This window comes from Bubalus kerabau, chromosome 2, assembly GCF_029407905.1.
Source record: "Bubalus kerabau isolate K-KA32 ecotype Philippines breed swamp buffalo chromosome 2, PCC_UOA_SB_1v2, whole genome shotgun sequence".
Lineage (NCBI taxonomy): Eukaryota > Metazoa > Chordata > Mammalia > Artiodactyla > Bovidae > Bubalus > Bubalus kerabau.
The window spans coordinates 128,069,608-128,314,695 of NC_073625.1; the positions used below are offsets into that span (position 1 = coordinate 128,069,608).

The window sequence follows — 245,088 nt, forward strand, 5'->3', positions numbered from 1 at the left end:
ACGGACCTTTGTTGGCAAAGTAATGCCTATGCTTTTGAATATGCTATCTAGGTTGGTCATAACTTTCCTTCCAAGGAGTAAGCGTCTTTTAATTTCACGGCTGCAGTCACCATCTGTAGTGATTTTGGAGCCCAGAAAAATAAAGTCTGACACTGTTTCCACTGTTTCCCCATCTATTTCCCATGAAGTGATGGGACCGGATGCCATGATCTTCGTTTTCTGAATGTTGAGCTTTAAGCCAACTTTTTCACTCTCCACTTTCACTTTCATCAAGAGGCTTTTGAGTTCCTCTTCACTTTCTGCCATAAGGGTAGTGTCATCTGCATATCTGAGGTTATTGATATTTCTCCCGGCAATCTTGATTCCAGCTTGTGTTTCTTCCAGTCCAGCGTTTCTCATGATGTACTCTGCATATAAGTTAAATAAACAGGGTGACAATATACAGCCTTGATGTACTCCTTTTCCTATTTGGAACCAGTCTGTTGTTCCATGTCCAGTTTAACTGTTGCTTCCTGACCTCCATACAGATTTTTCAAGAGGCAGGTCAGGTGGTCTGGTATTCCCATCTCTTTCAGAATTTCCCACAGTTTATTGTGATCCACACAGTCAAAGGCTTTGGCATAGTCAATAAACCAGAAATAGATGCTTTTCTGGAACTCTCTTGCTTTTTCCATGATCCAACGGATGTTGGCAATTTGATCTCTGGTTCCTCTGCCTTTTCTAAAATCAGCTTGAACATCAGGAAGTTCACGGTTCACATATTGCTGAAGCCTGGCTTGGAGAATTTTGAGCATGACTTTACTAGCGTGTGAGATGAGTGCAATTGTGCGGTAGTTTGAGCATTCTTTGGCATTGCCTTTCTTTGGGATTGGAATGAAAACTGACCTTTTCCAGTCCTGTGGCCACTGCTGAGTTTTCCAAATTTTCTGACATATTGAGTGCAGCACTTTTACAGCATCATCTTTCAGGATTTGGAATAGCTCCACTGGAATTCCATCACCTCCACCAGCTTTGTTCGTAGTGATGCTTTCTAAGGCCCACTTGACTTCACATTCCAGGATGTCTGGCTCTAGGTCAGTGATCACACCATCGTGATTATCTGGGTTGTGAAGATCTTTTTTGTACAGTTCTTTTGTGTATTCTTGCCACCTCTTCTTAATATCTTCTGCCTCTGTTAGGTCCATACCATTTCTGTCCTTTATCGAGCTCATCTTTGCATGAAATGTTCCTTTGGTATCTCTGATTTTCTTGAAGAGATCCCTAGTCTTTCCCATTCTGTTGTTTTCCTGTATTTCTTTGCATTGATCGCTGAAGAAGGCTTTCTTATCTCTTCTTGCTATTCTTTGGAACTCTGCATTCAGATGTTTATATCTTTCCTTTTCTCCTTTGCTTTTAGCTTCTCTTATTTTCACAGCTAATATCTCAAAATAACCATCTTGTCGGGGTCTAGATTAAAGGTTCTTTTACAGATCCGAGACGTGGGGAGGTGAGGAAACAAAGTAAAAACACCGTCAGTTGTATCTGACTGTTTGCAATCCCACGGACAGTAGCCTTCTCTGTCCATAAAATTCTCCTGGCAAAAATACTAGAGTGGATTGCTATACCGCTGTACCCTCCTCCACGGCATCTTCCTGACCCAGGAATGGAACCCAGGTCTCCTGCATTGCAGGCAGATATTTTAGTATCTGAGCCATAAGGGAAGCCCTAAGCCTCTGTCAGGGGGTATATTAATTTCTTCCTTCCTGCCATCTACAGTTGGACAGGCTTCTAAACAAAGGCACTTTAACAGTCCAGTAGAGGGGCAGGGTTCTCTAAGGCAGACAATCAGGTATAATTATAATAACAAAATCACTCAGGATGGGGAACACATGTACACCATGGCTGATTCATGTCAATGTAAGACAAAAACCACTACAATATAAAGTAATTAACCTCCAATTAAAATTAATTAATTAAAAAAAAAAAACAAAATCAACAAAAGCAAGTCGAAGAAACAGTTTCAACATGGAGTCAGAATTGGTTTTTGCCTGTAACATTATTATATAATAGTAATATATTAACATATAAATAGTTGAAGAAGAAAAAAAATCTAGCTTTCCACTGTTTTGAAGACAAAATTCCAATATCCTAAGCATGATAAAAAGTTCTTCACAACCTGTCTTCAAATTCCCTCATCGTTTCCTATCTCCAAATTACTTTATTGTTACTTTATATACACCAAACATTCAATCCACACTTCTTTATGCCTCCAAGTTCATTCCCTCTGCCTGGAATACCTTGGCTCCTCCTTCTTCACCTTTGAACTACTACCTAGTCTTTGAAATTCAGCTCAGAGGACACTTCCTGCGTGAGGCTTAGTAGTAGCAGTGGCGGAGCTGCTGGTGGTAGTAATGTGTCTCCTTGAGGGAAGGAGCCATCTCCTATTTTTCCCTGATTATTATTTTTTAAAGTTTGTGTATTTTTGGTTGTGCTGGGTCTTCGTGGCTGTGCATGGGCTAGTCTCTAGTTGTGTTCATGCTTCTCATTGCGATAATTTCTCTTGTTGCTTCACAGGGGTTCTAGAGCATGGACTCAGTAGTTGAGACACTGGGGCTTAGTTGCCCCTAGTTGTATGTGGAATCTTTCCAGACCAGGGATTGACCCTGTGTCCCCTGCTTTGGCAGGGGGATTCTTAACCACTGGACCACCAGAGAAGTCCCTTTGTAATATTATTATTTTTTTTTTAATGGAAGCTCCAGAAATGTTCAACAAATGAAGGAATGAAGAAATGAAAAAATACAGGGATTTGGAGAAAGTTACCGTGATCTCTGAGGCTTCCCAGGTGGCTTAGTGGTTAAAGAATCCACCTGCCAAAGTGGGAAATGCAAGAGACACGGATTTCATCCCTGAGTCAGGAAGATCCCCTGGAGCAGGGCACGGCAACCTACTCCAGTATTCTTGCATGGAAAATCCCAAGGACAGAGGAGCCTGGTGGGCTACAGTCCATGGGACTAGTGTAGAGTCAAAAGAGTTGGACATGACTGAAGCAACCCAGCACACACGCATGCCTGAAACATGATCTCCTTATAGAATGAAAGTGAAAGTGAAAGTTGCTCAGTCGTGTCCGACTCTTTTCAACCCATGGAATTCTCCAGGCCAGAATACTGGAGTGGGTAGCCTATCCCTTCTCCAGGGGATCTTCCCAACCCAGGAATCAAACTGGGGTCTCCTGAATTATAGGCAGATTCTTTACCAACTGAGCTATCGGGGAAGCCCTTATAAAATGAATATGAATCAAAGAAATAGATATATCTTGCCAAACCTGGACCTGAAGTGAGAAATAGCCGGGCCACTGATGCAGATGAAAAGACAAAAGGGCATTACAGTGAGTCATACACCAACTTGGAGCCCTAGAGCAGGGCGGGAGGGGACATAGGTCAACTTTCCAAATGCTGAAGCCAATGAGAGTCATAAAACCACCTCCCTTCAGTCCCATTACATTTCCATACCTGTTTTTCCTGTCCAGAAGCTTGCTTGCCTCTTTCTACTCTGCTCTCTGTAGCAGGTGATTTCTAGATTAAAAAAATAGCCAGTACATAATACTAAACTGAAAATAAGGAAAATTCTGATGTTCTTGAGTTGTCATTTATCAGTGTCATAGTATTGAGAAAATTAACCATTATTCATTTTTATGATGAATAGCTGATGAGAAATGAAGCAATGGTTTTTCTTAGAATACCTTAAACTAAATAGTACCATTCAAATGGTTAGGAGTTGGCAGATCATTTGGAATTTTTAAAACCCTTTTATTTGGAAATAATTATCTGTTCATAAGAAGCTGCAAAATAGTACAGGGATGTCCCTTGTATACTTTCCAGTTCCCCATAATCATAGCATCTTACATATCATGTCATCAAAACCAGAAAATTGCTTTTGGTACAGTACATAGACCTCACTTAGATTATTTTTTTTTGGCCGCATAGTACAGCATGTGGGATCTTAATTTCCTGACCAAGGATCCAACCCTTGCTCCCAGCAAGGCCAGAGCCCTAACCACTGGGCCACCAGGGAAGTCCCAGATTTTACCATTTTTATATGCATTCATTTGTGCCTGTGCGTGTGTTGGGGGCGAGTGGTTCTAAGCAATCTTATCACAAGTGTAGATTCCTATAATCACTACCACAATCAAGAAAAGGAAGTAATCCACCTCTCAAAGATATTCTCTGTTCTGCCTTTCCTCATTCCTCTCCCCATCCTTTGGAAATGTTTTCTTTGGTTTTTTTTTTTTTTTGCTTATATTTGATGTTTCTCACTAACCCCTACAAAAGGGGTTAGTGCTATTGATTCTTGTGCTATTTTGAATGCTGGAAGTAGGAGCACACAGCTAGGAAGTGAGGGGAACTTCTGTGCCCCTAGCAGGAAAATCATTAATAGTAACACAAAGAGGCCTCCCAAGAGACAAACTTATTCCTATAACTGGCTAGTTTCCAGGAAAATGTACATTGGCTCCGACTATAAACACTTGGCATGGTACCAAAACTGATAGGAATTCAACAAATATTTATCAGGCAAGTTCACTAAGTCAAAAGGGGCAATGCATTCCATAAAACATTCCTAACAGAATGTGAAACAATTCCCCATTTGTTCTGGGAAGCAGTTGTTTTCAGGTTAGTAAAGCTGATTGCAAATGGAAAGAAACAACAACAAAAAGTTATCACCACTTATTTGGTTTTCCTATTTATGATTTTTAGTTTATATCTTCAGGCAGAAGACAAAAGCAGACTTAAGTGATGGCTAAAATTATTCACCTGAAACATCACTGCTAAAATGTCCTCTTCATTCCTGCAGTCCCACAGAGCTTCTCCACATGGTCCTTCTCAGTACTGTGCAGCTCAACTTTTGAGGGGAGGGAAAGGTGCAGAGGATAAGTAATAACAACAGTTACCAAGTGGTGAGTGCACTTACCTTGGTAGGAGCCATGGTGTTAAGAATTTTGTTTACACTATCTCATTTAATCCATAAAACAACTTGGTGAGATGTGCAGTTTTATCATCTTCATTCTACAGTTGAGAAAATGAAGAGTTAGAGAACTTAAATGCTTTGGTTAAGGCTAGTCAATTAGTGAATAGAAGACATGGGACTTGAACCCAGATCAGTAGACCACTGGTAGGGAATCTTGGCATTCATTAGGTCTGAGATGTGATGCAGAAAAACCTGTGACACACAATCCCCAGTGATTCTGATGTTCTGATTCCTTGGAGAGCATTGCTAGAATTTACTTCCTGCAAGGAATGGGGTGCAGACATGGAGAACTGATACACTTACATGACCGATGCTGTCACTTCATAAACAATGTTAAATGACTAGTGGATTTTGCCTATGCTTTGGATGTAAATGTATTCTTAAGTAGTTTCTGCATTTGTTCATCTAGTTTTCAGCTTTTTGGACCACCATCACAAGCCAGAGAAACTGTTGCAAACTCTTCCACCAGAGAAGAATTAAATTACCCTGTGGCTATGGAGCACAAATTTAGTTACTCCCTATTTTGAGGTACATGGATTCTTGCCTAGTTCTCTATTTAAAGCTTTTTCATCTATTTTTTTCTTGAAGAAGGAGAGAAAGGAAGAGGAGAAGAACAGAAAAGAGGGGAGAGAAGGGGGAGAGGAAAAGGAAGAGAGGAGGAGAGGTGGAGGAGAGGGACAAGAGGGAGGAGAAAGAAGAACTAAGAGAGAGATAGGAACTCTGAATGGCAAAAAAATAAAAATTAAGCTATATAGAAACATTTTAAGGTTTCTTTTAATCTGAAGCATATTTTTACAAATATAGGTACATGATTGGACTTATTAATAAAATGTTCTTAATAAAATCTAGGGCTTCCCTGGTGGTTAAGGGGTAAAAAGTTCTACTGCAATGCAGGGTTTTATCCCTGTGTCTGGAAGATCCCCTGGAGAAGGAAATGACAACCCACTCCAGTATTCTTGCCTGGGAAATCCCATGGACAGAGGAACCTGGCAGGCTACAGTCCATGGGGTCCCCGAAGAATTGGGCACAACTTGGAGACTAAACAACAGCAACAACAATAAAATCTAAAGACTGTCCTCTGAGAAATGAGTGTGTAAATAAACATAAAAGGTAATTTGGTATACACAGGCCAACAGAAGACTCACCAGATTTCTTTCATTCACAGAAACAAAAGGGAAAAATATCTCAGGTCACACCTGATTTCAACACACCAAGCCAAACGACTAATAAACCACCCACAAGGAATGAAACTATTTTGAACTCGTCATTCTGCAAATACGTATTATAATCTCTAGATCTGCATAAAATTGTGCAAGCAGAAATACACCTGACCTTTTATTGAAAGGAGGAGTCACATACCCTGAAAGGGTTGGGACCTGCCTGCAGTCCCTGGGGAACTTCCTGTTGTCACCGCACATCGTCGGGGTTAGTTATCTAAGCTCTGAGTGTAGAGGCTAAGACTCTGGGAAGAAAATCCTTCGTACAAATGTGACACACATGGGCTCCACTTTCCATATGCTGAGATTATACTTCCTCCTCAGTTTGATGTGCTTGGTGAGATCAGGTAAGTCATTTATTGAATAGTTTTCTTAATTATTTTTAAAAAATTTACTACTACTGTCTTTTTATCATCCTAGTTCCTTCACTAGACTTTCCAAGTGTCATACAGTTATTTTTTTTTCAGGAAAGAAGATATGGATTAACCTTCTTCTATTTCTGAAAAGACTTTCTTTTTCCTCAGTAGTAAAAGAAACTATTATTCCTTTCAATTAGCCTGTTCTGATGTACAAAAAGGAAATATGCTGAAAAATCTAGAGTAGTGTTGCTTTTTTTCATAGTTAATTTTTCTGTGCTTTTCTACTATGAATTAAGATCATTTATTTCCTGGGGATTTAAAATTTTTACGTTAATATCCATTACAGACAGTGTAGGTTTTTATAGCTTTCATGCATCAAATGTTTATTTAAATTATTTTCATTTAAAAAAAACCCATGATTTTATATGTGTAAAGCCTCTTGGAATGGTGTCTGGTATATTGATAACTTAAAATTATTGTACTTACAGGCATACATATATACAAAATTATTAATCATAATGAATAAATAAAAATTAACAGAGTAATGTTTGCAACAAAGTAACAAAAATTAAATGAAAAAATTAAAAAAAAAAAAGCTCAACACTTCTCAGCTTTTTAGAAGTCCAGTACTTTTTCACATAGTTTAAGTAATGAAGATTGGTATAATTTTTCTGAAGGGAAGTATGTTATACATTAGAACCCATAACGTTTGTTCATGTCCTTTGAACTAGTAAAACCATTGCTGAGAATTTGTTCTAAAGGAATATCTTGTAAAAGAAAAAAAAAAAGAATCTTTTATACAAAGATGATTCTATGTCATCTGTAATCTCAAAACTAGAAACAACAGAAATGTTTCTACATACAGGAATGGATAAAGTACAATGTAACAACTTTTTAAAATATGTAACCTTCAAAAAAAAAAGAAAAAAAATATATGTTACCTTCAAAATAATTCTGAGACTATGCAGAAATGTGCAAGCATGTTTATAATACAACATGTCATATTATAAAAGAAGTCAAAAAAGCAGAACTCAAATTTGTAGGTAAACTAAGATTACAACTTAGTTGTAAAATCATGCCAAAATCCTGTGTATATGCCTGTAAATAGTTTCAATGGGAAATGGAAAAATTATTTGTTAGTATTTCAGGCTTATAATAAATTTTTCTTAATTTGTGCTTTTGAAGTTGATTTAATAGTAAGTTAAAATTAAAATATTGATAATATTTGGAGAGGGAGGTGGGAGGTGGGGCTCAAGATAGGAGACTGGCTGGTTCATGTCAATGTATGGCAAAAACCACTACAATATTGTAAAGTAATTAGCCTCCAATTAAAATAAATGAATTAAATTATTGTAAAGAGACATTAAAATAAATTAATTAAAATCTATTAATTAAATTTTAAATGAATTGATTAAAATAAATAAATTAATTTTTAAAAAACAAAAAATAAAATATTGATAATATTTTAAATTGAGAGGTCACCATTTTAGAGTTTGTGTTTATTATCACAATTTTTTTTTTAAGTAAAATAGATTTAGAGATAGCTTAAGGGGAGTGGGAACTAACCTTAACACAAGAACCTGATGGTATTTTGTGGGTACTTTCTTCAAGTCTCCCATTATATATTTCAGTTACAAAGTTGGAACTTAATTTTTTGTGACCTGCCTTTTTAAAAATATCTTTTTTAATTTTTAAAACCAAGTATAGTTGATTTACAATGAATCTACCTGCCATGCAAGAGACACAGGAGACTCGGATTCAGTCCCTGGGTTGGGAAGATCCCCTGGAGGAGGAAATGGCTACCCACTCCAGTCTTCCTGCCTGGAAAATTCCATGGACAGAGGAGCCTGGAGGGCTACAGTCCATGGGTTCGAAAATAGTCGAGCAGGACTAAGCAACTAATCATGAGTAAGATAAGTTATTATAAGATAGTGAGTATAGGTCCCTGTGCTATACAGAAGATCTCTGCGTATCAGTTAACCTCAAATTCCCAATGTATCCCTCCCCTATCTGGTAACCATTGACCTGCCTTTTTGCGTGCTAAGTCGCTTCAGTCATGTCTGCCTCTGTGCAACCCTATGGACTGTAGCCTGCCAGCCTCCTCTGTCCATGTGATTCTCCAGGCAAGAGTACTGGAGTGGGTTGTCATGCCCTCCTCCAGAGGATTTTACCAACCTAGGGTCCGAATCCATGTCTCTTACTTCTCCTGCATTGGCAGGCGGGTTCTTTACCACTAACGCCATGTGGAAAGGTTTTCCTTAACATTATCTCATCAGTAAAGTCTTGCTTTAAGTCATTCCACAAGACCCACTGCTACCTAATGGAACCCAAGCAGATCAAGATACATCACGATAAACATCCATAGCTAGAAGGAAAATAATTATTGCTGTAAGCTAAATCCAGTCTTCTTAGTATCTGCAAAACCGTGATCTGAGAACTTTCATGAGGGAGGATATTAAATAATAAGCAGAAATTATCAATCACAGATACATTTACCTATTGTTTTTCCCTTCCTTGGCTTGCAGTCCAAAAATGAGCAAGTGATTAAGATGTGATTCTGAAATCCCAAGAATACAAGTCTTTTACTTTCAGAGATTTTTATTTTGTTACTCTAACCTTCATGAAATCATGATGGGAATTTTGGCCGTACTCTTACCAGAGTACGGAGCAATGGCTGGCAGACTCTACCAGAATCATTTTTGGAATTTGTTGAAAATGCAGACTATCTCCAGAGATCCAGACTCAGTGGGTCTGGAGTGAGGTCCTGGAATCTGCATATTAAACAAATTCACATTGCTTTTCAGCTTGCAGGTGGTTCAAGGAACAGAGGCTGATAAATGTTATAAATTTTTAAATTTTTTTTACAATTTTATCCTGGACTATAGTTGATGTACAATGTTGTGTTCATAAGTAATTTTTAAAGTTACTTGCTATCAAAATTTTGACCTATAGTAACTTGTGCAAAACTAGGTAGATATTTTCCTAAAGAATACCTTTGTGCCAAATCAGAGAAAGAATTATCTCCTCAAATATTGGAAACTCCCTTCAGAATGATTTATAACTCCGTGTGTGTGTGTGTGTGTGTGTGTGTGTGTGTGTCCGTGTGCGTGCGCGTGCATGCACGCCACTGTGTGACTCACCTGTGTCCAGGAGAAACAAAGGTGACTACGGGGTGGAGCATGAAGGTGCATATCTTTTGCGCATGATTAAGAGATAAGAGTAAGGAAATTTGGCATCTCGTTTGTTTTCTGGGTTATATCCTAAAGAAATTCAAGCTGGTCGTTAAAAGCAGAGACATCCTTCCAATGAAGAAGGCATTCAGCCCATTTTTTTCTTGCCTGCCTCTGCCAGTATAAAAGAGAAACAAAGATATTCCATCAATTTTGGCCCTGGCCAACTGTGAACCCATCTCAGTCTGGCTCAGGATGGATTTTTAATGCCAAATTCAGTGTTGTTCTCTGCATAAAAAATATAAACTGAGTTACTTTTCAGATTAAAAAGAAAAAATCAGTAGAATTTCATTGTAGGGACATGTCACCTTCCCCTTCCACTTCTCTCTTCAAAGTAGGAGTCCAACTCATTTTCTAATTTCTCCGAGTCAAAATTTCTGGACTAAAGAGATGTTTATTTCTGAGACTTTTGGAAGTTCCTGCAGAACAATGTTTTTAAGCAAGCTTAAGAGTGTGCTCAGGTGTGGGTTTCTGGAAAGCTCCTGGTTCCATCAGTCAACATGTGGTGGGCTGTGTGTCCTGGACACTGACTTGGCATCCACTGCCCAGAAGGCAAAATATTCAACAGTGTATTCCTTCATCTATGTCTGAATCTCAGGATTTTTAGGCAGCATCGAGTCAATATACCCTGTCTGTGGACCTCTGTTCTAAAGAAGTTATTCATACACATTTGCGTCATGTTTAGAGGTGGGGGAAATGAGAGCTGGAGCCCGCCTTGGAACCCAAAACTTGACAGGAAAGAAGTGTGAGTCGGAGCCCTCCCTGCTTTACTTCCTGACTCGATATGGTGCATCAGGGTGAAATTAGGTGGAATTTCACTGCTGTCACGGGGGTTTGGAGGTTAGTGAACTGAACTTCACCAATCATGGGTCTGAGAGAAATTGACACTTTGACTTTTGATAAGCTGACTCGGCCATATTGAGAGGTTTAATAGGAACCTGTCTTTGCTCGTCGACTCTCATAGAATCTCAGAGCCTTCTGTCCTCTTGCCCCACTCACAATTGCTTCATCAGTGGGGTATTTCCGCCTACAGTTCCATCATCTCCCTTCACAGACACCTCTTTGGATGTGAATGAGGAGTTTCCTCTTTCTGTAGGAGTTTTCCCCAATCAGACACGTGGGAGATGAAATCGGTTCTTCCAAAGGCAGGTAGAAGCCAAAAGCCAGAACTGAGCATGACCCCAAGATAGCATGGGCATTTAGCATCAAGGCAGTGTATCTTGCGAATACAGAGCCAAAGGATCCCTTGGAAGTTTATATCAGAAAGGAAGCGAGGTTGTCAGTGATCAGTCTGAAGGAATCACACTTTTCTATCCAACTGAGACTCACTCGAAATAAGCCAATCTAGGGAAATAGATTTCTCCCTGTTTTTTTTGGTTGTAGCCTAAAGAAATATAGCTGGTGCATAAAAACAAAATGTATCTTTCCAACCAAGAGGACATTTTATGTAACTAACTCAACTTTCTGTGGTAAAACAAAATAATAGTTATATTTAGTCCCTAAGGCTGAGAATAAGAGTAATTTGTTGTGCACAGAAACAGCTAGCTACAATCACTCCCCAACTGCCAACAGACTGACCAAAGTCAGGGCTTTATTTAGCCTGCAGTGGTAGAAAATGGAGGTCTGTCAACCTCCGTTTCCAAGGTGAAAGAAAGCAAACTGAAAAATGAAGAGCCTGATTTGATTGTGACTGAAAAATGAAACTTCTGCCCAGTCACCTCCAAAAGACTTTTAATCTTTTTTTCACTTTTATTTTTTTAATAATTTTGTCTATTTACTTTATTTTTGCATGTACTGGGTCTTCGTTGATGCTCGGGTTTTTTTCCCTCTAGTTGCAGCAAGTGGCATCTACTCTCTGCAGCATGTGAACTTCTCACTGCAGTAGCTTCTCTTGTGGAGCACGAGGCTCCAGGAAGCATGGGCTTCAGTAGTGGCAGTTCCCAGGCTCTAGAGCACAGGCTCAGGAGTTGTGCACAGGCTTAGTTGTTCTGAGGTATATGGGATCTTTCCGGACCAGGATCCTGTGTCTCCTGCATTGGCAGGCAGATTCTTCACCACTGAGCCACCAGGGAAGCCCCACCCTGTTTTTTTTTATTCTTTCCCTGAAAGTGTGAAATTATAGGAGCAATTTTTAAAAAATCAGTTTTATTAAGATATAATTCACATACCATACAATCCACCCATTTAAAGTGTTTTTTAATATATTCACAGATATATGCAATTGTCACCAGTCAATTTTAGAGCTCTTTCATGACCTCAAAAGGGAACTGAATACCCTTTACTGTACCCCATCTCTCCATCTCCTCCCATCCCCAAGCTCTAAGCAACCACTAATCTACTTTCTGTCTGTATAGATTTCCCTATTTTGGACATTTCGTATGAATAGAATCATATAATATGTGGTCTTTTGTGACTGACATCTTTTACATGTTATAGCATTTTCAAGACTCATCTGTGTTGTAGCATGTGGAACCATGTTTGTTACCTAAAAGGTATTTATTAGCCAAAAAAACCTGCTTGATAAAAAGGTGAAAAAACACCTACCTAATCAACATTCTAATTACAAGAGTAAAGTATGGTTATTTTCAGGTCTTTAAAAAAGATATGTTTCTTAATTTATTTTCCTGGCTGTGTCGGATCAGGTGGTAAGTTGCAGCACACAGGCTCTCTAGCTGTGGCACTCTGGCTTAGTAGTTGAGGCTCATGGGCTTAGCTGCTCTGAGGCATATGGGATCTTAATTCCTTGCAACTGCCCCTTCATTGCAAGGTGGATTCTTAACCACTGGACCATCAGGGAAGACCCTGTTTTCAGATATTTTAACTAAAAGAAATGTAAATTTCTTGGTATATTAATTTTTTTAGATTAGGGTTGTCTTTGGTGAGTAAGAAAGTCCTGGAGAACTTGTTTGCTCTTGTCCTTTCAAATCAGTTAGTTTGAAGATCTTAGAATTTCATTTCCTAAAGGAATGCTAGAGTGGGCTAAATGGCTAAGGAATAAGGGACCAACTTTATTTTAATACGAGCAAGTTGATGATCCAAATAGATTATTTGTTTTACCTTGTCAGGGAGAAGAACCTCACTTGTATACAGGCTAATAAAGCTTCTCTTTTCCAAATCCTTGGTTGAATTAAGGAAACTAAAATGATGGAAGGAAGGAATTTATTTAGCACTTGTTTTATGTCAAATCTCATACTAAGTGATTTACTTATTTAGTCTTCATAATCCTATGAGGTCAATACTATTAACCCAATTTATCAATATCATTAACAATTACTAGTTTTGGGGACTTCTCTTGTGGTAAAAAGTGGCAGAAAGTAAAGAGGAACTAAAGAGCCTCTTGATGAAGGTAAAAGAGAGTGGGAAAAGCTGACTTAAAACTCAACATTCAAACAACTAAAATCAGGTCATCCAGTCCTATCATTTCATAGCAAATATGAAAATGTGGAAACAATGTCAGATTTCATTTTCTAGGGCTCCAAAATCAATGCAGATGATGACTGCAGCCATGAAGTTAAAAGACACTTGCTCCTTGGAAGAATAGCTATGTCAAATCTAGACAGTGTTTTAAAAAGCAGAGACATCACTTTGCTGACAAAGGTCTGTATAGTCAATGCTATGGTTTTTTCTGTAGTCATGTATGGATGTAAGAGTTGGACCATAAAGAAGGCTGAGAGCAGAAGAACTGACACTTTCAAACTGTGGTGCTGGAGAAGACTTTTGACAGTCCCTTGGACAGCAAGGAGATCAAACCAGTCCATCTTAAAGGAGATCAACCCTGAATATTCATTGGCAGGACTGATGCTGAAGCTCCAATACTCTGGCCACCTGATGCAAAGAGCTGACTCATTGGAAGAGACCCTGATGCTGGGGAAAACTGAGGGCAAGAGGAGAAGTGGGCAACAGAGGATGAGATGGTTGGATGGCATCACTGACTCAAAGGACATAAATTTGAGATATGTTAAAACTCAGGGAGTTAGCAATGGACAGAGAAGCCTGGCATGCTGCAGTTCATGCGGTCGCAAAGAGTCAGACAAGATTTAGTGGCTGGAGAACAGCAATAACATCTGGTGGTCCAATGATTAAGACTCCGCACTCCCAATGTAGGGGGCCCGGGTTCAATCCCTGGTCAGGGAACTAGATCCCACATGCCACAACTAAGACCCTGCACAGCCAAATAAATAAACAGAAAAATAAATACAATAGTTACTAGTTTTTTGGCATCTACAATGTATCATGTAACACTTTAGATACTTCACAGGCATTTTCTCTCATTCTCTCATCAGACCTGACAGCCAGGCTGGGATTAGAGTGTGGCAAGTAAGGCACTCACCAAGTGCAACGTTTGGAAGGGACACCAAAATAGTAATCAAGATAAGTCAACTTATGACTTTTTTTTTTAGTGCAGTAAAATATTTTATTTTTGTAATATTTTAATGCAACACAAGTGATACTTTAATATCTAAATATTTCACTCTGTGATACTTTAAATATTTTACTATCATTTAATATTTAATGCAAATTTGGAAAACTCAGCAGTGGCCACAGGACTGGAAAAGGTCAGTTTTCATTCCAATCCCAAAGAAAGGCAATGCCAAAGAATGCTCAAACTACCGCACAATTGCACTCATCTCACACGCTAGTAAAGTCATGCTCAAAATTCTCCAAGCCAGGCTTCAGCAATATGTGAAGCGCGAACTTCCTGATGTTCAGGCTGGTTTTAGAAAAGGCAGAGGAACCAGAGATCAAATTGCCAACATCCGCTGGATCATGGAAAAAGCAAGAGAGTTCCAGAAAAACATCTATTTCTGGTTTATTGACTATGCCAAAGCCTTTGACTGTGTGGATCACAATAAACTGTGGGAAATCTGAGATGGGAATACCAGACCACCTGACCTGCCTCTTGAGAAATTTGTATGCAGGTCAGGAAGCAACAGTTAGAACTGGACATGGAACAACAGACTGGTTCCAAATAGGAAAAGGAGTATGTCAAGGCTGTATATTGTCACCCTGTTTATTTAACTTATATGCAGAGTACATCATGAGAAACGCTGGACTGGAAGAAACACAAACTGGAATCAAGATTGCTGGGAGAAATATCAATAACCTCAGATATGCAGATGACACCACCCTTATGGCAGAAAGTGAAGAGGAACTCAAAAGCCTCTTGATGAAAGTGAAAGTGGAGAGTGAAAAAGTTGGCTTAAAGCTCAACATTCAGAAAACGAAGATCATGGCATCCGGTCCCATCACTTCATGGGAAATAGATGGGGAAACAGTGGAAACAGTGTCAGACTTTATTTTTCTGGGCTCCAAAATCACTACAGATGGTGACTGCAGCCGTGAAATTAAAAGACGCTTACTCCTTGGAAGGAAAGTTATGACCAACCTAGATAGCATATTCAAAAGCAGAGACATTACTTTACCAACAAAGGTCTGTCTAGTCAAGGCTATGGTTTTTCCTGTGGTCATGTATGGATGTGAGAGTTGGACTGTGAAGAAAGCTGAGAACCGAAGAATTGATGCTTTTGAACTGTGGTGTTGGAGAAGACTCTTGAGAGTCCCTTGGACTGCAAGGAGATCCAACCAGTCCATTCTGAAGGAGATCAGCCCTGGGATTTCTTTGGAAGGAATGATGCTAAAGCTGAAACTCCAGTACTTTGGCCACCTCATGCGAAGAGTTGACTCATTGGAAAAGACTCTGATGCTGGGAGGGATTGGGGGCAGGAGGAGAAGGGGACAACAGAGGACGAGATGGCTGGATGGCATCACTGACTCGATGGACGTGAGTCTGAGTGAACTCCGGGAGTTGGTGATGGACAGGGAGGCCTGGTGTGCTGCGATTCATGGGGTCACAAAGAGTTGGACATGACTGAGTGACTGATCTGATCTAATCTGATCTGATCATGCATAGATGATATTTTAATGCAATATTTTTAAAAGATCAAAATCAACACAAATCTATGATGAAAAGAATGTCAAACATTTTACTAAGATATATTACTGATCATTTTACTTGTCGGTGTTATTGTACAACAGAAAAAATCATTTCTAATTGTCCTGCATTTCTGGCTCCGTGACAACTTACTTCCTTGCTATGTGGTTTATATTATAAGAGGTGACCACAGTGTATGAACAGATTAAATAATGAAGGGCTATTCTTCACTTGGTTCAAAATATGGGAGGATATTTTGATAAATAAATGTATACTTGTATAAATATGTATGGATTTCCCAGGTGTACTAGTGGTAAATAACCTGCCTGCCAATGCAAAAGACATAAGAGATGCAGGTTGAATCCATGGGTTGGCAAGATCCCCGGGAGAAGAGCTTGGCAATCCACTCCAGTATTCTTGCCTGGAGAATCCCCATGGACAGAGGAGCCTGGTGGGCTACAGTCCATGGGGTCGCAAAGAGTCAGACAGGACTGAAGTAACTTAGCACACACATGTAAAAGCGTACATTTACATGGTGTGTTTTTCTTTTGCCTTGGGCTCACTATGACTCTGCAAAGCACTGCCTGACAGATTGGCATTATTACGATCATTTTACACGTGCAAAACTGAGGCCTGGAGAGGTTAGGTAATTAATTAAGAGAAATCACATAACTCATAGGCAATAGCGTTGAACTTCAAACCTAGGTCTGTCTCCAAAACCTAGGCTCTTTCCAAAATTGTGTTGTGTTTTTGTGTTAAGACCTTAGACCAGAGTTGGCAAGGGCTTGCCTGGTGGTGCAGTGGTCAAGAATTTACCTGCCAGTGCAGGTGATGCAAGAGACAGGTTTGATTCCTGGGTCAAGAAGATCCTCTGTAGTAGGAAATGGCAATCAATCCAGTATTCTTGCCTGGAAAATTTGGTTAAGATATTAGACCAAAGCTGGCAAACTTCTGTAGAGAGCCAGATAGTAAATATTTTCAGCTCTGTGGAACAGTGGTCACTGTTAAAGCACTCAGTTTTGATTATACCAAGAAAACAACTAAAGACAATATGCTAATGATCATGGCTGGATTTGGCCATGTATTTGGCCCATGTATTTGGTCATGTATTAGATTATAATAAAGTATCTCAGGCACATATAATTTATCTCTGAAGATAGCTAGCTTTTCCTGACATCCTATTTGAATATGTTTCTTTTAATTTAACAGAAGGAAGACAGTAAATGATAATCAGGCCTGCAGTACACAAGGGTCTGAATTCATCAATGGATGGGAGACGTCACCCATCCAGCTGTAATTTTCCGATTGTAAACAGGAAATGGCATTTCAAAGGGATTGAATTTCAAAGTAGTCTGAAGAGTAAAGGCAAAGTTTCTCCCCTTTTAAATAAACTCTAATAGAAGAGGTTAAGCTTTAGAAACCAGTTTAACATGTTCTGCTGAGCTGTTAATACTACCTCTGAGCAAACTTGACTTTGTAACAAAACAACGAAATAACGAGGTTTGCTTTCTGAAGGCGTGTGTGTGTGTGTGTGTGTGTGTGTGTGTGTGTGTGAGTTGCTCAGTTGTAGTGAATAGCCCTTCCCTTCTCCAGGAGATCTTCCTAACCCAGGGATCAAACCCAGGTCTCTCATATTACAGGCAGATTCTTTACAGTCTGAGCCACCAGAGAAGCCCAAAGTAAAATGTAAAGAACTATATGAGGGTGAAGCAATGTAACAAATTTGCTATTCACATGTATCTACTCCTTACATGCTCTCCAAAGTGCCTGAGAATTTCAGGCCCAACAACAAGACAAGTTCTTGAGCTTGGTGCTGGGTACACACTACTAGACTAAAAACAACGCAGTGCCTGCCCTAGAGAAGCTTAAACTAATTTGTAACATAGTCCAAAATAAGATAAATGTAATATATTCTTTTAAAAATGGTGTTAATTCTGAGAGGAAAAGGATTAATAACTTAAGCAATTTTAAACAAAGAACTTTGGGGTGGAGTGCACGACCTATTGTTGTTTGCATATGATTTCCCAGGCTGTGTCTCCTGCAGATGTATTTCTAATAATTTCAGTCACAATGCATTTCATGCTTCATTTACTTTATAAACATTATGTCATACACTATATAGTATTTATATTAATCACTCTGAATGGCTGACTAATGTGTTAATAGATTGATATCCGTCTATCCAGGAAATATTTGAAGCAGGCCCTGTTCTTGGCACTGGGAATGTAAGAATGGACAAATGGTCAAATAGATTAGTTATCTTGGAACTTCTGTGCTAGTGGGGGAAGTTATTTCAGAAAAGGAAAAAATGTTTCAGGTTTGTGGTATGAAGAAACAGGTAAAATTTAAGGGAAAAAATGGAGTGGAATTCAACACAAGAAGGAAGTAGAATATCTATAAATCCTGGGGGAAAGCATATAAAGTCAGAGCATCATTTAGGCCAAGGAATTCACTTACAGAAGAGAATAATAACAGTGAATATGTTATCCACTAGCTACCCCACACTTATCCAACTTAAAAAAAAAAAAGAAAGTCAAGTTTAATTGTAACTAATAAAACTGCATCCAGGACCCTCTCGGAACAATCAAACAAAAGAAACAGGATAAAATTGTCCTATTGAAAAAATAAACAGTTTCTACCAGCTCCAGAGCCTGTGAGGGTTAGATCAAGGGCAGTTCCTCATTCCTAAGGCTGGTTCTGTCCCCCATGCAAGTTTCTTATCCCTTGAGCCCAGCTGGGGATGGGTGAAGGGCCATCCAGGAGCCCGTCTTGAAAGCAAGAGCGAGTCATTCAGGAGAAGGCCAGGCAAAGGACTCACTGTGAGCAATGATCTTGTACTTGCTAGAACTAAAACTACATAACCAGGGAAATACAGTTCTAGAAGATAAATTTTATATAAACTTCACCTTCCTTATTCATGGCAGTTCCTGTTCTGTAAAGGCGCTCAGGCACTGAGGTAGCAGTTACTAGACCATTGCTCGGAGGGGAAATAAAGGGTTAGGTTCTGGGGAGCCTCTGGTTACAGCACTTTTTTTGACTGATCAATCAATACATAATCTGATTTTACATGTGTTTCTGTTTAAAGACACTGTATTTAATATATATCATTGACTTGCTAACATTGAACTCATGGCCAGCACTATAACTCATAGCTGAACAAAGCTTATGTAACACATTTTCTCTGTAAGGTAACATCACAGCCTTTATGAGTTTAGAAACTCCAGCCAGCAGTTGAGGACTATGTTTGGGGGATTTTAAACAGAGAAATCACAAAGTAAAGGCACAAGAAGCAAAAAATGTGGCAGTCAGAGGCTAGGAAAAGGACATTTGTTGCAAGAGCTGAAACAAGAAGGTAGAGCGTTGGTGTGTTTGACCACTGCTGAGAGTGTCGCGTGGAGCAACTCAGATTTTTCGTTTTGCCACTCGGCACGGGTCTGTGCATGATTAATTTCAGGGGTTACAAATACATTTGGGTTTTATTTTAGGTCTTTAGATAGAGTGTTTACTACTGTGCTTTATCACTTGCAAATATTCTGCATTCCTATTTTATATGCATTAAATATTATGTAATTTTTTAATTTATTAAAAATAAAATTTCTGCCCTAAAGGGCTCCCAATCTGCTGCTGAGGTGTGGGTGGCAATCACACTCCTCTTTCCTCTGGGTTTTAACTAACTGAGAAACTGACCCGTGGCTAAAAGTGTCAGCTTTATTGTTGGCATAGCTGGATTTTGAAAAAGTGGAAGCCAAATCATTTTCTCCTTCTAATGCAAAACAGAGGTCCCCTGCTGACCTTTCCTCAAGTGGCAGGGTCTACCTGTCACCACGGAGGAGGATAGAGGAGAGAAACCATGGAAGGGAAAGGGAAAGAGGGGGCCCTCCTTCCTAGGGAGTGGAGTGGGCATCCCTGGGATGAGGCACACCCAAACCACTGAGATGCAGAGCAGGGGTGAGAAATGTTTGATTTGGGGGATTACAAATAAATTTTGAGTAGGTGAATTCACACGTATGAAATGCATGAGTAAAGAGGACTGACTGTATTTTGACAGAGGGAACCCAAAGTGTATGTTTGTGCGAGTGCATTTGTGTTTGTGTTCTTAAAAAAGGGTTAAGGAGGATATCCAATACAGGAGGCAATACGTGAGCAGTAGCTTTCTCATCTTTCTTGGTAGATTAGGAGGAGCTAGAATAGATAACACTAAATAGAACAGAAACTCTCTCTGAGTCATATACCAGTACATAGAGGCTCAAATATTTATTTTTAAACGGAAAAAGTAATCGCCAGAAGAGCTAGAAGTAATTTTATAACTAATAAAAATCAGGAGGTAGACACTGGATCAGAGAGGAGAAGTACTGAGTATCTAATGCCCTCATCATTCATATCAGAAAGTCATTAGACACTGTCTCCAGTTACTCAAGCAAGGACTGGAGCGCAATAAGGAAAGACAACTGTTCTGACAAAGATCAGCAGCCGGATTCATGGCAGAATTTAAAAATATGCTCCACAACAGTCTGAAATACAGTTTCCAGATGCCCCAAACTTCTTGCCAGGGGTTCACAGTAGAGCATAATTAAATCTGAATAAATATACCTACGTCTGGAGCACTTCTGCATGTAGTCCGCTGACCTACAATCCACACACTGACATCCCGTAAAATAGAAACAAAAGGATTTCATATAAAGTTATAGAGCTCAATTTTTTCTTGCCAGAAAAATTAAAGCGGGCTATAAACTTCCCAGCATGAGAACGAAAATACAATGGAAAAAAAAGCAAAAGAGCGACAGACAAAATCCACATAGCAAAAGCAATGGCCTTTTCCAGAGCGCAATGCCATTAAAACACAACTAAGACATTTAAAAATACTTGAAGTCACAGTGGTTCTATCAAGTGAAAAATAAATATTTATGTGTTCTGCCCTTCTTGCCTTTCAGTAACTGTCAACTTTAAGGGCTTCTAGAAAGGACTCAGCAGGCCAAAAAGATCACCCATCCTGTAGACATTAAAGTTGGCAGTTGCTGCTGAAAAACAGCTTTGACCCCAAACTTCAGGACGCATCTCTGAGCCTTGCAAGTACTCAGATACGTGGTTTTATGACACTTTGACCTAGTATTGCTCATTTGGCTCAAAATGAACAAACACAGTAATTAAGCAATCTCCTTCTTTGGAAAGGGCACTCTATCTTCCCCAATATGACCTTATTCATAATTAATATCCACCACATAACTCTCTTGGGCAGGTAGGTAGAGAGCGAAAGATGGCATAACTTCCCCAGGCCAGCTGGTGAGTCAGTCACACAACCAGGAGCAAAACCCAGTTTTACTGATGGCTACATCCCACAGGCTCAGCCCTACTTCGGCACTCTTCAATAAAATGATTAACTGGACAATTGTTTACTGTTGGGCTTGTTCTACAAGCAGCAGATAAGTTTCAGTCCAGGTTCTCCTGGGACAAGCAATCTACAGGAAGGGAAGAATAAAAGGGGCCAACTGATGGAGAAAATGTTTACATAGATGAATAAGTCCTGGGTGTATAATACACAGCATGGTAGTTAAAAATACTGTATTGTATATTTGAAATTTACTGAGAGTTGATTTTAAATGTTCTCTTCTCACACACACACACGGTAACTAGGTGAGGTGATGAGTGTGTTAACTAACCTTATTGTGGTAATCATTTCTTAGTATATATAATATAAAGTGATGTCATACACCTTAAACTTACTCAATGTTATTTGTCAGTTATGTCTCAATAAAGCTGAGAAAAAAAAAGAAAAAGATAGTATTTACATTGTGAGGAGGCCTCACTGCACAATCTACTAGACAGTATAAAGTAAAAGAAGGATGTGTGATTTGGGGGCTCAACTTTTTAAAATTATTCATTTATTTATTTATGTCTCCACTGGGTCTTTGTGGCTTTGCAAGAGCTTTCCTTAGTTGCTACAAGTGGGCATTACTCTTTTCGGGGGTGCACAGGCTTTTCACTGTGGTGGCTTCTCTTGCTGCAGAGCACAGTCTCTAGGAGCATGGGCTCAGTAGTTGGTCCACAGCATGTGAAATCTTCCCAGACCAGGGATCAAACCTGCGTCCAGGTGGATTCTTATCCACTTCACCACCAGGGAAGTCCCTGAGGCTCAATTTTTAACCATGTCTTTTCTAGGGTAAGAGATTTCAAAACCTCCTTAATTTTTTGTGTGTGTGGCCGTGCTGCGTACATGGGTGGCATGCGAGCGGCCTATTACTCATTACCGTCCTTAATTATTTTGCCCTCAAATTATCCCAGATCTGGTCAGTGGAAGCCCCTTCCAGTTGGTTCCTGTGTCCCTGTGACATGTTTTTAAACACTATCTCAATTTCTGCCATTATGAGATGCTCTAGACTCTTCTTTTTTTAAAAAAATTATTTCTTTCTTTATGGCTGTGCTGGGTCTTCATTGTTGCATGGACTTTTCTTTAGTTGCTGTGAGAGGGGGCTACTCTGTAGTTGGGATGCTTGGGCTTCTCATGCCAGTGGCTTCTACATTGTGAAGCACAGGTTCTAGGGTGCATTGGTTTCAGTGGTTTCAGGCTCTAGAGCATGGGTTCAATAGTTGTGATGCCCAGGCTTAGCTGCATGTGGGATCTTCCCAGACCAGTGATCAAACCCGTGTCTCCTGCATTGGCAGGCGGACTCTTTACCACTTAGCCACCAGGGAAGCTCTCTAAACTCTAAGCTCTCAGCTGTCTTAAGCTGTTCTCTTTACATCCCCAGCCTTTCTTTGAAGGCCATTCTTCGAGTCCAGTCAGCAGGGGGAATGCTTAAAGATGATGCTTGAGCAAAGAAGGAAAGGCCTGAGAAAGGCCACCATGGTTAACAGTTTCAGATGCGTTTGAAAGGTGTAGAGCCAGGCACACCATGTTCTCCACCACCACTGCAGTTGGGAGCTGTGGACAAGGAAAGATGCTTTGACCCCGTAGATTCAGTTACTAAGTCCTCTACTATGCGCTGGGCACTGTGATGGATATATGAGATTAATCATAAGCCACCATTTCAAGGAGACTGTGGTCTAATGGGATAGACATCCATATAAAGAAATATCCATAGTACATCCCTGGAAATGTCTTCATTGTGCTGTCAATGTGGCACAGAGAGGAGCTGGGGAGTTCTGGGTTGAAGGACAGACGGTAACTAAGGCTGGGAGAGTTGGAGAAGGCTTCACTAAGGTAACTTTGGGGTTATACCTTAAAAGAGGGTAGGATTTCAAAAGATGATTTTCTGAGTGAAAAAGAAGACACCACTTATGAACTCTAAATCAGATATGATGTTTAAACTTCATTCAACTAGATCCAGCCTCTTGCTAGGTACTGTAAGACACATGGAAAATACTCCAGTGAGTGTAAGACAGAACTCTTGTTTAATGTCTATCTAAGGAAAGGACTGTCATGATACCATCTAATTTTTATTTTCAGACACAGATGAAACATGTCCTTCATTTACCAAACTGAGTTTTCACAGTGCAGTGGTTGGAACAGGACTAAATGTGAAGCTGATGCTCTACACAAGGAGAAACCCAACCTGCGCACAAGCCATCAACTCCACAGTTTTGGGGAACTTGAACGTGACTAAGAAAACCACCTTTGTGGTCCATGGATTCAGGCCGACAGGCTCTCCTCCAGCCTGGTTAGAGGACTTAGTAGAGGGTTTGCTCTCTGTAGAAGACGTGAATGTGGTTATTGTTGATTGGAATCGAGGCGCTACAACTGTCATGTACAACCATGCTTCTAGTAAGACCAGAAAAGTGGCAACAGTCTTGAAGGAATTTATCGACCTAATGTTGGTAAGGAGGAATTCTCTTAGATGGTTCAGAGCCAAATTGAAATTGGCTCATTATCTGGATATTTAAAGCCAAGAGATATCTACAGTGATCAGGAGGGCTATTTTTGCAGTGCTTTGCAAATGTTATTTGAATAAGCCCCCAGGAGGTGAAGGGAAGGCCCATAGGTATGGTTGTGTGGGTTGTACACTGAACAGGGAATCCATCTAAGAGAGCACCATTGTCTCTGTAGACACTGTAGATTTATATATCTATTATAAAAAATTTCTAGTGAATGACAGCAAAGTGTCCTGGAGAAGGGACATCTTTTTCTAACTCATATAAAGTTACCTAACGGGTAGGAGAGGTTTCCTGGCTTCAATGCTCAGTTTCCTCAACTTCCATAGCTCTTCCTTTTCTTAGACCTGCCAAAAGTTTAGAGATCAGATTATCCAAAACCAAAACTGATATACCCAATCTGATAAAAAGTGATTTGACATCGGGACTATTTCAGAGAGCCACACCTGGTGGCCACTGTGGCCAGGGGTGACATAAATTTTACATGAGCTCCTCAGCTAAGCCACCGCCCTTGGGAAAGGGAATGTTAAAATGATTCATGACCAGCTATCCCAGGACTAGGACAATATGCCCTGCCCCTGTCTTCCTTCTTCCCGCTCTATGGTAGTTCATTAACCAAGCCAGCATGAAGATAAAGGAGTTCATTAAAATATTTGGTTGCCCTTCTCCTCAGTGGGGAAGGCTTTAAGATGTCTCAGCTTGGTTCCTAGCAGAAGCACGAATGGAGACACCATGGCATAAAAATTAAGGCAGGTTTGTATTTGGACAGACCAGTTTGAATTCTGTCCTACTCCCTTCCAGCAGCTGTTTGACCTTGGGAAAATGACTTCAGCCCAGTCAGTTAGTTTCCTCATCTGTATTATCAAAAGAATAGCATCTAGTTTGTGGGGGTGTTGTGACATTTTAATAAGATAATGGATATAAGGCGCTTAGAAATGTTTCTCCAAAGTCAACAGTTAGGAAATTTCTCCAGGTATTGTCAACTCCTTGACCCCTCACAATTTTTAACAATGGACCTTTTGAAATTCCAGGCAGAAGGAGCTTCTCTGGATGACATTTACATGATTGGAGTAAGTCTAGGAGCCCACATAGCTGGGTTTGTTGGAAAGATGTACAATGGCCAGCTGGGGAGAATTACAGGTAAGAATTACAGGTAAGGCTTCCTGTGAATGGGCTCAGGATAGCCAGCCTGTGGACTGTTTCCTGGGGGAGCATGATACAGGCAATCCAAGTCCTTGGGTTCCAAGTCAGCTCTTCTAATTACTTAACCGCTCAGAGCAAATGTCCTCTTGTGCAAAGGGAAGACCATAGTAATAACTGACTTCAGCAGTATTAAATTTATTATTTAATAAAATATGTGCAAACACTTTATAAATTGTGTATGCTATAGAAAAGTTTGGTGGTGACTTTATTTCTCTATGGCTACAGAAACAGCTATGTCCCATGTTGGGGATTTTGCCCCAAGCAGATGGCCTTCCTTTCATTTAATCCGAGATTGTTTGACCTACATATCTAATATAGCCCCAGGAATAGCTGGAGCCTTAGGGTAGGAAAATGAGATGGGAATTATGTTGTCTGGAGCTTACTCTGTGACTATCAGCTTTCAGACCAAGAAGAATAAAAACCCTCAGAAACACAGCAGGTGAAACTCCAAAGAAAGATCCCTTTGCTGGGTTCATTTGCCTGGTGCTCAGTAACTTTCTACAGTGACAGATGAAGGGCTGGGGGAGGCTTTCTCTTTCAGAGAGGCATGGCTTCTGGCCATCCGTATCTTTTCCAGAATTGATCCTTACCCTGAGATAGCCATTCCAAATCTAGGCAGTCTGGAAGGCAGAAGTGAATGGAAGGAGGGAGGGGAGAGGTAAATGATTCAAATCAGCTACAATTGAGAGGTAACCCTTTTAGAGCCACAGGACTGAATGTGGTACTTAACCTTGCATGTGGCCCTGGGCTAGTCTTCTGGCCCCACACCCCTGCCCCTTCTGTCTGTCTCTGTCTCTCATATACACATATACTCCACATTGGCTGGTGTCTTCTAACACTGGTACTTGAGGTCATATTTTTTCCTGGGCTATTTTTTTTTTCTGACTTTCACCTCAAATGCCAAGGTTGCCCTCATCTTATTCACCTGCTTTCCTAGGGAAGCAAAACATTTTTTCAGGTTTTAAAAAAGTATTTATTTATTTGGCTGTGCTGGGCCTTAGTTGCAGCACAGGGAATCTTGGATCTTTGTTGCAGCATTCAGGATCTTTAGCTGCAACATGCAAACTCTTAGCTGTGGCAATGTGGAATGGAACCTGGGATCCCTGCATTGGAAGCGCGGAATCTTAGTCACTGGACCATCAGGGAAGTCCCTCTTTTTCAATTTTTAAAATTATTACTATAATGTTTTAGAAAGCAACATGTGTTTACTTTTTAAAAATTCATTTTCCCTTATGGGTACAAAGGACAAATAGCTCAAATATGCTTGTTTTCTTTATCTGTTGGGAGCTTCTCCTCTGGGAGCTGGGACTTTTCCCAGTGGTGTGTTTAGAAGCTGATCAGCCCTCCACACAAACACACACACACACAAATAAATTTATAGCATTTACTGATTCCATCATGTAAATACTCCCACTGTGGCTGATTTTAAGCTACTGACCTGACGTCACCGATCACAAAGTTTGGGAAGAGATAAGCTAAATGGGCTGTCCAGTGCTAGTGTTGGGGGCTCTAGCCCATCATTGTCTTATTCTATCTACCCCCTAATTTTGCTCAGCCACCCAGCCAGCCTGTTCCCACAACTGCTTTGGATGGGAATACAATGTAATCTGGCCTCTGACCATGGAAATTTCCCAAGCCAGCCTCCCTTCCCTGGGCCCTCATGGCCCTGCTTTGTGACCTGGACTCAGCCCACAGTCTGCAGCTCAATTTTCTGTCTCCTCTGACTGCCCCATGTTCTCCAGTTCCTCATCCTCACTGAGCTCCAACATCAAATTCACCTCTTCCCAAGCGCTTGTCTCAGAGGTAAAGCGTTTCCCTTCCCCACTCACCTCCGACTGCCCTTCTTGAGTGGGATGACTGGATTGTGGGGCGGGAAAGACATAATTCACTCCCAACTCCTAAGAACTGGGCAGTTCTGCTTGTTAACTATCTAGGCCAGACTGTCTGCTTCCTCTCTTTCATTTCCCCTTTGTCTTCTGTTCTTGCTTTTCCTTTTCCTCTCCAGGCACATCTCCTGGTATTACTTTTCATTAATTTCTTCAAATGAAGATGAATGGATTTAAAAACATTTCAAGTACCTACATCACTTGATAATACATTAAATTTGATTCTTATAAAAATCATCTTGGAGTGTTGGATACAGTACCGACGTGCTGAATCAGGATCTCTGGTCTTGGGATCCAAAAGTCTCTACTTTTATTTATTTTTTAAAAACTAACTTAAGCCTAGCTTTCTTATCTTTTTAAAAATAATTAATATAATATATTTATCTGGCTGCACTGGGTCTTTGTTGTGGCATGTGGGATCTAGTTCCCTGACCAAGGATAGAACCAGGGCCCCCTGCACTGGGAATGTGAAGTCTTAGCCACTGGACCACCAGGAAGTCCCAGGAGTCTATGCTTTTCACCAGAAGATTCAGGTGGTCTGAATACCACACATTAAAAAATGACCACAGATCTGTGTTGTTCAATATAGTAGCCATGAGCTGCATGTACCATTGAGTACCTGAGATGTAGCTAACACAAACTGAGATGTGCTGTAAGTACAAAGCACACACTGGATTTTGAAGAAAAATATATTAAAATATTTTGAAAAATATATTAAAATATATGAAATGTCTTATTAAAAATGAAAGATATATTAGAATATATTAAAATATGGAAAAAGTGATGAAAAATATATTAAAGTTTATTGAAATTTGAAATTTATGAAAAAATATATTAAAAACAAAGCTTAAATATATTAAAAAATTTGGATTTTTTTATATTCATTACATGTTGAAATGAAATTTTACTGCTATATTGGGTTAAATAAACTGGGTTAAATAAAATGCATTATTAAAATCAGTTTTCTTTGTTTTTTACTTTTTAAAAGCGGTTGCTAGAAAATTTTAAACTATATATGTGGCTCACATTATATTTCTATTAGATAGCACTTCATGGTGACCTTTGAAATGGGAGTGAGGGAGGCCCCTAAAGCCACCTGTAAAACACTGGACGTTTGTCCTGGGAAGAGGTCAGAGGTCCAGGGCTTTCATCAGATTCTCAAGCTGGTTAATTTTGTAATCAAAGCCAGGGATCACTAGTTAGACACTCTGCTGGTGACCACAGAGCAACAAGAAAGCGCTCCATTTTTGTTGGTTTTGTTTCTGTTCTATAAAAATCTCAGTATTCTGGATTCGGATCTAGGAATGCCTTGGTAAGCCTTCTGAAGTAGCAATTAATTCTACCTCTGTTTTGCAGATAAGGAAACTGAGGTTCAGAGAAGTGAAGTAACCTGCCTAAAATCACACAGCTGGTTAATGCTAGGTTTGGGGCTCATGTCACCTCTATCCGACTCCAGTGATCTCTGCTCACACAAAGTATGCAGCTTTTTAAGGATAGTTTGTGATTTCTGGCTGACAGTGTAAGCTGATCATTTGCTATGACTTTTCTCTAAGGAGAGCATATGTTTACTGTGGCAGTCCTCATTTGTGTCTTCAGTCCTGGCATAATTATTGATAGCAGCTTTATCACTTTTCAAATTGCCCTGGTTTGGACTTTATACAGTAAGCCAGTCTTTCAGCCATGGATCTGGAGGCAGCTATAAACTGAGGCTCTTACTGTTCATTTTCTCAGATAGTAAGCGCTGCCGTTTTATGTGAGGAGGGGGAGGCTTCCGCAGCAAGGTGTTTCTGAGGTTCTGAGTTTCTCATGCTTGATAGAGTCCACATGGGGTCTCACTGGTAAGATGGCTTATTATGTCGACCAAGCAAACAAAGAATAAATCACAGTGATCCTTGAGACTGACCAAATTGCCCAAATGGCATTCTGTTATCTCACTGGCACCTATCTTCTCAAAGCTGTGGAATCTTCTCAGATTCCAGACCTCCAGCTACATGACCATCCCCTCAGAATTTTTCATTGGTGGGGTGTAAGAAGGACTCTGTCAGAAAGGGAGGATGCTGGTCCTCCTTAAGAGCCAGTCACCCTCTTTTTCCTCTAATAAATTTCCCTTTTCTTGCCTGACTGCCTGGGTCGCTCTCTTTTTCTCTGTACTCGCCTTAAAATGCTGTGCTGATATCCTGTGGACTTGGGTACCTGGTTATTGATCCACCCCCTCCCACATCAGTTTCAGTTGGGAGCAGACAGAAGAGGAAGAAAAATTGGGGGAGAAAAAGACAGGGAGATAAGAAAAGGAGGCAGATAATGATATACCTCAAGGAATCTAGGGTGTTAGCTGAGGAGAAATGGAGAAACTGGGGCTAGAACCAGGACTGCTGAGGCAAGGATGCTATCTCTTGAGTTTTATAGCACTGGGGATAGGAGATGTCATTTAAAATGACCTTCATAGATAAAAACTTGGGGACATCCCTTGAAACCTTTTCCACTCCAGGTAAGTTTCCAGTTAGTAGGACTGGAATGCAAATCTAGGAAGTCAGGAAACACCTGGAGTTGGAGTAACAGGCAAATTTCATCTTGGAGTACAGAATGAAGCAGGGCAAAGGCTAATAGAGTTCTGCCAAGAGAACATACTGGTCATAGCAAACACCCTCTTCCAACAACACAGGAGAAGACTCTACACATGGACATCACCAGATGGTCAACACCGAAATCATATTGATTATATTCTTTGCAGCCAAAGATGGAGAAGCTCTATACAGTCAGCAAAAACAAGTCACAGTCTGAGCTGACTGTGGCTCAGATCATGAACTCCTTATTGCCAAATTCAGACTTAAATTGAAGAAAGTAGGGAAAACCACTAGACCGTTCAGGTATGACCTAAATCAAATCCCTTATGATTATACAGTGGAAGTGAGAAATAGATTTCAGGGGCTAGATCTGATAGACAGAGTGCCTGATGAACTATGGATGGAGCTTAGTGACACTGTACAGGAGACAGGGATCAAGACCATCCCCATGGAAAAGAAATGCAAAAAAGCAAAATGGCTGTCTGAGGAGGTCTTACAAATAGCTGTGAAAAAAGAAGCAAAAAGCAAAGGAGAAAAGGAAAGATATACTCATTTGAATGCAGAGTTCCAAAGAATAGCAAGGAGAGATAAGAAAGCCTTCCTCCGCAATCAATGAGAAGAAATAGAGGAAAACAACAGAATGGGAAAGACTAGGGATCTCTTCAAGAAAATTAGAGATACCAAGGGAACATTTCATGCAAAGCTGGGCTCGATAAAGGACAGAAATGGTATGGACCTAACAGAAGCAGAAGATATTAAGAAAGGTGGCAAGAAAACACAGGATAACTGTACAAAAAAGACCTTCACGACCCAGATAATCATGATGGTGTGATCACTCACACTCACCTAGAGCCGGACATCCTGGAATGTGAAGTCAGGTGGGCCTTAGGAAGCATCACTACGAACAAAGCTGGTGGAGGTGATGGAATTCCAGTTGAGCTATTTCAAATTCTAAAAGATGATGCTGTGAAAGTGCTGCACTCAATATGTCAGCAAATTTGGAAAACTCAGCAGTGGCCACAGGACTGGAAAAGGTCAGTTTTCATTCCAATCCCAAAGAAAGGTAATGCCAAAGAATGCTCAAACTACTGCACAATTGCACTCATCTCACACGCTAGTAAAGTAATGCTCAAAATTCTCCAAGCCAGGCTTCAGCAATATGTGAACCGTAAATTTCCAGATGTTCGAACTGGTTTCAGAAAAGGCAGAGGAACCAGAGATCAAATTGCCAACATCCGCTGGATCATCGAAAAAGCAAGAGAGTTCCAGAAAAACATCTATTTCTGCTTTATTGACTATGCCAAAGCCTTTGACTGTGTGGATCACAATAAACTGTGGAAAATCCTGAAAGAGATGGGAATACCAGACCACCTGACCTGCCTCTTGAGAAACCTATGTGCAGGTCAGGAAGCAACAGTTAGAACTGGACATGGAACAACAGACTGGTTCCAAATAGGAAAATGAGTACATCAAGGCTGTATATTGTCACCCTGCTTACTTAACTTTTATGCAGAGTACATCATGAGAAACGCTGGGCTGGAGGAAGCACAAGCTGGAATCAAGGTTGCCAGGAGAAATACCAATAACCTCAGATATGCAGATGACACCACCCTTATGGCAGAAAGTGAAGAAGAACTAAAGAGTCTCTTAACGAAAGTGAAAGTGGAGAGTGAAAAAGTTGGCTTAAAGCTCAACATTCAGAAAACTAAGATCATGGCACCTGGTCTCATCACTTCATGGCAAATAGATGGGGAAACAGTGGAAACAGTGGCTTAATTTATTTTGGGGGGCTCCAAAATCACTGCAGATGGTGATTGCAGCCATGAAATTAAAAGACACTTACTCCTTGGAAGGAAAGTTATGACCAACCTAGACAGCATATTCAGAGAAGAGTACTCCAGTACTCTTGCCTGGAAAATCCCATGGACAGAGGAGCCTGGTGGGCTGTAGTCCATGGGGTCGCTATGAGTCGGACACGACTGAGCAACTTCACTTTCACTTCTCATTTTCATGTATTGGAGAAGGAAATGGCAACCCAGTTCAGTGTTCTTGCCTGGAGAATCCAGGGATGGGGGAGCCTGGTGGGCTGCCGTCTATGGGGTCCCACAGAGTCGGACACGACTGAAGCGACTTTGCAGCAGCAGCAGCAGACACCATATTGAAGAGCAGACATTACTTTGTGAACAAAGGTTCATCTAGTCAAGACTATGGTTTTTCCAGTAGTCATGTATGGATGTGAGAGTTGGACTATAAAGAAAGCTGAGCACAGAAGAATTGATGCTTTTGAACTGTGGTGTTGGAAAAGACTCTGAGAGTCCATTGGACTGCAAGGAGATCCAACCAGTCCATCCTAAAGGAGATCAGTCCTGGGTGTTCATTGGAGGGACTGATGTTGAAGCTGAAGCTCCAATACTTTGGCCATCTGATGCGGAGAGCTGACTCATTGGAAAAGACCCTGATGCTGGCAAAGATTGGGAGCAGGAGAAGAAGGGGACGACAGAGGATGAGATAGTTGCATGGCATCACCGACACAATGGACATGGGTTTGGGTGGACTCCGGGAGTTGGTGATGGACAGGCAGGCCTGGTGTGCTGTGGTTCATGGGGTCGCAAAGAGTCAGACACGACTGAGCGACTGAACTGAACTTGGGATCTTCTGGTGTTTAGTGTGTGGTTACATCATCATAGGAGCTACTCTCTTGTTTTGGCAGCTGTTTCATAATGATGGTGAGGAACATCCCACTGACATTGTCCAAGAGCAAGAAATCAGTTCAGGCATTTATGGGGTGGGTTAATTGTACCAGAACTGACACACACAACTTTATTTCCCTCCTCCATACCTGGTCTAATGCCTGGCCTGACCAATGAGTCTCACACTTTCCCACTCAGTTTGCCAAACCCAATTAAAGGAAATAAAAAGCTCAGCAGAGAGAGCTGGTTGCATTTGTGAGACTGTGGCTCAGGTTAAGACACTTGAACCTCAGTTCATTCACATGTAAAATAGGAATGACAATAGCTACCTTGCCTCCCTCCCAGGCTTCTGATGTAAGCTGGTAAATGTGAATAAAAATGGAAACAATAAAGGAGTTTTTTTAATAACAAGAAAGAGAAGCGAAGTTCTAGGTTATTTAAAATGGGATAAACGTAAGTACTGTGTTTACTTTTTATATGCACTCTTGGATGCTTTTTTTCCTGAGGAACCAGTCTATCCCTGTCACTGGTCCCCGTTTGTCTGTGCACTCCCTACTGTGGGGGCCCACACAGGTGCACCTCCAGGGAATTCCTTGGCAGGCCAGTGGTTAAGACGCCAAGCTCTCACTGCCAAGGATTTGGGGTTGGGGAACTAAGATTCCACAGGCAAAAAGAAAAAGGTACACTTCCGGAGGGAGTCTGGCTGCATTCTCAAGGGGGTGCTGCGAGGGTAACCACCTCCACTGTGGGAAAAGGCTATGGGGCTGTGGAAAGGAGCCCGACACAGCAGGATGGGAATGTGCGTGCCTGGCCACCGAGGGTGCCCTGCAGCCTATGAACCATCCTCACCGGGAGGGATCAAAAGCCCGCTGCAGGTGACTCATGGCGTGGGGCTGCCAAGCCAACTCTGTTTTCCTTGCAGGTCTGGACCCTGCGGGCCCTTTATTCAACGGGAGACCTCCAGAGGACAGATTAGATCCCAGAGATGCACAATTCGTTGACGTCATCCATTCTGACACAGACGGTAACATTCCTGTCCTTGTGGGTCAGTGACCATCCCCACCCCCACAAACTCCCAAAGAGCCTCTCCCTGTGGGGATGCTGCTTGCAGAGGTGGATCAGGTTCCTCCAGATTCCTTCTTTACCTAAGGGGCAGACTTCCAAATCCACAGGAAGATTGAAGGGAAGTGGTTTTATGCAGGCATCTAGGACCTCCTGAAAGAGTGGGGGTGCCCTTCTCATCATCTCTTATTTGTAAAGTGATCGTCTTGACCCATCAGTGAGAGGCTGGTTTGCACACCATGGACAAATGTTTCCATAAGTGCAACTCAGTTTGGATCATGATTTTCTGTGTTTTTGTTTGTTCTTTCTCATTATTTCCTTAAGTTGAAAGATTAAGTTAAGCATTGTGTGTCTCCACACAGAATATTTCCTAAAAAAAATATATATATATATATTTTTTTTGGCTGCTCCGGGTCTTAGTTGTGGCATGTGGGATTATTTCCTAAAAAAAAATTATGTATATATCTGGGTGCTCCGGGTTTGGTTGTGGCATGTGGGATCTAGTTCTCTGACCAGGGAGTGAACCTGGGCCCCCTGCACTGGAAGTGCAGTCTTAGCCATTGAACCACCAGGGAAGTCCCCACACAGAGCATTTGTGAACTGTCTATACCTCTCCAGCTCTCTGTAGATCTTCTGGCTATTTCTGTCTTTCACGGTGTTGATTTCATTTCTGATACTGGGTACATAACGTGGCGGTTGGGCTGATGTTAAAGATGGGTCTTTATATTCAGATGTCTGGGAGGAGAGCTGGAGTAGGCACTTAGGGAGAGCTGAGGGGACAGAATGACAGAGTGTTCATTCAGTAGTACATCCCCTTTGTGATACAACCACCTGAAAAACCCTTGACTGGCTATCATGGGCACTCTGGGGTGGTACTGTGTGCCTTAGAATAAATGTCTCTGTGAAATAGCTTGTTTTACTATGTAGTGTGTGAAGTGTTATCCATTTGGATGCAGTACCTCAATGACATTTCAATTCTGGAGGGTGCAGAGTAATTTATTTTTTGTTCTTGGAAAGAAAGTAAAAGAGGAAAAAGTATGTTTTGCAGTCAGGCAGAGGTGGACTCAAACCCCAGGTTTTGTTCTTTCTGGTGATGTCATGTTTGTTCCGTAAGCCTCTGAGCCCCAGAATCTTCATCTGTAACTTACTTCAAATGAACTTACCAATGGTTACTCTTCAGACATTGCAAATATTAGAATAAAATGGTATAAAACCCTTAGTATCACACCCACGGATACATGTAGTGTCTCAATACATAATAGTGGGCTTCCCAGGTGGCGCTAGTGGTAAAGAACGCCTGGCAATGCAGGAGACATAAGAGATGAGGGTTGGATCCCTGGGTTGGGAAAGTCTCCTGGAGGAGGGCATGGCAACCCACTCGTCTTCCCCGGAGAATGCCCATGGACAGAGGAGCCAGGCGGGCTCTAGTCCATAGGGTTGCAAAGAGTTAGACATGACTGAGCATGCAAGATTATTTATTGCAATGATACATTATACATGTGTGTATACATACATATATACATTCATATATATAATCTTTTAATCAAGGATTTTTTGATTACTTTGGAGATACAAGGTTAAACAGAATAAGCAATTATTAAATCTATCTATAATTTTCTAGGTCTCCATTTTCTAGAAGAGTTTCCAACCTTTTAAGCACCCTAGATCCCCCAATTGTAAGGGTTTCTCCTACCAAGTGAAGGTTTCCTGTTTCTTATTCATTAAACACTTACACAAAAGCAATTAGAGGCTTAGGAAGCACCCAGCAATAAGAGTGTTCCAGCCAAATATAAACATGAGACTTATCATTTTATCAGCGAGGCAGTGAATGAGGGCCAAAACTCTCATTTTCAGAAATATCAGACATAAATTCTATTGCCAGCTTCCTACTCTCTTACTGGAAATCCCTGCTTTCTAGCTATATGGTTGCTGTGCTGCGGTTAGTCACTCAGTTGTGTCTGACTCTGTGATCCCCTGGACTGTAGCCAGCCAGGCTCCTTTGTCCATGGGGATTCTCCAGGCAAGAATACTGGAGTGGGTTAACTATCTGGCTAACTTTGGACAAAATATTTAAATGCGTATAATGACAACAATAGCAGCAATGACAAGAATAAGACAATCCCTGCCTATATCATTACAGGCAAATAAGCTCTGAGATGGGAAGAGTTCAAAGCAGTATGAAAGCACAGTATATTCTCTTTTAGCACTGGGCTACGAGAAACCATTAGGAAACATAGACTTCTACCCAAATGGAGGATTGGATCAACCTGGTTGCCCCCAAACAATATTTGGAGGTAAGTACAGATCTTTATATTGTGCAAAACAGTGGTTTTTAAAGGGTGTATTTTAAAAATCTGATTATCATTCTATGTGGGTTTTTTTTTTTTTAATATTTATTTATTTATTTGGCTGCTTCAGGTCTTGCTTCATGTGGGATCTTTCTTCGTGGCACTTGGACTTTCTTTTCTTGCTGCGAAGCTCGGCTGTCTACTGAGGCACTCCAGTTCTGGAGCACGCAGGCTCAGTACTTGCAGCACACAGGCCCGGCTGCCCCATGGCATGTGGGAATATTAGTTTCCCCACCAGGGATCGAACCCTCATCCCCTGCATTGCAAGGTGGATTCTTAACTACTGGACAGACCACCAGGGAAACCCCAATGTGAAATTGTTTTTTTTTTTTAAGATTTATGTATTTATTTTTTGGCTGTGGTAGGTCTTCACTGCTGCACTCAGGCTTTCTCTAGTTGCAGTGCATGGGACTTCTCATTGCAGTGGCTTCTCTTGTTGCAGAGCCCTCGGGCTTCAGTAGTTGCCATGTGTAGGTTCAGTAGCTGCGGCTCATGGGCTCTAGAGCTCAGGCTCAGTAGTTGTGGAGCAAGGCTTAGTTGTTCTGTTGCATGTGGAATCTTCCTGGACCAGGAATTGGACCCGTGTCCCTTGGATTGCAAGGTGGATGCTCAACCACTGGACCACCAGGGAAGCCCTGTGGAATTGTTATTAATTGAAAACAAATTTTCTGAGATGTTAGAGGTGGTCCAACTATGAATTTTAAATAAAACATTGCTACTTAAATATACTACTTTAAAAAAGCATAACCATATGATTAAAAACTATTATGAATTATTTCTCTCTCTTGAAAAGGTATGTTTTTGACTTAGACAGTCCATATTTGACAATCTCTCCTAGAGGAATAATGGAAAATGCAGTAAAAAATTGGAGTGCAAAGATGTTCAACACAGAATTATTTATAATAGTTTTTAGAAATAATCTAAATCTCCAACATAGGAAAATTATTAAATAGCATGGCGCACCCTAAGCAAAGGGATATAATTCTTAAAAAACATGTTAGTTTAATGAAAATATTTCCAATATGAAATATTTACAAAGTGAAAAAGAGACAAAATTAAACAGCATAATCTTAGTTTGTTTTTTAAGTGTATATTTGGACATGTGTAAGTATAGAAAAAAAAGACTAAACATTAAATGCTCCAAATAATTATTAGTGATTTCTGGATATTGGATTTCTAGGTGATTTTTAGGTCATAATTTCCTATTATGTTATATTTTCTGAATGAACATATGTTAGTTTTACAATGAGAAAAAACTCACAAAATAGGTAGTTAGAGGACAACATTAAAGTGTGATGAGGGTACAGAATTTAAAAAAAAACTCTAAGTGCTCTGAATCTGTATTGCACAATTGTTAGATAAAACTAAACAATCATGGAAATAATTCTAGAAAAAAAATGATCTTGGTACCAAAATAATAGCTGTATATGGTCCCATGGAAATGCTGTAGCATTTGAAAATGATCCAGATGAAATGGCGTAAGTAGGGCAACCATATTGTACTATAAATAGTGTCTGTTCAATTGTACCATAAATGGTATGTGTTCAAATCCTGTCCCGTGTGCTGTAGTGTAACAACATCCATGAACAGCCAAAGATAATGTGCTTTGCTTCTAAAGGACATCCTCCATGGTGCTATTAACTTCATTGTTTCTGCAAGTGGAGGTTCCAGGAATGATAATTAAATGTTGATTTGTCAGATTTTACTCCAGCCAGCTTGGCTGCATGCTTCTCTCTTTTGCCCAGTTTATTTCTTTTTGTCCTTCACTAATTCCTTCTATGGACATATGTGGACTCTGGAGGAAGAAGAAACATTGATCTGACTCCAGCACCCGTGCCTCTTCAACTACTGGCTCATAATTACAACTCTTCTCTTGATGTGGTTCACTGTCTGTTATTTAAAAATTCTTCTCTGAGTACTCATCTTTGGGACCCAGTTCCCACTTCTACATGACTTCACCATCTGACCTATCGACCTGCTGACAAACCTCTCCGTGCTCTAGTCCTTCCTCAGCTCCAAGTCTTCTGTGCTTCATCACCCTCCTCTCAGCATCGCACCACATGGCACCCACCAAGCATTAACCTGCATTTGTCTGTCACCTCTTCTTGCCCATTTATGGCTTTCCGTGCCACATCCTATTGTTCAGCTCCTCTCACTTCACCTTTCACCTTTGTAGCAGAACTGGAGCCCCTGCCACTTATCTGCTGTCATGAGTGCCCTGTGCACCCCCAGGCCCTTAGGTCTCTGCCATGTGAGCCCCTGTCTTTGCTTGGGCACATTCTAGAGAAGTCATGGATTCTTCTTGATCGGATACAAGGCCCAGGCAAACTCGCTCACTTCTCCATGGCCCTCAAGACCCTCAGAAATGCCAGAAAAGCCTCGTGCTTATCTCCTGCTGACTCCCTTATGATCATTCCTTGTGCTTCTATTCCAGATACCTCCCAAGCTGTAAACCCTCACCTCTCAGAGCTGAGCTAGGTTTGACTTTTGTACCTTGATCAAGGTCCCACCTGTAGGAGCCTTTTTATCTATCTTAACCTTGGATCACAAAGTTGGTCTTTACATCCGTTTCTCCATCCAACCCTGGGGGGAAGCACCCTCCATGCTTTTTCACAGCTACCTCCTCTCTTTGCCCTCCTTGGGGTCTTTCTCTACCAGTTTCTCCGCAATGCCTTCTTTCTCTGATATCTTTACTGGTTTAAATGTGCTTCTTTCTGCTAAAAACCTCCAAGGGATCTCTGACTACCCTGACATTTCAGGGACAAAGGAAGGACAAAGTCAAATCCTTGAGCATCTCTGAGTCTCAGTGTCCTGCCAGGTAAAATGGGTATAATCATGCCTCTCTTGTCACTTACTGTTTGTCAGCATAAACCTTGATCTATTGGGTTTTGTAAGGATTAAACTGAATTAAGTACACTGGAGCTATTAGCACAGTGCCTGGTGTGTAAGAGACATAATCAATTATGTGGATGAACAATATGCAAGGGACTTCCCTCGTGGTCCAGTGTCTGGGACTCTGCACTCTCAATGTTGGGGGCCGGGATTCAATCCCTGGTTGGGGAGCTGGATCCCACATGCCCCAACTAAAGATCCCATGTGCCACAGCTAAGACTTGGTGCAGCCAAATAAATTTTACAAAGAACAAAAAATAATATGCGATGCACTGTTTACTACTAAATGCTACAACTATTCTTTGATTATTCCTTATACAACCAAGGGATGCAGTACTTCAAGTGTGACCACCAGAGGTCCGTGTACCTGTACCTGTCTTCCTTGAAAAAGAACTGCGCCATCACCGCGTATCCCTGTGACTCCTACCGGGATTATAGGAACGGCAAGTGTGTCAACTGTGGCGTATCACAGATGGAGCCCTGTCCCATTCTGGGTAAGTCCAGCCAGCAGTTTCCCACTCTGATTAACAAAGAGCTAATTTCTGGTAGAATCTCAGCACCATTTTAACCGTCTAAAAACGGGCCTGAATATCCTGTGTTCCATCTAACGATGGGCCTGAATATCCTGTGTCTTAATTTCCTTAGCTTTTTCTAGCCAATAGTTCTGTGAAGTACTCTGGAGTCTCCTGATACTAAAGAATGTTAGAAAAGCAATCTATGTAGGATTTCATCCAGAACGGAGTGCCACCTCCCTGGATGCTTTATTCTAGCAAGAAAAAGGAGGTTCCACAAGAGTTTCACCTTAGGCAGTCTACTCCCATGGGGTTAGGAACACCCTTCTCCAGGCATACAACCTCTCTGTTAGGGGAGGGTCTTACAGGGTGACCCCTTCTAACAAGTCATATCCGTTAATGTTCCCACATCACACTCCGGTGTTCTCTGTATGTACACAAACACAGGGTGAGCTGGAGTAATAACCATGGAGGCTATTTGGATATTTGCTAAGCGTTAGTGGAAATATCGGAGAAGGCAATGGCACCCCACTCCAGTACTCTTGCCTGGAAAATCCCATGAACGGAGGAGCCTGGTAGGCTGCAGTCCATGGGGTCGCTAAGAGTCAGACATGACTGAGCGACTTCACTTTCACTTTTCACTTTCATGCATTGGAGAAGGAAATGGCAACCCACTCCAGTGTTCTTGCCTGGAGAATCCCAGGGACGGGGGAGCCTGGTGGGCTGCCGTCTCTGGGGTCGCACAGAGTCGGACACAACTGAAGTGACTTAGCAGCAGCAGCAGCAGCAGTGGAAATATTCCAGGTGGTGATGACTTCGCAACTAAATGGTCGTGACAATTTTCTAATTGTCCCCAAAGGAAAAACTCAAGTTAACATCAGGTTAGGCTATAGACAAGGGGTTCTCAACCTTGACTGTATATTTGAATATGGAACTTTTAAAAAATACTGATTCCTGGGTCCCAGAATGCGGAGGCCACTCCCTAAGCAGTGGGAAAAGGGGAGAGAGAGGCCCCAGTGCCAGCCCTTAGCCTCATTCCTGCTGGCACAGTCACAAACAAGGATGTTCTCTTGCCTCTCGACATAGTCACATGGCCATTCCAAGTTCTGTGCAGTTTAGGGGCCCAATTATAGTTATTCAAGAAAGCACGCTGTTTTGCAAAAGTGATGCTGCTCTAGGTATAAATCTGAATCTGTTTTAAATAATCTAGAAAATGAAGGTATTACTGAAAAATACCAGTGCTGTTTTTAGTCTAGGACTTCCCTGGTGGCTCAGTCGGTAAAGAATCTGCCTGCAAAGTGGGAGACCTGGGCTCGATCCCTGGGTTGGGAAGATTTCCTGGAGAAGGGCATGGCAACCCACTCCAGTATTCTTGCCTGGAGAATTCCATGGAGAGAGGAGCCTGGTGGACTATAGTCCCTGGGGTCACAAAGAGTCGGACATGACTGAGAGACTAAGCACAGCACATTTTTAGTTTTCAGTGTGTGTCACTCCCCACACCCCTGCTCCTGAGAACCAGGGCTGGGTGATGTGATGTCAGTAGAAAGAGGGGAAAAGTCACTGGAAGGTCCTTTTACAAGCCCCAGCTCTTAGGGCTAGGGTTGTGAAAAAAGTAAGGGGGCTGCTGGGGAGGGGCATGCCCTGCAGGTCCTCACCATGGGGGTGGGTACGAGGGTGATTGTCTCAGCGTTGGTGGTGGCAGTCAAACCCGCTGTTCAGTCTCCCCAACTGCTTTTATGTTCATAGAACACATGTTGACATTACATTCTTCTGACTTGTTTTATAGGCTATTATGCTGATAACTGGAAAGACTATTTAAGGGAGGGGGATCCTCCTATGATTAAAGCATTCTTTGACACAGCTGAGGAGAAACCCTTCTGCAGTGAGTGGTGAATGTGCTTGTTTGCTGTTGCCCGACTCTTTTATTTTTGGAATGTCTGAATCTCAGCTTCCTGGTTACTTCTTGGCACATGAAGGCCATGGTGAAGCATGGACTTTGGAGCTGGAAGGACCTAGGTTGAATCTTGACTCTACCACACAACAGCTGTATGACAAAGACATTTAACCTCTCTGAGGCTCAAAGTTCTGCTTGGTAAAATGGGGACAATCATGCCTACCTTCTGGGTTGAAAGAATTAAAATCTCAACAAGCCATAGTGGTTAGCTCCACTGGATGGCCATTCTAATTACTAAGATCTTCCAGAAAATTTGCTTGAGACATGAGGTTATGACTAGGAAAAGTCAGCTGTCAGCCACATCTATAGGCCAATTCCAGCTCCAAAGTAGCCACAGTGACCTTCTAAAGACATTGAGAGGTTGGGTATTCAAGATGGAAGCTAAATAGGCCAGCAGATGATTAGATGCCCTAGGAAGCAAGTAGGAATTTCCCTGGGTAGATGTACATCTTACAATCTTATCTCCCTTTTCACTTTCCCTGGGAGTCTCCCTTATAAAGCGGGTTGCACATCACTAGGTTTCCCTCCTCTTTTGGAGCATGTGTAGCAGCTCAGGGTTTGGTATCTGCCTGATCCAAATGGGACAAGTTCCTGAGTAATAACAGGCCATGAAACAGCAACTCCATGGCTGACGTTATTCCCTTGTAGGACTGTCATCTCCCTGAGCCTCTTTGCCCTTCTCTGAAAGTCTGACCCAGAGATAGTAAATTTGACTATCATGGTGGGATCCCCATCTTTCCAGATCATTCTCGACCTTGGGGTAGGTAGGAAGAAAGAGTAGGTAGGAAGAAAAGTTCTCTGGACATATTATGTGCCCTCGTTCATTCAGTAGGAATTAATGGGTATCAATTGGAGACGGAAATGGCAACCCACTCCAGTATTCTTGCCTGAAGAATCCCATGGACAGCTGTCAGGCTACAGTCCATGGGGTCACACAGGGTTGGACACAACTGAAGCGACTTAGCAAGCAAGCAAGCAATGGGTATCAATAGGTATTTCTGCTGGGATTACAAAGGAATCATTATCCCTTCCCAGTTATTGTTGTAGCATTAAAATATTTTAGCTTTTTTTTTTTTTAACCCCATAAGACATCACACAGGCAATATTTGCATGGATATACACATTCATTTACCACTTTTTTGATTATCATTTTTCTTGTATTTTGTAAATACAGTAAAGTGTGCTGACTAATGAGGGGAGAATACCAGAGCATGATAAGAACTCTGAGAGAGACCTGACTTAGTCTGAGCATCAGTGAAGGCCTCCTCGAGGAAGTGCATTAAGTCAAAACCTGAAGGATAAATTGGCAAAGGGGAAAAAGCCCAGACACAGGAGAGAGCGTGGCAGTGCAGGTGGCATTATGGCATGACTGGGCAGAGATGACGGAGGCTGGGTAGGCTGGTGGACATGACCCAGACTGCTAAGGCCTTGTTAGCTGGTGAGGGTCTCCACATGGCCTATTTAGTTTATTCTGAAGCTGGCAGAAATTGTGGTGAATCATTCATACTTGGCAGTAGGCCATGAGACTTCAGTCAGTAACGTGGGAACACTGATCCGAGAGTGGTGCCTGAACATGGCAACTGGATACCATTGAGTTCTGCCATCACTCAGGCCATCTTTACCAAAGAGAATAGAGAGAAATATTGGAAAATTCTGCCCTGAATCTTTGCAGAAAAACTAGAGAGGAAGGGAAAAAGAGACCTAGTTATTATGTAGGTCAGGTTTTCAGGAACTGAACATTCAGGAAAGCATTTGGGAATATTTCTCTCACACCATGCTTTCTCCCTGTTTTGAAGTATATCATTACTTTGTGGATATTATAACCTGGAATAAGAATGTAAGAAGAGGATCCATTACAATCAAGTTGAAAGACAAAGCTGGAAACACGACAGAATCCAAAATCAATCAGTAAGTTGGGCTAGGATTATTTGCAATTTGCTACTTTCTTTTTTGTTCAGGGAAGTTAAATTCCAAATATAGCAACTTTTAATCATAGAACTGTACGTGGCTTTGTCCTGTGAAAGATATAAAGGGAATATGTTGCTTTGTGGCTCTTGATCTTTCAGACTTTTTAAAAATGGAACTGGTGCAGAAATTTTCTTTCTTTCTCCCTCCCTTCCCTCCTTTCCTCCCTCTCCTCCTTCCTTCCCTTTTTTTCCCCTCCAAATTCTTTCCCCATTTAGTTTGTTATATAATATTGAGCAGAGTTCTCTGTGCTATACAGTAGGTCCTTGTTGGTTATCCATTTTATTTTCTAAATAACTTTATTTATTTATTGTCCGTGCTGGGTCTTCACTGCTCTGCGCAGGTGAGTAGGAGCTACTCTCTAGCTGCGGTGTGCAAGCTTCTCATTGCGGTGGCTTCTCTTGTTGTGGAGCACAGGTGCTAGGCATGTTGGCTTAGAGCTTAGTTGCCCCACAGCACGTGAAATTTTCCCCGACCAGGGATTGAACCCGTGTCCCTTGCATTGGCAGGTGGATTCTTATCCATTGTACCACCAGGGAATTCCTGGTTATCCATTTTAAATATAGCAGTGTGTACATGTCAATCCCAAACTCCCTAACTATCCCTTCCTCTCATTCCTCTCCACTGGTGACCATCAGTTTGTTCTTTAAGTCTGTGAATCTGTTTTGTAAATAACTTCGTTTGTATCATTTCTTTTTTATCATACCAGATTTCTCTTTCTCTGTCTGACTTACTTTACTCAGTATGACAGTCTCTAGGTTTGCTTAAACATTTAATTACAAATGTCATCCCTGCTCACTGTAAACGATTTAAAGCAGTAAGGAAATATGTGACATACAAGTCCAAACCCCTGCCACATCCCAACCATCCCATGCCCAAAGGTACCCATTCACACACATACATTTCTATTCTTTTCTGAGCTCATAATATACATATATACACAAACATATATATGTATGTCTCTGACACTCAGAAAATGTATTTTGCAATAGAAAATTGGAAAAATCCTAAAAGTCCAATGATGGGGAAATTGTTAAATATTTCCATATAATAAAACATTATTCAAGTATTGAAGTTATTTATGAAACATTAAATGAAACGCTTATAATGCACTAAGTGGAAAAAATAAAGTTATATTTTATAAAATCATATACAGTATACAACTAGCACAACAATGTCAAAATAATGAAAAAGAAGCAAGTCAAAATAAGTTAGATTGCCCCTTGGGTGGAAGCGATATGAGTTCTTTCTAAAGCTTCTCTTTCCTTTTCAGTTTTCTGTGCTGTTGTACATATATAGTTTTAAAAGAACTAATAATTTTTTCTTCTATTACTTCTATAAACAAGAAAAAAGGGGGGAAATCTCCAAACCTTTTAATTTAAGCAAAAGCATTTGAGACTCATTTCATTCATTTACTCAGGAGATGTTTCCTGGGTCCTTTTATCTTCTGGACGCTTGTCTTGTCTCTTGGCCTCATTCATAGAGGACCATGTAGAAGGTCATCTGAAACTGGCGATCATCTTATGGGCTGGCTCACTGCGCAGATAAATAGGGAAGGTGTGGGGGTTCTGTTTGGCCATACCATGTGGCTTATGGGGGTCTTAGTTTCTTAACCAGGGATTGAATTCGAACCCTCAGCAGTGAAAGTGCAGAATCCTAACCACTGGACCTCCAGGGAATTCCCTGTAAATGACTTTTTCAAATGCATCCTTGGAACATAATAATAACAGCCTTTGTTTATTGAATCAAGCACATTACAGACAGTGGTTAATGTAGCTCTCACTAAAACCCTGTGAGATGGTATTACTATCCCTATTTTTATATATGAGGAAACTGAGGCTCAGGGAGGGCAAGGGATGTGGCCAATTTCACACTCTTTTCAGCATCAAGATCCCCCAGTCCATGTTTTCAGGGAGGGAACTGCTAGGGGCCCAATCTTGAGAAACCAGTCTCAGATACTTTATAGGCTTCAATGAGAAAGGTGGGCAGAGCCCTCATCTGGAGAGTCTAAGAAACAGCAGGGAGACTGCAGTTCTATGAGGAGCAAAATTTGGTTACATATTTGCTTTACATGTCTTGGAAATTTGAATTTTATATAGTAAATTTCTCCCAAGTAGGAATGCCTATGGAGAAGGAAATGGCAACCCACTCCAGTACTCTTGCCTGGAAAGTCCCATGGACGGAGGAGCCTGGTAGGCTGCAGTCCATGGGGTCACTAGGAGTCGGATGCGACTGAGCGACTTTACTTTCACTTTTCACTTTCATGCATTGGAGAAGGAAATGGCAACCCACTCCAGTGTTCTTACCTGGAGAATCCCAGGGACGGGGGAGCCTGGTGGGCTGCCGTCTCTGGGGTCGCACAGAGTCGGACACGACTGAAGCGACTTAGCAGCAGCAGCAGCAGCAGGAATTCCTAAATTTGGAGGCTCCTTTCTCTCTTTTATGAAGGCTTGTTTCTTGATTAAGATAGAGAGCTTAATATCTTTTTAAAGGCATGTTCAGTCATTTCTATTTTAGTTAGTTTGTGAAAAAGTCACCACCGATCAGAGAATATATGGGAAAAAAGTAAATAATTGTTCTATTTTGTGGTAAGATTATGGCTACTTTTCTTTCTTTTGCCAGGTAAACTTTAACATTTTAGTATTCAGTATCTTTACAATTTAAGAAAAGGAAAATAATATTAGGGTATGTACCTTGAGTTTTGGGGGCTTTCTGGGTAGCTCAAATGGTAAAGAATCTACCTGCAATGCAGGAGACATGGGTTCAGTCCGTGGGTTAGGGAGATAACTTGGAGAAGAGCATGGCAAACCCACTTCAGTATTCTTGCCTGGACAGTTCCATGGACAGAGGAGCCCGGTGGCCTCCAGTCCATGGGGTCATAGAGTCAGACATGACTGAGCGACTAACACACACACACACACACACCGCTTGAGTTTATTCAGTCTTACCAGACAGTGGGGACATATGAAGTCACATTCAAGGATATTACTTGCCTGTTGATTCTACCTCTACACATGATTCAAATGTATTTCTTATTTTTTTAACCTTAAAAAATTCAGATATAATTCACATACCATAAAATTCACCTTTTTAAAGTTTGTAATTCACAGGGTTTTAGTATATTTACAAAACATGAAACCATCAATACCATCTAATTTCAGAGCATTTTTGTCATTTTAAAAAGAAACCCCATACTTGTCAGTAGTAATTCCTCATTCCTTCCTCCTGGCCATCTTCTGCCAACCACTAATCTGCTCTCTGTTTTTATAGATTTTTCTATTCTAGGCATGTCATATGAATGGAATCATACAATATGCGGTTTTTGTTTCGCTTTACGTGGTATTTTTAAGATTCATCTATGTTGAGGCATTCATCAGTACTTCATTCCTTTTTATGGCTGAATAATATTCTGTTTTATGGATATTCCATATTTTATTTTGATCCACTGACCTCTGGCTCAGCAAGCTTCCACTGCACAGTCTGCTCACTCATACCACATTTTATTTACCCATTCACCAGTTGAAGGATATTTGGGTTCTTTCTGCTTTTGGCTGTTATCAATAATGCTGCTATGAACATGTATGTACAGGTTTTTGTGTGGACATAGGTTTTCATTTTTCTTGGGTATATACCTAGGAGTGGACTCTCTTGTTCATACAGAACTTTGTGTTTAACTTTTCAAGGAACTTCTACCAAACTGTTTTCAAAAAAGGATGCACCATGTTACGCTCCCTCCAGCAATATATGAGAGTTCCATTTCCTCCACATCCTTGCCAAGATTCTAATCGTCAGTCTTTTAAGACTTTTCTTTTAAATTATAATTAAGAAACCCATAAAATTTACCATCTTAATCATGTTTAAGTGTACAGTTTCTTATTAAACGTGTTTACATTGTTGTGAAACAGATCTCCAGAACTTTCACCTTGAAAAACTGAAACTATATATCCATTAAATAAAAATTTCCATTTCCGATAGCAATCACCATTGTACTATTTTTATGAATTTGATTGCTTTGGATACATTATGGGATTCCTGGTGGCTCAGTGGTAAAGAAGCCACCTGCCAGTGCAGGATATGCAGGTTTGATCCCTGCATCAGGAAGATTCCCTGGAGGAGGGCATGGCAACCCACTCCAATGTTCTTGCCTGAAGAATCCCATGCACAGAGGAGCCTGGTGGGCTACAGTCTATGGGGTCACCAAGAGTCAGACATGACTGAAGCGACTTAGCACGCAGCACATGAGTTGAATCATACAGTATTTGTCCTTTCGTGATTGGCTTTTTTCACCTAGCATTATGTCCTCAAGTTTTGTCCATGTTACAGCTTGTGACCAGAATTTCCTTTCTTTTTAAGACTGAATAATATTCCAATGGGCTTCCCTGATAGCTCAGTTGGTAAAGAATCTGCCTGAAGTGCAGGAGACCCCGGTTCGATTCCTGGGTCAGGAAGATCCACTGGAGAAGGGATTTGCTATCCAGTCCAGTATTCTTGGGCTTCCCTTGTGGCTCAACTGGTAAAGAATCCGCCTGCAGTGAAGGAGACCTGGGTTTGATTCCTGGGTTGGGAAGGTCCCCTGCAGAAGGGAAAGACCACCCACTCCAGTATTCTGGCCTGGAGAATTCCATGGAGTGACTTTCACTTTCACTGTCAATATTTCATTGTATATATACATAACATTTGGAGAATGTTATGGCAACCCACTCCAGTATTCTTGCCTGGAAAATCCCATGGACAGAGGGGCCTGGTAGGCTACACGCCATGGGGTTGCGAAGAGTCAACCATGACTTCACTTTCACTTTACAGTTTCATGCATTGGAGCAGGAAATGGCAACCCACTCCAGTGTTCTTGCCTGGAGAATCCCAGGGACAGAGGAGCCTGGTGGGTTGCCGTTTATGGGGTTGCAAAGAGTCAGACACAACTGAAGCGACTTAGCAGCAGCAGCATACATCACATTTTGTTTATCCATTCATCCATGTCTGTCTTTTGTTACAGCCATTCTCATGGGCATTACATGATATCACATTGTGGTTTTGATTTGCAACTTCCTATTGACTTCCCTGGTGGCTCAGTTGGTAAAGCGTCTGTCTACAATGCGGGAGACCTGGGTTCGATCCCTGGGTCGGGAAGATCCCCTGGAGAAGGAAACGGCAATCCACTCCAGGACTATTGCCTGGAAAATCCCATGGACAGAGGAACCTGGTAGGCTACAGTCCATGGGGTCGCAAAGAGTTGGACACGACTGAGCAACTTCACTTCACTCACTTAATGATTTAATAATGTTGAGTATCTTTCATGTGCTTGTGGGCCATTTGCATAGCTTTTTGGAGAAATGTCTGTTCAGATCCCTTACCCATTTTTCCTTTTGTTAGTCAGTTGTGTCTGACTCTTCGCAGCCCCGTGGACTGTAGCCCTCCAGGCTCCTCTGTCCTTAGAATTCTGCTTGCAAGAATACTGGAGTGGGCAATCATGAAAAGGAATGTATTTGAGTCAGTTCTAATGAGGTGGATGAACCTAGAGCCTATTATACAGAGTGAAGTAAGTCAGAAAGAGAAAGATAAATATCGTATTCTAACGCATATATGCGGAATCTAGAAAAGTACTGAAGAATTTATTTACAGGGCAGCAATGGAGAAACAGACATAGAGAATACACTTATGGACATGGGGAGAGGGGAGGAGAGGGTGAGATGTATGGAGAGAGTAACATGGAAACTTACATTACCATATGTAAAATAGATAGCTAACGGGAATTTGTTGTATGTCTCAGGAAACTCAAACAGGGGCTCTGTATCAACCTGGAGGGGTGGGATGGGGAGGCAGATGGGAGGGAGGTTGAAAAGGGAGGGAATATATGTATACCTATGGCTGATTCATGTTGAGGTTTGACAGAAAACAACAAAATTCTGTAAAGCAGTTATCCTTCAATTAAAAAATAAATAAATTAAAAAAAAAAAAAAAAAAAGAATACTGGAGTGAGTATCCATTCCCTTCTCCAGGGGATCTTCCCAATCCAGGGATCAAACCCGGGTCTCCTGCATTGCGGGCAGATTCTTTACTGTCTGAGCCACCATAGAAGCCCATTTTTCCTTTTAAACATACTTTATTTTTTAGAGCAATTTTAAGTACACAGCAAAACTGAGCAGAAAATACAGTGATTTCCCGTATTCTTTTTGCCCCCACATAGGGGCAGCCTCCCTCAGAACCAAAGTCTGGCACCAGCATAGTGCATTTGTCACAACTGAAGAATCTACGCTGATACCTTATTCTTACCCAAAGTCCATAGTTCACATTAGAGTTCATCGTTGGTGTTGTACATTCTATGAGTTTTGTCAATTGTACGATGACATATGTCTGTCATTGTAGGATCACAGAATAGTTTCACTGCCCTAAAAATCTGTGCTCTGCCTACTCATCCCTCCTTTCCCCAGCCACTGGCAACCACTGACTTTTTTTTTTTTTTTTTACTGTTTCCATAGTTTTGCATTTTTCAGAATGTCAAATAATTAGAATCATACAGTAGGTAACCTTTTCAGATTAGCTTCTTTCACTTAGTAATAAGCATTTAGAGTTCCTCCTTTTTTTTTTTTTTTTTTTTGTATTACTTGACAGCTCATTTTCTTTTACCTTCATTTCCTTTTCTATTGTCTGATGTATCATGGGCTTCCCTGGTGGCTCAGTGGTAGAGAATTTGCCTGCAATGCAGGAGATTTGGTTTCTATCCCTGGGTTGCAAAGAATCCCCTGGAGAAGGGAATGGCAACCCACTCCAGTATTCTTTCCTAGGAAATCCCATGGCCAGAGGAGCCTGGCAGGCTATAGTCCATGGATGGCAAAGTGTCGTACATGACTTAGCAACTAAACAACAGCACCAATGACAAGCTGGTTTATCACATTTTATTTATCCATTCACCTACAAAAGACATCTTGGCAGCTTTTTAAAAATTAATTAATTTAAAAAAAGTTTTGGCCGCACTGAGAGGTTTGCAGGATCCCAGTTCCCTAGCCAGGGATTGAACCTGCGCCCTCAGCAATGAAAGCACACACAGCCCCAACCACTAGAACCCGGGGAATTCCATCTTGGCAGGTTTTTTTCCTCCAGGAAAGTCCCCGTCTTGGTAGTTTTGGATAAAGGTGTTAAAGATATTTGGGTGCAAAATTTTGTGTGCCTTACCCATTTTAAACTAGGCTAATTAGCTGTTTATTTTTGAGTTGCAAAGTTCTGTATATATTCTGGCTACAAGGCTTTTATAGTTTTATGTCTCACATTTAGGTCTCTGATCCCTTTGGAGTTTTTTTTTTTTCCGGAATATTTATTTTTGTGGCCACTCCCAATCTTAGCTGTGGCATGGTGGGACTTTCATTGTGGCATGCAGGATCTTTAGTTGTGGCATTTGAACTCTCAGTTGCGGCACATGGGATCTAGTTCCCTGACCAGAAATCAAACCCTGGTTCCCTGCATTAGGAGTGAGGAATCTTAGCCACCCGGCCACCAGGGAAGTTCTGTCATGTCTCTTTTTAAAATTCCTTTGTTAAGAAATTTTGCTTCTGCAGCTTTTCTTGGTTGTTATTCAGTCAGGTGAATATAAGTCTTCAATGCGTGGTGTTCCCTAAAGCACTGGAAAACAGACTTTTCCTCAAGGCAATTTTCAGTTTGAAATAGCAAAATACTCTTAGGCTGCAGCATAAGGGTGATATTCTGGCTCTTCTTGAGAACATTATGGGAAGTCAGGCTGCTCTGGCCACTTTCGCCGCTTCCCTAGAACAGGAGCATTCAGTGGCGGACTTCCTTTGGCTCTCTTTCCTTTTATGGGACATTGTTTTGGGGGTCTGTGCCTAAATGTTTTCCCATATCCCTTGGCAGTTTGAAATTCCACAGTGAAACCTTTGACTGACAGTCACCCGCAAGTGCTTCCTTACCGGTCGCTTGAGTGCAGTACTGCTTGCATCACATTTTCTTCATGTAAGCACATATTTGTGTGCTCTTTGACAATTCTGAGAAATCTTGGTAGGTTTTAACATTCTGATCTTTTGTATTTTTTCCTGTTTCTTTTGGCAGTCAGCATTTTGGATCCATCAGGGTCTGGTGCAGAGGGGACGGGCAGGTGGGCTGCCTGCCCCCTGTCTGCAGAGCAGAGGATGCCCGGGTTCTGCCCGGTGCACACGGTTCCCCTGGGATGATCGCTTCGGTGGTCCCAAACCCTCGCGTTCACTTCACTTCTACCGGCCTCCTCCCACGGGGCCTCCTCACTCGCACCCAGGCCAGGTGGAGGAGCCTCCTGCCTTCAGCTGCCGCACAGATGCCGCGTGGATCAGGCGGCTGTGCCACCCCGCCGCCAGTACCTAGGGCACCCGCGCATCTTCCCGCCTGCATCCTTCTGCCTGCAGCTAGCGGTCATAAAGCCCGAAACCCGTGGCTTTCCCCGTTCCCTTTCAAATGCCTTTATCATTATTGTAATTATTTTACTATGTGCGGGAATTCTTTGAGGATCTGAGTAGAAGTAGATTGCTATAGAAGGGATTTGTGTTTGCGTCAGTCTAGTTCCTGGAGATAGCATCAATCTGGGACGGCTTTACTTTTTAAACCTGAGGTTTCTCGGACCAAGTACTTCGAAGTGAAACTGCTGACCCATGTAAGCAATCTGTATCTTAGCTTCTCATAGTGTCAAGATTTGAGGGGGGAAATTTTCTGTCCCCTGAGGCGGTAGAAGGTTATTTATTTCAAATTCATGTTTAGTTCACTCTTGGCCCCCAGACACCTCCTATTCAACTCCTGACCTTGAGGAGCCATAGGCTTTGTTTCATGTCCTACTGCCCTGCAAGGCCATGAATATTGAAGCGCGAGCTTACCAAGTTCCAAAAAAGACCAACCTAGGGTGACTTCAGTATTCCCCTTATCTATTTGGATTTTTTTTTTTTTCTCATACAAAGTGCCATACAAAGGCAATTTTAATTTGCTAAGACAAAAGAAAAACAAGAAACAGAACAACCTTTTTCTTACTGCTACATCTACCATCTTAAAAAAATGATACCGAGAATTTACATAACCTATTTCCAGGTGTTACTTAAACAAAAGAATACGTGTAAGTATTTTTGAGTAAGAAAAACCAGTCGCAAACAAATAAAATTAGAACCCAGAATCCTAATTTTGGCTATGAATTTTAAATTATGTTTTAACTCTCTGACCTGAAAATGTTATCTTTACTGAAACGTCACTGTATAATAGAAGCAGACAGAAATCCACTGAGCCTTTGCAGAAACATTTAGACTTTACTCCTGATGCAAATTACCTGCAAAAAACTAACTGCTTATAAAGGATGTTTGAAGCTACATCAATGATTTAAAAATAAGCACACAACCAATGTAAAAGCAAAGAATATTCCTTTTTCAGGAGAAAGGTCTTACGTGAAGCTATCTTCTTGAAACATGTTTGATGTCAATTCTGGGTGAACCAGGATGGCCGCTTTCTCTCTCGCTCAATGATCCTCTTGCCTTGCTCGTGCTCGGAGGGCGTCTCCCCCGAGTACAGCACCACAGTCTCCACAGTAGGAGCCTTGAAAGGGCCCCCCTCTTGCTTCCCTATCTGTCTTCTGATTTCTGCTGTTTCCTTGCACACCTTCTCATAGCAATAGCCACAGAGGACATGTTTCTGTTTCAGGTGACCACATTCAGGACAAAAGTCTATATTGTTCTTAACTTTAATAAGCTTATGAGGCTTTCTTCTCCTACACTGGTTCACTTCAATGCTGCACCTGTTTTTAGGAGCTGCCATCCAAAATATACTATCCAAAAGGCTGGACGTCTCCGTACTTCCACTGGTATCATTTGTTGGTTCTGAAAATATAGCTGGACCTTGGACCGCTAACTCTGGTCCCCAGGGAGGACTGGGAAAACCTGGTCGGCTCTGCAGAAGTTTCTGCTGCAGCTGCTTCCAACAGTTCCGGAGAAGTCCTCGGGCTATGGGCAACGGCGGAACAAACAGCACCAGCATGATAGGCGCCATGTTCCTCGACCGAAAGCCCTCTATTTGGATTTCTGCTTTCATGTATTTTGAGGGTTTCTCAGTATTCTTTCCTTTCTTCTTAGTTCAATGCAATTTAAAAGGCTTTTAACTTTTGTTGTTGTTGTTTGTAATTGTATTTCCTCTTATGAGTTATTTACAGGGTATTTAGTGCACCATACTGCCAGAACCCATAGTTCACTGGCTCTTACTCTATTTATTCTTGTAGGAACCCAGCCTTGGTTAGTGCCTCCCTGTGTATCTCTAGACCTCGCTCTTGGTGGAAGAGGGCATCTTACCTGCGCTCACAGACAACCCTGATCAGATCCAGGCCTCCTTTTTCCTGTCCGCCTCCCTAGCACCCCCACTGGATTCTGCCATCTGCAGGTGGCATCACCTCCTCCTGGAGTCCCTACCTTTTTCTGGTTCTACAGCTGCCCTTGGAGAAGTGGGAAGGATCCCTTTTTCCATTGCTAGACTCTGATCAAGGAGGACTAGAGTTGAACTGTTTATAACCCTTTTTGGTTAAACCACTCCTTTCCTATTGTTTTTTTTTTTTTTCCTCTTTATTGTGAAAAATTAAAGTTTACAGAAAAGTTGCAGTAGTACTATGAGCTTTTTCTTTTTCTGAACCATTCTATAGTTGTCACCAACATGCAGGCTCATCAACCCAAAGTACCGTAGTGTGTGTGTTCTACAAATAAGGACCCTCTCCTACATAACCACAATTGACCATCAGAATAAGAGAATTTCATTGATCCATTGCTACCATCGGATGCTGATCCTGTTTGGAACCAACAGACTGGTTCCAAATAGGAAAAGGAGTACATCAAAGCTGTGTATTGTCACCCTGCTTATTTCACTTATATGCAGAGTACATCATGAGAAATTCTGGGCTGGATGAAGCACAAGCTGGAATCAAGACTGCCAGGAGAAATATCAATAACCCCAGATATGCAGATGTTACCACCCTTATGGCAGAAAGTGAAGAAGAACTAAAGAGCCTCTTGACCAAAGTCAAAGAAGAGAGTGAAAAAGTTGGCTTAAAGCTCAACATTCAGAAAACTAAGATCATGGCATCTGGTCCCATCACTTCATGGCAAATAGGTGGGGAAACAGTGGAAACAGTGTCAGACTTTATTTTTGGAGGCTCCAAAATCACTGCAGATGGTGAGTGCAGCCATGAAATGAAAAGACGCTTACTCCTTGGAAGGAAAGTTATGACCAACCCGCTGCTGCTGCTAAGTCACTTCAGTCGTGTCCAACTCTGTGTGAACCCATAGACAGCAGCCCACCAGGCTCCCCTGTCCCTGGGATTCTCCAGACAAGAACACTGGAGTGGGTTGCCATTTCCTTCTCCAATGCATGAAAGTGAAAAGTGAAAGTGAAGTCGCTCAGTCATGTCTGACTCTCAGCGACCCCATGGACTGCAGCCTACCAGGCTCCTCCATCCATGGGATTTTCCAGGCAAGAGTACTGGAGTGGGGTGCCATTGCCTTCTCCATATGACCAACCTAGACAGCATATTAAAAAGCAGAGACATTACTTTGCCAATAAAGGTGCATCTAGTCAAGGCTATGGTTTTTCTAGTAGTCATGTATGGATGTGAGAAGCTGACTGCTGAAGAATTGATGCTTTTGAACTGTGATGTTGGAGTAGACTCTTGAGAGTCCATTGGACTGCAAGGAGATCCAACCAGTCCATCCTAAAGGAAATCAGTCCTGAATGTTCATTGGAAGGACTGATGTTGAATCTGAAACTCCAACACTTTGGCCACCTGATGTGAAGAGCTGACTCAATTGAAAAGACCCTGATGCTGGGAAAGATTGAGGTGGGAGGAGAAGGGGATGACAGAGGATGAGATGGTTAGATGGCATCACCGACTCAATGGACATGAGTTTGAGTAAACTCCAGGAGTTGGTGATGGACAGGGAGGCTTGGCGTGCTGCAGTCCATGGGGTCCCAAAGAGTTGGATACGACTGAGTGACTGAACTGAACTGATCCTGAGACCCCATTTCTAGTTTTACTAATTTTCCTAATAAACATCCTTTTGTAGCAAAGGGATTCAGTTCAGGATCCCTGGCTGCATTTGGTAGTCCTATTTCTTTAGTTTTCACTTTGGAACAGTTCTTCTGCCTTTCCTCAACTCTTTTGACCTTGACACTTTTGAGAATTACAGGTCGATTATTTTTAGCATGTCTTCAGTTTGGGTTTCCCTGATGTTTCCTCATGATTAGATTCAGGGCATGCATCTTTGACAAGGACACCTCAAAGGTGGTCATGTCTGTCTCAGTGAATCCTGTTAGGAGGCTCACAATTTTGGTTTGTTTCATTAACATGAATCAATTGATTAAGGTGATTTCTGCCAAGTTTCTCCACTGTATTTTGTGGCTGGGTACTTTGAGACTATGTAAATTGTCCATTACTCCTCAAACTTTTACCCACTAGATTTAATGTTCTGTGGTTGAATTTTTACTCTTATGGCTGCCATATGGTGATTTTTCTAAGTCAATGTTTAGGAAAGGCATTTTCTTCTCACTTATTTATTCATTTCTTGGTTTATATCAATATGGATTCATGGATTTTTATTGTATTAGTGGAGACTTATCCTCAGTTGGGGCTTTCCAGGTGGCTCAGTGGTAAAGAAAGGAGATAAGGATCCAATCCCTGGGTCAGAAAGATCCCCTGGAGAAAGAAATGGCAACCCACTCCAGTATTCTTGCCTGGAGAATCCCATGGACAGAGGAGCCTAGTGGGTTACAGTCCATGGGGTCCCAAAGAATCGGACATGACTTAGTGACTAAACAGCAGTAGGAGCAAAACTGAAACTCTATACCCATTAAATAACATCTATTTATCCCTTCCTCTATTCTCTGGCAACCACCATTCTACTTTCTGTTTCCATGACTTTGACTACTTTAGACACATCATATAAGTGGACTCAACAGTATTTATTTTTTTGTGACTGGTTTATTTCATTTAGCATAATGTCCTCAAGGCTCATTCATGTTGTAGCATGTGAGAGGATTTCTTTTCTTTCTAAAACTGAATTAATATTCCATTGTATGTACAAATCACATTTTAAAAATCTGGTCATCCATTGATGGCCATTTGAGTTGCTTTCACCTTTTACCTATTATAACAATGCTGCTATGAACATGGGTGTGCAAATATCTGTTTGAGACCTTGCTTTCAAGTCTTTTCAGTATACACCTAGAGGTAGAATTGTTGGATCATGTGGTAGTTCTACTTTAAATTTTTTGAGGAGCCTTCATACTGTTTGTCATAGTGGCTGTACTATTTTACATTCCCACCAATACATACAAGGGTTCCAGTTTTTCCATACTTGCATCAACACTTACTGTGGTTTTTGTTTTTTTCTTACAGTAGCCATCCTAGTGGGTTTGAAGTGATTCCATATTCTTTTGAACATCTCTATCATTCTTCGAGTATTTCTTACTTTTCGGCATACACATCATTCTAGGATCACTTTGTGCTTTCCCTGCCCGAGCCCTGAAATCAACCATTTCTCTAGGGAGCCTTAGTTTCTTTTTTGTGGAGATGGTGTTTGGAAACCAAAATCTGGGCAACCTTTTAGATTAGCTCTATGTGTAGCACTTCAGCTTTCCACAAGACTGACAGTGAGGCTGGGGCAACAAGCACCTCCTCACCCCCATCTCCACCTCCAAACTAAGGATTCATTTCTGGAGCAATCATTTCTCCATAGCCTACTCTCCAGCTCCCCAGGGGGGCAGTACCCAGCTAAAACTCCATTGGACACACCTTAGGCTCAATTTGGGATTCCAGTTGTAGGAAACATCTCCACACACTTAGAAAAAATTGTTGGAACCTGTGATGTAGCTATTTTAATTTGAGGTTTTCCTTGAGAGGTAGAACTGAAAAAATATATGCTTAAGCACAACTTCTAAATTAGTATCTAGTTTGGCTAAAAACTATACCTATGCATCTAACAATGCAGTTCAGTGGAGAAACCATAATTTTGAATTCATCCAGAACCTAGTTTTTCTTCCTGCACTGCTATAGATAAGCCCTGTGACCTGGGAGAGCTTAAGCTCTGCGAGCATCTGTTTCCTTGTCTGTAAAATAAAGACAGTAATACCTTGCAGAATTTTTCAGGGGACTGGAGATATGTATCAAGAGAGAAGGAGGCTGTCTGGCCTATAGCAGGTAGGCAGCACACACCTTTCCAGTGTCATAGCATTTCATCAGTCCTGGGGTCAGCAGCTTCACTTCTGCTGATCCTTTGGAAAGTCACCTAGTGCAGGCTATGGGGTCAAATGGCTACCCGCTAATGAGTGATCTGTAGGCTTCAAATGGTTTTCTTTCATTGGTAATTTAGATTCACTTAAAAATATATTCTTTCTTCCTTCCAGTGAACCTGCAACATTTCAGAAATACCACCAAGTGAGCCTGCTTGCAAGATTCAATCAAGATCTGGATAAAGTGGAAGCTATTTCCTTGGTGTTCTCTACAGGATCTGTAATCGGCCCGAGGTACAAGCTCAGGATTCTCCGAATGAAGTTAAGGTCACTTGGCCATCCAGAGAGGTAAACTGAGGCAGGGTCTGACAGGCTCTTGTTTTCTAAAGATGTTATTGACTCCTGTCCAACTTGCTTAGTCTGATGTTTCAGCAGGATTTCAGTAATCACAATGAAAGAAGTGAGGGGTTTTCCACAACTAGATTTGATTAAATAAATTTCCTAGGGACTTCCCTAGTGGTCCATGGCTGAGGTCCACTCTTGCAATGGGGATCTGGGGGGGCCAGGTTTGATCCCTGGCCCCACATGGGGCCACATGCTGCAATGAAGACCCAGAGCAGCCAAATAAATAAAAATAAATTGAAAATAAATATTAAAAGATAAGTTGCCCAGTAATCCAAGAAAAATTTACTGGGATGCACCTAAAGATAAATGGGCCAATAATCCAAAGAAATAATGTTGTTATATGTTTAAACAATTCTTCCCTAGCACTCCACCCATGTTTTTTGCAAGCTGATACTCTGTTGTAGAAAAGAAAGCCTCATATAATTTGGCAAACTGATAAAACACAGCCCAGCATTAAAAAAGGTACAGAAAATTTGAAATATTTTATTGCATTGATACAAGATAGAAGTACATATTAATATTAAATTTGATAACTGCACTGAGGAGGTCTTTGTTCTTAGGAAAAACATGCTGAAGTGTTAATGGGTAAACAACCCATTCTCACTTGGTTCAGAAAAAATAAACAGTGTGTATTTGTATGTACAGAGAGAGAGGCAAAGACAAAGGGGGAGAAAGAACAAAGCTGTGATGGTATGTATGCTTTGTGAGTAATGGCACACTTACATATAGTCCTTGCAGTCAACCTGTGGAGGAAGAGACAGAAAATGATGTGAGCAGTTATTGCTTTACATTTATAAATTCCTTTTTCCTGAATGTTTAGGATACTTTAAAACATTTAATAATACAAGTCCCACCCCCTCCTACTCCCCAAGGATAGTCATTATATCTTAAAACTGGAACTTTAAAAAAAAAAGATTTTTATTTATGTATTTTTGGCTATGCTGGGTCTTCATTGCTGCACATGGGCTTTCTCCGGTTGTGATGCTTAGGCTTCTCACTGTGGTGGCTTCTTTTGCTGTGGAGCATGGGCTTTAGGCCCATGGGCTTAATTGCTTACACAGCATGTGAGATCTTCCTGGACCAGCCATTGAACCTGTGTCCCCTGCATTGGCAGGTCAATTCTTAACCACTGGACCACCAGGGAACCTCAAACTGGGACCTTTTAATACTTCTTTCCTGGTTATTAAAGGAATACATATTCATTTTATAAATCTGAAAAGTACAAAAAGTGTTAAGAAGAATATCATAGATAATGTCATTATTCAGAGGCAACCACTGTTAAAATTTTTGCTTAATTTTTTAAATCTTCTATTTTTAAAAATCTAGTTGAAATTATGTGGTAAATAAAATTTAACACCATGATTTCTTATTTTTAATTAATTTTTATTGACATATAGTTGCTTTACAAAGTTGTGTTAGTTTACTTACTGTTGTTGCTATGACTTTGCTTATTTACTGCAAGCATTTTCCTAGAACATTAAAAATAATTGCTAAGTAATTTTATATCTGAGAGAGATTGTACAATTTGTTCTACTAGAATAGGGTATTTTTATCATTGCATTGACAGGGATATTTCATTTTGTTTTTACAGGCCCCAGTTGTGTCGGTATGATCTTGTACTGATGGAAAATGTTGAAACAGTCTTCCAACCTATTCTTTGCCCAAAGCTGCAAATGTAATTGTTGTCAGGACACCTGAGTACCAGTAACATCAAGAATGCTACAACTGCAGGCTTTTTAAAGCTTCACTTCATCTTTTCCTCAAGGCACAAAAAGTATGGAATAACCAGGGTTGGGTTTTTTTTTTTCCCTTTTACAGTAATGTCCTATGGATGTCACACTGCAAAATGTCAAACAACCTTGGATTATGAAACAGTCCTGGGAAGGGAGTCTCTAAGTAGGGCAAATCAGAAATAGCTAGGTTCCCCACGGCCCAGCACCGTGTTAGGCTGTGTCCTGGGGCCTCCTTTGTTCCGACCTGTCGATTCTGCTGCTTGTCACTCGGGAAGTTCTGCCCATCACAGTGGCCATCCAAGCATCTTAAGGGAAGGACTGTCTGGAGGCCTCACTTTGGACTTGACTCCATGCTCCCCATGCCAGATCCTTCCAGGTTTTGCACAAAGAAGGGAATGGAAACAGACCTACCTCACAGGGCTCTCGTGTAGGCTTGGGAGGCAAGACTGTGAAGGGTTCTTTGAAATCCCCTGGGTGCCACTTCTGTCAGTGGCTTGATACATGTGAATATGCTTTTATTTATTTTGATATGGCTTATCTAATGTGCAACAAGAGAGCTTCTCCTTATCAACACCAGCTTCTCTCTTAGGCTATTTGCTTTAGGAAGGCAGAAAACCATACCCCTGGCTTCCTGCCTTGTTTAAAGTGGATTAGTGCAGGAGGAGGTAGGGACAGACCAAGAGGGCAGCTGCTTGGACTAGACAGTAAGTGGATGAGGGAAGAAGAGCAGATGAAACAGAGGGGAAGCCCTGCTCAAAGGGACATGGAATAGGGCAGGAGGCAGGAGAGGACGTGGAGCTTGTTTTTCACTTAAGGTGAAGAATCATCACTTTACATGCAACCCTCATTTTAAGCAATACTTAAGAAAGGTTTTTGTTTTTCTTTTTTATCAATGTAATCTGTAATTATTGAAGGAAATTTAGAAATGCACAAATGCAAAATAAAAATATGCTATCCATAGTCCCAGGGCTTCCCTGGTGGCTCAGTGGTAAAAAAAGAATCTGCCTGTCAATGCAGGAGACGTGGGTTCAATCCCTGGGTCAGGAAGATCCTCTGGAGAAGGAAATGGCAACCCACTCCAGTATTCTTGCCCGGGAAATCCCATGGACAGAGGAGCCTGGCAGGCTACAGTCCATGGGGTCTCAAAAGAGTTGGACACGACTTAGCCACTAAACAACAACAATCATCCATCCATTGTCCCACCTGTTAGAGGTAATCTGTGTTACTCTTTTGGAGTGATGATAAACCACCTATTTGTTAACATGTGAATTCAAAGCACTAACTTATTTGCTCTTGGAGCATCTGAAGCTTCCAGTCTGAGGAATTCTCAGGTTTCTCTAGGAAGAGGCATGATATATGAATCTGGAATGACAACGGCCAAGTCAAGAGGTCCCCCAAGGGCCAAGGTCAGAGGGGTCAGAACCACAAGAGGGTGATCCTTGAGCAGATGCCCAGGATGGAGACAGGGCCAAAGGGTGGACAGCATCCCTGGCCCAGCTGTGGCCACTGCAGGAAGGTTCCTGAAAGTCACAGGTCCACTAGCCTCCTCCCCATCCAAGTGACTGCTCTTCTACTGCTTTCTGTGAGAATAGTCTTAAATGGAATCTCTGTTTCATAAACGATGGAACTCTGTAAATATACTGTGTGGCACGTCTTATCTTTATTTATACATACACAGCAAATCCAGAGTCTGTTCCACTGAAGTGTGGATGCTTGCAGCGAATGTCTGAACTCTGGAAGGAGGAAAGTTCAGCGATGCTCCTGCCCACCTGGACGTTTTATCAGCCTCCCATGTTTCCAGCAGAGGTGGACTTAGAGATCTGGGTGCTCATAGGCTCTGATTTCTTTTTAGAGTTCAACTGGTCCTGTATTCTGATTAGCATAGTTACTTTTTTGTCCTCTTTGCCTTCCTTGGTAAGCGGGGGATCAAAACAGTGGAAAAATGCCAGGAACAGCATTTCCATCGATTTATAAGCTCCTCAGGCCAGTGGGTTTCTTTGAGTTTCTTCTCCTGGCATCTCCTAGCATGGTACCCACCTCACTGTGGGGTGGGAGGATGCATGAGCAAATAAATAAATGAAAGAAGTTTGGTCCCTGGAGTGGAGGTGGATTTCAGTGAGTTTCATGTGATAGTGATCAGGTGAAATGAAGGCAGTGACAGGCGTGACCACTCTCAGAATCTTTCTTCCCAAGCCCCTGGAACTCTGTCTCCAGTTATCCTTGCCTCTCTTCCTTCTCTTTGTCAGTGTATTCATCTGAATCCCCAGCAAAGATGCAGTTAAACTATAGCCTACCCTGTCCCCTCTTCTATTCACCTGTATCTCCTCCTACTTAGCATCCTGACCTTCACTGGATGGTTATTTCCTCAGGGGAGTGTCCCCGGCCCTCATTTTTCCATAGAGTGTGCTGGACCCCCCCCTTCCATAGCCATTTTTATATATTTTTTTAAACACGTATGTGTATGATTATTTGATTAATGTCTGTCTTCTCCACTAAACTGATCTGCCAGGCACAGGCTGTGTGCCTAGTGTGATGCCTACAATGTAGTCTGCGCTCAGGAAATATTAAATGAACACTGTCCATTATTTTGTAAGCCCTATGGAGTCATGCTCAGTTGTGAGGAAGGACCAGCCCTCCACCCCCAGCTACAGCCCATTTCCCTGGGGGCGCCCACCCTTCTCTGTCTTGGACCTCTCTCCCAGGCACCTTTCTTACTCTTATCTCTTTTGTCTCTGTTGGTCCACTGCCCACTTCACGGGCTTCCTGGGCGAGCGAGTTTGGCTCTTGTTTTCACTCCTCATCACAACTTTCAGGTGGTCCCCATACCATCCTGCAGCAAGCTCACCTATCCTGAAGACAAGGAGATTTTGCCCTCGCCCACTCCCCTGTTTCTGCACCTCAGCTAAAGCCCTCCAGGATCCTCAGGCACTTCTGGGGGACTCTGAGCCAGGCTTGGTCTTCCACGGCTCTCTTCTACCACCCACTCTGCCACCAACGTTGTATGTGCTTCTGGCGCTGCTGGTATTCAGCCATATTGTAATCTATTTCCATGTTGGCATCTCTTCCAAGGCTGTGAGCACCACGGGAGCAGTTGCTGCTTATTTGTCTTTGCTACCCTGGCACCCACCACAATGCCAGGCACAAAGCAGGAGCCCAACCGATGTCTGTTGAGCAGAATGGAGTGGATTTGTCCTCAGGGACTTGAGGGAGCCACCTCCATTCTGGCTTTGACATCAAGATGCTGCTGCTGCTGCTGCTGCTAAGTCACTTCAGTCGTGTCCGACTCTGTGCGACCCCATAGATGGCAGCCCACCAGGCTCCCCCATCCCTGGGATTCTCCAGGCAAGAACACTGGAGTGGGCTGCCATTTCCTTCTCCAATGCATGAAAGTGAAAAGTGGAAGTGAAGTCGCTCAGTCGAGTCTGACTCTTAGCGACCCCATGGACTGCAGCCCACCAGGCTCCTCCATCCATGGGATTTTCCAGGCAAGAGTACTGGAGTGGGGTGCCATCGCCTTCTCCGAGAGATCAAGATATTTATTTCCAAAACTTCCCACCCTCAGACCCCTATCCTGTGTTCTCATTCCTGACCTGGGATGCCAGCAGCAGAAATCCACTCATATTAGCCTGGATTTTATTAGACAGAGGACTTGTGGAACCTGAGAGAGAGCTGAACCATCAGACATCAGGAAGAGCAGGGATGGTGGCCACCCTGGAGCCTTCAGCAACAAGAGTCCATGGGACTTTATTAACCCTGTGCTCTGCCGTGTGTCTCTCTGCATCAGCTCCACCCACTCCACAGGGCAGCTGTGGGTCACTGGGGTCCTTGGGATCATTGGGACCACTCACTAGGTGGTCCAATTCCAAAGTCCAGGGAGAGGATTTGGCCCTTGGGTCTTCCTCTTGGGGCAGGTGTCAATCCTGTTCTTGGAGCAGGAATGGGGACGCAAAGCCATGTGGTCTGCTCAGAGCTAAGCCAGAAGAGGAGGGTGAGCCCTAAGACAAAGAGCCACAGGGAGTGATGGGCTAATTCATTCTCACTGGAGCTTCTTGGCTTTTCTTCCTTCCCACCCCTGAACCATTACCCCGACCTGCTTCCCAGTCCAACATGTGTCCCTGGTGGTGGGTTGCTGCTCTGCTTTACAGGCTGCCTGGCATGTGCTGTAAATGAGTGGCCTCAGTGGAAGCTGTGCAGGCTGCAGCTGGCTCTGCAGGTGCTTGGCTGGGGGCCAGAAGGGAAACCATGATCATTTTGGAGGTGGGCTGGTAGTGGGGAACACAGTCCAGGGTTTCTTCCCCAAAGCAGACGGGTTGACCAGGAGAAATCAGGAAAGGAGGCAAGGGGGGATAGGTCAGGGGCAGCAAGCAGGGGCTTGGGCAGTGAGCCTATAGGAAATTAGGTTTGTGTCTTCCAAATGAGCTGTCAAAAGTCCCTTTCCACCTGGTGGTGGCTGAGTCCCACAGTCCTTCAGGTCTCCCTGCTGGGTTTTTCCATGGACTCTGACACAGCACTGGTTCCTTTCTAACAGTCTTTCTGGGGCCCTTAGTACACTCTTCCCCACCACCCTCTCTCTCATGCAACATCCCTGAATGAGCTATCTTGTTCTCTTTCACTGCTTCTACTATTTCCTTAGCAGGCTTCTAATCTCAGTCTTTTCTGCAAAAGGCAATATAGGGTAAGCGGGTAGACTCTGTTGTCTGCTGGGATGTGACCTCCGTCTACTGAATTCTCTTTGCCTAAGTTTTCCTTCTCTGGACTGTAAAGTGGAGGCTTTTAAGAGCCCCTGCCTCATGATATGATAAATAAATACATTCATGTGTGTAAAAGGTTTCCTGTGGGGTCAGCTGTGCCTAGACTCAATGAATGTCAGCCGCTATTACTTTCCCTCTTATGGTCTCCCTAAGAGACCTCCCCCTGTCCCGTTTCAACAGTCTCCTCTAGACAGAAAGTATGAATGTTTAGCCCAAGCTCTGGATTTTCACCTGTGCATTGAGAGGTGGTGCCAGTGCCAGGCGGAGCAAGGAGCATGGGCTTGGAAGGGACCAATGTTTAAGATGCAGTCCTGCTCGACACTCACAGCTCTGGACTTCATCAACCCTTAAAGTGACTCCATGTGAACACCTGCTCAGCCATCATCCATAAAAGGGATGATGATACTTGCTTTTCTGGAAGCTTGGCCACATCATTTCCTCTGTAGCAATGTCATGCTCTGTAACTCTCCATACTCTCCCCCAACCAAAGGCAAAGCGAAGCCCTTGAGAACAGGAGCTTTTCTTCCTGTTCTCTGCTGTGCACATTACTGGCACAGGCTCAGTGTCATTATTCATTCAGTTTCTCTCCTCCTATATGCCTTTGACTTCTCAAAATCAACATGGTCCAAACCAAACAACCAGTAGTTTCCTCCCTAGGCTTGTCCATTGATTTAACCAACTATTATTAAGTGTGTAATGTTGAGCACTCTGGACTTTGAATCCAGTGATCTGAGTTCAAATCTTGGTAGGACCTTCTTTAGTTTGGGCTTCCCTGGTGGCTCAGACGGTAAAGACCATGCCTGCAGTGCAGAAGACCTGGGTTTGATTCCTGGGTAGAGAAGATTCCCTGGAGAAGGAACTGGCAACCCACTCCAGTATTCTTGCCTGGAAAATCCCATTGACAGTGGAGCCTGGCAGGCTACTGTCCATGGGGTCACAGAGAGTCAGACATGACTGAGCGACTTCACTTTCTTTCTTTCTATTAAGTGCCAATGAAAAGCCAGGCACAGGGTTAAGGGCTGGGACAGACACAGGATGGTGAGACTTTGTCTCATTTACAGAAGTGTTCACTGTCTCCTGGAGAGATGGGTGATGACACTGGAGCACAGTATATACAACCACAGGAATAAAGACACTTCACAGGCGGCCCTAAGCACAGAGAAGGATCAGCCTTTTAGACTGCAGGAGCTGGAGAAGGCTTCTCAGAAGAGGTGACAATTGCCCTGTGTATTGATGAAAGAGTAGGAGTTTCAGGCAGAAAAGTTTGCCAGGGAAGAGTGTTGTCATAGGCACAAACTAACACCATGTGTGTTCAGCTGGAATGTGAAGGGAGGAAAAGAATGGAAGGCTGAGAACAGTCCCACACATGTTTTAAAATGGAAAACTTTGCATATACATAGAAATAGGGAAAATGGTAAAATCCACCTCCCTGCACTCATCACCCAGCTTCAGTAATTATCAACTCAATGGCCAATACTGTTTTGTTTATATCCTTACTAGCCATTATTTTCAGATTCAGGTCAAGAAGGTGAAGTTTAAAATCTGTATTGTCTTCAACAACTTCGGCAAGATAAAGATGCTAATAAAGCCTTTTTCTGAAAGAAGTGGAGTTAAAAAGTCATTGTTTCTCCCTTCTTCCCATTATTCTGATGCAAATCCCAGACATTGAGTCATTTCATTTCCTTCATGCAAATCCCAGAATTTTGAAAATATAAAATACATCTTTTTTCTTCTTCTTACAAATGAATCATAATATAGTCTAACACTGCAACTTGTTTGATTTTTATCCTACCCATCTCTCTGGCTACTGTACTGTATCTGGATACACAGAGCTGCTTCCCTTTTTCAATAAGCTGCTTAGGATTTGTTCCATTTGTGAATATACCATAATTAACCTCCATAGTCCCCAAATGATGGGCATTTGGGTTGTTCCCAATATCCTCATATCAAAACAAAGCCGACAGAATACCCTTGAACATAACATCTTTGTCTGCCTAAGGGCCTATCTATGGGTTAAATTGCCAGACGTGGGCTTGTTAGGACCTTGTACACTTTGAATTCTGACAGGTGCTCTTTATGTAGCCCAAGAGGAGCTTTGAATATGACAAGGATGTTTCTGTTGTCCAGGCTTGTGACATTTTGGAGTCCTCTCTGTCATTCTCCATTTAATTAGCCATGTCCTACCAACTCAACTCTTCCCAGTCTGTCCATCTTCCTCCCCACTACTGTGGTCCTGGCTCAGGCCTGCATCCTTTCTCATCAGCTACCAACTCAGAATGCAGTCTAATCATCTGCCAGGGAAAACATCCTAAAGTGGGAACTAAATCATTCTCTTGCTTAAACACCTCTGTTGGTGTCTCCTCATGTACAATATTAAAAAAAAAAAAAAAATCCAACTACTTAGCTGCTCTTCCATGCTTTCCAGTTTGTTTCCACCTTGTTTCCACCTTCTCATTTCTCACCCCTTTAGGCTTCACAGAAACTAGATGCTGGCCCCTTACTGGGGTTCTCAGTTCACCTTCTCTTTCGTGTCTCTGTTGTGGAAATCTTGCTCATCCTTTACGGTAAACTCAAACCCCACCTCTTCCATGAATCCAAGCAGTACCGAACCACTAGTTTTGGACCTAGGGTGACTTGGATTCTAATTGTGGCTCTCTTGGGGGATGTCATCTAATCTGAGACTCGGATTTTTCATCTGTTAAATGAAGACAAAAAACCAATCTTGCAGAACTGTTGTGAGGATTAGGGATAATGGGCACATAGTAGGAGTTCAATAAAATGAAATTTCGCTTTGATTATCCCACCGCACTGGACTGGAGCCTCTGGTTCAGCTGGTGGTCAACAAGTCTTATTTTGACCACTAGACTGCAAGCTTGCTGTGGTCAGGGTTCCTGATTCACCCAGGACGTACTAACGCCTGGCAGGGACCCAGCAAATAAGTGGAGAAAGAGACAAACTATAAAAAATATATACAGACGGAACGAGGACAAAAGCAAGAGTAGAAGGAAAGAAGGTTTCTGCCGGATTCTAGACCCAGGGGCCCGCGGAGCCCTGGCTGGGGGTGGGGCCTGGTAATGAAGGCGGGGCCTGGAGCAGACCCCGCCCTTGTCCGTCTGCTAACTCGCTCCCCTGGCGCAGCCGGCAGGCAGCGAGGTTCCTGGCGCTACTTCCAGAACGCTCCGTGGCCCCGCGAGTGCGAGTGCGGGGGCCGCGATGCACTCCCTACTCGGCCTCCTCCTGGTCTTCGCCGGCAGCACCTTCGCCCTGTACTTGCTGTCCACGCGACTGCCTCGCGCGTCGACACTGGTCTCAGCCGAGGAGTCTGGAGACAGGTGCGTGGCGGCGGTGACTGGGTCCTAGGTTCGGGTCAAAGAAAGGGAGCCAGGTCCGAGGATGAGGTCTGGGAACCGGAGATTCGGGTTCCCGGATCGGCGGCGTCGGAGGCCGGGATTTGGGGTTCAGTCCTGGGACTGGAGATCGGGCCGCGTCTACACGGTCTTGGGCAGGCCGGTTGAACTGGAACGGGCTCTGGCCCTGGCTGGGATCTGCATGCTGCAGGCTGCGCGGGAGTGCTGTTTGGTGCCTTCTGGTTTTTTTTTTTTTAGTTGCGGAGGGAAACGCGGCGCCTTACTTTGGGCTGATCCTGCTGGAGCACCTCTGCTCCCCCCATTGGATCGCCATTGAGCGATGTTCCCGTCGCCTTCCCAGGCCTAGGCCTGACCCCTATTTGCATCCCACCCGATGTGGACCCGCAGCCGGTTCGTAAAGACTGCTTTCAGCCTCCCTCCTTCATCTTCCCCAATTCACTTCTGGTCAGATCTGCCCTTGGGACTTGAAGGCATATCGGGCTTGAGGAAAACGTTGATGGACAACTTTAAATTATTCACTAGTTATCGACGATCTCTTCTTGGTTGTCTCAGCTTTTCCTTTTACTTACCCACAGTGTTAGGCAGGAGGTGGTACAAATACCTGGAGAAGGCAATGGCACCCCACTCCAGTACTCTTGCCTGGAGAATCCCATGGGCGGAGGAGCCTGGTGGGCTGCAGTCCATGGGGTCGCTAGGAGTCAGACACGACTGAGCGACTTCATTTTCACTTTTCACTTTCATGCATTGGAGAAGGAAATGGCAACCCACTCCAGTGTTCTTGCCTGGAGAATCCTAGGGACGGGGGAGCCTGGTGGGCTGCCGTCTATGGGGTTGCACAGAGTCGGACACGACTGAAGTGACTTAGCAGCAGCAGCAGCAGCAGGTACAAATACCTACTGGGCCGGTTTGTCGGGCAACTATTTGTAAAGATAATGAAGATGTATGTTACTTATGTTTGAATATTAGGACAGCTGTTTTCAGTGACTGTTGTTTTGCTCTAGCTGGGAAGGCTGTGCTGTGGATGTCAGAGTAAGAGAAACATTCTAATGAGAACCAGGAGGGTTTGCATGTAATTGATCATCGATGGATTCCGGAGTTGTTCAGATGGCAGAGGCAAGGTAGCTTTTGTACAGGGTAACCCTTGTACAGGGATCAGAGTACACTGAGGACCATATAGAGAGCAGGATGAAAAGCAGGCTGGTTGAAAGGGTTGGTTTCAAGCCTGACATATTATCAAGAAGATTATGTTTATGGTGTGGGACAAATACACTTTCCTAGGGAACCTTTAATTGGCTTCTTTGTGATTGATAAAGCAGTTGTTTTACCTAGTAACTTAGAAGTGTGAAGTTTGAATTGTCCTTGGCCTAAAGCTTAGGGGGGAGGGTTTACCCCTGGAAAGGAAGGCAATTCAGGGCGTTCAGTACTTGCCTAGAAATTAATCCATTTGCCTCTTAGGAATAGTTCATAAGGACCACAACTTCTTTATCTATTCATCTGTCAATGGACTTCTAGGCTGCTTCCATGTCCTACCAAATGTAGGTAGTGCTGCAATGAACATTGAGGGTACATGTGTCTTTTTCAGTTATGGTTTCCTCAGGGTATATGCGTAGTAGTGAGATTGCTGGGTCATATGGTAGTTTTATTTCTAGCTTTTTAAGGAATCTCCGTACTGTTCTCTATAGTGGCTGTATCAATTTACATTCGGACCAACAGTGCCAGAGGGTTTCTTTTTCTCCACATTCTCTCCAGCATTTATTGTTTGTAGATAAAGAAGCTGTGGATTCTGTAATAATACAGAATATTCTGTAATAATTACAGCTGTGGAAGCTGTAATATACAATGGAATATTACTCAGCCATAAAAAGGAACACAATTGAGTCAGTTCTAGTGAGGTGGGTGAACTGGGAGCCTGTTATACTGAATGAAGGAAGTCAGAAAGAGTAAAACAACTATCATGTATTAATGCATATATATGGAATCTAGGAAAATGGTACAGATGAACCTATTTGCTGAGCAGGAATAGAGACGCAGACATATAGAACAGATTTGTGGACACAGCGAGGGAAGGAGAGGGTAGACAAATTGAGAGAGTAGCAGTGAAACATATACATTACTAGAAGGCCTGGCGTGCTGCGATTCATGGGGTCACAAAGAGTCGGACACGACTGAGCAACTGATCTGATCTGATCTGATATGTAAAATAGATTGCTAATGGGAAGTTGTTGTATAACACAGGGAGTTCAACCCTGTACTCTGTGACAACCTAGACAGGTGGGATAGGGTGGGGAGTGGGAGGGAAGTTCAAGTGGGGGGGGGCATATGTATACTTATAGCTGATTCATGTTGTTGTATGGCAGAAACCAACATAATATTGTAAAGCAATTAGCCTCCAGTTAAAAATTTTAAAAAAGACTAGTCCATAAAATCTGAGAGCTAAGAGGGAACTTAGTGATTATCCACCATTAATCTCTCCTTTTTCCAATAAGGAAACTAAGGCTCAAGGACTAGCCTGAGATCATACCATTGGATAGTAGCAGAGTTCAGATGCTACGCCAGGTCCTTTGCTTCCAAACTGAGGCTCTTCTTGCCTCTGCTGTGTTATGAATATCAGGTCATCCATCATCCTAGCCTCCCACATCTCTGCTGGTTCCCAGCAGACCAGATGATGGGCACATTTAAAAATCCGTTTTGGAAAGAAGACACAGCAAGTGACTTTATTAGGTATGAGGCTGTTTTCAACTCGTGTTTCCATCTGATTTTCCAAATCTCCAGGTCACTATGGTTTCCTTCGGACCTGGCTGAGCTGCGGGAACTCTCCGAGGTCCTTCGAGAATACCGAAAGGAACACCAGGTCTACGTGTTCCTGCTCTTCTGCAGTGCCTACCTGTACAAACAGAGCTTTGCCATCCCTGGGTCCAGCTTCCTGGTCAGTATCCTGCCCTCCTCCTGTGCCTGCCTCCCAGGAAGCCACGTTCTTCTTTGCAGAGGGGCCATTAGGCTGCAGAGCCTACAGTCCAGAGGACAGGCCAAAGTGGCTATTGTTTGTTGACAGCTTTCCCTGCGTCAGGCACTGTCCTAGTGGCTCTACCCGCTCGACCTTATTTAGTTCTCCCAAGAGCCAGTAACGGGCATTTTACAGACAAGGAAGTGAATGGTGAGGAGTTAAGTAACTGTCCCTGATGATGAGGCGAGGACGGGGTAGGGCTGGGGTCTGAACCCTCGCCCCACCCCCCACCCCCAGCTCCAGAGCCTGCCTTTCCTCTCAAGTTTGCTGCTTTTGTTTCTAAGGATTTGACAGCTGTGGAGCACCGTCCTTGAGACCTCTCCCCTTCCACATGTTGGTTTTCTTTTAAAATCTGTTTTTTCCACTAGTCCGTGAGTTCCTTGAGGGCTGGGCCTGTTCCTTGTTCACAGCCTGTGTGTTTGCCTGGCACAGGGAAGTGCCTTTGTAAGTGTCTGATGAACAGATGCAGGTTGTTCTTGCTGCTGTTAGGCTGGAGAGGGTCGGGGAACCTCCCTGGTTTGGTGGGGATGAGTCACTCTGGTTTTCCAGGCGGCCCCCTGTCTCTCGGGAGCTGCAGTGTTAGATCCAGGCTTGCGCATGGGCTCTTGGATGCTTCTAACCAGCTTCCACCTCAGGTGATACAGGAGAATTTGTGCTGTCCTCCCAGCAGCATTGTAAGCTGGTTGGTATAAATGTATATGTATATTACAGCTTTGGGTAGGTTTAGATCCCAGCTGTGTAACAGTGAGCCAACCATTTAACCTTTCCAACCCTGCCTCCTCATCTGTAGAACAGAGACTCTCCTACATAACCCCCTGGGATTGTTACATGGGAGAATTAAATGACCTAGTGGGTGCAGAAGGGCTGACACAGTGATGGTGCGCCTGGCACACAGTGGCTTCAGCACTGAGCAGGCAGCCTTGAAAGCTTCCTTCTGTCCTGCTTCTCCCTCCTGCCCCAACATTCAGCTCAGGCCGGATCTGCCTCAGCAGTGTCTTTGTTAGCAACTGGAAGAAAAGCAAACATAGCCACGCCAAGAGAGATGGGAACATGTGTGGTGCCGGAGGTCAGAGGCCATCTGTCTCCTGGGGTTGCCCCCATATCTCTTTCTCTCTTGAGCTGATCCCTCTGCAGGGCAAAGAGCCAGCTGCTCTCTGGGGGTGCATCTTATCTCTTCTTCATGTGGCCTTGGGCACGATACTTAATCTCGCACTGGTAGAATAGGGTGAGGCTGGCATACCACACAGGGTCATGTTGGGGATTAAATTGGACGTGTTGTCAAGTCCTTAATACATTGGAGGTACTGAGGAGATCCCTGCCTTCTCGCTTCCAGGTCCTCCTTTTATTTTCTGTCTTGGATTCCATGTTTGGCAGGATGATGTCTACCAGCCAGACTGCATTTAGGAAGTATTGGTTCGCTTTTCCCTTTTGGTTCATCATAGGCTTTTTTGAGTGTCAGCTAGAAATCTGGTCAACACAAAACTGCCAGGGTTAGCATACCACAGAGATGTAATTCCTGCAGAAAGGAAAGAAACTAGACCTTCTGTAAAGCTCATGTGGTCTAACTAAGGGGAAATCCATGGTTTGTGTCCATTTAGAATAGCAAAAAATAACTTGTGAGCTTTCTTTCTGCCTCCCCAGAGCCTCAGGGTCTGCAGGACCTATCACAGCCCATGTGGAAGGCTGGGTGTTAGATGTAGATTTTCCCATTTAATTCTGTCTTGTCCTCTGAGGTTTTAATCCTCTTCCCAGTTTTAAGGGTGAGAAGACTGAAGCCAGGGTTGTAGTTCCCAGCTCTTTCATCACCTTTCATTCATCTCTTTACAATGGGAATAGGGTTTTTTGTCCAGGAAAATCACTGAAGGAGGAGGGAACCTAGGCCTCCCATGCTCCAAGACGAGACGGCTGGCAGTTGGCGGATGTCCTCATGCAGAGCGTTTGTTTCCTTTGCAGAACGTTTTAGCCGGCGCTTTGTTTGGGCCCTGGCTGGGGCTTCTGCTGTGCTGCGTGCTGACCTCAGTGGGTGCCACAGGCTGCTACCTGCTCTCCAGTGTTTTTGGAAAACAGCTGGTGGTCTCCTACTTTCCTGACAAAGTGGCCCTGCTGCAGAAGAAGGTAAGGCTAGAGGGTACCTCTGAGTGCTGGGTCCCTAGAAAGTCATGCATGGCCCTGAGGGGAGTGTGGTGCAGGGGTTTCCCACAGTCCCCCCCTGCCCTGCCGCAGGAGGCTCCAGAGGGTCTATTGATGTCTCCTAGAGATGAAGACCTGAGCTCAGCCTCCAGCTCCATCACTGCCAGCTCTGTGTCTTAAGGCAGGTTCCTGACTTCTGAGCCTCAGGCACCTCCATTCTGGGGGAGGTGGGGGCTCCACTAGGTCTTCGTTGTGGTCCCTGGGCTCTCTAGTTGTGGAACTCTTGCTTAGTTGTTCCTCAGCACGTGAGATCTTAGTTCACCAGCCAGGGATCAAACCTGCATCCCCTGCATTGGAAAGGAGATTCTTAACCATTGGACCACCAGGGAAGTCCCAGGCACTTCCATTTTAAAAATGAGGAAAACAGTCTCTGCCCTGGAATTTACAGAATATGAGAAGTATCTAGAACAGTGTCTGGCACCAACAGATTTTTCACCAGCTGGAGACTCTCCTGCTTCTTAACGGCCTTGTCTTCTCTGGCTTCAGGTGGAGGAGAACAGAAACGGCCTGTTTTTCTTCTTACTGTTTCTGAGACTTTTCCCTATGACGCCAAACTGGTTCTTGAACCTCTCGGCCCCAATTCTGAACATCCCCATCGTGCAGTTCTTCTTCTCTGTTCTTATCGGTAAGACGCGGCGTGTAAATCTGAGTCTCACAGTCGTCATGGGCACGTGCCTGCTTCTGTGAGCCAGGCTTACGGAGAGCATCATCCAGCCTTGTCTAATGAAACTGTTCCTGATAGCAGGTCTACTTGGGCTTGAACGTGAGAACCCATAAAAATACTTCTGGAAAAAATAGGGATTGTTCATTCTATACCTGTATTTAATGCCTACTGTGTGTTTGCACTGTAGCTAGGCCCTGGGATTGGAAGAGTAATCTGTGTAACACACGACTTGGCCCATAGTAAGGGCTCAGTGAAAGCAGAGTTCAGGTTTGTGGGTGGAAGAGAAGGTGGAGGCAGGAGAAGGTCAGAGCAAGGGCTTCCTGTTTGATTTTGGCCCCTATTTCCATTAAGATCTGCCTTAGGAAGAGCTAGTTCCTTCTTGCTGTTTGACAATTGTATGACCTTCAGCAAGCTCCTTACCCTCAATGAGCCACGTGGCCAAATGTGAGGCTAGGATGACAGCAGTGTTTCTCGAAGTATGAGCTTTGGACCACGTTCATCTGAATGGGAAAACGGCTAACATCCTGTGAAGTCAGTGACTACGGTTTTCTCCACACTGGAAGTAAACCACCCCACCCTCTTCAAGCCTAAGGCAAGGATCGTCTCTCTTAAACCTTCTTTAGAAATGGAGGGAAAGACTACTCAGGGCTCTGGGTCAAACATGACAGATCTGTGGTTGAGCAGTTGCTATAAATAGGGAATTCCTGAGAGAAGCTGAGATCTTAAATCGAAGCAGAATCAACCACAGCTAATTCTGTCAGACCGGCTCTTAGATGAGAGTGCCTCCGTATCTCTATTAGCAGCCTGTAATTAACCAGGTGCACGAGGCTTGGAAGGACTCCAGAAACCGGGGTTCTAGTTCCGCCTCTGACAGGTTGTATGACCTTGATGAGTCTCATCTTGAGGCATCATCCACTAGAGAAGAGGAGTGGATCATCAGGGGGCCCCAAACCAATCAGAGTCTTGGGAGTGGGAGTCGGGAGAGGCTGTTAGAATGCAGGTTCCTGGGCTCTACCCCCAGACCCAGGGGACCAGAGTCCCTGGGGCACAGCCCAAGGGTGTGTTTTTAACAGCTTCACGGGGGATTGTGATACAGTCAGCCTCTTGGGCCACCAGTCACTTTTGGGATCCAGTGGATTCGATGACCTCTTACAGACAGTACAGAGTATGAAACAGTACTACTACTTCTAAGAAACTTGTTTTTATCTTGGGCATAACTGCACAACTCATAATGCTGATGCTTCTCTTTGCTTGGGCTGCTGGGTACTCGGAACCAAATCTGGGGACACTCCTAGCAAATGAGTGAACTTTATGCATTTTTGCCTTAATTTTGTTTATTCTTCATTCATTTTGTTTTATTGTTTTGTTTCCCCCTATTTTAAAAAAAAAGTTTAAATCTTATTGTAGTGTGTGTGTGTGTGTGTGTGTATATATATGTGTATATATATATATAGCAAACCATCTCAAGTCCTTTTGTTTAATGAGGCAAATGTATGTGGGAAGCGAGGAAAGGAGAGGAAGGAATGGAAGAGAAGAAGGGAAAGAGGAAATACGTTTAGGGATCAGAATTGCGCAAAAGTCACATATGAAATTGGAGTCACTGTTGTGAATTACTGGTGACCTTTCTGAAGCACTACTGGTCTTCGTTTTCCTGTCCCAGAGTAACAGGATTTCCCTTTTCTTCCTCCAGGTTTGATCCCATATAATTTCATCTGTGTGCAGACGGGCTCCATCCTGTCCACCCTCACCTCTCTGGATGCTCTTTTCTCCTGGGAAACTGCCTTTAAACTGCTGGCCATTGCCCTGGTGGCCTTAGTTCCTGGAACCCTCATTAAAAAATTTAGTCAGAAAGACCTACGTTTGAAAGAAACAAGCAACACTCACTCTCTGAATAGTAGGAAGGTCACGTGATCTGGGTCTCTTGGGTGCTATCTCCCTGGACTCTCTTGCTTAAGTATGTAATGGATGTGGTCCTCTGAAGCCCCTCATTGTTTTTAAATTATTCTCAATAGGTGATGTGGACACTAGTCTTCTGTGTGCTCTGTCCTGTCACTAAGGACACTGTGCTCTGGAAGGTGAATCGTATCAGATTCTCAAACCAACTGAGATTTAGCAAGACACTCTGCAAAATGGATGGCCTCTCAGGAAATCCTGTATGTGTTTCATTGAATAACAAGGAACTCAGGGTAGTGTGTCAGACTTGCCTCTTGCCAAGCCCTGAGCTGTCTCGGGAGAGGATGCTGACGGCCCTTGTCTGGCGTGCCTCTTCCACGCAGGGATCAGCTGTCGTGACAGGTTTTATCCTTTTTAGGTCCCTTGTGGACATGATAAGTGTAGATTAATGACATGAACCTACATCGCTGACACACTTCCTGTTAGTCTCCTGAAGAGTGTTTCTTCAGTACATGTTTTTTTTTTTTTTTTTTTTTTGCTGATGACCTACCTCTTGCATTAATCAAGGGAAACAAGCTGACAAACTCCATACAATTTCCATGTACAGCTCAAAAGCACAGTGATTGCTGTGAAGCTCTTTGTGTTCAGACGCACTGATGTTACCACATATGTCACATCTCCTCTTGGTTGCATGTCCAGACAATTCAGCTGATTGCAATCAGGCTATTAAATATCAGCAGAGCTCACTCTATGTTATGAATATGTTCTGGAGAAGTGCTTACCTATCTGTGCAGAGCCCTCGACTCACCTGAACCAAATGACCATCAGTACCTTTTTTCTAGTCTGTCCTTTCTGTGTGAGAATGCCTCCTCTGTCTTGCTGGGAGAATGGACTCAGTACATGGTACCAGCTGGTATGCAGGTACCAGCCTGTATACCCTCCAAATGCTTTTTTTTCATTTCCTGAGAATAACTGAGGGATAATTCTGTTTTATCTTTCAATTCAGGGGAATTCAAGGAGAAAACTTGGCTTTGGATTACTTTGTTGTGTTGTGTTTTAACAAATCTGTAGCTGTCTGCTTTCTATAGCTGTAGTGTTGTGACTGGCACAGATCAATTCAGTTCCAAGGACAAAAGGACCTTGGCACCTAAAATGACCAGCTGTGGGATCCTGTGCCCCACAGGAGTAACTCATCATTTCTTATCAGAACTCTTGCCCTTGGGCACCATCTGCTGGCTTTTGATTTGACTCGGCCAAGAATCTTGCCAAGGCTTAATGCAGATCAGTTGTCCTACACGAATTCTTGGGAATACTTGTTCCCTATAAAGAATGAATTCCCAAGCAGTGTTTTTTGGACACAGTATAATCCAAAAAAATATAACAAGGACTTCATTTTTAAGCATGTGTTGCTTTAAAAGAAGCTTGAGAACAAGAATGGGCATGAGGAGGACACCAGCTGGACTTGGAAATCCATGGCTCTTTGTGAAGCTCTGTGGTAGAAGGGAGGGAAGACACTGGAAGCTCTCCGCACTGCTGGAAGCCTGTACCCTTTGCCCTTTACCTGGATCCTTGGGTTTGTCTCTCTCCTTCCTCCCCCTTGACTTCGCAACAATGTGCCTTAGCAGTTGTGACTTTACAGGCAAAGCAGTTTCCCAAATAAACGGATATATGTATTCTGTGTGCTGTGTGTGCATGTTGCTAACTTTGCCAGTGGGATTCGGGATTGGCTGAAATCAGACAGTCCAATGTGTTGTCTTAGCTTTCTACTCTTAGATTTCTCACCAGTCGTATGCATTGGAAGATTTTCATTTTTGCCTTTTCCCTCTTAATCACATTTGAGACTCGGGTTCTCATACCAGAGAAGTAGCTGCAAGGTGGGCAGCAGGAAAGCTGTGGGGAAGGAGCAGAGCGCCTGTCTTGGATGTGACAGAATAATCATGAAGAGACAATCACACAATGATGGTCGTCTCTTCTTTCTGTGGATGTGTCTGATGAAAACGCCACAGAAACCAGCTTTTCTCACCACCTATTTTTCTGGGCTGCAGGAAACCCAGTAATGTTAAGTTTTCCTTTCCCAGACGAATTCTAAAACTTGTGAAGGTAGCTCTCAGGACACAAGCAGTCTCTAAGGAAAAGACAGGACAGAAAACAGTGAAGTACACACTTTTTGTTTAATTCCATGCATTTGTTTGCTTTGATGGTCGCTCTTGTTCCCATCACTGTACAGTTGGTCGATACAAAGGGAGAGCCGGCATCAGAACCCGCACAAGGAGCAGGAGAACTAAGACCACAGAGGACGCAGATGAGGGAGTTCATTTTGAGACTTGACTACAAAAAAGGAAGTTAATCTGCTTCAAATTGAACTCACATTTTATTGCAATCAAGAATCCAAGTGGGTTGTCACACTCCAGAGTCTGAGAAGTGGGCACTCTGGAGGGAGCGAGCTCCTCAGGTGACACGGTCAATAAAGGGCACCTTCCTATTAGCCTGCACCTTTTGGTGGGGGTTCCCTCTGACCTGCAACCCCTGGAGGACCCCGTGTGCCTGGTCACCAGGCAACAGCCTATGGCCAGGAGCCAGCATTCCCCTGAGTGCTGTGAAGTGGCTCTGGAGAGCAGGCCTGGGACTTGGCTGGAAGTCTTACAGTACCTTTTCTGGTGGCTGAGATGGTAAAGAATTTGCCTGCAATGCAGGAGACTTGGGTTCAATCCCTGGGTCGGGAAGATCCCCTGGAGAAGGAAATGACAACCCCCTCCAGTATTCTTGCCTGGAGAATTTCACGGACAGTCCATGAGGTCACACAGAGTCGGGCATGACTGAATGACTGGTGTTAGCACTTCCCTTGCAGTGGCCTTGCTGTCTGCCAGGGGACCTGGCTCTGTGTGAAATTCCGCCAGTGTGCTCTGGTCACGTGACAGGGAAGCCGCCACCCCACTCCTTTTGTGTAACCCTATTTCTCAGAACAGTGAGCTCCCCTCTTCTGCCACCTGTCCCTGAGAAGTGTTCCAGTTTCTACAAAGGTCCTCCACTTGGCAGTCTAGTCCATTCCAGTTTGAACAGGTGCTGCAGTATTGGCTGTAACATGCAAACAGGCGGACTAGTGTGACTTCTTCTGTGCTAGTCTGTGTATGTTGGTAACACTGGTGGTGTGAGTATATTAGGCCATTTTTTCTATGAAATCAGCAATGAAGAAGATTCTTGCTGCCTAGAAAGGCACTAAATTCATACTGACAGTACAAGTCAAAAGTCTTAAAAAGGATGTCACATCATTTTGGTACCTCAGTCTCACAGAATCTAAGGAAGAAGCAAGCAACTGGGACTTCTTAATTAACCCTCTGTTTATAGAAGGTGGTAAGGAACAGGCTCATTTAACACAATGAAATGATGTAATGAAGAGACATTTTGGAATTCAATAGCAATCATACACCAAAGGGGCAGTGGGTGGAGGCATGGAGCCTTTTTCTTGCCTTTCATGCTGCCCCTTGGCCACAGGGTGGAACCTGGAAGCAGCATACTGGTACATCCCATCATTCTCCCATGTGGGCTAACTCAAGATCTCAAACCACCTTAGGAAATTATGAGCTTAAGGTTGGGACAGCAAATAGATCTCCCCTTGCACACCAATTCCAATCAAGTGGTAATTATTGCTCCAAGTGCTGTATTGTGAGAGGTTCGGAGGGTGTGTCCAGGCTCAGCAGGAAAGAATATGGTAATTAATAAATAACATAGTTTGGGATATCGAGCGTGAAGACAGTAGATGGTGGTATGTGGTGGTATTCTGGTTTCTGGCTTGGTAGAAAAATGAAACACAATAGAGCAAACTCTACTAGGAGTAGAGCAGGGCAGGAATTCCTTGGAATTTATAGAATTCAGTTGCAAGAAGTTCAAGTAGAAACATTTTAAGAAAAGGGGGTGGAGAGAGAGACATAAGGGCATGGAAGAAAAAGGTAAATCTTTTGATCAATAAGGATACATTCACATTGAAAAAAACATCAGTGCTCCACAGTGGGAGAGGGCTTTTAAAATTAGGTTGTACCAAGAAAACCCCAAACCATCAAGTCTATTATTACTTGGATAAGAGGCAAATTCAGTACAATGAGGCCCTGAAATGGAACTCCAGTGTACTAATTAAATACAACTAAAAATATCTTTAATTCTAGAAGGATAGATTTGTTGATACCAAAGTTTTTAAATATCTGAACTTCAAGTAGGTCATACCAAACCATCTTACAGCACAGCTAGCTCTTCACCTCCCTGGGAAGGTGCTCCCCACAATCTAGCAAACAGGTCTAAACTTTAGCAGTGGTAAAGTCTATGTTAACTTCAAAGGGGATGCAGGCTTTAGCAGTAGTAAGGTCTATTATAACTTCAAAGGGGATGCAGGCTTCTCAGTCCCTCTGCTAAGCAATTTTAAGAGGAATTGTTGTTCAGAGGACAGGAGCTAGAAATAGATGCGAATCAGAATCAAATGCTCATCTGCAACACAAATTAAAACTCATTATCTTCCAGTCAGTTAAAACCAGATGCTAAAGGAATGTGGAATTCATCCCAAGGGGATTAAACGTTTGATCGACAACGAAGCTTGAAATCATAGTCCTGGGAGTTTCCTTAAAGTGCTGTCGCCCAGTTGTCAGACTGAAGAATTAGCTCTTAAATTCCCTGAGCTCTTCATTCCACACTCTTCAGATGACTGTGGAGTTGTTCTCAAAGAAACACACACCAATTCAAAATTGTCTTGGTTACTTCAAAGCAGGCAGTGAAGGGTAGCCTGGGATAGAGAAGGCATTTCTCTAAAGACACTGTTCTTCTCTGAAGCCTCTAGTCACTTCTACTAAAGAAAATAAGCAAATGTTCAATGTTGAACTTTATTCAGCTCTTGACCATACAGTGAATGACTTGAAGATTCAACACTGTCTGTGGCCCTAAGATGCTCTTAACAGTCAATCCAGTTAGATATATGGCATTATCATGACAGACAGTCCAGATGGGAATTCAAAAGGTATCAAAATGATGAGGTATTGGAGTGGATTTTCCAGAAAGATCATCACTGAAAGGGATAAGACACGTTGACCTTCATGTTTCTCTTTGGCCACTATAGGTGGGCAAGGCCTGGATAAGCTAAAGGGTCAGTGTTTTATGTTGGATAGAAAGAGGATACAGAGTTATAGCCTCTCTGTTCTCAGAAGTAATGAGCCAGAGAGATTCATAGTACAGTGTGGTCTGAAGTCAGAGGATAAAACATGGGCTTTAAAAGGTGCTTTTCCAGCTCTGTGACTGACAGATTAGGCCTCAGGCTAGAACTTTCCTAATCATCACCACAGCTAGGCATTTTTTTTTTTTTTTTTGTCATGCCATCTATTTCCTCTTTTTAGTCTCCTAACTAGGAGGAAAAAAGGTTGGTTTTAAGGGATTTAGCAGGAAGGAGCTTACAAACCATGTTGCCAGTTCTTGAAACTATCCCACAGGCCCCAGGCAGGTTCCCTGTAGGCCTGTTTCTCTCAGGGCATTAAATAATTCTCTTGTGCTTCTAATGGATCGCATGATTTTATTTCTTAAGAAACTTGAGAAAGTGTACAGCTTTGGAACTTTGTCCACCACTCAGTCATCTGCCCACCTAGGAGCTTTTGTGATCAAGTCAAAATCACAGCGTTAACCACTGGGCCTCAGGGCAGTACCCGCATCCTCAGATGATTGTTGTTGTATACAGAAAATGAGGGAATACAGCTAAGACGAATACCAGGGAGCTCCCACATGGCAGTTCCATTTTCATTCCTTCATAAAAATCCATAATAACTCATGGTTAGCAATCAACACAATCACTGTGCTACACCATAAACCACACATTCTGATCGACAGAAAATGAGAAGGATAATAATTATTATAAAATAAAATAACAATGATAATAATGCCATAACTTAAGATCTTTCATGTAGTCCAGCTACAGAATTCATACAAAATGGAATAATTTAATGAAACAATACTGCTCTCTGTATAAGTTAAACATTTTCCTTCATCCTACCTAAGAGCTATAAATTATAGACACTAAATTTTAAATCAATGTCTCAACATAAAGTGTAAACAAATGGAGGGATCAAACAAGCAAAAGGAACTGCTCTAAATTCCCTCCTGCTTTTGCTTTTTGGCTGATGCAATCAGTGACACTTGGAGGAGGGCGATGCTTTCACCTCTATTGGAAATGGTTTAAAACCTGTGTGTATAAGTCTTGCCTGATGTCCAATCTGATGCAGCGTCGAAGAGTTTAAACCATCCTCTCTAGGTCTTGAGCCGAGAAAGGGTGTTTGGCAGTGACTAATCCTGGAGACAGAAACTAGGCCAACATCTGTTTTTATATCAAATTCTAGATTAAAATTTCCTTAAAGCTGAGGCACCATGAGATACCTTGGTTTGTTTCTCAGAGCCCATGATCCTGGAGACAGAAAGGACTCAGGCCTTGGACAATATAAAATCTTTCCAATCTCTGCTTAGCATCAGTTGTTCTTTCTAAGAATTTCCAAATCCAATTATTCAAATTTGCATGGAGCCAAATACATTTTACAAGTAGCATTTAACAGAAAAGCTATTATGGTGGGGGAGGGGCTGCCTTTTGCAAATTGCCTGTTTTGCCTTTTTTCTGACTGTGGCAGCCACTCACGAAAGCTTCTGGGGTTAGAATGAGTTAATACAAACATAGGGTATGGTCTGGGACTGGACATTGGGCAGACTCATACACCTCCTAGCTGCCTTCAAAGACTGTTCCATTTAAGTCAATAAAACTCTAGAAGACAAACAACCTGGTCCCAGGGAGCGGTGCTTCCCATCTTCTCCACGTAGTTAAACTGAGACATTCTGTGAATGTCCTTTCACAAATTGCACATTTGCTTTTCCAACACTGTTGTCTTATCCTCCTCTCTTCCTCAGGCTCTCCCTCCCCTGCCCCCTTTTTCCCTAAAAGACATAGTCAACAGGTGGGAAGGAAGTAGGATACAGGAAAATGGCACTCCAGTCTGAAAAATCAACACTCTGGTCAAGGTAACACACTCGCCAAGGTCATGACACTGGCAGCATTAAAAAGTGGAATATTTGTCAAGGACAAGGTTGGACTCTACCTGTGTCTCACTACCAAATGCTGCTTAAAACTTTAAAGATGACATCAGCTTCCACATACACAGTTTTGAATACATACCCTCAAAGACCCTGGATACAAGTAACTGGTCACCAAACTTTTCTAGGTCTTTGCATCACCCATCTGGACAAGCTGGCTGAATTTAGTGTGGTCTGTTCACAAGTTACCTGGAATTGCTTTTCTTCTGCTGCTCTTTGTTTTCTAAAATGCTCAGTATGTCTTGCTTTGGCTCTTCTTCAGTCACTTACAGCCAAAAGAACTGGTCCCCTGTTCAAGTAGCAATAATACCTCCTGGTCCCACAAACTCCCAAGGATGTTGCTCCTAAATTTCACTTTTTTCCTTTCCTCCTTTTGCTCTCTTTTTTTTTTTTTTGCAAGAAATTATTGTCTTTTTCTCTATCATATATAGTTCACTCTTTACAGTACAAAGTGTTAAAATGTCAAACAAAAATAAATATCAATGTTACAGTAGCTAGAATATTCAATAAAATAGATCCCTGCCATTCTTGATTGAAATGTTCAGTGAGACTTAATTTCATTTGGATATTTTTCTCCAGAGATTTGCGAAGTCTCATGTTCCTGTTATTGCAGCTCATTTCTAGGGGTAAGAAAGATGGGGCAGCTCTCCTCCCAGACACAAAAGCAGGAGGAGAGTGGGAAGAGTCGGGGGGTGGTGAATTTGAAATGCCAGTATAGTCATGAGATCTTCAGGGTGGGTGTTCTTTCATTACCAGGTAGCAGAGCTGTAGTGTTTATTGGTCCTGACCGTGGCATCAGAACACTCCCCATCTGAAGAGTCACAGTCCGATTCTTCAAACTGCATAGGATTCTGCAAAGTCAAGACAACATAAGACCTTAATTCCTTTCTCCAATTACTCAGTAAATGTATTTTGAACACCTCCCACGTGACAGGTCCTGTGCTGGGTTACTGGCTAACATACATGAGACAAGACCCTGTCCTTGTGGGGCTTATGGAGAAAGAAGACTTAGAAAGATGACGATGACAATGAAGAAGAAGACAGTGAAAACAGTGTCCCACAGTCCCACATATATTGTTCACTATGTTCCAGACACTGCTGTGAGTGCTTTAACATCTATTAATCCATTTCATCCTCTGTGAAATAGAGGCTGTTATCATGCCTGTATATGGGATATGGGAGCTGACCTACAAAGAGGTTAAGTGGCTCGCCCCCCATCACACAGTGAGTGAGTGGAAAGGCTAAGGTCGGCATCTGGGCAGTCAGACTCCAGGGTCTACGCTTCCAACCATGATGTGACCCATCCTCTGAGAAGGCAGTACTGTATGTTAACTGAAGTGGTACGTGTGCTCTGATAGCACGTAGGGGCTGGTGTGGACCTAGGGGAGGGAGGCGGATACCCTCAACTAGGTTGGGAGACAGGGTCAGAAGTGATGCTTGAGTTGAATCTCGGGGTGAAGGGTTCCTGAGCAGTTTTATGTTTGTGCTTCATTTGGGAGAACTACCCCATTTTGGGAAGCTCTATTATCTCTGTAGTAAGTCCCCTACATACGAATGAGTTCTGTTCTCAGAGCACATTTGTAAGTCCAATTTGTTCATTAAGTCCAACCAAGTTAGCTTAAGTACCCAACTAAAACAATCAGCTATACAGTACTGTACTGTAATAGGTTTATAATACTTTTCAAACAAATAATACATAAAAAACACACAAATAAACATTTTTAATCTTATAGTACAGTACCCTGCAAAATACAGTAATACCAGCTACATCACTGCTGTTTTTATGCTTGCTTCCAGACATCCTGGGCTTGACATATCAATACTGTACTACTGTACACTATATAGTGCTGTACAGTAAAATTACACAAAAGCACAACCACTAGGAGAAGGACACACACACATGACAGTGTACGCCAGACACAGGAGATAACTTAAGTGATGGACACGCAAACATGAAAGCTGGCAACTTAAAGGTCCATATATAGGAGACTTACTATACTTCTACTTCCTTCATAGAGGAAGTTATTCTATCCTATATGTGTGTGTGTTAGTCACTCAGTCGTGTCTGACTCTTTGCGACCCCATGGACTGTACCCGCCAGGCTCCTCTGTCCATGGGATTCTCCAGGCAAGAATACTGGAGTGGGTTGCCATGACCTTCTCCATAATTGTAAAGGCCCTAGGGACTTGAGCATGTTCTAACACAAAGACCTCCAGGAAAGGGGACAGTGATGAGAGGAGAAGAGAGGAGAAGACCTCACCTCATAGCCACGTTCCTCCGCACACAGCTTGCCCAGAGACATCTGTGTTTTCACGCGACGCACGGCACACTCCTTGTCAGAGAGCCCGTCCGAATGTGAGGATATCTCAATGGGGATCTCCGGCGTCTGGGACAGCAGGTCATCAAGCTTCTCTGCCAGGCGATCTTCGAGTTTATCTGCTAACTCATCAGGGCTGTTTGAGTGGTCACTGGTATTTCCTTCCTCGCCATCAGACACAGAGAAATTCTCAGAGCTAAAGGTGGAATATGACTGGCAGCTGCTGATACAGCGATGGGGCCTAGAACCACAAAGAACCAGAGGAACTTAGTCCTGGGAACGGCTGTTTTTCTTGTCTATTGGTCGCAGCCTTGGTGGGAGGTGATCTAGTTTTCTGCTTGCCCCGGAGGGAAAGCCAAATCCAGAAAGGAAGAAACTATTTAAAGCAACAGAGAGGGAAATCTGCGTTCCCCCTTTCATTTGGTTTTCTATGCTTATGTGGCTCCACACAACGCTCCAAAGCTGATGGCTACCGCTGGTCTTTGGCGGTGACTGCATTTCTCACTGGGTACAGGGGCCTCGGAAGGCTGAGTGCTGTTACCACCCTGTGGATCGACCCCTAACAGAAATGAGCTTGGAAGGAATGTTGACTCTGTAGCTGTGGGCACTGTCCAGCAGTAGGTGCTCATTCCAGGTAAAGTCGGGGTTTAGCTCTCATGAGACAAAGCTTCTGGGGAGCAGGGAGGGGATTTATAAACCTTCCTCATTTCTCTCCCATTGTTTACAAAGGAGCCTAGTAAATAAGAATGCTGTTAGCTTACACTGTCTTAAAATAACAAAACAAAGAATAAAAATGAAGACTGCCTCTCCCTCTGTTATTGCCTGACCTTCCTGTATTTCTTAGTACAAAGCGATTCCGATGGCCTGTGATCTGAGGTTGGCTAATGACCAGGCCAGGTGATGGGCTGGAGTGATAGCATCAAGAGTCCAGATGGAGGAAGCCCAGGTTGGAAAGGGAAATTAAGGTAGAACTCACACAGCTTCTCAAGTCTGGTAACCCAGAAGGGAGACAAGGGGAAAATGTTATAATAGAAAAAGCAAAACCATGAGGTTTAAAACAAAATTTGTATCATAGCAAGAAAGAAAGGTGGGGAGCCATCAGGTGGGCTGAGTTAATGGTGACCATAGGAACAAATGCTGGAAGTAATTGTGATGCCCATAAAATGGGGTCAGAGGATGAAAAGACAGTTATCCAGGGTCAGTCTCACTGCAGAGGAGAAAACATAGTGCCCAAAGAAACAAGGTGGCAACGGCAGTGGCAGAATAACCCAGGGGTGAGAACAGACTTCAATTTTGTGCATGGCATATGGGCCCAGAATACAATCTACCAAAGTACGGGGAGTCCCTTGGTCTCAGGAAATTCCTGGTTCTGGGCAGGTACACAAACCTTCTTGGGGTGTTCTTACAGTCTTCCTCTTCAGGAACAGAATGTCTATCAGCAGAAAAGGCCTCCTGGGAGGAAAACTCCTTTCAATACTTCTACATGAGAGCAGCTGTTAATTCTACGGGTAGGGTTGTGTGGTCCTTCTTTGGTCCTACAAGCAAAGTTCTTATTGCTGGCTAGGCAGGAAGCTGTTTCTAAGGATGGGCTGAAGGAGGATCAACTTATTTAACTATACTTAACCTGCTGCTGCTGCTGCTGCTAAGTCACTTCAGTCGTGTGTGACTCTGTGCGACCCCGTAGACGGCAGCCCACCAGGCTCCGCCATCCCTGGGATTCTCCAGGCAAGAGTACTGGAGTGGGGTGCCATTGCCTTCTCCAATGCATGAAAGTGAAAAGTGAAAGTGAAGTTGCTCAGTTGTGTCTGACTCTTGGCGACCCCATGGACTGCAGCCCCCCAGGCTCCTCCGTCCATGGGATTTTCCAGGCAAGAGTACTGGAGTGGGGTGCCATTGCCTTCTCCATACTTAACCTGGTAAGGTATAAAATCCAAGGCATGGGAAGTGCTATGGATTGAATTCTATCTTCTCCAAATTTATATGTTGAAGCCTTATCTACAGTGTGACTGAATTTGGAGATGGGGTCTTTAGGAGGTGTGTGTATGTGCTCAGTCACTTCATTAAGGTTAAATGAGGTCATATAGGTGGGGCCCTAATCTGATAGGACTGTGGCCTTATAAGAAGATGAAGATCTCTTATGCTCTTTCTCTCTCCCCTACCATGTGAGGGCATAGCAGGAAGGCTGCTGTCTGCAAGCCAGGAAGAGAGTTTTCACCAGGAATCTTCGACTTCCCGGCTCCAGAACTGGGAGAAATAAATTTCTTCTGTTTAAACCACCTAGTCTGTGGTATTTTGTTACAGCAGCCTGAGCAGACTAATACAAGGAGGTACACTAGAAACCAATAAAATTACCCATAAAACAGCACAGCCATCTCTCATAAACCGCCCACTATATTCTCCATTATAACCTTGAGTCGTATTTATTTTCCCCATCTTTCAGTTATTGTCTAGTGAATTTGGATAAACTAGGATCTGCAGTGCATAGCCAGCTACCAAAATGGCCAACAGGAAAGCATGAACACAGTGGGTTCAAACTCCCCTATAAGGGGCTGTTAGAAAGTGGCCTGTGATGGAACTGAAGGTGTGGCAAACTCAGGGTTCTCCCTGCTTATGCTGAAAGCAATCACATAGGTTTATTGGTTTTACCTCTGTCTTCGTGGAAATTCAACTTCACTATCTACTTCCCCTTCTTCCTCTTCAGAGGAGTCATCTCCACTCTGAGAAGAACAAGGAGAAAAAAGTCTTATTTCTCTTTCTTACATTCACACACACACACATGTGCACACACATATGTACACAGAGACCCTGTAAAAGATTTAATTATCATCAGAGGCACTGAGAGGTAGCTTGCTGAGTGTAATTTTGAAAAGCATACCTCCTCACTCATTCGTATAGCAACTTTCCCTGGGTGTCCATCTAGGCCTGCACAATGCTGGAGGACGCATAGAACTGGGTAAGGCTGGGTTATCTTTGCCCTCAGGGAGGTGAAGCCTCCGTGAGAACGTCCGCAGGTGAGTAATCAGGAGGGGAAACCAGAGACGAGGCCTTAGATTTGGGGGTGGTCTCTTGTAAACACCGTCACTAGTGGTTCTAGGCTCTGACACAGAGACTTCAACAAGAGGTGATCTTTCAGTTCTTCAAAGCCCAACAACTACTTCCCCTCTTTATGTACCAATCACTTTTTCTCTAGTATTACAGCTGTTATGCTTACATCATCTCTACTGCTAAGACACATCATTTAAGGTTAGATCCCATCTTGTTCTGTTGTATTCCTCCTCCACCATTAACACAACACTGCATACAATACAGATGCTTAACATACGACTGAGTCAGCACGTAGGCATGGGTAAGAGAGTTCTGGCTGGGACATCTGAGGCCCCGTCACTGCTTGGGCTCTGTGGTTGATCTGGAAGGGTGTGTAAGTGTCTCATCTGAGAACACAATCTTCCCTTGAGGGAAGATTCCATTTCCCTTCAAGGGCACAGGAACAGCCCCACTTAAGATCAACCATCATTAACCACAGCACCATGATGCACAGGATTACAACAATCCCTTGGGAGGTAAGTAAAGTGGGTCCAAATAACTGTACCAAAAACTGAGCATAATTTGTTACACAATTGCTTCTGTTGTTTATGTTTCGGGTTTTTGGCCACGAGGCATGCGGGATCATAACTCCCTGACCAGGGATAAAACCTGCACTGCCTGTGCTGGAAGGCTAAGTTTTAACCACTGGAATGTCAGGGAAGTTGGAAGGATAATTTATTTTTAAAGTCAGTTCTAATAATCTATCGCTTTTACCCATTTGTCTTCTGATATGCGTTCTGAATAGGAAAGACAGGGATGGAGCTATTCTGCCTGCGGAGACAAGCATGTCCCCCTAAAGCACTCCTGGGAGTGGATCTTGGTAGAGAGATGCTGAGCCACCCTGTGGAAGCGTAGTTCTAGGGAGGCCAAGCGTGTGAGGAGTGTGTTGCGTGGCCTGCAGACCCACAGATGCCTCAAAATGGCACAGGATAGTTCAAAGATACATGTTACTTGGGAGTGGACTGGGGAGTGGGCTGATGGGTTTCTTCTGGGGGTGATGAAAAGATTCTAAAATCAGTTGTGCTGATAGCTGCACAACTCTGAATAGAAAGAACTGAGTTGTACACTTTAAACGAGAGAACTGTATGGTAAGTGAATTATATCTCAATAAAGATGCGACCAAAATATCTGACCCCATAGGGGTCAGAGCCGCAGAGAATGAACTAGCCCAAATCCACTGCACTACCAGAAACACGATGTATCCCCGGGAATGCTCAGTAAATAGCAGCACTGTATGTGGAGGAGGAAGCACAGCTCTGAGACAGCGGCCCTCAGCTTCAGCTTCTTTCCTAGGAAATGTCTAGTTGACCAAAACATGCTCGTTTGCATTTCAGACACTTTCCTTTCTTCAGTGGAACTCCCGATGAATGAAGATGACGTGAAACGATGGTTAGAACTGAGTGGGTGTTTTCTGTGTGCTAAACACTTTTCATATATAGTGTTATTTTTAACTCATTAGCAAGATGAGCTCATATTTTTGGAATGTTGCTGTATGCCAGGTTCTATTCTAAATTCTTTACATATTAACTCATTTAATCTTCACATCAATCAGTGAGGCAGGGTCCACTATTAGCCCCATTTTATAGATTAGAAACCGATGCTCAGAAAGGTACTAAGTGGAAGAGCCTGGCTTTGAACTCAGGTCTGTCTGACTACCAAGCTTGTGCTCTTACATAAGGTAGGAGACTCAGCCGGACTTCCAGCTAATAAACCACAGGCAGCCAGTGGGTGAGGAGGAGAGGAATAGGTTTTGGTGACTGAGAACTGGCTGGGTCTTGATGGTTAATAATGAAGGTGATGTTTTTCTAAAATATACTGGGAAGAAAGTGAGTTCCATGGGGGATTAATAAGCGTTATTTTTAAAAGGCAGTATGTCAAATAAGTGAGGGAAAAGATGGCTTAAAGGAGGTTACTGCACGATTTCTCAAAGCCTGCTACTGCTACTGCTAAGTCACTTCAGTCGTGTCCGACTCGGTGCGACCCCATAGACGGCAGCCCACCAGGCTCCCCCATCCCTGGGATTCTCCAGGCAAGAACATTGCAAAGCCTAGGATTTGTTAAACATGTACTTAGGAATCTCTGAGAGGGAATGTTTCCAAAATCTGTTTTATAATGGGATCCTTCCTTCTTGCAACATCCTTAGGACTAGGCTAGGATAGTGGATTCCAACCTATTTTGATTACATAGCCCTAATATACAGCTATTTTTCTACTTATAAATTATATATACTTGAATCAGTGCCCTGATTCAGGAGTTGTACTCTTTAGTCTATCACCTAAGCAGTGTGGAAAGTATTAAAAGCAAAAATACTGCTATTTGTGCTTTTGTTATCTCATCCTTTTACAAAATGCATACTTTGTATATATATTCTATAATGCATAGCATATGATAGGCTTCGACATTCCTCAAAGGCAGTGACACAGTGCTGTTGTCATTACACCTTACCTTCTGAAGTGGCCTTGTTTTGCGAGGTAGCACTGGGGGAGTGATGTGATGAGAGGCGCCAAGGGATGATGCAGACCGACAACCGCTGAATTCATTTTCTTCCATTTTCTCAGAACCCTGGGCATTTTCCAAGAGGGGATTGTGTGCTGGTGGCTTGAAAAGGTTGGGGCTCCTCCCCACCGGCTTGGCCGAGGGGACGTCTAGGGACCCATGCTGTTCTGGCCTGCACTGGAGGCAGGGGTCATAGGGGTCAGCCTGACAACAGCCCCAGGGGCCAGCCTGGCCCTTGTCAGGCTCAGAACTTCTCCAACAATCTGCCGCCATGGCCGTGGAGATGAGGTCAGGGCTAGAGCCAGGCATCTGTCTTTGAGAGTGGTTGCTGAGTGGGCTCCGCAGGGCTGCTGCAGGACCAAAGTACCTCAGGTTGTTGGCGCAGGTGGCAATGTCCTGTCCGTGCATATTGAGTCTGGGATGGTGACTCTGCGACACGGCAGGTGGGGGTTGCTGGTATTGCTGCTGCAGAGGATTATGGTGCTGGGGAGATGGGTACTGGGGCTCAGCTTGGTGGAGGGAAGTGGGATGGGGCGAATCCTCCTGGGCTGGCTGGTTTTTCAAGATGGCCGCAAAGTCACCGTGGCTGCCTCGGCTGTTCCCCCGTCGGTGGCGTGGTTTGCTCCGATATCGGCTCTTGCTGCTGGAGGAGGACAGTTTGGGACTTCCGGATAAAGGGGATGCCGTGGGAGCCACTTCCACACTGGGGATACCTTCAGATCTCAACAGATCTGGCCTGCAAGGAAAGAACAGGTTTGGTTTTAAACATATGAAAACTCATTCAAGTTCGAGGAAAACTTGGTCTGGTGGTTGCCAGAGGTGGGGTGATGGGACTAGGGGGTGGGTGATATGGATGAAGGGGATCAAAAAGTATCAACTTCCAATTATGATACAAGTAAGTCATGGGATGTAACAGCATTGTAAATGGAGTTGACAATACTCTATTATGTATTTGAAAGTTGCTGAGAGAGTAAATGGGGCTTCCCAGGTGGTGCTAGTGGTAAAGAACCTGCCTGCCATGCAGGAGATGTGGGTTTGATTCCTGGGTAGGGAAAATGCCCTGGAGGAAGGCATGGCAACCCACTGCAGTATTCTTGCCTGAAGAATCCCATGGACAGAGGATCTACTGGCGGGCTACAGTCCACAGGGTCCCAAAGAGTTGGATACAACTGAAGCAATTTAGCATGCATGCATGCATGCACAGGAGAGTAAATCTTAAAAGTTCTCATCACAAGAAAAAAATTTGTAACTATGTATGGTGATGGATGTTAACTGAACTTATTGTGGTGATCATTTTGCAATATATACATATGTTGAATCATTATACCATACACCTGAAATTAATAACATGGTATATGTCAATTTCCATTATTTAACCCAAATTTCCAATTTGGGTTAAAAAACCCAAACCCAGAACAGCTGAAGAGAGGTAGGAAAGCAGAAGCCCCTGCCACCCCCAACAAGGCTCTGGCTCCTCATCCTCTCTCCCCTCACAGTGGTCTCAAAGACACCTCTATTCAGGCCCCAGGGGGTTCTAGACCTTGCAGGGAAACTGCAGGTGCAGTCCTGCCTTCATCCTATGTGATGAGGACCCCAAAACCCTGACCATATTGGCTTCTGGTCTCACAGCTGATTACTGGTAGAATCTAGATGAACAGTCTCTCCTAATTGCCAGTCTGGCTTGTTGGACAGTCGGAGTACAGCCTGAAGGTATGTACAGATCACCTGGGAGCTTGTTAAAATGACTGCATAGGTGTGGGATGGGACCTCAGAGCCTGCCTTTCTAACATGCTTTCAGATGATCTCAACTGAGGACCACATTTTGAAAAGCCAGGCCTCCCAGCAAATCGTAGGCATCAGGCAGCAGGAGATGGTTTTTTTCTTCTCTTCCAGGAGAATTTCAGTTAAAGACTTGTCTTAGTACAGAAGTTCCAGCTATCACCAGTATATGATGAGGTGGATAGGGTACTGTGGGGTTATCAGCATCTTCCTGTCTCAGATTCACAGCACTGTGGTCAGTTGGCCAACCTGTGCCACAGACAGCATCTGGGGAGGTCCTGGGGCTCTCTACTGAGGAGAGAGAGCCCTCCAAGGCCCAGTGAGGGCATCTATCAATATTTACGCAGTAACTGGCTATGGCAGGATCTAAAAGAGAACTTAGGTGAAAGTGTCCTAAGATAGGTGGAGGCTGCTCAAGCTGGCAGTGCCAAATCACAGAACAACACTGATACAGCACACCCAAGTTTACAAAGAGCTTCACAACACACAAAGTACCGCCTTCCTACTATTGCAATGCCCATTTTACAGATGAGAGCACTGAGGGATCAGAGAGGTTAGTTGGCTTGTGTCCATCACAAAGCTAGGAAATGGCAGAACTCACAGCTTGAAGCCAAGTCTTTGGACACCAAGGAACAGTTCTCCCCCATTCCAAGCTTCTCCACGTTATAAGGCATTTAAACTATCTTATTAGACTATACTCAATTGTGATGGGCTTGGTGGATCCATCATGGTTCATCTTTTTCTGTCCCTAACTAAACACAAACTGAGGCTAAAAGATAGTGGATGGTTTCTCCTCTCTGATCGCCTGAGGCCACTGGCCTGCTGACTTGATAATCACTGGACTGTCCAAATAATCTGAAACATAAATCCTCCAAAAGGCAATCAATAGAACTCTCTGCAGCTCTAGTACCCACTCTGAGTTGCCTTTCTAGACAAGTTCAGCTCATCGACTAAGCATCTGCTGGTGCTGTCAAACTTTCAAACACATTTCTCACAGCTGAAATAAAAGTAAACATGACCTCATACTGTGAAAAATGAAACAGTACTATTGTCTCCCAAAGTGCTTGGTGTTTTAGCTGTTGGCAGACTGCAGAGAGGAGTCAGCAGGTGAAAGCTGTGCCTAGTTCATATACCAAAAGAAGGGAGGTGGTGGGATTCCTGGAGGGGGTTGCCAGGTGCCAACTGAAAACAATTTCTCTAGAGCTTGACCAGAAGATGGTGAGGTGTGGTAAGTAAAAGCAAACCTGGGATTAGTCCATGTAGTTATCCCTCAGTGGTTTAGATTTACATTAGTCAGGCTGTGCTGGGATGGTCACTGTTCTGAAAGTCTTAAAATACATGCTTGGTTTGCATTTTCTCACTACCTTTAGTCTTACTGCATTTAAGGCACAGTCTTTCTTTTGCATTAATTTAGGATTGGGTCAGCACTCCATTCATTGGGAGGAATTCCTCTAGCAGAGAGTTTGATTTAAAAAAACTGACTGGAAGAGCATTCTAAACATTAAACTAGCAAGGAAAATGTGTTGTAATTAGGGGAAAGGGCATCTTTAAAAATTTTTTTAAACTTTTTTTTTTTTGAGCAACTGTGATTTCCTAGGTGATTTCACACGCCGTCTTATTTAAACCTCACAAAAGTTCCACACAGGAGTGGGGTGAGGGGAACCAGATGATTAGATATAGGTAATTATCAAAGTGCCTGCTTTTGTTTTGGCGGTGGATTTACAGCCACTTATTACATTATTAAAAAGAACTAAATGAATAAATAAAAGTGAGACATACATAGACCCATGATGCATATTATACAGAACTCAATTCTGTTCACTAGGGGGTCAAGAAAAGAAAAAGAAAGTACACCATTTTACCCATGGCATTGAGAGAGATCAACCGACATATTCCAAATCACACAGCTTCTAATAGGATTTGAATCCAGGCCTGTCCGGCCCCCACTTCATTTCTCTTCACTGTTTCATGCTAAGATAATAAATATTGATGCCTTAGACAGTGATAACTGTATTCCCGGAGTCCAGGACACACACTCTCCCACTTCCCTACTCTGTATCCAGAGGCAATACCGTGTGGCCACACTCACCATCATCTGATAATGTATTTTAGGGGCATATTTCCCCACTTATCTCAATAGTGTCAGTACAGATGCTCACCGCTTGGCCTGCATCCCAGGTCTGTGAGGCATGCCTTTCCTCTTCATGAGCTTCTCCATGGCATTGGGGTGGATTATTGGACGAACAGGATGTCGTTTGTAGGTCCCAGGACACTTCTTCTCCACGGCCTGCTCACGCCTGAAGAATGAAAGAAAAGGCCATGTGTCAGTCTTGCCTGGAGAATCCTACGGACAGAGAAGCCTGGCAGGCTACAGTCCATGGGGTCACAAGAGTTGGACGCGACTTGGTGACTAAACCACCAGTCACCCCAGAAAAGGTGGGCAGAATGTTTTCACAGGTTTACTCCACCCACAGAGTCTGGCCACACTTAACAGATATAGGCTATCTGAATAACAAGGCTGCTCTTCAGGTTAAAAAGGAAGAAAAAACAAAACTAAATTCAAACTAACCTGACTTCATTTTTTTTTTCTTCAGCTTGCAGATGGGACTCGGAGGCCAACCCTCCCTTCCCCTGACACGCCTCATGAGATACCAAGCAAAGGTTGAAGTCCTACTTATTTTCAGGAGCTGCTATTAGTCAGGACCCCAGAGTTTCTTGCCATTCTCAGGAAAACACTGAACCGCTTGCAGCAGTTGCTTTTCTTCCCTAGGGGGCGGTAAGCTCCCACTCATCCACACCAAGCTCCTCCTGAAATGAAGACCCCCTTCCCTGAGCCACTAGGCAGGTTGAAACTGCAAAGTGCACGGTCCCCTAGAACCAGCTCTGTGGCGAGTCCACTCAAATGTGAGCCCCACCGGGGCAGGGACCTGTGCCTGGAACATCTCCCAAGCAGTGTTGGGTGGATGAATAAAACAGCCACCAGTTTTGAGTAGCAGTAACCTGGACGAGTGTTACATCTTGGCCGACTGACAGACCCAAATCAATCAGGACAAACAGTGGTCCGGGTACGTACTTGATGAGCTCCTTTTCCCGCATCTCTAGCTGCAGCATGATGGCACTCAGTTCCATGTACAAATTATTAGCCCGCTCAAGTTTCCGCTCATAGTGCTCACGAATATCCAAAGCATGCCTATCAAAGAAAACACAGGAGCAGCGAAGCTGATGAATGTGGGGGAGAGCCAGGGTCAGCTCTAATGAAGTAAGAACAGGATGGTTTATCTCAAAAGCACTTGCCCAAGGGCCCTCTAAATTTAAGGCTCGCTTGTCTGATGTAGTGACTCAGACAAGGTGGAGTGGGAGATGAGAAGTCCAAGTTTTCCACTTAGTTGATTGTTAAGGGCCATATCCACTCATACAGAATAGCCAGGAGGTAAAATCTGAGTCCAATTTATGTATAATTTGTAGCCTTTGTCCGTACACTATTTGGCAATATCTTAATAAGAATATGCTACATGTTAAGGGAAATATGCAGTTAAAGCTAACATGATAATCCCTCATTTATACTTATCCATAGTATAGATCTTGTTTGGGCTCCAAAATCACTGAAGATGATGACTGCAGCCATGAAATTAAAAGATGCTTACTCCTTGGAAGGAAAGTTATGACCAACCTAGATAGCATATTCAAAAGCAGAGACATTACTTGGCCAATAAAGGTCCATCTAGTCAAGGCTATGGTTTTTCCAGTGGTCATGTAAGGATGTGAGAGTTGGACTGTGAAGAAAGCTGAGCACCAAAGAATTGATGCTTTTGAACTGTGGTGTTGGAGAAGACTCTTGAGAGTCCCTTGGACTGCAAGGAGATCCAACCAGGTCCATCCTAAAGGAGATCAGTCCTGGGTGTTCATTGGAAGGACTGATGCTGAAGCTGAAACTCCAATACTTTGGCCACCTCATGCGAAGAGTTGACTCATTGGAAAAGACCCTGATGCTGGGAGGGATTGGGGGCAGGAGGAGAAGGGGACGACAGAGGATGAGATGGCTGGATGGCATCACCGACTCGATGGACATAAGTTTGAGTGAACTCCAGGAGTTGGTGATGGACAGGGAGGCCTGGCGTGCTGCGATTCATGGGGTTGCAAAATGTCAGACACGACTGAGCAACTGAACTGAACTGAGTCTAGTGGTTATCTGTGTTCTACCCCTTAATAGATTATAAGCATCTCGGGGTCATGGACTACCTCTTATAAATTTCTGATCTTTCCTGTTACCTAGGGCAGCAACTGAATAAACAAATAGCATTGCTCCAGGGATCTTTGTTGCAAAGATACGATAAAGGAAGATAACAAAGGTGCAGGGAGACAGTAAGAAAGTGATACAAAGGAGGACTGACTTTCAGGGCAACTTTTAAAGAAAATAACAATAACCAGCAGAGGTGACAGGTGTGTAGAAGATGAAATGATTCACAGAAAGGGTTCCTATTAAACATCTGAAGACTTGGGAGTAAGAAGGGAAGTAGGAGAGGTCGGCTGACCTGAGCTCTTCTCTGCGCCTTCGAATAAGTTCTTCATCTAATCGGTGGATACAGGTTCCTTCACTCTTGATCTTCTCAAAGTGCTTTTTCACTTCTTCTCTCCATTCAGCCTAGGTGAGGACAAATTAGGTTTTGTTAACTCCAGGAGTTTTAATCCTTGATATAACCATAGGACCCTGTACAAGACTCCACCCCCACCCACCCCATATGATTATACTGAAGAGCCTTATAGAATAGATGTTTGATAGTAAAATATCTCACATTAATGTATCTGCACACCCTACCCAACTCTTCACCCCATTTTCTGTGTTTAGTCTAATACTCGATGCTGTCTTGGCCCCAAGAAACATTACAGCTGGCATGCTAGCCATCATCTCTGGAATAAAGCAGCTCAGTTTTAAATCAAGATTGTGGTGGAGAGGCCTGGCTAGAAAGAACAGCTCTGATAACCATATGGTACAAGCATGTGTCAGTCAGAATATGACCATTTTTACCCTGGACCAGAATTCCTCCTGGGCTTTGTTTACAAAAATATCTCGAGAAAATATTTAGTATAGAAGATCCAAGAGGCATGAACAACAGAAGAAAGGGATAAAAATATGGGAACTTATACAGGAATCTGTGGGCTTCTCAGGTGGTGCTAGTGGTAAAGAACCCGCCTGCTAATGTAGGAGATGTTAAGAGATGTGGGTTTGATCCCTGGGTTGGGAAAATCTCCTGGAGGAGGGCATTGCAACTCACTCCAGCATTCTTGCCTGGAGAATCCCACAGACAGAAGAGTCTGGAGGGCTACAGTCCATGGGGCTGCAAAGAATTGGACATGACTTAAGTGACTGAGCATGCATGCATGCATGCATATAGAAATTTGGGAGTGAGAAAGAAAAGAGGGAAGGAGGAGGAGGAGAAAGAGCATGGTCAAAGAATTTAGTTGTCTGGAAAAAAATTTAGGAGAGGGATGGGTATCTAATATGTGATTTAAGTTTTTCAAAACGTAAGCCTCTTCCAATTTCCTAAATCTTTAGTAAAGCCTCTGACATTCACCTTGACTTTGGATGAGTGTATTTATTTGGTTTTGCTTTTAAAAAAGAAAAATAAATAAAGACAGGTACTGAACTGCATCTTTGGGTCAATGACAGGACAAAGATAAAGGAACATCCAAAAGATGGCAGGGATGGGGGTCTAAAAAGCAGAGCCAAAGTGTCCATGTAATTATAAATCTCTCGAAGGTCACTAAAGTATTAAAGAGGACATTGGACTGTTCCATAAGGCATGGTGTTTCAGACTAATTTCATCTAAATTTTAGGAGGCAGGAAAATCTCTGCAGGAATATAGTCTATAGACCATTTCTAGAAAAACAGCTAAAGGAGAACCTTCCTCAAAGTATGTATGCACTACTATCCCAAAAAGCTAATGAGATAATCTAAAATAATTTCCAGTGAAGGCTAAATATGTAACTAAATGTTTCTAACTGTATTGTCTTCCACAGCTCTTCTATCCTTTTAAGATTCATAAAGATGATCTCTCTAGACCCTGGAAGAAGTTATAGTTAAGTAATTGTGAAATTAGAGAAGCTTTCTCCCCAGATTTGCTGTTTCTCATTTATTTCTATAGAAGAAATTATACTATAATTATTTAGAAAGTGTTCATTCTGCTTATCTGTTTATAATATGTTAGATCTTCATATATATATATACATGTTGACTGACCATTGGGAAGAGATTTCTGTCAGTTGATTTTCTGGCATCAAATCTGCCAAGCAATGTCATCAAAAAGCCAAGATCTAGAATGTGAAGCCCATTGTTTGGCAACAGCCTTTGACAATGGTGATGGCGGTGGTTTGGTTGCTAAGTTGTGGCGGCATCCAAGCAGTAAACACAGGTTTGGTTGAGCCCAGGTAATGCTGTTCTCTTAGCCACCAGATTAAAGTCACAAAGAGTAAGAGTATTTGAGTTTTAAGAGGCCAAAGACTGACAATCAAGGGTGCTGCTACTGCTGCTAAGTCGCTTCAGTCATGTCCGACTCTGTGCGACCCCATAGATGGCAGCCCACCAGGCTTCCCCATCCCTGGGATTCTCCAGGCAAGAACACTGGAGTGGGTTGCCACTTCCTTCTCCAGTGGTTGGACCTAAAACAGATAAGGGAGGGGGCCAAGGGTGGGTCTTAAAGCATCCTCTTTTGTGAAAATCATGTCAGTGGATCCTGACACTTAAACAGGCACCAAGAATATCTCCCTCTAGTGGTGAGGGATCCGATATCGCAGATCCAATTTTTCTAATTCTAGAGGAAATAAACCTCCTGACACCTGGCTCATGGAATGTGAAACTTAAAAGACAACCCTCTCAAGATTGAAACTTATTAAAGTAGATTTACTCAAAAGAAATTCCCTTTGTGGGAAAACACCATGTACTGATTAATAATAATGTGTTTTCCTCAAAGGTACTGTGTTACAGGTAGATGTTAATTTTGGAGTTCCATCCCATATACTTAGAATATTTATGTAATAGGAGTTCCAATTTGCACTTAATCTTCAATTTAGAGATGTCTGGGCATATCTAAGAAATGGAGGTGGGCAGGCTGAAGTCAGTTTGCACAGAGATTAAGGAGTCTCTGAGAGAAAACAAGAGGGAAGGAGGAGTCCTGGTGACTCTGACCTATAACAGTCATCAACATAGGAGTGGAGAGGCATTTCCTACTGTTCCACTAAAATACCAACAAAACCTTGGGCCATAACTAGCACTATTATGTGATCTGTAACAAAATGTAACTCAACAGGGAAAGGACCAGTTCATTGCATAAGCACAAGAATGTGCAAATTTGGAATCTGGAGAAGCCCACGGCTTTAGTTACTGCAAAAAATAGCAGCTCCTGGAGGGTGACGGCAGTTCCTTAAGGATAAGGCAGCATCCCACGGATGCCAGCTGGGGACTACAGTCTCTCAGCAGAAAACAGTACTAACCAATAAAGTAACACTCAGCAGATGCTAGCTGGAAGATTGCTGTTCTAGACAGAGTCAGAGGAAAGGACGTGTGTGTTAGTCGCTCATTCGTGTCTGACTCTTTGTGATCCCATGGACTGTAGCCCACCACGCATCTTTGTCGATGGGATTCTCCAGGCAAGAATACTGGAGTGGGTTTCCATTTCTTCCTCCAAAGAATCTTCCTGACCCAGGGGTCGAACCCAGGTCTCCTGCATAGCAAGCAGATTTTTTACAGTCTGAGCCACCAGGGAAGCCACAAGGAAAGGAGGGCAGACATTAATACGAGGCTATCTGAGATCCCTACTCTTTACTGGGGATTCCCCCAAATCACATGTAGAGTGGAGGGAGGGAGTAGGGAGTGTTTCACAAGGTATGTAAGTCCAGTAAGCAGGTAAGGGAAAAATACAGTGAAATCTGGGTTATTATTATAAATGGAATCCTCTTTATAGCACAGGTAAGGCCTGGGAAAGGCTGTAACATTTAGCACGTTTTCATCTTTTCAGATATTTAACCAGTTCACTGAAGCTCTTGCACCCATATCTTGCTCCTCCTCTCTCTCATAACAGAGGTGTCAAAATGAAGCTGAATTAATATATGGATGGATGAATAAGACAGATGATATCCATACAATAGAATACTATTCAGTCATAAGAGGAATGAATTTGTGACATGCTACATCATTAAAGTTCAACATTCAGAAAACTAAGATCATGGCATCTGGTCCCATCACTTCATGGCAAATAGATGGGGAAACAGTGTTAGACTTTATTTTCTGGGCTCCAAAATCACTGCAGATGGTGATTTCAGCCATGAAATTAAAAGATGCTTACTCCTTGGAAGGAAAATTATGACCAACCTAGATAGCATATTAAGAAGCAGAGATATTACTTTGCCAATAAAGGTCCATCTAGTCAAGGCTATGGTTTTTCCAGTGGTCATGTATGGATGTGAGAGTTGGACTGTGAAGAAAGCTGAGCACCGAAGAATTGATGCTTTTGAACTGTGGTGCTGGAGAAGACTCTTGAGAGTCCCTTGGACTGCAAGGAGATCCAACTAGTCCATCCTAAAGGAGACCAGTACTGGGTGTTCATTGGAAGGACTGATGCTGAAGCTGAAACTCCAATACTTTGGCCACCTCATGCGAAGAGTTGACTCATTGGAAAAGACCCTGATGCTGGGAGGGATTGGGGGCAGGAGGAGAAGGGGACGACAGAGGATGAGATGGCTGGATGGCATCACTGACTCAATGCACATGAGTTTGGGTGAACTCTGGGAGTTGGTGATGGACAGGGAGGCCTGGTGTGCTGTGATTCACGGGGTCGCAAAGAGTCGGACACGACTGAGCGACTGAACTGAACTGAACAACATAGATGAGCCTTGAAGACACGCTAAATGAAACAAACCAGACAAAGAAAGACAACTATTGTATGATTCTACTTCAGTGAAATATCTAGAGTAGGCAAATTCATAGAGATAGAAAGCAGAACAGAGATTTCTGTGGGGAGTAGAGAATGAGAAGTTAGTGCTTAATGAAATAATGAGAAATTTTGAAAATTGATAATGGTGATAGTTTTATAACACTGGAATGTGATTTCTGCCACTGAATTGTACATTTAAAAATTGTTAAAATAGCAAATTTTATAATATCTTTTACCATGATTTTTATAAAGTAAAGAAAAAAATAAGCTTAGCTATGAGAAATGAAGAAGCAGGATGTTGAGGGGCTATGCTGCTGCTGCTGCTAAGTCGCTTCAGTCGTGTCTGACTCTGTGCAACCCCATAGACGGCCTCCCACCAGGCTCCCCCGTCCCTGGGATTCTCCAGGCAAGAACACTGGAGTGGATTGCCATTTCCTTCTCCAGTGCATGAAAGTGAAAAGTGAAAGTGAAGTTGCTCAGTCGTGTCCGACTCTTAGCGACACTATGGACTGCAGCCCCCCAGGCTCCTCAGTCCATGGGATCTTCCAGGCAAGAGTATTGGAGTGGGGTGCCATTGCCTTCTCCGTTGAGGGGCTATAAGTAGTAGGAAATCTTAGATTCTGAGTCAGAAAGGTCTTAACTCTTGGTTAGTGCATAAGTCCTCCTTACTGCCTCCCCCAGTGAGCACCAGCCTGTTTCTAGGACCTACTTGCTCATGATTAAATTACTCTTAAGGCAAAACAGTCTATCCCTCTAATGAGCTATCTGTCTCTGCAACTCCCAGCCCCGGAGTTTCTGGGTGGTCACAGTGGCACTGGGTAGTCACGAAATTACACTTGCTCCTTGGAAGAAAAACTATGACAAACCTAGGCAGCATATTAAAAAGCAGAGACATCACTTTGGCAACAAAGGTCCATAAAGTCAAAGCTATGGTTTTTTCAGTAGTCATGTACGGATCTGAGAGTTGGATCATAAAGGAGGCTGAGTGCCAAAGAACTGATGCCTTCGAATTGTGGAGCTAGGAAGACTCTTGAGAGTCCCTTGGGTAGCAAGGAGATTAAACCACTCAAGCCTAAAGAAAATCAACCCTGAATATTCATTGGAAGGACTGATGCTGAAGCTCCAATACTCTGGCCACCTGATGTGAAGAGTCAACCTATTAGAAAAGACCCTGCTGGGAAAGAAGGCAAAGAAGAGGGTGGCAGAGGATGAAATGGTTAGATAGCATCGCTGGACATAAATTTGAGCAAACTCTGGGAGATAGTGAAGGACAGGGAAGCCTGGTGCGCTGCAGTCCATGGGGTCACAAAGAGTCGGGCACGACTTAGTGACTGAACAACGACCACAGTGGCACTCAAAATGGTGCAAAGACGAGGGCTGTAGAGGAGCTCAGAAGCAGGGCACAAGAGGCACCGAGCAGCTGGGACCTGGGGCCAGGCTAAAATGTTTTCTAAAGACTTTATCAAATGTAATTGAACACCAGGAGCAATAATTGTCTACTTGGAGAAATGGGTTATTGTCTGGGAATGAAGCAATAGCTTTGGCAGAATCTAATATTGTCCTGAAATTGGTTGCTTTGTTCATCTGTTCTATATATGCTGCTGCTTTATACAAGTGCTGTTGATGAGAAACAGATGAAGCATGTTCTCTCAGGAAGACATCAGCTGGGTTCTTGGCAGCACCTTTGACTGATAGTTTGGGGGGAAGGTACTGGTTGATGACTGATGCGGAGAGAATTCTGGCAGCAGGCAGGAGGCAAGGCCTCAGGTACAAGAGGGCTATCAATAAGCAAAACTATGTGCTAAAAAACTAGTTCTTGCCCATCGTGGGAGGATGATTTGTCAAAACACAATTAATAGGAGCTCCCTAGCTGCCATTCTTATCCATCTCAGGAGTTCATCAGAAAAAGCACCCAGAACATACAACCTCAAAGAAGGCTTAATCTTTATAGCTTTGTGGGAGATGAATAATAACATCTTGCAATCAAACAGCTCTCTACAGTTTCCAGTGCATGTTTATTATCTGATCCTCATCAAAACTCCACAAGGAAGGGAAAACATGGTTATCTTCACTGTTTAGATGAGTTAGCTGAGGTTTATGGAAGTTTAATGACTTATCCAAGGTCATAGGACAGGGATTTATGCTCAAAATCTGTTACTTTTCTCAGTACCTCCCTCATTAGTTCACAAATACTTTATTATCATTAGCCAGAGATGGTCTGAATTTCAGACCCAAGCAAATCAGCTTGTAAATAACTGAAAAATTCTAGGAACTAGCAAGGGTATTTTGGACTATTTAAGGAGAGGTAAAATTTTACACTGGGAGGAAAAGGTGGTAGAATTTATGAATATTAACACATGTCCTATGCACTGTTTTTCCTTTCCATTCCTTCTCCCCTTCCTCTCTTTTCAAATTCTTGTTCTAACAGAACCTTCTCTAAGTTCAATTTTAATGCTGCACAGATTAATAAAAGTGAGTTTATACAAGTAAGGATACCGACTGTAGGTACTACAGTGTTATACATACGTTGGGCACTCAGAGAGTGTGGCCCTGGCTTCAGAAGTGATATTCTGGGAGCACACAAGTAAAGTCTGTTTAGAATTTGATGTTTTCCCAGTATGTACAGTCATACTGTCAATGACTTGTGAGTTAGTACTCTCATGAAAATTGCTTTTCAAAATTATGGTACGTAGAGTTTTCTTGTAAAGGAAGCAAAGCTATGATTGATACTGTATCCTGAAGTCTGAAAAATTTTCTAGAGACTACTCATTATTATGGGCTTCCCTGGTGGCTCAGATGGTAAAGAATCATTCTGCCATGTGGGAGACCTGGGTTCAATCCCTGGGTTGGGAAGATACCCTGGAGAAGGGAACGGCTACCCACTCCAACATTCTTGCTTGGAGAATTCGATGGACAGAGGAGCCTGGTGGGCTACAGTCCACAGGGTCACAAAGAGTCAGACACAACTGAGCGACTAACATAACTCACACTCATTATTACTCTCTTTCATTTCACAAATGGCTTAAATCTTTTTCTTAATGTAAGGAAATATTTGAAAGATATCTAATCCAGTAACCAATACATACATGTATTTGTATAGGTAAGTAATGGTTTTAATAGTTCTAAGGGAATTTACCTGAATGAGCATCAAAGAACATAGGAAATGTCATGAAGTTATCCTCTCATTTTCTGTAAAATCAAATACTTTACTTACATAATAATTCCTCAGAAACACTAAAAAACTATAGGGACAAGCCAGACTATTCAAAGACATGGTGTGGGGAGAGCTGTGTTTGTGGTCACAGAGAATATGTTAGAACTTTGGGAAACAGAGGAAAAGTCTCTGATTTATTATTCCTTAGAAAATCTTGAGCCTTAAGTAAGATATTCCCAATATCTGATGGGTGGACTGTCTCTCTGCTTCTCAGACACCAGAGAAGCACATGCCCCAAGCCTCTGGTTAAGCCAGTTAATAAAGCATATTTGGGGCCTTTTTTAACCCCCAGTGATGATGCCCCTCCCAGTCCAGTTTGCTTTCAAAGCACACTTTCCTGGTAGGTAAATGCATCACCCAGTGGAGTTGGGGGCTATCAGGAGTAGACAGAGACACTAATTGGTAACAAAATGTCTTCCCTGAGAATGAATCTTTTGAAATGATACTGGAAGTCAATGTAGAGATGGAATTCATTTAGCAAAAATTCATTTTAGAAAGTGAGACAAAGCTATTTGAGAAAAAATTGGACAATACTATAAGCATAAAGCTATAATTTAAGACCATCACATTTATTTCAGAAGCCATAGTTTCCTCCTGTTTTCATCCTATTTTACTCCTATTGCCATAGCCTGGGTTCTGGGAGGGGTAAGTAAGGACCTCACATTTAAAGATCCCCCCACAACTCCCTATCCAAATGGATAGTGGTAGACCACTGGCCCTTATGCCATTTATAGTATTTTTATTTAATGGTCACACACTTATCACTAATACAACTATCAGGAGGTGAAGTCTGTTTCTCAATCTGGGTTAGCCTGTGACTTGCATTGGCCAATGAGACACTGGCAACTACAATGCACCCAGGCTAGAAAATCACCTGTGCACTGGGGCTTGCTCTCCTGCTGCATTTTTTACCTTGAGAAGACCATGTGAACAAGCCCAAGTTTGCCTGTTGAAGGATGAAGGGCCACGTGGAGGAAAACTGAGGTGCTTGAGCTAACAGCCAGCCAAGGCGGGACTAGTGACTGAGGCCATTTGGAACCAGCCAGCCTCCCAGCAGACCTGGCAACTGACTGTAGACACGTGAATGAGCCTAGGCAAGGCCAGGTGAGGGACCACCCAGCACAAATAACCAACCCACGGAACCATGAGCTCAACAACAGTGTACTGTGTTAAGCCATATGTTTTGTAGTAAAGGCTAACAGATACATTAAATTACATTTTATTTGGTGCTGCTGCTGCTACTGCTAAGTTGCTTCAGTCGTGTCCGACTCTGTGCGACCCCAGAGACAGCAGCCCACCAGGCTCCCCTGTCCCTGGGACTCTCCAGGCAAGAACACTGGAGCGGGTTGCCATTTCCTTCTCCAATGCATGAAAGTGAAAAGTGAAAGTGAAGTCGCTCAGTTGTGTCCGACTCTTAGCGACCCCATGGACTGCAGCCCACCAGGCTCCTCAGTCCATGGGATTCTCCAGGCAAGAGTACTGGAGTGGGGTGCCATTGCCTTCTCCGTATTTGGTGCTACTAGGTGAAAAGGTTAGAGAAAAGGTTCTCCTGGGCCTAATTCTGTCACAGGCTCTCTCTGGCCTTTAACTTTCCTCCACTTTACTTCAGCTTTTCTAACTTTAAGGAAAGCAATACTGTCATGAAGGTTAGCAATAATTTTAATTCAAATGTATGTACACTACAGTTTTCATATCTTCTTTTCCTCTTTCTTCTCCAACAATTTTACCAGAACCCACTATGAAGATGATATTTTACTACAAGGTATTTTCAAATAAGATAATTCATATATGTTAAGTGCTTAAAAAACCCTCCAAAACTCCAAAGTGTTAAAAAAAAAAAGCCAAAGTTGTACGTGTGGCGTTTATAATAATCATCATTATTGTTTCACAATGAGTCGAGTTATGTAATTGTTCTAAGAATCAGAATGCCCTCTTCTAGGAGCTGCTACTCCTCCTCATTGAGAGTTCCCTGTCTGTTTAGCAGGACCTGGAAGAGTTTCCAGACTTACCTGAGACTTGAAATAGGTTTCTTGTGGGGTGGCAAGTACATCTGCAGATGCAATGTCCAAATGCATGAGCGTCTGCCGAAAAGAAGGTCGGTTGCGAGGTTTACTCTGCCTAAAAGTTAAAAAAAAAAAAAAAATAGCTTGTGCATTTCAGAAGTTGTATCCAGGAGGATAAAGATTTTATTCTACTTTACCAAAAAAACACAAAAATCAAAAAACAACATTTCTGACTCCATGTGTGGCTATATCTCAGGTAGTTTTGATGTACTGAAGAACAAAAGGAAAATGCAATTATGAGATGCCTCTAATGATGAACTAGAAATCTCTAGAATCTGTTTGATAATATTGATCCCTGAGAACTGGCAAAGTGGTGATAGCTATCATTTACTAAGGCCTACTGCTTCAAGATATCAGACCAAATTATTTATCATTTTTAATTAATCATACTATCCCCATTTCACAAATGAGAAAACTGCTACTTAGATGACATGCCCCAAATTACACAGCTAGAAAAGGGCAGAACTAGTGAATCCAAAGTTCTCAAATTCCAAGGCTCCTAGACTTTACACAAAGTAAGGTTATTCATTCCAAATACACGTTAGAGACATCCCTGCTGTTTTAAATATGGTTTAGAGAAGTTTTAAATATGGTTTTGAGGAAGAAGGTAGAAGAGAATATTGGGAGAAACATATTTCTTACCATGTCTGCTTCATAAGGATTTTGAATCCATCAGGGCAAGTGGAAGGAACTGGAAGGTGTAGGCTATTGCTTCCAACCCCCCAAATAATGGCTGAAGAGTCTACATCTTTGTACGGAATCTCCCCTGTGAGCAGCTCCCAAAGCACCACTCCAAAAGACCTATAGTAGCCCCGGGAACAAGCACAGACGATATTTCAGAATGACTGATTTGTATTTTAGTCATTTAGTAATTTTCAATCAAACACATAAAACTCTAATATTTCTATAGAAAAAATAGAAACAGCCAGGAAAACTCTGAAGAAGAAAATTAATGAAGGGTAACAAATATTATCAGATATTAAAATATACTACAAAGCTTCAGAAATTAACAGTGGTGATGAATAATCAGCTAGGCTAATGGAAAGGAACAGAAATCTAGAAATAGACCAAATACATATAGGAATTGAATATATGATGGAAGTTACATCTTTAAACCAGTATGGAAAAATTGGTTATTCAATAAATACTGTTGGGACAACTGGGGAAAAAATTAAATCTATACTTTATCTTACACTAAGATAAATTCCAAATGCATCAAAGATTTAAATGTGAGAAATGAAATCCTAAAGATTCTCAAAGAACATATGGAAAAAAAAAATCTTATTAAGAGTAGTGAAAGCTTTTCTAATTAAGAAATCCAGAAGTCATAACAGGAGAGACTGACCAACTGCTTAAAAGAAAATCTTGACATGGAAAAACCCTCTAACATAAGCAAAACAACAAAAGTGAAAAGTATCTGTAATTCATATACACAGAAGGATAATTTCCTTAATATATAAAATATTCTTATAAGTTGATAAGAATAAAATATCAGAAAACTTAGTAAAGGATTAGTGTGTAAATAAGAAATTACAAATGGGTGTGTAAATATATGAAAAAAGTACAACCTTATTTATAAGAAGAGATATGCAAATTAAAACTGCACCTAAGACACCATTTTTTTTAACCTATATGGTTGGCAGAAGATCCCAAAGTGGAACACATTTTGTTGGTGAGCCTGAAAAAACTATTATACATTTCTGTTGGGAACATAAATTGATGTGATCCCTAATAAAGACACTTTGGTAATAATTACCCAAATTACAAATGAACTCACATTTCTACTTTATCTTATTTACTTAAAAATTATAGCCAGTTTTAATATAGGCTATTATTTTGGTTTAAATCTAAAAGTTACTAGTTGCCAATTTTAAGAATGGAAGAAAAGCAATTACAGGAAAATATACTGTTAATAGCAGAGATTTGGAACCTCAGAAGAAAAGAAAATAAAGATGAACACCTCTCCCTGCTCCCCCCAAAAAGTATAGTCTATCAGGACTGTTTAATAAAAGGGCAAATAGCCCTGTATACCTCAAAGCATATAACTGTATCACAGCAAAGTACATCACTAATACACCTGATGATGGTCTGAGAATAAGTAAACTTCGTTTACCATGTTTTATTCAAGAAGGAAAGAATTATGTAATATATTCCAGAAAGACTCTTATACTAAATGGCTATTTGAAGTAAACTTTTAGTTTTCCAGAAAGTTCAGCATATTCTCTTGATAGACCCCCAAAACTGATGATTTACTGAGTGGATACTCACCCCAGTTCCTCCTCTCCCAATCCTTCTTACCAAGTGTCATCACACTGGGTAGTACCTCGGGTTACATGAGACTGAAATCAACTAGAACTGAGTAATACTAAAGAGTATTTTGGGTGAGTAGAAGTGTTGAAATAGGAAGCACTAATAGGGTGAAAGTGGGATCAGGCTTTTTGGTTGGGACAGATGGCACCACTCACCATATATCGACTTTTTCAGAGACAGGTTCATTCCGTATCACTTCTGGTGCCATCCAGGCAACAGTGCCAGCGAAAGACATCTTGGTACTCTTATCACTGAGTTCCTTAGATGTACCAAAATCTGAAATTTTTACTGCATCTGTGTGAGTCACTAAAACACTTTAAAAGAAATAAAGAAAGCATTCAGATCATTAGTACTAATGAAAATCATGACTAACTGGCAACTGAAGATTTTGTTTGCTGACTCCTACGTTGCAGAACTCAGCTCTCTAGTTCCAGTACTACTGGGGCCTTAGGTACCCACCAGGAGCAGCATTATTTATACTTGTGAGCAGCACAGCATACTGGGCTTGCTACACCTGGTTTTATCCTGCCTCCACCACTTGCTAACTGTGTGACCTTTACCAATTACTTAATTCTTCTAAGCCAGTTTTCTCATCTGTAAGATGGAGACAATTCAGGTCACAGTATGTTATTCACAATTCAAACATCTCTGAAAATGGTTTATAAATATTTTCTCATCTGTATAAAACAAACTCAATTTACTTATCCCACTTTGTGCGACTATCAAAGGCTTTGCCATGGATTTATGAATGTGTATGATTATAGGGTGTTGCCCTAGACTTTGCTGGGGGTGTAATGTAATGCCCTATGCTACCTTCTGAAATCATCTGACTTCAGGAGTTTTGGATAAGGCATTATGAGTCTGTAATTAATGGTCTCATAAAATTTTCATTTGAATTAAATGAGAGAAGCTATGTAAAGCACCCATCTCAATAAACATTGATTCTCATCCTTGCCAGTCTCAGACAATCCAATGGGAAAATCACTTCTTTTAAAGCACTGTTTAATGGCCAATTAAAATCATGCATGGAACCATGACACACAGGATTCATTAATATAAAAGGCAAGTAAGTATGCTGGGACTCTGTTAATGTTGCTAAGGAAAAGCAGGAATAAATTTAAGCTCAGATTCTACATAAGTCATGTGTAGAATATTTTACTTGCTATAATTTGTTATTTATATAATTTGTTACATATTTTACTTGTTACAATAGTGATCTGGGATGTGACCTGGGGCAAGCTGCTTTTGCTAGCCTCAGAGTATAACCTAGTACCAGGCAAATCCAGAGTCCTAGCACCCTCACACACTGCCTGAATTCACTTGAAATAACCTGTTTAGAACATTAGAATGTTAAGGAGTTAGGGGTTCAGAGGCTTAATGATATAGAGAAATAATTTGAACAGTAAGTCTTTTTTTTGGGGGTGGGCAGCAATCCACACAGCTTGAACCTGGGCCACAGCAGTGAAAGTGCAGAGTCCTAACCACTGAAGAGCCAGAGAATTCCCTAAAATAATTCTTAAGGAGAACAAGCTGATTAAGAAAGAGGCCATTCAAAGAGGTCTTCGGCAAGGTATCTTGTGTGCTTTATATGTATGCAGTGGATGACAGAAACAGCAGATTGTGTTAAAAATGTGAACAGAAGGAATGAACACTATAATAAAATTTTTGTGTAAGGAAAGCAAAGATAAGGTTTTTAGTGAGCTAAGGACTGTAACAAACATTGTTGAGAATAACAGTGATAAATTAGAGCTGCTTTGCAGTTGATAATCAAGGACAGATTTGTATCTCCCATGGAAGAGGGGCAGGACTCACTGTGGATCCCTCATCTTATCAGGACGAGGAAGGATCTCAGTTCTGGGTTCAAGCACTACCTCCATGACTTTGGGCTCTGAGCTCTAGATTATCTTACATAAAATAAGAATAATGATACTTATTACATCTCTTCCACACATTTTTTTTTGCCAAAATTAAAGCAGATATGATTAAGTATTTTTAAATGTTGTAAATCATGAAAGCACTATGCAAAAATGTTTGGGGAAAAGATTCTTTTCTGCTTATCTAAACAAAAATGTGATGGAAAATAATGAAAATAATGTATAAAAATAGGAGCCACATTGAAATGTACTTAATTTCTTTCCTTTCTTCATGCACTTTGGGAAACTTGAATAAGCATTCCTCTTAAAGTGGGTTATTGGGAACCAAAGAATCATTCTGAAAACAAAGATTACTAGAAACAGCTCTGCTTCTCTTAAATAACAAATTTATGTTGTTTAATGGACACTGTGGAACTTTACTTGTTTATTTCTTTGCTTAGATTCTAGGAAGCTCAAAGCCAGATTCGTAGTCCACTTGTAGTGACTGTACAGAAACTTATGGCATACATTTTGTGGACAAGCTTTAGTTAATGTTTTCACTTTCTCTTTGCCTCTGGTTTATTTTTTAATCCATTTTTATTCTGTTGTATATATTTCTGAAACTCAGTTTTGGAAAATTGGTTTTCTAGGGGAAGCACACTAGGAAAACAAGTCTTCCAGTGGGAAAGTCTGGCATTCATTATCTGACATGATGGAAAATGAATTCTTTGGTTAATAATGTATTTTGTTTCATAGTTGTACAATTACAAAGCAACAAATAGGGAAAACCACGCAGGTGCCTGGACATATCCGTCATATAGGTAAGTAAGGAGGCTAATAACAATCTCCAAAATATGTAAATAGAGATATCCATTCTGCTTATTTAAACTGAACTGCAAATAGTCTAAAAGCTTCATTATGATTGATAAAATTCCATATTTCAAAACAATAAAATAAAATGACTGAAAAGTTAGCTCCAGAACTCACTTAGGTGATTTGAGATCACGATGAATAATTTTATGAAGGTGCAAATAATTCATTCCACTTGCAATTCCCGTGGACCAGTCTACTAACAATCGAGGTGTGATTTTCCTGCCAGCTCGCAAAACCTCATAGAGTTGTCCATGGGCACAGTATTCCATGATGATACAGTAACATGGGGCCTGAGTACAAACACCCCTTTCAAGAAAACACAGACATATACATGAACACACAGATCACATAAACGTACATGTATACATATTTATAACTTTAAAAATATTTAATAAATTTAATAAGACAGGTTTTCTATCCAAATTATTTATAAAATGCATATATATCCCGATTCTTAAATTACCATTTAAATCCCTGTAGTCTACATGTTTCTTTGTTAGCACATAGACAATTTTAGTTTGTTTTGTTCACTTCAGATATCTATTGTTGTTTAGTCGCTAAGTTGTGTCCAACTCTTTTGCAACCCCTTGGGCTGAAGCCTTCCAGGCTCCTCTGTCCATGGGATTTCCCAGGCAAGGACACTGGAGTGGGTTGCCATTTGCTTCTCCAAGGGATATTCCTGATTCAGGGACTGAACCTGTGTCTCCTGCATTGCAGGTGGATTCTTTACTGCTGTGCCACCTGGGAAGCCCTCAGGTATCTATATACTATGCTGTATCGGTGCTTTTTCTGTGGGACCTTGTCATTCTAAAACAAAGAGCATCTTTCTCTGAGACTTGTGTAGGCTGGACACTGTTCTTTTAGATTAAGAATAATTTAAGTATCTTCCCTTAAAAATTAAATGGAAGTTTTATATATAATGTACAGAGAGAATTCAAGTAAAATATTTCTATTTTTACCATTAAATTTGTTGAATTTTAAATTACTCAAATTTAAGATAATTAGACTGAATACCAAAAGAATCAATTTTCTGTATTATAAATATCTGAAAAACATTTGTTTAGAATAAAAATAATGTCACACATTCTATTATACACCTATGCAGCCTCTATTTTCATTAATTCCTACATCTTCTATGAAGATTTCCCTGATTATTCCAGTCTAAAAAAATCTTTCTCTTCTCTAATTTCCTATGCTGCAATTATTTTTTTATATACTATTTTTCTCTCCCTCTACAGATTATCAGCTCCTTGAAGGAAAAGGTCTTCAAGTTCTTTTCTTCCAATCGCATGGCTTAGAAGTTCACAGCAAGTTCTTGACAAAAATTTCTTAACTTCACCTGAACGTTCTTTGCTGATAAAGCCTTTGCACAAACAGAGGCAGAAGCAAGGGGTAGGAGGAGGCATAACAACACAAAAGAACACCTTCTATGAGTCAGGTATGCCTACGTGTTAGTTAACTGCCTTATTTAATCTGCCCCAAATCACTGTATGATAGATACTATCTTTTCCACTTCTACAGGCTAAGGCTTAGAGAGGAAAACCGACTAGATCATACAGCTAAACACGACAGAGCTCGGGTTTGAATCCAAGCTGTCTAACTTCAAAGGCCATGTGCTTTCCACTCACTACACTACACAGCCTCCTTTCTTAAAGTTTGTTAAAGTCTGTATAGACAAGCATACTGGGGATTCTTGTATTAATACTGTTATCTTATAAAAGTGGGAAAATCATATTAACTTTACTTCACAGTTCTGCTCTGAAAATAAGAAAAGATAAAAAATTACCATGAGCAATTCTCTGTTGTCTTATCTCTTAATGATACGTATGCCCTCCTCCAAAAGAATATCATTATTCTACCTACAAGACTCCCAGCTAAAGTCCTCAACCAGCTACCAATTCATGTCCTATCTCTTAGGCTGCCATAAGTGGTAAAAGGATTTAGAAGCAGTGGCTTGTGAAAGTCTTAAAACAATGGCAGGTTATGAAGAAGTATAATTAGTTTTCATTTTCCCTGCCTTGATGTGCCTGTCAAATGCCACCAAGCTATTTCTATTACTTTCCTATCATTTTCTAAGCCCCCCCCAGAATTCTTATCTTGATTAAAAAAATTATTATTTTTGGCTGCACTGGATCTTCGTTGCCGCATTTGGGCTTTCTCTAGCTGCTGTGAGCGGGCGCGTCCTTGCAGGGCGGCTTCTCATTGCAGAGAGCGCAGGCACAGTAGTTGGGGTGCACAGGCTTAGCTGCCCCATGACATGTGGATCTCCCCTGACCAGAGATTGACCGTGTTCCCTGCATTGGCAGTCGGATTCTTAACCACTGGCCCACCAAAGAAGACACTCATCTTGATTTTTGAAGAAAAATTTTTTTTCAAGTTTCTGTTACTTGACTTTCAGGAAACCTCAGTGGAGCACAGGTATAAAGCAACTACAAATAGACAATTGAGTTTTTACTACAGAGAAATGATGAGTAAGGGCAGACATAATGTAATGCACTTAAGAACAACAAAGCAAATATTTGTTTGAAACTACTCAGCATCCTATTCAACTATGTTTAGCTTGTCAGACAAACATCGTCTAACAGTGGTATTCTATATACTTTTCATCTTTCTTGACTGACAAATGAGAAGTAATCATTCCATCAGCCCTGTACTATGACAAGGCTTCTTAGTAGCTATAAATAACAGCTTTATAATCACTTCTAATTGCTACCTTTTCTTCCCTTTGGCACCCAATTCCATTAGGAACAGGCAGGTTGGGTTTTCTTAAAAGATTCCTTAAAAAATTAGAAGAAAAAGAGAATATCGTATTCTTTTCTTGCACTTCCCTTCTGTGCATGGTTTCTACTAACTTCAAAAGAAGCTGAAAGTACAGAAATCAGTATCCAGAGAGACGTACTAACATCTAATCATGCTTTAATATCTTCCAGACGCTCCTGAGTGATTCACTGGCCAGGCAACACAATGGCACAGATGGCTGCAAACACAACACTGCACCATGCCTCAAGAGCCTGGTGTAATGGGCCAGGGACACAGTCTCACTATTGTTTCCCATGTAGAGGTAAAGACCTTTCAAGCATCTTCAGCCTAAAGAGTTGGACACCAATAAAGCAATCCTTATCCACAATGCTGAAAACTGTACATGCAGGTAGGAGGGTCAGAGGGTAAGGTGGGGAAAAGACTCTGAGTAAAAAGGAAGAAACAAAAGAAAAGAGGAAAAAATCCAGCTTCTCACACTCGCCTTCTGAGGACACATTTCTACCTTCAGTTATCCACAACATCTTGCTAGAAAGCCCTCAGGCCTGAGACTCACAGCCTAGTTTACTTCAGGAGGCCAAAAAGCCATGCTCATCCATAGAATAGTCTATGTCTCAAACCCAGTGATTTAAGCTTAAAATTTAGTTAAGTAAAAGGCTCTTCTTTCCACTTATGAGGGTATACCATGCTATAATGACGATCCTCTCAGTGAAGTAAAATGAAGGAAAGGAGGGAGTTTCTCCACCCATTGTCTTGTCAAACTTATCATCTCGGGAAGGATTATGATTGGTCTCTATAGTATTTTGTTTTAGTCTCACATCCTCCTGGCCCTCTTAGGGCAACCAATAATAGAATCACTACAGCAACTGAAGTCTCTCCATGTCCTCTGCAGGGATGTTCCTTCTACAAGGAAGTGAATCCAAAGACTCCATTTAGTATCCCAGTATATAAAGTTTCTTTTCTTTTCATACTTCTTTCCCTTTCCATAAAGGGTGTTGTTTGGGAATCAAAATTCAACCTTCAGTTCAGTTCAGTTCAGTTGTGTCCGACTCCTTGCGACCCCATGAATCGCAGCACGCCAGGCCTCCCTGTCCATCACCAACTCCCGGAGTTCACCCAGACTCACGTCCATTGAATCAGTGATGCCATCCAGCCATTTCATCCTCTGTCGTCCCCTTCTCCTCCTGCCCCCAGTCCCTCCCAGCATCAGAGTCTTTTCCAATGAGTCAACTCTTTGCATGAGGTGGCCAAAGTACTGGAGTTTCAGCTTTAGCATCATTCCTTCCAAAGAAATCCCAGGGCTGATCTCTTTCAGAATGGACTGATTGGATCTCCTTGCAGTCCAAGGGACTCTCAAAAGTCTTCTCCAACACCACAGTTCAAAAGCATCAATTCTTCGGTGCTCAGCTTTCTTCACAGTCCAACTCTCACATCCATACATGACCACAGGAAAAACCATAGCCTTGACTAGACGAACCTTTGTTGGCAAAGTAATATCTCTACTTTTGAATATGCTATCTAGGTTGGTCATAACAACCTGTACCCAAGATTTTTATTCCTTGCTTTGGGGATACGATTCCAATTAGAAATTGTTGCATGACATGTTTAACTTTATAAGGAGAGTTTTCTTAAGGAAAGGATCCCTCTAGGGGGCTGGAAGAAGTCCCTCCTAGGTTAGGGAAGGGGGATTTGTAAGTTAGTCCACTTTTTAGCTATAGCCTCATTGGTCATATTATTTTCCTATATATGAACTCAATATATATTATATAAAAATATACCAAGAGGCTCCAATTTCTAATCTTTCATCCTTCCTAAAGGTTTTCTTTCCCATTCTTCACCTTTCTTCCTCTTAAGCTGCACATCATTCATTTGTTCAAGCCTAGGACAAAATTTTCAACGCTGGTAAGAGAAGGAGCTCAAGGGAAAGGTACAGGCAGAAGAGAGTACACATATCCTCTTGAAAGGGAAGGGAAGTGAAGTGAAAGTCGCTCAGGCGTGTCCGACTCTTTGCGACCCCATGGATTATACAGTCCATGTAATTCTTCAGGCCAGAATATGGAGTGGGTAGCCTTTCCCTTCTCCGGGGGATCTTTCCAACCCAGGGATTGAACCCAGGTCTCCTGCATTGCAGGCGAATTCTTTACCAGCTGAGCCACAGGGGAAGCCCATAAAGCACATATTCTCTTGGCATTACCAAATCTGGTGCCTTCCACAAATTTACCTCTGAGGATCCCTGTCAACATTACGAAAATGAGGGTCTAAACTAGAAAGATATGTTCACACTCTCTTTGAAAACAACCACTTTGTGAAATAAATGTATCATTTGACTTACTATAATCACAAATTCTATTATTAGATTTAGAAAGCCAGTTTTGGCCTTCCTTGAAAAGGAATCTGGCAAAACCTGAGGCAGGGAGAAATATTCTGAAGGTGCCTGTTACTACAAGCTAATATTTCAGAAGAGACACTTATAGAAACTAATAAGAAAATACACCTCTATTTACAAGGAACTAATTGTTCTCGGATCACTTCAGATGCTAGCTTTGTTTTCTTAATTGAACTTGAAGGTGTTCAGGTTATCTTGAAGAGGCCTCTGTTATGCTATTGATAAATTACATTGATTCAGCAGATCTGACTGCATGGCAGGAGTTCACCTTCTCCCTCTCTGTCCCATGTATCTCCCTCCCTTCCAAGCACTGTGTGCTCTGGCAAAAAGAGCTATTAGACTATCAAATTCTCAAAAACATGATTCTAATATAATAGTTCCTTGGTATCCTCCCAAAGCACCTAGAACATTGCTAAGTCTGTAGAGTATTCTTAACATGTCTTTTAAGTCAGGAACTTACATATATGTACTGAGGGAAAGAAAATCTATTTCTTTAAAAAAAAAAAAAAAGCCTTGACCTACTTGAAAGCGATGATGTTAGGGTGCTTCAACTTCCTCAAATGCTTGATATCCGTCTCATTCTGTTCTCTCACTTTCTTGATGGCCACCTCCTCCGCTCGGAACTTGCCCAAGAAGACAGCTCCCTGGGCTCCACTACCCAGCCACTGCAGCTCTGAGATCTCCTCAAATGGCACTTCCCAAGTATCTAGGCACACAAGTGAGAAACAAGCATAAAGAGAGCCTGGAATCTGCTCAGGGGCCATTCTACAAGGCCACTCTGCAGGGACCAATTTCACCATCACCCAGAATGACCTCAACTTTTGTCTCTCACCTGGTAACTTGCTAAAAGATGGAACTTTTCTATGGGTCTTGATATCATAGAGATATTCACATGTATTAGTTTGTATAGATTTTAACCAGTGAAATCCTGCAGATGGGAAATCTCCAATATAATCGCCTCCAAACAAAACATATCCTGACACTCCCACAGCCCCACCTCCTCACTTGAAGCTTGCATGTTCAGTCAGTTCACCTATCTGTCTCTACGTCATTATCCCTACCTTATTACCCATTACAAGTGTTGCTTTATTCCTCTCTGAATTTCTAGTGCAGGTGCTCAATTAATCCTTGTTGAATGCATTTTCAGTGATACTCTCCTGAGGACCTAATGATGTATAACAATTAAATTAGTATTTACCTTTTATTTAGTACTTACTATATGCCAGACACTAGCAGAGTGCTTTAGGTCTGTCATATGTTTAATTCTTACAACAATCGTACACGTCTGGCCATGTTATGGTTACTTAAATATGAGAAAACTAAGGCAAAGGGTAACCAGGCCTTAAACAACTGAAAGTCAAAATTGTTAAGTGGCAGAACAGGGCCAAGGGCCTTGGAACTGGCTTGAGTCCAGGGACAGTGTTTTTTCTGCTATACCACGTTCCTTCCCATGAAGTAATTGAAAGAGAGGGTCATTTATTAGTCTTGATAAATTTACACATATAGATGCACTATTTGCCAGTTTCTCTTAAAGTTTAATTTCTGTTTGCACCAAAAATGTAACAGGGGTCATTTCTAAGTGGTGGCACTATTGATGATTCATGTTATGTCATTTATCCTTTTCTGTATTAAAAAATTTAAGCTATAAGCCTATATTACTTTTATTTTATCAAAGTATAGTCGATTTACAATACTGTAACTTTCAGCATATATTACTTTTATAGTGAATAAAATACTATTTAAAATAGATCAAAAATTCAATCAATATGTGTTTTAATTTCATGAAACTTGAAAAGAAGACTATAATCCATTGATTATCCGTTCTGCCAGTGCATTATCGCTGCACTGGACAGAAATGAACATCAAAGAGCTAGGAGCCCCGTGGGGTGAGGAGAAGATGACAATGCTGAAGGTTGTGAGAGATTCTTGTCAGATCACCAGTCACTTCAAGGCTACAGTTTGCAGAGCACTGAATTAAGGAGTGTTGAATCAGCTTTGAAGATATTCTGGTCTTGAAAGCAAATCAACTCACTACCTATGTTGATGAAGCAAAAGCAGAAAGAGTGGAAGGGAACTACATTTCTCTCTTTTCTAGTTTTCTCTACTTCGAGAGAAAAGAAATTCCATAGATTCTTAATAAAATGTGTTTTCTTGTTAATGGTTAAAACATGACCTTCCAAATATAATAATACATAGTACAGAAAAAACTACAGTGAGGGAGATTAATAGCATGGGCATTTGTCCCATTCTTCTGGTATGACCAGCATTAAAGGTTTCTGCTCTACTGAAACTGAATAGATGCTCTACAAAAACAAACCTCTCTAAAACACAAATAGCTCACAAATATGAAATCACCAAAGGAACAAACAATACCAAGTAAAATTTGGGTGGAAACAGTAAATTACAGTCTTGACTGCTTTGAGTTACCTTTATGGCATCTAAGAGTTTTCATCCTCATAGGCTAACTTGTGTGGCACACATGGGACCCAGGTATACTGAAAAGAGTTACTCATTAGTGGTCCAGCAAAGAACTGAACACAGAGCCATTTTGACCATCCTGGGGGCTCAGTACTAGCAATGGATTTTGAGCAAGAGCATAACTGGGCAATATTTTTCCAAATAACTCCATACAAACTCAGGTTACTCTAATTTTTAATACATAATTACTAAAATTAGACAAACTTTAGCTGTTTTTCTCTATTTACTCAATCTTTATTTACTCTTGAGTACTAGAAAACATTAGAAAATTCTAGAAAGAAACAGAAAAGCATATATTTTATCTGAAATTCCAACCCATATTCTGTTTTCATCTTATTTTAGTCTTTGTTTATATGCATATTAGAGAAGGAAATGGCAACCCACTCCAGTGTTCTTTCCTGGAAAATCCAATTGACAGAGGAGCCTTGTAGGCTACAGTCCATGGGGTCGCAGAGAGTCAGACACGTCTGAGTGACTTCCATTCCGTTCTGTATATGCATATAGCTATGAAAGAGTGTATGTGATGTACAGTTTTTTCTATTTTTTCATGTATTATGTATTCCCCATATATTTATAGTTTTTATTTATAAGATTAACAGCTCTTTACTGTATCCTCTTACCTTTGATAGTACTTAAGTATCTCTATTTTTTTTATTTGCTAATTTAAATTTGATACTTCTCTTTCTTTATTATTATTCCTCAAATTCAATCCTTAAAGAGTATAATTTCCTGGTTCTTGGTATACATTCCAAATTGCTATCCAAAAGAATTTTGCTAGTTTTTGCTGACATTAGTAAAGCATGAGTCTCTTTTACTACAACTTTGCCAGCAATGACTATTGCCAATTATTTTTTGGTGCTAATTTAATTAGGTATAAAATAGTGTTTTATAAGTGTGCATTATTTTAATTGCCAGTGATGTAGAATGTTTTTTCCACATTTGTTTAATACATCTTCTTTGTATGAATTATCAAATTTACCCCTTGCCCATTTATTTACTTGGGTTTGCAGTTCTCATAAACTTGAAGGAGCTTTCTATTTGGTACATATGAAGAGACTTCTTACAAAAGCATTTTTCTTTTAATTTTATGTTTTAAACAAAATACTTTTATAGTTGCCTGTAATTTGCTTTGTGATTTCTTCCACTGTCTAATCTATCTTCTAAGAGTGATCTATAGTTGATTTTTTAAGCTTAACCTTTGCATCTGAAGCTTAATTTGTTGCAGGATGTGAGAACTAATGCAAACTAATTTTTTAATATTGTTATTTAGTGATTTAAAAAATTTGTTAAATAATCCTTTCTTTTCACATCATTTTATAATGTTTATATTGTAACTTACTATATATTTTTATAAATAATTCCTATTATTTGATATTTTTATAAAATAAGAAATAAATGAATTATTAAAATACAAATGATAGGAGGGAGGAGCAGGATATGGGTAGGGGATTAAGTGGCACAAACTATTATGTATAAAGTAAATAAGCTACAAGGATATATTGTACAGCACAAGGAATATAGCCAATATTTTATAACAACTTTAAATAGAATAAATATATAAAAATATTGAATCACTATGTTGTACACCTGAAACTAATATAATATTGTAAATTAATTATACTTCAATTATAAAATAAAAGAAATATAAATGATAAAAATATCTGGCAATCAAATATCAAAGATTGAATTTATAAAAAATACTAAAAATTTTCTTGACCAACAGTAGCTCATACCTATGTTAATTCATCTATGCTCAACCAAATCTAAATTATCCATGGAAAAATAAAGGGGACAGCACTGGTAATTCAGGAACACAGATGTAAAGTAATACTTTAACCACCTTTCTGTCAATTGTTTCTACTAGAGCTGATTCCCAGAAGGAAAACTGATTCATGGCATTTTGTTCTCTCTGTCCAATTCCAATGTCCTGATCAATACCTAGTAGGGAGCCAAGGAACAGGAAAATGGCAGCAAAAAGAATGTCAGCAACAAGATTGTACAAACTGGGGGTCTGCATCACCGAGAAGCAAGATAGCTAACCTCATTATGCTGGACACTGGCTGGGCTCCCTCCAGGGCCAGTCCCAGACTTTCCACTGCTTTTATATCTGTCCCATTGGTACTTTTCCCCAGCTTTTATCTTCTCTCTGATTCATCACTATGACTACAATCTTAATTCCAATACCCATCATGATGCCTAGGGCTGAGAAAAAGCCACAAGCCCACTCACTTTAACATGTAAGTTCTCCTTTGTTTATCTAGACAAGTCTATAACAATACTTGTTCTGAGACTGGGAACTATTTGGCATTAAAAGATTTCAATTCTACATACTACCCTACTTGCACTTAACCACCAATATACTAAATGGGAGACAAAGATATCATTAAAACTTTTTTAATTGAGTGAAATTTCCTCATAATACCAAATGCAGGGACACATCTGTTATATGTACTACTAGCCTTTGGTTGACTGTAATCCAGGATTAAAGATTAGCTCCCTGATCCTGGAGCTGATAAGAAAAAAAATACACTTAGGCTGGTGAATCTGTTGTACAACCCACAGCAACACCCGCTCACAGTAGGATATCCTGTCATCTGCTGAAGATCTGGGCAGCTGCTGCAACCTTATAAGTTTAAACTGACCAAGCATGTTTCTTATTTGTTCCTGAAATAAGCCTTTCTGAAGGTCACACAATCAATTAGAAGAAAAATTAAATACAAGGTTATATGCTGCTGCTGCTGCTAAGTCACTTCAGTCATGTCCGAGTCTGTGCGACCCCATAGACGGCAGCCGATCAGGCTCCTCCGTCCGTGGGATTCTCCAGGCAAGAACACTGGAGGGGGCTGCCATTTCCTTCTCCAATGTATGACGTGTTGGAACTCTTTGTGACCCCATGGACTGTAGCCTACCAGGCTCCTCCATCTATGGGATTTTCCAGGAAAGAACACTGGAGTGGGTTGCCATTTCCTTCTCCCTACAAGGTTATATAACAATAAAAAAATTTTAAAGGCTTCTTTAACAGACATAGGATGTGTCTGTTAGCCTTCTTTATAAGTCTGAACCTCAATGTTGTGTTTGGATCCTGAGATCTCCACATTTCCACCAAAATAATTATTAGACTGGACAAATTATGACCCTAAAAACCAAATGAGTTTATCATATAAGCAGATATTAGTAGGTTTTGTGTCTAAGCACAGAAGAAGGAACTTCTGAAAAATAATAAATTAAGGGTGGTTATCTCTGGGCTGTGGGATGATAAGTGACTTTTATTTTCCTCTTTGGGTTTGTCTTTATTCCCAATTTTGGCAACACACTCCAGTATTCTTGCCTGGAGAATTCCATGGATAGAGGAGCCTGGTGGGCTACTGTCTATAGGGTCACAGAGAGTTGGGTACGACTGAGCAACCAATACTTGTATGTATTTGTATTATTCCCAATTTTTAAAACAATAATACTGTTTTACATAGGAATCCCCAATCTCCATGTGACAAGGAATAGCTTTTTAATTTCCTTGAAACCTTAAGATAATAGAGGTAACAAAAGGGTAGAATGCGCAAGGCAAGGAGCATGTATGAAAGACAGAAAGACAGACACCATCTATGGACTGAGAAAGAATGCTATGGTTGACAAATCCTGGAATGCATATCAGGAATTGACAGATTTACAGGTAAATCCCAATATACCTATGGAGAAGGGGTATAGATGAGGAGGCTGGTATCAGTTTAAGAGAAAGCATTTCAGAGTCAATTTTTTTAAAATGTAGAGTTGATTTATAATGTTAATTCCTGCTGTATAGCAAAATGATTCAGTTTTATATGTGTGTGTGTGTATATATATGGAATTATATATATATGGAATTATATATATATATATATAACCCTAAGCCTATACATATATATACACAATCTTTTTCATATTCTTTCCCATTATAGTTTATCCCAGGAAATTGAATACAGTTCCCTGTGCTATACAGTGGAACCTTGTTGCTATCCATTCTCTTGATATATGTCATAGTTTACATCTACTAACCCCACATTTCCAGTTCACCCCTCCCTACAACCCCCTCCTTGGCAACCACAGTCTGTTCTCTGTGTCTGTGAGTCTGTTTCTGTTTTGCAGATAGGGTCATTTATGCCATATTTTAGATTCCACATAAAGGTGATATCGTATGGTACTTGTCTTTCGCTTTCCGACTTCACTTAGCATAATAATCTCTACTTGCATCCATGCTGCTGCACATGGTGTTTTGTTCTTTTTTATGACTGAGGAATACTGCATTGGCATTATTTCATTTTTTTAATGAGTGAGTAGTATTCCACGGTATATATGTGCCACATCTTTACCCATTATTCTGTTGATGGACACTTAGGTTGTTTCCGTGTCTTGGCTATTGTGAATAGTGCTGCTATGAACACAGGGGTGCATGTATGTTTTTGAATTATAGTTTTGCCCAGGAGTAGAACTGCTGGGTTATACGGTAATTCTATTTTTAGTTTCTTGAGGAATCTCCATACTGCTTTCCACAGTGGCTGTACCAATTTATATTCCCACCAACTGTGTAGGAGAGTTCCCTTTCTCCACACCCTCTCTAGCATTTGTTATTTGTAGACTTAATTTTTTTTTTTCATTTTTAATTGGAGGATAATTGCTTTACAATACTGTGTTGGTTTCTACCATATATCAGCATGAATCAGCCACAAGTATACATATGTCCCTCCCTCTTGGATCTCCCTCCCATCTCCCACCTCATCTGACCCCTTTACGTTGTCACAGAGCACCAGATTTGAACTCCCTGCATCATACAGTAAATTTCAACTGGCTATCTAATTTTACATATGGTGATGTATAGGTTTCAATGCTATATTCATTGCAGCCTGGCTTATAACCACTGAAAATAGTAAACTGTCAAATGAGAAGATTGCAGTGGAATTTACCAATGAATTTGGAAAAGTTTCAGGATACAAAATTAATATACTGAAATATGTTACATTTCTATACACTAACAATCAACAATCAGAGAAGGAAATAAAGAAAACAATTTGATGCAATTACAACTGCATCAAAACAAATAAAATATTAGGAATACATCTGAGGAGGTAAAAGACATGTACTCTGAAAATGGTAAGACATTGATGAAAGAAATCGAAGGCAACACACACAGAGGGAAAGATACACCATGCTCACGAACTGGAAGAATTAATAATGTTAAAATGACCGTACTACCCAAGGAAGTCTAGAGATTCAGTGCAAGTCCTGTCAAAATATCCATGGATTCTTCATAGAACTAGAACAAATAATCCTAAAATTTGTAAGGAAACACAAAATATACCCAATATCCAAAACTATCTTGAGAAAGAAGAACAAAGCTGGAGGTATCATGCTCCCTGATTTCTAACTGTCAGACAAAGCTATAGTAATCAAAGCAGTATAGTACTGGCACAGATATCAATGGGACAGCACAGAGAGCCCAGAAATGAAACCAGACTTGCATGGGCAATTAGTCTACAAGAACGGAGGCAAGAATATACAAGAATATACAACGGGGGAAGAGACAGCCTCTTCAATAAACGGTGTTGGGAAAATTGGACAGCTACACGGATGAAAGACCTAAATGTAAGATCTATGAAACCATAAAAGTTCTGGAAGAAAACATTGGCAGTACGTTCTTTCACATCAATCTTAGCAATATTTTTTTGAATATGTCTTCTCAGGCAAGAGCAACAAAAACAAAAATAAGCAAATGGGACTGTATCAGACTAAAAAGCTTTTACACAGTGAAGGAAACAATAAAATGAAATGGCAGCCTGGTGAATGGAAGATCGTATTTGTAAACACTATTCTGATAAGGGGTTAATATCCAAAATGTACAAAGAACTCAAAACAACATAAAAAAGAAAACCTGATTAAAAAATGGGCAGAGGATAAATAGATAGCTGAATAGATATTTATCCAAAGAAGACATATAAATGGCCAACAGGCACATGAAAAGATGCTCAACATCACTAATCATCAAGGGTTGGCCAGAAGTAGAGAAAAGGGAGCCTTTGTATACTGTCGATGGGAATGCAAATTGGTGCAGCCATTATGGAAAACAGTATGGAGATACCTCAAAAAACTAAAAATAGAACTATATATAGAATTACCATATGACCCAACAACTCCACTCCTGGATATTTATCTAAAGAAAACAAAAACACTCTTTAGAGACCTAAATGTAAGACCAGAGACTATAAAATTCCTAGAGGAATGCAATCCCATGCAGAACACTCTTTGGCATAAACTGCAGCAATATTTTTTTTTTGGACCCTAAAGTAAAGGAAATAAAAGCAAAAATAAACAAGTGGGACCTAATTAAACCTAAAAGCTTTCACAGAGCAAAGCCAAACCATTGACAAAACAAAAAGACAACCTACTGAATGGGAGAAAATATTTGCAAATATGCCTGTTAAAGGATTAACATCCATTATATACAAATAGTCCATACAACTTGACATATATATACATACACACACACATACATATACGACACAGTGGAATACTACTCAGCCATAAAAAGAACAAAATTATGCCATATGCAGCAACATGGATGGACATGGAAGATGTTATGCTAAAGTGAAATATGTCAGATAGGGTAAGACAAATACTATATGATATCACATATATTTTGGACTTTAAAAAATACAAAAAACAAATGAATATAACTAAAAAGAAGCAGACTCACAGATATAGTGAACAAACCAGGGCCTACCAGTGGAGAGAGAAGGAGGGGCACTATAGAGGTGCAAGAATAGGAGGTACAAACTTCTGGGTATAAGATAGGCTCAAGGATGTAATGTACAATATGGTGAATATGACCAATATTCTGTAATAACTGTAAATGGAAAGCATCCTTTAAAAATTGTATTAAAAATTAAAAAACAAACCCCTCAAATACCCCACTCTTTAGAAAAGATACATGCACCCTTACATTAATTGCAACATTATTTACAATATCCAAGATTTGGAAGCAATCAAAGTGTCCATGAGTAGATGAACAGATAAAAAAAGATGTGGTGTATATATATAAACACACACACACACAACAGAATATTACTCAGCCATAAAAAAGAATGAAATCTTGCCATCTGTGACAACATGGATAGACCTAGAGGGCCCCATGCCAAGTGAAATAAGTCAGATGGAGAAAGACAAATACTATATGATTTCACTTAAATGCGTAATCTAAAAAGTGAAACAAATAAGCAAACAGCAAAATAGAAACAGAACCATGGATACAGAGAACAAACAGGTGGTTGTCACAGGGAAGGAAGAAGGGGTGAGGGAGTAATAGGTGAGGGAGATTAAGAGGTACAAACTTTTAGGGCAAAATAAATGAGTCATAGGCGTGAAATGTACAGTGTGGGGAATACAGTCAACAATTATGCAATCTCTCTGTGTGGTGACAGACAGTAGCTAGACCTGCCATGGTGATCATTCTGAAACACACAGTGCATGTGTGCTCAGCTATGTCTGACTCTTCGAGCCCCCATGGACTGTAGCCAGCCAGATGCCTCTGTACATGGAATTTTCCAGGCAAGAACACTGAAGTGGGTTGCCATGTGTCAAATCACTATGATGTGTAGCAGGAACTAATATAGTGCTGTAGGTCAATTATACTTCAAAAAGAAACAAACTCACAGAAAGAGAGATCAGTATTATGGTTACCCGAGGTGGAGAGTGGGAGAGGGGGAATTGGATGAAGGCAGTCAAAAGGTTCAAACTTCCAGTTATAAGATCAAGGGTATGTAATGTACAATTTGATAAATATAATTAACAAAGCTTATGTTATATTTGAACATTGTTAAAAGAGTAAACCCTGAGTTCTCATCCAAAGGGAAAAACACAGAGGATAACTTAATTACAAGTACTAAATTGTACATGTTCACACAATTTAATATTATGGAGACATTAAAAATGATGCTGAAAAGTATATTTCATGGTATGGGAAGGGTTCACAATATGAAATAAAAAGGAGTTACAGAACAGTATGACTTTTTAAAAGCATACATACACACAGATATATAGGCTAACATAATATATGTGCCAAAACACTTAGATTGGTTATTTTCAGATTGGGGAATCATAGATTATTTTAACTTTTTTGGGCGAACTTACTTGCAGGTTCAAAATTTTATATATATATCTTACTTTTATTCTCAGGAAAAACTGTTTCAAGAATATAAATAAAGTTATAAAGAACACTAGGGCCATGTGTTCTTTTTACTTCAAAAAGAGTAAGGCTAGAATTGGAATATATGAATATACATGTTATACAATGATGGGAGTTAAAATTTTACTTTTTAAAAAGCTGTGGGACCTAGAAATAATAATGTTTCTCAAGAATGGTTAGATATTTTGTTCTTTTCTCAAAATGTGAGTTTTTTGAGCTTGACTATAAAATTTAAAATATTCATTTTCGCTATTAACTAAGATAGTCCTGCAATCTTCGGAGGCAATACCATGCCATTTCTGTCTGGTTTTGAATTAGTCCAGTGACCATCAAACTTTTGACTGTAAAAAACTGTTAATAAAAAATATGGAATATGTGCCTACTATGTGATTTATTTACAAATTATGTATCTGTACAACTTTATTAAAATACTAAATATACACGTGAAAACATACATGAGAATAGAAATTTAAAATGCTGAGTTAAAAGGAACAGGAGCTCTAACATTTTCTTCCTCACAATGTCATGGATTGTCTTATATATACTCTACTCCAGACATCACTGGATAACCACAAAAGATGGGCTTCAACCAAAAAAGACCAACTGTATGTCACTCTGCTCCATTCAGAAGGTCTACAGGAGACTGACCTAGTGTATTCTTCTGGCTCTAGGTCTTTAGTTTATCAAGGTTTCCCAGTTAATGGTGGTGGGATGTTTACACAGGAAGTATCTTGCTTACCTTGCTGCTGCAATTTGTAATCAGTGGAATATGCCTTCCCAATGATATTCCATACAGGCCTTAAGCATCCAAATAGTCCTTCAAGAAACCCACCACTGCCGCTGCCCGACCTGCTGAACTGAATCTTGATGTCTTCAGTTCCACTTGTGCCCTCTCCATCCACAGTGTTGCTGTTCCCATGAGACATGGCCATCTCCGATTCATCTTGTTCCCTTAGCTGAAGAACGCTGTTCTCAAACTGGTCCCTGGAATCCTCACTTATGCTTGTCAACACTGTTGTGGTGATGGGGCTGTTCGTGCCCTCAGCTAGCTCAGTTTGCACCATGCCCTTTTCCTGCTGGTCCTTAAGAAGCTTGGGGGAAGCGTGGCTCCCCATAGGTGCGAGGTCATCTTGTAGTCCATTGAAGGTTTTGTTTTCACTCAAAGGCAAACGTGGAGAAGAGGAGCAGCTCAGGTGCTCCTGAGGGTTGGCCATCGTGCCATGAGTGTGCCCGAGGTCCTGAGATGACACTCAGAGGATCATTACAGTAGAGTTCCGATGTAAGAGGGGGCGTCAGAACCTGGGGAGAACAGGAGGAGGACGTGAGATCACCCTGTCTTTAGTCAGTCACACTACTACACTTTTGATTATAACAGTAAAAACGCTGAAGCAAAGGGGATTGGTTAAACAGTGGTGTTGATCCATGTAATGGAATACTGTGCAGCAGTTAAAAATCATGTTGTAGAAGAGTACTTACTAACATGAGAAAATGTTCATGACATATTAATATAAAAAATAGGTTAGAACAATATATACAACATAAGCCATTTAAAATTTTTATTATTTAAAAAGATACACAAACACATGTATAAGAAAAAAAGACTGGAAGGATATATGCAAAGAATTAATAGCTGTTAATTCTAGGTGGTTAGATTTGGGAGGGATTTATGTTGTGTTTTTCAAGATATTCTAAGCATTCTGTATCAATACACTTCTATAGGGTGAATGTCTTCCCCTCACTCCACTTACACGGTGAAACTCATCTGTGATGCTGTTTGGCGGGGGGCCTTTGGAGGTGGTTAGGTCCTGACAGTGGAGCCTTCGTGAATGGGGTTACTGCCTTGTGAAAAAGACCCTAGAGAACTCCCTTGCTTCCGCTGCCACGTGAGAACATAGTGAGAAGGCGGCTGTTTATGAAGCAGGAAGCGGGCCCTCACCAGACTACGAAACGTGCAAGTGCCTCAGTCTTGGTTGTCTCAGCTCCCAAAACTGTCAGAAGTAAATGTCTGTTGTCTGAGCCATCTACTTTCTAGGATAAAACCCCAATAATCTGATAAGCAGTATTTGCTAATTTCCCTGGTATAAATACTCCCACCAAGTCAGGTTTCAGGCTCGTAACAATAGCTTAACAACCTGCCTGCAGTTACTAAATATTTGACAACTGGCTCTTACAAACTGGTATACAAGCCAGCACCAGCAACATTATCTTTGTGATGGTGTCATTTTCATTTTAGAGAAGTAAGAAACTTCTAAGGCTACATACTGAGTAAGTGGTAGAGCAAGAATTACAATCTAAGAATTCAGATTCTCAGATTTCCTTGAATTCTTTATAACAAGGCACCTGTTATGATAACCCTTCATTCTGTTAGAGTACTTTACAGGTTAAAAAATGCTATTTCCTGTGACCTTGACCTAAACACTTGATTGCCTGTGTAAGGAAGCCAGAGCATGGAATCGTTATTCCTGTCTTTTCCAGAAGAACACTAAGGCCTAGAGAGAGGTATATACTAAAGGTCACAGAGCCAGGACCTAATCCCAAACTCTCTACTGTACCATGTGGTCTCTGTAAGACATAATTTCTTTCTTTCATAGTTTACTTTCTTTCAAAAGTTCAAAGTGTTATTCGCTCAGTCATGTCTGACTCTTTGTGACCCCATGGACTATAGACCCGCCAGGCTCTTCTGTCCATGGAATTCTCCAGGCAAGAATACTGAAGTGGGTTGCCATTCCCTTTTCCAGGGGATCTTCCCAACCCAAGGATTGAATCTTGGTCTCCTGCATTGCAGGCAAATATTTTACCATCTGAGACACCAGGGAAGCCCCAACACAGTTTAACTTAAATCCTATTCGAGTCATGCATGTGTGCTAAGTTGCTTCAGTTGTATCTGACTCTTTGCGAACCCATGGACTGTGTCGGGAAGATCCCCTGGAGAAGGGAATGGCTACCGACTCCAGTATTCTTGCCTGGAGAATTCCAGGGATAGAGGAGCCTGGTGGGCTGTATATAGCTCATGGAATAACAAAGAGTTGGACACAGCTAAGTGACTAATGCTACTTAAGGAGTTAATAATTACACCGAGGGAATTACCTCCTGCCCACTCTCACCCCCATGACATTCATGCCACATTCTGGTTTACAGGGAGTAAGAATGGGGACATGAGAATGTAAGGAAGATGTGTTTGACACTGACAGAGGAAAGGAAGTTAAGAAAGAATAAGAGTGTGAGCAAAGGCAGAGAAAAAGCGACCAGGGCATGTGTGGGAGAGCTGGTCAGCCAGAAATAATGAAAGAGCCAGCTGATGTTGGACAGCGGTGTGCAATAAAAGTAACTCCTTCACATACGGCTCTGAAAGCTCATGAAACAATACAGACAATTCTTCCCTTTAAAGAAATCAGAGAGGTAACTTTAACAGGACAAAGTTAGGTTAAGTGAGACAAATTCCAGGGCGTGGAGAAATTTAAGGGCTGGGAAGCTACCTGGGAATATAAGGTTGGGGAAAGAAAGAAAGAAAAAGAAAAGCTGGAGCCCTTCATTATAGAAACAGCTGTTTGCTGAGTTGACCCCCAGCCCCATGCTCCCCATTTCCTTCCTTTTGTGTTCCTCTCTAGGCTCTGACATTACTGATCCCTTCATTTTGCATTCTTGCTGATCTTCTGCCATGACCTTCAGCTGTCTTTTGCCTTTGGTCCCTCTGACCTTGCTCTGCTTGATATCTTTCAGGATCTCTGACTTCATGCTATCTGACCTGGCCACTGTCTGAGCAGTTGCTTCCAATCTGTCTTTGCCATTGGGATTCATGGTTATCCTTTACAGCATAGGGCATACATTATGCTGTTGGCTCACATCAGTTGATAATGCAAATACCCAAATGTATATGTGAATTTCAGCCAAACACCTATTTGTGCAAAGTGTCCTTTGGACTCAACTGCAGAATTTTATATCAACTCCTGGTAAATTTCCATTTTGTCCACTTCTATTCTGAGTTTCTTCTCCTTGATGACATCACACTGAAATTAGCTCATATACAAAAAGTTAGAAAGACATGAGTTTGTTTTGAATTGTAACCTCTTCTCATTTCTTCTTTTTTTTTTTTGGCCACACCTTGCACCTTGTGGGATCTCAATTCTCCAACCAGGACTGAACCTGGGCCACAGCACTGGAAGTGCCAAATCCCAACCACTAGACCACCAGAGAACTCCCATCTCTTCTGATTTCTAAGAGGTTAGTAGTGCACGTGAAGTGGACCTGCTCACACAGGCACTAGGAATGAGTCTAAAAAGAGAACTTTAGCATGGTCATCACATACAGTTTGATATTTAGGAGGTCAAGAATAACAGGACCTTTAAGGAATATAGTCCAACCTACCTTTCTCACATATGAAATAAAATCCCAGAGAGACTGTTGGCTTGCTCAGTACAACTAGTTAGTGGCAGAGTTGGAATGAGTTCTCTTTCCTTATCCTATGGTCTTCCCCTAGTCTGGTTATTTATTCAGACAAATAGAAACAAATAGTCATGATAGCATGATCACTGATGACAAAAGATGATAATGCAATGCTATTCTAGATGCACTAAAGCTACATCCGAAAAAGCACAAACATCCATTTAGAGAGATGACCCTGCATGTGTCAACAAAGCAGTGAAGGGCACCCAGCTTTTGGTGATCCAGCTGCTCTGGGAGCAGGCAGAGGCGATGGAAACCTCAAGATGTGTATAAAGATGTGCAGTCACAGAGGCTTTCCTCTGTTCACCAAGAAATCATGTCCAATCGCAAGCAACAAAGGCAGAGAAATGGAGGAGCACAGAACAAAAGGAAAGAAATCATCACCATGACTATATTCAAATACGATCAGAGCTGACTCTACATGTAAGAGTGTAGGAGGATGAAAATATCTAAATTTTACCTGTGTTTGTATGTACACCCACACACTGCCACTGCACAGTGAAGGAGCTGGTAAGTGGAACCTAAGGGAGCAGAAGCAGCTCCACCATCTCTGCCTCTCTCTTTGTCCTCTCAGTTCCCCTCTCTGTCCAGACTGGGCTCGTGTACTCTCTTGGGAACTGACTGGATCTTTCAGTTCATGAGAAGTCGAAGCTAGAATTTATTAGAAGGGGATGACACGAAACGAGGCAAGAATTTTAAACACTGAGAGTCAAGTGGAAAAAGATAAGGAAGAGCAGAGGTGCAAGAGGGCAAGGTCAGCCTGTGCCCTTATCAGGACAAAGATCTATGGGCAAGGCTGTAGGGGGAGGTGGTGCTGCCTCTGCCCTTATACAAGGGCTCCTGAATCTGCAGGAGTACAAGGCAGCACCTCCCTCTCTGCCCTTCAGGCACACTTCCTTGCCCTGTGAGCTTCTCAGCCTCAAAAGGAGGAAGTGGTTTGTGTAAAAATTAGTAGGCAAGGGTTGGCGACAGGGGCAGCTGTGCATTTGCCAGGGCACTGCCAGTTTCTGGAAATTACCTTGACTTCATGCCAAGATGAATTTGGCACCGAGAAAAAGAGGAAAGGAAGAGGTCAGGTGGCCAAATGGTCCTTGAGTTCTTGTGTTTTTATTATATGATACAATTGTCTCCATGTTGCTAAAGAGGATAATTTTATAATAGATCCGATTTTGAGCTTTATAGCATAAATATGAGCAAATCAAAGATTTTGGAAATTTTTGCCCCACAAATGAATAAAATTCAACTGAATTCAATGAACTGACAAAAATTGAATAAAATTTGAAAGTAGGCATGATTGCTAAGATTTTTTGATTGAGCTCTTCCCAAGCTGTCTTCTCTTCATTTGGCATTGTTTTGCCTTAAAATGAACACAATACTGCTATCCCAACTTTCTGGTTACTTTTCAAAAATGATTACTTCACATAGCAGTATTTAGAGCATAAGTGAAGTTTATGCTATTAAGCCATTTAAAAACTGGGATTAAGTTACTTGCTCATCAGATCAGATCAGTCGTTTAGTCGTGTCCGACTCTTTGTGACCCCATGAATCGCAGCATGCCAGGCCTCCCTATCCATTACCAACTCCTGGAGTTCACTCAGACTCACATCCATCGAGTCAGTGATGCCATCCAGCCATCTCATCCTCTGTCGTCCCCTTCTCTTCTTGCCCCCAATCCCTCCCAGCATCAGAGTCTTTTCCCATGAGTCAACCCTTCACATGAGGTGGCCAAAGTACTGGAGTTTCAGGTTTAGCATCATTCCTTCCAAAGAAATCCCAGGGCTGATCTCCTTCAGAATGGACTGGTTGGATCTCCTTGCAGTCCAAGGGACTCTCAAGAGTCTTCTCCAACACCACAGTTCAAAAGCATCAATTCTTCGGCGCTCAGCCTTCTTCAGTCCAACTCTCACATCCATACATGACCACAGGAAAGACCATAGCCTTGACTAGACGAACCTTTGTTGGCAAAGTAATGTCTCTGCTTTTGAATATGCTATCTAGGTTGGTCATAACTTTCCTTCCAAGGAGTAAGCGTCTTTTAATTTCATGGCTGCAGTCACCATCTGTAGTGATTTTGGAGCCCAGAAAAATAAAGTCTGACACTGTTTCCACTGTTTCTCCATCTATTTCCCATGAAGTGATGGGACTGGATGCCATGATCTTAGTTTTCTGAATGTTGAGCTTTAAGCCAACTTTTTCACTCTCCGCTTTCACTTTCATCAAGAGGCTTTTTAGTCCCTCTTCACTTTCTGCCATAAGGGTGGTGTTATCTGCATATCTGAGGTTATTGATATTTCTCCTGGCAATCTTGATTCCAGCTTGTGTTCTTCCAGTCCAGTGTTTCTCATGATGTACTGCATATAAGTTAAATAAACAGGGTGACAATATACAGCTTTGATGTACTCCTTTTCCTATTTGGAACCAGTCTGTTGTTCCATGTCCAGTTCTAACTGTTGCTTCCTGACCTGCATATAAATTTCTCAAGAGGCAGATCAGGTGATCTGGTATTCCCATGATGGAGAGCTCTATACAGTCAGCAAAAACAAGACCAGGAGCTGACTGTGGCTCATACCATGAACTCCTTATTGCCAAATTCAGACTTAAATTGAAGAAAGTAGGGAAAACCACTAGACCATTCAGCTATGACCTAAATCAAATCCCTTATGATTATACAGTGGAAGTGATAAATAGATTTAAGGGCCTAGATCTGATAGATAGAGTGCCTGATGAACTATGGAATGAGGTTCATGACATTGTACAGGAGACAGGGATCAAGACCATCCCCATGGAAAAGAAATGCAAAAAAGCAAAATGGCTGTCTGGGGAGGCCTTACAAATAGCTGTGAAAAGAAGAGAAGTGAAAAGCAAAAGAGAAAAGGAAAGATATAAACATCTGAATGCAGAGTTCCAAAGAATAGCAAGAAGAGATAAGCAAGAAGATCGCTGCATTTTTCAGCGATCAATGCAAAGAAATAGAGGAAAACAACAGAATGGGAAAGACTAGGGATCTCTTCAAGAAAATCAGAGATACCAAAGGAACATTTCATGCAAAGATGGGCTCGATAAAGGACAGAAATGGTATGGACCTAACAGAAGCAGAAGATATTAAGAAGAGATGGCAAGAATACACAGAAGAACTGTACAAAAAAGATCTTCACGACCCAGATACTCACGATGGTGTGATCATTGACCTAGAGCCAGACATCCTGGAATGTGAAGTCAAGTGGGCCTTAGAAAGCATCACTATGCACAAAGCTAGTGGAGGTGATGGAATTCCAGTGGAGCTATTCCAAATCCTGAAAGATGATGCTGTGAAAGTGCTGCACTCAATATGCCAGCAAATTTGGAAAACTCAGCAGTGGCCACAGGACTGGAAAAGGTCCGTTTTCATTCCAATCCCAAAGAAAGGCAATGCCAAAAAATGCTCAAACTACCACACAATTGCACTCATCTCACACGCTAGTAAAGTAATGCTCAAAATTCTCCAAGCCAGGCTTCAGCAATATGTGAACCGTGAAATTCCTGATGTTCAAGCTGGTTTTAGAAAAGGCAGAGGAACCAGAGATCAAATTGCCAACATCCGCTGGATCATGGAAAAAGCAAGAGAGTTCCAGAAAAGCATCTACTTGCTCACAGCAATAACTAAAAAAAAAATCTTCCTGGGACAGATGTTTATCATGGTGATCTTGATTTGAACTTAAAAAAAATTAACTGCTTTTTCTAACAGAACTGCAAAATTTTAAGTATAAGATTATCTAAAAATCAGATCAAAAGAGTGACCTACAATTGTGTCTTCACCCCTAACTTGCTGCCTTAACTGTGAGCCGTCTACTGAAATTCCTATCTGAAAGGACAATAATAGCCTCACATTGACCAAATGCACTGACCTACCTTGTCCCATCTTCTTTATAACATTTCATCCAATAATCATGCATTAAAAAATATTGATTCAGTGTGTACCATACACCTTATACTTTTGGTTAAGATTATGAATGTTTAATAATATTAAACAATGCTGGAGCCAGCAAAAAATAAAAATTACAAAAAGGCAGCCTCCATGTTGACAGATTACTTAATGAATACGGCCTTCCCCTGACAGCTCAGTTGGTAAAGAATCTGCCTGGAATGTAGGAGACCCTGGTTCAATTTCTGGGTTGAAAGATTCGCTGGTGAAGGGATAGGCTACTCACTCCAGTATTCTTGGGCTTCCCCTGTGGCTCAGCTGGTAAAGAATCCACCTGCAATGTGGGGGACCTGGGTTCGATTCCCTGGGTTAGGAAGATCCCCTGGAGAAGGGAAAGGCTACCCACTCCAGTATTCTGGCCTGGAGAATTCCATGGACTGCATAGTCCATGGGGTTGAAAAGAGTCAGACACAACTGAGCGACTTTCACTTTCATCTATAAACACAATCATGATTAAAGTTAAAATAAGCTTATAATGTAAGTTTTTAAATGAATAAACATGCTTCATTATAGAGCTTCCCAGATGGTTCAGTGATAAAGAATCCACCTGCCAATGCAGGTGGCAGAGGTTCGATCCCTGATCCAGGAAGACCCCACATGCCACAGAGCAACTAAGCCCGGGCCCCACAACTCTTGAGCCTGTGCTCTAGAGCCTGGGAGCCACAATTACTGAAGCCCTCCAACTCATGCTCTGCAACAAGGGAAGCTACCACAGTGAAAAGTCTGCGCACCACAGCTAGACAGTAGCCCTGGCTCGTCACAACCAGAGAAAAGCCCAAGCAGCAGTGAAGACTCAGTAGAGGCAAAAATGAATAAATAAATAAGTGAATTATAAATTTTTTTTAAAACATGCTTTATTACATAGTTACAAACTATAATCTTAATTTAAAAACCAGCAACTTGTGAGGCTTCAAATACACCTAAAATCAAATGCTAAACAAATTTCTTGACCAAAGGAAAGATTTCTCTACAACCTCCATAAATCTATGATAAACAATATATACTAAGTGTTACTATTCCAGAATAGAATCAACATTTTCTGACTTAAATCTGACTTGCCATATGAAGAAGGAAATTAATAACAAAATAAATCCACTTAAAAGATCTTAAAAATAAGATATAGATACATATGCCCTTAAATATTTAATACTAATGAATATAAAAATAATTATATAAGCATTTCAAGAAAGTAGGAAAGCAGGTTTAAAAGATTAACAGTGGTTTTCACTGCTGTTTTTAAATTTTTTCTATGTTTTCCTAAATTTCTAGTCTTAGCAAGAATCAATTGTTTATTCAGAAATTTTCAATCCAAATCTTTGCTTTTTAAAAATGTTTTCTGCTTATTTATTGGCTGAGCCACGCATACAACTTCTGGGTTCCTAGTTCCCTGACGAGGGCTCGAATCCATGCCCTTTGCAGTGGAAGGGTGGAGTTTTAATCACTGGACAGCCAGAGAAGTCCCTCTATATTCTACTTGTCCTTGAATATCTTGCTCACAATTTCTAATGATAATTCCTTATGGAAGGTTGTCTTTGTGACCCTAAATGCAAGTTTTTTTTTCCCTAAATGCAAGAGTTTTAGTGCATTAGTGTGTAAGCCATCTGACCTTAGAACTTGGAAATCATCACGATTGAATTAGATATGCCTTTGTCTCTTTATCTGTCTTAAGTTTCAGTTCTCTTATCTAGATTATTCTGCTTTTTCCAGCTTGATATGATTCTTACTAGTAGAAAAGGTAAAAACAAAATAGGAGTCATCAACTTTTGTTTCCTTATTGCATTAATATTCTTATAGTATTAATATTCTCCCAATCAACCAATTCAGAACTTTTAATGTACTTTATCATATAGAGAACAATATTGTGAAGGGTTAAGAGGGAAAGCACTGGAGGAAGACAGACCTAGATTCAAATATTAATCATTAACTTGACCTCACTCTCTCTTTAAGCCCCAAATTTCGTTTTAAGTGGCGATAACAACAGAATTCATCTCATAGAATATATTAGATGTTATATGAGATAATGCATATATAATACATTTAACAATCACACAGTGAATCCTCAAGACTTCTTAGTGATTCAAACCTTTAACTAGAAAAACTAGAAAGAAAAGATATATGTCAATATGCTCAATACATATGTGAGATCAAGGCATGTGAAAAGAAGGACAAAAGAAAGACAAGAAAGCTTTCTTAAGTGAAAAAATGACAAAAGGGGGATAAGGAAGGTATAGCTCAATTTACATAGAAATTGAGGCACATTCATTTGAAATTATAAATAAAAGCACAAAGAACCCAAAACAAACACGGGTTAAAAGGGCAAAAGTAAGCTGGAAAACAGAAGAGGAAAATCCCAAACATGCAATTTTTTTTCATATTTAGTTTCCTTTGTCTTTGATTTAACTGCAGCAGCTATTTTTTACACTCCAGGTTTTAATTAGGTTGAAGGAAAATGAGAAGTTCTACGTAGCTATAATAATTGGGAGAATATTAATACTATGTAGTTCTAATATTTGGGAAAAAAAGTATATAACTCCAGTTATTTTAACATTACTATATTAAATTCAGAGATAATTTTATTGATTCAAGAAAATATCTCTAGAAAAAGATTGCTTATGTTTTAAACAGCAATTACAACATAGGAGAACCACGACAGAACTGTGTTCCCAAGGGAGATTATAGAATTTTCTTCCCTAGCGATCGACATGTTCCTATGTCATATTGTGTACATATGAAGACATGCTCTCTTTTAGGGAATGCCTAGTTCTACTCTTGTTTCACCCATCTTCCTGGAAATGTTACTGTCTTCAGGCAGCTTGCCTTTACTTTCTTCATGAAGGCCCCATCCCTAGGGCAAAATCTAAAAAAGTTTTTTATGGCTCTAGGCCTACAGAACTTTGTACAATAGTAGCTTCCCACAAATGTAGAAAAATCATAAAAAATAATCCTTAAGTGATAAACAATATTGTAGTAAAATGTATGCTCGAGATTCAATCTGCCTGGTTTGAATACTGACTCTGTCCATGGGGAGGTTCCTTGTGTGTCTCAGTTTCTGCAGTCAAAAACTTGAGTACCGACCTCACAGGGTGGTAATGAGGGCTAAATGAAATAATACTTGCTTTATGTTAAATTAATAAACATTATTCTAAAGTAAGAGAATATATTCATAATTAATAATAATATTGTTGTTTTCAGTCACTAAGTTGTGTCTGACTCTTTGCACCTCCAGGAACTGCAGCACAGTAGGCTTCCCCATCCTTCACTATCTCTGGGAGCTTGCTCAAACTCATATCCATTGTGTCAGTGATGCCATCCAGCCATCTCATCCTCTGTCATCCTCTTCTCCTTTTGCCTTCAATCTTCCCCAGCGTCAGGGTCTTTTCAAATGAGTCTTTGCATCAGGTGGCCAAGGTATTGAAGCTTCAGCTTTAGCATCAGTTCTTCCAGTGAATATTCAGGGTTTATTTTCTTTAGGATTGACTGGTTTGATCTCCTTGCTATCTAAGGGACTCTCAAGAGTCTTCTCTAGCACCACAGTTCAAAAGCATCAATTCTTTGGCATTCAGCCTTCTTTATGGTCCAACTCTCACATCAGTATATGACTACTGGAAAAACCATAGCTTTGACTATATGGACCACATGGTTAAAGATCAAATGAGCACATATCTTTTACAACAGTTTTGTCCTTGGTCATTCCAGGGATAATCATAGAAAATGAGAAACTTAAAGTTATCCCAAAGGATGGCTATTTTTTTATAAAAAGAATCATTCATTTCCAAAGATATAAATAGAGCAGCTTAGCCCAGAAATTAGCAATGGCCCAGCCTGTATGATTTGACATCACTATTTATAGACTCCGGGTTCGAAGACCACTTTGACCCACTCTCAAAATTCTCCATGCTTTGTCTAGTTTGCAAAAAGAAAATCTTTTGGATGTAATTTTAACAGTTATAGATATTGAAAGATTAATAATCACCTAACTAGGAGAAAGTACAAGTAGCACAAGTTATTAATTTGATGCTGAGAATAAAAACATATTTAATAGGGATTTCTCTGGTGGTCCCTATGCTTATACTATATAACATGAAAATGAAATTATTCATTGCCAGCTTAGTATAATAGGGTTACTGAAGAGCTTCCGTAAGACTTCCAGTGATGTACATGGAATTTCCAGTAAGGCTGTAGATCCTACAAATGGTTTCTGGGCAAGTCTTGATTGTAACTGGCAGGCAAGAAGTTGTCAAAGGTCCTTTTGCTATCTTTGCATTGCTTTTTTAAGTCTTGCTTAGGGATGGTAGAATTATAGATTGTTAGAATTGGAGGGAGCAGTCAGTGGGTGATGACTTCTATTTTTAAAGAGAAATAATTCTTCCTAATTAGTTTGTAAATTTGGTGGGGTAGAATCCAAGTATTATTTATCTCTGTACCTTGTCCCTCTTCATTTGCTCCCTATCTATAGTCTTACACCTAGTATAGGACCTGATATAAGATGATGCGGTTTACTTTTTGGAGGAGAGAACTTCACATGCACACATACACACACACAAACACACATACACACACTGAGTAACTTGGTAAACAATGCATTAATAACAACAGCTAATATTTACTGAGTGTGGTGACCCAAGGACCAAAGAGCAGATAAAACCAAGGAGGGTCTTGGAATGCAGGAACAGAAAAACCAGACCCTGATCATCCTTCCCTCTCCCATGTTGTAACTATTAGCGGATTTCAGGTCCTCCTGAGCAGTGTAACCTGTCTCTCCTCCTATCCCACACAGGGAGAAGGTATTTGCCTTACTCTTCCCCCACCCAGCATACATGCTCACGCAATCAGCAAATGACCTGCAAGACCCCTATCCCACTCCTTGTACCCTGGGTATAAAAGTGGACTAAGAACCCTGTTCAACCTCAGTTCTCCCTTGAGCTGGCCCACTGTTCTAACAGCACCTTCCACTCTAATAAACTTTATTTCCCTCTCAGTCTGTCTCATGTCCGGAAATTCTTTTCCAACTTGCGCCCGGACCACGACACTGAGATTACTGTCAAACACTGCTCAAAACACTTTTCCTATATTAACTTCTCTAATCCTCACATCAACCCTTGTGAAACTATTATCACTCCTATAGCTGACAAAGCAATTGGGGCACAGAGGGCCTAAAAAACTCACCAACAGCTGCTAAGTGGTAAAGACAGTAGTTGAACCCAGTTTTATTCCAATTCCAGAGCCTGAGCCTAAGTCTGAGCTGAGTCCAAATCCATGCTTGTTTAGTCTCAACACTCTACTGTCAATATTATAATGGGCTTATATTTAATTAAGAAAGGCCTAAAAAAATATGGATTAGACTCACATCTTACCTTGAGGTTAAGTTCTACATTTATGATAAAAGGTAAAAATTTCTAGCAACAAGTAAAGACAAGTGGAAAATTCTAAAATATGTCCACTCTCTATAGAATTTCCTCCATTCTGTTTTAATATTAAACTTCTATACTTGCATCATCCAAACAGTAGCTTCTAGGCATATGAGGCCATTTAATGTACAATTAATTAAAATTAAATGAAATAAAAAATTCTGCTTCTCAGGTACATTAATCCATTTCAAGTGGTTGGTAACCACATGTGACGAATTACAACCATACTGGATAGTACAAAATAGAACATATCCATCACCACAGAATGTTCAGTTGGACAGCAGTTCTCCGTATGATTCATTCATATTAACAGATTTGTTTGTTGTGAGAATTAATAAAGATTAAGTTTTCCTTTTGTACATAGGAATTTGCTAAATGCAGAGAATTCCATTATCTCCTTTAAAATAACATGTGTGCTACCAAATTTTAGTAATGCCTGTGAATGAAATGATTTAACTACAGCTCATTCTAATCATGGTTCATCAGGATCAAATTAAAGAGATTATTTAAAAACAATTTTTCAAAGGACCATAGTCATTTGTCTAAAATCTTCAGAAGAGCCAAATGATTCATTTTCAAATACTTAAAATAGTTTCAACAGTCATTTGTGAAGAATTTTAAAATTGAAATTGCGATTACTGCTATTATTCTCATAATCACCATTCCTTAAAGTTCCTAATCACAGGACTACTGTAGGTGAAGGCGGAAAACTACAGGGAGGGCTAACCGAGGGCAGGCTGAACAGGACCAGAAGTTTCTACTGAATCACCATCAACTCTCACCACTTCTCAGAGAAGACTGTACAGATAACCAGGATAAAGATTCCAGAGAGCACAAGAACTCCAGACTCTGGAGCCAATGTTCAATTTTAATAGCAAAGTAATTAAACCTGTACTAGTGAAAGATCCTACTGCTTTAGACATTTGAAAGTGAAAATCACTCAGTTGTGCCCAACTCTTTGTGTCCCCCATGGACTATACAGTCCATGGAGTTCTCCAGGCCAGAATACTGGAGTGGGTAGCCTTTCCCTTCCATAGGGGATCTTCCCAACCCAGGGATCAAACCCAGGTCTCCCGCATTGCAGGTGGATTCTTTACCAGCTGAGCCACAAGGGAAGCCCAAGAATACTGAAGTGGGTAGCCTGTTCCTTCTCCAGGGGATCTTCCCGACTCAGGAATTGAACCAGGGTCTCCTGCATTGCAGGCAGATGGATTCTTTACCAACTGAGACATGAAATTTAATTTCTCCTTATTATTGTTTTTGCTCACAGAAACAGTCCTGAGCTTTATTTTTTTTTAAGTCTAACAGGAATTTATTAGAATTCTTTGAAGAATTTTAGGTGAAATTTTAAAGTACTGAAATTTTGAGAGCTCTTACAACAATGCAAAGAAGATATCCATAAGATTTGAAATGGAATGAAATTCAGATTTCACATTGACAAAGAAGAACATTATTTTCATATGAGGTTTTATATAAAGTACCTAATGAGAAAGATAATTTTAAGGTTTTATGGTAGTCAAAGATACTGATAAAACATATAGACAGACATATTGAATTATACACAAATCATGAAACCACTTAAAAAGTTTCCTGTGTGATCAATATGTTACAGAGTCAGAGGAAACATGAAAATGACATTGCATCAATTTACATTTTAATTAAACTCAGAGTGATACAAAAGCAATTTGTATGAAAAGCTAAATCTTAGAAAAAGTTGTACCACAGAATCATCAGCTTTTAGATATAATAAATTTTTCAGAAGTATATCTCAGTGTTGTTGCAGCCCACCATATTCTTAATAGTCCTAGCAAGAACTGAATTTTTCTAATGATTTTCAAAATTAAAATTATTTGTGATATTGCATTTACCAGGAGTGATTGACACTGATTTCAGTTATATCAATTGAAAATAAAATTTCTAAAAGCAAATTTCTGATGACCAAGTAAATGAACTGGTAAAAAAGTCTCGAGTTTTAATTCTTTAAAGTAATGATTCAATTAAGATGATACTCTAGAAAATATGTAATAGGACATTTTGAGCTTTACCAGGAATATAAATTTGAAATTGGCAGAGATTAATCATTTTTCACCTGTCTCACATCACTGTTTCAGAATGTGAATTTAATGTGCTAGAGAATAATCCAAATTCATCATTTAATTATTCATTGGTGTAGTTTCCATTTCTACCCCCAATATATAGCTAAAATTTACAAACTACTAAAGGATCCTATGGTTTTTCCAGTGGTCATGTATGGATGCGAGAGTTGGACTGTGAAGAAAGCTGAGCACTGAAGAATTGATGCTTTGGAACTGTGGTGTTGGAGAAGACTCTTGAAAGTCCCCCTTGGACTGCAAGGAGAACCAACCAGTCCATTCTAAAGGAGATCAGCCCTGGGTGTTCTTTGGAAGGAATGATGCTAAAGCTGAAACTCCAATACTTTGGCCACCTCATGCGAAGAGTTGACTCATTGGAAAAGACTCTGATGCTGGGAGGGATTGCGGGCAGGAGCAGAAGGGGACGACAGAGGATGAGATGGCTGGATGGCATCACCGACTTGATGGACATGAGCTTTAGTAAACTCCGGGAGATGGTGATGGACAGGGAGGCCTGGCGTGCTGCAATTCATGGGGTCGCAAAGAGTCAGACACGACTGAGCGACTGAACTGAACTGAATTGAAAGGATCCTTGGTAAGTCCCATCTGTCCAAGATGAGGATGACAAGGAAGGATATCAATAAATATTAAATATTTACTCTAAGTGTTAAAATAATAAATGTACAAGACAGTTCTAATGGAAAGAAAAATAAATGCAGAATGATAAACTACTTGTGATAATAAACAGTACGTAGTACCTCAATACAAAGATTAATATTATAGGATGGAATTTAAAGACATATTTAGTTGCTTCCCTTCAGAAATGATAATTCAATAACTCATTACAAGTGTACATTTCCAATCATGTGTTCCTAAAAGTTGTATATGAGTTAATTTATATGAAATCCATTTATAGAAAAGACATAACCATAAAGAAAACAGAAAAAATGGCTAACAGGGAAGGGATGGGGAAAAGGGGACATAGTTGGGCTTTTCTTTTCCTTAATTCCAGTACTGAGATCTGCAAAAAGCATTCCTAAAGGCAAAGATCCAAGCTGTCCTGAATAATGGCAGAATCACCAGAACACATCAATAACCTTCCAACAGGCTCCTTGGCGACTATCAGTGTTCTAAGGACACTGATACTTTTCCTGACACTTTTGCTAGAAGGCCTCGGACAAAGACAAAGTCCAGCTAGTTGTGTAAGATGTGGCAAGCTTTGTTAAAATGCAATCACACCGCTTTAGAGTTACAACTTTCCATTTATGCATATATTAGGATTAATTTTATATTCGAATCCTTTAACAACCTTTAAGATAGAGATACCTCTGGGTGTTCCCAAATGAAAGTTAATAAGCATCAGTCCATAGAATTAAATAAGTTAAGAGTTTAACACAAAGTTACATGTCTTTAGAATCTAAAAGCCATTCCTAGAGTTTTCCAAAGCCCCAGAATCAGTGCTGATTGAAGGCAGAGGTAAAGATCTAGGGTCAGGTGGCAGAAAACGGTTGAGGAAGGAGATGTTAGTTATATCCTAAGGGTTCACAAACACATAATAAACTCATGTATCCTTTTCCTCACTTACTGAGGCAAATCAAAGGGCCCTTCCCATTAAATCTTTAGGGTTTCTATTGTCCTTTTTTAATTTTCTTTCCTTTCTAGGCATGTAATCAATATTAATTTTTAAACATTATTTTATTGGATAAAACTTTTGTGGGAATACACCCCACATCTCCTCAGGGAAGATCCCACTCCACTCTATAGTTTGACTTTCATTTGAAGAATTTTTCCACAGAGTCCAAAAAAAACAAGCAGTTTCTTTAGCAAGAATGGATTTTGCAATGGGGCATCAATTCAACCTCACTAGACTGAAATAAATTGAGCACCAAAATTTAAAATATGAAAATAAATACCTATGAGGAACCAGTCCTTTTGCCTAGTGAACAAAACAGCCTTCTTCTCATAACCACTGAAGTGACAGCAGGGTGAGGATGGTCCACCAATTGTATCAGTACCTTGGAAATTCACCCAGTTACAACGCCTCGGACAATCCAGGTTTTTGCATTAATGATACATTCTGTTAGCCTACACGTTTCACCCCACAGTACAAAACTAAAGGCATGACTGGCTGTGGTCACAGGGAAACTCAAAGAAGAGTCTGATTATTTTTTAACCCCAGTAGATTCAGGCTCTGATTCTGATTTATTCTCTCTTTCTCACTCTCCTTACTTAGAACCTAGGCAGAATCAAGAGAAAAGACTAAAATCTCAAAATTGCTAGGATTTGGTCTGAGAGTCAAAGGGTAAAATAAAAATGTATTTGGGGAGAGGAAGGATAAATTAGGAGTACAGGATTAACAGATACATACCAATATATATAAAACAGATAAATAACAAGGATTTACTATATAGCACAGGAACCTATACTCAGTACCTTATAATACTCTATAATGGAAAAGTTTCTGGAAAAAAAAAACAACTGAATCACGTTGATGTACACCTGAAACTAACACAATGCTGTAAATCAACTGTACAGCAATACAAAATAAATTAAAAAAGAATATATCCTGAAAAATCACCCTACAGCAGCTCAAACAGATTGTCTTCATTCTTTTGTACATGTTTCAATTACAATAAATATGATCGCTGCTTTATTTGGGCTTCAAAAAATGTATTTAGCATACTCCTAAATAGGCCTGCCATTTTACTGGCTTTATTTAAAGTCTTTTCTCGACACGGCAGTATAATTTAATTAAGGGAAGGCGCTACAAAAAGAAAAGTTGAAAACTAAATTGCAGGCTAGGGATGGCTAAATTGAGAGTCAAGTGGTACCCTAGGCTTCCTGTTTTTCTGACTTCAAAATGTTTTAGGTAATTTTTCCTGACTACTGTGGGGCCCTCTAGTCTCTTTTAACTTTTCCACCATTGGACTCTCACTACTTTTCCACCTAGGGTAGCTACATCATACAGTTGTAAGGGGCTAAATTCCCAATGACAGCCCTGTTTTTATTATTTCTTTCTTCTCACAAATGACTCTCAAAGTAGAAACTATTTTTAACAAGGTCAATGGATTATTTCACTTTAGGGAATTACAACCAAGTGCTTTAAACATACGAGATAATATTGTAAAGGAACTAGAGTTATCCTTCCAATTAACTCACTGCTATGGTCTAAATATGTCCCCCCTAAAATTCAGTGGAGCCTCTGGGAGGTGCTCAGGTCATGAAGTTGGAGTCCTCATGAATGAGATCAGTGCCCTTAAAACAGAGGCTCCAGAGAGCTTCTTTGCCCCTTCCACCATGTGAGAATAAAATGAGAAGTCTGCCACCCAGAAGAGGGCCCTCATCCAACCATGCTGGCACCTGACCTCAGATTCCCAGACTCCTGAACTGTGAGAAATAAATTTCTGTTGTTAAAAGGCACCCAGTCTGTAGCATTTTGTTACAGCAGCTGGTAAAGATTAAGACACTCACTCAGGAAACATACACTAAGCATGTGCCAGACACTGTGTTACCATGCCATGGATGATGGAATAGAGACAATTTAGAAAGTCCTGCCTTCAAGGAATATACAACCTAATGTGTCATATAGGCAAGTGAATAAGTAACTAGAAAGTGAGGCAGAATTCAGAAAGGGTTTAAGAGCAGTATGAGCCATGACACAACAGTGGGTGCGATAGCTAACTCTGATGGAGAATATCAGAGGAAAGCGTCACAGAGGAAGAGACACTCATCCAACAAAGTGCAGTCTTGAAAGAACAGCAAGAGTCATACCAGTGGGAAAAGGGTGGGGGATGAGGGAGGCAGAAGTGCTACTTAGAAGAAGGCATACAGCCCTATCAAAGAGAATTTCATAAAGAAAATAATGGAAGGTAAGAATATAAATGACATTTTCCAGTTTGGAGTAATTGGAGCAAAAGGTACATGGAGGGCAGTAATCAGCACAGCTATAACAATGTTCTTGATTCTTCACGACCCCACGGACTGTAACATGCCAGGCTCCTCTGTCCTCCACTGTCTCCTGGAGTTGGCTCCAATTCATGTCCACTGAGTTGGTGATACTATCTAACCATCTTATGCTCTGCCATCTCCTTCTCCTTTTGCCTTTAATCTTTTCCAGCATCAGGGTCTTTTCCAATGAGTCAGCTCTTCACATCAGGTGGCCAAAGTATTGGAGCTTTAGCAACAGTCCTTCCAATGAAAACTCAGGGTTGATTTCCTTTAGAATTGACAGGTTTGATCTTCTTGTAGTCCAAGGGACTCTCAAGAGTCTTCTCCAGCAACATAGTTTGAAAGCATCAATTCTTCCGCACTCAGCCTTCTGTATGGTCCAACTCTCACATGAGTACATGACTACTGGAAAAACCATAGCTTTGATTATAAGGAACTTTGTCAGCAAAGTCATGTCTTTGCTTTTATTTTAATATAGCTATAACTATAGGGTAGTGTAAAACCATGAAAGGTTTTGAATGCTGGACTAACAAGTCTCTTTTCTCTCATCAGAATAATTTGGCTTCTTAAAAAATTACTAATTACTTGTCAATGATAAGAAAACTTCCTATGCAAAAACCACGAGAATTAAAATGAGAAAAATATATAGCTTTTGAAGTCATGCTATCACATTAAATAGTGGAGGTGATGGAATTCCAATTGAGCTATTTCAAATCCTGAAAGATGATGCTGTGAAACTGCTGCAGTCAATATGCCAGCAAATTTGGAAAACTCAGCAGTGGCCACAGGACTGGAAAAGGTCAGTTTTCATTCCAATCCCAAAGGAAGGCAATGCCAAAGAATGCTCAAACTACCGCACAATTGCACTCTTCTCACACGCTAGTAAAGTAATGCTCAAAATTCTCCAAGCCAGGCTTCAGCAATACGTGAACCGTGAACTTCCAGATGTTCAAGCTGGTTTTAGAAAAGGCATAGCAACCAGAGATCAAATTGCCAACTTCCACTGGATCATCAAAAAAGCAAGAGCGTTCCAGAAAAACATCTATTTCTGTTTTATTGACTATGCCAAAGCCTTTGACTGTGTGGATCACAATAAACTGTGGAAAATTCTTCAAGAGATGGGAATACCAGACCACCTGACCTGCCTCTTGAGAAACCTATATGCAGGTCAGGAAGCAACAGTTAGAACTGGACATGGAACAACAGACTGGTTCCAAATAGGAAAAGGAGTACGTCAAGGCTGTATATTGTCACCCTGCTTCTTTAACTTCTATGCAGAGTACATCATGAGAAAAGCTGGGCTAGAAGAAGCACAAGCTGGAATCAAGATTGCCGGGAGAAATATCAATAACCTCAGATATGCAGATGACACCACCCTTATGGCAGAAAGTGAAGAGGAACTAAAAAGCCTCTTGATGAGAGTGAAAGAGGAGAGTGAAAAAGTTGGCTTAAAGCTCAACATTCAGAAAACGAAGATCATGGCATCTGGTCCCATCACTTCATGGCAAATGGGTGGGGAAACAGTGGAAACAGTGTCAGACTTTATTTTTGGGGGCTCCAAAATCACTGCAGATGGTGATTGCAGCCATGATATTAAAAGACGCTTACTCCTTGGAAGGAAAGTTGTGACCAACCTAGATAGCATATTCAAAAGCAGAGACATTACTTTGCCAACAAGGGTCCATCTAGTCAAGGCTATGGTTTTTCCAGTAGTCATGTATGGATGTGAGAGTTGGACTGTGAAGAAAGCTGAGAGCCGAAGAATTGATGCTTTTGAACTGTGGTGTTGGAGAAGACTCTTGAGAGTCCCTTGGACTGCAAGGACATCCAACCAGTCTATTCTAAAGGAGATCAGTCCTGGGTGTTCTTTGGGAGGACTGATGCTAAAGCTGAAACTCCAATACTTGGGCCACCTCATGCGAAGAGTTGACACATTTGAAAAGACTCTGATGCTGGGTGGGGTTGGGGGGCTGTAGGAGAAGGGGACGACAGAGGATGAGATGGCTGGATGGCATCACTGACTCAATGGACATGAGTTTGGGTGAACTCCGGGAGTTGGTGATGGACAGGGAGGCCTGGCGTGCTGCAATTCATGGGGTTGCAAAGTGTCGGACATGACTGAGAGACTGAACTGATACATCTCATTAGCAAAAGAACATTCTCTGGGGGCATAAAATTGAGGCAGAGTTTTCCTTAAGTCATTCACTGGCACAAACACATTTTTCAGAGCCACTTCTAGAAATTTGACAGTAGACAGAAAGAAATAAACATGCTGGCCTTTTAGCAAAAAGGGGCATACCACAGAAAATCAACATACTGAAATGTAGTGAGAACATCATCTAATGGCTTATGATAATTTCATACATTGCTATTTATAATAAAACCAGCTACAAAATTTTCAGAGCTAGTGCAAAATGAAAACGTAAGACCTCTGTTCAAGAACTAGTAAGAATTTCAAGATAGAGACAGTAGAGCATAAAACCAAAAGCAGGGACCCAGGCCAAGTGCCCCATGAAGCTGGCCTGACTGCCAATTCTAACTTTTAATGATAATCCAATATGATAATCCAATTAGTTTCCACAGCCTGATATGTGTATAACAGCTCTTATATTCAAGTGTGAACTTTCAGCACCAATTTACCCCCCAGAATTTATCCCATCCCCACCAATCTGCTTTCCTCTCCACCTTCCCTAGCAATGGTAACTACAAGAGAGCTCTTCTCATAGATGTGCTAACTTCTTCACCTGGTTTTATAATGCTGTTCTGCTCACTGAAAACTCAGGCTTTCTCTTCATAATCTTTTATGCTGAAAATTTACCTTCTTCATAAAGTCTTCTACCATAAAGGAGGTGAGGTAGTAACTTCTCAACCACATCTAGCACTGCATTGATGTATTGTTTAGGCTACTATTTATGCAGAATATTAAGTGTAGCTGCCACTGCTGCTGCTAATACTGATGATGTGGTTGACTGCATGTGTATGGTGCTGGGCACTTTAAGTCCTGAAAATTAATCAGTGGATGATCTTGTTGCTATCTGATTTCCTTGTTGTTGTTTTTTTTTTAATTTTACTCCTATTCCTGAGCGTATTAACACCTCCCCCAAAGAAAAAACAAAGGGAGGAAGGGGCAAAAATCACCCAGGTCAGACAATTTTGCTACTTGTCAATAGGGCTGGAAAGAAAACATTGTTAATGACTTAAAAAAAAAGATTTAAAACAATCACTTAATTACAGGTCCCATATTATCTGTGCATTTTGCTTATTCTCCCTGACATTCAATGGATAAATTGACCATTAGGTTTATCTATAATCAATAAGTCAGTTATCTTAGGCAACAAAATCAGAGAAGACAGCATTTTTTTTTTTTAATTGCATTCGTACAATACACATAGACTTAGCTGTCAATAGGAAAAACTGAAACAGATCATTTACTGTAGCTGTGAATTCTACTCAACAGGCTGACATGTATATTATGCTGCGCCTTGTGCTTCGTGCATGTTTTCATAGAGCTTCAGACAAGACCCTCCTGTGGCTCTGAACCTGAATTTGGTTCAGTACTGTCTGAGTGGGGTTAATTTGTTTAGACTTCACCAATTTTAGAACTGCAGCAGACCTAAAGTCAGATACTCTGAACTGATTTGAAATAAACTCTTTGGATTAGATTATTCCTATTTGCTTTAGCTAAATTGGAATTATTTCAGTCTACTAACAATTTCCAAAGCTCTGTATATGGAGCTTAAGTTTGGGACATGGTTTATCTTTTTCTCCTTTTTGCCTTTTTATCTTTGATTTGAGGAGACCATATACCTTCATTCGGTACATATGAGAAGGAAGAAGGTCTTTCTTTTTACATGCAGAACATCTATTTAGTACCTCAGGACATTCTGCCTCCTGAGCCACAGCTTAACAGCATTAGCAAAAGCAGTTCAGCCAGAGGGGAATTGAACAGCAGCTGAGTCAGTCTAATAATTTACACTGGGGAAAGCCCTTGGAATTCAGAGGCACATTGCCCAGCTGGAGAGACAAATCTAATCTCTGCTAATGATGTTCCTCCCTCTTTCCTATCAGGGCTGGGCTTTTTACACATGCGCACGTAATTACATATGCACATTTGGAGTCTAGTGAAGCCAAACAACACAGCACCCGGGATTAAATTACACAGTAAGACTTCCAGGCATCATCTGGCCTCTACAACCTGTCTAATAAATGCTGTCCATGGTTCACACACTGTGGAGCTGTTCAAGAGTGTAAGAGTTCAAAAACATATACAGCTACATCTTAAGATTCAAAAGTGATCATATTATGGTGATGTTATAAAAAGTGATAATATATTACAATATCATTTGAGATAACATAGTAAGCTTGACTTCTTAAATAGACTTAAACAAATACACATTAGGAAACAGGCACATGGATTTTGTTCTAAAAAGGACTATTTGACAAAATAGGCTATTGTCAAAATATTTTGTCAATATTTTGTTAAAACAGGCTATTGACAGAAATGCAGGCAGTACAATAGCTAAACAGGTGAAGGAAAAACAGTATGCAATGTCAAAAAGAAAACCCCACCAAGGTGAAAAATAGTAGGCAAAAATAATTTGTATAGTAACAACTATAAGATGGTTCACAAATTTGGACCAGAGCTTTCTGTGGATCAAAGTAAAGAGAGAGACACAATTATTTATAAAAGAAAAACACACCAATTGTTTAGGATAAGCGGTTATTACACCACTAAGACCTGTGGAAGTTTTTCTTCCACAGATTTGTACAAAACAATAAAACAGTCTCAACTTCTTCAAAGTAAGTACAGCAGCATTTCTTAGACAATTTTTAGAGCACCTCTCCATTCAAGGTAAGACTGCTAAGAATTCCAGAAAAGCAATACTGACAGTAAGAGATTCTAAGCAAACAGCTGAAATTTTGATTTAATGGAGAAGGGGATGGACTATAACTCCTTCAGGAAATCTTCCCCTGATCACTACTGATCATAGACTTTTCAAAACACTGAACAGCTAAGAATTACGGGTTCTATTTTTTGGCAAAAACCTGGAATGAGAACATTCTGAGTTTTCACATGAGGTGTAAACCCATAAGCTTTAAGAATCAACCAAGAAGGAGAAAATTCAGGAATCTGATCAGAATTGTGCCTCAAAACCTCATCTCCACATGGAGGTGGGCCAAGAAAAATAAACCTGACCATGTGGTGATTTATTTTTTATTATAATGCACAATGTTCTTCCCATTCTGATGAAATTGTACTTTTTGCAATATTTTTAATAACTCTTTTTTATATAGAACCCTTTGCAAATAGCATCAATTATTTTAAATAAAGAGGGAAGCAATTTAATAGTTAATACCTCTCTGCTTTACTGAAGTAAGTGGGGAGCGGTGGGGTTGTGAATCACCATCTGGGGCTATAAATTATAAGCCTGCTGCATGGTAATGGTCAGAGGGCTGATCTGTGAAGCTCCCCTAGGAGAAGCTATCTATCAGCATGGCCATCCAGACGAGGGGCTGAGGATGGGGCTGAGGGACAGGGCGGCTACCAGCCCAGACAAGGGCTACGGTGGAGGGGTATAGCACGGTCAGATTTTCAAAGGCAACCCTCAGACACCCCCACCCCCAAACCAAATTTCTGGAATAAGAAAATTATAGAGAAATTTCTCACACTTTAAACACTGGCAATTAGAGGGGGAATTTAGGATTCAAGAAGCTCAGGGGGAAAATGTCCTCAAGTGAGAGAGAACAAATGAGATGTTCAGAGCTGCTTCATCTATTTTTAATGAACTTACAAATATGCCTCCAAAAGAAAGAGGTGACACTATTTACCACAGAATGAAAACTGAGATACTAACCCAGCAAGAAGCAGCTACGGGACTGTGCAAGCATGTGCCTGTATGGACTCGCTCGGCCCCCCAAGCCTGGCGCCCTGGTGGCTGAGGAGTCTCTTCTGCTTCGTACTGCAAACTGAGGGCTTAGCTGCTTTGGATGATTTCCTCCCAATCATTTCAAAGGTGATATAAGCAGGTGAAAAGAAGATGGAAGACAGGAATGATCCTAATAAGAAGGAGAACAGTGTAGAAAGTCAAGTTTATAAAAATAATCAGAAAATTACAAGTCGAAAGAAAAATGTACAGTTAGGATACTTTCTGAGGCCTTACATTAAGCCTTAAAGGGCTCCTGAGCTCATTCTTACTGAATTCAAGTTACAAGTGCTAAAGCCACTGGGTTTTTTGGTAAGGTGCTTGAACACCTAAAGCTTAGACCTGTTACATCTTCTAAGATATTCAAGGACTTTTACAGATATTCTCACATCAGTACTCACCACAGGGATCTGAGAAAGGCACTCATTAGATTTGCCACCGAAATCACAAAACTAACCCCCCAAACTCCCATATCTGTAAGGAAGGGGTCACTTAGATATTTTCTACTCAGCTCCTTCACTGAGTCAACAAATGCTTTAATCACTCCAGAAGCTGGGTCTGTGTTAAGCAGTAAGGACAACGCAAAGATGACCTGGGGGCTTCCCTGGTGGTTCAGTGGTCAAGAATCTGCCTGCCAGTGTAGGAGACAAGGGTTCTATCCCTGGTCTGGGAAGATCCCACCTGCAACTGAGATCGAGCGCCGCAACTGCTAAGCCAACGTGCCTAGAGCCCCCTGCTCCACAACGGGAAGCCACCGCAATGAGAAGCCCATGCCTGGCAACTAGCGAGTAGGTCCCCCTGAACCCTTCAACTGGAGAAAAAGCCTAAGCAGCAGCAAAGACCCAGTACAGCCAAAAATAAAAATAAATAAATAAATAAAAGGAAGAAAAAAATTTTTTTTAATAAAATGATGAACTACAACACTAGATTCTTGCTCTGGAGGAACTTAACAGTTTAACAGAGGAGAAACATAGGAATAAATGATTAATATGTAATATGAGAAGTTCTCTGAAGGAGATGGATACAAATTTTTGAAATACAAAGAAGGGAAAACTGCTGTCCAGGAAGAATAAAGAAGAGGTGTGTGAGTCAGAGGAACAAGCATGCGTACAGGTATGGAGGCATGAAAGAAATCAGGCTATTATTTGGGGAGAGGGGGAAATGTCAGCCACTTGGTGGGAAGTGATGAGAGATGTAGAAGATAGGGCTGGAAAAAACAGATTAGAGAATTTGTTTTCCCCCTATGGGCAAAGAAGTAGGAGAAGGGAAGGGAAGTGACATGATTAAATTTGAAAGATGATTCTGTTTAAGGGTGGAAGATGGAAGGATGGAGGATGGGATAAAGCTGCTGTAGAGAGGATGGAAAGCATCTGAGAGATATTTAGAAGACAGAATTGATAGGATATAGTGACTGCTGGATGTGATGGGGAAAGGGTTTTCCAGTGGGGCAGACTAGACTCTGTCACTGATCAGGTAGAAAAGTGCCAGTCAGGGACCTGCAGTGAGGAGGGAACAAGCTAGGGTTTATATTTTACAGACTCTACTGGGCAAGGCAGTTGGAAAAGAAATAAGGAAGTGGCTAAACTGTAACTGGGACAAAGGGCTACAAATATTGTTGGAGAGACAAATATGATAGAAAAGTTTCATAGAATTATTACAGTCAGCTCAGGAGAGTTATAAAGTTCATGGACTCAACTTTATCCTTAGCCCTTTGACGAGTATTAGCTCTTTCTCCAGGGTTATTTTATCATTGTTGTTTGTCTCTTTCATGTGCCTCTTGAATCTACTGCCTAGCTCCTTACCTTCCCCCACACCACACACCCATACACACATGAATAATCTCCTCCTGTCTATCCCTCAACCTAAGCATGTTCCTTTCTTCAAAACCCACGAGCCACTTTTGAGACCTCCACAAAAGATCAGTGGTGGCTAAAGGATGTAACAGTGAACACAGATAACAAGCTACTTGTTTCATTTACGGCTAAATCCATTTCCTCATTAGCGATTTATACCTTTATTGTTTCATTCATTTATTTAAACTCTAAGTCATCTGAATAGGATACGACTTCTGAATTTTAATCATCATCAAAAATTAGGGCTGCCTAATGTGGGCAACACTGTTTCAAGGCTTTTTAGAGAAGCTACTATTTTCATGAATATCACAGTATATTTTGCACTGACCCGGAAAATGTAGGTGCCCAGAGAAAATTATTCTGATTCCGCATAATCTGGAAGAATCAGAAATGATGACCGCACAATATAAGGACATTACTACTGCAATTCTACAAAACTTTCCTGAGTGCCAGGTGCATGCCGGGTGCTGTACTGTGCTTCTTAGGAGCCACATGTGGATATAAAGGTAGAAAGAGGGCATCCTCTTTATCTTTTGGCTTGCCTTACATATTTCATGGTAAGATGGTCTCTTCTCTTCAGAACTCAAGTCCGATAGGGGAGATAGCCATAAACACATATGATAGCGGGCCATGATACACGCATATAATAGAGGTATGAAGTACTGCAAGATAATAAATTAATCTGCTTTTGAGGAACAAGAGTCTGGTCATTTATCTTTATAAGGATATGAGACCAAAAGTTTGAAACTGGAAAGATGTCTTCTCACTGATGTATCTGAAAAGCCTTCAAGAAATATTTTTGAATCCACACCTTGAAAGAGACTAAGAATAGCCCATGGGATCACCGGCCCAAGGCTGCTGCCAGGCCCTCTTTCTAAGGCTGCTGGTTATTTCTCAGAATAGATAGCATTGCTGGTCAAGGCTTTACATCACACCACTTCCAATGCTCCTTGTCTTCCAGTCTGTCCACCTTGTACTTCAAAACCCTCTCGGAATCTATCAGCTTCTCCCATCATAGCCTATCAGCGTTCAGTCCTCCTTTTCATCACCACCCCCTTCTCCCACATAAGGCATACATTTTCACAGAACAAAAGGTTGTAGATTCCCTTTAAGTGCAGTCCTTCCAGAAGGCAGGGAGAGGCCAGGCAATCTTTCAAAGTCCCCTGGCATATGGGCAGGCTCTACTCCCATCTCATCCACATCGCCACTGACAGGCCTGGGACCAAAGCCTGACAGGAATATAAAAAAGCCCCTGGCTCCAGTCCACTCCACAGCCCTCATGTCAGGCAGAAAAATGTGTTTTTGTGTCTTTTTGGTCACATGACTTCTTCGATATAAGAATCAGATTGATGACTTCATTTTCCCTCCTCTAAAAAGGAAAGCAAAAAAAAAAACCAAACAAACTCCTATTTAAAGCAGGGAATTTCTCATGAAGCTTTAAGAAAAGATTTAGATTTTCTCCACCAAAATCAAAATAAGTTTATCTATAGTAGAATATAAACATTTGCTATGCTAAAATATGCTGTGTCTAAAGCATTTATACACTGCATAATAGCATTTAATGCTATTCAGCACTTATGACTTCAGTAATTTTGCAGTTTAATGATTCGGAAAGAAGTTACCAGGAGTCAGGAGTCCCAGCTGTGTCTTAAATTACTTGTCTGGCTGTGGGCAAGTCACCTAGCTTCTCTAGGCCTCAATTTCCTTATCTGCAAACTGAAGAAATTGGACTAGAATGGTCTCTGAGGTCCCTTTGAGCAACTGAAAAAGTATTCTGTGAATACAAGGACTCAGAACAATCCAACAATGGAAAAGCCTTATCTCAAAATTGATTCGCTCTTCCCATCACTGGAAATGCTGAATGTATCAGAGAAATTATAATATTCCTGCTTTGGTACAGGATTGAACCAAATGACCTCTCTTATGTCTTTCAATTAGAAGAGTCTGTCATTTTACAAATTAGTTCTAGAGACCATAAGACAAGCAGAGAATGAAATTAATTCAACAGGAAAGGAGGGGGAGGGGAACACCATTTTCTGGGTATAGTAAATGTTTGCTGTAATATTAACAGAGCAATGACAGGGATAGCAAGTCCCTGTGCAGCTACTGGGTACTGTTTGTCTTGGGCCAGGTTGCTAGGTGGTGTAAATAACTCTGCAAACACAACATCTAGCAATGAAAATGTCTAAATGCCTTCAGTCACTCCAAAGTGAGCATACAGGGTTTCGTCATATAAAATCTTCTCACTGCCAGTCAGAAAAACTAAGGGAGGAAGGGAGGAGGATCAGAAAGGGCTCTCCTTTGTTTGGGGGCAGACAGACACTTCGTACACTGGTGTGCTCCACTGGTCCACCTTCTGCTTGTTTTTTTTTTAAACGTTTAAAAAAAGTTAATTAATTGATTAATTTGACTGCTTGGGTCTTAGTTGCAGCGGATGGAATCTTTGTTGGGTCATGTGGGGTTTCTAGTTATGGCACGTGGGCTTAGTTGCTCCTTAGCATGTGGGATCTTAGTTCTCTGACCAGGGATTGAACCCATGTCCCTTGCATTGCAAGGTGGATTCTTAACCACTGGATCGCCAGGAAAATCCCTGACCCACGTTCTTAGGGATGAATAATAAGAGAGTGGTAAATAATAACAACCACCACTAAGTTATCTTACACTTATATGTTGAGGTGAGTCTCCAAGTAATTCCATCTATTTAAATCTCCTTTGAGCCTCATAATGGCCCTGTGAAGTGGGCAGAACAGGTATTATTAACCCCTCTAAGGAAAAGTGAAGCTTACCGGAGCTTAGTAACAGTCCTTTTCCTCAAAAATGAGAAACTGATCAAATCCTTATTATATCATTTTCAACACCCTTTAATGCTTTTGTCATAAGAGGTCTGCCAGGACCTGTCGATCTATTTGTGATTTCAGTATATTTGCATATATTCAGGAAATGGCAGAAGAAAATAGTATTGTTATAGAATTTCAGGAAATGTCTTTTAAAAAGGAAACCAACAATAATATTCCTGAATTATAATGATATTTTAAAAAGCTGAATCAGAAATATATGTTGAGTTAGAAATGCTTGCTATATCCGAGAAATAATAAAGGGACCCCCCCCCCAAAAAAAAAAACTGTAACAAATCAGATCCAATTTAAGTTGGAATCTAGCAACATGATTCTGGAAACACGTAGTCGTCAAGTTTAGTAAACTGGGAAGAAAGAGAAAGATCAGTATACTGAGATGAAAGAGAGAAAAGCAAAGAATCTGAAACAGGTGACAAGCATTATCAAGAAATTAAGATCTTTCTAAGATTGTACTGAGGAACCTATTTGCTGGGCAGCAATGCAGATGTAGACATAAGGAACAGACACAGTAGGGGAAGGAGAGGGTGGGATGAATTGACAGACTAGCATTGAAACACACACATTACCATACGTAAAATTAGACAGCCAGTGCAAATTTGCTGTATGATGCAGGGAGCTCGAATCAGGTGCTCTGTGACAACCTAGACGGGGGAGATGGGGTGGAAGGTGGGAGGGAGGTTCAAGAGGGAGGGGACATATGCCTAGCTGTGACTGATTTATGTCGATGTACGGCAAAAACCAACACAATGTTGTGAAGCAATGATCCTCCAATTAAAAATAAATACATTTAAATAAAAATGACACAAAGATCTTTGCAAAGAAATTATACTGAAAAAACTAAATTTAATTTGATCAAGAATTAGCCCTTTGTTCAAATAAAGGCAGATTTGAGTATAGACTAAGCCTGCAAAAGCTTTAGAAGAAAAAAATGCCAGAACCTGTCAAGGGTACCTATACATTTTTTATTCACTTTATCTCATTTAATCTTCAGGCCTTCTTAAAGTCAATATTATCATCATTTTATAGATGAGAAAAATAAGGGTGAGAAAGGTTTAGTAACCTGCCCAAGGTTACACAGTTAGTAGATGGCCTGTTAGGTCCATCTGATTTCAAATTCAGTCTTTCCATAAAGTTACTTCTCCTCAGAAAAAGTATATCTAAAATTTATAGTTATGCTTTATTCTGGAAACATGAGAAATTAAAAAATAAAAAAATACCTTTCATCTTCCCTAATAATTGGTAGGCTGAAAATTCCATGAGAAGTTATAATTTAAATCACTCATCCTAGTGGCATGAAATTTAGAGTCAGAAGAATTGGGCTTGAATCCTAGAATCCTTACCTAAGCAGTTACATGAACTGGGGTAAACCCTTGAGCTCTTTAGGCCACAATCCAATTTATTAATCTTTCATTCTATATATTCATGAAAAATATTTGTGAGAAATAAGATTTAAGGGACTAGATCTAATAGATAGAGTGCCTGATGAACTATGGACTGAGGTTTGTGACACTGTACAGGAGACAGGGATCAAGACCATCCCCATGGAAAAGAAATGCAAAAAAGCAAAATGGCTGTCTGGGGAGGCCTTACAAATAGCTGTGAAAAGAAGAGAAGCGAAAAGCAAAGGAGAAAAGGAAGGATATAAGCATCTGAATGCAGAGTTCCAAAGAATAGCAAGGAGAGATAAGAGCGCCTTCCTCAGCGATCAGTGCAAAGAAATAGAGGAAAACAACAGAATGGGAAAGCCTAGAGATCTCTTCAAGAAAATCAGAGATACCAAGGGAACATTTCATGCAAAGATGGGCTCGATAAAGGACAGAAATGGTATGGACCTAACAGAAGCAGAAGATATTAAGAAGAGATGGCAAGAATACACAGAAGAACTGTACAAAAAAGATCTTCACGACCCAGATACTCACGATGGTGTGATCACTCACCTAGAGCCAGACATCCTGGAATGTGAAGTCAAGTGGGCCTTAGAAAGCATCACTACCAACAAAGCTAGTGGAGGTGATGGAATTCCAGTGGAGCTATTCCAAATCCTGAAAGATGATGCTGTGAAAGTGCTGCACTCAATATGCCAGCAAATTTGGAAAACTCAGCAGTGGCCACAGGACTGGAACAGGTCAGTTTTCATTCCAATCCCAAATAAAGGCAATGCTAAAGAATGCTCAAACTACTGCACAATTGCACTCTTCTCACACGCTAGTAAAGTAATGCTCAAAATTCTCCAAGCCAGGCTTCAGCAATATGTGAACCGTGAACTTCCTGATGTTCAAGCTGGTTTTAGAAAAGGCAGAGGAACCAGAGATCAAATTGCCAACATCTGCTGGATCATGGAAAAAGCAAGAGAGCTCCAGAAAAACATCTATTTCTGCTTTATTGACTATGCCAAAGCCTTTGACTGTGTGGATCACAATAAACTGTGGAAAATCCTGAAAGAGATGGGAATACCAGACCACCTGACCTGCCTCTTGAGAAATTTGTATGCAGGTCAGGAAGCAACAGTTAGAACTGGACATGGAACAAAAGACTGGTTCCAAATAGGAAAAGGAGTACGTCAAGGCTGTATATTGTCACCCTGCTTATTTAACTTTTATGCAGAGTACATCATGAGAAATGCTGGGCTGGAAGAAGCACAAGCTGGAATCAAGATTGCTGGGAGAAATATCAATAACCTCAGATATGCAGATGACACCACCCTTATGGCAGAAAGTGAAGAGGAACTAAAAAGCCTCTTGATGAAGGTGAAAGAGAAGAGTGAAAAAGTTGGCTTAAAACTCAACATAGAGAAAACGAAGATCATGGCATCCGGTCCCATCACTTCATGGGAAATAGATGGGGAAACAGTGGAAACAGTGTCAGCCTTTATTTTTTGGGGCTCCAAAATCACTGCAGATGGTGACTGCAGCCATGAAATTAAAAGACACTTACTCCTTGGAAGGAAAGTTATGACCAACCTAGAGAGCATATTCAAAAGCAGAGACATTACTTTGCCAACAAAGGTTTGTCTAGTCAAGGCTATGGTTTTTCCTGTGGTCATGTATGGATGTGAGAGTTGGACTGTGAAGAAAGCTGAGCGCCGAAGAATTGATGCTTTGGAACTGTGGTGTTGGAGAAGACTCTTGAGAGTCCCTTGGACTGCATCCAGATCCAACCAGTCCATTCTAAAGGAGATCAGTCCTGGGTTTTCATCAGAAGGACTGATGCTGAAGCTGAAACTCCAATACTTTGGCCACCTCATGAGAAAAGTTGACTCATTGGAAAAGACTCTGATGCTGGGAGGGATTGGGGCAGGAGGAGAAGGGGACGACAGAGGATGAGATGGCTGGATGGCATCACTGACTCGATGGACGTGAGTCTGAGTGAACTCCAGGAGTTGGTGATGGACAGGGAGGCCTGGCGTGCTGTGATTCATGGGGTCACAAAGAGTCGGACATGACTGAGCGACTGAACTGAACTGAATTGATGCCAGATGGACTTCCCTGGTGGCTCAGACATTAAAGAATCCTGCAGTGTGGGAGACCTGGATTCGAAGATTCCCTGGAGGAGGGCATGGCTACCCACTCCAATATTCTTGCCTGGAGAATCCCCCATGGACAGAGGAGTCTGGCAGGCTACAGTCCATGGGGTTGCAAAGACTCAGGCATCACTGGGTGACTAAGCACAGGCTAGGCAGCCCAGAGATAGGAAGATACACAAGACATGGTTCTCTGTCTTCAGAGTTTATTTTCACTAAATAAAATCACCATTAACATTTTTAATCTTCATCGTTCTTTTAGGTTTCTACTCGAGGTAAGCAGGTACACGGGGACAAGTGCCCAGAGGGATGAGGGATAAATGAAGGGTTCCAACACTGACACTGGTAGATCACAGGATAACTTGGAATAATTCTTCAAATTTTGTAGTCAGCCAGCCCTGCCTCTCATCACATTCCTGTTCTCCTCTGTTACTGCCCAAGATAAAACTATCTCTGGCTCATAGTCTCAATCCTGTAATTTTATTTGCATCCTCTTCCTTGACCCCATCTCCCACCATCCTCTCTTTCCGAAACGTTCGTACTGCAGCTTCCTGTTCCATCTTCAGCATTCAATGAATGATTACGGCTGACTCATCCCCCTGTTTTCCTCCCTGCTCATCCTCAGTATGTTCAACTAATCACCAAAATCCTGGGGATATTTTCTTGTCAGGAGAAGTTGTCAAAGACTTGGAAATGGGCAAAAAGACACCTGGGTATCCTTGCCTGGGGCACCATCCCCAGTTTATATGAGATTTTCCTTGTTTTTTAGATATTTGCAACACTAAAAATTGTAGCACACACCTAGTAATGTAGCTGACTGTTCTCCATAGAAATGCAAGTGAATTGTATCTGGTGGAATGCAATTGATTATTAATGTCCTGTGCATATTGACTAGTTTTGCCCCTAACTGCACAGCCATTTCAGCACTTCACCACTCCTAATTGCCTACAGTAAGTGTGGTCTTTGAATTTTCTTCATAATGTCCTACTAGTTCCCTCATTAATGAGTTAAATAATATCTTTGACATATATTCATTTCATAGTATATGAAATTAAATTAAATCCTTTAAAAAAGGATTTTAATATTCTGAATATCTCTGATTTTGTGCACTTCTCTCCATTGCAATAACCCTTTCCAGTACAGGTCATTATCATTTTTGCCTAGATTATTATAACAACCTTCTATAATTTACCCTTGTCTCTAGTCTCTCCATCCTATTCCATTCTCTCCATAGTCACAGTGCTTTTTCTAGCATGTAATTGTGAACTTATTTCTCAACTTTGTAAAGTCTCTGGCTCCTAGGATAAACTTCAACCCTCCTGAAATGATTTGCTTTTCTACCCTCATGTTTGGTCAAGCCCTACAACTGACCAGCCAGTCTCAATTCAGTTCTCAGAATTTACCGCCTTCTCTCTCTCCTCTGGAATCTAGCACTTGCAGTCTGCTTTGCATGCAACACATTCTGTACACCTGCCTCCACTCTGCTGCTGCTGCTGTTAAGTCATTTCAGTCTCATGTCTGACTCTGTGCGACCCCATAGACAGCAGCCCACCAGGCTCCTCTGTTCCTGGGATTCTCCAGGCAAGAACACTGGAGTGGGTTGCCATTTCCTTCTCCAATGCATGAAAGTAAAAAGTGAAAGTGAAGTCGGTCAGTCGTGTCTGACCCTTAGCGACCCCATGGACTGTAGCCTACCTGGCTCCTCCATCCATGGGATTCTCCAGGCAAGAGTACTGGAGTGGGGTGCCATCGCCTTCTCCATGCCTCCACTCAACTCTTGCTTGTTCTTTAGGGTTCATGTTATCACTTCCTCCCTGGATCCCTCAAGTCTGTGTCGATTCTCCACTTACGTCCTCCACAAGCAGCTGGCATCCCTTCACCTCTTTACCCTCCCCCTAATGGCACATGCCACTGTATTATAATTGCTTTTTATCTATCTCCTCTACTAGTGTGTAAATTCTGAGGTGGCAGGTGCCATGACTTGGTTGTTCACCACTACATTCCCAGGGCATGGCACAGCAACCAGCATACAGTACTCATTCAAGAACATATTCTGAAAGCTGAGTTCTCTATATGGTCCCAGGATAATAACAAACTTTTCTATAAAAGCCTTCTCAAGGACCATGACTCCCTGCCAGCCCTGAGCCCCCAATGAAAAAAGAATCTGTTATGCTTAAACAGAATGTACTTCGGCTTATTAATATTTAGGCTTTTATTTTATAAAGTCTGAGTAAAATGTTTAACCCATCGGCTTTTAAAATTGTGAACAGTTCCATAAAATGGCCATTCCTAGAGGAGCTGAAAGAGGGTTTTACTTCCTCTATGACAGAAAAAAGGGAATGGGAATAGAAAAAAAGCATGAGAAAGAGAAAAGACCAGAATCACGAGAAATGGCTACAGTATACATGAGGGGTCCTAGCTATTGTCCAGCCATTCTTCTTTTTTTTTAAATCTCCTACTGAATTCTATAGAATCAATGTTGAAAACAGTAACTTTGTAAGAAGGCATAGAAGCAGTATAATATAACTTTATGGACTTCCCTTAAGTCCTGTAGTATTTTACATTCTGTTTTTTCTTTAGCTGATATTTCTTTAGGTCCTGCATTTGATTTATTCTTAAAATCCTAAGTTTATTATTCCACCTTAAAAAGAAAGAAATTTGAACATATGCTACATTATGGATAAACTTTGCAGACATTATGTTAAGTGAAATAAGCCAGTCACAAGAAGACAAATATTGTATGATTTCACTTATATGAGGTAACTAGAGAAGGAAATGACAACCCACTCCAGTGTTCTTGCCTGGAGAATCCCAGGGACGGGGGAGCCTGGTGGGCTGCCGTCTATGGGGTCACACAGAGTCGGACACGACTGAAGCGACTTAGCAGCAGCAGAGTAGTCAAACTCATAGAAGACAGAGAGTAGAATGGTGGTTGCCAGGGACTGGGGAGAAAGGAGTGTGGGGAGTTATTCTTTAATGGGTACAGCAGTTCAGTTTGGGAACATGAAAAATTTCTGGAGACAGATGGCAATGATGGTGGCATAACAATATGAATACACTTAATGTCACTGAATTGCACATTTTAAAATGGTTAAAACTGTAAATTTATCTCAACAAAAAATAAAGAACGGGGGAAAAAATCCTGTGTTTAGTAACTGGCAGCTACTCAGAACCCTGAATAGACTAGGGTGGGCAGGAGAGCACTGGTGATGCAGTTGTGAGAGAGGAAAAAGGCCTAAGTGTAAAGTGATTTAGAAGAAACTTATTAGTAAAAGCTGAAGGCTAAAAACCTTCTCAAAAATAAAATCCTACTCTGTATTTATTAATACTGTACCATTCTCTTAAGATTGTCTTAGAAGAACCCCCAGCCTTCTATATCCTTTAAGAAAAATGTCTTCTCTACGAAATCTTACTCAATTCCCAACTAGGGAAGCAGTACGGTGGCACAGAAAAGACTCTGGACACTGAAGCCACTATCCAAAACTGAATACTGGCTCCACTTTGAGGACTTTAACATCTTTGTGCTTCAGTTTCATCTGCAAATTAAGGACTGTAATAAGAGCTGTTGTGAGGTTTAACGATGGACAGCACAGTGTCAGGAACCAGGGGAGCACAACAGTGATGTTCGCTACAGTTCCTGCTCCACTGTCGCACTCACATCCTGTGTGCACTGGCGCTCAGTGTGCCCTGGGGCCTCTGGGGGTCCCTGAGACCTGAGAGGGTCTATGAAGTCAGAACTAGTTTCATAATAATGAGACATTATACTTTCCTTTTTCACTCACACTCTCTCACAAGTCCACTAATCCTTACAGTGGAATCTCCCAGTGGCTACTATATGCCACCTGATACTGTGACAGACTGAAAGCAGAAGCCAATTGAGAATCCAACTACCATCTACTAAGTCAGACATTAAAAGACTTATAGAAGTCTCTTGTCGTAATGCCATTTTCCTCACAAAAAATGTTGGAGGTATGGAAACTAGTTACTTTTCACAAAAAGTTACATGAATGTGTACTTGTTTTTAAAAATAAATTAGTATTAAATTTTTTCTTGTTTTAATTTCTATTTCTGCTTTATTGACTATGCCAAAGCCTTTGACTGTGTGGATCACAATAAACTGTGGAAAATTCTTCAAGAGATGGGAATACCAGACCACCTGAGCTGCCTCTTGAGAAACCTATATGCAGGTCAGGAAGCAACAGCTAGAACTGGACATGGAACAACAGACTGGTTCCAAATAGGAAAAGGAGTATGTCAAGGCTGTATATTGTCACCCTGCTTCTTTAACTTCTATGCAGAGTACATCATGAGAAAAGCTGGGCTGGAAGAAGCACAAGCTGGAATCAAGATTGCCGGGAGAAATATCAATAACCTCAGATATGCAGATGACACCACCCTTATGGCAGAAAGTGAAGAGGAACTCAAAAGCCTCTTGATGAAAGTGAAAGAGGAGAGTGAAGAAGTTGGCTTAAAGTTCAACATTCAGAAAACGAAGATCATGGCATCCGGTCCCATCACTTCATGGGAAATAGATGGGGAAACAGTGGAAACAGTGTCAGACTTTATTTTTGGGGGCTCCAAAATCACTGCAGATGGTGATTGCAGCCATGAAATTAAAAGACGCTTATTCCTTGGAAGGAAAGTTATGACCAACCTAGACAGCATATTCAAAAGCAGAGACATTACTTTGCCAACAAAGGTCCGTCTAGTTAAGACTATGGTTTTTCCAGTAGTCATGTATGGATGTGAGAGTTGGACTGTGAAGAAAGCTGAGAGCCGAAGATTTAATGCTTTTGGACTGTGGTGTTGGAGAAGACTCTTGAGAGTCCCTTGGACTGCAAGGAGATCCAACCAGTCCATTCTAGAGGAGATCAGCCCTGGGATTTCTTTGGAAGGAATGATGCTAAAACTGAAACTCCAGTACTTTGGCCACCTCATGAGAAGAGTTGACACATTTGAAAAGACTGATGGTGGGAGGGATTGGGGGCAGGAGGAGAAGGGGACGACAGAGGATGAGATGGCTGGATGGCATCACCGACTCGATGGACGTGAGTTTGAGTGAACTCCAGGAGTTGGTGATGGACAGGGAGGCCTGGTGTGCTGCAATTCATGGCCTCGCAAAGAGTTGGACACAACTGAGTGAACTGAACTGAACTGAATGTCTATTATGGTAAAATCAGAAGACACTACTCATATAAACAAAAACTCTTTGGGAATCTCAATAATTTTTTTGGTCCTGAGACCAAAAGTTTGAGAACCACTGCTCTATTATAGGGTACATGTCAGTTTCTTTAAGTGGACTGTGAGTGGATAGGAATATAATTGTCCATATTTTTCTTTTTCTCTTCTTTTTCTTTTAAAAAACTTTCCCCAGGTATTGACAGTCTTTTTTTTTTTTCTAATATGGCAGACCATCAGTGAAGGGAATAAAACGAACATATAGCAAATACCATTTATTCAGGGCTTAGTGTATCTTATGTGCTATGCTCAGCTTTTCATTTAACACTCATTAGGTTCTAGAATTACCCTTACTGCATATATGGGGGAAACTTAGAGACATTAAATAACTTACAGGCATAGGTAGCTAATAAATGGAACTGCCAGGACTCAACTCTTTGACTTTAGAAGCCAAGGTCTTTACTTATGTCAAAAGAGTAGAAAAATGCATAGAAATTAGGACAGCTGTGGTTAGGCAAGACAAATTATTTACAAAGCATGGTTCCAGTAGTATCTATCAGATAGCTAGTTAACCTTTGCAAGGGGTTTGTAATTTTGGATTTCTCTTAGATATTCTCATTGTGATTTAGAGCAGTTTTATTTGGCTTAACAAAGATAGCATACTCTCTTATACCAAACTTAATAAGATCTTTCCTAAGAAGGTCAACCCCACAGCCAGAATGTATTTGACTCTGGCTCTCAAGGAGGTGAATAGGTGGTGCCTCTCAATATTAATACCTTATGTCTCTGAAAAAACTAGTAAGACACAGATTTTAAAGTGTAACATTATAAACCTAAGATAACAATATCACATAAATTTGAGAAATAAAGAAAAATCACTCTTTCACCCTAACTCAAAAAATTTTGGTGTACTTCCTTCAATTTTTCACTTGAAAAATTTTCAATATAACTTGAACTGTGCTGTACCTGAAACTGTCTGTTTTTCTCTTACTACTACATCATATATATTTTTCATATTGATTGAAGAGATTTCATCACCACCATTTAAAAAGGCATCATAAATTCTATCAATTGATTACTAAGTAGTTATTCTTATTATTTGAGATAGTTATGTTTTTATAAAGTCATCATGAACAATGAATTAGTGAATACTGAACCAATACTTCTAGGAGAAATACAGGGTTAGGTTTCTGTGTGCCCCTGGACACAACGTTTTCCTCAACTGATTGATACACAAACTTGTTTTATGTGTATCTCTGTTTAAAGATACTCTACTGAATATACACTGTTGATTCATTAACACTGAAGTCACAGCCAACAGCACAATAATTCTTGCCTAAACATAGCTGACTTTCTTAGCACATCATAGCCTTCATACGAACTCCAGGCAGCACTTCAACGCTATGCTTTGGGCCCTTTTAAATAGTGAAATCACCAACAAAAAGTGTGTGGGGGTGCTCAGTTGCGTCCAACTCTTTGCGACCCCATGGACTATAGCCTGCCAGGCTCCTCTGTCTGCGGCACCTCCCAGGCAAGATTACTGGAGGGGGTTGCCATTTCCTTCTCCAGGGGATCTTCCAAACTCAGGGATCGAACCCAGGTCTTCTGCATTGCAGGTGGATGGGAGCTAATTAGACATGCTGAAAAAAAGATCACCCAACTAAGTGAATCAGAATCTGGATTTTAACAAAGTCCTCAAGTGATTCCTATCCATATTAAAATTCTGAGACGTTATCCTATAAATCAAGGATTCTCAAACTTTACTATGCAGTGGCATCACCTAGCCAGCTTGTTAAAACAGAGATGCCTGACCCCACCCCCTGCATTTCAGATTCAGAACATCTGGGGAGTGGCCTGAAACTGTGCATTTCTGACATGTTCCCAGGTGATGCTGATGCTCCTGGTTCTAGGACCATACTCTGAGAACCACTGTATTAGCTAGCTCATGTGTAGATCTTTTGCAAGATTAATGTTTTTAAATTGCTAATACATCTTAATTTTGTAGAAGAGAGGGAAAATATAATCAATGTATAGCTTATAAATACTTCTCACTGTATAGAACCAGGTTTTGTGGAGGCAGGTAAGCCAGCTGGGATGGTTAGACCTAGTCATGGTTGGTGGGCAGAGGCTGATGTGGATGGGTCAACTGAGAAACAGAAATAGAAGTTTTTTATCTTATTATTTAGGTACCCCCTATAAAAGAAACTACAATTTAAGTACCTGGGAAAAAATTCTTATTGAATAATTTTTCTAAACTATATTTTATTAATTACATTTCAAATAAGAGAATTTGCTTGGTAAAATGTATCCAAGAAAAATAATTTTTTTAACTTCCAGCTTCCTCTGGTGAAAAATAAATATGTACAGCAATGAAAGGATAGGTCCCCAAACCAAGCCCCAAAGCTTTAGTGTTTTAGTCTTAGGCAACTTTGGTTATAATGACTCAGGAATAAACTGGAGATTTCTTTTAGAAGAATACTTGAGACTACAGTTTCCTCACCCTGAATCTTCAAGTTCAGCCCACTCAATTCAAACACAAAACTATTTTTGAGTATAAAGACATTTTTGAGTACAAGCCATATGCATTTCAGTTAAATCACAATACAATTACTGCTTCATATTGCTCATGAGCTTGGCGAGGCTATAAGACAGTACAGGCTCCTGGACAGGTACTTCCTAGGACAGCCTTCCTTCTCCTTAACCTGGCGGCCTCTGCCCTGCCTTAACAGTGAGGTTCTCTTGGTCATTCCTTTTTACTTTCCAGCCTTGGTCCAGGGTATTAGAACATGAGCGGCTAGCTGCTCTTTGTTTTTAAAGCCATTCCAAAGCCTTTTAAATAGTTAGCAGGAAAAAGACAATCTGTAGCAAATACTTTGGCCACCTCATGCGAAGAGTTGACTCATTGGAAAAGACTCTGATGCTGGGAGGGATTGTGGGCAGGAGAAGGGGACGACAGAGGATGAGATGGCTGGATGGCATCACCGACTCGATGGACATGAGTCTGAGTGAACTCCGGGAGTTGGTGATGGACAGGGAGGCCTGGCGTGCTGCGATTCATGAGGTCGCAAAGAGTGGGACACGACTGAGTGACTGAACTGAACTGAACTGACTGAACAAAAGCCAATATCAAAGATGTAAGATTCAGTTTAAAGAAATCCTTATCAGTGAATATAAACTTTTGATCAAAGCGGAACAGGTGATGGGGAGTCGGTGCTGTTTCAATGTATTACGGCAGAAGCCCTGATTGGAGAAAAGATTATATAAAGGATTAAGAAAATATAAAGGATTATGTGATTGATTTTCTTTCTTCAAGAAATCTACTCTGGTCTCCAGGTCTTGGAGAACACATTAGGATTAGATTAGGGCCTAGCTTTGATCATTAACACAAGCAGTATAAAGCAAATGTTCAGTTATTTTTGATTTGACAAACAGATGGAAGGGGTTCTGTTCAAAAATGGCCAGAAATAGGAGGGGGAGGATGAGGAGGGAGGAGGGAGAACCAGGCAAAGTAGTAAAATTTCTTTTCAGCCTGGCTCTTGAGCCCTAGCAGCTGCAATATCAGGTGGATATTTCCCAGGAGATTTTGTGCTCAGCAAAAATTTAAAATGAATCCATAATTTAGGTCTAGTATTTCCTGGAAATTTCCAAAGGTATGTTGCATCTGCTTCTTCGCATGCATCTGTATTTGAATTTGTTATGTGAGAGGAAATAGTTGGTAACTAATTAGTAAAATGCTTAATCTCACTTTAATCAAAAGATTATTTTCTCTGGAAAAAGCAATCATGGTTTTGTGTTTTGGTGGGCTTGATCTCACTAATCTCAATTTATCCACAGTTATCTACGCCTGCAGATAGCCTAATGTGTCCCATTAAAGGCAGGCGGGACAGCTACTAGAAACTCAGGCACAGTGCCTCAGGGGTAATAAGAAGCCACAGAGGGCTTATTTGGCAAATTGAGTCCTCTTTAGTAATAGCAACTGTGACAGCCCTCTTTAGGACTCTGAGTCTGTTCAGTCTGGTTCTCAGATGCATTTCTTTTGGTTTATGGTGAAAACTGCTGGCCCGGCTGCCACCTGCCTAGGCAGGTGGGCCACAGCTCAGCCAGTCTCCCTGGGCTCTCCACCACCTTTCTCCAATCCTTTGTCTTTGGCTATTTCTAAGCCATTTCATTGCAGCACTCGGGCACTTAGATATTCATTGTGGCATGTGAAATCTTTAGTTGTGGCATGTGGGATCTAGTTCCCTGACCAGGAGTCAAACCCAGGATGCCTGCACTGAGAGCGTGGAGTCTTAGCCACTGGACCACCAGGGAAGTCCCAGCAATTCACTTAAAAATGTATTTATTTATTTTTGGCCACGCTGGGCTGCTGTGTGGGCTTTTCTCTAGATATGGTAAGCTGGGGCGACTCTGTTGTGATGTGTGGGCTTGTCACTGCAGTGGCTTCCCTTGTTGTGGACCACGGTTTCTAGGGCCCCCAGGCCTTCAGGAGTTGCAGCACGTGGGCTTAATAGTTGCTGTTTCCGGGCTATAGAGCACAGGCTCAGTAGTTGTGGCCCACAGGCTTGGTTGTTTCACAGCATAAGGGATCTTTCTGGAGCATAGATTGAACCTGTGTCTCCTGCATTGGCAGGTAAATTTTTTAATCACTGAGCTACCAGGGAAGCCCTTCAGCCATTCACTTTTAATCAACTCATTTTTTTACTTCTTTGACCTTTTTTTTTTTTTTGTAATCCAGAATTTCACAAAACCATCCTTCTAGTACTGCTGAATTCAGCTATTACCCCTGCCCAGGAATTCACAATATAAATTAGCACACAGAAGACAATTATTATCTGTCAGTGGAAAGTCCTATATTGTCTTTCCTTAAATTTTTAAATAATTAAATTGCAGTTACTATACATTCTCTTAGGGTTTATGTGCAATACGAATTGCTTTTTGTAAGATGTTTTTAGCCACACTGCTACACATATGTGTTGTTACTAAATGGAACCTCTACATGAAATTATTAAAGATGTTAAGACTAGACATTAGACCTCTCTGCTTGACTATTACACAGATAAAAAGGATATAAGAAAAATTTTAGACTGGAGAAAATGAGCACAAAAATTAAAAGAGGGTTTTCTGTTTTATAATTTTAAAAATTTATTTTTTCTTCAATAAAATCTGCAAACTCAGAACACTAACCCAGCAACAAAAGTGTTATCTGGAGAATGTGAAAATAATTATCAAAGGCTAGCAACTCTCATACAAAATAACAAAATCTTATTTTTTCAAAGCCCGGTTATACCATTTATGGATTTAGTGGGTCTTCATTTTCTTATTTACTGAGTCTCATCATCAACACTTTGGCCTGAATTAGAGAATCATAGGCAGTAGAGAGAGATGGATAGAAAGAACCTAACTGAGTTTGCGTCTTCAGAGCACTAATAAAAGTCAGATTAAGGAAAAGGCTACAAAACACAGCCAAACTGAGGTTATTAGATTATCTGTTGCCATATGCCCTATTAGCCCAGACCATCAAATCACTAGTCAAATGGAAACTCTCTCTTAACTATAAAGAACGATAGCAAAGACAAATAACACGTAAAATGAGCCTATCGTAAGATGGCATAGTCAGAGCGCATTAGCACTCATTTTCTCTGTATGAGGAAATCTCCAGGCAAACCTGAAAGTGATTTCACCCAGATATCTTTACCTCAAACACTTCTGACACTTTGTTCTCTTCCACTGTAGCAGCAGCCCATGGGAGTTAAACTTCTATAAAAGTATTATGAAAAATTGGAATAAGGTAGATTTTAACAAGATTGTCTTACAAATTGTCACTTGTCTACTTGATGTAGGTAATAAACAAATTTTAAGAGTCCTAACAACATTAGAGTTAGAAAGGACATTTGAGATCACTAAGAACAATTTCTCCATCTCATATATTAAGACCAAAGTTGAGGGAAAATTTTAAAAAGCTGAGATAATTGGAATCTTGCCAAGGATGATCTTAGACTGCTACACAGGCTCTTATAGTCTCAAGTCCAATTCTTCAACCCACTCCAGTATTCTTGCCTGGAAAATCCCATGAACAGAGGGTCCTGGTGGGCTACAGTTTATGTGGTTGCAAAGAGTTGGACACAACTGAATGACTAAACAACAAACAAGTGCATCACTGTGTCTTACAGCAGGTAAACAGAAGACATGTTGATTTTATCCATTTTAATATAAGTAATCTTTTAGATAAAGAAGGCAGGTAAATGACTGCATAATAGAACCTCATTATTGAAAACTATTATCTTAAAAAAGCTTCACTATACACCAAGGGTTCAATTTGCCCTGTGTTCAAGGTGGTGCATGTGAATCTTCTGCTAAAGTGTAAAAAGCATAAGAAATGTACGAGTCTCCAGTATTCCTTACGCTGATGATCTTGGCGCAATTCATCTGAACACTAAAATACATCCTCCTTGTTAACTATCCCTCAGTATGCAATGATTCTGAGTTGGGACATTTATGGAAGGATACCCCTACCCCCATCCATATGTATATATGCATATTTAGAAGGATCTATCCTAAAAGGGCAGCAAGTAAAGTTTGAAAAAATTCCCAAGCATCATCTCTGCCCTGCCCTCCAACCAGTGGAAAAATTACTAATCCAAAAAAATTGTACTCATCCAATAAACAAATGTTTCTGAAGTGTTTGCTCTGTACCAGGTACAGGATATATATAAGGTGCTGAACAAAATGTTAATGCTAACTACTCACTCTGAGTTTTAGTACTTAGAAGTTGCTTTCTTTATAAACCCAAAGTGCCTGGCATGGTCCATCACTGCACCCTCAGTGTGATGGTTCCTTAGTCTCCTTGAGGAATATACATCTGCACGTAAACCAAGTGATGACATGGTTCCTTTTTGATTTCACCTCATCCCTACCCTCTATTCCCCTCCTACCTTTATTTTTCTCCTTAACATTTATTACAGTCTAAACATAACTTACTTATTCACATTTTGTCCTCCCCAATAAAATAAGCTCCCCAAGAGAGCAAGAAAATTTTTGTCTCATTTTTTTCTTTCTGGGTCCCCAGTACCTTGAATATACAGTAAATGCTCAATAAATATTTGTTAATGAAATAAATACCAACATTTCTACACCTGCCAAGTATATTTGATACATTCTCGTTTCCACCCTGGTCTCCTCATCAATCTCTTCAATCATTCTCCTGTGGCCCTCTGTCCTCTTAGGATTTTTCCTGTCAGCTACACTCAAGAAGAGTACAGTCAGCCTGGGCTCCATGATTAGTTAACACATGATAATTTTCATTCACCTCACCCTCTTATCTTCCACTGCACCTACTGCACCAACACTTTACCCCCACTGTCCAGCTTATCTTACTGTTTGTCCAGTCCGGACCATTGCTAGAGAAGATTTAGATTCATGCTGGACTGGACCAATACTGATTGATGGTAGAACTCAATGCTCAAAATTCATGGTATACAGAGACAGAGAATGGGATTAAGAATTAGTGTGTGCTAAGTTGCTTCAGTCGTGTCTGACTCTTTGCGACCCTATGGACTAGAGCCCACCAGGCTTCTCTCTCCATGGGATTCTCCAGGCAAGAATACTGGAATGGGTTGCCATGCCTTTCTCCAGGAGATCTTTTCAACCCCGGGACTGAACCCGGGTCACCCACATTGCAGGCAGATTCTTTACCATCTGAGCTACCAGTTCTGTTCAGTTGCTCAGTCGTGTCAGACTCTTTGTGACCCCATGAACTACAGCACACCAGGCTTCCCTGTCCATCACCAACTCCTAGAGCTTGCTCACACTTATGTTCATCAAGTTGGTGATGCCATCCAACCATCTCATCCTCTGTCATCCCTGTCTCCTCCTGCCTTCAATCTTTCCCAGCATCAGGGTCTTTTCCAATGAGTCAATTCTCTGCATCAGGTGGCCAAAGTACTGGAACTTCAACATCAGTCCTTCCAATGAATATTCAGGACTGATTTTCTTTAGGATTGACAGGTTTGATCTCCTTCAGTCCAAGGGACACTCAAGAGTCTTCTCCAACACCACAGCCAGGGAAGCCCCCAAGAATTAGAGTTGGGTTTAAAAATTGGGCCCAATGTGCACTACATGGTGTCTTTGGCTAGGTCGACAATCTTTCTGAGCCTGTTTTCTCATCTATAAAATGGGAGTAGTAATAATACTCACTTCCTAGTATGAGGGTTATACTTGAAGTGAAATACTGTATGCAAAAGCTCCCAACAGACTTACAGGCATGTAGAGGTTGCTTAATAAGCTCCTTCTCTTCCTTTAATTTAACATATTTCACTAACCTCCGATGATGTCCTCATTCTTTGAAAATGACTAACACATACTTAGCAAGAAATCCCATGCTTCCGGTATGAATCTTAATTTTTCTCTCTTCTCTTCATTCCATACCAGAATTCTATGTCTTCACTCATCCTGTCTCCTGTTTCAGAAATGGTGTCCCTTTTCTGTGAGCCTAACCCTCTATCTATACAAATAGTTTTCTTCCCTGGCTTCACATTAGAATCATCTGTGGAGCTTTTTAAAAATGCAGATGTTTGGCCCCCACCAGAGATCAACTAAATATGAATTTCTGGAGGCAGGAACATGGCATCAGTATTTTTTTAAGTTCCCTGGTAGTGTGCCAAGACAATTCAGTGGGGGAAAAGAATAGTCTTTTCAACAAATGTTGGAAGTAGATAACCTCATTCAAAAGAATCAAGTCAAACCATTCCTTTTACCATTGACAAAAATTAACTCAAAATGGATCACAGACCCAAATGTAATAACTAAAATTTTAAAACTTTTAGAAGAAAACGTAGAGTAAATCTTCATAACCTTGAGTTAGGCAAAGCCTTCTTAGGTATGACACCAAAAGCACAAGCAATAATGACAAAAATAGAAATTAAAACATTTGGTACTATAAATAATATCATGAAGAAAATGAAAGGACAACCCACAGAACAAAAAAGAAGTCACAAACCACATACCTGATAAAGAACTTATAACCAAGGTACATAAAGGACTCTTAAACTCAATAATAAAAAGATAAATAACCTAGTTTTTTAAATGAACAAGGGATCTGAATAGATATTTCTCCAAAAAAGAAATACAGAGGACCAATAAGCAAAAGAAAAGATGCTGAACATCATTACCATCAGGGAAATGTAAACCAAAATCACAATGAGCTACCACTTCAAACTTCCTAAGACTGCTCTTATCAGAAAGATGGATAATAATAATTTGCTGATGAATGTTGCAATCCTTATACATTGCTAGTGGAAATGCAAAATGGTGTAGCTGTTTTGGAAAACTGTTTGTGGAAAAAGTGTGGAAATAGTAAACATACAGTTACCATATGACCTAGCAGTTCTACTCCTCGGTATATACCCAAAAGAAATGAAAACATGTTTACACAAAAATTGCACACAAATGTACACAGCATTTGTACATCTGGCAGCCATAGCAGCCCAAAAGTGTAAAGAACACAAGTGTCCATCAACTGATAAATGGGTAAGTAACACGTGATATAGCTATTCAATGAAATATTATTCAGTGATAAAAAGGAATGAACCACTGATATATGCTACAAACATGGATAAACTTTGAAAATCTTATACTAAGAGAACAAAGCTACCGATGACCCCTAAACCACATGGGTCTGAACTGCACGGCTCCACTTACACTTGTAGTTTTTTAGCTGTGAATACCAGCCACACTACTCTACAGTCCATGGTTGGTTGAAACCAAGGATGCAGAATTGTGGATACAGAGGGATGAGTACAAATTATACTCAGATTAACTCCCTTCACACATTGTTCAAAGGTCAACTGATGTCACATTAGACCATATACTGTGTAATTTCATTTATAAGAAATGATCAGAATAGGCAAGTATATGTGTAGAGAAAGTAGATTAGTGGTGGCCTAAGGCTGAGAGTTGAAGGGAAATGAGGAGTGACTGATAATGGGTAAAGAGTTTCTTTTTGCACGATGAAAATGTTCTAAAATTGACTGCGGTGATGGCTGAACAACTCTGTGAACATACTAAAAACCATTGGATTGAAAAGATAGAAAGTTCCCCCAGGTAATTCTAATCTTAATGTCTGTTTACAGAAACCAATTTTTGAAGCACAACACTCAAAATATATGGCATCTTACCTTCTCGACTCCTTAGGGGTAAAGATGGCATCTTCTAATTCTTTCTTTCCCCCACATCCTTAAGAAATAATAACTGACACAGAGCAGGAGTGTGATATCATGTAAATGCCTTTTTTTTTTTTTTTTAAAGTAAAAGAGTGTTCTTGGTGAATGTTTTTTATTTTAATCAAAATTGTAAGAGTCAGGCTGCCACCTGGCAGAATTGGTCATCTTGACTATCATGATTCATTTAAACTCGCCAAGCAATTAATTCAGTTGTAGCATATAGAGAGAAGATAGGTAGCCAGTGCAAACCAAACTGACCGGTTCTGCCATTCAAAGTATGGTTGTTCCACCACTTAACAGTGAATGTGGCTGCTGGCCCTTAGGAACCTTCCTTTTGACAGCTCCCCAGGACATGGCTCTGGTTTGACTGACTTTGTTTACTAAATAAATTAATTCCTACTTCTGGAGTAGCTTCAATTTTTAAACAGAAAGCCATCTATTGACAGTCACTGATACACAGGATTTTATTGTTTGATATTAAACAATTAAGAATTATTGTTTTTTCCCCTACAAGTACACTATACATGAAAATAAATATCATTTAGAATACAGCCACTAGGAGTGGAGAGAGATGGAGACTCTATATCCACTCTGTGCCTTAAAGGGATAGCTTTACTTTAATAAAACCAAAGGGCAGACTGGATTTCTTTCATGGAAATAAAGCTCTCTTTGGCAAAATGTATATGGAAATCTGATGAACATTTCCTAAGATGAGTCTGATTAACACATTTTTTTTCTTTTCTCTTTTTATTATTGCTTTTAGCCATACCACACAGTATGTAGGATCTTAGTTCCCCAACCAGGGATTAAACCCGTGGCCCCTGTAATGGAAGCCTGGAGTCTTAACCAATGGACCAGCAGTGAGCATGTCCCTGTAAACACATCTTTTAAAAAAATCCTAAGGAGTCTTTTGATCTAGTAGTGACTTAAAAGTCTTTAATAATTTAAAGTAACTTTGAAATTGCTACTTTCAACAACGTATCTGAAGGTACATACTCAAAAAATGCTGAAATAAGTCAAGGTGTTTACAAATGTTGGGAATTTTGTTATTTATTCAACCTGCAGATAAAAAATAGCAAAGCATGACACCATAGTTTTCTCAGCATAGGACAAAAATCTTGTTTAAAAGCAGGCAGAAGTTTTCCCTTCTATAATTCTAGTGAATTCAAATGTACTCAGGAAAAACAAATTGAGTGAGGACAATACCAAAGATGAGAAATAAAAGAAAATTCTAAATCCTCGGGTAATTTTGAAATAAGTTCACAGTTGGAAGATTCATTAATAAGAATAATTCAAAAGATATTGTTAGAGCCATAATTTAGAAGCCTTGTTTCATGAGCAGATTATAATATGAAAACTTCAAAAGTAAGTATTGATTATACAAGGTAAATAAGACAAGGCTGAATGATTAAAAAAAAAAAAAAGACATCTTGTGTCCTCTCTCATTGGAAAGAACAACCAGGTACATGCTGCTGACTAGACTAAACTGCTCTAAGTGAGGCAGTTGGAAAATGCTATTAGATTATGCGTGTTGAGGAGCTGCCCCAGGGGCAGAACATGTCACAATGGCACATCCCTCTTCTTTACTAACACAACTTTCACCAGAATCAACCAAAGCCTTGGAAAACAAATTCTGACACTTTTTGTTAAAACTCCAAGCAAACTATCGAACCAACTTAACACCTGGAACGTATTAGAAGTTTTCCACGTTTCCCAGACACAGTGGAATAAACAAATTTCAGTTGGAAGTTTATCTTAGAAAAATGCTCATGTGCATTTCCATGCATATAATTACAGGTTATATTAAGAAACCGCTTCTTAGTTTTCACTAGGGAATATTAAACAAGTCAGAATTTAAAGATAATTGCCTTTCTGCCTCTGGTGAAGGTTTTAGGTTTTTGAAAACGTAAATAAAACGTGCAGAGTGACATAAAGAGCTGCAAACAAGTATAAATATACCACTATAGCTCCCATAATAAAAGCTTGTGTGTGGGGGGGAAGGTTGAACTGGTATTCATCTTCCTCAAACTATAATCCCAAGATGTTGACTGTTACACAATTGTGAAACAAAGGCAAGGTGAAGGGTGAGAAACAACAGAAAGGACAGCGGAAAGGAAGACGAGGGCTCAGCAGCTAGAACCTGCTCGGTCTAGCTAGCCCGGCTTTCCCCAGCACCTTTCTGGTCCCAGTTCTGTGCTTCTCTAATACAATTCACATCATCTCTCAGAGAGATGGAGCTCTCTTTAAGGAAAGCCAAGCCCACATCGAGAGGTAACGTGCAGAACCGTAAATGAAAAATGTCCACGTCTAGCAGCATGCAGACGAGCAAACGAAAACCAGCTGTCAGTTTCAGAGACTCCTAGCTGTAACGGGGTTTCAGGTTTCTCTTTGCCTCAGTCTCCGTCTGTCTCTCTCACTGTGTCTCCCTCAATAATATCAGTTTTCTAATCACCTCAAATCAAAAACACATTCTCCATCTGTCCTTGTGAAATAAATGCTGATGAAACAGAAAGATAGAGTGCGATACTCACAACAATGAAGAATTCCTACACATGCCGGTCCAGTTTCTTGCTTTAAAAAAGATGGAAGGTTCATTTAAAAAGCCTTGCAGAATTAGAAAAATAAGGAGGAGGGGGATTCCACCCGCACAATCTTCCAGCCCACCGCAGAGAAGCCTGAAGGCTTGCTGACGTCACAGATTCATGAATGGATGTAAATTGGGCTGGTTTAGGATTCCGCACAGACTTCGCTATGGTGTGTGCTGAGAAAAAGAAAGGGAGGGTCCAGAGCAGTCCTGGCCAATAGGCTTCAGGCAGTCATGGCCTGCCTTCTTTCAGAAGGAATCTGCTCACAGAATAAACAGAGCCCACCAATCAGGCATCTGCCACTGCCTTAGGACAGACTGGCAGCGTGAGGAGGGGGGTAGGGGGTGGTAGTGGTGTGTGTGTGTGTGTCTGTGTGTGCCTACGTGCGTGTTTCAAGCTGTGATAGTCATGAAAACATTATTATTGCTATTGAATGAGGGAATCAAAATAGAATTTTGGTGGCATCGGTGCTACCAAAAACGCATATAGAAGATACTACAATCTTTTATTCCTGTTATTTTCTTTAACCTTTTTCTTGCTGTTCAATACTGTGCCTCACCTGATGTGATAAAAACAAATCAAAGTCAGAGAGTTTCTAAAACTGATGCCCAGTACATGTACGCCAAGACTTGTAAAAGCAAAATAGTAGAGAAATAATAATGGGAATAATAACCTAGTGATTAAGGAAATAGGTAAGAAAATATAACAAATGTAATTGTTTAACAGAACAGCATCACCTTACGGACATTTGTGATGAATCAAAAGTGAGTGTGAAAGCGTAATTTACTGCTACATTTTAAATAAGGTAGGACATTTCCTCGTTGGTTTATTAAACTTCTGACATTCAATTAAGACACAGATCCAAAGAGCTTATAATGTTCTTTGAGCAGATTTTGGTTTTAGTAAAATGTCTTATTACTAATAGCAAAAATAGCTGTAATTAAATTCACCCAAAGAGCTCATGATATTTTTTCTTATTTAAAAATTTTTAACAGCTTTATTGAGGTGCAAGTGCTATACAAAGAACTACATATAATTAATGTGTACAACTGATAAGTTTGGAACTATGCAAATACCCATGATACCATAATCACAGTCAAGGTAGTAGACATATCTGACATTTCCAAGTTTCGTGTGTTCCTTTGGGTTTTTTGTTATAGCTGCTGTAGGTTTTTGTGGCAAAAACACTTAACATGAGATCTACTCTCAGCAAATTTTGAACTGCACAATAAAATACCATATTGTTAACTACAGGCATGTTGTACTACAGATCTTTAAAACCTATTCATCTAGTATAACTAAAATTTTATATCCGTTGAATAACAACTACTCATTTCCCTCTCCTCTCAGGCTCTGGAAACCACTATTGTATTCTCTGCTTTCATGAGTTTGACTATTTTGGATAACTCATACAAATATAATCAAGCAACATTTGTCTTTATCTGTGACTTGCTTATTTCATTTAGTGTTATGTCCTCCAGGCTCATCAACGTTGTTGCAAATGGTGGAATTTCCCTTTTAAAAGCTGAATAATATTCCATTGTAGGAATATACATTTTCTTTAACCATTCATCTGTTGATGGACATGTGGGTTGTTTTCATATGTTGGCTATTACAAAGAGTGCTGTAATCAATATGGGAGTGAAGATATCTCTTTGAGATCCTGATTTCATTTCTTTTGAATATATACCCAGAAGTGAGATTGCTGGATCCTATGGTAGTTTCATTTTTAATTTTATGAGAAATCTCCATACTGTTTTTCATAACTGCTGCACTGTTTTACGTTGCCATCAAGAATGTGTAAGGGTTACAATTTCGCTACAACACTTCTTATCTTTTTTAAAAATAATAAGCCATCCTAAGTGGTGTGAGGTAATATCTCATTGTGGTTTGTTTTGCATTTCCCTGATAATTAGTGATGATGGACACCTTTTCACATATTAATACCTACTGGCCCCTTGTATGTCTTCTTTGGACAGCTGTCTGTTCAAGTCCTTTATCCATTCTTGACATCAGTCTTGGCAATAATTTCTTGAAATGACACCAAAAGCACAGGCAACAAAACCAAAAATAGACAAGTGGGACTGTATCAAACTAAAAAGCTTCAATCAACAGAATGATAAGGCAATCTACAGAGTGGGAAAAAATATCTGTAAACCAGATATATAATCTGATAAAGGGTTAATTTCTAAAAAGTACAAGGAACTCATACAACTTAGTACAAGAAAAAACAACAAAAAAAAACCTGTGATTTTTTTTTTTTTTACTCTTTTTGGGGGGCTTAATATCATCAATGAAATTTTAAAAATTTTTATTGGAGTATAGTTGATTTACAATGTTATGTTATATTCTGCTACATAGCAAAGTGAATCAGTTATAATATACATATATCCACTCTTTTTTAGATTCTTTTCCCATATAGGTCATTACAGAGTATTGAGAAGAGTTCATTTTTTACTCTTTATTTTAAATTTTTTCAAAGTTACACAGAAGTGGAGATTAATATAATTTATTGCCCTTGAATAGCATCATTTCACTTCACAATTACCAATACTTTACTAATACTGATCATAGCTTTTTTGAACTTGGGAAATGATCTCAAATCCTTGAAACTAGAACAATAGTGGTTAATATAAGGCCTTGGTTATAGGTGTCCAGTGACCAAGAACATTCTGAACAGATATCTGCTTTCTCAATCAGATTATTTGTACAGCTGACAGGAGAGTGGTTGCTTGTTTCTATGTGATTATAAAGGGTTCAAACCTGACACTAATAAGTACTGCTCACTGCTTACTTCATTTGGGGAGAAAAGAAACCCAACTTCCCAGGACTATTTTATACACAGGAAAGACATACTGTTCTATATACTCAAGCAACAGCATCTCATTAGCAAACAATATATTCAACAAATTTCTTTAAAGAAGCTTCTTGTGGAATATCACAATGGAAAAGGCAGACTAAAGAAATTTATCCATGTGACATGGGTGTGCTCAAGACCAATGTAGTACTGGTACCTTCCTAGTAGGTCTAAGTGCCCCACATTGATTTATATCAATCAATTATGTCCATGTACTAAGATTATTTTAGAATCCACAAATGAAAAGAAGATAAAGAATATGCCTCTCTGTTTCCTTCAACGGCAATCAAAGTCAACCAGGCTATACCAGAAGAATTGGATTTATATATTAAAAAAAAAAAAACTTCCAAATAATACAGACTAATAGAAAGAGGTAACCCCTTTATGAAAAAATATGCCAATGAAATGTTAAATCTGTTAGAGAAGCTAACACATTGGCTGTTAAGTTTCATAGAAACATCATTACTCAATCAAAGACCAAGGTACGTCTCTGAAGCAATTCAACAAAACAGAATGCATAATGGTTCTAATATCAGTCATATAACATGTTGGTTTAATATGTAATCTGGCAAATAAAAATTAGCTAGCTCTACCGACTTGCCGTTTTAGTAAGATGAACCTAGTCTGGATTAGCATGCCTCCCTAGAGCACAGAAATAACCTTGTCAACAAAAATTTCTCTATGTCAAACATGACAGGAAATCTGTTGGGAAGATAAGTTGTATCCCCAAATCTCAGAAACTGCACTAGTTGTTCTTCAAGGAGAACAATGTTGTTTTGGGCACAGAAGAAAAAGGGCCGTGAAAAATGCATATCCGAAAGCAACGCTTCTTGAGAACTTTCTGTGATGACAGAAGTGTTCATAATTTGCACTGTCTCATATATTAGCATGTGGAATGTGGCCACTATGATTGAGGAACTGAATTTTAAGTTTTATTCAATTTTAATTAATATAAATTGAAAAATAGTCACATGTGGCTAGTGGCTACTGAATGGGACATTGCAACTCTAGGAATATTAAGCCAAGTCCCATAGTCACAAGTAATTCTTTATTTCAGCATGTAGGCACACTGAGTATGGAGCACTACAAAGCCAGTTATCAAGGTGAGTAAACTCTTTTAAGAACCAAATGGACCTTTTCAAATTTCATTAATGACTAAAAGATAATCTGGTCTCCTTTCCCAAGAAGCTATTCAAAACTCACTATTAGGAAAAAATGTAAGAACACAAGTTAAGGCACAATTATTCTGGCATAAAACATGATCTGGTCTATGGGAATTCCCTGATGGCCCAATGGTTAGGACTCTGTGCTTTCACTGCCGAGGACCTTGGTTCCATCCCTGGTCTGGGAACTAAGATTCCACAAGCTTTGAGGTGTGGCCAAAAAAAAAAAAAGAGCTATTCTAAAGCTGATTTTTTTCTTGAGAGAAAAAAATGTGTTTTCAAAGGAAAATGACTAAATCAGAATCTAGGAGAAGTTTAAAGTTCTATGACCTAGGGGCAATTTTTGTCATAAATATCAAGAAAAAGAAAGAGTATGATGACTTCAGTGCTAATAATGCACGATGATTCAGATTCCTTTTACAGGCACCAGTGTAGCTAGAAGTTAGTAAAGAGATCTGGGTTCAAATTCTGACTCTGTTGGTTATTATCCTTAGTTATGTAAGTTTAGATAAACCAAGCTATTGGTTTTTCATTTTTAGAGTAAGATGTACAGTGTGGGGAAAATAGTCACTAATAAATAACATCTTTGGTGACAAAGGTAGTCAAAAGGTACAAACCTCCAGTTATATGATAAATAGGTACTAAGGATATAATTAATGTACAGTGTGATTAATATAATCAACACTGCTGTATGTTATACATGAAAGTTGTTAAGAGACAAAATCCTAAGAGATCTCATCACAAGGAAAAATTATTTTTTTTTCTTTTGTATGTATATAAGATGATAGATTTTTTTTTTAAGATGATAGATTTTAACTAAACTTACTGTGGCAATCATTTCATGATGTAAGTCAAATCACTATGCTGTATGTCTTAAATTCATACAGTATTGTATGTCAATTACATCTCAATAAAACTGGAAGAGGAAAAATAAAGTGGGGATAATAATAGGCTATATGCCTATTATGTGAAAGTTAAATAAAATAAAACATGTGAAGACTTCAGCACAACACCTGCATATAGAAGATACTCAGAAAATGGTTCTGGTAACTGTTTTTGTTTTACTGCTGTTAATATAAACAAAATAAAGATTTTTTATTTTGCTCAATGGACATGAACTTGGGCAAGCTTTGGGAGATGGTGAAGGACAGGGAGGCCTGGTGCACTGCAGTCCATAGGGTCGGACACGACTGGGCGACTGAACAACAACAAAGCTACAACAGGTCTTTTCAGGAAATTTAGAAATACGCATTAGTGACACATCTTCCAAAGAAAAGCTCGTCCTAATCACTTCCCTTTGGGAAGTTGAGGAATACTCTCTGAGGTTCTGAAGGTGAGTAGGGAAAAACCCTGAGGAAGTTAAGAGAGGTGACCAAAAATTCTCTTTATCAAAAAAAAAAAGTTAAAATTTTTCTACATAAAGATGTAGTTTATATGAACTGATGTAAAAAACAATCTTTCTAAAAGGTGAGAACGCTAATTAGAATTCTCCACTTCCATATCAGAACATTAACCCTAACTTACCCTGTTTTCAAAGTACATGGTTCCTCAAATAATTTTTTTTTTCACTTAAACTATAGTAGATTGAGACTAGGGCTCTGAGCAAGTCCTTCTAATCCAGAGAGTTCCAGATCACATCTTCTACCTTCTCATTCTTTTTATTAAAAAAATTTTTTTTAATTTATTTTTTATTCAGACAGTTTCAACATTCAAAGACCTCAGCAGATTATTACTCGAACTTTGTTGTTGCTGCTGTCCAGCTCTCAGGAAATGTTTATCTGAGAAAGTGATTTTTAAGAACCATCTAAGGAAAAACGTTCTTATGAATATTACTAAAATCTGTTCTTGCAGCAAAGGAGATAGACAGTTCATCAGAAAGCTACATGCTACCCAAATATCATCAGCACAGAACTCCCTAGCAGAGTCACTATCATCAAGTCACATTCTATGTTATGGTTTTCCTTTTATTATAGGGAACAGCCATATTGCTTTTACAGGGTCCACTGTCTTGCATGATGTCTCACACGTAACAAATTCACAAGAGGAGTTTGTTTTTAGAACTCAGTATCAGGGAAACCCTTTTCTGTTCTTGAAGAATTATTAGCATTCCCTTTTAGATGGCAACAATGTAATCCACTGAATTGCCTTTTTTTTTTTTTTGTCCCTGCAGGGAAGCCCAGAGCCAACTTTATGCTCAAATCAATCAATCTATATCTCTATATAATTTATTTTAGTTTTTTGTGGTTATCATTTTTGCTTTATCTTCCTTGTTTTAGGTTTGATTTTCCCTTTGTTAACCTTGTTATGTAGATATATGTCATAAGCACATCCTTTTAGAACAAGTAGACTACAAATAGAAACTTATAGTAATACACCTATTAACTTTTAAAAAGATTAAAGTCTCATGATGGTAAATTCCACAATCATTTTTATGATAGAAAAAAAATCCTAAAGGTTCATATAATTACAGCAAATTTTGAAGAATATTGTGAGTTAAGTGGATTTGAAGTCTAGGATTTTTATCAAAGGATAATAAAACATCTAGACAACTGGAAAAAAGCAATTGTTTAGAGATTTTTATGCTATTTAGAATAAAGTTTAATAGCTTAATGAAGTTTTAATGTATTATCTGTGTCAAAAGTATGATCACAAACAAAGGATATAATTTTCTGACCAATAATGAAAATGCATTAAAGCAAATCAAAAGCAAATGGATTTCTCAATAAATAAAACATTTAACATCCCTGAAATACACCACTCCATAAAACACAAAATCTGGCAAGTTACCATAAACCAAACCTTTGTGGGACTAAAAATAATATTTTGAGTTTATAAAGGCACTTTACATATTGAAAGGGTAAAAAACCAAACAAACAAAAAATAACTTTATATTTTACCCATCCACATAGAGTTTGTACTCTTTCTGAGAGGTCATGTAAAAAAACAACCATTTAACTTTTATACTTCTAATCCTGTTTTCATTTCCCTGCTTCTTTAGTGGAAGTTGGCATTTCCACTTTAGCTTTACAAAGCATGTAGCATAACTGATGATCAAAACATAGAAATAGTGAACAACTGCCCCCTTTTAAAGTCTGCCCCTACATCCTCCCCGTTTGAGGAAACTGTCTCTCCCCCACTCTCAGTCCAAGAGGTTCGGGCAAAGCCAACCCCGCCTGAAGTTAGGACTCCAAGAGGGAACACGTGACACAAAGCAGGGCGAGTCACCTACTTGGTTATAATATTAGTGAAAAGACAGGCACATGACCCAAGTCCACTGGGACCCATGACCCAGTGAGAATCAACCATGTCATCCCCAGGATGTTGGCTACAACTATTGTTTAATTGGGATATGAGCTCCTAAGTATAATGTGAGTAGAGAGGTTTGGATATCTAATTCCTAAAAATAATAATTGGGTACAAATCTGGCCCTAGACATTCTTTGTAAACAATCTTTTCCTTCACTTTAAAATTTACAAAATATCTTTAGATTTTAGTCTCACTTTATATGTGAAAAAATTAAGGTTCAAGAAGATTGGCTCATCAATCCAGCTTTGTCTAAACTCTGTAACCTAGTGACTTATACTTTTTAAATTCTATCCATTACCTCTTTCCTCTCTCCTATTAAAGACCTGTCTGTGGTCACTCAATGACTAAAACTTAAAGTGAATTTAAAAAGTGACAATGCAAAGATGAAAAGGCCAGTTTGTGGTATTAAGTTGCTTTGGTAAGATGAATAACAACACAAATGGTGAAAGTGCTGAGGTAGGCAGGAATGCTTTACTTGAGGCTGGAGAACAATACCAGAAGGAAGCTAACTGACTTTTGTGGGTGGGAATATTCTTCCATGCGTGGGACTTTCCTACATAAGGCAAAATGTTTAGCAACCCCTCCTCGCCCCACCCCCCATGCCTGTAACAGACCCAGTCTTTGCCATAGCTAAAAAAAGTCCCTGGGGTTGATTGTCTCTGTAGGCTCTATGAGACTGGGCCTCACCCAATTTGAGAACTACTAGTTAGGCTATTGGAGAAGGAAATGGCAACCCACTCCAGTATTCTTGTCTAGAAAATCCTGTGGACAGAGGAGCCTGGTGGACTGCTGTCCATGGGGTCGCACAGAGTCAGACACGACTGAAATGACTTAGCATGCATGCATGTGTTGGAGAAGGAAATGGCAACCCACTGGAATATTCTTGCCTGGAGAATCCCAGGGACAGAGGAGCCTGGTGGGCTGCCATCTATGGGGTTGCATAGAGTTGGACAAGACTGAAGCAACTTAGCAGCAGCTGCAGCAGTTAGGCTATAGCGTGGTACTCTCTGTTGCCCTCTGTTGACATAGAAAGGTAAGATCAAGCCCTTAGCTGAAAAAACAAAACAAAAAAACATGTCTTGTCCCTTGGAGAAAAATGTTCAAAGAACAGCCTGGTGTTGAGGCTCACTGAAAGCTCTGAAATGTGGGTGAGGCCGAGTAAGAGCTCAGAGCCACACTTCCTGGTGCAGACCACAGCCAGTATTTGCCATTTGCTTGTCTTTGGCAAGTTGGCGTGTTTGTAAAGGGAATACAGGCTTGTCTTATACAAACAAACCCTGTCCTTATGATGCAGTTTGCCCAGGGCTTGAACTAAACCTTCCTCACTTACTGATAGAATGATCATTTTGAGTTGGGTGGTTACAGTCAGTTATAAAAAGAGGTAAACCTGAAGGGGGAAGATTTGGGAAAACTGGATATAAGGTCAATTCTTCCAAGGCAGTTCTTACCAAATGTAAAATTGGTAAGGCACATACCAGCACTTTTCCTTCCCATACTGGATTACAGTATACAACTGCAGCAGAAAAAAAAAAAAAAAGGAAGTCAGAGTGGAGAAGATGTTAACACAGAGTCAGTAAAAGTGTGGCTTGCTTTTAAAATCAGTTTTATACATCTATCCATATAGAAGCTTACTCTGTGTAAACCCACACTCAAAACTGCAGTGAGCTCTTTATTATTAACATCAAATGAACGGGCTTCCCTGGTGGCTCAGATGGTAAAGAATCTGCCTGCAAGGTGGGAGACCTGGGTTCAATCCCTGGGTTTGGAAAATCCCCTGGAGGAGGGCAACCCACTCCAGTATTCTTGCCTGGAGAATCCCCATGGACAGAGGAGCCTGGCGGGCTAGAGTCCATGGGGTCGCAAAGAGTTGGACATCACTGAGCAACTAAGAACACCAATGAAGAGAACAGAGATGACAGAACCTCAAAATATTTGAGAGAAAGATCTGTTTTTAAGTATTTCATAAATATAATCATATGTGATATCCAAGGAATACACTTAAAACCAAATGTTGAAGCCACTCTGTAAAGCTCTTGGTTTTCCATTTCACATAATCACACTACCTGAAAAAGACAGTAATTGCTACTAGCAGCAACCTGCCCCCAATCAATCAATTTATCTATAACATATATTTAAAAATTTTACTACTTTTTAAGTCCTGATATAGTCTCCTGAACTAGGTTGATAATTGAAGTTTTACATGTAACATTCGCTACACAAGCAATAAGTAGATGGAGCAGCGTAATGGAAGGGAAGATTATTGGACCTAGTGTTTACTTAAAAGCTCTGAAAAATCAATATACAAATAAAATATACATATTTTTATTGAATGTCATCTATGTTCAAAATACCTTACATGTGCTGTGAGGTACACATATAGGGATAAATCACAGATCCTGATCTCAGTCTATTTCATTAGAAAAGACAGGAAAACAATAAACAGTAAAATAAGATTATCAGAATGGTTTAAAACTGTAACAGAAGGCACAGTGCTAGAGACTGTCCCCTAAAATATCATCTCCTCTCTTTCTTGTTAGTTATAGAACCCTTATGTCCAACCCCACTCCTAAAATTGTAGATGAATACAAGCCACGCTGCTAAAGACTTCTCTGTTCTCCTGGTTGTAGATGTGAGCACATGACTGAGTTCTAGCTAGTGGGGTTTGAGTGGAAGTATGTTTTTAACTTGCAGGTCTTACCTGCTTGTGCTGGACTTTCTTAAGTCCCATGCTGAGTCAGCTTCTACTATGCAGATGATGGTCCAGGCAATGGCAGAGCAAGGAAGCAGAAGTAGCCTTGGGGTTTGATTTTTTGATGAATCAGAACCATCCATCTGTTCTGGGGTACCTGCCTACTTTAGGACTGTTAATGAAGACAGAAATAACATTCCATCTTTTGGAACCACCAAAAATTTTGAGACTCTCTGTTACTGCTACTTAGTCTGTATTCCTACTAATACGGTTAGCAGGTGGTGTGTGGTTATTTCCTGAATGAGATAAATAAGCAGTTACTGCTCTAGACATTTTAAGAAGAATACTGACTCAGAGAATCAAGGATCTGAGACAAACCTTACAACTCAAATCTACTCTGTCCTCTTCTTTGTTACATATGAAAAGACTGAGGTTCAAAGATTTGTCCATAGTCTTGGAATTTATGGCATTGAGTCAGGAGTTGATCTTAGATTTCCTGAATGTTCTCTGTATTTTTTTGGTGGGATAAGAGTGACCACTAATGCTACCTCTTTTTCTTGGACAGTCAGTTACAGTTCACTCGGTATTCCTGGAACAGGATACTGTTCTTAGTTCTAAAAAAAAAAGCCAATAAAAATGTAAAAAAATCACATTTATTTATTTATTTATTGTCTCAAAGGTATCTGCAATCTAACAGAAAAGAAAATACTAGCTTACCTCTACGATACTACTAAAACCTGGACAAACAAGAATCAGTTTCTCTCCTGATAACTAGAGCTTTGGAAATACAGAAAATATGATTCAAGAATTTCTGAATCAATTCTTAAGAACTCTGTTGGACCCTAATTAAACATGCAAGGGGCTTGAAATATATTTTTAATTCTCATGAAATTCTTCTTTTTCCTTAGCCTGCAAAATTTTAATGCTTTAATCTTTTTAAAAACCACCTCTAAAGCCTAGAGATCTCTTCTGTGTTGGCTAGCTAACAACAGCTGTACTTCACCAGAAACCTTTTCTAAGCTGTACTCGTGCTAAGGAGGAAGCGTTAATGACCAGAGCAGCAAGTGGACCTTTTCTCCCCTCAACTCACAGCCACTAGGTTTATCTTACAGCCACCCCTCTTGTCCTAGGGGACAGAATATCCACCTGTCATTGTAGTTTGGAAACTAAAGCTGGTGTGTCCCCAGATCCTCTGTAGTGGTGTTGCTTGCCCCTCTCGTGAATGGGCTATGCGTGTGTGCTAAGTCACTCAAGTCATGTTCAACTCTGTGCAACCCCTGACTCAGTAGCCTCGCCAGGCTCCTCTGTCCATGAGATTCTCCAGGGCGTTGCCATGCCCTCCTCAGGGGATCTTCCTGACCCAGGGACTGAACCCACATCTCTATGTCTCCTGCATTGGCAGGAGGGTTCTTTACCACTAGTGCCACCTGGGAAACCCGAATGGACTACAGATGATGCTAAACCAACTTGGGGGGAACTGTTATGATCTAAAGAAAATTATTACGAATACTCTTGAGACATGTATGGACCCTGAATTTTAAAATTAGCACAATGAAGCTCTAAGACCACTCAAAATGGAAGCAGTGGCCTAAAAAGGCCACATATTCTTAGCACGTACTTTTAGTCTGTTTAATTACTCAAGGCTCTGTATTAAAGGGTCATCGTTGAAAAGGCCACTCCTCTAGAAAAGAGACTGGTTGTCTTGAGTGGCTTTCACTCTAAATATAAAAAGAGGAGGTGGTGGGGAATAAGATTCCCCAAAATAATAAAACATGCTAAGTAAACCCTGAAACACTGAAAAATAAAATGCAATTTCCCCAAAAGAGTATTTGTTGGAGCTTACTTCCAAAATGGGCTATGAAATACTCACCAATTTCAAACTAAATTTACATTTCTGAAGTAGCCTCTATCATAAAGCTCTTCATATTTAGGGTGAGTTCATTTATATTGTCCCCTATGAATGCCTGATTACATTTTGAACCAAATGAAAGAATGCTTTCTGTTGCTGCCACCTACTGCAAACTTGAAGAATGTTTGAAAAACTTAAAAGAGAAAATCCAATACAATAATATTACTGAGGAAAAACTTACAAGTCAGACAAGTAGACTGAGATCAATGTCATTATGCTTTACTTTATTAAACGACCAATTATTCCAAAACCTTGAATGATGATCCTAATACTGCATAAAGAAAGTCAATAATTACACAGAACCGTATTAAGTGGCTTTGTTAAGCTATGCTTGAAAGACATACACACAAACACATATCTGTATATATACCTATGTATACATGTATGCCATACATATGTATGTCATTTTTCCCTAGTCTATCTTACATGGAAAAATCAGGGATTTCTCTGGTGGTCCAGTGGCTAAGAATTTGCCTTGCAAAGCAAGGATGTGGGGTCAATTCTTGGTCAGGGAAATAACAACCCACAAGCCACAGAACAACTGAGCCTGTGCACCACAACTAGAGAGTCCGCCGGACGCAATGAAGATCCCGTGTGTAGCAATTAAGACACAAGGCCACCAAATAAATAAATTAAAAAAGAAAAACCAGTTTGTCCTTTGTGTTAAAGGAAAGCTACCATTCATAGCTACCAGAAAACACAAAATATACTATTACTAATTTGAACAACCGTGAGTTCAAAAAATAATAAAGTAGATAAACATACAAATAAGATGAAGGGAAGAAGAAAAAGTCCATGAACAGACAAGTTACAAAAAAACATATACAATGGATAGTAAGGGAAAAGTGTGACTTCAGTATCAAAAAATGAAAATTAAATCAAAATGAAATACCGGTTTCTCCTTGCAAAGTGCCTTGGAAAAGATATGGGAAAACAGATACTCTTACACACTGCTGATGGTTAAATACTTCTTACAACCTTTTTGAAGTACAGTTACTTGATAGCAGGTATCAGTGGGCTTAAATGTAAATATTCTTTGATCTAAAATTAAACTTCAAGGAATTATTCTAAACAAATAATCAAGAATTTGCAAAAAGGGCCTAGCTACACAGATTTCATCATGTATTAATTTAAAATATAAATCATTGGGAAAATAAAATACCCGTAAAGGGAAGTTTTATTAAATGAGTGAAATTTAAAATATCTAAAAGCTTTACAAGTTATATATTAAAGTATTGATATATAAAAATAGATTAAAATATTCATAACAAAATATGGATAAGGAAGGTAACATGATAATTGGTACGATGGAATCTAACACACATATATGACTAGAAGAATAAATATAATGTTAACCATAGTTATTTGTATGCAGGGATAGCTATAATTTTATTTTCTTCTCTTTTAATCTAAATTTCTGAATTTTCTATGAAGTACAAGTATATTACTTTGGGAACAAAATTAAGTTTTAAGACTTGCTGATTTAATAAATACACTCTATTATTTTAACATTCAAGTTACTTGAACTTTAAAAAACTTTTTTTCCTCTCTAATTTTAAGGGAGATGTCAAACATCAAGGCACAGATGGCTTGGCAATGATTCTGTAATATATTCTGCTATAGAGGGTGGTATGTCTTTTCATTACCGTGAGGGATGCTCGTGGCTGGGAATACGCTTTGAGGAGGTAGGAGGGTTTACGACTGGAACTTTGACCACAAGGTAGGTAGGGATAACTGTGGTATCTACATATTTTGTTGTGCAAAAAAAAAATGCAAGTGAAGGTGGCAATAAAAGATTATGGGATGAGTAGAAAGGAAGTTGGGAGACCCTATCACAGGGAGCACTGTCAACTGAGAAGGACAATAGAGACAGGACAGTAAGTTACAGAAGAGGTTTGGGAAACTCAAACAGATATGGATTCAAGGCCACCAATCAGCAGTGTGGACCCAACTGAGGAGGCAAAACTATCAACACAGCAGCAGAAAACACAATTTGGGGAGTACTCTGGCTTGGCACAGTCAAAGGAAGTAGGGCCAGAGTTGACAAGGGGTGGAGGAGGTAAGCCTGGAAGGAAGTGATTATTGACATGGCTAATGCTGCTTCCAAGCTGGAAGGCACAAAGGCAAAGGGGTCAGGGATACATTTAGTTTGGTTAGTATGGTATCTCCTGTCCTGTATGCCACAGTAGAGTAGTATAATACATATTTAAAGAAAAAAATGTCATGAGACGCTGTGTAAGGAGAGGTATGAGACAACTAACGTAACTGAGCGCCTGCTACCTAACAGACTCTTGGCACAGATTAATGTATCACCTCAGTCTCTTCTTATTGGCTGCGCTTTCTCCTTTGCCTATAAACATGTTCATGTCGCTCCTTTTCAGAATTTCCCTCTGACTTATCTACTCACTTTCCTGTCCTCTACCACCAAACTTCTTGAAAGAACACTATATGCCAAGAGCTGGCAGAAACTAGGCACCTGTGATCCCTACCTGCTAATGTTTTTCCTTGGCTCAGAGTGAGACTTGCTTCTAACCAAGAGAACACCATAAAGGTGCTGGAATGTACTGATCACACGCACATAATGATGTGATGATATTATAGAAAACCATACTGCATGTCTTGCCGGAGTTTCTCCCTTTGTTAACTGAGAAGAAGCAAATGGCCATATTGGGTAACCCCACATGGCAAGGCAGTGTGGGTGCTCTCTGTTAGCTGAGGGACACCTCTAGACAACAGGCAATAACAACTCAAAAAAAAAAAAAAAAAAAACCCCACCAAAAACCCAAAACAAAAAGCTGAGGCTTTCATTTCTACAACCCCAAGATATTGAATGCTATCAACAGCCACACGAGTCCCCCAGGCAAGTTTCATATGAAAATCCAACCCTGGCCAACACCTTGATTAAAGCCTTGTAAGACCCTAAGTGGGAGGCCTAACTAGGCTACATTCATAGTCCTGACCCACTGAAATTGAGATACTAAATGGGTGTTGTTTTAAGCCACTAAAATAATATTGTGATGCATCAGTAGAAAACTTATATACCCACAGAACTCAACACCATCCTGACTAGAGACAACCTGGTTAATATTTAAGAAAAGCAACTAAAGCTCTTGAAGTGCAACCAATAAAGATTATGATGGCATACTCAAATACCCCTTTTCATATAAATAATAGTAACACGATAGAGCAAACATTCTGCCTAATAACTCAAATAAACATGCTTTACAAGCCTCACACTTTGTTAGTCACAGTCAAGTTCAGCAGCAGTAATCAATCACACATGGAGTAACAGACTGGTTCCAAATTGGGAAAGGAGTATGTCAAGGCTGTATATTGTCACCCTGCTTATTTAATTTATATGCACAGTACATCATGCGAAATGCCGGGCTGGATGAAGCACAAGCTGGAATCAAGACTGCCATGAGAAATATCAATAACCTCAGATACTCAGATGACACCACCCTTACGGCAGAAAGTGAAGAGGTACTAAAAAGCCTCTTGAAGAAAGTGAAAGAGTAGAGTGAAAAAGCTGGCTTAAAACTCAACATTCAGAAAACTAAGATCATGGCATCTGGTCCCATCACTTCATGGCAAATAGATGGGACACAATGTAAACAGTGAGAGACTTTATTTTGGGGGGCTTCAAAATCACTGCAAATGGTGACTGCAGCTATGAAATTAAAAGACGTTTGCTCATGGGAAGAAAAGTTATGACCAACCTAGACAGTATATTAAAAAGCAGAGACATTACTGGGCCGACAAAGGTCTATCTAGTTAAAGCTATGGTTTTTCCAGTGGTCATGTATGGATGTGAGAGTTGGACTATAAAGAAAGCTGAGCACTTAAGAATTGATGCTTTTGAACTGTGGTGTTGGAGAAGACTCTTGAGAGTCCCTTGGACTGCAAGGAGATCCAATCTGTCAATCCTAAAGGAAATCAGTCCTGAGTATTTATTGGAAGGACTGATGCTGAAGCTGAAACTCCAATACTTTGGTCACCTGATGCAAAGAACTGACTCACTGGAAAAGGCCCTGATGCTCGGAAAGATTGAAGGCAGGAGGAGAAGGGAACGACACAGGGTGGGATGGTTGGATGACATCACCGACTCGATGGATGTGAGTTTAAGCAAGCTCTGGGAGTTGGTGATGGACAGGGAAGCCTGGCATGCTGCAGTCCATGGGGTCATAAAGAGTCGGACATGACTGAGCGACTGAACTGAACTGAATCACTCATAGTGCTGTATTAGTTAGTAAGGAGAATTAGGAAAAATATAAAATAGAGTCCTTGTCTTCCAATATCTTTTGTTTCCTAAATCTCATCCATGTCATCTGGGGGTTTCTTTATATAAAGGTCTTATTTCCCAGTGTTTCTAAAACAGCAAAGCCAGAGGCGTAGATAAGACATGCAGAGCAGCTCACAGGCAGCATGGAAAACTGCAGAAGGGGAGCATGAGTGAACTGGTTATGTATTGCAGCATAACACATGGTCCCAAACCGAGCAGCTTAAAACAACAAACCTTTATTATCTCACTTAGTTTCAGAAGGTCAGGAATCTGGGAGCAGCTTAGGTGGGTGGTTCCAGCTCAGGGTTTCTCAGGAAGTTTCGGTTAAATTGTTGACTGGGATGCAGTCATCTGAAAGCTTGCCTGGGGCTTGAGGAACTTAAGTTGACCCTTGAACAGCACGGGTTTGAACTGTGTGGGTCTACTTACGTGTGGCTTTTTAAAAAACTACACGTGGCTTTAAAAAATATTACAGTAATACGCAATCTGAGGTTGGTTGGATCTCTAGGCGTGAAACTGTAGCTATAAGTACAGAGGGCTGCCTGTAAATTAAGTTACAGGTGAATTTTTGAACCACCCTCTCTCCCACATTGTTCGAGGGTCAACTGTACTTCCAAGAGTGTTTATAGATGTTTGTAAGAGGCCTCAGTTCCTTAACAACAGGAATTTGAGAGTTTCCGTGACAAGGCAGATGGCTTCCCCCAAAGCAAGTTATCAAGAGCAAGCAAAAAGCTGCAGTGCTTTTTATGACCTAGCTCAGGGATTAACAAACTTTCTGAAAGGGCTAAATAATAACTATTTTAGGCTTACATGCCATAGGGTTTGTAACTGCTTACCTCAGTTGTTTCAGTGCAAAGACAGGTACATACAATGTAAACAAATGGGGATACTTGTTCCAATACAACTTGATTCATAAAAATAGGTGGCCGGCCCACCTCTATAGTTTGCTAACCTTTGACTTGGTCTCCAAATCTGCAAGCCCTCATTTTCCCTTTATTCATTCATTAGAAGCAAGTCATCAGGATCCAACCTACATTCAGAGGGAGAGGAATTAGGCTCTATCTCTTAAAAGGAAGAATAAAAGAATTTCTGAACGTATCTTAAAACCAAAACAATGGGCTTAATGCACAGTAAGCAGAATATGGGTTAAATATTGCATTTGTTTCTTAGGTCTGCTGTAACAAATTATACATGTATCTCATGTGATTTCTTTAGAGTATTATGTTAACACTTTATCCTTGAAACTTTCAACTGGAAAAAGTTCTGGTAAAATTATTTTTTCCTTCACAGTTTCCCAAAGCAGCCATATAAACCACTTCGTTTTTCATGTTTGTTCCTATGGACCTTATTGTCTAATCATTTTCCAGATAAGTGATTATAAGGCAGCCTTTTTCAGTTTTTCAATTAGTAACTTTTTATGGTCTTTCTTTGATGGGTTCATTTCCTGGTTTATGATCCCCTAGTAGACATTTTAGGGTTAGAGTCAGACACGACTGAGTGACTTCACTTTCACTTTCCACTTTCATGCATTGGAAAAGGAAATGGCAACCCACTCCAGTGTTCTTGCCTGGAGAATCCCATGGACGGAGAAGCCTGGTGGGCTGCAGTCCATGGGGTCGCAGAGAGTCGGGCACGACTGAAGCGACTTAGCAGCAGCAGCAGACATTTTAGGGAACTTTAAAGAGGAAAACTTATAGTTTCCTAGACACTTGGCAGGCACTGTGGCCCCTACCCTATCTTATTAAATTATGAAAGTTTTTCAGGTCAATGGAAAGACAGTCTAGAGGTGGGGTTCAGTAGCTTTTAAAACTTCCATTTTGATTATAATAAAGGATCAGGCTGCTAGAAAGAGATCAAGTTTCTTTCAGCTCCCAGGTCCAGGTTAATAAGCAGTAGAGTTATATAAGCATCGTTCCACTTAACTCCCCATGATCCCTAGGTGCCTTCTGAGGTAAGGCTTACCTTTTTGTTTATACTGTTATTACACAGACTAAAAACTGGTTTTCAATTTCTAATGTGAAATTCTTCTGTCATCTATGATGTTATCCTATGTCCAAGCATTTGCCCAAGTATATATCTCCCTTGCCAGTTTTTTGATGAGGTGTGTCATAAAGTACTGCAAAGGGTGTGTTTACTTTGTGTTGTATTTATTGAGAAGCATAAAAAAGGTTGCTCTATACTTTGCAGGTGTTCCATCATTTCTTTGATGTCTGTGGAACAAGCTGTGCAAATTGTTGCTGCCAAGTTTGTATTGCAAATGTATTTTGAAATGAATTTTACCAGGATCCATCACACCATTTTACTATGGAAACACTGGTAAACATCTCACAACATGGCATTCAAGATTTAGTCCTTAAATTCTTGAGTAATGCTTGAAGTAGTATATTTTATTATCTCGTTATGATTATATTTGTTATTCTATGAGGAAGGCAGAGTGAGATATTATCACCTCACTTCCAGATGAGGAAGTTGAGACATGAACAGAGCTGATTAAATGAGATAGCACACAAGAAAAGTATCTGTGACAGTCTGGTATGTGTGTATACATGTGTATGTACATATACATGAATGTACACGCACAAATACATATTTTATGTGTATATTTTTTTTTCCTGCAAAATGAGGGTCAGGGCAATAATTTCTTTCTTTACAAGAATATATTTATTTACTACCAAAAACAATTTAATGTCATATCTAAAATTAAAGCTTCTTAACATCTAGTCACAGCTTCCATGGTGGCTCAGATGGTAAAGAATCCACCTGCAAAGCAGGAGGCCCATGTTTGATCCCTGCATTGGGAAGATTCCCTGGAAAAGGAAATGGCAACTCACTTCAGTATTCTTGCCTGGGAAATCCCATGGACAGAGGAGCCTGGTGGGCTGCATGCAGTCCATGGGGGTCTCAAAGAGTCAGAAATGACTGAACAACTAACACTTCAACATCTAGTCATATACAGTCCTTCTACAGACAGAGCTCTGTTCTGATGTCATAGATAACATTTCCATATCTGGCTATGAGTTTTCTGCATTCAGGATAAATTAATATATATACTATAGTAGTCAATTTTTAAAATATAATTCAGACATTATAGGGCTACTTCTTTAAACTTTCATATATATATTTCTACTGACATCACAACATTATTTTGACTTCTTCCTAAGATCTCTTTCCCTTAATACAGCCTTTAGGTAAATTATGGTTTAATTAAAACTTCAGTTTGATTTCTTCTACTTTCTTTTTTGGTTCTTCTCCTAGTTCTTAGATGATAATCCACATTCCATAAAAATCAGTTCATGGGCAGAAACAACAGGAAGAGGAATGTGATTAGGACAGTGAACTATGAGTCAGAGACTAGGAATTCCATAGATAGGAGGGAAAAAACCTTCAAGCTGGGAACTGGGATTACTATAGGAGTTTAGACTCATTCATTGGAGAAGGCGATGGCACCCCACTCCAGTACTCTTGCCTGGAAAATCCCACGGACGGAGGAGCCTGGTAGGCTGTAGCCCATGGGGTCGCGAAGAGTCGGACACAACTGAGCGACTTCCCTTTCCCTTTCCCTGTCCCTTACCAACTCCTAAGCCTTTGAGAGAAGCAAGGGCTTAACAACTTGGAGTTTGCCAGACAATGAGTTAGCAGGGCAGAGCAGGCCAAACAATCATACAGGATCAGCAGCAGGCAGAATGCAAAATGCTTAGTACTCTCAGTCACTCTTTATTCCTCTTACTATAGTGAATTTCAGTCTAATGTGATACTAGCCCAAAATCCTACCAGTTGTAATAACTGTAACAGTTGGCTGGCTGACCAGTCGTTATGGGATGAGAAGTGATCACAGCTCTTTTGGCAGAAGGGTTTTCTTTACTATGTTGAAATGGATGAAATTACAGTGATTCACATCAAAGAGGGAGAAAATGATCATTAACTTATTACAACTCTCAAAAATAGTATGTCTTGAGGAGAGGACCAAAGCAATCCTTCTTCAAGCCTATCCTATGCCATACTCACTACTGTATTTTAGTTCAATGCTCTAGATGAAAAAAGGCTTCTGTGGTCAAACACGCTGAGAAATGCTGCATGACCTTCTTACTAGAAATGTTAATAAAAGTCCTGAGAAGTCTTGCAGTAAGAATATAAGCTCTTTTAATTTTATTCAATGTACTTTTATGATTAATGCTTTTAGTGTCCCGCTAAAGAAACCTTTGCATACTCCAAGGCTGCAAATATACTTTTCTTTGTTTTTCCTAGTTTTTGTTTCTGAGTTTTGTATTTAGATTTATGGTCCATATCTATCTAATTTTTATGTATAAAGTGAGAAAGATGTGGAGGATGTGAATCAAATCCACTTCAACCAGCAACATGTTTAGAAAGACTATCTTTTTCCCATTTAATTTACTTGCCACCTTGATAAAAAATCATATACATGTGACCGATTTCTGGATTGCCTGTTCTGTTCCACTGATATTATTCATCTATTCTTAGAGTAATACTTGATTAACTGTAACTTTTAAGTCTTGAATCACATATTATAAATCTCTCACCTTGTTGTTTTTTTTTTTTCAAGATTGTTTTAGCTCTTCTATATCCATTGCATTTCCAAATATATTTTAGAATCGGCTTGACAATGTCTACTAGAATTCTGATAGAGATTTCATTGACTCTATAGATCAATTTCAGGAGGATTGGCATTTCAACAGTTCTGAGTTCTATAATCCATGATCATGGTATGGTTTACCCTTGAACAACACAGGTTTGAACTGAGTGGATCCATTTATACTTGAGTTTTTTTCTTCAGTAGTAAATGCAATAGTACTACATGATCTGTGGTTGGTTGAATCTGCAGATTTGGAACTCAGAGGGATGAACTGTGTATGTGGAGGACTGACTATACATTACATGTAGATGTTCAACTGCTCAATGGTCATCAGCACTACTAATGCCTGCATTGTTCAAGGGTTAACTGTGTATATATATATATATATATATATACACACACACACACACACACACATATACAGTCCTATATATATATATACACACACATATATATATACAGTCCTATATATATATACACACACACACATATATATATACAGTCCTATATATATATACACACACACATATATATATACAGTCCTATATATATATATACACACATACATATATATATACAGTCCTGTATATATACATATATATATATATACAGTCCTATATATATATATATAGGACTTTTAATTTTGATCTTCAGTTTTTCTCAGCAATGTTTTGTAGTTCTCAGTATAAATGTCTTGTGTTCTTTTAAATATTTATTTCTATGTGTTTGGTAATTTAATGGTGATATTTTCTTTTATTTTTCCATTGTTTTAGCTGTTCTAATTATTTCAAATACAGTTTTTATATTGATTATAACCTGTGGCCTAATTAAATTCTTTAATTAGTTGAAATCATTTTTTATAGCTTCTATAAGACTTCCCATGTATACAATCTTTCCGTGTGTGAATCATGATAGTTTTGCCTCCTTTCTGAAATTTGGCCTTTTATTTCTTTTCCTTGCCTTATCACAGTGGCCCTATACTAAGCATGTAATATACATCATCTCATTTAATCTTCATAACAACTCAATTTTACTCCTATTTTACAGATAAGAAAACCAAGGCCCAGAAATGTTCCATAATTTGCCCAATCAATATTGCACACCTATCAACTGATCTTCAAGAAGGTAATGGCAACCCACTCCAGTATGCTTACCTGGAGAATTCCACGGACAGAGGAACGTGGCAGGCTACGGTCCATGGGGTTGCAAAGAGTCAGACACGACAGAGAATAACACACACACACAAACACACATCAACAGATCTAGAGTTCAAACCTAGGCACTCTTACTCCAAACCTGTATTTATGACTACTTCTACCTACTTATGAGTAGCTTCTAAATTCGGAAAACTCAGAGGCACAAAAGCAAAAAATATTTTCAAATTAATAATAGAAAAACTCCTACTAAGGACAAATATATAAATAGTTCACACACACACAAAAGGCAGTTTCTTTTTTAACATGAAGATACTCAACCCTACTCAAAATGAGAGAAATGAAAATTAAAACAATGCTAAAATGGTATAGCCACTATGAAAACAGTATGGTGGTTTCTCAGAAAAATAGAATTGCCATATGATCCAGTAATCCCACTTTTGGGTTTATCTATAGATGGATAAACAAAATGTGATATCTACAACACAATGGAATGTTTGAACGTTATTCAGCCTTAAAAAGGAAGGAAATCTTGTCATTTGCTACAACATGGATGAACTTTGAACACTTTATGCTAAGTGAAACAAGCCTCACAAAAAACCAAAAAGTGTTACTATCTGTAAAACAGACAGTCAGAATTTGCTGTATGAGGCAGGGAACCCAAAGCTGATGCTCTGTGACAACCTAGAGGAGTGAGGTGGGGAGGGAGGTGGGAACAAGGTTCAGGAGGGAGGGGACATATGTATACCTTTGGCTGATTCATGTTGATCTATGGCAGAAACCATCACAACATTGCAATTACCTTCCAACTAAAAATTAAATTGAGAAAGACAAAAAACTCTATGATTCCACTTATATGAAGTATCTATGCTAGTCAGATTCACAGAAAGTAGAATGGTGGTTGTTAGGAAATGGGGGAGAGGAAAATGGAGAGTTGCCATTTAATAGGTAAAGAGTTTTGGTTTTACAAGATGAAAAAGTTCTAGAGATTTGTTTCATAACAATGTTAAAGTACTTAAAACTAATGATTTGTACACTTAAAAATGGTTACGATGATAAATGTTACATTTTTTAAAATCACAATTTAAAATTTTTAAATTGTTTTTAAAACTTTAACACAAATTTTATTATGAATTCTTAAAAAAAAAAAACTATGCTGAAACCAGTTTTTAAGTTATCAGATTGGCAAAAATCTGAAAGTCTGATAACTCTCTTATATGTTTGTTGCTGGGGGAATACAAATAGAAACAATCCCTATGGAGTGCAATTAGGCAATAGCCATGACATCTTTTGATCTAGCGTTTCTACTCTGGTGAATTTAATCATTCAGATAAACTGTAAGAATATATAGGATGATACAGTCACAAGATTGTGAATTTCAGCATTGTTTACAAAAGAAAAATATTGGAAATAACCAAAATGCCCGTTACTGGATGATTGGTTTGTCGTTGTTGTTTAGTCGTTAAGTCATGTTTGACTCTTTGTGACTCTGTGGACTGTAGCCTGCCAGGCTCCTCTGTCCATGGGATTTTCTGGGCAAGAATATTGGTGTGCGCTGCCATTTCCTTTTCCAGGGGATCTTCCCAACCCAGGGATGGAACCCACATCTTCTGCATTGGCAGGCAGGTTCTTTACCACTGAGCCAGCAGACATCTATACAATGGAATACTATGCAGCTATTTTAAAATGAGAATGCTTATCATGTACTGATATGGAAAGAGTTTCAACATATAAGTGATAAAATTAACTGTATATATAATAGTATATGTAAAAAGGAGGAAAGTAGGAATCTATTTATAATTTTATAATTCCTTGATATATAAAGAAACTCTAGATATAGGAAAAGGATAATAATAAAATATAGTAATAGTAATAAAAATTATAATAGTGATTTGGGGGTCCTGAATGGGAACTGAATGGATAGGGGACTGGGGTGGGAAGATTTCAAAATAACTTTTTAATATGTTTTGGTCTTGGAACCATGTGAATATATCACCTATTCAAAAAATTCAATGAAAATTCCTGTGTGTGTGTGTGTGTGCGCTTAGTTGCTCAGTCATGTCTGACTTTGCCACTCCATGGACTGTAGCCCTCCAGGCTCCTCTGTCCATGGGATTCTCCAGCAAGAATACTGGAGTGGAGTTCCTATGCTTAAAAATAAATTTTAGTGGTACCAACTGATATTAAATTATTCATAAACAAATGTTTACCAAGTATATACTGTATGTCCAGGGGGCAGTATTTGGGGCACTGGCAATATAGCACTGAACAAGATGTAGTTCTTGCCCCTCATAGAACTTCCATTCTAGTGGGAAAGACTATATATTTTACTGATAAATTATTTAAGAAAAGTAAATCAGGATGAAGGAAAAAGCAGCAATGTAGCAGGAGTGAGGTGGTGCTGCCTCTGAGGAGGAGGTATCTGAGTAGAAACCTGAATGGAAGGAAGGCAGAAATTCTGCAGGGGAGTTTTCCTGGCAGGGCAGCACACGCCCTGGGGCAGGAACATGCTTGATGTATTCTAGAAATAGCAAGACATTTATGTAGCTGGAGCAAACTTTGTGAAGTGAATGAAGTAGGCAATGATGTTCAACAGGTGGTCAGAAAGCAGATCATCCAGGCTTCATGGGGCATGTGCAATGGTCTGGGTGTGAGAGACAGCTACTGGATATTTTTAAAAAAAAACCTGACAGTATCTTGGTTAAGATTAAGCCTGGGCACACCTGTGTGTTCTTCCAGGTGGTTAAAGGACCGAAATACTTCAAATACGGTTAGTAAACAGCTGCTTCTCTGGTAATAGTGTCACCTGCCATACTGGCTTCTCTTCCAGGACACCCAACCCCCGCCCCTCCTCCATGAACTGATAACTAAATAAGTAACCCGGCCTAGCAATAGCTACTGAGTTGGCAAAGTTTTAATCAGCTCAGGAACCTAGAATCATTGCAGTTCAGCCGTCTACAGGATGAACCAAAGTCTCAGTTTATTACAGTCCTAGACCCTGCCTAGGACAGGGTCTTGGGCTTCTATCCCACCAAGGGCCAGCTGGGGCCCAGTACTGCCACGTGGGCTGTCACTCAAGTCCAGCAGGAATAAGAGGCAGACTAGAAAAATAAACTGAACGTCCCTGAGGTCTGAGGCGAAGCCAGAGCAAAGGGGAAACCCAGAGTACTTCCGTATAAACAATCAGTACTTCCTGAATGATCTGAAAGGCTACTGGCCCGCAGCCAGCCTTTATAACTTTTATATAATATATTAACTGCATCAAAATTCATTTCTCTGTTCAAAGTTATACCATTTTCCAGTACCAAGATTTTTTTTTTCCAGATATATCGTGGCAAAAGGGAAGTAGAAAATAACAACCTCTCTAGTACCAAATGCAACCTTAACACTCTCGTAGCTGCACTCAATAGAGTCAATGTTTGTATAACAATGCGTACTTCCTGGAATCCCAGTACCAAAGCAGAACTACAACAGCTGAACTGCAACAATTTTAACTTCAAATATGAAATTTATTTTACATAGGACAGTATGGGGAATTTAGTCTGGAAAATTAGTACATATGTCAAAGTCTTAAAAAACATATTTCTCCAAAGTTGCAAGAAATTTCTAAGGCTGCTTGCCATTTCCATCCTTTTCACAAAGTTCCTCCTCTTTGAAAATACACTCTGTTGCTCTTAAATTTAGGATCCCAATATCTGATTAAATCATGTTAGTTCTACTTAGTTCTCATTCATTTGATTTCTTTGAACATCAAAAGCTCCAGTTTAATTACCTGAGAGACTACTAAATATTTGCTAACATAATCTTGTAACAAGAGCCTAAACTAAAGAGACAGCAACCATTAAGAACATCAGGGAGAAATTTCAGCACTACTTGGAAATAATCAATCTTTGGGCACCAGATATATAGTCCATCACTTTTACTTTCTGACCATAAGCACCTTTACTCAATCAAAGACAAGACATTAAAAGTCATCTCATGCAAGCAGGAGGACCTGTGTTAGCAGAACACTTGCTGAAAGACTTTAGGACTTCCCTTTTCTTAAAAAAAAAAAAAACAAAAAAAAAACTATTGTGAAATGCTGAAACTTTCTTGCAAGTAGGTCTAGTATACAAGATTCAGTACCTTAATTTAATCTTAGAAATTTTTTCCACCATGCTTTCATATTCAAATATCAAAATATTAAAAAAAAAAAAATACTTACACTGCAGCAACCTGAAGTCGGATCAGACAGCATGAAACTACCAGCAGCTGCCTGCTTCCTCACAAACTAAACTTTGTTCCCTTCCTGGCTGGTTCTGGATCAGGTTCACTGATACACATTTACCATGGCCTTGGAAGCTACCACCCAACAAGGTGGGAGGGTTTGTTCATTAAACTTCTGCTTGATAACCACCTACCAGCAACTTCTCAGAGGTTTACCTGGACATGTTTAAAGAGGCAAATTTATGGAAGATTACAGAGAAAGTCTGAAGAGTCTCCTAATCTCTGATGGCTGGGTTTTGGTTTCAGAGGGAATTTCCCTGTGTTCCTAGAAAAACCGAACCAACCAACCAACACAATAATCCTCTGGGATTCAAAAATCTTGCTTCATAAAAGTTCTCCCACCTCCTCAGAGTGCATACATTGTATAATCATGGCAGAAAGAGGCCAGAAAGTTGCTTTTCTATTATAGTTCCCCGTCACCTCCATTCGCCCCAGCTCTTTCACTAGTTGGGAAACAACGCAGAGTTCTTATTAAACGTAGTGCTTTCTGACATTGAAACCACTCGCTGACCTAATGTAAAGTGAGAACTTAAGACCCTCCCCGCCCCCCCCCTGCCAAATTCTGCTCTTCACAAGATAAAATATTATGCTGCATCATCCCTTTCCAGATCCCTAAGCTTCTTTCCCTCTGAGCTACTATATTTCTATACTTTGTAGCATTAGCCTTTGGAGCAAAAGCCATTTACTATGTATTTAACTACACTAATCACTTTATAAACATTATCTTATTCTCTCCTAAGCAATATATTTGGAATCATCTTCAATTCTTCTTAGTCTGATTCTTGTACCTAATTTGGCCCCTTCACTATCTTGGTGATCCTCTGCAATAAGCACTGTGGCAGGCAGAATAATGACCTCCTCCACAGATGTTCATTCCCTAATCACTGGAATCTGTTACCTTACACAGCCAAGGGACTCTGTAGATGCAGTTAAGGTTAAGAGACAGGGAGATTATCTGGATATGCCCAATTTTTCCCAGCTTTGGTAAGAGAGAGGCAATGTGAGGGCTTGACTTGCTCTTGCTGGCTTTGAAGAAGGAGGAAGGGGGCTGATAGAAGCTGGAAAAGGCCAGAGGAAACACATTCCTCCCTAGAGCCTCTGGAAAGGGACATGGCCTGAAAAAACTTTGGTTTTAGCCTCACGAGACCCACATTGGATTTTTGACTTACAGAACTGTTAGATAATAAATTTGTGTTGTTTTAAGCCACTAAGCCTGTGACCACTTTTTATGGCAGCAATAGAAATACAGGTACTTTAATTTCAAAATGTCTTTTTGAAAACATAATCCCCAAACTGATAGAATATGCCAAATGAAGTCTGATGAAGAAAAAAAAAATACTTAAAACTTTGTTTTTAAAAATCTGACAAACTTGGTAGCTTTTTTTTTTTTCTTTATAACTTTTTATTTTGTATTGAGGTATAGCCAATTAACAATGTTGTGATAGCTTCAGGTGAACAGTGAAGGGACTCAGCCATACATATACATGTGTCCATTCTCCCCCAAACTCCCCTTCCATCCAGGCTGCCATATAACACTGAGCAGAGTTCCATGTGCTATACAATACGTCTTTGTTGTTTATCCATTTTAAATATAGCAGTGTGTACAGGTCCATCCCAAACTCCATAAGTATCCATTCACCCCATCCTCCCCATCCTTCTAATACTAAGGTAATTTTGAATCATGCCTCTGTACTCTGTCATCAGAAATATCTTTTTAACCCTAACTGCACTGGCTTCATCTCCATGTATTTACCAAGTTATCAGTAAATAAACACTGAGTAATCAAGATCAAGAACAGAATTCTGAAACAGAGAACAGAGTCCTGTTATTAGAGATCTTCAATTTGACCTTGGTCCATAAATCAATACTCTTTGGGTACACAAGTCTGATCAGCTATAAAAACACTTACTTTCATGTAGCCTATACTGTTTTTAACTTCTCAAGCATATCAGAAGGATAAAATCAATGCCTTAATAAATAAAGGTGTGTCTACAGCATACCAATCCACTAGAACGCTTCTGGAAATGGAGATGCGGTTAGTTCGATGTCAGCAGTTGTTCTGTTTTTCAGTGCTGTCTCAGTGATTATCATTTTCTTGTATAAGAGTTTACAAACTATCAATTAATTATTCTTTCCAGAAGTCTACTTGAAATTAAAAGGAAGTTTTCCCAATTGTAGGAAGTGAAAACAATCTCTGTCTCAAAGACATAGTGGAGGGAGGAGATGGGGGCCACTATGAAAGAAGGCTGGGGTGAGGACTGTGTGCCCTTCTAAGAGTATAAAACCCAGACTCGTCAGAGCAGTAGTGATTGTTGGAAAGTAGTGTGAAACTAGGGTTGAGACATATGATGTAAAGTCTTGAAAAGGGAACTAGGATTTAAATGTAATATATTAGAAAATAGGTAAAATTGAAATATTTTAAAGAAGGAAAATAAAATTATGAGTACATTAATAATCAAATTGAAAAATGGGCAAAGTTATATGAACAGTTCACAAAAGAAGAAATATAAATGGCTCTGAAATATATAGAAAGACTCTCTACCTCATTCATTAAAAGAGAAATACAGTTCAAAATACAATGACATCTTAACCTATCAAATTGGCAAAATTCAAAGTCACATAAGGCACAGTGTTGGTGAAGTTATGGGTAAATAATGGAGGATAAATTGGTAAAACCACTGAAAAGCAAATTTGCAATCATATCCCCTCTGACCCAGCAATAACTAAAAAATACATATATAAAATGATAACGTGTCCATAAATATTCATTGCAGTATTGTTTGCAAAAGTTAAAGACGTCAATGAGAAGGGAACTGGTAAATTATAGCGCAGATACCCAGTGGAATAAGAAAACAAGGCATATTTATGTTGCTGATAAAGAATGATCAAGTTGTATTAAGTTTAAAAAGGTACAGTACAGAGCACTATATGTAGAATGCAACTATTTGCGTGTGTGTCTTTGACAGAGAGAGACAGACAGAATACACTGAAAATCTCTCTGGAAGAACATCCAAGAATCCAAAAACAGTGGGTTCTCTCTAGGGAAGGGACTGGTAGCTATGGTTCAAAGGTGGGAAGGAGACTTATGCATCCTTTTGCCCTTTCTGAATTTTTACCCAAGCTGATGTTACCTACTTAAAAATACAGATATGCTAAGTGGCAATATGGCATCCTGGAATAGAAAAGGTAGAGTGGTAAAAAATCTGGCAAAAAACAAATAAAGTCTGGATTTTACTTATAGTCACGTACCACTGTTAATTTCTTAATTTTGACAAATGAGCCATGGTTACATAAGATGTTACCATCTGAGAAACTAGGTGAAGGTACTATCTTTGCAACTTTTCTGTAAATCTAAAACTATTCCCTAAATAAAAAGTTTATTAAAACAAGAAACATTTAACAAGTTAATAGGGCAGCTACGGTGGAAACGGCTTGGAGAGAGGACAGATTAGAATCAAAGAGGCCAGATGAGAAACTGTGGGAGTAATCCTGGCATGAGGTGATGAAGGCCTGCCTGAGGGTAAAAGTCATGAAAACACAATGAAAAGAACTAACATAGATATAACATATTTCAGAAGAAAAAAATCAGATATTTGCAGTAGTGGAGAGAGATAAGAATAATGAAACTAGGGACAAAAGATGAAAATTGGAAAAGGAAGCTGGTTTGAAGGGGAATGAGATGCATTTAATTAATTCATTCAGCAAATATTTGTTGGTACTTACTACGCCAGGCACTATGCAAGGCACTGGGGATGTGAGAGTGACTCTAAATATTTTAGTTCGATTGTCCAAAAGGCCTCTGAATATCAGAGGATTAGAGTTCAGGGGAGAGGACAGACTGGGATAGCTGAGAGAGGTGATACAGAGTGAGGAAGGAGGGGCCAAAGGGGAGCCGCAGAACAGAAACACAACTAGGGGAAGAGCATAGCAGCAAAGAAGACAGGGAAGGAATGGGCAGAGGCTTTTGAGAACAAGCATGGTGAGGTAACTTCTGGGAAACGAAGATAAAAGATCAAAGAAGTATTCCATCAAATGCACTGTACAAGAAATGAGGATATACAAAAGACCACAACACGACGGGTTAAAGAGAGAGAACTGATGGCAAAGGAGGTCACTCAGGAGACCTTTTCACTTTCAGTGAAGCCTAAATGGAACCCAGATCACAAAAATCGAAGTTTTCTTAGAAGAGAGCAATTCTGAGTCAAAGGCCTTCAAGAAATGGGATTCCATTTATTATCATGCTTCTCAAACTGGGTATACGAAGCTACGGCATAGATTGTTTTGTAGAATCAGCTTCATTGGAGGAAAATATACAAACAGGAGAGAAGAATGTAAAGTCTGCATATGTTTCTAAAATTCAAACAGTTCCTAAAATTTCAAGCATGGGAGTCACCTTCTTACTTTTAGGGCTACAAATTCACTCTCCACTTCCATAAAGGGGTACTTGGGCAGAAATTTGACAAGCACCAATATAATGGTCAGCTATCCTGAAATGTGGTCTTGCTACTAAAACTCAAGATAACCATAATTTTAAAAATAACTCAGTGAACTATGGCCCCACATGGCAAACTACAATAAACATTTCACATTCAAAGAAGAGAAATAATGAACAAAATATTGGATTTATTATATTTGCCATTATTTGATATTTCTATTCATGTAACATATATTATCTATCTTTTATGTTTATAGTAAGCTTGGCTACATTCTAAGAAGGAAGTCACATTGTGAACTATACTCAGATGCTTTATCAATGCTATTTGAGAATGATGAATATATACTAAGTACCAACCAATACCATATACATATATATGTGTGTAAATATATACAGACATATATACATAGGGTAAATATGTATGTATGTGTGGTATATGTGCATATACACATGCATAAATGTATATATATAAGCATACACATACAAACATATACTGTAAACATAGATGTTAATGCAAGAATTGGTGACTATGCTTCAAATTCTAATTTATAACAAAAGAGCTGAAATCTTGGCTGATGTGTAGTGCATGGTCTATTGGTAAAATGCAAGTGTAGTTTTCATATGTAATTTGCTGCCAAGTAAATTAACATACTACTTTGGCATTGAAGTGAAGTGAAGTTGTTAAGTCGTGTCCGACTCTTTGCGACCCCATGGACTGTAGCCTACCGGGCTCCTCCATCCATGGGATTTTCCAGGCAAGAGTACTGGAGTGGGGTGCCAGTTCCTTCTCCAGAGGATCTTCCCGACCCAGGGATCGAACCCGGGTCACCTGCATTGTAGGCAGACGCTTTAAATATATATTTGAAAGCTTTGCTCTGATATTTTCCATCTAATTTTGAACAGCCTTGGTCCACAAACCACAAGGCAATACTTCTACCAAGTAAAGATTTCTTTTAAATCTTTTGTGTGAGAAAACCATTAGAGCAGTAACAGTGTAGGTGATATACAGGCACTTCTTGAAAATGTCATGGCAAACTATGTAGGATTAGTAATTTAAAAAAAATCAACTATCTAGTCTAATGTCATCTGAAGGAAGAAATTAATATCAACATCATTTACTACCCTACTGTAATTCTGATACTTAGGGATTTTTTACTATTTGAAAGAAAATCAATTTTAAGAATAGTTAAACCAGCTTCTTTTCTAAATGTTTGAATCTCTAAACTATAGGGTTAGCCAAAAAGTTCGTTTGGGTTTTTGTAAGATGGTACTGAAAAGCCTGAACAAACTTTTTGGCCAACCCAATACAAGTTACCAACATAGCAAATAGCTTTCACTACTCCACCTTTTGTCTGAAAGTACCTCTTGAGGCTAAGAAACAAAAAGTTAATGTAGCACTGAACCTGAAAGACAAAATTACAGCTTCACACGTATTTCATTCAGCCTGGACTGTTAGCTTTCACAGTTAATTACAAATTAAAGAGGCATGTTGTCACTTCTTAACATCATCTACTTCCTATAACTCTCTGCTGTCACTTCTTAAAAAAATGCTGACAGTCTCATGTTTTGAGAAAGGAAATCTGAATTGATATCCTAGGGAATAATACATTATTTTGTATTCCTACTTGATCTTAATTATCATGAGAGTGGTATAATTCTCAGTGATTCCCTTTCTGTCCTAAATATATATTCAAGGAATGAGAATTGATACAAGCACACTGGATATCAGTTAAATGGAATTACTACTGTCACCAAGCAATGTGTTATGATCTAGAAAAGATGAAGAAGCATGTTCCTACAACCAGCAATTTAACTCCCAGGTACACACCTCAACCCAGCTTCCTAACTGCTGTTCCATGGCACCCTGGTGGGCAACAAATGGAGGGTGCCCAGGGGTGGATCTCACAGGGGTGCCCAGATATGGATCTCCTCAACCCTTCAGCCAAGAAGAAGCCCCCAGGCCAGAGACACAGCTTCATTCCTGCAATGGAAAGCTTTGTACAAATATTATGTACAATTTTTCATGTGTGCTATGGCATGAAAAGGGTTGGGAAACACTGAGAAGTTCTTACATGTATGTGGCAGATGTATATTTAGGAATATGTATACATATAGGAGCAATGTTCATAATGACTAAAAATGGGACTATCTCATATGTTCATCGGAGAAGGCAATGGCAACCCACTCCAGTACTCTTGCCTGGAAAATCCCACGGACAGAGGAGCCTGGTAGGCTGCAGTCCATGGGGTCGCTAAGGGCACGACTGAGTGACTTTACTTTCACTTTTCAGTTTCATGCATTGGAGAAGGAAATGGCAACCCACTCCAGTATTCTTGCCTGGAGAATCCCAGGGACAGAGGAGCCTGGTGGGCTGCCGTCTATGGGGTCACACAGAGTCGGACACGACTGAAGTGACTTAGCAGTAGCAGCATATGTTCATCAATCAACTCCTCTGCCAATAAATTCTGGAATACTCATACGATGCAAAGTTATACAGCAGTGAAAACTAATGAACAACAACTATACACATTGACATGGATAGATCTAAGACTGTAACACTGAACAGAAAAAAAGTTAAGTCCCAGAAAAATACATACAATATAATTCTATTTTTATAAAACTCAAGAACAAATAAAACTAATAAACAGTTTAAGGATACACAGATATGTGATAAAACCATTGAAAAAGGACAAGAAAATTATTAACACAAAATTCTCTGGAAGGACACTGTGCTTCTATTGCAAGGGCACAGTTTCCACCCCTGGTTGGGGAACTGAGATTCCACAAGTTGCAGATTACGGCCAAAAAAAAAAAGAAAAAAAAATCAGAACGTTGGTTACCTCTGAGGGAGGATGAAAAGCTTGGGATCACAGAGGAGTGCACAGGAGATATTAGAGAATAATGGTCATATTGCGTTTGTAAAACTGGGTGGTAGGGACACATATGTTCCATATATAGTTATTCCATAAGCATTACAGATATTTTATAAATATTTTATATCTACTCAGGGTTTAATAAACATCTTTTATAAAAGCCCTACTTTGTTCAGCAGTGGATAGCACATCATCTGTGATCTCTGCAACAGTATGAGGTGCATGGAACAGGAGGGACAGAAAGCATCAAACTAGACAAAACACCACAGGTCAGACACTGAACCTTTCCCTACAAATGCATACACAGTTTGCAACAGGAAAAATTTGTAAGCTATACAATAACAAAAAGTTAAGACTAAATTCAATATGCTATCATTATGCAAATGTTAACATTAAATAAAACACAGATTTAAAGAATCAGGACTGAATAAACTGCCAGCCTATGGATGAATAACTCTTCTTGCTATTTTCTAAACAGTCCACATTTCATTGTGTATTTAGGCCACACAAAAGACATTTATGGACTGACAATACTTTAATTCATCATGTACATCCAGCCATGTTTGCTTAGTCAAATGCCTGTTTCTCAGTGTCACTTAAGGGCAGGTTATTAAGCCTCAAGAGCAAGAACTAGATCTGTTTCATCTGATATAACTATCAAAGAAAACGCAATGACAACAGTGTAAGAATTCCTGCCTCTACTCTGTCTTTTTGTGTTTTAAGAGCTAGACACTGGGAAGCTATTTTCCTAAGCACTGGATATTTTGCCAATGCAGAAGAGCTATAATAGACCACAGAGATATAAACTTAACTTCCAAGTTAATTAAATTTATTATTTTTGATTTGGAATATAAAGGAAACCCAGGTTGAGCTCTCCTTTCAATATTTAAAAAAGAAAAGAGAGAGCTACTTAAAAGCAAATAGGTTAATGTTTACACGAAGGCTTTTTTTTTTCTCCTTTGCTGTTTTTCTTTCTTTAAAATTTGAATAGGTGAGTGACCTTGCTGGAATTCCCCTGTCAGTTCTGGAGTATCTATCTGGAAATTGCAAACAGAAACTACTTTCACGTGACACATTATAATGGCATGCCAAGTGGTGTCTGTCTCTGTACCTTGAACTCAGATTTTTATTGCTGATGAATCAATAAACTTTACACAAAATGAAATGCTTTTTTTCCCTTGGACCTTTTAAGAAAAGATCAAATTTAATTGTATTTGACAGTATATATTTATAGGGTCAATTAGACACAGAAAAACTTCACATATTCACCCAATTCAAGAAATTCACCCTGTATAGCGCCAAGCTATCAAAGTCCAGTTTTTAAGTATGTCAATATATAATGCTGAAGTGAGAATCTTAGTCCACACATTTAATTCCTGTTACATTAGCATAACTACCTGCATAATAATAAAGCATGTATTGTTTCTGCTTTATTTCAGATTTTCTAAAATACCTGTTTTCACTGAGAGGAAGTTATTTCAGATTTACTGTGAAAAGGCTTATGGCAAAGCTGTCCTTTCAAGTGTGAGGCAGTCCTGAAACCAACCCTGAACCACAGAAAATCAATGCAGAATATAAGCAATAGTGGGAATTACGTGGAATAGAAACGAAATATCTCCCCAGTCTAGGCCACACCCCTAGTTTCACCCTTGGCACTTCTCTCCCTAATTTTCAGAAGGTGAAAGCACGATAAGTATGCTCTGGAATTTGAGCCCAGTCATCTACCTTGCTCTCAAGTGCTGTGCCACAGCACAGGAAAAAAAAAATCAAACATTTCATAATCTCAGTTTCGACAGAATATATTCGTATTTCAGACGTTGAGATGAATTGGTACACAAGAGTGAATGGGGAAAGAGTATCAGGGCAAGTTCAGCAAATGGAGGGCTGCTCCTTGATATTTTTCCTAGAATATCTCAGCACTATTTTATAATAGTGGCTGGAATGGCTTCAGTACTATCTAAAGAATATAAAATATTTTTTAAAGAAAAATTTTAAACCATTAGCATGACATCACAATAATTACAGCTCACTATGTTCCCAGTCCCTACAGCCTCCAATTTGGGAAGGCACAGTAAATGGGATAATAATTTCATGTACAACTGCAACCTGATTTTTGAAATGAAGCTGGAATAAAAGTGTACAGGCTGGAGGCAGGGAGGAAGGAAAAACTAGATAATCAAATTGCTTTCTTCCAAGCACTTCTCTCTTCTGTTTCTACCTCATAATCCTCATCTAGTTAGTAAAAAGAAAAAAAAAAAAAAAAAAAAAACTTTTGACGATATTATTTGTATATATCTACTCTTAAGATTCTTCTCCCATATAGGCCATTACAGCATAATGAATAGAGTTCCCAAACAGTAAACTCTCAAATGCAAAGTCAAGAGGTCTTTTGGCTTCTAAGGTACAATTTCATTTTCATGTGTAAAGGAAAAATATCTTGTGCCTTTTTTGTTCAGGGTTTTCTCTTAGTAGGGCTTCCCTAGGGGCTCAGATGGTAAAGAATCTGCCTGCAATGTGGGAGACCCAGGTTCAATCTCTGAGTCAGGAAGACCCCCTGAAGAAGGGAATGGCAACCCACTCCAGTATTCTTCCTCTTTCCATGAACAGAGGAACCTGGTGGGCTACAGTCCATGGGGTTGTAAAGAGTTGGACACAACTGAATGACTAACATTTTCTCTTACTGACTTCTTATATCTTATTGACTCTTATACTGATATCTTCTGCTCAGACCTCTCTCTTTCTCTTTTCTTCTCTATGGTTAGTTTTGCAACTTATTAACCAAAAATATAAGAATAGCTAATATGTATTAAGTCAGACATTGTTCTGAAAACTTAATCTTCACAATAACCCTGTGAGATATTTCCAATTTAAAAATATACTGTTATCCCCACTTTATAAAGTAGGACCTGGAAGCAATGGTGGTCAATAGTCCACTTGCAATACAGCACAGTAGCAAAATTTGTTTGTTTATAATAATTTGCTTTTGCTCTTTTTTTTTTCAATTTCTTTAGCAGGCATTTCCAAAAGGAGTGATACTTAAAGGACAGAGATATGTGATTTTGCTGTTTTCATCGTGCATCTCCATATTCTTTTCCCAGGATTTTTCTAATGCGATGATTCTCAACTTATGGTCTCTGGACCAGCAGCATCAGTACCACCTGAGTACTTGTTAGAAATGTAAATTCTCAGGCCCCACCCAGACCTACTGAATTAGACACTCGAGATTAGGGCCTAGCAGTCTGTGTTTTTGTTAAAATGCGTGCATGCATATACACACACAATCTGTTTTTTGTTAAATTACTCCTCCAGGATGATTCTAATGTTTAAGAATCATTCTAATGTGTAACATATACATCAGTTATGAAAAAAGATCCCATTTGGCTACATATTTCATACACCTGGGCTTCCCTAATAGTTCAGTTGGTTAAGAATCTGCCTGCAATGCAGGAGACCCCAGTTTGATTCCTGGGTCAGGAAGATCCCCTGGAGAAGGGATAGGCTACCCACTCCAGTGTTCTTGGGCTTCCCTTTGGCTCAGCTGGCAAAAAATCCACCTGCAATGCGGGAGACCTGGGTTCGACCCCTGGGTTGGGAAGATCCCCTGGAGAAGGGAAAGGCTACCCACTCCAGTATTCTGGCCTGGAGAATTCCATGGACTTTAAAGTCCCATGGGGTCGCAAAGAGTCAGACACGACTGAGTAACTTTCACTTTTCACTTTCATATACCAAGGTATACCTACATGTTTTTACTAATTGCATTATATCTCTTGGAAGAGTATGCTCATTTGCATTCATTCCACAAACATTCATTAGGCACCTACCGTGTACTTAAGAATGAGTGCTTGAAGAACTAACAATCTAGTAAGACAGGCAGATATGTATCAATTACTGTGCCATGTGACAGTACAGTGACAGAGATGCACAGGAAGCTGAGAAAGGGCGAACTGCAGTAGGTGGAGGACTGTGTCTTCATCTCTTAGCAATTGCTGCACTCCACTGCCCCTTTCTGAGAAACAGTATTTTGTGTGAACATATCCTGCTGTCCTAACCCAGGGACCCATGCTTGAAACAGGGGTATTAGCGTAGCAGGATTCCCTATCACACCGTGACTAACAGACTCAGTAAGATCATTCCTCGGTTAGAATCCAGAGGCCATGGGAGACAAGCAGAGAAAGTAGCCAACCAGCCTCCAGAGCTGCCTAAGAGTCCAAAGAGCTTTCCAATTTTAATCCACAAGTTAACTTTAAAACTCACCCCTTTCCCACCACTATCTCATCTTTCCAGAATTCTGTCAGATAATTTCCAAAATAGACAAATTTTCAACACTCTTGGTACTCTTGCAAATTCACATACTTCTCTCTAACACTTAAATCACTATTCTGAATATAGTGTTCATCATCCCCCCAAAAGTACAGTGGGCCCTTGAACAACACAGGTTTGAACTGTGTGGGTCCACTCACACATGGATTTTTTTCAATAAATATACTGGAAAAATTATTGGAAATTTGTGACAATTTGAAAAAAACTCAGATGAACCAGATAGCCTAGAAATATTGAAAAACTTAAGAAAAAGTTATGTCATGAATGCATAAAAGTACACATAGATACTAGTCTATCCTAATATGGGCATAAGGTAAGTGATATTTAATATAAAAATAATGTGTTCATTTTCTGTTTTATAACTGCTTTCAGAGAATTACATTACCATACACTATGCCTGTCTCTCTAAATGGAGAAATAGCTTATTATCATAGATAAGGTTTTTTTTTAAGTGTTTCTAATATTGCATTATGAATAATATAGTAATATCTATGCCATGAAAATTTTATAATGATTCACTCATTAGTGTATAGGCTGAGCTAACATGAAGCAATCACACTGATACATTCGGCTTCCATAAAGCAGTCATACTGCTACTTCTTCATTATCAATGTTATATCTGTATAAATCTGTATCAATTGTTATATCTGTATAAATATGAATTTCTTTTTCACATTATCCCATTATTTTTTCATTTTTGATGTCCAGTGTTAGTAACATGGATAACATCTACCATGTTTTGTATCACATAACACAATATTGATGTAGGTACTGACAGACAGATGGCTCACCTTGTAAACAGATGTAAACATATGGTATTGATAAATATGGTACAGTACTGTACAATAGGTACAGTACTGTACCTGGTGGCTCAGATGGAAAAGAATCTGCCTGCAATGCAGGAGACCTGGGTTTGAGACCTGGGTTGGGAGGATCCCCTTAAGGAGGGCATGACAATCCACTCCAGTATTCTTGCCTGGAGAATCCCCACAGACAGAGGAGCCTGGTGGGCTACAGTCCATGGGGTCGCAGAGAGTCAGACATGACTGAGCCACTAAGCACACAGCATTGTACCTGTTAGAGAAAGAAATGACGACCCACTCTAGTATTCTTGCCTGGGAAATCCCATGTACAGAAAGAGACTGGTGGGCTACAGTTCATGGGATTGCAAACAGTTGCGTATGACTTAGCGACTAAACACCTGTACCTATAGTTTCTCTTCCTTATGATTTCCTTAATAATATTTTCTTTTCTCTAGCTTATTTTACTATAAGAATAACCCGTGGCTGATTTGTATTGATGTATGGTGAAAGCCACTGTAATATTATAAAGTAATTAACCTCCAATTAAAAAAAAAGAACACAACATATAATACATATAACATACGAAATACATATAAATTGACTGTTTATGTTATAGGTGAGGCTTCCTGTCAACAATAAGCTATTAGTAGTTAAATTTCAGAGGTGTCAAAAGTTATATGTGGATTTTTGACTGTGTAAGGGTCAGTGTCCTTAGTCCTCATGTTATTTAAGAGGTCGACTGTACTACTTTTCGTCTTTATGAAAATTCGTAAGCTATATATGACAAACCCACAGCAAACATTATCCTCAATGGTGAAAAATTGAAAGCATTTCCTCTAAAGTCAGGAACAAGACAAGGGTGCCCACTTTCACCATTACTATTCAACATAGTTTTGGAAGTTTTGGCCACAGCAATCAGAGCAGAAAAAGAAATAAAAGGAATCCAAATTGGAAAAGAAGAAGTAAAGCTCTCACTGTTTGCAGATGACATGATCCTCTACATAGAAAACCCTAAAGACTCCACCAGAAAATTACTAGAACTAATCAATGACTATAGTAAAGTTGCAGGATATAAAATCAACACACAGAAATCCCTTGCATTCCTATACACTAATAATGAGAAAACAGAAAGAGAAATTAAGGAAACAATTCCATTCACCATTGCAACGGAAAGAATAAAATACTTAGGAATATATCTACCTAAAGAAACTAAAGACCTATATATAGAAAACTATAAAACACTGGTGAAAGAAATCAAAGAGGACACTAACAGATGGAGAAATATACCATGTTCATGGATTGGAAGAATCAATGTAGTGAAAATGAGTATACTACCCAAAGCAATCTATAGATTCAATGCAATCCCTATCAAGCTACCAACAGCATTCTTCACAGAGCTAGAACAAATAATTTCACAATTTGTATGGAAATACAAAAAACCTCGAATAGCCAAAGCGATCTTGAGAAAGAAGAATGGAACTGGAGGAATCAACCTACCTGACTTCAGGCTCTACTACAAAGCCACAGTTATCAAGACAGTATGGTACTGGCACAAAGACAGAAATATAGATCAATGGAACAAAATAGAAAGCCCAGAGATAAATCCACGCACATATGGACACCTTATCTTTGACAAAGGAGGCAAGAATATACAATGGATTAAAGACAATCTCTTTAACAAGTGGTGCTGGGAAATCTGGTCAACCACTTGTAAAAGAATGAAACTAGAACACTTTCTAACACCATACACAAAAATAAACTCAAAATGGATTAAAGATCTCAACGTAAGACCAGAAACTATAAAACTCCTAGAGGAGAACATAGGCAAAACACTCTCTGACATACATCACAGCAGGATCCTCTATGACCCACCTCCCAGAATATTGGAAATAAAAGCAAAAATAAACAAATGGGACCTAATTAACCTTAAAAGCTTCTGCACATCAAAGGAAACTATTAGCAAGGTGAAAAGACAGCCTTCAGAATGGGAGAAGATAATAGCAACTGAAGCAACTGACAAACAACTAATCTCAAAAATATACAAGCAACTCCTACAGCTCAACTCCAGAAAAATAAATGACCCAAAGAAAAAATGGGCCAAAGAACTAAATAGACATTTCTCCAAAGAAGACATACAGATGGCTAAGAGACACATGAAAAGATGCTCAACATCACTCATTATCAGAGAAATGCAAATCAAAACCACTATGAGGTACCATTTCACGCCAATCAGAATGGCTGCGATCCAAAAGTCTACAAGTAATAAATGCTGGAGATGGTGTGGAGAAAAGGAACCCTCTCACACTGTTGGTGGGAACGCAAACTAGTACAGCCACTATGGAGAACAGTGTGGAGATTCCTTACAAAACTGGAAATAGACCTGCCTTATGATCCAGCAATCCCACTGCTGGGCATACACACTGAGGAAACCAGAAGGGAAAGAGACACGTGTACCCCAATGTTCATCGCAGCACTGTTTATAATAGCCAGGACATGGAAGCAACCTAGATGTCCATCAGCAGATGAATGGATAAGAAAGCTGTGGTACGTATACACAATGGAGTATTACTCAGCCATTAAAAAGAATACATTTGAATCAGTTCTAATGAGGTGGATGAAACTGGAGCCTATTATACAGAGTGAAGTGAGCCAGAAAGAAAAACACCAATACAGTATACTAACGCATATATATGGAATTTAGAAAGATGGTAACAATAACCCTGTGTACGAGACAGCAAAAGAGACACTGATGTATAGAACAGTCTTATGGACTCTGAGAGAGAGGGAGAGGGTGGGAAGATTTGGGAGAATGGCATTGAAACTTGTAAAATATCATGTATGAAACGAGTTGCCAGTCCAGGTTCGATGCACGATACTGGATGCTTGGGGCTGGTGCACTGGGACGACCCAGAGGGATGGAATGGGGAGGGAGGAGGGAGGAGGGTTCAGGATGGGGAACACATGTATACCTGTGGTGGATTCATTTTGATATTTGGCAAAACTAATACAATTATGTAAAGTTTAAAAATAAAATAAAATTAAAAAAAAAAAAAGGAAAATTCGTAAGATCCTTCCAAAACTTATTTTACGCAACTTTTTTTGATACTGATTCATGTTGATAAAAGCTCTATAATGCACTGATGAAATTTATTACAATGAATCCATTTTCTTCTTAATAGAACCTCAGACTGTTCTTTTTCTTTTAAAACAGTGATGTAATTAATATTTTAATAAATTATTTCAGCAAATACATAGAACCACCATATTTTTAAAAAATGTGTCTGACTCTCCCCCCCTCCATCCTTTCTTCTTTCTCTTAATTTCAACCAAAAAAGCACAGAAATTCTTTCAAAACAGCTGAATGAGAAGGAAAGGAGAGTCAAACAATAACTAAAGAGAATGTGAAGTCTTGAAGACCTTCCTGGGCTGGCAAGAAAATGAGCAAAGATGTCTCAGGGAATGACAGCAGATGCATGGGACTGCAAGACTGACATTCTCAAAGAATGGAAGCAACGAGTACTACTAGGAATATTCCCCAGAAAAGTCATTCTAAAGTAGAAGAAAGTCCTAAGATAACTACTCAGATCAAAATTCCACTCTTTTGAGTTCTTTAGAGACATAGTTTTGAGACACAAAATTGGTTAACTTGAAACACCTCTGACTCAACTCCTAGGAAGTCAAGTCCCACTGAGAACAGAAGAGAGCTCGCAGACTGCCTAGAACCAGAAAACCAGCAATACTATAGATCAACACCAGAGGGAGCAAAAGATTACAAACGCCTGAAAAAGAAACTAATTGGGAAGGAGATCAGCCCTCGGATTTCTTTGGAAGGAATGATGCTAAAGCTGAAACTCCAGTACTTTGGCCACCTCATGGAAAGAGTTGACTCATTGGAAAAGACTCTGATGCTGGGAGGGATTGGGGGCAGGAGGAGAAGGGGACGACAGAGGATGAGATGGCTGGATGGCATCACCGACTCAATGGACGTGAGTCTGAGTGAACCGCAGGAGTTGGTGATCAACAGGGAGGCCTGGCGTGCTGCGATTCATGGGGTCGCAAAGAGTCGGACACGACTGAGCAACTGAACTGAACTGATACTTGTTTGGTCAAAGTTCATTTGGGTTTTTCCGTAAGATCTTACAATACAATTCATACAAGCTCAGAGAAGATGCATTTTCACACAAGGCTTGAGAGGCTCCCAGAATTTTTAGTAGAGCTGACTGGTGACAGTCTTCCCCTTATGAAGCCAGTCCCTAGAACTGGGAGAGGCAGCAGTTTTTTTTAAATGTGCGAATTCCAGCAGAAAACAAGAAGGCATAGTAAGAAAGGAGGAAACATGGCTCAACCAAAGGAACAAAATAAATCTCCAGAAACTGACCCTAAAGAAATGGAGGTTCATGAATTACCTGACAAAGAATGAAAACAATCATCTTGAAGATGCTCAATGTGCTACAAAGAACACAGACAACTAAAGAAAATCAGGGAAATGATGCATGAACAAAACAAGACTATCAGCAAAGATAAAGTATAAAAAAAAGAACAACTTCAGGAGCCGAAGAACACAAATGGGAAAATGCATAAATATGTGGAAATTAAACACATTATGAACTGCCAACGCATCAAGGAAGAAAACACATGGGAAATTAGGAAATATCTTGAGACAAATGAAATGAGAACACAACGTGGCAAAACTTATATGCTGTACAGTGTGCATAAAGGTAACACTACTGTACACTTAAATGGTTAAGACGTTGGGAAGGCGCAACAGAGACACAGACACACACACATAAAGAAGGCAATCACGTGAAGATGAAGGCAGAGATTAGAGCGATGCTGTCACAAAGCAAGCAATACTGAGAACTGTCAGCAAATGCCAGAAGTTAGGAGAAATGCAGGGAGATAAACTACACTCCAACATAAAACAAAAATGAAAAATAATCAAAACTATCCAATATCAATTTTTAAAAAGAGAGAGAGAGAAAGGCATGGAGTAGATTCTTATCTACATTCTTCAGAGAGATAGACAGCACAGCCAACTCCTCGATTTTGGACTTCTTGCATCTAGAACTATGATAGAATTGCTGGTGTTTTAGCTCATTCTGGTTTGTGGCCCTTGTGTTTTGGCAGCCCTAGGAAATTAACACAGGGATCTGTAGAAAAGAGCTTGAGTGAGTGCAGACTCCCTTGTGTCTGGGGCTCCCAGTTATTCTAGACTGTTATTCTAGCCCCATATTCAGACATCAAGAATTCATTAAAATTTTAACTTTTTCTTTAGCAACCACCCTTTTATGCTGGTCACTGCTTCCTCCCATGCTCTGCCAAAGGTAAAAAACAGTTCCGCACCCCATCTCTTCTCAGAAGGGCTTGTCTTTGGAATTTCAGTTTACCTGACTGCCTTGTGAACCCAACTCTCTCATGGACTCAAGAAAAGTTATGTCTTTGTGGATTATCAGGTTTTTCTAATGTTAGGAGTGAGAGAAATGTTCTCTTTGCAACTTTCTACATCTTAAACAGAAGCAAAATTCTCCTCCCATAATTTAATATGAACTTTAGATTTAAAAGATTTTTAATTTCCACATGTAATTGCAAATGGTTTTTTAAAATATCTAAAACCATGTCCAGAAAGCACTTTATTTGCTCTGTTTATTAATACTTTTAATTTTGGCATACATTATGTATACTAAGAAAATGTTATCACTTTAATAGTCCATGCTTATTAAACAATCTCTAAACAACTTGATTGCACAAATCTTTATCTTGGTATTTGTTTCCATCTTTGTCTTCATTCTATATATGCATGTGCAGTACATATACTAGTGCTTTTTCTTCTGAATTGGATCCATGATAATTTCTGATTCACAGGTTGGGTTTTTGTTTTTCAAAATAATCCTCTTAATACTGATGTGCCTAATTTTGGTTTTCAGTCTTGCTCCTTATATTCTGACCTATCTGTACTAATACCACATGGTTTCAAGGGCAACTACATTGTAGCACATAAAATTTCGGAAGTCAATCTTTTCTTCTTGAGCTTTCTTCGGTGATTTTTTATTTATACGTTCACTCTTATTTTCTCCAAGTAAATTAGCTACCATTTTATATACATCTATTTTTACATGCTATGGCAGGTTTAGGAAAAAAATACTACTACTTATTGACTATATTTACGTTACCCATTCAAGAGTAACTTACTTAGTTCTAACCTATTGATGGCAAATAGATGGGGAAACAATGAAAACAGTGACAGACTTTATTTTCTTGGGCTCCAAAATCACTGCAGATGGTGACTGCAGCCATGAAATTAAAAGATGCCTGCTCCTTGGAAGAAAAACTATGACCAACCTAGACAGCATATTAAAATGCAGAGACATTACTTTGCCGACAAAGGTCCGTATAGTCAAAGCTATGGTTTTTCCAGTAGCCATGAATGGATGTGAGAGTTGGACCACAAAGAAGGCTGAGTGCTGAAGAACTGATGCTTCTGAACTGTGGTGTTGAAGAAGACTCTTGAGAGTCCTTTGAATTGCAAAGAGATCAAACCAGTCAATTCTAAAGGAAATCAATCCTGAATATTCACTGGAAGGACTGATGCTGAAGCTGAGGCTCCAATGCTTTGACCACCTGATGCGAAGAGCTGACTCACTGGAAAAGACTCTGATGCTGGGAAAGATTGAAGGCAGGAGGAGAAGGGGACGACAGAGAATGAGATGGTTGGATGGCATCACCGACTCAATGGACATGAGTTTGAGCAAGCTCCAGGAGATGGTGAAGGACAAGGAAGACTGACATGCTGCAGTCCATGGGGTCTCAGAGTTGGACATGACGACTGAGCGACTGAACAACAACAAACCTATTGAAAGCACTATTTCTTAATTGCACCCTGACAGCATACCTGAAAATATCCAGGGTTTGATAAGTAGTAACCGAATGAGTATAAACATATACTGACATTTTGAGAAAGTCTCAGCTTAAATGGGATTTTTCCCATTATGTCAAAAATACTTTGATTTCAGTAAACAAAAAGCCTTTAATTATTTTATATTCAGCCACATTAAGGCAATTAAGCAATACTATATTCAATGACTTGAGCAATTTCATACATAATTCATTCATTCACTCAACGAATATTTATTTAGTACTCACTATGAGTTAAACCCTGTTCTAGGCACTAGGGTTACAGCAGAGAATAAAAAAGACAAAGCAAATCACTCTCCTCACATGCAGCTTATATATTAGAGCTGGGAGAAAGAAGTAGACAAGATAAATAAGGAAAAAACATGGAATATTATATAGTGAGAAGGAGAAAAAGAAAGCAAGAAAAGGGATTAAGAAGTATAAGCATGTGTGTGGTGGCGGGAGGAAGAGTCAGGAGTGTAGCTAGTGTGACCTTCGAGTCAGATCCTGAAGGAGGTGAGGGAAAGTGCCACACAGTTTCTAGATCATTCCAAGCACAGGGCACAGCACCAGCAAAATCCTTAAAACAGAGAGAAGGCTGAAACAGGTGACCTGGTGAAGAGTAGGAGCAGATCATATCAAAGGGTTTTTATTAGTCAGACAGGAAGCTACTGGAGTTTTGAGCAGAGTGACTTGATGTTACTTCTGTTTAACAGGATCACTTTGGCTGCTGTGTTGATAGAAAGGGGCAAGGGTAGAAGAAAGAAGGTTAAGTTAGGAGGTAGAAGTGACTGGACTCTGCCTGTATGTTTAGGGCAGAGCCAACAGGACTTCCTCAAGGATCAGATGGTTGGCATGAGAGAAAGAGGGGCATCAAGGATAACTCCAAGGCTGAGAAACAATAATGATAGAATTGTCTGTTACCGAGATTAGGAAAATTAAAAAGAAGTTTGATGAGAGAGATGATCAGCTGTTCAGTTTTGAACATGCTAAATTTGAGATGAATGTTAGACATATACATGGAGATGTTAAGCTGGTAGATGTTTATACATCTGGAGCTCAGAGGAGAGGTCTAAGCTGGAGATTAAAAATGTTTTGGTATTTAAGGTATTAAAACTTTGAGAGTAGATAAGAGAAATGAGTCTAGGTAGAAAAGAGATAAGGTCCTAGGATTGATCTCTAGGGCACTCCAGTGTTTAGAAGTCAAAAAACTGAAGAGAAACAGAGTAGACTACAAGGAATAGTCAGAGAAGTGGGAGGAAAGTCTGAAGGGTGCGATGAACTGGAAGACAAGTGAAGAGAATGTGTTCAGGAAAAGATAAGTGATTATCTATGGCAGTGCTATACTATTATTTAATGACCAATTTAGTACATGTGTGCAAATTTTGAAATAATCTTAATATTCTAACCTCTATATTCATTAAAGATACTGGATAAAAATTTCATTGACAATCAGGATTTATTAACTTCAGAAGATATAAAATATTATGCTATAATAGAATATATTAACATACATGTGTATATGTATGAATATATATTCTAATTTGTTTTTCAACTAGAACAGCATTTCTATGAATTTCAATTTTAGCATTTCAATCTTGAATAGCATTTCATTCTATGAATGAAACCTTGTTCCAAGGGTTATTAAAAAGAGTTCTAGCCACACATACGTGAAAGTTGCTCAGTGGTGTTGGACTCTTTGCTAGCCACATATAGGTTTGGAAAATGCTAATTTGCATTATAAATTTCTAAAAAAGAATGTGACATTTTCCAAACTTAAGTCATTATAGAACCGTTTTGGTTCACGAAGTATCTTTTAGCTGTATCAGCCTTTCTGAGTAACACAGTTCAGGAAATATTGAGTTAAAACCTGGGACAATTTTTTTTGTCCTCACTGTAGCAAAATTTGTGTCAGCAAAGTTGTTGGGGATATTTTCTTTCTGCCATTTCAACACTTTTACTGAAAACAAGATCCTTCTGCTCCTATACCACTTATGCCAGAAAATATGATGACCTTTGCTTTATTTTTACACTGATAGTTCTGTCTGTTCTCAAGTTTTTACTGTTACTCATCAAATGCCAAAATGAAGAGACGTTTGATTTCCTTAAAAAATGAACATAAAGTTCCATCAAAGAAAATATGTAAAGCAAAATGAGTACATTTTAAATTAGCATAAAGTATACTTATATACTGTTAGAATAATGTATACTTAAGAGATTAAATATAACCCAATATGATCATTTAAGTAGCAACATGTTATAAAGCTTTTGTTGAAATTACCTTCCCTTTATGCAAATTGTTCACCTTAATGTTTCTGTGGTGTTGGATAAGACTCTTGAGAGTCCCTTGGACTGCAAGGAGATCCAACCAGTCCATTCTGAAGGAGATCAGTCCTGAATATTCACTGGAAGGACTGATGCTGAAGCTGAAACTCCAATACTTTGGCCACCTGATGCGAAGAGTTGACTCATTAGAAAAGACCCTGATGCTGGGAAAGATTGAGGGCAGGAGGAGAAGGGGACGACAGAGGATGAGATGGTTGGATGGCATCACTGACTTAAAGGACGTGGGTTTGAGTGAACTCTGGGAGTTGGTGATGGACAGGGAGGCCTAGTGTGATGCATTTCATGGGGTCACAAAGAGTCAGACATGACTGAGCGACTGAACCGAACTGAATGTTTCTGTAGTGTTCTTGCTACTACTGCTAAGTTGCTTCAGTCGTGTCCGACTCTGTGCGACCCCATAGACAGCAGCCCACCAGGCTCCCCTGTCCCTGGGATTCTCCAGGCAAGAACACTGGAGTGGGTTGCCATGTCCTTCTCCAATGCATGAAAGTGAAAAGTCAAAGTGAAGCCGCTCAGTCGCATCTGACTCTTCGCGACCCCATGAACTGCAGCCCACCAGGCTCCCCCGTCCCTGGGATTCTCCAGGCAAGAACACTGGAGTGGGATGTCTCCCCATATTCTGACTTTGAAATATGTGGAACATAAATTCTTTTTTTAAAGTCATGTTTTCATTATTTCCCTAAAAGTCTAATGTTCATTTACTTCCCTTCTATCTGAAAAATAGAACAGGATAGACGTTGCCTTCCAAAAGTACTGCTTATCTCCAGGTCAAAGATAGAAAGGAGAAAGGTAAAAAAATAAGAAAAAGTCAAATAAAAGCATATTTTGCCACTGGAACACCACTTAGCTAAATATTGTCCTCTTTTGTCTCAAAATGCCATCTCTGTTTAATGAAACACTGCAGAGTTTATTGTCTACCCCTCTTGCAGCCCTCACTTTATCTCTGGCCTACAGGCATTTCCAGAATTCTCAGTTTTGTTTAGTTTTCATTTATTTATTTTAAATGACAAGAAAAAGACAACACAGAATTTGGAACGTATACATCTCATGAACAGAAAGACATGTATTACTGCACAATGTCCCATTTAATTTCACATGTACACAGAATAGCTGATTTTGGTTACTCTATCAGTGAAAGGTTTCTTGAAGTCTAATTCACCTATTTAACTCCCAATTCTCCACCCCAATTCAGTGGTTGATTGTATAAAAACCTTTCCCCCTAGTTTTATGGAGATATAATTGACATACAACCTTATATTAGTCTAAGGTATGCAATACAATAATTTGATATATGAGTAACTTGATATATGTGTATATCGCACAATGAAAAGCCTATTTCTAAGCCTCCAATTATGTATCTTAAAAGGAAGTCACAACCACTGGAATCTCATACTACCCTACAAGTAGGAGAAGTCAGAGTAACTGAGGTCCTGGTTGGTATCTTTGACAGCAAACTTTTGAATCAACCTTGGAAATGTCCTAACACAACAGAAGCAGAGGCTGATAGCTATGATGGTCAGCATCAAATTTATACCAATAGGAAATTTCCTAATATAGAAAGCAAGTATTTTTATAAGAGTAATCTCACAAGTTCTTATAGTTAAACCAAATAGGTTTTCTGGGTTCCTAGGTAAGACTCAAATGTCTGTTACCTGTGCCACAGAACAGAGTTCATGATTCAAGTCCAATTATCATTTCTGAGCAATTCTTTAACGAGTCAAATTTACAATCTGCCCTTAGTCACTATGGAGAGCCTTCTTACATTAACTTTACCCCAGTTTAATGTTACTATTATCAATTCACTCACTTTGTTTTGTTCTTTTTATATGTCTTCATCCCACTGTACTATATGCCTTTTTAGAAGCTGCTTCAAATATTAAGAACAAAGCAAGCTATAAATAAATTTAATTAATTCATCTTTTTAAAAGTCATTAAAAAATACTAGGTCCCCATAATTCGGTTTATAGGACTCATTGTCCCAAACACATACCTCTGTGAACATCAGTTGAATTCATTCACTTAATAAATCTCTTCTAAACACCTACTGTGCATCTGGCACTGTTCTGGTGCTGGGGAGAGCACTGGTGAACAGGACATCAGGCAGAGATAAGTACCAGGGAGAAAAGTAAAGCAGAGAGGGGAATAGGGGTGTCTTGTGGGTGGTGGTGAGGTTACTATTTTAAATAAGTTGTTAGAGCCTTAATGAGAAGGTAACATAAGACTTGAAGGATCTGAAGATGAGGGATTAAACCACATAGATATCTGCTATTGTTTAACTGCTAAATTGTGTCCAACTCTTTTTGCAACCCCATGAACTATAGCCCACCAGTCTCCTCTGTCCATGGGATTTCCCAGGCAAGAATACTGGAGTGGGTTGTCATTTCCTTCTTCATGGAATCTTCCTAACCCAGAGACTGAACCCACGTCTCTTGTGTCTCCTGCACTGGCAGTCAAATTGTTTAATACCTCACCAGGAAGCCCAGTTGAGAGACTAAGAATCATTAACTTTTAGGTTGAGGGTTCTTTTCTCTAAAACACATAGGTTCTGAGAGCATAATCTAACCTCACATATTTTTACCACTTCATCCTCATCTTCTTAGTGTTGACTCAGGTTTTTATAGGATACAACAAAAGACCTGATTCTAAGCTTATCATGCTAAATTTTCACTTCTCTATCAGTGAAAACTTATGGCCCTGGACACACATTCTTTTGGAAAGCACAGATTCTTTGGCTGTAGTCTAAAGGAACATAAGCAACATGAAAGACCCTAAAGGCCAAAGAAATTGAAGAGAAATCAGAGAGAAGGATATAAAAGGTAAGATACTAATGGACTTTAGTCATTTAAGCTTTTATTTTTGTGAGAGGATTCAAAGGAGAGCTTTAATACAGGTGGGACTTGAGGCTTTTGAAGAGGATCTAAGTCTTGATGAAGTAATTCAAACTCAAATCTTGAACACATAATTATGGTAGGCCCCAGGGTCTTCAAAAACTTGTACTTGATACTTTAAAACAAAACACAGAAAGATACTACTAGCAAGTCTAATAAAAGTTCTTGAGGGATTTGAAAAACTGTAATTCTTTGACCAGTAATTAATCAGATTGCTAGATACTATGCTGAAAGAGCAAAAGAAGAAAACAAAAAGGAATTAAGAAGAAAAGGAAAGAGATTTTAAAGAGATATAGTGTACTGAAAGAATAAATATGTTCATGGGTTTATCACTTTGATTAACATTCTTCACATCAAATTGCAACTGAATTTAAAGTTCTTATAGAGCCACCATGGGCTGTAGTCAGATAAGCTGATTTAATGATAATTTCCTGGGCTTTTGATTTTTGAAAGCATGGCCAAAATATTTATTGGATGAGACAACAAAAATGAAATTGATTTTGTGGGGTAAATAAAGAAGCTAAATTGGGAATATCATGGTTTGAGAAGATTTAAACGGGTAGAAAAATTAACAAAGCCTTCAAATGGAAAATTTCAGACCACTTTGCAAGTTCAAAAGATAAACATGTAGTATATCTCACTGACTACTCTTGTGCTCATTCTAACTTATTTCTTTAATCTGCTTTAGTAAACATGCTTTTTTGTTCCTCAAGAAAGAATTAAGCTTTTAAAAATTAATAAGAGCAATTTGTGTTTACTGAGTCTATACTTTGTGCCAGGACTACTCTAAGCACTTTGAGTAATTCCTCAAAATGATCTCATAAATTAAGTATTACTATTATCTCCAATTTACATGTGAAGAAACTGAATTCCAGAGAAGTTAAGAAATTTCAGGTAGCTTCCGGAGCTAGTAAAGGGTGGAATCAGAATTCAAACTCAGGCCAACCAGCCCCACAGCACCAACCTACACCCACTCCTCTAACAAAACTGTTTTCATTACACAAAGCTTTCCAGAACTAGGGCTTTCTTTAAGTCAACATTGTGTCATGTCACAATCTTTCACTGCATATTCAGAATAGCAAGCTGCTGCTGCTGCTAAGTCGCTTCAGTTGTGTCCGACTCTTGCGACCTCATAGACGGCAGCCCACCAGGCTCCCCCATCCCTGGGATTCTCCAGGCAAGAACACTGGAGTAGGGTGCCATTTCCTTCTCCAATGCATGACAGTGAAAAGTGAAAGTGAAGTCTCTCAGTCGTGTCCGACTCTAAGCGACCCCATGGACTGTAGCCTACCAGGCTCCTCTGTCCATGGGATTTTCCAGGCAAGAGTACTGGCGTAGGTTGCCATTTCCTTCTCCACAGAATAGCAAGTGTAGTGACTAATTTACGTTTTCCAACAGTAGTAAGGTAGAATCAGTTTCAGACGTCAATACTCAGAAGTGACATCCTATAGGGACGTCAAAGCACTTTAAAGCATGCGGCTTCCCTGGTGGCTTTGTGTGTGTGTGTGTCTGTGTGTGTGTTAGTCACTCACTCATGTCTGACTTTGTGACTCCATGGACTGTAGCCTGCCAGGCTCCTCTGTCCGTGGAAATCTCCAGGCAAGAATATTGAAGTGGCTAGCCATTCCCTTCTCCAGGGGATCTTCCTGACCCAGGAACTGAACCCGCGTCTCCTGCACTGACAGGTAGATTCTTCTAGATGGTAAAGAATCTGCCTGCCAATGCAGGAGATGTGGGTTTGATCCCTGGAGCCTCTGCACCACAACTACTAGGACTGTGCTCTAGAGTCCGAGAGCTGCAACTACTGAGCCCGTGCTCTGCAATAAGAGAAGTCGCCACAGTGAGAAGCCCACACGCCGCAACTTCGAAGTAGCCTGGCCTACCAACAACTAGAGAAAAAGCTTGTGCAGCAACAAAGACCCAGCACAGCCCAAAGTAATAATAATAAAGCATGTCACTTAAATATTAACAGTGGTAGAGGATTATAGATGACTTTACTCCTTTTGGGAGGGATATACATATCCTTTTTTTCTACATCCTATTTTTTATAAAGTGGACATGGATTATTTACATGATTTTTAAAAAAGGTTTTTTAAGCATGTCATCATCTTTATTAGCATTAATATATATAAACTTACAATAAAATTATCAGGTTAAGTTTGTTCCTACTCTATTTGAAGAGAAAGAAATTCAAGGTAGAGTAGGCTTTACAGTAATAATAAAATAATAATAGCTATTATTTACTTAACACCTATTATAAGCAAAGCTTTTACATACACTTACTTTTCAGTAACTTCTTATTTTCTAGAAGAGATTGAGGCTTAGACTGAATAATAAACTTAATTAATAGAACAGCAAGTAGATACTAGAGCCCAGATCCAAATCTATGTTTACTGCTCTAGAGGCCTAACTCTTTATACCGTACAATGCACGTACCCTCTCCAGATGCCAAATATCTGTCTTACAAAACAAACTAAAGAAATCTTTCTAAAATTTAGGTATTCTTAAATAGAAAATACTGAACACAAATTATTTAAGTTCAGTCAGGGTTATCATTTTGAATATCCATGAACACAGAAGAGTTTTCATCTCACCAAAAAGCCTGGGTTGCTACCAATTTCAAATTAATTGGTCAATTTTCTGCCTTTGTTGCTGTCCACACCTGTCAATGTGCCTGCCTCTATTTGATGGGCTTCCCTTGTGGCTCAGCTGGTAAAGAATCCTCCTGCAATGCAGGGAGACCTGGGTTTGATCCCGGGGTTGGGAAGATCCCCTGGAGAAGGGAAAGGCTACCCACTCTAGTATTCTGGCCTAGAGAATTCCTTGGACTGTATAGTCCATGGGGTCGCAAAGGGTTGGACACAACCGAGTAACTTTCTTTTTGGCCCACTCAGAATCTATTGCTTCTAATACACTGGAGTTAGATCCAGTTAATTAAGCATGTTAAACTGTGTCTAAATGTAAATGAACTGAGTAAAGACCTGAGAAAAGCATATAGATTTTGTGTCTTATAATTTGGAAGCTCAGGTAATTTTATTTCCTGGTTATATGTTAACTGAAGTTAGTAGCTGAATGAGCAGCAGGTAAATTAGCTCTCAGAATTTAAATACAGGGCTAACAGAACATATACACATACCATAATAAAACACTTTACTGCAGTATAATTTTTTTTTCAGATTTAAAAGATACCTTATTAATAATTTGGTACACTCTTCCAAACAATGAGAAGTACCCTCTACAACACTGCCAACATTCAAAATTTGCATAAGAGACCCTAACGACTCGGCGTTCACTGCCTCTGGACACAATCTGCTCCACTGTGGACTAGTTCTATCTATACCTTCTCTCATTTAGAACTAATTTTGGCTTCAAATAACAGAACAAGTGCACTTCCTATGGCATTTCTCCAACTGTTCCCAAGTCGTCTTTTTTCTAAACAAAGTAGTCTCAGTGCTCTCAACTTGGATCATCACAGTCGTCCTTTTATATAATCATAAGATTGATTAAAAACAATTCTCTCCTTCTTCCAGGTTTATCTAATAATTAATATACAAAAACTAATTGCTTTGTAGGTAATGGGTCCAATTAACCCATTTTGGTCATATACAATTGGCACACTAGGAAAAGCTTATGAATCTAGCTGAATTCAAAGTGAACAGCAATATACTTTTCAGTTCTTCTTTTTCCCCTCACTCAAAACAATGGCACAAAACAGAATCTTAAAAGATACCCTTAACCATAATCTTACATGTTACTAAATTTTAACTTTCTCATCCTCAGGCTTTTGTCTACCTTTATATCACTTGGGCCCTGTGAATGATCTTTCAACACTGCCAAAATTCTTCAAGCTGTTCTCACAGTTATGAATTAACCGCTAACAGTCCAGCTCTGAGGCCTTAAAATTCTGATTTTTTTTTTTCTCTTGTATTAACTGGATACCTTTCTATGAAGAATTTGTAGTTTTCACACAAAAAATATATATAAAATATATTTATGTGTGAAATAATAATATATACACATTTAAAATATATAATGTATTATATATGTACCTGCACACACACACACATGTATCTGCCCAATTCTATGTTCTCTACATATAATTTACTTTCATTTCTTTTCTTTCTATAAGTCACCTTTACTACATTCATCTTGACTCAGGAAAACACAGTCTACCCTTGGATTCAATTCATTGCTATCCATTCCCTTAGCAAGAATAAGGACTCCTACTTTAGGCATTCTGCCCAGTGATTCCCCCTCCTCCCAACCTTCTGTGGCCAGTACTGATTAGTCTTACAGATCTCAAGAAGCAAAGCATTATTTGATAGAAATGATTTATGTGCAAAACAGTCAGCCAGTGTGGTATTGATCTGAAACACCTGGCATAGCATAATCTGTTCTATTCTATTAATCATGACTCAGCCCCTAGATTAAAGGCCTTCATTTTGCTTCTAACAAGACACACAGTGATATATTTTATATGACAGTAGTGTCACATAGGTATGTGTCTCACATAGCCTATTCTCCAGCAAGTTTCAAATAAAATCCCTCCACTAACAAAATGGTACTGTTACATCTTCAAATTTCTTGTATAACTCACTGTACTGATACACTACTCTTAATCCAAATTTCACCCAATGAAAGTGTAGAGAGACAAAGATGGCTAGAGAAGTAAGTCATCAGAAATTTTTGCTGAGTCCAAGGCAGAGAAACAGGCAATTCAAAGGAATATTCTCAATGCAGAATGAAATTATCCAAATATATCTAAGTGATCTTTCTGGCTTCCTGGTTTTATAACAGAGAGAACAAGCCATTCTTTGAAATGCCTTAAGCCAGTTCCAGACTTCAAGAACAAAGTAAAATAATAACAGTAAGGTCTGTTTAAAGAGTAGAGTTGCTAAATAGTAATTCAATGCAAACAAGTCCATCCATTCAGCAATAAAGAGAGGTTCAGAAGAACCGTGGCAATCCAACACAAGCATAGCTTGCAAACCAAGGTAACAACACCCGCATCGCATAGGGAGGTCAGGCACAAGCTATGAAGTGTGTATGGGCGTTGAACTCGGCAACACTAAGCACCTAATTTATTAACAAATTCTTATTATGAATAATAATCTAATGCCAAGATTACAAACATATTAAAACATCACCAAACCTTTCATGCAGCTCTGAAATAAACAACTCACTTGTGCAACCTCATTCCTCCTGAATAGTGCAAATAATCATAAGGACAATAGAAATAAGGAATAGTAATGAGTTCACATAATTAACCTAAAGCCTTGCTGTTTGTTTCTTAGCATTAAAAATAAATGTTCAGAGTAAATAACAACAACAACAACAACAATCCACCAGAAAGAGAATACAGAAAAAACATGAGACTCCTTCCTTCTCTAGACTTCTAGTCTCATTACCTGGGAGTACCTGTTCCTTAAGTGCCGTAAGTTCCTTACGTGGATCTGAAGAAATTTTACAGGTATGTATAGAAATACATGCTTTCAAAAACACAAATGAAAATATACTATACATACAGTTCTATATTGTTTATGTCAGTTAACAATGTATCTTAGAGATTTTTCCTTATCCCCATCTATGGATCTAACTCATTCTAAGAGCAGCAAATACTACATTCTATAAAAGCGTTCATTTAACCAGACTCTGCTGAGGATGTTTAGGTTATTTCTAGTTGTTGTTGTTGTTTTCTTAATTTCAAATAATATGGTGATGAATATGTTTATAAACAAATTTTTATGTGCAAGTGCAAATATATCTGAAAGATGGATTCCTAGAAGTAAAACCTATTTTTAGAAATGAACGCATTCCAAACAAGAAGCCAGTTTGTCTACAGAGACCAGGAAAAACTACAAGTTTAATAATTAATTAGTGATTAAAAGGTACCTAATATTATTGCAAGGTTAGAAGTTAAAAGTTTTTAAAATTAAAAACTCTTCAACCAGGAAAAATAGAAATTGTAAAAAGAGAACCTTTGCCCCTAGGACAGAAAGATTAAAGACCTGGAGAATGAATCATCTAAGATATTTTTTAAAATGGAGAAAAAGGAAAATAGCATACGTAAGATAGGATTTTTTTTAAGACAGTTAGGGGCTTCTTTTCTTGCTTTAACCTAAAGCATAAAATAAAATTGGCTAGATTTGGGACACATACTATTACAGAGCCAAATTTGGATGTGCGATGATTTAATGACTGTTTGCAACCCCATACTTACAGGTTCTAAAATGTTGAAGGAAGATTCAACAGAAAGAAAACAGAGCAATAATGTTCCAAGAATAACATATCTTGTCAATCTTTCTAATTTCTGATCAGTTTTACAGAGAAATATATATATATTCCCTCATATATAATGAACAAAACTCAAACTTCTTTGGAAGATCCGGATTAAAATATAATTCAAAGAGATTCAGCCTATATTTTTCAATCAAAATCCTATAATTTTCTAGACCAATCCAGAGCTATTCTATCAATATTTTTCACCTAACATAAAACAGTTACAACTTACCTTTCCCAAAGTGCTAGGATTTGAATGCCAAAATACAAACTGATTCATGTTTTTGTCCTTTACTGGTCCATAGATTTCTTTAAACGAAGTCCATATTAGCTTCCACAGATATCAGCGTTCTGCAAAACTGAAAACCTCAAGAACGTCAATGCACATATCTAAGTCACCACTTGGATACCAATTTATTATGAATAACAGTTACCATAAGTATTACAAATATAGTTATTTAGATATGCAGAATTAATGGACATAACATTGAACAGCACACTGAGGTAGAAAAATTAGACTTTATGACATTAATATTAACATCAATCTAGAGGCTCTCAAAACATTACTTTTTCCAAATTTACATGTATCCTAAAGGACATACCATAGTAAGAGCACAGAAAGGTGAAAATCATTTGGATGCCAATTTCCAGAAATTGGGAAAACAAGGTTTAAAGGCAGGCAAACTTTAAAAATTGTATGACTTCAATAAGGTATTCAAATCTCTACTTTTAGTTTTTTCCAACCTATTTTTAATAACATCTTAGATCATTAAACCTAAAAATGCTTACTAGTTTCTTCCTTGTAAAACAAACAAAAAGCCGTAAATTCAGGTTTTCCTACTCCATTACATCCAAACTAATAACAACATTCTAGAACCATTTCAAAAGCAGAGACATTACTTTGCCAACAAAGGTTCATCTAGTCAAGGCTATGGTTTTTCCTGTGGTCATGTATGGATGTGAGAGTTGGACTGTGAAGAAGGCTGAGTGCTGAAGAATTGATGCTTTTGAACTGTGGTGTTGGAGAAGACTCTTGAGAGTCCCTTGGACTGCAAGGAGATCCAACCAGTCCATTCTGAAGGAGATCAGCCCTGGGATTTCTTTGGAAGGAATGATGCTAAAGCTGAAACTCCAGTACTTTGGCCACCTCATGCGAAGAGTTGACTCATTGGAAAAGACTCTGATGCTGGGAGGGATTGGGGGCAGGAGGAGAAGGGGACGACAGAGGATGAGATGGCTGGATGGCATCACGGACTCGATGGACGTGAGTCTGAGTGAACTCCGGGAGTTGGTGATGGACAGGGAGGCCTGGCGTGCTGCGATTCATGGGGTCGCAGAGTCGGACACGACTGAGCGACTGATCTGATCTGATCTCATTTGACAGTATGAAACCCCTACACACAATCACCTCCCTAGATCTAAATCAATCAAGCTTCTAGATAGGGATTCATGCCCAGATCTTACTACAAGCCTGATGTGTCATCTGCACTTTTTTCCCATTTGACAACCAGAAAGAATCAGGTTATTTAGGTCTATGCCCACTCTTTGAGTTTCCCAGGTGGCGCTAGCAGTAAGCCTGCCAGTGCAGGAGACAGAAAAGACATAGGTTGGATCCCTGGGTCAGGAAGGTACCCTGGAGGAAGAAATGGCAGCCCACTGCAGTATTCTTGCCTGGAGAATCCCATGGACAGAGGAGCCTGGTGGGCTGTATAGTACATAGGGTTGCAAAGGGTGGGACACCACTGAAGGGACTTAGCACATGCCCACTCTTTATTCCATTCAAGACACCTAAACAAATACTTCACTATGGAAACAATTTAACCCACAGAGATTCATTCTTTTGGAAGCCTCCTACAACTATTTGGAAGGAGTTAACCCTTTATGTGGACTTCCCAGGTGGCTCAGTGGTAAAGAATCCACTTGCCAATGCAGGAGACACAGAAGACACGGGGCAACAGTTCTATCCCTGGGACAGGAAGATCTCCTGGAGTAGAAAGCAGCAACCCACTCCAGTAATCTTGTCCAGAAAATTCCAGGGACAGAGGAGCCTAGTCGGCTGCAGTCCATGGGGTTGTAGAGTCCGAGGCACAAAGCACAAAACTTTTGTGTACCCACCAATCTCTGACTGGACCTTTGTATATAACTTTTTTAATCTTTGTTATGAAATACTTCTCATTTACATTTCAAATGTAAAAAGCACCCCAGTTTAAGAAAGAAAACATTATGAAAAAGAAAAATAATTTCCTATTACAGAAAAGAAGCACTTAAAACACTAATTGGGCTTCCCCGGTGGCTCAGTGGTAAAGAATCCGTCTCCAGTGCAGGATCCGCAGGAGTTTTGGGTTTAATCCTTGGATGAAGATCCCCTGGAGCAGGACCTGGCCACCCATTCCAGTGTTCTTGCCTGGAGAATCCCAGGACAGAGGAGCTTGGCGGGCTACAGTCCCTAGGGTCGCAGAGTCGGGCAAGACTGAAGCGACTGAGCAAGCAGGAACACCAACACTAATTAGAAGCTCATTGCTACAACTGCAATTTATTTGATGGCCAACTCCTGGCCAGTATCATTCACCTGGAAGTTATTCCCAGAAAAGTGAAGGAACCTGAAAAAAGTCAAACTGATCGCCTTTCCTCTCCACCAACCCCAGGGAAATTTATTAAGACACATTTCTAAGTTTCAAAAACCACAAAACAACAACAACGTCCCGAACCTCTACTGCACTGACATTCTCAAAGCCACTAGTTAGCAAACTAAGCTGGCATCATTTCTACATTCAGAAGTAGGAACACTGAAGTTTAGAAGCTCCCCCAGGTGAGTCAGAATTGGGTTCGTGCGTTCATTAATTCATTTATTTGACAGCATCTAATGATGCCTAATAGTGACAAGGCACTGTCCTAGATTAAGAAATGAAAAGACGATGTCGCTGTTCCCTACTAGCAGAATAGGATGGGGGACCGGGTAGGAGGGAAATTAACTCTAGATAGCTCATCTCAGTGTCCAGGTTCTGTGTCTTCACCTCCGAGCGCCAACAGTCATGAGCCTGTGACCATCACCTCCCCCACCCCAACCCCCTCACCCAAGCCATGACCGATTCCTAAAAGACTCAGTCTATCTGTTATTTCCTCCATGACCTCGGCCCTCACGACCCCGTTCCTATAAAGTTCTTCGTATCCCTATCTCTCCAGCGAGCCGTATGCCAAGGAGCCTTTCCTCCAGCCCCGATAGCAAGCGAGAGCCACGTTTCCCTGCCCGAGTTTGGAGTTTTGAGCAAACTGAGCCCCCAAGCCCAACTTCCACCCGTGTCCGGTCCGGGTTCGGCACGCAAGTTACCTGCCTGGAATCCACGGTTCCAGGACGACCACGGACGCTCCGCCCCGCCCATCGCGACGCCCTCCACAACCAGGTACCGCCTCCGGGGTGTAACTTCCGGGTGTCGCGTCCGGCCCGAATGCCTCCCGGGCCCGCAGTCCCTCTAAGTCCCCAACGCAGTTAGTTGACGCTACTTCCGGCCTGTTCCCCGGTTCTCTCGAGATTCAGGCGTTCTCCAGATCTTGTTTACCAGGTTTTTTTTCCGCCTGTTTTCCTAAACTCCGGCTATATAGTCCAGCCTGGAGAAGTGTGGATTTTTTGTTTGTTTGTTTCTTTTCAAACTTTTTTGCCGGCTTCTGTAGCCTTCTATGATGGCTTGCGCCTGCCACTTCTCTACCTTGAACATCATCACTGTTCTCCAGACTCGTCAAGTCCCTCGGACAGTCACAATGTTTTCTCAATTTTGCTCAAGTGATGCTACCTCTCACTTGTAACCATATTACCTAGGCAGATTACTTAACTTCTCTGTGCCATTTTCCTCAAGATTGAAACAGATGATACTAGTACCTAGAATATAAGGTTGGCGTGAGTGTATTGTTTGAGGAAATACATGGAAAGCGCTGACACAGTGAAAGCATTCAAAGAGTGCTAACTATAACCAGTTACATAACTCTGGTTGGAACATATAAGTGGTAAAGGAGGGTGGAGCCGGTTTTCTTGTTATCCTCAGCTTTTAGTTAAGTGATTGATTAATGGTGCTTGGTACTTTCCCATCTGAACTGTGAGCTTCTCCAGACAAAGAGGGAATTTTGTATAAGAATCAATTTCAATGCTACTTGAAATCACCCACTTGGGTACTGTGCTACCCAATTTGGGGGAGATGAATAAAACCCAAACCTTGCCTTCAAAAAGGTGGAGATGCTTAAAGGTTATTATGGGAGAAAGAAAGTCAACCCAGGAAAAAAAGATGGGACCAGCTGAGCCGAGGGTTTATCATTAGAACAAAAAATGTACAGAATGTTATATGCAGGTCAGGAAGCAACAGTTAGAACTGGACATGGAACAACAGACTGGTTCCAAATAGGAAAAGGAGTACATCAAGGCTGTATATTGTCACCCTGTTTATTTAACTTATATGCAGAGTACATCATGAGAAACGCTGGGCTGGAAGAAGCACAAGCTGGAATCAAGATTGCTGGGAGAAATATCAATAACCTCAGATATGCAGATAACACCACCCTTATGGCATAAAGTGAAGAGGAACTAAAAAGCCTATTTATGAAAGTGAAAGAGGAGAGTGAAAAAGTTGGCTTAAAGCTCAACATTCAGAAAATGAAGATCATGGCATCTGGTCCCATCACTTCATGGGAAATAGATGGGGAAACAGTGGAAACAGTGGCTGACTTTATTTTTTTGGACTCCAAAATCACTGCAGATGGTGATTGCAGCCATGAAATTAAAAGACACTTACTCCTTGGAAGGAAAGTTATGACCAACCTAGATAGCATATTCAAAAGCAGACACACTACTTTGCCAACAAAGGTCCGTCTAGTCAAGGCTATGGTTTTTCCAGTGGTCATGTATGGATGTGAGAGTTGGACTGTGAAGACAGCTGAGCGCCGAAGAATTGATGCTTTTGAACTGTGGTGTTGGAGAAGACTCTTGAGAGTCCCTTGGACTGCAAGGAGATCCAACCAGTCCATCCTAAAGGAGATCAGTCCTGGGTGTTCATTGGAAGGACTGATGCTAAAGCTGAAACTGCGATACTTTGGCCACCTCATGCGAAGAGTTGACTCATTGGAAAAGACCCTGATGCTGGGAGGGATTGGGGGCAGGAGGAGAAGGGGACGACAGAGGATGAGATGGCTGGATGGCATCACCAACTCGATGGACATGAGTTTGAGTAAACTCCGGGAGTTGGTGATGGACAGGGAGGCCTGGCGTGCTGTGATTCATGGGGTTGCAAAGAGTCAGACATGACTGAGCGACTGAACTGAACTGAGAACTGAGAAGAATTTTGGAGATAATTATTTAGTCAACCTCTTGATGTTACAAATAAGGAAAATTGGATCCAGAGAAGTAACTGACCATAAGTCACACAGTTAGTGGTAGGGCTAGGATCAGAAGTGGAGCCTAAAAACACTCGCTACCTTCTTCCATTTCCAAAATATGCCTCAGGTGTTAATAAGGTAAAAGCAGATTCACTTGCAAGACCTTCACTCTCAGTGGAAAAAATTAGGAAAATTCCCCCAGTCCAAGATAGAGGAGCAGTTGAACCCAGCAGTTCCCACAGGATTCTGATGATCATTTGAATGTTCTGGTCTGGCCACTGCTGGGTTCATTTCAAACGCCATAGCCCCCTTTCTCTGGCAAACTTCTTAAACTTACCCAGAAACCAGGAGTTAATTATCAACTCCTCTGAAACTCCAGTACTTTGGCCACCTCATGCAAAGAGTTGACTCATTGGAAAAGACTCTGATGGTGGGAGGGATTGAGGGCAGGAGGAGAAGGGGACGACAGAGGATGAGATGGCTGGATGGCATCACCGACTCAATGGACATGAGTTTGAGTGAACTCTGGGAGTTGGTGATGGACAGGGAGGCCTGGTGTGCTGCGATTCATGGGGTCGCAAAGAGTTGGACATGACTGAACAACTGAACTGAACTGAACTGAGCCTAATAATGGGGCTTCCCTTGTAGCTTAGTCGGTAAAGAATCTGCCTGCAGTGCAGGGGACCCGGGTTTGATCCCTGGGTTGGGAAGATCCCCTGGAGAAGGAAGTGGCAACCCACTCCAGTATCCTTGCCTTGAAAATCTCATGGACAGAGGAGCCTGGTGGGCTGCAGTCCATGGGGTCACAAAAAGTAGGGCATGACTGAGTAACTAACAGTAACACTAACACTAAGCCTAATAACTTCCCTGGTAGCTCAGCTGGTAAAGAATCTGCCTACAATGCAGGAGACCCCAGTTTGATTCCTGGGTTGGGAAGATCCCTGGGAGGAGGGATAGGTCACCTACTCCCGTATTCTTGGGCTTAACTGGTGGCTCAGATGGTAAAGAATTCGCCCACAATGTGGGAGACCTGGGTTTGATCCCTGGGTTGGGCAGATCCCCTGGAGGAGGGCATGGCAATCCACTCCAGTATTTTTGCCTGTAGAATCCCCATGAACAGAGGAGCTTGGTGGGCTACAGGCCATGGGGTCACAAAGAGTCAGACATGATTGAGCAACTAAGCACAGCACAGCCTAATAACTTAAGAAGTGGACAAATATTGCCAAGGATTTGAAGAAATTGGAAACCTCAGACATTGCTGTGATTATTGTGTACTAAATGGTCCCAAATAGTTTGGCAGTTTCTCAAAAAGTTAAAGCATAGAATTACATGTGTGTGTACTTAGTTGCTCAGTTGTGTCCAACTCTCTACAGCTCCATGGACTGTAGCCTGACAGGCTCCTCTGTCCACGGGATTTCCCAGGCAAGAATACTGGAGTGGGTTGCCATTCCCTCCTCCAGGGGATCTTCCCGACCCAGGGATAGAACCTGCATCTCTTGTGTCTCCTGCACTGGCAGGCGGATTCTTTACCAGTAGTGCTACCTGGGAAGTAATAGAATTACCATATGATCAAGCAATTCTACTTCTAGGTAGATACCCCAGAAAATTAAAAACATAGTTTACATAAAAACATGTATAGGAATTTCTCTGGCGGTCCAGTGGTTAAGACTGCACTTCCAATGCAGGGAGCATGAGTTCGATCTCTGATCAAGAAACTAAGACCCCCACAGACCATATAGGAAGACCAAAACAAAAACAAAAACACTACATGCACATAAAATGTGCACCATTATTCATAATAGCCAAAAAGTAGAAATAACTCAAATATCCACCAGCCGATGAAGAGATAAACACAATGGGGATATTCAGTCATAAAAAGGAATGAAGTACTGATATATGCTACAACATGGATGAATCTTAAAAACATTATGCTAAGTGAAGGAAACAGTATACAAAAGACCACATTCTGTGAGTCCATTTATATGAAATGTCCAGAATATATAAACCCATAGCGACAGATTAGTGTCTATTAAAGTAGATATGTGTTTGCCGGAGATAAGGAGAAAGGGGAATGGTAAGTGACTGCTTAATAGATACAGGGTTTCTTTTTGAGGTGTTGGAATGTTCTGGGTTTGAGACTCATGATGTACAATTTTGTGAATATACTAAAAATGATTGAATTGTACATTTTCAAAGCGTGAATTGTGTATGAGTTCTATCTCAATAAGAAATAACTATCCTTTAAGAGGCAAAAGCACATCACTTGAATTAAAAGGAAAAAAGTCTTTATGGATAAGAAAAAAAGAACAAACCTGAGTTAAGGGAACGTGAATATTACCTGATTAATGATAGGTGCAGAATACAGAGAATCGATGCCATTGACAAACATGAAGGGTGTCCAGAACAACTCATGTAGTGAGGAACTAGAGATAGCTTCTCATGTGAGAAACTGTGGTGCCTGAGAAAGAGCATAAAAAGTGAAGGCTTGGACAGACTTGTTAGCATATTTAAATATTTGATGAAAGACTCTTCTATTAAAGGGAGGCTTAATGTATAACAAAAGCAGAATCAGGGAGTTATTACTCCTGAGAACAAAAACAGAATCAGGGAATGGGAAGTCCTGAGGAATAGGGCAAAATTTTAGCAAGCAAAAATGTCCACCATGCAGAGTACAGAGCTTCCCATCATTGGGAACATTCAAAGAGGGGCAGGTAATCTTGTGCTAATAATGTTGTTAGGGCTATGTTTCAGAGAATATTAGACTAGATAAGCTAAAGCATCTCTCAAATTTATGAGATCTAACCAGTCCATTCTAAAGGAGATCAGCCCTGGGTGTTCTTTGGAAGGAATGATGCTAAAGCTGAAACTCCAGTACTTTGACCACCTCGTGAGAAGAGTTGACTCACTGGAAAAGACTCTGATGCTGGGAGGGATTGGGGGCAGGAGGAGAAGGGGATGACAGAGGATGAGATGGCTGGATGGCATCACCGACTCGATGGACGTGAGTCTCAGTGAACTCTGGGAGTTGGTGATGGACAGGGAGGCCTGGCATGCTGCGATTCATGGGGTCGCAAGGAGTCAGACACGACTGAGCGACTGAACTAAACTGAACTGAGCCTCTTTATAAATGCTGCCAGTTTGTCAGAAAAATCTGGAAAAGATTATTATTAGCAGATAAAATAGTCTCTTCAATAAAATGATATGGTGGGAAATCAGGAGAAAGATCTGAGAAAATATAAAGGTGAACTACAGCCTAACTGTACTTTCAGTATGAACTGAAACTGGATGCCAGAGAACGCCAGGAATGCCATACAAGAAGTTTCTTTACCATTGAGAAAGGACATTTCATGCATGATTTTCAGTTCAGAAGTTGAAAAATGACATTTAATGAAAAACTATGTACAAACCTAAAGTGATAAGCAGAGCCCACTGGAAAACTGAGAGGCAGAAACATGGGAGATAGCCCTGAATGAATTCTCAGTTTAGATTTTTGGTTGCATTCAACTCAGATTTTGTTTCAGCACAAGGGTGTGATCTTTATGCTCAGTAATACATCACTGATCTCTGACATTTCCACTGGTAAAAATGATTAACATCTGCTGCTGCTGCTGCTAAGTTGCTTCAGTCGTGTCCGACTCTGTGTGACCCCATAGATGGCAGCCCATCAGGCTCCCTCATCCCTGGGATTCTCCAGGCAAGAATACTGAAGTGGGTTGCCATTTCCTTCTCCAATGCATGAAAGTGAAAAGTGAAAGTGAAGTCACTCAGTCGTGTCTGACTCTTAGCAACCCCATGGACTGCAGCCTACCAGGCTCCTCCGTCCCTGGGATTTTCCGGGCAAGAGTACTGGAGTGGGGTGCCATTGCCTTCTCCAGATTAACATCTGATTGAGTCATTTTTGCCATAGTTGGATCTTCTTTAGAAATGCTGATGATTTACCT

General features: G+C 40.3%; 4 protein-coding genes across 9 annotated transcripts; 2 read left to right on the forward strand and 2 right to left on the reverse strand.

The window, feature by feature from the left end:
* The first annotated feature begins 6,184 nt into the window (after positions 1-6,184).
* LIPH (lipase H) lies at positions 6,185-59,995 on the forward strand. 2 transcript variants are annotated; one of them, XM_055568831.1, is made up of 10 exons: positions 6,185-6,565; positions 23,184-23,551; positions 24,637-24,745; positions 32,871-32,972; positions 35,215-35,304; positions 38,576-38,743; positions 40,548-40,643; positions 42,512-42,623; positions 57,072-57,245; positions 58,894-59,995. In XM_055568831.1, the coding sequence occupies exons 1-10, from the start codon at positions 6,499-6,501 to the stop codon at positions 58,979-58,981; spliced, it is 1,374 nt and encodes a 457-aa protein (XP_055424806.1). In that variant the 5' UTR covers positions 6,185-6,498; the 3' UTR covers positions 58,982-59,995. The 2 variants fall into 2 exon arrangements, with proteins under 2 accessions (XP_055424806.1, XP_055424807.1); XM_055568832.1 differs by lacking the exons at positions 57,072-57,245; positions 58,894-59,995 and adding an exon at positions 52,906-53,281.
* On the reverse strand, positions 51,924-52,697 carry LOC129643768 (39S ribosomal protein L32, mitochondrial-like). Its single transcript, XM_055568834.1, has one exon. It carries the CDS (start codon positions 52,677-52,679, stop codon positions 52,113-52,115), a length of 567 nt encoding a protein of 188 aa, XP_055424809.1. The 5' UTR covers positions 52,680-52,697; the 3' UTR covers positions 51,924-52,112.
* A 6,920-nt stretch (positions 59,996-66,915) lies between the features above and the next one.
* TMEM41A (transmembrane protein 41A) lies at positions 66,916-76,578 on the forward strand. Of its 2 annotated transcripts, XM_055568841.1 has the most exons (6): positions 66,980-67,118; positions 67,392-67,544; positions 69,927-70,080; positions 72,112-72,273; positions 72,835-72,973; positions 74,703-76,578. In XM_055568841.1, the coding sequence occupies exons 2-6, from the start codon at positions 67,528-67,530 to the stop codon at positions 74,921-74,923; spliced, it is 693 nt and encodes a 230-aa protein (XP_055424816.1). In that variant the 5' UTR covers positions 66,980-67,118; positions 67,392-67,527; the 3' UTR covers positions 74,924-76,578. The 2 variants fall into 2 exon arrangements, with proteins under 2 accessions (XP_055424815.1, XP_055424816.1); XM_055568840.1 differs by lacking the exon at positions 67,392-67,544 and having other exon boundaries at positions 66,916-67,118.
* A 3,852-nt stretch (positions 76,579-80,430) lies between these two features.
* On the reverse strand, positions 80,431-239,301 carry MAP3K13 (mitogen-activated protein kinase kinase kinase 13). 4 transcript variants are annotated; one of them, XM_055568836.1, is made up of 16 exons: positions 239,118-239,301; positions 236,022-236,148; positions 195,896-195,973; positions 127,492-128,051; positions 116,588-116,771; positions 111,037-111,228; positions 108,352-108,510; positions 106,529-106,687; positions 105,833-105,941; positions 96,215-96,324; positions 94,756-94,872; positions 93,842-93,979; positions 89,853-90,639; positions 86,970-87,040; positions 84,267-84,564; positions 80,431-82,857 (listed from the first exon to the last, which is right to left on the reverse strand). In XM_055568836.1, the coding sequence occupies exons 4-16, from the start codon at positions 127,964-127,966 to the stop codon at positions 82,756-82,758; spliced, it is 2,901 nt and encodes a 966-aa protein (XP_055424811.1). In that variant the 5' UTR covers positions 127,967-128,051; positions 195,896-195,973; positions 236,022-236,148; positions 239,118-239,301; the 3' UTR covers positions 80,431-82,755. The 4 variants fall into 4 exon arrangements, with proteins under 4 accessions (XP_055424811.1, XP_055424810.1, XP_055424813.1 ...); XM_055568835.1 differs by lacking the exon at positions 195,896-195,973; XM_055568838.1 differs by lacking the exons at positions 195,896-195,973; positions 236,022-236,148.
* Between the last annotated feature and the right edge of the window lie 5,787 nt (positions 239,302-245,088).

Excerpts from the sequence above, each read along its gene's own strand:
- LIPH (XM_055568831.1), top strand. The coding sequence starts at position 6,499 with ATGGGCTCCACTTTCCATATGCTGAGATTATACTTCCTCCTCAGTTTG. Across the intron at positions 24,746-32,870 it reads CCAGCTGGGGAGAATTACAG|GTCTGGACCCTGCGGGCCCT; the intron begins GTAAGAATTACA and ends TTTTCCTTGCAG. Across the intron at positions 42,624-57,071 it reads ACAGAATCCAAAATCAATCA|TGAACCTGCAACATTTCAGA; the intron begins GTAAGTTGGGCT and ends TCTTCCTTCCAG.
- LOC129643768 (XM_055568834.1), bottom strand. The coding sequence starts at position 52,679 with ATGGCGCCTATCATGCTGGTGCTGTTTGTTCCGCCGTTGCCCATAGCC.
- TMEM41A (XM_055568840.1), top strand. The coding sequence starts at position 67,000 with ATGCACTCCCTACTCGGCCTCCTCCTGGTCTTCGCCGGCAGCACCTTC. Across the intron at positions 67,119-69,926 it reads GCCGAGGAGTCTGGAGACAG|GTCACTATGGTTTCCTTCGG; the intron begins GTGCGTGGCGGC and ends CCAAATCTCCAG. Across the intron at positions 72,974-74,702 it reads CTTCTTCTCTGTTCTTATCG|GTTTGATCCCATATAATTTC; the intron begins GTAAGACGCGGC and ends TTCTTCCTCCAG.
- MAP3K13 (XM_055568838.1), bottom strand. The coding sequence starts at position 127,966 with ATGGCCAACCCTCAGGAGCACCTGAGCTGCTCCTCTTCTCCACGTTTG. Across the intron at positions 106,688-108,351 it reads TCTGAAAAAGTCGATATATG|GTCTTTTGGAGTGGTGCTTT; the intron begins GTGAGTGGTGCC and ends GGGCTACTATAG. Across the intron at positions 96,325-105,832 it reads AAACCTATTTCAAGTCTCAG|GCTGAATGGAGAGAAGAAGT; the intron begins GTAAGTCTGGAA and ends GTCCTCACCTAG.